The sequence below is a fragment of the Lissotriton vulgaris genome, chromosome 3_1 (assembly GCF_964263255.1).
Source record: "Lissotriton vulgaris chromosome 3_1, aLisVul1.2, whole genome shotgun sequence".
Taxonomy (NCBI): Eukaryota; Metazoa; Chordata; class Amphibia; order Caudata; family Salamandridae; genus Lissotriton; species Lissotriton vulgaris.
In genome coordinates, this window is record NC_141689.1 from 462,746,475 (window position 1) to 463,034,832 (window position 288,358).

At 44.3% G+C, this 288,358-nt stretch overlaps 1 protein-coding gene across 1 annotated transcript; it reads right to left on the reverse strand.

The window, feature by feature from the left end:
* Positions 1-202,260: 202,260 nt before the first annotated feature.
* Positions 202,261-203,076, reverse strand: LOC147726623 (small ribosomal subunit protein uS3). The gene has a single exon (XM_086960687.1). It carries the CDS (start codon positions 203,067-203,069, stop codon positions 202,314-202,316), a length of 756 nt encoding a protein of 251 aa, XP_086816813.1. The 5' UTR covers positions 203,070-203,076; the 3' UTR covers positions 202,261-202,313.
* Between the last annotated feature and the right edge of the window lie 85,282 nt (positions 203,077-288,358).

Below are 288,358 nucleotides of genomic sequence, written 5' to 3' on the forward strand. Positions count from 1 at the left end.
CCAGTGTTCAGTGATGCACATGTAATCAATGGCTTGGCAACTGGACTACATGTCTGTTGTCAGGTGGATAGTGTGAACAGCACTCTTCTGCAAAGCTGCCTCAATCACGTCCAGCACATCTTGATGTAGTGCTGGAACCGCAACTCTGGCAAAATAGGACCGTCAAGGAACCTTCCATTTAAGGCAGACTGTCACCATAAATTCTATAAAACCCACCCCTTCCACAAAAGAAAAAGGGAGACGGTCCAGCGCTAACATTTTAGCCAGCATTGCATTATACAGATGTGCCGTTGGGTGGTTGCGTTCAAATGGCGCCTCTGACCAAAACATGCTTTTAATGGTGGTCTGGACCCTTTTCATATGTGATGATGATCCAGACTTCTTCAGCCCAGTTAGGCTCATTGATGTACTTTTTCGCATTGTTTTCTCTACCAGACTCTTACTGTGCCTCCTAGATGTTGCTGGGGTAGAGGGTATGGGTGCTACCACTGCAGTGCTGCTGCCAGGGGTACTGTGTGTACTAGAAAAAATGTCTCTCACTTCTTCACCTCCCCCCTGCATGATCAGCTCCTCATCATCAGATGCAATATAAATGGCTACATTTGGATTTGTACTTTTGGCTTTCCGGATGTTACTCAGGTGCGCCTCCCACTGGATGCTGTGGTATTTTTGAAGATGACCTCTCTGGCCTCCGGTACCATAGTTGGTACCAAGCTTACCCCGACTAACTACTTGTTTACAATTCGAACAAAAAATTTGGTTTTCTGCCTTTTTGCTAATACTAAAGAAGTCCCAAACTGGGGAGTTAAGATTTCTGCAGGTGGTGGTGGAGGTGCCACTTTCAATGCCAGATGAAGTGGAGGATGGGCGTGGCCGAATTTGTCTCTGTTGTGCACTTACAGCACCAATACTTGAGGTAATGGAGGTCGAGCTGGATGGAGGTCCCTGCCGGCCCTTCTGAAGAGAAAATATGGTAGCTGTAGGATGTTTTGGTGTAGTAGTTACCTGTGTTGGTGGTGGTATCAGTGCCACGCCGCCCACATCCCGCGCAGCATTTCGGGATAGGGTAAAAATGTTTGTCTGCTGCATGCCCGCTGGGGCAGGAGTTACGACTATGATGACTGGGTCATCATCGTCAGACTCTTCATCAGCAGCAGAATACACAACTTCTACTTCTTCTTTGTCATCACCCATAGCTGAAAGCCTTGCGGGAACCTTCCTTTTACTTAGCTTTGTTGGCCCATGGCGTGTCTCCCTCTCAGACTGAATTAGTGGGTGCCAATCAAGAACTAGATCATCAGAAGGAAGTTGTACTAGTAGCCCTCCTTTTCCTTGCTGTGGATCTGGAAGACAATGAATCATCAGGAGTGGCTTGGTCGGCTGATACCTCTGCATGAATCTCGATTTACTCATGTGCCGCTACATCTGGAGGAACAAGCATTGTGGGCAGTTGTGCCTCTCCTTGTGCCTCTCCTTGCACCTCTCCTTGTGCCCCTCCTTGTGCCTCTCCTTGCACCTCTACTTGTGCCTCTACTTGCGTTTCTCCTTGTGCCTCTCCTTGCGCCTCTCCTTCTGCATCTCCTTGCGCCTCTACCTGCGCCTCTCCTTGCGCATCTCCTTGTTGCACCTGTGGTCGTCGTTGTGTCTGTGGTTGAATACTCGTCAGATGAGTTACACCCTGCGCTGATTGAATGCTACTTTGCGATGAGTCAACGCCAATTACACTGATCGATAGTGAAAGAGCAATTAAAGTGGCTGTCTCTGCGGCACTCATGGGATTGGGCCTAACTTGGCGTTGTGGCACTGAGACCAATGAAGCAGAGGTGCTGCTCCCAGATTGGTCCCCAGCGGACACCGCTGCTGCAGGCGTAGGTTTTTTTTTCCCCAAAAAAGTGTGGTCGGCACACCAGTCTCCTTGGTAAGTGGCGCCACTTGCTTCTTCTGCTCCTTTTTACTGGCAGTGGCACTGGCACCTTTCTTGGTAGAGGAGGTACGGCCACCTTTCTTTGGGCCCATCTTCTTCAGATGTCAGAACAGCAGGACGCAGTTGCATGAGTTGCAGAGTTGTCTGTGGCCACACGTGACATCACGTGGCGTTGTGCAGACACCACAGCAGGACTTCTTCCTGGCACTACAACAAGTGATAATGATGAGGATGATTTCTGGTTCTCAGTGTTTGTGCACCTAAAAGCAAAGAAGCCAGAGGAACATCAGTTATATAAATGTTGCATGTGTCGTGCTTCAATTAATACTATTGCAACTAGGCATTTATTATTATTAACACAATGCATCCAAAAACGGAAAGACCCAAAATAAAAATTGCAATTCTAATCAAAAATGGATGTTTAAACTAATAGAAGAGAGGCCACACAGAGAGAGTTGTTTCATGCACCCATTCATCCTATAACTCTGGGCCTACTGGCCCACAACCGCAAGCTTGCCGGCCTATGGCAAAAACTGTCTGGCCTCAATATGCCCCCACTCACATGGCCAGGCCCTGGACCAGGCCCCAACAACACACAAAAAATCAAAATACACACAAAAATCACCCCAATCCAATGCCATCAATGCCCTAAATGATGTTTAAATTCAAGAGACCCCACAGAAAGAAGTTGTCCATGCACCACTGAGTACCCCTGGGCATAATGGATGAAAGCAAGGCAGACTGGGTGCAGGTCTATAGCACATAGCACACTGCCTGCCTTCATAATGGCCCCTAGACCCCCACCCACATGACCAGGCCCTGGAACAGGGCTCAAAATGCCCCTCACCCACATGGCCAGGACCTGGACCAGGCCCCAACAACACCCAAAAAATCAAAATACACACACAAATCACCCCAATCCAATGCCATCCATGTCCTAAATGATGATTAAATTCAAGAGACCCCACTGAAAGACTTTGTCCATGCACCACTGAGTACCCCTGGGCATAATGGATGAAAGCAAGGAAGACTGGGTACAGGCCTATGGCACAAAGCACACTGCTTGGCTTCAAAATGGCCCCTAGACCCACACCCACATGGCCAGGCCCTGGACCAGGCCTCAAAATCGCCCCCACCCACATGGCCAGGCCCTGGACCAGGCACCAACAACACCCAAAAAATCGAAATTTAGAAAAAAATTACCCCAATCCAATGCCATTCATTCCCTTAATGATGTTTAAATTCAAGAGACCCCACAGAAAGACTTCGTCCATATACCACTGAGTACACCTGGGCATAATGGATGAAAGCAAGGCAGACTGGGTGCAGGCCTATGGTACAAAGCACACTGCCTGGCTTCAAAATGAACCCTAAACCCCCACCCACATGGCCAGGCCCTGGGCCAGGCATCAAAATTGCCCACACCCACATGGCCAGGCCATGGACCAGGCCCCAACAACACCCAAAAAATCGAAATACACACAGAAATCACCCCAATCCAATGCCATCCATGCCCTAAATGATGTTTAAATTCAGGAGACCCCAAAGAAAGACTTTGTCCATGCACCACTGACTACCCCTGGGCATAATGGATAAAAAGCAAGGCAGACTGGGTGCAGGCCTATGGCACAAACCACACTGCCTGGCTTCAAAATTGCCCCTAGACCCCCACCCACATGGCCAGGCCTTGGGCCAGGCATCTCAATGGCCCCCACCCACATGGCCAGGCCCTTGACCAGGCCCCAACAACACACAAAAAATCAAAATACACACAAAAATCACCCCAATCCAATGCCATCCATGCCCTAAATTATGTTTAAATTTAAGAGACCCTACAGAAAGACTTGGTCCATGCACCACTGAGTACCCCTGGGCATAATGGATTGAAAGCAAGGCTTACTGGGTGCAGGACATGGCCCAAAGCACACTGCCTGGTTTCTAAATGGCCCCTACACCCCCACCCACATGACCAGGCCCCGGACAAGGCATCAAAATGGCCCGCACCCACATGGCCAGGCCCTTGACCAGGCCCCAACAACACCCAAAAAATCGAAATACACACAAAAATCACCCCAATCCAATGCCATCCATGCCATAAATGATGTTTAAATTCAAGAGACCCCACAGAAAGACTTGGTCCATGCACCACTGACTACCCCTGGGTCTACTGGCTAGTGTGGCTTTAACACGCACCCCAACATTAAAAAAACTTCCAAATATAACAGTGAGCTATTCAATTCCATGCCATCCATGCCTGGCTACCCAAAGTTGTGAAAAAGTTTATAAATTGTAGTTGCAGCAACTGCAATGCCCCAAACAAACAACACCAACAAACTTGCAAAATCTCAAATCCAAATGTGATCCAAACAAAAAGTCCTCACATACAAATATCCAGCAGCAGCCACAAAGAGTAATCCTTCCAGCTTCAGATCCAAATGAAAAGTGACCAGGACATGGACAAAGCACTGGGAGGAGCCTGCTGAACAGGAACAGGAAGTTGGAGACTCCGGGGCACTTCCTTCCTCCCCCCCCCAAAATGGACTCCTTGCACAAAAAAGTGCTGCCAAATGTCAATCTGAGGAGTTATTCTGATCCAAATCATCATTTTCAGAAGGTTTATGCTGCCAGCGATAGATTTCTTGTGCAGAATTGCAATTTTTGCGACTTCGGGAAAGCGAGCTGTTCAAATCTCCCGCCGGATGTCAGCTGAGCATCGCATCTACGTATCGGCAATGGTTTACTCTTGCGATGCATGATCGCGGCACCCTTATGACATATTCGCGTTCTCAAAGTCTCGTAGTTCGAGATGGCGAGACTCCATGACGTACTCATGGTCGAAAAGTCTCGCGCGATCACGCAGTCAGAATCACGGTAAGTCAACGCCGCGCGCCCAAGATTGTATTTTTGAAGCGCGAACAAGCAAAAAAAAATTCACCAACTAGCGTATTGCGGATTTTTGGGTAATTTTGCGCGCTTCGCGGACTGCAAAATTGCCAAAAATCTGCAAATTCCGCGAGCGGAACGAATTTTCCGCCGATGCTTAGGACTGACACTTGGAAGGATCTCTCCTCCAGGAAAGACCGGATCTAGTCTAAGGCCATATCCCTGATCCTGATTTCCTGAAGGAATTTGAGTGGTATCCGATGGGAGACAGTATCAAGCGCGGCACTTAAGTCCAAAAGGACCAAGGCTGCAGAGTCCCCAGCATCCAAGCTATCCTGAATGCTTCGAAAACCATCAGAAGCGCGGATTCAGTACTATGCGATGGGTCCAGGATATCATTCTGCTTGATGAATTTAGACAGAGTGGAATTCACATGTGATTCCACCACCTTGGCCAAAAAAGGGAGCTGCGAGATAAGCCAGTAGTTTCATGGTTCGGCAGGGTCTTGGGACGTCTTTTTAGCAATGGGATGACTTTAGCGTGTTTCCACGCCCGAGGTACAGATGCTGACAACAGAGACAAATTAGCCAAAATCTAGGCATACAGGAGAGATCAGGGAGTGGAGCTGTCGAAAGTGGGCGGGTGTCAAAGGGTCGGCCGGAGAGCCACATTTAATTTTTGAGTAGAGGCCCTCAAATTCCGTGGATACCAAAGGAGGGACGGATGACAGGCTGTTACCCCCCAAGGGGTCCTCCCCTCCTGGTGCCTCCCTCTCTGGCGGCAGAGCCGCATTTGGTAGGCCCAGGTAAATCTGCTCTACTTTGTTGACGAAGAACCGCGTCAACTTATCGCACTGATGGTTAGAGGCAATAGGAGAGGCCCTAATAGCACCCGCACTCTCCATGCCTTTAAGCAGGGAGAAGATAGTCTTAGCGGGGTTCGGGCTGACCATAATTTTATTGGCCACAAACTCTGCTCATGCTCTCCGAATGCACTTATGGTACTATTTAAACGCCACCCGATATTCTAGCTTAGCTGCTTGGTCATAAAAGCGCCTCCAGGCGCACTTAAGCTGCTTGCAGCCCTTCTTTGCAACAGTTAATGAGTCATTAAACCAGGGGTTGGATGGCCCTTGCCCCTTCCGCCCCCGTTTAGCTGGGATGCAGCTGTCCAGGCCAGAGGTCAGCCATTCTTGGAAACACGCATTTGCCGCATTCACATCTGGCGGGAGCTGAGGCCTGTGCCCAGACAGCCTGGCAGAAAAAAGATCCAAGTCTAACTTGTGCCAGGGGCATTTGAGAACTTGGGCTGGGCGAATCGAATCAGCTTTGCCCTGCAACTGCAGTGAGAATGAGACTAAGAAGTGGTCAGTCCAAGCCTGCGGGACAGGCGAATAGCTTTTTATAGGACTAAGGTTGGAGAAAATGGGGTCCAGTAGATGGTCGGCCATGTTTGTACCCTCAAGAACATGCTGCGTCAACTGGAAGGCCTCCAGGTCGGCCACGAAGATGGCAATCTTGGCTTTTCCACCATTCTCAAGATGGAAATAGAGGTCCCCTAGTAGGGTAAAATTTGCCACCCTACCAGAAAATCGACCCACTGTACTCAGTAGGTCTTCCCTAAACAAACTTGAGGGCCCGGGGGTCTGGAGATTAGGAGGCCAGATACTGTAAAATTGTGGTTGAGCCGGATTTTAAATGTGGTGCTTTCACAGCCCGCTATGTTCTCCTTACACAGGCTGAGAGAATAAGCCTCCCTAACAACCACTGCAATGCTACTCCCTCTCCCCCCTCTATTAATGGTCGCTAACACATAGCGTTTGTGGTGATGGTCTCTTTAAGGACACTGGTGTGTGCTAAACTAATTGTCATCATAGAAGGAGGAGCCTCCACCTAGCCTTGGCTTGTGTAAGTCGTGTGTGGGCATGAGTGGAAAGTTACCCTTTGTTGTCAGTAGTGGTCACTGATTGGTCAACAATGCCCTTGAATTATGGAGGTGATGCTTGATTCTGATGTTTAGTCAAGATACTGGATCCTTGGCTGGCATTCGATTGCTTAGGGTGTTTTGGCACCTCAAGTGAATGTGCAGTGACGTCTGTTGGTATGCCACTTGTGCTCAGAATAATCCAGAAATGCATGCCCACACTTGCCAGTAGACTACACATGTGTGGATATTCTTGACATTCTGACTTTGAAGGGACAAGACAACACTCTGCATTGTTAGCAAACTCACAAGGGACACTGGAACAGTGCACACATTTCCATAGGTGTTAGCGTTCTCAATTTCTTGGTAGTTATCATCTGGTAGGGCAAGGGTGGGACTTGTAGCTGTACATGAGAGCTCACAATCAGAACTTTGTACTCTGCCCTGGAGCTTGAGGTACATGTGTCTTTGTTGTGGGTCTCCCTTAGGGATTAATGGGTTTTGATACAGTGCTAAAGTACAAAACGTGGCGGAGAATGATTTCCTTCGGCACATGCCCACCATCCTCATAAGATGAAGCCATTTTCACTATCTTGTGGATATCTATGCTGATAGTGTATGTGAGCCACAGATTGATAACCCCCAGCATCATCACTAGGGCTGTCACATTCTATTACACATTTGGCAGTACATTGAAGCCTCCAAAGCCTCTTGGTTTTTCCTCTGTCCGGTGATTCATTAGTCATCCACTTTTTCTGCAGTACACAATCTGCATTTTCAAAATGGCATTAGTCATTAGCTGCACTTACTTCAGCTTTTGTAGTTTTGTGCAAACATGCTGTAAATGACAAGCAATAAGTTGACAGTGTACATGTTCTGAATTAGAGTTGTGTGCAGCTCCTCAATGACACACATGGTGACTGTCTCCAACATTTTTGTTGGTCCTATGATTTTCCAAATTGCAAGTAGGAATGTAGTCTACAGATATGCCTCTGACAGCTGTGACACAAACACTTCAGGTATGTTGGAGTGGTACATTAACACATTTTTTTTAGTGTATATACTTGTGTGCTGTTAGGTTAGGCCGATCCAGGCCACTTCCGGATTGGACTCAACACACATATGGCTCAGTGGAGTTCTGCACCCCCATCATTTGTGTCAAGCCAGTCTGACACAGCTTACACACACACGTAGAAATTGTTCTTATTTGTGTGGCTAACCTGTTGCCTTTGAGCATCAGCACCCGTATATTTGACCTGCATTTGTGGGGCATTGAGTGGATATTGCTCTTTGTTCTATTTTTCTCCTAACCCTGCGCCTCCAACATCTCCACTCTGGTCATTCTTTAAGCTTACCAGTCAAACTTAATGCCACAGTGTGGCCTGAGTTTAATTAAACGTGAGAATTGGCTTACAATATTTATTTTTTGCAGCAGCTTGTACTCCAAATGTGTATATTGATACATTTCTGATGGTAAAATGATACATTGTCCAATTACAGATTGCTGGGAGTGTTAAACCCACCAAACACCAGCTTTGCTACACATAGCTGTATGTATGTAACCCCCCCAACAATGCTTGCCTGTACGTTGCTCTGGGAATTTGGCTCCCAACACACAAATAATCTCAGACTTGCATATGGAGGTTTACCCCCTCACAACCCATATGCTTATGCCATGCTGTGGGTATTCGACCACCTCACCTCCCCACCCCCCGAATTGCCTCTACACTGCTGGAGGGGGGTTAGCTTCCCAAACACCATATTATCTCCACATTGCTGGTAATGTATGCCATCCCCCCTATAGGGTAGACAATGCTGGGAGTGCTAGCCATCTACCTTCCTATGGGCATTAGATTGCTGGAAGGTTTAGCCATCCACCCCTATGTGGGAATTGGATTGCTGGTAGTGTTAGCCACTACCCATAGAGTAGACAATGCTGGGAGTGTTGGCTATCCACCCCTCTATGGGCATTAGATTGCTGGTAGGGTTAGCAATCCACCCCTCTATGGGCGTTCAATTGCTGGTAGTGTTAGCCATCCCCCATAGGGTAGACAATTCTGGGAGTGTTAGTAATCCACCCCTCTATGGGCTTTAGATTGCTGGTAGTATTAGCCATCCACGCCCTATGGGCATTAGATTACTGGTAGTGTTAGCCAACCCCCCATAGGGTAGACAATGCTGGTAGTCTTAGTCATCCACCTCCCCTATGGGCATGAGATTGATGGGAGTGTTAACTATCCAACCCCTAAAGGGTAGACAATGCTGGTTTTGTAACCCATCCCCCCTATAGGGTAGATAATGCTGGTAATGCTAGCAATCCACCCCCCCATGGGTATTAGAATGCTGGTAGTGTTAGCCATCCACCCCCTATAGGCATTGGAGTTCTAGGAGTGCTAGCCATCCACCCCCTAAAGGGTAGACAATGCTGGTAGTGTTAGCCATCCAACCCCCTATGGGCATTAGATTGCTGGTAATGTTAGCCATCCTCCCCCCTATAGGCATTGGAGTGCTGGGAGTGTTAGCCATCTACCCCGTATAGGGTAGACAATAATGGCAGTGTTAGCCATCCACCTCCCCTATGGCTATTAGATTGCTAGGAGTGTTAGACATCCACCTCCCCCTTAGGGTAGACAGTGCTGGTAGTGTTAATTACCACCCATAGGGTAGACAATGCTGGTAGTGTTAGCCATCCACCCACCTATGGCCATTAGATTGCTGGTAGTGTTAGTCATCCACCTCCCCATGGGAAATATTTTGCTGGTGGTGTTAGCCATCCACCCCTCTATGGGCATTAGATTGCTTGTAGTGTTAGCCCCCCCCCCCTTTTTAGGGTAGACAATGCTGGTAGTGTAAGCCATACAGCCCTCTATGTGCAATCAATTGCTGGTAGTGTTAGACATCCACCCAGTATAGGGTGGGCAATGCTGGTTGTGTTAGCCATCCACCCCCGATGGGCATTATAGGCATTGAAGTGCTGTTAATGTTAGCCATCCAACCCCTCTAGGGAAGACTTGGCTGATAGTGTTAGCCACCCCCCCTTTAGGGTAGACAATGCTGGGAGTGTTAGCCATCCACCATCCCATGAGCATTATATTGTTGGTAGTGTTAGCCATCCACCCCTCTATAGGCATTGGAGTGCTGGTAAAGTTAGCCATCTACCTACTATGGGATAGGCAATGCTGGTGGTGTTAGCCATCCCCGATGGTCATTAGATTGCTGGCAGTGTTAGCCATCCACCCGCTATAGGGTAGACAATGCTGATAGTGTTAGCCATCCACCAGCCTATAGGGGAGACAATGCTGGTGGTGTTACCCATCCACCCCCATACGGTAGATGATGCTGGTAGTGTTAGCAATCCATCCCCCATGGGCATTTTATTGCTGGCAGTTTAAGCCATCCACCTCCCCCCATGGGCATTAGATTGCTGGTAGAGTTAGCCATCTGCCCCCCTATGGGCATTAGATTGCTGTTAGTGTTAGCCATCCGCCCCTATGGGCATTAGATTGTTGGTAGTGCTACCCATCCAACCCCTACAGGGTAGACAATGCTGGTAGTGATAGCAATCCACCCCCTATGGGCGTTTGATTGCTCTGAATGTAAGCAATCCACCTCCCCCCATGGCCATTAGATTGCTGGTAGAGTTACCCATCCGCCCCCCTATGGGCATTAGATTACTGGTCGTGTTAGCCAGCCACCGCCCTATGGGCATTAGATTGCTGGTAGAGTAAGCCACCCCCCTCCATATAGGGTAGACAATTCTCATAATGTTAGCCGTCGATCCCCTATAGGGTAAACAATGCTGGTGGTGTTAGCCATCCACCCCACCTATGGGGGAGAAAATGCTGCAAGTATTTTCCAACTACAATCGTGACTGCTTTCTCACAAGCTGTGGGCAATGGTGCCTTTTGCAGGGTAGTGGTGTTTTTGTGTGTGGTAGGTGTATGACTTACCGCCTGTGACAACCGCGTTGATTGGGGTTGTAGTATAGGCCGTGCACGTAGAGGATGGGTATGACGTGAGGGATAGGGTACATGGCTGCACTGTCTCGTTCACATGGTGTGGCACAAACCGGATGCTCTGTCGTGTGGGTAGTGGTGACGGATTCAGCGCATGGGAAGTATGCATTGTTCTTGGTTGGTTGGAATCGAGCTCGGATTATGCCTCTGTACAACTCCATTCAGCGTTTGTGGAGGCTTCTAGTTTGGAAAATGGAGACAAATTCGAAGTGACTGAGTAGTTTGGTAAGTAAGGGATTTTGAGCATTGTCCTTCACTGTTTTGGAAGAGGTGGCTTCTAGTATGAGTCGGTCAGAGGCTACAGGTCTGGACGGCTCTGGGAAGGCATTCCTTACGGGATCCGAATCGACCCCTTAGTGTAAAGACTAACACCATTTCCAATTGTTCTCTCTTTTCTTAAACTTGATCCCAACTGTTCAAGATTAACAGACCTCAGTTTGGTTGTACACCTATTATTATTTTTTATCAATATTTTATTATTGCTTTTGTAGCCTTTGTACATGTCCTTCGTGTAGGGTTGTGTGAGTAAGCAATAACTGAACCCTTTTGGCTCCTGATGGACTAAGTAGAATTATGACACAAGTGTTAGTATGTAGTGAAGTAAATGCAACATTTGAATGTTGAGTTACACGGTTACAGGCAGAACAATAAGGAAATGTTTTGCTGAGCTTTATGTGTGGAGTAGTCATTTGCGTGTACCCAGGCTGCGGAGGACGCTACAACTGGCGACGTGATAGAGTATAAGTAACCAGAAGACTAAAAGTGCTGTCCCAGAGAGTTTGCCATGGTCCAGGAAACTTCTCATGCATGCCAAGTGCACCTTAGTTGAAGTGCAGAATCAATGCTTGGAGTATGTGGAGTCAAAGCACAACTCCAGCCTGTGTAAAGCATTTGAGGATAACCAAAGCTTTACTGGAAGTCTCCACATCGTTGGCAGCCAAGGACCTGCTGGTAAGACCGCAAACAGAGGTATTGCATTAATACGCAACTTAAAACTATTCATCATAAGGAGTGATAACATTAAAGGCAGATACAAAGAGGTTGTGAAAGAGCAGCAAATAGTGACAATGAACTAAAATATAATGCAGCGAACAGAAGCGCTATGAGGCTGAGATTAACCAGGTGCCAGACAGTACAAAGAGACACTTACAAGCACAGAAATTCAAATACAAGAAAGAGTCATCTGCTTACCAGAACTGATTATTGAGAGACATCATACTACAGCGGTGGAGGGGAGTAGCCCCAGAAGTGCCCGGGATGTGTTTATGGAGCTGTCCATACCCTAAGTGGCATGACATCAAAGGTGCTCAAATATAAAGACGAATAAGGATTACAATTAAAGTTGGTGCGAGCCCTGATGAAGTCTTATGGAAAGACACTCTATTGACGAAACAGACGTGTCGGCTGTTTCTGGATTGTGATATTGGCTGTAATCTTTGTATATGGATCTATGCGATAAACAAGTCTTCGTAGGAATTGAAGAATAAGAAAATAAACACTACAGATTTAAATTGGATTCTTATGGACATTGTCTCCTTGAATAATTGACGGAAATATTTTATTAATACTTGATATGTTTGTACTGTTTATGCTCAGGGAACCAATTCTTTTGATTTACAAGCAATGTTTGACGCACACCCACAAGGCCAAATGAACACACCAATTGAAGCAAATCGGCACCCTAAAAACGGCAATCATCATCTAAATCATAGTCAAAGAGTTCTTCAGAATGAATGTCAAGGGAAAGTGAAAGCATTGGTTGTTCTAATGTCGATATTTACCTCAGAAAAATGTGTTCAATGCTGGAATGGCATCTTGTGAATAAAAAAACAGGTTAACAAAAGCGCCAAAGTCATTCAAACATTGTCCGCCGATTACACTAAAGGTAAACGGTTGTTCAGTACCTTTTTAATCGGCAGTGGTGTGTCAGTAAACATAAGCATGAGGAGAAATACAATGAACTATCTCTATTGACTCTACTTAAGGTATCACAGCCTGAAGTGTATACATGGGCTGTATTAATGCCATTAAAAAGTCAAGATTAATTTGAAGCAATGTTGAAACAGAAGAAATTTAAAGTACAAGCATCCGTTCATGTAGTTTGAGGTACAGCATCAAGTGCCTGTTTGCTCAGCTTCAGCACAGCTTCTTATACGGGCTGATCTCAGTGAACTATAACATAAATGCTCATAATGAAATAGTATGTCAGTTTCCTTACTTGTTGTATGGGTTAGGAAAATTAATGAGGACAGTCATCCTATTGCTCAAAGACACAAACAAACTGCATTTCATTTACAGGAAGCTATTGAAAAAGAACTTGAATAACTGCTCAAACATGATATTATTGAACGTTCTACTGGCTCAACACCCTGGGTTTCTGCCATTCCCTCACAAGAGATTTCCATGTTACGTCCATTCCTTGACATAGCCAGCTACTGCTCTCGATACATACATGACTTTGCAATCGTATGTTCTCCGTTGAGAGACATGACGAAAAATAATGTTTCATTTTATTAGTCACATGAATGCTATTACAGCTTTGAAGTGATCAAACAAGCCATTGAGAATGTTATTGAAATGAATAGCATACTTTAATCCAAAGCATCCTCCAGAGGTAGTTGTTGATGCTAGCCCATTTGGATTAAGTGCAATCCTTGCAAAGCAGACACCCAAATCCTTGAATGAATATTGTGGAGTATGCAAGCAGAAGTCTCTCCCAAACTGAACATGCTTATCACAACTTGAGAAAGAAGGTTTAGCAGTGGTGTGGGCCATGTGAAAATGTTCACATATTCGTATGCGGAAAGCCTTTCACACTTGTGCTGGATCATCAAGCGTTGATGACTCTCTTTGGCATCTGAGACTAGAGGATCTATGGGGAACTACCACTGTTTCTGGGGTGATTTAAGAGATTATATAGGGTCAAATTAGACCCAGAGACCAGCAGCACCCCCTGCAGCACCTTGAGACCCTCACTGGTGAGTAGCTGCACGTTACAAGCCCCTGATTGATTGATTGATTATAGACTGTCGTTTACCCTGCTTATGCTGGCAGCTGTTTGCTTAATGACTTATTGAAATATTGCTACATGTTTTTGATGTAGATAACAAATGTAGGTTACCCGGGCCTACTTAATATTTAATACCCTATTCAATTTTCATATCCAACATCAGCCCAGCCAATGCATTTTATCTCCAAAATGAGAAATAATTAGAGTTTATTAAGTTATTCTCAATCAATCAATCAATCAATCAATCAGTGGCACTTATAAAGCGCGCTACATACCCGTAGGGTCTCAAGGCGCTGGGGGGGGGGTGCCGCTACTGCTCGAACAGCCAGGTCTTCAGCTTCTTCCTGAAGGAGAGGTGGTCTTGGGTCAGGCGCAGGTCGGACGGGAGGGAGTTCCAGGTCTTGGCGGCCAGGTAGGAGAAGGACCTTCCTCCTGTAGTCGCTCTTCGGATGCGGGGGACGGCGGCGAGGGCGTGGTTGGCTGATCGGAGGTGGCGTTTGGGAGCATAGAAGTTGACTCGGCTGTTGAGGTAGCTCGGGCCTTGGTCGTGTAGGGCTTTGTGTGCGTGGGTGAGGAGGCGGAAGGTGATTCTCTTGTTGATGGGGAGCCAGTGAAGGTCTCTCAGATGTCTGGAGATGTGGCTGGATCGTGGGATGTCGAGGATGAGTCTGGCTGAGGCGTTTTGGATCCGCTGGAGTCTCTTCTGGAGCTTGGCGGTGGTCCCGGAGTAGAGGGCGTTGCCGTAGTCCAGTCGGCTGGTGACGAGGGCCTGGGTGACGGTCTTCCTGGTCTCTGTGGGGATCCACCAGAAGATCTTCCGTAGCATGCGTAGGATGTTGAAGCACGCCGAGGAGACGCTGTTGACTTGCCTGGTCATGGAGAGGGAGGAGTCCAGGATGAAGCCCAGGTTTCGTGCATGGTCTGTCGGTTTGGGTGCGGTGCCCAGGGCGGGAGGCCACCAGGAGTCGTCCCAGGCGGAGGGTGAGGAGCCCAGGATGAGGACCTCCGTCTTGTCTGAGTTCAGTTTCAGGCGGCTGGTCGTCATCCACTCGGCTACCTCTTTCATCCCTTCGTGCAGGTTGGCTCTGGCGGCGGCAGGGTCGTTGGTCAGGGAGAGGATCAGCTGGGTGTCGTCGGCGTAGGAGATGATGCTGAGGTGGTGTTTGCGTACGATGGCCGCGAGGGGGCTCATGTAGACGTTGAAGAGGGTGGGGCTCAGGGATGATCCTTGGGGGACGCCGCAGATGACTTCGGAGGCCTCTGACTTGTACGGTGGTAGGCGGACTCGCTGTGTTCTTCCGTCGAGGAAGGAGATGATCCATTCCAGCGCCTTGTCCTGGATTCCGATGTTGCTGAGGCGCCGTGTTAGGGTGCGGTGGCAGACCGTGTCGAATGCCGCGGAGAGGTCTAGGAGGATGAGGGCCGCTGTTTCTCCATTGTCCATCAAGGCTCGGATGTCATCGGTGGCGGCGATGAGGGCGGTCTCGGTGCTGTGTTTGGCTCGGAAGCCGGACTGTGAGGGGTCGAGGGATCCGCTCGTCTCGAGGAAGGCGGCCATCTGCTTGTTGACGGTCTTCTCGATGACTTTGGCTGGAAACGGGAGAAGCGAGATGGGGCGGTAATTCTTGAGGTCGGTGGGGTCCGCTGTTGGTTTCTTGAGTAGAGCGCTGAGTTCGGCGTGTTTCCAGCTTTCAGGGAAGATGGCGGTGTCGAAGGATGTGTTGATGATGTCTCGCAGGTGGGGTGCGATGACCGCGTCGGCCTTGTTGAAGACGTGGTGAGGGCAGGGGTCGGTTGGTGATCCGGAGTGGATGGAGTTCATCGTGCGGATGGTGTCTTCGGTGCTGATCGGGGTCCAGGCGTGGAGGGTGGTGGTGGAGGGGGGTGGCTGGTCGGTCGTGGTGTGCGTTGGTTGGTTGTTGAAACTGCTGTGTATGTCCGTGATCTTGTTGTGGAAGTATGAGGCGAGGGAGTTGCAGAGGTCTTGCGATGGGGTGATGTCGTTGTTTCCTGCGCTGGGGTTGGAAAGCTCTTTCACGATGTTGAAGAGTTCCTTGCTGTTGTGTGCGTTGTTGTCCAACCGGTCCTTGAATGCTGTTCTCTTGGCGGCGCCTCTTCAAAGTTATGCGTCAAGAAATGGTTGAGGAGGCTCCACATGCAAGGAATGTACAATACATACAGGTCCCACTAAGGAAAAGGAAACACAACCATTTCTTGATGTATACCTTTGATGAGTAATCACCAGATGAACTTAATAAAGCCTTGATGAAGTCCCATTTTGGGGACGAAATGCTTGGCTGGGCTGATGTTGGATGATTATAAAAAGAATAAAGAATATTTTTGGATTGCAACATAGTACCATGGCTCCCGCTTTATTGGATGTCCAAGAAGGATTATATTTTCTGTGATAAGATTCTCCAGAAACGTTTCAGCATCAATTGAATTTGGAACATTCATATGAAAATAATTTTGGGGACTTCCTAAGCACTCCCTTTTATGTATATGATTTTGTCTTTGGTTATGTTTTAGTTCAGGTTCCCTCTCAGTGAGACAAAACCACCAAATCTGCGGTCACTTTCTGTACCATATCTGCCACATTGTGACCAAGTATTCTATCTGTCCCCAGTCTGTGTCTAATTGATGTGGAGCAAATTTAAAGGTATATGGTGCTAGAAAATTATTAATTTAACTATAGGAAGCTTCCACTGTTAGTGGATGAAACTGTGGGTCTTCCTGGTATTTCTAATTTTTTTAATGAGTTGAAAATATTTGGTGAGAATTACATGGTGTCTACTTTTCAGGAAAAAGATTTCTTTCCATTCAACTAAACCTTTGTCACTCAACACTCAAATAACCATGGCCGTAGTTCACGAAGTAGCGCTACGTGAACTGCACAGTGCCGGATGCTTGTCCGCACTGTTCAATCATTGAAAACGGCATCTTGCACAGTGCGAACTGTCTTTTACTGCCGCTCGAGTAGTTTTTCACTCGAGCAGCAGCTTTCTCAACGCGGACTGGTAGTTTCTCATCGCGAGCGGTCGCAAGCATACATGACCACTCGCAATGAGAAACCTGACCTCCCCACGTTGAGAAGCTCGCTGGGAGATTTATTTTCCACGCTCGCGATCGGCAACTTGATGTTGCTGAATGAGGAAACTGTCTCTCCGGGATGACATTTTGTTTGCTCGCGGTCGCCAACTTGACATTGAGGACCACGAGGACCCAAAAAATGACTGCTGCACTACACTACGCATGTTTGCACTGTGCTACTTGCAATTCGCCTAGTGCCAAGTAGCGCAAAATTCACAAACTACGTGAGTGTAGCGTAGTGCTTTGCCCAGGCTTACTCTCAAGATTAGAGTTGTAGTGCAACCTGTGGATACACAGATTTAGTAACCATACAGAAATGGGTATCACTATTGTTAGAAACAGGGTTTTTGATGGTAGGGATAAACCCTTCTCAAGCAACAACCACAATCCTTGCCAGGGTGAATCACAATAGTCACTAAATTAACCTATGCTTAACACTCTGGTAGCTTGGCACAAAAGCAGGGCTTAAGTTAGAGAAACTGTGTTAAGTATTTATGCAGCAGTGAAACAGTAATAAAGTGAAGACACTGCACAAGAAAAATCCTACACTGGCGGAGAACATGAGAACCATGAGCTAAGTGGTCTCTTGTCTCCGGCGGCACTTTCGTCCGCTCCTAAAATGCGGCAAAATTGAGCTTATAAACTTGCAAGATTTCAGTTCCAGTGACCCGCTGTGATTTGAGAGGTCTGATTTACCTTTTGGCATCTAGGGAATGTGTTGAGGGGCATCGATAAACCTATCGCGTTGGACTGTTGCCGCCTTGGAGTTGAGGAGGGGCTGTAGCGCGGCGGCGCGCAGACTCTTCTGAACCGAATCCGGAAGAGGCAGAGGCAGCATCAGGAGGCTATCTGCTCCATTCACGCTGGAGAAGGCTGTGTGTTTGGCGGAGATGGATGGGGTACAGGGGTGCCAGGAGGAGGGGGGTTAGTCCAGTGCAGTTTTTGTGTTCAAGGCACCTGCAAAGGAGGGCAGTAAGCTCTTCCTTCCCTCTGTCTCCATGTTGCATAATTCACCAGAGCAGTCATTGACAAGGCAGCCGGGGGGCCCTCTAAGATTTGTGTTGCACAACACAGCTCAACTTCTGTTAATATCAGAACCCCTATAGTAAAGAGTGCAAGGAGATGCAGAAAGTGGGTAGGAGTAGCAAAGGAGTTTAATAAAGGAAAACCCTCAGATAAGAATATCAATCAGCCCTCGGACGGCGAATTTGTCATACACAATAGCCCAACTTACAGGAAGGAAGTTACCACCTTGACCACAGAACATGAAAACAATTCACCCTTCCAGCTCTGCAAAGTTAAGGGCATGAATATTAAAACACACAGAGTTAAGGGTAAATCCTTAGAGTCAAGAACTAGGATTACCCTTCATTGAGATCCTACTTTAACATTCAACCTCAGGTATTCGACTTGGCAAAGCAGGGGGAGTCTCTTAGAAAGAACTCTGGGCAGATTGAGTTGAGAACCTCCTTGGAGGACATGGAACAGATAGAGGTAAGGGCAGTCGGTACCCCCAAGTCCGCTACACAAACTGCACCTGTGGCCAAACCTGCAACTCCGGGATCGGATGAGGGTATTAGCCATGAATGAGTTGATAGTCCTGTACATGAAAGAAGGGGGGCTAGTGAATGTGGAGAGGGGGAGAGCATTTCTGTGACCCACGATAATGCTTAAAAAAGGAAGAAGCTGCGCTCTGGAACAAACTTGAAATGCTGGAAAATAATTCTCGGCATAATAATTTACATCTTTTTAATGTTCCTGAGAGAAAGGAGGAGGAAGATCCTAAAACATTTATTGTGACTCTCTTAAAGAAATCAGTCCAGATTGAGGAATCAGAGGAAGACCTTATGAAGGATATTCAGAGTATCCGCAGGGATCCCTTCAGGAAACACCCTAACTGCACAAAGCCGAGAAAGATCTTAAAAAACCTTCTTACAGTCTCCCTGAAAGAAAATTTTTTGAACTGTGCCTTAAAATAAAAATCATTGAGACCCAGAGACTTTGCTTTCCAAATTCGCTCTGGCCTTGCATGTGCCACTTTGGATCGACAAAGGGAGTTGGGCACGAAAATGAAAGATTTTAAGAAACTGGGTGCGGTGGCTCAGTTAAAATTTCCTGCACTCCTAAAAATTATGCTTAATTAAAAAATCTACAACTTAAAAACAGTGCAGGAAGCAGGTGAGCTTTTGGAAAACATAACCAAAGTCTCTAAATAGTTTAGTTACAATGGCTTCCGGGAATTTTTACTTCAGGACTTAAGATTTTTTAGATATTGAGTTTTCTCCCTCTTCCACTAAATTAAAACATATAGGGTCATTGCACTAGGAATGGACTTTTAAGATTCTTTTTGCCCATTTGAATTGATTTATTGGTAGTTACCGATAGGGTAGGATAACTCGGTAGTACAAATCTGGACCTTTAGTCAAGGGAGATGGGGGTAGGGTTCTCCAGGGAGAGGTTCAAGGGGTGGGAAAGGGAGCACGGGATGGGGAGCATAGGGGTTACAATAAAAAAAATCTCATTCACTTTTTAGATAGGTTAGTTTTGGGTGTCATGCTTGGCTTGGTGTCGGCATTCGGGGCAATCTGGCATGCTTAAGGTTCCGCTGTATAAACCGCCATTAGTAATCTACAGTGTTTATCCTGGAATGTCAATGGTCTTCAGGTGAAAATTAGGAGGGCAAAAATGTTACAATACCTCAAAGATTCCCAATGCCAAATAATCATCTTACAGGAGACACATCTCCTGAGAGGAAATAAGTGGGATCTTTGGAACGGTCAGATGGGTGGAATACTGCGTTAGCTCCAATAAAAGTGTTAATATTAGGGAGGTTGCTATCTTGGGTAAAAAGCAAGCTAATGAACCGCTCTTAAGTTGAATGATAGACCCAGGTGGCAGAGGGGTCATCATCAAATTACCTGGTAAAGGTTCTTTATTAATGGTGGTAGGCTATTATGGCCCCATCCAAGACGATCCATTCACTCTAAAAACTATTTTTTTAAATATCTTAGAATTTCCAGAACCAATCATTCTTGCTGGTGATTTTAATATAGCCCTGAATCCTCAGTTGGACAAGTCTCCAAGCAAAAGGGCAAGTGTGTTGTCTACTTCTAGTACATATCTTCAAATGATGATGAGGGAGCATGGACTAAGTGACATTTGGAGAGAAAGGTTGGGTTCCAATTTAGGCGTCTCGTTCCATAATCTAGCGTAAATCACGGATAGATTATATCCTGGTCAGTCATGATCTGAGGGATAAATTGAAGGATATAGGCTATCTGATCCCTCATTTACCAGACCATGCGGCGGTATTAACTAACGTGGGCAGAAAAAGAGCAACCAAGGGTGTGCACGTTTGATCGTTTACTAATTTCGGACAATTTAGAAGCCAATTATTTATCTCAGGAGACATAGTTCTTCCTAAATATAGATATTGGGTCGGCTGAGATCTCAGTTGCATGGGATACCTGGATGGCCTATCTTAGAGGCCTGGTAACAAGTAGGATATCCTACAAAAATAGGCTATACAGAGAGGAGGTGACGCAGACTGAGTGTGAAATGAAGCATGTAGAGCAGAACCTGAATGAGGAGATTGACGTATCAACACGCCGGGAACTCTGGGCGAAATTGGGAACCTGAAAGATCAGTTGGAGAGTACCATCCTGACGAAGATCTCTAAAAGATGGGAGGGTAGTAAGCTTGCCCGTTTTGAATATGGGAAGGGGGCTAGCAAACTCCGGGCATGGAAAGTCAAGACTGACAGGGCATGAAATGTTCTAAAACAAATTGACATTGAACACAATAACACAGTGGCGGTTATGGATGAAGAGGTTGGAGAAGCCTTTTTGTCTTTTTCCAAGATCTATACAATAAAGATAATGTGATGGATAGCAACTTCATTCGGGAGTGGTTTAGTGGGATTAATGTCACTTCTTTAAACTCATCACAATGAGAAAATCTGGAGCTTGATATATCCCAGCAGGAGGTCAGGAAAGCAGTCGCCGCTTATAAAGGTGGTAATGCCGCAAGGCCCGATGGGCCTGCAGCGGAATTATATATATTTTTGGGAGAGTTAATATTTCCAACTATGACAACTTTGTTCAACAAGATATTAGTTGAAGGTGCTAGATCTCCTGCTTCGTGAGGAGAAGCAACCATACCATTAACTTTAAAGGCAAGGAAATCTCCGGCGGGCTGCGGGTCTTATGGATCCATTTCGCTTTTAAACACAGATTATAAGGTTTTCACTAGGATTTTGGCAGATATATTGGGTGCAGTGTGGGTGGTCTATTGCATTTAGATCAAAAGGATTTTTGAGAGGCAGGAATCTTTTCAATCTTACATATGATTTTATTGGAGCCATTGATCTCGCTTACGCCTTCTAGCTACCTCTGCCAGCAATGACACTAGAAGCTACTAAGGCTTTCGATATGGTCAACTGGATTTATATTGAGGTAGGTGAGAGCAGGGGTACTGCCCTCAGGTTCAAGGTGTGCACACTCTTTGTCATGGACCAATATTAGTCCTCTTGTTACATTATCATATTTCAATACAGAATCTTCAGATGCATTATCCTTTGTATCATCCTTTTTTATTATGGTTTTTAATGATATTTTCTCATTAAATACGTTTTGTTGCAAATGTTAGCAGGTTCCATTACTTCAACATTTCACATTCACCCAATGCATTTCGGGTACAAATGGACCCTTCGTCGGGGGTCTCTACGAAAAGAATAAAGAATACATAATGAGCCCAAAGCTATGTTCATGTTGTCTAAATAACATATCTCGTTTTCGCTTAAAAAATCTTCAGGAAATCACAAATATATCATACGAACTAAACGTGGTTGATATCACTGCCTACTTTCGAAAATTGTGCTTAAACGTGTTCGTGACGTTTTAAAGTTACAACAATGAAAAATCTAAATAAACTTTCGTGTTAATCATGAGTAGCACCATCTGAGTGCCTTACTAACTAAATTATGCCCGCGTTTGCTTGGCGTTGCTCGCCCGTACTCACTGAAATGTTTGGCGTCAAAGCCTCCTGCCGTCTAGTCCAATCCCTGCCGCATTAAGTTCCCACTGCGAGTACTAAACTTATACCTTCTCTGGTTGGTTAAGAGTGCGGTCACGTGATCGTTACTTCTTTGCGAATATTCTAACTGTGTTTGTTTAAACTGAATCTTGAATAAACAATCTAGATTGCGTTTCTATTTCCTCCTTTTCAATCTGTTCATAAATGACAAAGTAAACATCCGCTAAAATAATATTACATCACATGCACAAAGCTTTCATGATTGAACCACATGATAAATAAATGTCTGCTAGACTGAGTGTCATAATATCCAAATGTACACGGTAAGCATGAAAACATCAATGTTAGAACAGTGTACTCGCTCTTATTGCTTACTAAATCGATAACGACCTAGTGGAAAAAATGTCGGCCATTTTGAAACGGGCAAAAATCTAATGGTAGATGTGTGATCTCGTTTACAGTGTACCTTAAGTTTATAGGAAGCCAAGTAGGTAAAAAACGTGTATACATAAAACACAGTTTAAATAAACAAATTATAACTTTCTTGCTTTCAAACACAGTCCATGTTGAATTATGTAGTGATTGCGTTACCAAAACAAGCACTGATAACCTCAGCCCTGTCAGGACAAATCCAGTGTAGTAGTTCAAAGTTTATAAGAAGCATGCTAGTTCCAATCTATCATTGAGCCCGTCTGGCTGAAGACTCCCCATTTTTTTTATCCAAAAGTATTCGGATCTTAGTCTCATTTTGTGTGTATCAACATCTGAGCGCGCTTTTACCACTTCTAGTATGGTGAAGCGTAATTGAGCAATATTATGTCCTGTTTCTGTCCAATGTGCTGCCACTGTTGATTTCAAGTTTTTTAACCGAATATTACTCTTATGCTCGGTTATTCTTACCTTAACTTTGCGCTCCGTCTGACCAACGTATAACTTACCACATGGGCATTTAATCCCATAAATAACACCTTTGGTATCACACGTGCTTGAGTGTTTTAACTGTATAACCTTTCCCGTTCTGGGATGTGTGAAGGATGATCCTGTTATTACGTTGTTGCAATGTGTACAGTTTTCACATTTGCGCATTCCTTTATACATTGGTTCTTCAGAATCCTTTCTTTTGCGCTTAAGCAATTCTTTTAAATTTTTGGATCTATTGTATGCAAATGTTATCCGGTTTGCAAACAACGGCTGTAAATCAGGTTCTTGAGTGATAATAGCCCAATGTTTTCTCATGATGCTTGCGATTTTTGCTGACTGCATCGAATGTTTCAATACACACACTGTGAGTTTTTGGTCAGTTTTATCTTTTTGAGTTAGTAGGGATTCTCTTGTTAGAGACATGACTTTGGTTTTAGACTCTTGTAGAAGTTGGTTAGGATAGCCTCTTTTACCAAATTTCACGATCTGTCTGTCGATAGTTTCGGAAGCATCCTTGGAGTCTGATGTAATCCTTTTATAACGGATAAATTGAGACATCGGTAGATGTTGTTTTAAGGCCTGGTGATGAAAGCTTAACTAATGCAACCCACTGTTGCGATCCGTTTCTTTTATATGCACACTGGTGTAAATTTGACCCTGTTTGATGGCGACTTTCACATCCAGAAAGGATAGTTGTTGCTGATCAATCACATGTGTGAACTTGATTCTGCCATGTACCAAATTTAATCTCTCTATGTTAGCTGTTAGTTCTTCTTTCTTGCCTTTCCACATAATGAATATGTCGTCGATGAAACGTTTATAGACTAGCAATCCTCTTTGCCAGTCTGGGTTATCCAATATGTGTTCACTTTCAAATTTGGACATAAAAATGTTCGCGTAGGACGGTGCTCCAGCAAAGCCCATGCTGGTCCCACTGCATTGAGCATAATATTCATCATCCCATTCCAGGTAACTATGGAATAGTGCAAAATGTAGAATTCCCATCAGAACATTTTTTTCTGAACCCTCAACTTCATTCTTTAATAGGCACCACTCCATTGCTTCGAGTCCCTCATTGTGGGGGATCGAGGTATATAGTGCAGTGACATCTATTGAACTCAGCCAAATTTCTTCATTTTCTGGAATCTTGACTTCCATTAAGACCTTCAAAAATGCAGTAGTGTCTTTAATGTGGGTGCACAAATTTTGGACTAGTGGTTGTAGAAACCAGTCTAAATACTGTCCGATGGGTTCGGACAAGGATCCGCAAGCTGATACTATGGGCCTAAACGGTGGATTAGTTAGGTGCTTGTGCACCTTAGGCAACATGTAAAACTGTGGTCTCCTCGGGTATTTTATGTTCAAAAATTGATAAGTCTTGTTTGTGATCCATTTCATTTCTAGAGCCTTGTCTAGTATCTCTTTTAGTGTGATTGCAAAAGTTTCCGTGGGGTCTTGTTCTAGTCTGTGGTAAATGGTTGTATCTTGTAGATGTTGTTTAACACTTTCTTTATAAAAAGTTGAGTTCATAACAACCAGGGCTCCCCCTTTATCCGCTTTTTGAATGGTTATGTCAGTCATCTCTTTTAAAGTGTTCAACGTGTTCCATTCCTTCTTTGAAAAGTTGCTTTTAGTTCCACTTTGGTAATTGATGTTCTTAATTTCTGTGGAAACGACACGCTCATATGCATCAATTGTTTTGTGTGAAATTGGGGCGCAGAATGTGCTTTTCACTTTGAATTCCTTAGTTATACTTGGTTCTTTGTCTGTAGGCGGAAGAGTATTAAAAAAGTTCTTTAACCTCAAAGTCCGAAAAAATTTAAACAAGGCTATTTCCGTCTCTTCGGGATTGGATTTGTATACTGGGACAAATGAAATTCCTTTGTTCAGTAAATTCAACTGTGCCTTGGATAATGACCTGTCTGAGATGTTTATGACAAGTTCATTTTCTTTTTCTTGGATCTCAGTTTGCGTTCCGCTTCTGATTCCTTTGGTTTTTCTTTTTCCCCTCCTGGTTTTGAAGGTTCTGCAGTTGCGGATGTTGTCGGTACATTGTTGGCTGCCGGGCTTACATCTAAAAAAGCCTTATCTGTTTGAATTTTTTGACCTGTTTGTGCTGTCTTTTCTATAGGTCTTCTATTTTGGGTTGTGTCCGAATCTGATACAACGCTCTCCTGAGAGGAGGTGATGTTACTGGTAGGTTTTTGCCATTTTCTCTGATTATAAACCTCCGCCCAACTATAAACTTCTTCCAGTTTATAGTCTACTGTGTCTCTTTTGTATTTTTTGATTTTTCTGTCTTCAATTTCTTTCGCATATTTCTCCAATTTCTTGTTAATATCTTCAAGTAGTGTCGTTAGATCATCATATTTGTTGAGTTCACTTTTTACTGTTTTCAATTCTATTTCAACTTCTTTTAATTCCTTAGATAGTTCCTCCACTATCAATAGAATCAGATCTAAACTGCATTTATTAAGAATTTGGTACCACTTGTTTATAAAGGATTTGTTGTTCCTGCACAGCATCGGTTTAAGTGCTATTCTTAAACCTCTCGGTATGCGTTTATTTCGGTGATAGTGAATTAATGTGGTGGCATGTAGCCGTTTGCTGATTTCCCGTTTACTTATATATTCAAGTTGTTTTAATAATTGATTCGCAGTGCTTAATTGTGGGCTAAAGGCTCTTGTTTCTTTTATCAATCCGTAGATTTCTTCTGCCTCTTCTGTTGTATAGGCTAAGGTCTCTGCCTTGTTAGTTGTGATTAAAGCAATATCTTCCAAATTCATCTTGTCTCTTGGGGTTGGTGCTAACTGTGGGGGGTAGACACACTGAATAAATCTTTGTTTTAGCCAACAGTTGCACTCTTTATATTATAAAATTTTCATCAATCTTCCTTAGATACTTAACTCTGTGCGACTCCCTTGTAAGTGTTTTGTCTAAGAACACTGTCACGTAAATTGAGATAGGTGAGAGCAGGGGTACTGCCCTCAGGTTCAAGGTGTGCACACTCTTTGTCATGGACCAATATTAGTCCTCTTGTTACATTATCATATTTCAATACAGAATCTTCAGATGCATTATCCTTTGTATCATCCTTTTTTATTATGGTTTTTAATGATATTTTCTCATTAAATACGTTTTGTTGCAAATGTTAGCAGGTTCCATTACTTCAACATTTCACATTCACCCAATGCATTTCGGGTACAAATGGACCCTTCGTCGGGGGTCTCTACGAAAAGAATAAAGAATACATAATGAGCCCAAAGCTATGTTCATGTTGTCTAAATAACATATCTCGTTTTCGCTTAAAAAATCTTCAGGAAATCACAAATATATCATACGAACTAAACGTGGTTGATATCACTGCCTACTTTCGAAAATTGTGCTTAAACGTGTTCGTGACGTTTTAAAGTTACAACAATGAAAAATCTAAATAAACTTTCGTGTTAATCATGAGTAGCACCATCTGAGTGCCTTACTAACTAAATTATGCCCGCGTTTGCTTGGCGTTGCTCACCCGTACTCACTGAAATGTTTGGCGTCAAAGCCTCCTGCCGACTAGTCCAATCCCTGCCGCATTAAGTTCCCACTGCGAGTACTAAACTTATACCTTCTCTGGTTGGTTAAGAGTGCGGTCACGTGATCGTTACTTCTTTGCGAATATTCTAACTGTGTTTGTTTAAACTGAATCTTGAATAAACAATCTAGATTGCGTTTCTATTTCCTCCTTTTCAATCTGTTCATAAATGACAAAGTAAACATCCGCTAAAATAATATTACATCACATGCACAAAGCTTTCATGATTGAACCACATGATAAATAAATGTCTGCTAGACTGAGTGTCATAATATCCAAATGTACACGGTAAGCATGAAAACATCAATGTTAGAACAGTGTACTCGCTCTTATTGCTTACTAAATCGATAACGACCTAGTGGAAAAAATGTCGGCCATTTTGAAACGGGCAAATATCTAATGGTAGATGTGTGATCTCGTTTACAGTGTACCTTAAGTTTATAGGAAGCCAAGTAGGTAAAAAACGTGTATACATAAAACACAGTTTAAATAAACAAATTATAACTTTCTTGCTTTCAAACACAGTCCATGTTGAATTATGTAGTGATTGCGTTACCAAAACAAGCACTGATAACCTCAGCCCTGTCAGGACAAATCCAGTGTAGTAGTTCAAAGTTTATAAGAAGCATGCTAGTTCCAATCTATCATTGAGCCCGTCTGGCTGAAGACTCCCCATTTTTTTTATCCAAAAGTATTCGGATCTTAGTCTCATTTTGTGTGTATCAACATCTGAGCGCGCTTTTACCACTTCTAGTATGGTGAAGCGTAATTGAGCAATATTATGTCCTGTTTCTGTCCAATGTGCTGCCACTGTTGATTTCAAGTTTTTTAACCGAATATTACTCTTATGCTCGGTTATTCTTACCTTAACTTTGCGCTCCGTCTGACCAACGTATAACTTACCACATGGGCATTTAATCCCATAAATAACACCTTTGGTATCACACGTGCTTGAGTGTTTTAACTGTATAACCTTTCCCGTTCTGGGATGTGTGAAGGATGATCCTGTTATTACGTTGTTGCAATGTGTACAGTTTTCACATTTGCGCATTCCTTTATACAGTGGTTCTTCAGAATCCTTTCTTTTGCGCTTATGCAATTCTTTTAAATTCTTGGATCTATTGTATGCAAATGTTTTCCGGTTTGCAAACAACGGCTGTAAATCAGGTTCTTGAGTGATAATAGCCCAATGTTTTCTCATGATGCTTGCGATTTTTGCTGACTGCATCGAATGTTTCAATACACACACTGTGAGTTTTTGGTCAGTTTTATCTTTTTGAGTTAGTAGGGATTCTCTTGTTAGAGACATGACTTTGGTTTTAGACTCTTGTAGAAGTTGGTTAGGATAGCCTCTTTTACCAAATTTCACGATCTGTCTGTCGATAGTTTCGGAAGCATCCTTGGAGTCTGATGTAATCCTTTTATAACGGATAAATTGAGACATCGGTAGATGTTGTTTTAAGGCCTGGTGATGAAAGCTTAAGTAATGCAACCCACTGTTGCGATCCGTTTCTTTTATATGCACACTGGTGTAAATTTGACCCTGTTTGATGGCGACTTTCACATCCAGAAAGGATAGTTGTTGCTGATCAATCACATGTGTGAACTTGATTCTGCCATGTACCAAATTTAATCTCTCTATGTTAGCGGTTAGTTCTTCTTTCTTGCCTTTCCACATAATGAATATGCCGTCGATGAAACGTTTATAGACTAGCAATCCTCTTTGCCAGTCTGGGTTATCCAATATGTGTTCACTTTCAAATTTGGACATAAAAATGTTCGCGTAGGACAGTGCTCCAGCAAAGCCCATGCTGGTCCCACTGCATTGAGCATAATATTCATCATCCCATTCCAGGTAACTATGGAATAGTGCAAAATGTAGAATTTCCATCAGAAATTTTTTTTCTGAACCCTCAACTTCATTCTTTAATAGGCACCACTCCATTGCTTCGAGTCCCTCATTGTGGGGGATCGAGGTATATAGTGCAGTGACATCTATTGAACTCAGCCAAATTTCTTCATTTTCTGGAATCTTGACTTCCATTAAGACCTTCAAAAATGCAGTAGTGTCTTTAATGTGGGTGCACCAATTTTGGACTAGTGGTTGTAGAAACCAGTCTAAATACTGTCCGATGGGTTCGGACAAGGATCAGCAAGCTGATACTATGGGCCTAAACGGTGGATTAGTTAGGTGCTTGTGCACCTTAGGCAACATGTAAAACTGTGGTCTCCTCGGGTATTTTATGTTCAAAAATTGATAAGTCTTGTTTGTGATCCATTTCATTTCTAGAGCCTTGCCTAGTATCTCTTTTAGTGTGATTGCAAAGGTTTCCGTGGGGTCTTGTTCTAGTCTGTGGTAAATGGTTGTATCTTGTAGATGTTGTTTAACACTTTCTTTATAAAAAGTTGAGTTCATAACAACCAGGGCTCCCCCTTTATCCGCTTTTTGAATGGTTATGTCAGTCATCTCTTTTAAAAAGATAAAACTGACCAAAAACTCACATTGTGTGTATTGAAACATTCGATGCAGCCAGCAAAAATCGCAAGCATCATGAGAAAACATTGGGCTATTATCACTCAAGAACCTGATTTACAGCCGTTGTTTGCAAACCGGATAACATTTGCATACAATAGATCCAAGAATTTAAAAGAATTGCTTAAGCGCAAAAGAAAGGATTCTGAAGAACCAATGTATAAAGGAATGCGCAAATGTGAAAACTGTACACATTGCAACAACGTAATAACAGGATCATCCTTCACACATCCCAGAACGGGAAAGGTTATACAGTTAAAACACTCAAGCACGTGTGATACCAAAGGTGTTATTTATGGGATTAAATGCCCATGTGGTAAGTTATACGTTGGTCAGACGGAGCGCAAAGTTAAGGTAAGAATAACCGAGCATAAGAGTAATATTCGGTTAAAAAACTTGAAATCAACAGTGGCAGCACATTGGACAGAAACAGGACATAATATTGCTCAATTACGCTTCACCATACTAGAAGTGGTAAAAGCGCGCTCAGATGTTGATGCACACAAAATGAGACTAAGATCTGAATACTTTTGGATAAAAAAAATGGGGAGTCTTCAGTCAGACGGGCTCAATGATAGATTGGAACTAGCATGCTTCTTATAAACTTTGAACTACTACACTGGATTTGTCCTGACAGGGCTGAGGTTATCAGTGCTTGTTTTGGTAACGCAATCACTACATAATTCAACATGGACTGTGTTTGAAAGCAAGAAAGTTATAATTTGTTTATTTAAACTGTGTTTTATGTATACACGTTTTTTACCTACTTGGCTTCCTATAAACTTAAGGTACACTGTAAACGAGATCACACATCTACCATTAGATTTTTGCCCGTTTCAAAATGGCCGACATTTTTTCCACTAGGTCGTTATCGATTTAGTAAGCAATAAGAGCGAGTACACTGTTCTAACATTGATGTTTTCATGCTTACCGTGTACATTTGGATATTATGACACTCAGTCTAGCAGACATTTATTTATCATGTGGTTCAATCATGAAAGCTTTGTGCATGTGATGTAATATCATTTTAGCGGATGTTTACTTTGTCATTTATGAACAGATTGAAAAGGAGGAAATAGAAACGCAATCTAGATTGTTTATTCAAGATTCAGTTTAAACAAACACAGTTAGAATATTCGCAAAGAAGTAACGATCACGTGACCGCACTCTTAACCAACCAGAGAAGGTATAAGTTTAGTACTCGCAGTGGGAACTTAATGCGGCAGGGATTGGACTAGACGGCAGGAGGCTTTGACGCCAAACATTTCAGTGAGTACGGGCGAGCAACGCCAAGCAAACGCGGGCATAATTTAGTTAGTAAGGCACTCAGATGGTGCTACTCATGATTAACACGAAAGTTTATTTAGATTTTTCATTGTTGTAACTTTAAAACGTCACGAACACGTTTAAGCACAATTTTCGAAAGTAGGCAGTGATATCAACCACGTTTAGTTCGTATGATATATTTGTGATTTCCTGAAGATTTTTTAAGCGAAAACGAGATATGTTATTTAGACAACATGAACATAGCTTTGGGCTCATTATGTATTCTTTATTCTTTTCGTAGAGACCCCCGACGAAGGGTCCATTTGTACCCGAAATGCATTGGGTGAATGTGAAATGTTGAAGTAATGGAACCTGCTAACATTTGCAACAAAACGTATTTAATGAGAAAATATCATTAAAAACCATAATAAAAAAGGGTGATACAAAGGATAATGCATCTGAAGATTCTGTATTGAAATATGATAATGTAACAAGAGGACTAATATTGGTCCATGACAAAGAGTGTGCACGCCTTGAACCTGAGGGCAGTACCCCTGCTCTCACCTATCTCAATTTACGTGACAGTGTTCTTAGACAAAACACTTACAAGGGAGTCGCACAGAGTTAAGTATCTAAGGAAGATTGATGAAAATTTAATAATATAAAGAGTGCAACTGTTGGCTAAAACAAAGATTTATTCAACTGGATTTATATCTCAGCAGTGTATGAAAAGTTCAACTTTGGGGCGAAATTTCGCAGAGTAATCCAACTTATATACAGTGACCCATCTGCAAGACTTTTAGTAAATGGCAAATTGAATAACCCTTTTAAGATCACTAGGGGAACCAGACAGAGCTGTCCCCTCTCCCCGCTCCTATTCGATATGTACATTGAGCCTTTTGCTCAGCGTTTCAGGGAGGAGAGGGGTATTACACCATTTAAGTTTGGAGCATGGGAGAGGAAGGTAGCCCTGTATGTGGATAACGTCTTGATACTTACACCTGATTTAGAGTCGTCTTTCCCTCATGTCATCATGAAAGTCCCTCGCCTTCGGCTCGGGCATTTAACGATTCAGCAGGCCTTTAATAGCCGGTATAGCCCACTACGGCAGACTATAAGGCTATAACATAACCTTCTGTTCTAAAATGTAAATTGTGTATAAATTGTCACATCATACCTTGTTTGTAGTTTATTTAGCTTAAAACACCTCTCTCCACAAACGCTCCAAGATGGCCGCCTCGGATGAGGTAGGACCGGTTCACCACTTCCTCCCCTTCCAAGATAGCCGCAACAGCCACCTAGTGTTGGTACAAGCATTTCCACCTTCACCAGCATGGCGTCTAGCCCTTATCTTCCCCCTGCAACTGTCGCTCATTCCCTGACTGGTGCGACCATGCCCTGCAGCTGCCCCAACATGTTTGATTGTGAACATTAAGGTAAGCCTGCCCCACCGCTAGACCCTTTGCTTGTCCACCTTCTCCACTGCTTCCACATCACTATTTTTCCCCACAGGTTCATGAATTACTTTGGAACCCCTTCAAGAGCAAATGCTGCCTTCCTCCATGTGGGTATACACCGATTACCGCTACTCTAGATAAGCCCCCGCTTAGCTACCTCGGTCTGCACTAGGGATTACCCGCTGACACAAGCCTCCCTTTTATCCCTGATAGATCATATTTAATTACTGGGCCACTGGCTACGACGCATCTTGTACTAGCCGCCACAAACCCCCACAGGGTCAAGGTATGTATTGATGACTATTCCACTGTGCCGGTAACATTATTCTTAGGCTCCTTAACGCCCATCCCGCTCTCCTTAGGAACCACTGCTGGGAGAGACGTTTAATTCACCCCAAGTTCGATCTCTACCATAAGCGTTCGCACTACGCAGATCACCCTGGAACCAAGACCACGCCCACAACCCAGTGAGGCCAGGTACGAACCAGTTCTCCTTGTTCTGCGACCCCTCACACGCCATCGGCTCTCACCCTGCCCCATCCTTGTGCACACCCTATTCCCATACCAGCACAACCTGGACACCATATACCTTCACAACTGTTTTTATTGTGGACTGGATGTCACCACACAATATCAATCAATCAATCAATCAATCACAGCATTTATATAGCGCACTACTCACCCAGAGGGTCTCAAGGCGCTAGGGGAGGGGGGTCCGCTACTGCTCGAACAGCCAGGTCTTGAGTTGCTTCCTGAAGGTGAGGTGGCCCTGGGTCAGGCGGAGGTGGGTCGGGAGGGAGTTCTAAGTCTTGGCGGCGAGGTAGGAGAAGGACCGCCCCCCTGTGGTGGCAATTTGGATGCGGGGGACGGTGCGAGGGCGTGGCCGGTTGATCGAAGCTGGCGTTTGGGAGCGTAGAAGTTGAGGCGGCTGTTGAGGTATCCTGGGCCTTGGTTGTGTAGGGCTTTGTGTGCGTGGGTGAGGAGACGGAAGGTGATTCTCTTGTTGACCGGGAGCCAGTGCAGGTCTCTCAGGTGTCCGGAGATGTGGCTGCGACGGAGGATGTCCAGGATGAGTCATGCTGAGGCGTTCTGGATCCGCTGGAGTCTCTTCTGGAGTTTGGCAGTGGTTCCGGCGTAGAGGGAGTTGCCGTAGTCCAGACGGCTGGTGACGAGGGCCTGGGTGACCGTCTTCCTGGTCTCGGTGAGGATCCACCAGAAGATCTTACGTAGCATGCGCAGGATGTTGAAGCACGACGAGGAGACGGCGTTGACCTGTCTGGTCATGGAGAGGGAGGAGTCCAGGATGAAGCCCAGGTTGCGTGCGTGGTCTGTTGGTTTGGGTGCGTTGCCTAGGGCGGGGGGCCACCAGGAGTCATCCCAGGTGGAGGGTGAAGATCCCAGGATGAGGACTTCTGTCTTGTCCGAGTTCAGTTTCAGGCGGCTGTTCTTCATCCATTCGGCTACCTCTTTCATCCCTTCGTGAAGGTTGGCTCTGCCGGTGGCGGGGTCGTTGGTGAGGGAGAGGATCAGCTGGGTGTCGTCAGTGTAGGAGATGATGTTGAGGTTGTGCTGGCGTGCGATGTCTGCGAGGGGGCTCATGTAGACGTTGAAGAGAGTTGGACTGAGCGAGGAGCCTTGAGGAACGCCGCAGATGACTTCGGTGGCTTCTGATCTGAACGGGGGGAGGCGGACTCTCTGTGTCCTTCCGGTGAGGAAGGAGATGATCCACTCCAGTGCCTTCTCCTGGATTCTGACGTTGCTGAGGCGCTGCACTAGTGTACGGTGGCAGACAGCGTAGCAGGCCGCGGAGAGGTCTAGGAGGATGAGGGCTGCTGTTTCTCCGTTGTCAAGCAGGGCTCGGATGTCATCGGTGGCTGCGATCAGGGCGATTTCGGTGCTGTGGTTGGCCCGAAAGCCAGACTGCGAGAGGTCGAGGGATCCGTTCGTCTCGAAGAAGGCGGCCAGCTGCTTGTTGACGGTCTTCTCGATGACTTTTGCAGGGAACGGGAGCAGCGAGATGGGGCGGTAGTTCTTGAGGTCGGTGGGGTCGGCTGATGGCTTCTTTAGTAGAGCGCTGAGTTTGGCATGCTTCCAGCTCTCCGGGAAGGTGGCGGTGTTGAAGGAGGTGTTGATGATGTCCCGCAGGTGGGGTGCGATGACAGCGTCGGCCTTGTTGAAGACGTGGTGAGGGCAGGGGTCGGTCGGAGATCTGGAGTGGATGGAGTTCATCGTGCTGACGGTGTCTTCAGTGCTGATCGGGGTCCAGGCGCGGAGGGTGGTGGTGGGGAGCGGTGGTTCGGTCGTGGCGTGCGTCGGTTGAGTGCTGAAGCTGTTGTGTATGTCCGCGATCTTGTTGTGGAAGTAGGAGGCGAGGGAGTTGCAGAGGTCTTGCGACGGGGTGATGCCGTTGTTTCTGGCGTTGGGGTTGGAGAGCTCTTTAACGATGTTGAAGAGTTCCTTGCTGTTGTGTGCGTTGTTGTCCAGTCGTTCCTTGAATGCAGTTTTCTTGGTGGCGTGGATCAGTTGGTGGTGTTTTTGGGTGGCGAGCTTGAGGGCAGTCATGTTGTCCTGTGTTGGGTCTCTGCGCCAGGCTCTCTCGAGGGCTCGGCAGTTCTTCTTTGAGCTCTTGAGTTGGTCGGTGAACTATGGGGCCTTCTTGCTGCCGGGTCTGCTAGGCGGGGTCCTCAGAGTGGCGAGGTCGTCTGCGCAGTCGCTGATCCACTTCGTGAGGTTGGTGGCCGCTTGGCTGGGGTTCGCTGCGCTGGTGGGTGGGTTCTTGCTCAGGGAGGTCGCGAGCTGGTCGGCTGTGATCTTGTTCCAGCTTCTGCGTGCAACCTGATGCTGGTGGTGGTGGATCATGGTCCTTTTGAAGCTGAAGTGTACGCAGCTGTGGTCCGTCCAGTGGAGTCCGGTGGCGTGGCTGAAGGTGATGTCCTTGCTGGATGAGAAGACGGGGTCGAGTGTGTGTCCAGCATGGTGGGTGGGGGTGGTCACTAGCTGCTTGAGTCCAAGGTTTGCGAGGTTGTCCAGCAGGGTGGTGGTGTTGCGGTCATTGTTGTTCTCCAGGTGGAAGTTGAGGTGGAGGGGAGGACGTGCGGGCTGACAAAGTTGGCAATGTCCTCGCTGAATTGTGTGCGTGGTCCCGGGGGTCTGTAGATGAGGGTGCCTCTGAGGGTGGTCTTGGGGTTGATGTGGACCTGGAAGTGCAGGTGCTTGGCGGGTGTGAGTGTGTCGTCGGTGTTGGTCGTGATGCGGATGGTGTTCTTGTGGATGATGGCGATGCCTCCTCCAGTCTGGTTGATGTGGTCCCTCCGGATGATCTTGTAGCCGTCTGGGATGGCGATGGCGATGTCGGGCGCTGAAGAGGCGTTCATCCAGGTTTCCGTGAGGAAGTCGACTTCTGGGGCTGTGGTGTCGAGCAGGTTCCAGAGCTCGACGGCGTGTCTGTGGTCCGGATGCACGTTGAGAGCGTTGAGTTCAGTGGCGTCGTACGTCCGGCGGGTGGGCTGGGGTCTGCGGGGATCAGGGGTCCTGGCACTGGGCGCGGTCCAGGCACGGACGGGCGCAGACGGGCTTACCTTTGGCGCACCTTCGGCGCTCAATCGGCACACATGTATGGAAGTTCGTCACTTAAAGCATGGACTGGATCCTCAATGTTATGCTTTACAGGCTGTAGGTTTTAAACAAGTGTTCTTTGTTTCCTCGTTTTTTTGTTCCCTTACTTTCCCCGCAGGCTTGCATATTCAGGCAATACAATGTTAGTCCTGATGATGATCCTTTATTTTTAACAGGATCGAAACACCGTCGACAGTTTATGTAGCTACACACTAGTTCTCCACTGTGTTACCCATATTGTATTTACTACATGAGTGCAGCTAGACTGATTTATTTACTCCGCTAGCGTCTCATTAATTTTGAAATTGCCTGAGAAATACCTTACCCTTGTAAATAATTGTTTTGTCTTGCCTTGTTCTATGTACTGGATGCAGGATTGTGTCCCACTGTATTATTGTTCACTTTATTTTGTCCGTATTTTACCATTGATTAAATCAGTGTCCGTCTGGACACTTCTCTCATTATAGCGCAGATTGGTGCATATAAATTATTTATTAGCTTCCACAGTTATTTTGTCAAGGACTGCTGTTGCTTGATAATACTATTACCACTGGTCCTTGATTACCTAGAGGGTTCCCTTGTTCCTTATAAACAGGATGCAGTGGGGCTGTCACAGGAGGAGTTCCTTTTTAAATATGAAGACCAGAAGTTTTTAAGAAGATCAGACTGAAAGTCCTATTGGTTATGGCTCGTGCATGGGCCATAATTAAGCAATATACTGGCTTAAATTAATATTCAAGTGTGGCTCCTTTGTGGGACTCTCCGAGGGCTCTGGCCTGCCTGAAAGATAAATTGGCAGCCCCACTTAAAACAACTGGACTTTTGGTGTGAGTGGATTTAGCTGCTGAGGGCTCGCTCTTGTCCTGGGCGGTGCTCCGTGTCAAACTAGAGGAGGGCATGTCCAGGCTCAAATATTTGCAATTGCAGAGTTGGTCCCTGAATCTGAAGAAATCTATAGGTGAAGGAAACATTCTAGAGGAGCATCTGGTATTAAGGCCGGCGGGGAGGAAAGAGGTGTCTTTCTTTTACTGGGCCATAGAGGAAGTCATTGACGAGGATTTTAAATTAGCTGAAGAACTGCGGGGAGATTTTATACCAGATGCAGATTGGGAAGATCTGTGGCAAACTTCCTTGAACACTTTGTTTGCAGTGGTAAAACCAGCTTGGTTCAAGAGGAACCACTATTTTACTACACATAGGGCTTATTTATACCCCTCTAGACTTTCTAAAATAGCAAAAGGCCCTCCTTCCAGCTGCAAGAAGTGCAATTTGGTGAGTGCCTCAGGTATTCACATGTTTAAAGATTGCCCAGCTATTTCTGAATTTTGGGAGAGAGTGGGGGCTACCATAGCTAATATTTTGTCCATATTTCTCTTGCTCTGATAATTTTTGGTATTGGTAGTGGAATTACTGGTCCGGCCAGGGTATTTTTATTTTATGCAATCCTGCTGGCTAGGCGAGAAATATGTAGGAGATGGGTAGAGGGTAGACCATCCACTTATTCGGACTGGCTGTCCTCCTTATATAAGACTTCCCAAACTGGTTTGGCCAGATTGCCGAATAGTAAAAAGAAGACACTTTGGGACTGTTTCCTTAACTTGTCTCCTCATTAGTTCAGGGGTGATTTTTAATTGAGTAGTGCAGTTTTGGGGGTTTACGTTGGCGTGTTTTCACTTTGGAAAATAAATTAATATTATCTTTTTTTTGTGTGGATCCTATGAATATGCCTCTTCGGAAGCTCTCTGACTGTGCTGGGCCTTGTTTCTTTCTTTGCTGGGCCATCAGCTACAGTCATTGGTTACGATCAACCAGAAGGGAGTGTGACCCCCCTCTTCTTTAAAACAAAAGGTCAGTTACAACTGGTAGGTTTGTCGTTTACCAGTAGACGGGCAACATCTTTGGGCCTCTACCTCGATTGCCTATGTCTTAGAAATGGAGTAACAGTAACGACATCCTACTTTTTCTGTTTACTGGGGTCGGAGGTGGATGGGGATTAGGGAATTTAAAAAAAATCCTACACTAATTAACAAAATAGAAAAAAATGTAGTAAAATTTTTGAGACATTTATCCCAGAGGTATGAATTTTTAACGTTTTCATTGAAAACTAGTGCCTAAAAGTTCAAAGCACCAACTGCAAACATCTTGTTGTGTGAGACCAAGGCAAAATTGAAAGTATGGCCAGCCACGATGGAGTGCAGTACTGATACACGAGGTGGATTTAACCTAGTCTTGGCTTACATTAGAACTAGAAGACGTTTTGAGGACACATGTCTGAGAAGGTAAAGTTCAGTGAGGGAAGGCAGATGATGGTGTCTATGGAGGAAGCGCCATCATCACTTCTACTGTTATCAGTTTTTGGAAACTGAAAATCTCCAGCAAGACAAAGCTGCAGGCTGTAGCTGATGAGGGCTAATCTAGGCCGGAAACTCCATATGCGAGGAGCCACTGAACATTTATAGAGAAGAACATACCGGGAGCTACTGCAAAGGGGAAGATGAACCTTGGGCTGATCAATGAGCAGGTAGGTCCAGGTCTCCTGTCGGATCTCAACGCACTTTTCTGGCTGAAAAGTTCTTAAGTCAAGTTTTTGGTTTTGGCTGTTTGGGCACCTTTAGAACCACTTCCAAGGGTCCAGGACAGGATTGGCACCGCTTAAAGGGTAGGACTCACTTCAGGCATGGTCCATGTTTCTGGTTACTGAAGCTTTTGGAGTCCCTGTTTCTCAGAACAGGATGCCAGTCAAGTAGCCACTGGAGTCACTCTGGGAGTCCTGGGTTCAAGCTGCAAGGTAGCCCTCAAACAGCGGGGCAGATCTCTGAGGGTTCAAAGCAGGTTTCAAGCAGCAAGCAGACTTCTGGGAGAAGCATGGAAGTACTCTGGAGTACAAAGCAGGCCCCAAGCAACTGGGTAGTCCTCTGAAGTGCATGACAGACCTTCTGAGTGTCCTCCACATGTTCAGAACTAAACTGAAGAGTGGGTTTGAGGGTCCTATTGTTATGCCTAGTTCCAACTTTGAATTGGAAGAAACATCTGGAGCTTCCCCCACAAATGGTTTTGGAATTTCCATCCTCCCTGTCCAGGCTCCAAGAAGATAACTGTGACAAAAGACAGGTGTGAAGTCGTTTGTGAGTGCTCTGAGTCAGTTTCCTTTGAAATGTAAGTGGTGCAGAGAACAGCTCCACCATCCGATCCTGGCAGGATGGCCCATCCTGCCAAAACCTTTTTCTCATTGTCTGGAAGGATTACACAAAGGCCAACTGTTTACAGTCATGAAATCAAGGGCACAGGCTTCAGGCACCAAATGGTTAGGACAAGAAAATGCCAACTTTCTAAAACTGGTTTAATTCAGAGGTGAAGCCTAAAATCTGAATTTACCATCAAAGAGGGTATTAAATTACAATTCCTTAGAGACCAAACATGATGATCCTACTTGTTCCCAACAAGCAGTAATCACATTATAACTATGTATAATGGCTCTAGGTTTACAGTTTAAATATTTGTGCATTTTCAATTTCCTGCAAAATCTAAAACTACCTTTTCTGGGTTCTGTATAATGAAATGATTGTTTGGGGCAATATGAAAGTCTAACTAGTAAGATGTTGGATTCTTTCTCTGTCACTTTACGAGATGCTAGGTTTAGTTTGTTTTGAGTTGTCTACCTCAATGGCTTTGATCATCTCATCTGTCTTTTGGCAAAGCTGATATATTGAGACTAGCCATCCCTGGTGTTGCTTTCTAACGAATATTTTCCTTTTCTTTATCTGACTGTGCCTTTTGCTCACCCTCTTCCCATTTTATTCACATTTCTGTTTTCTTCTGCAGGCGATATTCATCTAAAAAAGTCTGATGAGTGTTGCTGGCAGTGTTTTCAGAAGAATCAAAGTAAGTGCCACTCAAGCCTGAGGTACTAATGGGCAGATTTACTAATATGTTCGATCAGAACTGTTGCAAGGATCCTGGTTATACACAGAACTGTGCACAGAGACCAAGGACATCAGTGAATTGTGGTGTACCAGAAACTCACCTCAGTACCTAGAAAACCCCCAACCAACTAGCATATGTGTCATATTATCTCTTCGTCCTATAGCAAAGAAAAGTAACAAATGATTAGACAACCTAGAACATGCAACTTAGTACAAACTCAGGAATGGTGGGAAGTGAGAACACTCTTTCATTATACTCTCATATCAGTCCACAACAGGAGTAAAAAAGAGACAAGGTAAAGTTGAAATATGTATTTTAACGGCGATATCTCAAATGCAGTATCTTAGGCAACATAAGCAGCCATATGATTAAAAATAATATGGTCAGCATTGTTACAATTTCATAAAATACAAAAGGAGAAATCATATTACAATGATGGTGAAAATAGGTCTTATACCACCTAGTTTTAACACCCTCCCTATATAGTTACTATGGGGGATATTATCATCAAGTGGAGATATTTATCGTTAACCTTGTTTAGCACAAGTTTTTTTATCGCCGCGCATCACCAGTATTTTTTGATGCTGTAGCGACGTATTATCAATGCGTCGCTAGCCGGCGATAGTTTTCCATTCCAGGCGATAAAAGGAGGCGATAGATTTAGCGTGATGTCGCTAACGCGATGCACGTTAGTGTGAAAAAAGGAAGTTGGGCCAATCAGTGATAAATATCGGGGAACATCACTTACAACACATTTTTTACAACGCACTACCATTACATCGCAACCATTACAACGCATACCATTACAACGCATTGCGCTGGGGGGCGCTCTAGGATAGGGAATATATTTAATTTACTATCCAACACCTTCCCTGCTATCCACGGGGACTGGAGTTGGAATAGTAAATTAAAAAATTCACTATCCAGCGCCTAAAAGCATTATGCGTTGTAATGGACTGCGTGGTAAAAACCGCGTTGTAAAGGCATGCGATGTAAAAGCATGCGTTGTAGTGACACCAATCCTAAATATCGCAAGCCAATAGTTCCCAGGCTTTCATTTAACGCGTCAGCGACCTGAAAAACGCCCGCTAAGCTAAAAAAATTAGCTAGCAAAATGCAAAACCCAGCAGATAATGGTGAGCTACCAGGGACAAGTGCAGAGGGCAGAAACAACACCCAGGAAAGCCAGGCAGAGACCCAAGGAAAGGCCAAGAGGAAGAGGAACCCAAAGTTCAGTCCCATGGAGAACCAGGTGCTGGTTGAAGAGGTGACGCAACACCAGCAGGAACTCTTCGTGAGTTCCACCGTCACCTTGGCAAGGAAAAAGGAGATATGGCAGGACATCATGACCAAAGTCAATGCCGTGGGGGAGAGTAGGAGGACAGTGGATGAGTGCAAGAAGCGGTGGCACGATACAAAGAGCAAGACAAAGAAGAAACTGGGAACAAACCTTAAAGCAACTAGGGAGACCGGAGGCGGCAGACCAGCTCCACAGGAGGAGATGGATGATCTGGAGGAGCAGGTGTCCCGCGTCATCAACGAGGAGACTGTCGTGGAGTCGCAGGCCAGAATAGTGCTGAGTTGGAACTCTCACAACAACAACAGGGTGAGCATCAACCAGGGATGGGGGAAGGGAGTCGATGGGCACAGTGGCATCCATGTATTATGAAAGTAATTGTATTGCATACCCTCAAGTACTGTCCAACAAATCCAGGATACCCCTGTGCATGCTGGCATAGGGACATATCACCATTCACAAACAGCAACTCACACAACACACAGGCCATAGTAACAGGAATTATGCCAGTGTAATTGACGCGGTAGTGGAAGGAAACAGATCACAATGCACTGATGAGGGGCCAATATGATTAATTGAATTTTAATATTTTGCCAGCTGCACAACAGAAGTTTCTTTTCCATTTGAATCCAATAGTGCATATCAGCAAGCACCGCTGTGTCGCTGAACCAGCACAACGCTCCTTAAAAATGTACAACAATGTTGGTTACACATTTCATATCATGGCCCATTGTGGCAGCTAGACTGAACATTAAATATGCAGCGAAAAGCTAGGCAAACATAGTCAAATCGCAATGCCAGAACACCCCACATGTGCATCTACAAAACACACAGTGGGACAATAACGTGACATGTGGAAAAATTACCACATGGTCCCCGTGCCACATCAGCATGCACATACAAATTGACTCCACAACTACACATGTCACTGGGATGCCACATTGTGGATGTGCAGGAAATGTCTATGCCCCTGTGCACAATCAGGCATGCCTCCCCCAACGTCTGCACACCTGCAGCATTGCCCACATGCGTCTGAGTAGTGTCCAAACTCGTGAAAGCATTGCCAGCCTGACACATACACACTTGCCTGCAGACTACTCAAGCACATGCTGATATATTGAGACTAGCCATCCCTGGTGTTGCTTTCTAACGAATATTTTCCTTTTCTTTATCTGACTGTGCCTTTTGCTCTCCCTCTTCCCATTTTATTCACATTTCTGTTTTCTTCTGCAGGCGATATTCATCTAAAAAAGTCTGATGAGTGTTGCTGGCAGTGTTTTCAGAAGAATCAAAGTAAGTGCCACTCAAGCCTGAGGTACTAATGGGCAGATTTACTAATATGTTCGATCAGAACTGTTGCAAGGATCCTGGTTATACACAGAACTGTGCACAGAGACCAAGGACATCAGTGAATTGTGGTGTACCAGAAACTCACCTCAGTACCTAGAAACCCCCCAACCAACTAGCATATGTGTCACATTATCTCTTTGTGCTATAGCAAAGAAAAGTAACCAATGATTAGACAACCTAGAACATGCAACTTAGTACAAACTCAGGAATGGTGGGAAGTGAGAACACTCTTTCATTATACTCTCATATCAGTCCACAACAGGAGTAAAAAAGAGACAAGGTAAAGTTGAAATATGTATTTTAACGGCGTGATCTCAAATGCAGTATCTTAGGCAACATAAGCAGACATATGATTAAAAATAATATGGTCAGCATTGTTACAATTTCATAAAATACAAAAGGAGAAATCATATTACAATGATGGTGAAAATAGGTCTTATACCACCTAGTTTTAACACCCTCCCTATATAGTTATTATGGGGGATATTATCATCAAGAGGAGATATTTATCGCTAACCTTGTTTAGCGCGAGTTTTTTTATCGCCGCGCATCACCAGTATTTTTTGATGCTGTAGCGACGTATTATCAATGCGTCGCTAGCCGCGATAGTTTTCCATTCCAGGCGATAAAAGGAGGTGATAGATTTAGCGTAATGTCGCTAACGTGATGCACGTTAGTGTGAAAAAAGGAAGTTGGGCCAATCAGTGATAAATATCGCAAGCCAATAGTTCCAAGGCTTTCATTTAACGCGTTAGCGACCTGAAAAACGCCCGCTAAGCTAAAAAAATTAGCTAGCAAAATGCAAAACCTAGCAGATAATGGTGAGCTACCAGGGACAAGTGCAGAGGGCAGAAACAACACCCAGGAAAGCCAGGCAGAGACCCAAGGAAAGGCCAAGAGGAAGAGGAACCCAAAGTTCAGTCCCATGGAAAACCAGGTGCTGGTTGAAGAGGTGACGCAACACCAGCAGGAACTCTTCGTGAGTTCCACCGTCACCTTGGCAAGGAAAAAGGAGATATGGCAGGACATCATGACCAAAGTCAATGCCGTGGGGGAGAAAAGGAGGACAGTGGATGAGTGCAAGAAGCGGTGGCACGATACAAAGAGCAAGACAAAGAAGAAACTGGGAACAAACCTTAAAGCAACTAGGGAGACCAGAGGCAGCAGACCAGCTCCACAGGAGGAGCTGGATGATCTGGAGGAGCAGGTGTCCCGCGTCATCAACGGGGAGACTGTTGTGGAGTCGCAGGCCAGGATAGTGCTGAGTTGGAACGCCCACAACAACGACAGGGTGAGCATCAACCAGGGATGGGGGAAGGGGGCCGATGGGCACAGTGGCATCCATGTATTATGAAAGTAATTGTATTGCATACCCTCAAGTACTGTCCAACAAGTTCAGGATACCCCTATGCATGCTGGCATAGGGACATATCACCATTCACAAACAGCAACTCACACAACACACAGGGCCATAGTAACAGGAATTATGCCAGTGTAATTGACACGGTAGTGGAAGGAAACAGATCACAATGCACTGATGAGGGGCCAATATGGTGTGTATAAGTTTATTGTTTGATTAATTAAAATCATTACAAACCCCCCCCGTATCCATAAAAACATAGTAAAAATTTCATTACATTTATAAGTACACCTGAATTTTGACATGGTTCCATATTTATATAAAAAGGGTGTATATTTCTTTTTAAAAATTTGGGGACCTTTTAGAAAAAATAATTGCATAGTGTATACCCCAGTGTTCCAAATTTTAATGTTCATACACCACTATTTGCGACCTGCAGCTAATTGCTGGTAAGCATGCTGTCCATTCGTTAATGTTGTTGGTCGGCTATTGAAGGTGACTTTAGTCCTGCTTGTTTTGTTTACTCTCCATCTGCTTGCCGTATGAGGTTTCTGACCGTTGTCATGAATTTGACGCCCCTGCAGACCAGGATAATGGAAGCGCCTTCCAGCCAGCTTATCACTGCTTGTCTGCATGAACGGATGTTCAACTCATTAAAAATTAATTTTAAATACTGTCTCCTCTGTTCCAGAACTGCTGGACAAGCACATAATAAGTGAGTTACAGATTCTGATTTAAAACCACATAATCGACAGTTTGCGGAGAGATAGGGCTTTTTCCAAGTTGGATACAGGTCTTTTGAGTCGTGCAAGCCCATGCGGTAGTTTGTAAAGCTCTTTTTTAAATGCAAGCTGAAATGAGCGGATAGATAATTTTGGGGCTTTAGGGTTCTGTATGAGTTGATGACTGTCCACCCATGCCGGCGCTTAGAGATTGATTTTTTGTCAGCCAGCAAGGATTTCTTTTTAGCTGCGGCGTTTACGACTTTGCCGAAGCTTGCTCTATCTTCCCCGTTTTCCCACGCTGTTTGTAATTCCAGCTCGGTCAAAGCTGTTCTCAAAAAGCTACCCCATGAGCTCGGTATTTCTAAGTTCATCTGGAGCTTGATTTCGTCCCAGCATAATTTGTTCAGGGTGTCCGGGTTAGAACAGCGGAATGTATGACAAAGTTTGACAAAGCTACTCATTGCCCGGAGTTTCTGGTGCTGTAGGCCGAATTCCAGTCGAACCTGAGAAGGAGAGGCAGATTTTGGCAGCTCAAAAACGGTCTTGTAGATCCTGGTCTGGAGCTCGTTCAGTAGATTTGCTTCTTTTCCACACCAGGTGACTAAGCCATACGATAGTCTGGGCTGGATTTGTGCGGCCATGACTTTCAGCAGATGAGTGTAGTTCAGGCAGTCTAGTTTATTACGTAGGAGGCTGTAAGCGTAGATTAGTGATTGGGCTTTAGCTTTTAGAGCCAGTTTTTGTTCCTTGTGAGATATGCCCTGCTCAATTATTATGCCAAGATATTTATATGAACGCTGCTCTTCCACGATTGCCCCTTTTACCGACCATTTAAACTTTGTCTTTTTAGAATCCACTAAGCGAACAATTTTTGTTTTTTCTTTGTTTAGCTCCAGTTGCACCTGATCCAAGTAGGATGCTAAATGATTTATTGCTCTCTGCAAGCCAATGGGAGTCTGGCTCAGCAAGACAATGTCGTCTGCATATTGTAGGATGGCGACTGACTCATTGGCCAAGTTTGGAGGGTGACAATCGGCTTTTTCAAAGTGCTGTGCGATATCTGAAAGAAACAAATTAAAGAGGCTGGGAGCTAGCACGCATCCTTGTTTCAGTCCTCGCTGGGTAAAAATGCTTGGGGTTGTGCTACACCCGTCGCCCAGCTTTACTCTAGCCCAGGTTTCCGTGTAAAGGGCTATTATGGCGTTGAGCATTTCTGTTGGCAGACCCATGCCCTTCAGTTTGTTCCAGAGAAGACTCCTGCTTACACGGTCGAATGCGGCTTTGATGTCGACAAAACATGCAAAGAGTCTGGATTTTTTTCTTGACGCTTTTTCAGTTAAGAGTGCTAGGGTGGCCAGATTGGTTGAGGTGCCCATCCCTTGCCTGAAGCCCGTCTGGAACTTGGGGATTATGTTCTTCTCCTCCATCCAATCTTGGAGCTGGGCTAGCAGACAAGAAGCGTACAGCTTGGCCTCCACGTCGATCAGTGAGATCAATCTGTAATTGCCCGGCTTACGGTGGTCACCCTTTTTGTATATAGGGTGGATAATGTTCCCTTTCCAGGAATCCGGGACTATGGACTGTGTGTAGATCTCATTGAAGATGGGTGTAAAGTAGGAGGACCAGAAATCCAGGTCGTTCTTGAAGATGGCATTGGGAAGGCCGTTTGGGCCTGCCGCGCCCTTGGACTTGAGTTTTAAAATATGACCTCTTAGTTCCTTTTCGGTGGTCAAATTAATCAGCTCTTTACTAGCTGCCTCCGGACTTGTTTCTCTGCCTCCCAGATGGTGCGAATTGGGGACTAATTGCGTTTCCTCTTTCTCTGGATGCTGCCCTCCAGGCCGTTCTGCCGGGCCTGATGCTATGTTGCTGTACAGAGTTTTCACATGGTTAACCCACGTTTCTTGACCGATTCCCGCTTCTTGCTGTAATTTTGGGCCAGCTGCCAGTTTGTTTATTATGCCCCAGAAGTCGCTGCTATTGGGCTTTTTACTTGCGGACAGTAATTGTGTCCAGATTGCCCCCTTGTACGCTATTTTTGCTCTGCTCAGGTTCCTTCTATAATCGATCCTTAGTTGGCACAGCTTCCAATTTTTTGTTTTACTTCCTTTGTTTGCCGCTCGTGATTGTTGTCGTACCTCTCTTGCAAGCCCTCTTTTTTGGTCACGCAGCTCATTATTAAACCAGGGCTCTCTTTTGGTCGCCATCCTAGAAGTCCGACTTAAAGTGGCTGGGGCCAATATGATTAATTGAATGTTAATAGTTTGCCAGCTGCACAACAGAAGTTTCTTTTCCATTTGAATCCAATAGTGCATATCAGCAAGCACCGTTGTGTCGCTGAACCAGCATCACGCTCCTTAAAAATGTACAACCATGTTGGTTACACATTTCATATCATGGCCCATTGTGGCAGCCAGACTGAACATTAAATATGCAGCGAAAAGCTAGGCAAACATAGTCAAATCGCAATGCCAGAACACCCCACATGTGCATCTACAAAACACACAGTGGGGCAATAACGTGACATGTGGAAAAATTACCACATGGTCCCCGTGCCACATCAGCATGCACATACAAATTGACTCCACAACTACACATGTCACTGGGATGCCACATTGTGGATGTGCAGGAAATGTCTATGCCTCTGTGCACAATCAGGCATGCCTCCCCCAACGTCTGCACACCTGCAGCATTGCCCACATGCGTCTGAGTAGTGTCCAAACTCGTGAAAGCATTGCCAGCCTGACACATACACACTTGCCTGCAGACTACTCAAGCACATGTGCCTAATGTCACCTGTGTGCCAATGTCCGAGGTGGCATGCCAAATTGTGCACATGAACATCAACATACACAGTGCATCCACAATGTGCTGTCAGAGTTGCATGTGTCTGTGTGCTCACAAATCAAATGTGTGTGGTGACTATCAAAATCACACAATAATACTACACCTGCAAATTCATGTAATGTGCCTCCTGGCAGATCCATAAGATGTGGGGCCACATTACCCAGATAGGTCACCAAATCATCACTGCCTTGCAGTAGAAAAATGCACGTAAAGTGGTGGCAAGAGGCGTGATGAACTCCCCTTTAAAGTTGCATCCAAAATCCATTGTCTGGTGTGACCCTGTGGTCATATGGGGGCCTATCTACAACAAATTTCAGACAGTGACGTACAAAGGCCTGTCTTACTTTAGAATTTTATTTAACATCATTCCACTGACCTCCTCATTCCACTGTCATGCAACGTCCACAAACACTCACCAGGGACACATGCATGAACTTGCAGAAAATGTACTTTTCATTGACATGGCAAAGCAAACTCCCCCACTTCCGGGGGTCCGACACTCACAATGGACTAGGTCTACCACTCCAACATCCATCAAATCACGTACTATATGGGCCAGCACTGGTGCAGTCTCAAACTTGTATTGTAAATGTGTTCATGTAATACACAAAGATGGGTGTTTACCTGACCAAGAAAGAATTCAACGGAGGCAATAGGTAAGGGAATTTGAATCCACAAGAAGGTCCACCAAATTAAATAGAACCAATATACATGTGTCATCTGACACGGATAGGCAGTGAGATGGCCGCGTAGGAGCCAATTATATATCTCAAGGTATCAAGCTGCATATCCATAAAGCACACCACTCAGCTGTGAGTGTCTCAATGCGCTGGGGGGGATGCTGCTACTGCATGAAAAGCCACATCTTGCAGAGTCACCAGAAGGTTTGCATTTCCTGCGTGTGCTGCAGGAGGATGGGGAGAGTGCCCCAGGTCTGGGTGGTGAGTAGTGAGAATTTTCACGTCTGGAGGTCGCACACTGGATGCAGGGAAGTGTTGCAAGGGTGAGCATGGCATATCAGAGATGGCATGTATGTGAGGTAGAAGCTGAGTAGTTGTTAGAGATATGCTGGGCCCGTGTCGTGGAGTGCCTTTTGTGTGTTAGGAGCTTGATTGTAACCCTCTTGTTGACAGTGAGCCAGTGCTGGCCTCACAGGTGGGGTGTCATGTGGCTGCTGCACCGAATGTTGGTGTACATGCGTGCAGAGGCCTTTCAAATGTGTAGGAGTTGGTTCAGAAATTTGGTTGAGGGGACTGCAGAGAGGGCCTTATCTATTGCCAACCTGCTGCTTTTGCGAGACCTGGGAGACCTTAATCCTTGTTACGGTGGGGATCCAACTGTACATCGTGTGGAGCATGTGGAGGTTGTTGAAGCTGGAGGAGCAGAAGGCCTTTTACACGCATTGTCATGGAGACAGTAGATTAGGATAAATGAGCAAATGTAATGTGCGTGGATGGGTGTTGTTGGAGCTGTTACCAGTGCAGTGGGTCACCAGGAGTTGTCACTAGCTGAGGATGTGGAGTGCAGGATGATGACTCACGTCTTGTCAAAGTTCCTCTACATGTACAAGTACTACATCCACTCAGTGACGCTTACCATTCCTACATGGAGGTTTCCTGTGGCGGTGAGGGGGTCATTGTTGAGGGAGAGGATCAGCTGTCTGTCGTTGTTGTAGGAGATGATGTAAAGGTTGTGTTGTCAGGCAACATGGCCAATCAGTGACAGGTACATGTTGAACTATGTTGTGCTGAGGGATGAGCCATGTGTACGACACACAAGATTGTGGTGGATCCAGAGCTGAAAGGAGGATGCTGCAGCACTGTGACATGCCAGAGTGGAAAGAGGTGTTGTGCTCCAGAGTTCTGGTTAGCAACTTTGCCTTGTGGAGGCCTGTGCGTTGTGTCTGGTGGCAGACAGTGTCCACGCAAGATGACAGGTCCAGGAGGATCAGTGAAGCATTGTCTATGTTGACCTGCAGGGCCCTGATCTCATTGTTGTTTGTGATGAAGGCACTTATTTCATTGTAGTTGCCTAGGTGTCCGTCTAATGAGGGCTTCCTGAGGATCAAATGAGGTGATGGTGTCTGCCGGTGTTGTTCTTGGGTGGTGCTTAGATGTTCATTGTCTGTACACAGTGACATTCCACATCTGGCAAGTGGCACGTTTGTCCTGGAGTTCCTCAGTGAACATGATGGCTCACTTGCTGGTGTGTCTGTGTGAAGCTAATGTGTTTGTGGAGAGTTGGTTGGCACAGTCATTGAGCCATTGTCTGATGTTGTGTACGGTGGGGTGTGCTTTGGTGTGGTAGCTGTTTGGGCTACGGGCAAGTGTGGGTGTTGTGAGTAGAATCCTGAGTTGGACTTTTGTGAGGCTGTCAATCTGGTCTGTGGATGTGGCGGTGGTGTCCTTATTGAGGTGGAACTCCAGGTCACAGAGGAGGATGTAGTCTGTGCAGGCAAGGGCGTGTGTACTGATGAAGTAGACAATGTAGTAGCTGAACTGTAATTGGTGTTGGGGTCTATACACGATTGTCACTCTGAGGGGTGTGTTGTGATAGTTGTGGATCATGAAGTACAGGTGTACTTCCTTGCTGATGAGGCCGTTGCTGATCTTTTAGACTCTGAGACTGCTCATGTGAATGATGGCATTTCGTACTCCTACTCTGTTGTTGTGGTCCCTGCATATGCACTTGTAGCTGTCCTGGATGTTAATGACGATGATGTGTGCTGTGGAGGGGTACAGGCAGCTCTCCGGCAGGAAGGCAACTACACGAGCATAGTGTAGTGCTATGCCCATGCATAGTTCACATCATGGATAAGTGTGGAGAATTGTGGCTCACGGTGTAGAGCAGGCAGACCCGGAAGCTGAGGTCAGACCCGGGACCAGGGTTCAATTCCCGACGCGGCAGGGTCTTGAGCTCAAATGTCCACGGACTCGATAATTCTCGCTTCGGTGCCTGCTCTAATCATGAGTTCTCACTCTGCAACTCTGGGCATTAAGCTTGCTTAATCTTCTCAACGGCCCCCCTGCGGCGGGATGCCTGGCTTTCACCTTGGGGATGCCCTGTAGGGGCTATCTCACAGGGAAAAGCCAGGACGGGTTCCCAAGGCAAGCGCCGGGAAACCTCCGGGTAGCTGTGCGCTCAATATATGCAATAATAATAATAATAATAATGGGTGGTGGATCTGTGTATCACAAACTGAATGAGCTGCGGACAAAATGTGAGGGGGGTCCTTGTGTGTGTTCTGGGGATGCTTGGAAGCAGGTGTGTGATTTCCCATGTTGAGTGTGTGGAGGCTGCTGCCATCGTTGTGGCATTTTATCATGTGGAACCTGTGTGTGGCAGGCATGCTTGTGCTGTGCGCGGTCCAGGTGTAGATGGGCGCATACGGGGCAGCATCATGAGTGCCATTGGTGTCCCTGCAATGTCGATATACAGTGTCTGCCATTGGAAGGGGACGTTGGAAGGAGGACCATCTGTGAAGGGCTAGTGGGTCAATTGGCCTTGCGTGGAGGTGTGGACACAGGGGATGTTGCAGGGGGAAGTGAGGGTGGAGATGAGCAGAAGAAAGGTATAAACAAAACACGGCCAAAACTAGAACATGAGGTACACTACCATTTCAAGGTGACTGGGGCACACAACTCCAAATGATTATACAACTGTAAAAAAGATCCAAATTAACTCCGACAGGCAGACAGTGGATAAGGTGCACACGGGTGAAAACAGTACACGTGCTAAGATGCTGTGCCCACATTTATCTAATATAACAAGCTACCTAGGTACCAAGTCTGACCCACGCACATTGTTGATAAATGCATGTTTGACACCATGTACAAGTCAGTCGCAGCACACAAGTAGTGTCCCACTGAAGGATTGGAAACCAAATTCAACTAACAAATCTCCTTATGCTGGACGTGGTGGATAAACCTATTTGTGACGTTGTGTATTGCATATGACATCACTAGATGTTGCAGAACAGATTCACATTGGTGGGGCGAGTTAAGGTCACAAGTGCAACATACATAGATTGTACTAGGAAGTCTGCAGCACTACATTTGACTCCACAATAGTGACCGTAACACATTTGATAACTGTCATACTGTTCATACCTGTGCAAACACAATGGCCAAATAAACTGAGCCCTCTGATGCTGTGCACAATGACTGCATATTGGCCAATGTGACCCTGGATGTCTGTAGTACTGCATTTAACATCTAGTTTGTATTTTCTGCAATAAATCTAGTCTGTCATTACTGTGAGGAAATGGCAAAAAAATAGCCACAGTGTTGTTGGTACAGGGAGCAATGCAGCATGTCACCACCTTGGTGATGCATAACAGTGTGCCTGCAAGAAAACATCATCAATGACTAAGGCATCACTTAACTGATGAAGGGTGTCACAAAAGGCTGATTGCAAACGTTTTTCACTCTACCTACCTAACCAAAAATGTCATCTGTGAATGACCCCAATTCTAAAAGCATTAGTCACTACCACATTACTCAAGTGATACACAAACACTGTTGTGAGCTGGAACGTGAACAATAAACACACATCTGATCCACATCAAGCATGTAGACGAGATTGTTTGTCCATGCACAGGAATTTGGGAGGCCTACCAAGCTGATGCACTGGCCCCATGCATCAAGTGGGCCAAGGTCTGTGCAATGGGGATGGACTCTGCGCCTGGAGCATCAGATGTGCAGTTCTCCCAAGCCATACGTGTCATTTGGGGAATATATACCTGTAGCAACTCTGACAGACTCACAATGTCATGTTCCTATGTTGAATTTCAAACATGCAACATTGTGCAGTGCAACTCTGTGCATCACACTTCATATGTTGTGCGTCACTAATTAGATGTCACTAAACTAGGCAGTGCCCAATCCTATGTATTTGTATCTGTGTAGCTCTTGTGGACACAAGGTGTTCCCTGCTTCGGCCCATATGGAACCAGAAGGGCGTAAAAACCTGCAGGCAAGCAGTGATGCTCTGTTTCAAGCCAGAAGAGACCCAGTTAAACTGTAGAACAGTCAAATACTTCGACATAGTGGCTAAAAAACTAAAACTAAAAGAAACAAGACCTGGGTGGAATAACCCAATTGCATCAGGAGTATAGCAGATTTCCCTAATGGCTTTAAAAACTATAAGGCCCACAATGTACTAAGGCCACGGCAACCATAATAAAATATGAAATCATCTAAAAGACTAAATGGAAAGACAGTTGGGTGGAACAATTAATTATACCAGGAGAATAGCGACTTCTCCAACGGCCTTACAATCATAAGCACAACAAGTAAGCCCACGGCCAACAGGAAATAGACTCACTAATTTACTATAGACTCTATGTGATTTTATCAATGTGAAACACTCTTTTTTAAATACTTTTTATCTATTGCTCAATATTTTGAGTTTGTATTAACTGTGCAATAAAATAAATTCTAAAATTCCAATCCTATGTAATCTGTCAGCCATGCAAGTTGACTGTGCCCACAGCTAAGGTTAACTAGACACTATGCATGCTGCAGAGTAACAGGTCTCATCCATAGTCACACATACAGGGATCATTCCACAGATGGCATGAGTACCATACAATGTAGCAAAACCCACACTCTGCATCCTGCCTGACATCAGTGCAACCAGTAATAAATCCAACAGTATTTATTCTACAAAATGAAACTTAAAACAACCTACACTAACACTATTCACTACTGCTATCATCTTACCTACAAAAGCTAAACATATATTAAACTATACTATACATGTAACACTAACTAATCACTACTACACAGAATAAAAAAGGACATCAACCCCCACCCAAAGAGAAAAGAAACTTAGCCCCAACACTATCTTAACCTATCCTATATATTTTTTTTTCACTTAAAAACTAACTATACCTATTCTACCTAAATACTAACAATACTAAATACACATCTAAAAACATAATAACATTGTGGGAACGGAAACAAGGGGAGTGGGGGATAACTTGGGACCTTAACGGAAGTTCAAGCTTCTGGCGGATTTCAATAATCTGCCTGTTAAAGTGAAGCATCTCGCTTCGCACCACCGACACCAACTCATTGTTCGTCTTCATCTCCTTCCACATCAATGTGAGTGCCTCTGTCATCTGATTCAGAGTCTTGGGGGGACTAGCTCCTTGCTTGTTGTTGGTGGAAGTGTCCAATTGCCGCTTGGGGGTTGACCTGGTCCCTGCACCTGGCTACTCGTGGATGGGACTGGCACCTGGCTGCTTGGGGTGGGAACTGTCCCCTGGCCGGAAGGGGGGGGGGTCAGGCACCCGGCTGTTGGGGGGGGGACTGTCCCCTGGCTGGAAGTGGGGGGCACTGGCACCTGGTAGTTGGGGGGGGGACTGGCATGTTTACAGGTGTTGCCAGCGCCTGGTCAAAAGTGATCGGTCCTCCATTGGCATCATTGGTGGATGTTTTTCGCTTTACAGGGACCTAAACAACCTCAGGCATCGAGCACCACCTTCCTGCCTTCTTCTCGGACTGGTGCTTCCTTGACATGTCCCGGTACCCCTTCTTCACCCGTCGGACATGGTGCCACCTTTCTTTAGCCACCTGGAAGGCATGCTCCTGTGCTGGAGTCATGTTGTCTGTAAAATATGGTAAATGTCAATTTCCAGCCAATCACACTATGTCACATTCCATAATGACAATAAATTAAAAAATCATAGACAACAGGGTAGGCAACACACAAGCCTAAGTCTGTAAAGTTACAAAGTGACCTGTCCACATAAATGTCAAGGCATGATTTGGTCACCACTACAGGCTATGGATAGTGACAAGACAGTGCATGCCAGGGGACGTGTACAGACAAATCAAAATGCTAATGACACGGTCATAACATGTCATCATTGTGCAACCGGAGTGTGTGCAACATGTACAAATCACTTGAGTATGGAGGCATTACTCCTCCATGGCCAGCACCACCCTCTTCTGATCCTGTGACACACTGCTACTACTTCTGTCCAATGCACATGAGCAGCCATGTGTGTCTACCAGCAACCTGGTACAGTTCATGTAGTCAGTGCCAAGACTGGCACTCTTTTACATGAGTGCTAGTGAGGCTCTGTGCAGGTGTGAAGGTCAACCTATTAACCTAAAGATTTTGGCTGCATTACGCATCACACATGTAACAAGGTTGTGCTATGAACGCAGACTTTACGACTAACTGCATTAACTCACTCAACCATCACTATACAATGTCTGACTTTTTGACCCTGCGAGGGGCAGTTATCTTGTAACCCTTCATCCCACTCATGGGTGTCACACTGTCTAGTAGATGACAACACACATGTGTCCACAACGCAAATAGGAAAAATGTTATGTTATGTTATGTTATGTTATCAACATTTATTTTGCACACAGATGCTCCAGCTAAGGAGCGTCCTGGCGCATGGAAAAGGTGGACATAACACAACGCAAAGAGAACAGAAAAGTGAGGGTCAACATAAAAGATTAAAACAGGTATGTTTTCACGGCCCTACGGAATGCTAAAAGATCCTCTAACAGGTGGATTTCCAAAGGGAGAGAGTTCCAGAGAGCCGCAGCTCTCACACAGAAAGAACGACCGCCCATCCGACTAAGCCTGAAACGCGGGATAACCGCAAGGGATTGCCCAAGAGATCTAAGGGAGCGAGTCGGGACATAGAGGGATAAGAGGTTATTGAGGATCTCAGGTGCCGATCGATCCTTTTAAAATTTTAAAGGCAAGGCTCGGAGCCTTAAAGTGGATTTGGCTTTTCATTGGTAGCCAATGTAGGGACCGCAGAGTATTGGACGTGGTACAGGACCTCGGCAGACCCACCACTGCTCTCGCAGCCGCGTTCTGAACGCGCTGCAAGCGAACGATCTCAGATTGGTTAACTCCCAGCAGGAGCGAGCTGGTGTAGTCCAGCCGGGAGATGATCGTCGCTTGGATGACCAACTGTCTCGTCGGAGCATCAAAAAATTTGAGCACCGGCCTCAGTCCACGCAGAACACCAAAACAGCATGCAGCCACTCTCTTAGTGTGGGTAGTAAAGCAGAGGGTGTGGTCAAGCCATACTCCCAGGTTTCTAAGTTCCATCACCGGTGTAGGGGCCGGCCCGAGCTCCTGAGGCCACCAAGTGTCCCCCCAGCAATCCGTTCCCCTTCCCACGATCATCACCTCAGTTTTTTTCGCGTTCAGCTGGAGACAGTTGTTATTCATCCAGCTGGCCACCTCTCTCAGCCCGTCTCGGAATCTGGGGGCATCCCGTTCGGCATCCCAGCTGATCGTGACCGCTAGCTGTGTGTCGTCGGCATATGAGACCATGGTAAGGCCCCACTGCCTGGCGACATCAGCCAGCGGCCGCACGTACAGGTTGAAGAGCGTGGGACTCAGCAAGGAGCCCTGAGGGACCCCCAGGTCCAACTGATGGAATTTGGACTGAAAAGGAGGGGTGGCAACGCAGAAGGAGCGATCGCTGAGGGAGGAATGGAACCACTGCAGAGCGGGGCCACAGATGCCAATGTCCTCCAGGCGGTGCAGAAGGATGCGATGGGACACCGTGTCAAAGGCAGCGCTAAGGTCTAATAAAATCAGCGCTGCCGTTTGACCTGCATCCAACACACTCCGCAGATGTTCTACCATTGCCAGAAGGGCTGTCTCTGTGCTGTGCCCAGCACGGAACCCATTCTGCGTAGGATCGAGGACCTTGGCCAGGGCCAAATGCTCCGATAGGGCCAGGTTGACATGAGCCTCCATGACTTTGGCCGGCCAGGGAAGCAATGAAATCGGGCTGTAGTTTTCCGGTTTTAACGGATCCAATGATGGTTTTTTCAGGATCGGGGAAACCACCGCCTGCTTCCACTTGGCAGGAACAGTGCCTGAGGTCAAGGAAAGATTGATTAGTGAACACACTGCCGTGCGCCCCTGGAAAGCCGGATCTCTAAAGAGGGCAGGTCTGAGCGGATCCGCCGAGGAAGCGGACTTGACTCGTTGTGCCAACTTGACAAACCCATCCCAGGATGGAGTAGGGAGAGAATGTAATGTCGGGCAGCTGCGAGGGTCGTTTAAAGGAGTGAGTGGCGCGTCGTACTGGGAAACGACTGATAAATGGTTTTAACTTTCTCCAAGAAGAAAGCGGCCAAGGTCTCACAATGTGAGGTAGAACCGTCCACAGGTGGAACCGCTCTCTTAGCCATCAGGTTTTTTAAAGCTTTGAAGATGGTCTTTGAAGGGTTGTGGCTGTTACGGAATTCCGTCGCATAAAACGCCGCGCGGGCTCTACAGATAGCTCGATGATAGAGCTTAACAGAGGCCAAGTACGTGTTTTTTTTGACGGCATCATACGCCTTCCGCCAGTCCCTTTCTGCCCGTCTACATGAACCCTTCAGAGCGCGGAGGGCACTGTCGTACCAAGGACTCGACTGCCTAGAGCTGGATTTACTTGCGGTAATGGGTACCAATCTGTCGAGCGCCTTGGTAATCCAGCTGCAGAATTGGTCGTAGCCCAGGGTGGCGTCGGACAAAGGGCCAAGTGGCTCTTCAGCCATGATGTAGTGTAGGATTACACATAGCAATGGCACCCTGGGGTCATGAGGTCATGGTATTGCCAATGCCAAAGTATGACTCACAGAGTGTTTGAGAGCCACACATTGCCAAATCAATGGAGTGAAAGCATGCTCACTAAATGCTTGTTGTCTGATGTCACCCATTGTGACAGAGGAGTCTGTACACATGATCCATAGACAAGCATGGTATGTCACCACAGACACATCCTGAGCACAGCACTGCAGTGCACAAGTATGCAACTGCAATTTATATACACATCCATTTATTGTGTGGGTAACATAACGTTTCTACTTTTCACTATGAGCTACACACTGCCAGTACTGTGAAGCAGCAATGCAGCATATCTTCTGATTTCACTGTGCCAAAATGTTTACTCTTACATGGCGTTAACCGCACTGCATCCTGGTGTACAATGCAACAGCCACTGCACACACATTGGACAATACACCCAGCAGGGAAGTGTGCCTCATTGACTATGTATTGCTACTCACCATGTGCTAAAATCAAGGAGTGTTTTGACGGCATAATTTTATGAACAAAGACTACTTTGCTTGAATCAGTGCTATATTTCATGCTCGGTAATTGAAAGCTGTATCACTGTCTCCTGATGTGCAAAGTTACAACTGAGAATGATATGCGTTGCCCAACATCCAACTAACAATTTGCAGACAAATCAGATTCGCAATATACATCTGCACATTGTGGCAGAGTGACATGGGGTACACACCCATAATGCTAATCAACCACGTTTACCATTCGGTATTGGCATTCATGACACCACAACATGGCAATTTCAAGATGCCAATACTCACCAGTGGCGTATGGGTCCCAGAATTGGTCCATGTCACCCCGTGTGATGGGTTGTCGACCATCTGTGAGTGAATAAATGTAAATATGTGTCATTACCAGGCATCAAGGAACGTGACATAAACATGAGGAAAAACATTACAGTCACAGTAAACACAACATCACTGGGGAGGTGGATGACATGTTGTCTGCATGACCCTGTTCACTTTCACTGCCATGCACACATGGCCTGTGAATGCAGTGGCGGGCCACGCAAAATATCAGTGCTGTGAGACATGCACATAAGAGTTGTCTCACGCAATTTCAAAGCACCATTTCCACACAGGCATAATGTGTAAATTGTACTGTGTATGATGTCATCTCTGCAGTTTGTTAGAGGCATTTATGCAGTGCTTTGGGATGTATGACACTCTGGAGATGTCAAACTACTGGAGAGTCTATACACCTGACAAGGACATTACTGGATATGAACCATGTACAGGGGTCGTGTAGGTACAGTTCTGCTTTCATGGAGCCCTGCGTTTGTCACACTGTGTTCTGACCTGATCATAGGTCACACACACACTGGCTCTGTTTCTATATGTACAGTTACCCTAACTGGACACATATAACGGCATCCTGCACACTGTCTCCGACCAACTGTACGAAGTGTGGCCCAACAGTGCCAAGTCTGGATCCTGCACAGCGGGTCACGAAAATGATACAGCATTGTGTGTCTGATGTAACCATATCACGCATAGACACATTGCACCTCACACCTCACTTTATTATATTTTATTGTTTGTAACACTACTCAATGATGTCCTCTTTGGGGAGAGAGGAGCAGGACCTACGACTACTCCTCTTTGGAATCGCTCTAGCCACTCACAGATCCAACCTTGCATGTGGCCTCACACCAGCACCTGAACTATTTAGTGTGATTGTCTGATGGCTTTCTCCATTGACCGGTTCACCTGTGCCTCAGCCATGGTGTACAAATGGACCTCTGTCACCTGCTTAACGCTCAATATTGCAATCATTGTAACCTTTTACCATCCAAATTTTCACCATCATCCATTTACTGATGCTCTTTCTTTCCTTGTCGTCTGCTACTCACTCTGTATGTCCTTTTGGCCTTCTTTTCAACCATTCACGCACGTTTCTGACCACCGATGATGCCCCTGCGTGCCTCTTGCCATCTACATCAACAACATCTTCTCCCCGCATGCCATTGCAACCATCAACTACACCCCATTTGTGAACCACAAATCCCACGTTGCTAGACAACTGTAGCCCATCACAAATGTCATCCAGCATAATATATATAACATTGTACTCTGCCAGATTGTGACTGAGCACAGGCACTCATCGGGACACACAGGTGCATCTCACGTCACAACAGGAGAGTCAATGAGCTCATGCCCCATCCCCATAATGGAATTGAATTACTGTTGATATGTCCACTCCACCTTCAAGCCTGTCAACATCCACAGAAACATGCTCCTACTCCCACAAACAGAGAGCATCTCGGTGCTCAACATCTATACACATCACTCAGGTACTCCATCACAAACATTGAGGAGGACTACACCAATGCCATCGCATCACAAGACATGCACCGATGCATCTCAAACAGCTACACAACCAGCAACCACAAACCAGCAATCAACAACTGGTCACCCATCACCAACGCTGATACACTGTGGTATATGAAGTCAAGCCACACCGTGTGCCGCATGGAACCCTGCTGTACAAACATCTTCTACTTGTATGCAAGATTCTTTTCTGACAAACTCTGCAACAACATCAAACGTTCCTAGGCACATGCATTGTTGACCAACTACATGGAACAAGGTGAGTACTAGTCACTCCTGATTGGACACAATGCCAATCCCACAAACACCAAACACTCCATGGAGAACTCCCTGCTAGCTATAGCAGCCACTCTCATTGAGAGATCCATTGACAGCCTACTTGCAACTTTCCTCAGACAGAACAACATCATCCACACATCCTAATACTGCATGAAGTCACACCACAGTCTATGTACCCCCATCATCAACACAAGGAAGGACAACTGCACAGATTAGGACAAAGATAATAGTGCTGCCCCATCCTGCTTTACCTCCCTGTGGCGTTCAACACTGTCTCTCAACACACACCAATGTGCAAAATATATGAGGCATGGATCCAAGAGAAGGCCACACCATGATCTGCTCCTTTATCTACATCCAAAGGCTGTGGGACAGAGTCCACTCTTTCCCCTCAGAACCCACTACAGCAACCTGTGGAGTCCACAAGTGACCACCCTCAGCCCGAGGTGTGGCAACATCTACATGGCTCCGCATGCAAGTATCTTCCAAAGCTATGGAATGTCCATTATACCATACAACAACAAGAAAAAAGTAGCCTCTTCACATCCAAAGGACACATGTCTGCCATACCCAACTTTTGCGAGGGTATGTAATGCCTTGTCATATGGATGACAGACAGCAGTTTAAAGCTGAACAACAAGAAAACATCATTTCCCGTCATGCTCAAAGGCAGAGATGCATGGGTGTACACATGGTGATCCTGTGCAATTGGAATCAACCCCCGGGACAAACCAACCAACCAGTGAATATAGATGAACTGTAACATATACATGTAGACCAAAATCTAGCCCATCTCCTGCTCCTGCTCCTATACCCTCTGCCCCCTATGTTAGGCCCTCACATGATTACCACTCAAACACACATGGACAGTCACTCATGCCAGTGGCAACAGCTCACGAAACACAGCCCTACTATAACAGCTGGAATAAAGACAAAGGACATCTGAAAATTACAGGGCATCCCACATGCCACCGCAGTAGTGATCCTCACACTGCCAGGACACTGACACATCTCCTACCATCTGCACACAGTCCACTGTCTCAACATTGGAGGGCGGGTCCTCCCCCAATATGTTCATCAACGCTCACACAGCCTTCTTCAACACTGGGCCAGCTTACCTCACCGTACAACTTACTTTACGCACATTAAAATACCCTATGATCCGCCATCTGTCCTACAATGTGTCTATTGGCACAAGAGAGACGAGATTGTGAGTCTGCTCATTTTCCCACCTTGCTGAAATAGCCTGCATTGAGATTTATCCCCACCTCCGACAAAAGTGCTCACCTTCAAGGATGATAAGAGCCGGAAACATCTCTTCGACTGACTCCATCATTGATGGACTTCTGAAAGCAAATATCCCCCGCGCCTTCCAACCCTTACTGCTGAGTTGCCACTCACTATGACATTGTTATTTTTTGGAAAGTGTTTCACAGGAGATCTCTGTACCATATGTGGTCTTCACAGTGCAAATATGTCTTCACACATCAATTACAAGGTGAAAACTCACCACAACTGGCACTTGATGCTGGTATACAATAAGGGATATTTGGATTGACTACTCACACACCTACTCCACTGTTGCACTCACTGTGTTTGGAAGAGGTAGTCCTTCCAATGCTAAGTTACCTGAATCATGCGTAGGTCTTTTCTGGTCAATTACATTATCACGACCATGATGTCAAAAGTATAACAGTCCTGAAACAGCATGTACATGTCATACACACTTGAAACACACGTCACTCACTTTCATACTTAAGTTTTGTGATGTTAAAAAATGGGCTTAGTACTTACCACCCTGTAGACCAGGCATCACTCCTGTGTAGTCCAGCAGGTCTGCCTCACGCACCAACATGTCTTGCCAGCGGTACTTCCACTGGCGTATGTTCTGTCTTACTCCAAAGTAGCGCTCCATCTTCATCCTCACACGCTCCCAGCGCACCTTCCTCACCAACACCCTGTACCCCTGAAGGATACGTCCCCCAGCCTCTAACATCAAAGGTAGGTAATGTTGAATCAACCACAGGAAGCCCCCCAATGCCCCCTCACTCATCCTCCCCAACCTCTCCACAGCCGGCATCCCCCTGCACCCTGTTACCCACTGAAACTCTAATAAATAATAACCCACTAGTCAAACAGGAACAAATTAACTAAGTAACTAACCCCACACAAATACAACAAGACTGAGGACAGTAGATACACAAACAATGTAAAACAATTAAAACAGACCAAAGAGACACTTTTGACAGGACACAGCACACAGCACCACTCTCAAAATCACACAGCAACAGCACAATCCAACAGACACCTCCTCCTCTCAGCACATTCACAAGCAATGTGGTTAAAAGTGAAAGTGAAGCTCAATACCACACCCCTGCGACAGGAAGCAGTAATACATCTCTTCCTGTGTGTTAGCGTCCAAAATTTTGCTATAGCGACGAGTAAGTAAAACTTTATTTGATCCAGACCTCTACTGAGGTCAACAAATACAAAATTAAAATAATTCCAAATACTCATAAAAATGCTGAGCTTCACTACAAGATGGTACAGTGGTAATGTTCAGCCACCAACTCAGACAACATTAGAGTGAATTTGTTAGGATAGAATAAAATCTTTGGATTATACTTCTTGTTTAAAACAGCTTCAAAAGCTTTTTAAAAACTTGAACAGGTTATGACGAACATATTCATTGACCAGAGAGTTACATAATGTAATCAAATCTTGAGCAGAAAAAAGCGTTATACTTTAGTTGAATTGGGATTATGTAAAGTCGGCGGGCCTTAACTATGCTCTCATTAGGACAGATTAATAGAACGTGGAGCAAATCTAGTTGCCCGCCTTTACAAAGTTCACATATACCTTTAGGGATCTTAATACCATCCCAGCTAGCTAAAAAAGTGGCTAAAGGGAGTATGCCCAAACGTAAAAGTAAAATACACCGCCTTGCTCCATGTTCTAATTGAAAAAGCAAGTACGGGACAGAGGGGCATATTATTAAGGGGGTTTATCTCCGCTTGTTTGGCTTTAAAAGCCAAGAAAGCGGAGATAAAATTATCTCCCTATTACCTAGCTGTCGCTAACACCAGTTAGCGACAGCTAGTAGGAGATAGCGACCATCCTGGGCCCCGCTTTGCATGTCAGTGAAATTTATCACTAATGACATGCAAAGTGGGCGTGCCAAGATGTTAGTGACTGGAAACAGTCGCTAACATCGCTATCTCCTATTACCAACTTTTGGAGATATTCGCACTAAGCGCGAATATCTCCAAAAGCTAACACCTGCCCCTGAGCAGTTCTTAGCCATGTTATCCAATGGTAGGTGGATAACATGGCTAAGAGCATTAGCTCAGTAATGTATGAATATCGCTGACTTTTCAGCGATATTCATGCATTTCGGCCGATTTTTATCGCTTAGGAGATAAACCTTGATAATAGCAAGGGTCCTAAGCGATAAAAATCGCCACAGCTCGGCGATAAAAATATTGCCGCTAAGCCAACATAGCGATAATTATCGCTAGTTGTTGGTAATATGCCCCAGGAGTTTTAAATTCCATTCGTTCAGCGAACCGTTTATAATGCTTCAATTGACAACACTGATCTTTATCAGATTCAAAACTGATTCTAGGAGCCAAGTGTTTTAAAAACAGTTTCAGATGTGCCGGAGTCCACTCCTATAAAAGTGCAACCGTGCATTGAGAGACCTCCAAGGCTTTTACCATATTTTTATTAAAGGTGTACCCAGACGCTTCCTCTCTAAGAAACTCCAATTTTAACAAATGTCTTAAGGTGTCTGGGGCTGCATGTAGTAGATTGTATGCCCACCTAATAATATTACAAATTACTCTGGCAAAAGTTCCCGTAATCGATAGCTCAAGACGGAGGGCTTTAATTGGGACCGACTGTGCCACTTTTATTAGTTTTTGAAGAATGGTCCCTTCTTTTATTTTTAATGATTGCCACATTTTAATTTGAGAATATTCCTTGGCATATGATAAAATTGGGGGGATTTTCATATTATAGACTTCCAGCATAGAATTAAAGTGTCTGTTTCCTGTGGAAAGATACAATCTCTGTAGAGCCCCAACATGGGAATCTGCTTTCCGGCACAGGTGGCTAAGGTGGGCTTTATCTAGGAGATTGGAAGTGAATGTTCGACCCAGATACATGTACTCACTTACGGACTCTATTGGCTTATATCCTAAGAACCAAGTATAAGGCGAAGGCTTCCTTCTGCCCCTAAAGGGGAGTACTTTAGTTTCATTGAGAATTGGCATCAGGAAGTGTTTGGTTGCATAGAGATTTAGTTCATTCAAAGATCTTTGTAGACCTATCGGAGTCTGGTCAAGAATTACGATATCGTCTGCGTACATTAGACACAGTATATCTACTTCAGCTAATTTTGGATGAAAATTATTTCTTCAAGGGAGACGCCTTGGAAGATCGCTGATATAAATAGAAAATAATAAAGGAGCTAGTAAGCATCCTTGTTTTAGCCCATTCTGCGAAGGGATAGGTTTGGTTAGGCCTTTATCGCGACCCATTTGAACTCTGCACCATGTAGATGTATGTAGGGCGATTAATATTGTTAGGAGATCTTTGGGTATCCCTAATTTAGCTAATTTTCTCCATAGTGTCGTACGGTCTACGCTATCGAACGCAGTCGAAAAGTCGATAAAAGCACAGTATAAAATTTGACCATTTGACTAGCACAGTTTGGAATACTGCAATATTGTCCATTGTAGAGTGCTTTGAGCGAAACCCAGCCTGATACATAGGAATTACTTTCTTGGAAAAAGCCCAGTCTTTTAAATATTCCAGAATACAAGCAGCAAAGATCTTGCCGGAAGCGTCTTGGAGAGCTATTTGCCTATAGTTTGCAGGGTTTGTTCTAACGCCTTTTTTTAAAAGGGGTACGACCACACTCCCTCGCCAAGATTCAGGAATTTCACCATTTTCCAGGCAATATTGAAAAAGAGGGGCTAAAAATGTTCCCCAGTCATCAGAGTTTTTTGGGAAAACTTTGATAGGAATCTTATCTGGGCCCATTGCCGAAGTAGACCTTGCAGAAGAAATCAGAGTAGAGATCTGAGCAGCTGAGATTTTTATTGACTTTTGTTTGGGGAGTTTCAATAATGCCTGGTCCAGTCCGGGGGATAAAAGATCTTGATAGTTGGATTTATACAGCCTTAAGATATACTTTTCCCAATCTGATGATGATACAGGAGTTACTTCAACCGTTTTCCGAATCCCCATCTGCGCAGAGATTATTTCCCAAAATGCTTTATTATTATTGTGCTTTACTGCTTGTTGGATGCCTACCCAGACACAGTCTCTCAGAGCTTTTCTTTCTCTCGCCTTTTTCCGTTGGAGTTCTTTTTTCAGTTTCCTTATTTCTCCTTGTCTATAGACGCTGAAAGAACTAAATTGCATTCTAGTCAATTTATTTAATTGTCGAGAAATGTTGTTCTCCAGAGTTTTTCCTATCTGGCGTGTTTTAGTACATTCGCGTCTAGAACTACTACCTTGGAGAGAGGCGACTAAAATATGGTTGCAAATAGGCCGCAAAGCTTTACATTGTAAAACTGAAATGTGAATGTGGCCCGTTTTTTTAAATGTGATAAAGAAATACACGCTAATAGCCTGCAAAGGGCCCAATGGTGATACAGTATGATACAGTGTTGTATTTTCATGGTAATGATGATTTCAACTTTGCCTGGACTTTATTTGATTCACTTTAAAACATTTTTTTTTATTCATGTTTATATGTTTAATTTTTGTTGTACATTTCATACATTGTGTATTATGTGATACAGCAGCATGCAGTTGTTCCAAGGCAACACCCATTATGGAATTTTTAAACTCCAACGACCATACTTCATGGTGCAGAATTACACGCCTCTAGTGCCTCTTTCATGTCGCCATTGCGTCCCTTCTTGTGATGCAGCAGTGGTGCAAAAGATGCGCCATTCTGCGGGGTATCCACAGCGTCACGTATTTGTGAGATATGTGAAGTTCAAACGCACAGTGCCAGAAGGAGGCATGCATGGGCAGGGGGTGGGGTTCCAGTGCAGGTACGCCTCATACAAGTGCTTGGGTGAAATGTACAAGGTTTCACTCACTCACTTTTGGGGCCATGCTGCTTCAGATCCCTGCGCTTGCTTGTAGCTGGCGTAAGGATGGACGCAGCATTCTAAAAATGTGGACACCCCAAATCATATCAGGGGCTGCGTAGCACTTGCAAACCCACTCCAGCAATGCGATACATTTAGTGTAGATATGCGTCAGGCATCGGTTCCGTTTGTGGCCCATGTTGCACCGCATTGTATATGCAGCACATTCATGCTGGCCGAGGCGTTGTGCACAATAACTGAGGGATCCCTGCTGACATGCAGGGATGCAAACGTTATTGTGTTTCTGCCCCTTAATGTCTAACACAGTAGGCCTTCGAAGAGGTGTTGGACGCCATTACGTAATGCGAGCAATCATATCATAGACACAGCGGCTAGCTGGACGCATAGCAACTCACATAGTGGCATCCTGGAGTTACAATGGTGAATAGGCTGGCAGTAAGGCCCTGTGACACCAGGAGATGTATCAGCGTTCCATGTATCTGTCACTATAAAGGGTGTGGGTGGTGCGTTGACATGGCAGTCTTTAATCTATTAGCTATACAGCATGGATCAAAACAGGAACAATGACGATCCAACCACTAAGGGGGAGGGGAGGATATGAACAGGATAGTGTGGAAGGATGAGCATATGCGAGGATGGGTCACAAACTGAAGCCCTATTGCCAGTGTCAATTTACATCACAGGGCATATCATCAAGCACAGCGTTAACATAATTTCCACTCCAGTGGCAGAACACCATGTACCACTACAACTTCACAAATGCAACCTCATCAAATTCAAAGCCATTTGGCAACAAATTGTCCGTCCCCCCCAAATCAGTATGATCTGACATTGTCCTGCTGTCTCTAAGTGAAATAAACAACTGTATGATTGTTGGTGACAAAAACTGATGTAATGTATCTCTAATATCACATTTCAGAGGGCGAGACAGCACCTCCTGAACAGCAGCCTGGCCTAGCACCCGCTGATGACGACAATGAGTATGTGGGCATCGACGTTGACTCCCTGCAACTCCTGATTGACAGCATCAACTCGTCTGCCTCTGGAGCAGAGCAACCCAGCAGCCTTCCGCCAACCCCATCCCCTGCTCAGACCATCGAGAAGCAGGCACCTCCCACACCAGCTAGCTCCCAGGAGCCAGATCCCACCACCCGTGCCTTCCAAAGGCAGGTAATTGAGCTCAAGGAGCAGATGGGGGAAAAGATGAAGGTGGCATTTCAGCAACTGGCAGACCAAATTGCAGGCCTATGTGGGTGTCTCAGTCCCATTAGGCACTGCATGCAAACATTCACAGGCACCCACAGCCCCTTCAATGCTCTCCAGCAGTCCATGGCTGACATTGCTGGAGTCATGATCCGGAGACAACATTCACTATCTGCTCAGGGTGGCTCCAGCAGTGTCAGCCAGGATCTGGCCAACATCCGCCAGATAATGGAGAGCATGGAGCGGATGCAGGCCCAAGACCTGGCTGCCAGGGCTGCCCACATGCGCAAGGTTGCTCGGATCTATAATGCCCTGCACCTGCTTGTTGCCTCCTTGCTGCCACAAGGTTTGGAGCAGATGGATGCTGCTGCTGGATCAACATCCTCAGCTCCACCACCTGGTGTGTCAGTTCCTCACAGTGCTGCACCCACAACACCAACTGAAACCTGTGAGGCACATGACACACCAGATAAGAGAGATGAGGATGACGGCACATTTGTGCTGAGGAGGAAGCGGTAGCATCCTTCTGTGCCAAAGCCACAGTTTCTTCTGCTGTGCTGTGCTCAGTATCGTGCCACACGTACCCTTCTTGCACTTTCTTCCACTGTCCCCTGGAACCTCCTCGGACCCCCCCATGGACTGCCATATCACCCCATTCCTTGCCACTTCAACCAGCCTGTGGACTGAACGTTGCCTCTTTCCTTGGCCCAGTTACCATCAATTGTCTCTGTCTGGCCCTCCAACGGGTACCCTCTGCAATTGTCCTAAATGCTCACCACATTTGTAAATATTGTAAATAAATAATGAATAATTCACACATATGTGATTTTCTCAAATGATGTCAAAGTACAAATTTTGCGAATAGTGTACGGAGACTGATCCATCCAGAAGGTGCACCAATGTAAAGACTAGCAGTGTACATGCCTACACAGATCCCGCAATTTTCATAAATTAGCTGACATGTGTAAACAGGTGGTGCCACCATTGCACCAATGGAACGGTATGCGAATGTCACAATCGCAATAGCCCATCGGGCAAGGTAATGTATCCGTACATGCCATTGAGCTTGTAATAGCAAAATATGATAGAAGAACGTCCCCTGTTCCATGTTTGCATACAGTGAGGCAAGTACTACAGGCCTGATGTATATAATGCCATGCACTGCTACATAGTTGTCTTAGATCTCTATTTTGACGTTCATGGATGGAAAGGTGACCCCCCTCTGACCCATATTTGTTCAACTCCTGCATACACTGAGTATTCCGTGGCATAAAACTGTCACAGCCAACGTTGATGTAGAGGTGGCTTTTCTGCATTTATACAAATGAATTTCCTGTAGCAGCCCTGGCTGTATTTGTTGTTGTTTGAGATAGTATTAAAATTAGAAACCACTGGACAGAGTTTGTATGCCCCGCACATTCCATGTGCCTATTTTAAGGGAGGTCATAGTAGGTGTAGAGTGTAATAAATTAGAGAGTACATGCGCAAGTAGGACTTGCAAAAATGTAATGTGGTTGCAGTATTGGCTACCCTGGCACTGAATGTTTGGAAGTTGACCTTGGCTTCTACAGATGTTAGATGGCAATGCAAACAGTTCAAAAAGCATAAGTTAGTACAATGGGGAGGATTGACTAACGTCAATCATCAAAACCTTGTACCAAGTCAACATTCACACAATGACAGAGGTGTGTGTGCTACGTACTGCATGATGGACCAAGGATATGCAAGTGTCTTGGTTGGTTCTAGTGAGGTTCTCAGCTGGCAGACAGTTGCAAGTGTGCATGTTCCACACGGTGCAACTTCTCCGACCCGAGAATACATACCGATACAGGTGAAACAAGTAGGACCATAGTTTGTTAATGAGAGGGCCCTCTGGGTCCTCATGGAGTCAGTGATCGTAACACGGCCAAAACTGCAAGTATGTGGGAGTTCACAGGGATTGTGACACAAGACAGTTTAGGATAGGCATTCCATGACTGCTGGTCCCTGTAGTTAGCAAGGGTGTGTCATCCAAGTGGCGCACAAGTGCAGCTTGTTAGGCGAGGTAGCTGGACATTTGTGGAGTGACATTGGTCAGTTTGTGAGAGTATTGTGATGCTTGTGGCTCTTTGGACGAGTGATTGTGGCTGATTTGGTCCTGTTGGCTCATGGTAGAGCCAGGTGGTTCAGTTGCAATCCTGTGATGTCCGCTGTGGCCTTGAGTACCTTGCAACATTTAATCTGCGCCTGGCTCAATGCCGGTCCTGCTGATTGTGAGGGGTGAGATAGCCTCCCCCTTTTACCTGCATTGGTGCGGCGGGAGGATGCATTGTGCGACTGCTGTTGCGGATAAGTGGGCACAGTCTCAGTGTTTTTAGAGGCATAGGAGTCCATCCATTGTCCAGCCTGTTCTTGATTTTGAACGAATTGAGTATTTTCATTTGCTACTGCACGTAGACATGCTTGGAACAGGATAGAGTCCAGAAGCTTCTACTGCCTAAGACGTTTCTTGACTGTCATGAATGTGTATCTGTGTTTAGTGACCTGTGACGTGAAGTCCTGGACGAAATTTAGTATGATTGACAACCGGAATGTTTTGTTGTATTAATATTTTTGCATTATGGCATCCCTGTCCCTGTAGTTGAGGATGCGGATCTAGAACGTAGGTGGCTTCAAACCTGTTGCCAATATTCTTGTAGGCACCCTGTTTCCACGTTCAAGTATGAGGCAAGATGAGGGAGTGCCTTCAGGTAGCATCTAGTAGGCCCAAGTCACAGTGTACACATCCGGATCTTTAGCCTCCTGCCATTCCGGCAGGCCCACCATGCGTACGTTGTTGCGTTGTGTCCTTCTTTCGGCATCCTCAACTCTGTCTTCCATCAAATCCACATGGTTGGTTAAGTGTACTATATGTAAATCTGCAGCTGCAACATGCCTGGCAATTTGAGCAATGTCAGCTTCTGCGTGAATGGTGTGATCTACCAGTTAGTGAGGATCTGCATGTAGATGTGTGAGGTCTATTGCCACGTTCACACTTTTGGTCATTGAGGGAGAGCATACTTGCTGTAGTGACTCCCCCAGCTTTTCCACTGCTACTAACAGTGCATCCTGCTTGCCAGAGGCATAATACATTGTGGTTTGCTATTTCATCTAACTTGATTTGCCCGTGAAGGACGGAGGGAAGGTATGTGCGCCTCCGTCAGCCAACCTGGCACGAGTGCTGTGTGACATGCGGCAGGTGTCTCAGCCACATGTTGCCTCCTGGCGTGGATTAGGTGGGGCTTCGGAATGTAGACCCGTTGCAGGTGCAGCTGCCACACCAGGGTCACACCATTGAGCATGTTGCACAGGCTGAAGTGTAGGCCACCTGGCGATCTACATTCCATGTGTGACAAAAGGTTAGGGGCTTGGTGGACAGTGTCCAACTGGAGAGTGGGGTGTTGTTTGCTTAAGCACCGCTCTGCGTGGTGCATGTGTGTGATTTATCCGAGCCGCTTGGCTCTGTGTCACAGGGGTGGAGGCCTTGCCTGCACTACGATGTCAGGATGAACATGCCACAGTTCCCATATGCGGGTGCAACACTTTGATCCGCATCTGCAATGCGAGTAGGGTTGGCTGGCAGAGTGTCCCTTACAAGTCATTCGTTGTGTGGTCGCAGTATGGCATGCGTACTGAGCGTCTGTTGCCGCACCTATTTCTGTTTCTCAGGCATCAAGTCCTCCCCATCACACTTGCGCACCCACGCCAAAGGCACAGCAGTTGTTGAGTGCAGGGACATGGCCGGAGTCATACCTAGTCCACACAGCAGAGGGGAGCAGAGTGGGTGGAGGTGGGGCTATACAGAAACTGTTTTTAGTGGCTGGGCCAGCAGAGGCACCACCGCACCACTCCAACAGGCAGGATCACAACGAACCTTCAGTCATCTCCCTGCGCTGACCACCAGATCCACAGTGCCCAGGATAAGACAGTCGAAGGTCAGGATAGGTCAGGGGTGGGTGGGGTGTGGGAAGGCCCTCAGCGATGTCTAGATGCACTGTGACTCATCATGACTCGCAACAAATTTGTCCTAAGTGTATGTCCCCACTTTCACCAGGCACCCATTTGGCAGCAGGACTCCTGGAGGACACTGTAGCCCATCTAGGGCTCTCTTTCACAAATCTGGGAGCGTTGTGGTCCCTCACAGGATGTAGGGTGTGACCCTCCCGGTCACCCTCCAGGTGTCAGTGAGCAGGACCACGCAGGCCCACCGTGGGATTGTGTCAGGGTCAAATTTGCTACAATGCTCCAGTCCAGTGGATCAGTTGTACAGGGCACAGTTTGCACTACCCTGTGCATTGTGGGCCTAGTCCTCCTCCCAGTGGCACTGTAATGGTAACTGCACCACTTCCACACCTGGGGGGCCAATCTCTTCTGTGAGCTCACATAGCATGCAACTCATATATGTAATGTGCTCACTCTGTGGTTCAGGATTCCCTGACTTAGCGGTGCAATGAGCAGGCCCAGATTTTCCTTTAGATTAGCCTCAGGGCTGCAGCAGGTGTTTAGTGGTTCCGCCATTCACCAAGATGTTCAGCAGATCATCAAATAACGGATGAATATGCCTGTTCAAATGAAGCTCCCTCATGCGCTGTACCCAAGCACATCTGCACTATTTGCTGGCTTCACCACCACACATGTCACGCCATATTGGCTTTGCACACAAGTGGGCCATCAGTAATGAGTATTTATTTCACATGTGCTACTCACCCATGGGGGACACATGACATAGGGCCATCACTTTCTGTACACTTCCAGGGGTGTGTGTACCTGCATGTGTTTTGACAGATGTTGATGTTACGTAGTGCTTCATATGCAATGGGGGATGTGTCTCACTGGTAGCGATGAATGATCCAGGTGTCAGTGTGTATCCTCAAATGGTTGTCTGTCCAGCTGTGGGAGGTGTTTTCACCCACGCATGTACCCTCTTGGAGATGTTGGTGTTTTCAGTGTGTCGGTGGTGGTGTTCCATCAGTCTTGGCAAGTATCTTCTCAACATAGTAATGTTAGACTGTGTCGATCTGTATGTGGTACTGGCTTCCAGGCTATTGTCTTATGACAGACGGATAAATCATGTTACCCCATTATACACCACATTTCACATTGTCGGCAATATGTCACATACATTTCATACTGCCCAACATTCCACGCCCCATTTCCATTTTTGACCCCCAACTTGACACCCAAATTACATATTGTGCCACATTCCACGCCCCATTTCCATTTATGACCCCCAAGTTGACACGCAAATTACATATTTTGCCACATTTCATGCCCCTTTTCCATTTTTTGACCCCCAAGTTGACACCCAAATTACATACTGTGCCACATTTCACGCCCCATTTCAATTTTTGACCCCCAAGTTGACACCCAAATTACATATTGTGCCACATTTCACACTCCATTTCCATTTTTGACCCCCAAATCACATATTGTGCCACATTTCACGGCCCATTTCCATTTTTGACACCCAAGTTGACACCCAAATTACATATTGTGCCACATTCCACGCCTCATTTCATTTTTGACCCCCAAGTTGACACCCAAGTTTCATATTGTGCCACATTCCACGCATCATTTCAATTTTTGACCCCAAGTTGACACCCACATTTTTTATTGTGCCACATTCCGCGGACCATTTTCCATGTTTTCCAAACATAACATGACCTCTTTGCAGCTCTTACCCGATTCCACACAAACATCATTCCGGCATATGTTCGAGACCTCATTAAAATCATGGCCATCTGTGGAGCTTTTAATTGCCAAAGATACAGCAATAATGTCAACAGATTCTGATCCTTAGCCTCCTCACAAACAACACACTACTTTGATTGTATTAAACTCAGAGGACACAACCTTTTTACATTGGATGGCCTACGTAGCACCATGTAGACTATAGTGTCATACATTTGACACACTGCAAAGCACATCTGTACTGTGGACACATTCTCAACATCAATGGAGTAGTGTTTTATTTTACAACATGTTGAGCACGTAACTGTTTCATGAATACAGTGCCCAGGGCAGACAGAGACACGTAGACATGGTATGTGTTTCAGAAATTTTATTTGACACAACCTGTGTGGACATTTTGCTCTGACATGCATGGGAGTGGGACCTTCACAATGTGACTGACTCATTCAAAGAAATTGTTTATGATTCAGTTCCTTCGTGCAAGTCCGGCTGCATTTGCTGTGGGGTGTACAGCACCAGCCTCTTCTTCGTCCTCATATTCCTCTGGTGGTTCTTGCACTTGGATCCATGGTGCTTTTGTACGCACACATTTGTTGTGCAACACACAACATGCCAGGATGATTTTGTTCACCATTTCAGGACTGTACAGCAGGCTGCCACCTGTGATGTCCAAGAACCATAAACGTGATTTTAAAATGCCAAATGTGTGCTCAACAATGGACCTTGTGTGTCTGTGTGCCGCATCATACTGCCTCTGGCCATGGCTGGTGGGGTTTCATAGGGGTGTCACCATCCATGGTCCAAGTGTATATCCTTGTCCCCTGTGACATATGAGTGAAAGAGGAATTAGTAATTGGTTGTGCTGGATGTGTTGTTGATATTGATGGATTTGTGTGTTGGATTTTATGAAATGTTGTTTCTCAGGTTAACCATGCCTTGCAGCAGAATGCTTTTGTTCATGTTTGAAAATAATATTCGCTCTCTGATGTTACTCGCTCACTACCCTACATCTTTTTTGTGTGCAGCTCAGTTGCATGAGTGGCTCTTCTCCAGTCTGCCACTGACAGTGATCCACCAAATGCACTGTCATTTGCTTTTGCTAGGTAGGATGCAGGAGAACACACAACACACATTTGACAATCTGTGCCGCTGCAGCTGGCCAGCCTGCAGCAACGCACGACACATGATGTTTCCTGTAATAAGCATACCCTAAACAACAGTTAGCTACCCCTTACATGCATGAACCATTGTGGGCTTCTTTGCTTCACCAACACCATCAACTTCACCAGATGCAACACCATCTACTCTAACCCTGGGCGTAGTTCGCGTAGCCGCACTCCGCGGAGCTACGCGAAGATGCACTTGCACTCCGCGAACTACGCATAACTCCGCGAACATGCGTAGTAGCTTGCTTGACCTGTTCGCGAGCCGTTTTTCATCTTCGGGAGCGCCGTGGAACTCTGGAACCTGCTCGACACCACATCTCCAGACGTCGCCTTCCTCACGGAAACATGGATGAATGCCTCCTCAGCGCCCGACATCGCTGTCGCCATCCCGGATACAAGATCACCCGGAGAGACCGCGTCCACCAGACAGGAGGAGGCATCGCCATCGTCTACAAGAACACCATCCGCATCACGACCAACTCAGACGACACCCTCACAGCCGCCGAACATCTTCACTTCCAGATACACACTGACCCCAAGACCAGACTCAGAGGCACCCTCATCTACAGACCCCCAGGACCTCGCACACAATTCAGCGAAGACATCGCAGACTTCATCAGCCCGCACGCCCTCGCCTCCGCTGACTACATCCTCCTAGGGGACCTCAACTTCCACATGGAGAACAACAACGACAACAACAACACCACCCTGCTGGACAACCTCGCCAACCACTGACTCAAGCAACTGGGGAACACCCCCACCCACTACTTCGGACACATGCTTGACCCAGTCTTCTCCTCCAGCAAGTACATCTCCTTCAGCCACTCCACCGGACTCCACTGGACAGACCACAGCTGCGTCCACTTCAGCTTCAGAAAGACCACGACTCACCACCACCCGCAACAGGTTCCCAGCAGGAGCTGGAACAAGATCACCACCGACCAGCTCACCACTTCACTGAGCCAGAACCCTCCCGCCAGCTCAACGGACCCCAACCAAACAGCCAACAACCTCACACAGTGGATCACCAACTGCGCTGACGACCTTGCACTTCTGAAAAACCATCCCAGCAGGCCCGGCAGCAAGAAAGCCTCCTGGTTCAACGACGACCTCAAGAACTCCAAGAACTGCCATACCCTCGAGAAAGCCTGGCGAAAAAACCTAACTACAGACAACATGACCGCCCTCAAGCACGCCACCCGCTAACACCACCAGCTGATCCACACCACCAAGAAGACAGCATTCAAGGAACGTCTCGACAACAACGCACACAACAGCAAGAAACTCTTCAGCATCGTCAAAGAGCTCTCCAACCCCAGCGCCGGAAACAACGACATCACTCCCTCGCAAGACCACCGAACGGACACCCCCCATGACCACCCTCCGCGACTGGACCCCGGTCAGCACCGAAGACACCATCCACACGATGAACACCATCCACTCCGGATCACCAACCGACCCATGCCCCCACCACGTCTTCAACAAGGCCGACTCCGTCATCGCACCCCAACTCCGGGACATCATCAACTGCTCCTTCAGCACCGCCACCTTCCCGGAGAGCTGGAAGCATGCCGAACTCATCGCCCTCCTGAAGAAACCATCAGCGGACCCCGCCGACCTCACGAACTACCGCCCCATCTCGCTCCTCCCCTTTCCTGCCAAAGTCATCGAGAAGACCGTCAACAGACAGCTTGCTGCCTTCCTCGAGATGAACGGATCCCTCGACCACTCGCAGTCCAGCATCCGCGCCCACCACAGCACCGAGACTGCCCTCATAGCAGCCACTGACGACATCCGAGCCCTGCTCGACAACGGGGAAACAGCGGCCCTCATCCTCCTGGACCTCTCCGCAGCATTCAATACTGTCTGCCACCGCACCCTAGTGCAGCGCCTCAGCAACATGGGAATCCAAGAGAAGGCACTGGAGTGGATCATCTCGTTCCTCACCGGAAGAACCCAGAGAGTCCGTCTCCCCCGTATAGATCCAAGGCCACCGAAGTCATCTGCGGCATACCACAAGGATCATCACTCAGCCCCACCCTCTTCAACGTCTACATGAGCCCCCTCGCAACCATCGTACGCCAACACAACCTCAACATCATCTCCTACAGCCGACGACACCCAGCTAATCCTCTTCCTCACCAATGACCCAGCCACCGCCAGAACCAACCTACACAAAGGGATGAAAGACGTAGCCGAGTGGATGAGGAACAGCCGCCTGAAACTGAACTCAGACAAGACGGAACGGAAGTCCTCATCCTTGGATCATCACCCTCCGCCTGGGACAACTCCTGGTGGCCCCCTGCCCTGGGCAGCGCACCGAAACCGACGGACCACGCACGCAACCTGGGCTTCATCCTGGTCTCCTCCCTCTCGATGACCAGACAAGTCAACGCCGTCTCATCATCATGCTTCAACATCCTACGCATGCTCCGAAAGATCTTCCGATGGCTCCCCACCGAAACCAAGGAAGATGGTCACACAGGCACTCGTTACCAGCCTACTGGACTTCGGAACACCCTCTATACCTGAACCACAGCCAAACTCCAGAAAAGACTCCAACGCATCCAGAACGCCTCCGCACGACTCATCTTGGACATCCCCCGACACAGCCACATCTCCGGACACCTGAGAGACCTTCACTGGCTCCCCGTCAGCAAGAGAATCACGTTCCAACTCCTCAACCACGCACACAAGGCCCTCAACGACCTGGGCCCCAGGTACATCAACAACCGCCTGACCTTCTACACTCCCACCCGCCAGCTACGATTGACCAGCCACGCCCTCGCCGCCGTGCCACGCATCCGAAGATCCACCATGGGAGGAAGATCCTTCTCCTACCTGGCAGCCAAGACTTGGAACTCCCTCCCCATCCACCTCCGCCTGACCCAAGACCACCTCTGCTTCAGTAAGCAACTCAAGACATGGCTGTTCGAGCAGTAGCGGACCCCCCTCCCCCAAGCGCCTTGAGACCCTCTGGGTGAGTAGCGTGCTATACAAATATCCTGATTGATTGATTGATTGATTGATTGATTGCCTGCATGCTCGGGATGTGTAGCACGCGAATTTACCCATGAGGTTTGTCCCGCCCGCTCGCGTCCCCTTATTTCCGGTCACTACTAACGTGTTCGCGAGTTATTCTGTGCCAGATTGCAGTTTCTGCGTGTTCGGCAACTCGATCTTACCGATAAGCATCCTCGCGCACGCGAAAATGCTATTGAGCGCGCAAGAACTACGCTACGCAGCAGTTTGCGGAGTATTCGACAACTTCGCGTTCTCCGCGGAGCGCGGAGTTGCCGAAACTCCGCAAACTCCGCGAACGGAGCGTAGTTCTTCGCCCAGGGTTAATCTACTCCCTGTACTACGTGTTCCTTCCTGGCTTGGACTCCAACTCCCATGCAATGACTGCTCCACATACATTGTCCATGTTGACATATGACATGTTGTCTGACATTAGGCTGAGCAGGGTTGTCACCACACTGATCCACCATGCAGGGCACACCTTAGACTTCTCATCATGCACCCCTATGGGCAGCACACCCCATCAAAACATTGAGTGCACGGCTAATTAACTGCAGAGCAGGACTCCAACGTTGTCAGCAATTTATCCTGGCTGAGGAGGGGACTTAAAAATGTGGACACTGCAACAATGAGATCTCACACTTGATTATGGTCACACAACTGGGTAGAGACCTGTTCTTCCTCCAGCTGAATAGTCTGTCCATTACCTAACATGAATCTTTTGACCACACCATACTCAAGGGAGATACACCCAAAGGAGATGGTCAGTGCCAAGACGTTGCTTGTTAATTATTCCATCACGGACATCCTTAATGCTGTACCTGGAGGCTTTGGAATTACAAGTAAGGATCAGGTGGGACAAGGAAGGGGTTGTTTGCAATAGTCAAAGTCAAGTCAAAAATTTATTTGTGTTGGTACTCAACAGAGGACCACAATAAAATTTTACATTTCATATACAAAAAATGCTGCACAATTAGTACAAAGATAAAATTCTTTTAAAAATTTATACAAGTTGTAACAGACAAATTCATTCAAAGGTTGTCCACATAAGTCCAAAAGTTCTCTCCCCCTAGTAATTCTGCAAGAGCGAAATATTGGATTAAGATATCTGGTACGAGCTAGGGTTACTTTGTAGTTGGGACACACAAGCAACAAATGTTCTATACTTTGATCACCACCAGTGCAAGGAAGGGGTTGTTTGCAATAAGTTACAAGTTATCTTTCACATGCCAAATGGGAGTGGCAGACATGTCCAAATGTGAAGGATATGTATCCACACTCACCATCAGTGACCATTATAACATAGCATGCTTTCTGATTTGCAGCACAGCTGGGCCAGGATCTAACTTGTGTTCAGTAGCCATGTGTATTCAGATATACAATGGTCAATCAAATGTGTCATCAGCTTAGGGTATCTCAACATACACTTTGATGATGTAGGGAAATCAGAGGTAGCAATAGTCTGGGATAGGCTCATAGTGCTGCAGCTGACACAAATGACACATTGCTCCAACACACCAAGCAGGGCACTTCCTGGATGCAATCTTCTATGACATGACAACCATGGAATTGTGAATGTTCTTGGCCATTTCCATACTACTACCACTATATTATCCCCTTTCACATCCCAAGTCAAGTAGGCACAACATTCTAAGGCAATGGCACAATGACCCACAGGCAGTAGGATGATTTATGACAGAGGCATTTGCACTGGCTTTACTTGAACATTAACCCATATTGGTTAATGACATTGACATAGCCAACAGACAAGTAGTATCCTGCTTCACAGAGACACTAAATGAGTTAGCACCATGATCCACTGACAAAGCCAGGCAAGCTATGACCTCTGCACCCACGCTCAACATGAATGTACTATAGGCAAGAGCAATGATGAAAACAGCTGACACACCGTTGGCCGAACAACTATTGTTTCATATCTAAGGGGGCTTACAAGCAAGTACAATCACAATATTATATACTGATCAGGGCATTCAACGCACGTTGTATGACACACAAATTGATATGTCTGAATACTCATCTGCAAACATGTGTAGCTTACTGAAAGTCTTACAATGAGATGTGAGATTGACTGAGCCTCCTCATACATCTGAGGGGTCCTGTAATGGATTATTCAATGTATTGTCAGATGAGTTGTAAGAAGTTTCTATCACCTTTCCTATGGAGGCTCACCAGGGCATGGGCAGCATAACCACTATAGATATAGCAGTCATAGGAATAACCTTAGATGAGTTTGGAGTGCTAGCAACAGATGTGATTATGAAGATAGCAACTGTTGTCATTGCAGGCTCACAGCACAGAGCTGCACACACATACACTGATATGCACATAGGTCACTGCATCATGCCATCATTGCCATTACTGTTCTACCACTCATTCAATTCATGTACAGTACCCTTTGAATGTAAACTAGACATGGTCCGTCCATTGAAATGTACCCTCACATAGGCCATGAAGTGCTGTTTTGTTTGTGGCCCATTTGTACACAACCTTTCCTGGGGAAGAGTTGCTGTTAAATAAATTGATCTACAGCTCACCAACCATTGCACTGAGAATGCCCTGCTACACATGTCGCTATCTTGTTTCCAAGCTGTACACTCCAATGAGACTGCATTGCACTTGCCTAGTTGAACCCTGGGACAACGAGCAGCCGTGGTCAGACTGATGCACAGGTCCTGTAGGTTTTCAGTGCTGCATTTGACACCATCTCTCATGGGCTAATTGTATGACAACTCCCCATGCACCCTTGTACCATTGTGCAACTGCTACATACGGCATGCACTGGGGGACAAGTCAGTCAGCACCAACATCTGACTTGGTTGATGCATCTGTGTAAACATGTGATGGATCTGGTGCAGCCTCCGGGATCTGATGGGACAGCACCACCAACATTGACATGGAGTGAGGTTGATCAACATATGTAGCTGCAGTTCCCACATTTCACAGTGTTAGTGTGTCTGGTGTGATGTTGTTTGACCTGTTGTATGGGCGTTTGTGACAGGGACATTTGCACATTTCTGTTTTGCATGTGTGTAATGAAGATGCAAGTGGTATGTTGTATTGGTACTTACAAACAAGGACAGCATTTCCATATATTCCCATCCTGGAAACACTGATTTATGACGGACTGTTGGAAGATGAAGGAATCATGCACACTCCCTGGGAACTTGCCTATGATATTTGTGAATAGTCCACAGTGGTCCACTATCGCATGCACATTCTTTGAGTGAGTGTGCTTTCTGTCCGCAGGGGGCACACATCGGACATGTGTGCAGTCTATTGCGCCCAGGACTTGAGGGAATCCTGCTATGGCATGGAATCCTTGCTTGACAAGGATCTGTTCCCACATGGTGTTGGGGGAAGTAGAGTTGCTGGGGTATCAGGCTGATTATGCCATCCAAACCTTTTGGGAGGTATTTTGAAAAGGATGCCTGTGAGACACCTCCAAGTCTGGATGTCATAGGTTTTAAAGTCCCTGAGGCCAAGAAATGCAGCACGGCCAGCAGCTTTGTGTGTGGGGGATATTATTTGTCCGCTGGGTTGGTGGTGTCAGCCTGTGGGTGATATGATTCAGGATGTAGTCAATGGATGTCCGTTTGAGCTGTAGTGGGCTATGACATCCTCTGGTTGTAGGTCAACAAGGACGAGACATGTGTGCATTGGCCGCTGTCGTCTTCGGTGCTGCCTTGGTGGTGGTCCTGGTAATGGTGGCAGAGGAAGTGGTGGTTGTTGTCTTTGTGGTACTCCAAGCTGAATGATTAGTGCCTCCATGGCGTCTGCAAGTCCTCAGCTTTGTGTCTGGGCTGGGCTGGTCTCCCTTTATAGTCCCCTTTTATCTCCAGTTTTTCAATTTTAGAACTGGTTTTAGCAGTTCTTATTTATCTCCAGCTAAGGGGCCTTAGCGCAATTTCTTTTGTCGCTAAGGTGGTCCAGGCGATCATTGGTAATAGTCAGTTAGTGTGTTAGTGACTTTTTTCGTGACATTTAGCGAGGGTATGCCTATTTCGCATAGCATTAGCGATATTTATCGCTTTCATGCATGGCGATAGTTTTGATGGTCGCTGTAAAAGTGTCGCTAACTGCTGTTAGCGTCAGCTTGTAGATAGGGCGATAAAATTATAGCCGCTTTATCGGGAAAAAGTCTCGCTAAGGCGGTGATAAGGCCCTTGATAATATGCCCCTATGCATTATAAACAAAGGAAGGTCTCCTAGGCTTGATGGGGGGATCCCATTACCTTTCCGCTCAGTAAGAGTAAATCACTTCCGGATCAGCTAAAGCTCTCTGCATCCCTGGAAATTGAAAATCTTCCAAGTGTGTGAAATCATGGCAAGTGTGCAATAATAAGGGTACCAGAATCTTAGTTGGCTCACAGCTGCCAATTTTTTGTGTCTAGAAAGCATTACTCAATCATGTCGAAAAACAGCTAATATGTTTCGACAACCTTGAGGGCTCCAGCACTCACTGTACAGGCTAGAGCCACGATGTAAGTCTAGAGTTGTCGAAAACAAAGCCCTTTCTCATATGTAGACCTTCACGAAGGCTAACTTACAAAAACAGCTATGCAGTATCATGTGCAAAAGCGGCAAAAGGTAAAATGGCAGTTAAACTTCTAATAAGCCATGCTAACATAACATGCATGCAAATCAGGCCTTAGGCCGTACTACACCCTCCCTTGATTGGAGAACGCACAATAAAGGGGGCAAGATGCATAGAGTTCAAGTTCGAATAAGAAAGAACCAAGTTCAGGAATTTTGCCAAACTTGATAATTGGGAGTAGAAATCTGAATTAACAAGTATCCAAGTCAGTGAAAACATACCAGGGGGGGGCATGGTGTGAATAAGAGCTAAAAAAATCAGAAAAACATTAAGGCATTAGTGAGAAAAAAAATATTCACAAGTTCGTTACGTGTCTATGAAGCAGAAAAAAATCACACTTCAATCCAACAGCCAACAGCATGTAGGCACTGTATGTTGGAACTGCCTCCTCCAACAGGAAGTCGTTGTCATCAGCCATGAACATTTCAGCCATCCAATTAAGTAATGTAAATGTGCATATATATTCTTCAATACCCGGGGCCTCTAGCACCATCAGAGGACAACTCGGGCTTTCTTCGAGATAACTGTGTGCCAGGAAGCCATTGGCCGCAGTCCATATGTTCCAATTGCCTAGAACCCCATGAGCCTCAGCGCAGGCCATAATCCCGAAACCAGAACAATCTATTTCATGAGCAACTAAGGGACACATCAGTAGATTAAAATCTGGGTCAGGAGACACCGTGTTGGAGAGACACAAATCCAGGGCCCATTCAAATCCACAATCCAGGCAATGGAAAACAGGCTACACGTAAGTAAAATATGAGAACCAGAAAGGTAAACCATACGCCACACTCCCCAGAGATAGCGATCCATAGTATTCAAGCATCCGGTTACAAAGCTGGAGCAGCCAGGACAGATTGCAGTGGGGCACAGATTGAGCATCCATTCTGAAGTAAACAAATTAACAGCAGCACACCCTCTCCCAAAGCGAGAATTAACGGTAAACCGCCGAAGACACTCGAAAAAATCTAATGAAAAAATGCTGTGATCACACCAAATACAGCTTGGAATGAGGTCACAAGGCCAGAACTTACTACTTTAAAAAAGTGTGCCAGGCCCGTTGTTGATGAGGCATTAAAGATTGTGTGAATCAAAGCACCAAAATGCAGGGGCAGATCAGTATTTAATAAGGCATGTACCTCAGTATGAGTGTTTGCAACGTGAAGGACAAATGTTTCACGTTGAATGTTTCAGGGCGACTTCTTTCTGGGACAAAAGAGCTCTTATTCTACTCATCTTGTTGAAATCTGCTTTGCTTATATGATCGGAATAGAAGGCCAGATGGAAACATCGATCCTCCCATGTGGAGGAGGAAACAGGACATTCCTACAGCAAAGTACACGTTGGGAAACTGTAACAATATACGGAATACCAGCAAACATACCACAGCAGTCTTCATTATTTAATAACAAATAACTACAGTTTTTAAGCAAAATGAAAGTTGGTGTAATAGCCGGAGTGGGGGTGCCTTTCAAAACACATGCACGATTCGGTGGTGTAATATTACAAGAACCGTGCAATTGCAGATTTCTACAGACTAAAGAGTGATCTGGTGTGGATGTGCAGTCTTTACCTTTTAAATAAACTTCTTTTGCTTCTCTCAAGCACCTATATGTAAATGGGAGCTTCCACACGTCATGTAGAAAAGCACTACCTAAAGGTTCAAATCTGCCTATGGCATAGTGTTTCATGCCTGACTCAAATTTAAACAGGGGGAAAGGTAAAGTTATTAACCCATGGATGAGCCAAACTGCAGAATTCGACTCAGCCACTAAAAACGGTAACGGTTCCAGTTTTTCAATATGCAGCAGCGAAAATGTGGCATCTTTCATTGACATAAATTGTTGTCTAAAAGTCAAATTAAAAGGTAAAAATAAAGATGTCGTGTTCATGTAATCCCAAGGCACCTTCCCAGATTTAAACTTTCAAAGAGTCCTAGCAAACTGCATTATAGAGTGCAATTGATTTTGTGCATGGTACAGAACTGCAACATCTTCCTGTACACTATCAACAGCAGATGAAACAATATTATCTAATGTGTAAATACGAGAAGAAAGGGTGTTAATGCTATTATCTACAACAGCAAGCACTTTTTCGGTCGAGGACCGGAAATGCTGGCTTGCCAGCTTCCGGGAGGAGATCCGTATGTTTCTTAGTAGGGATTTGGAACCATCCTCCCTCGCCCGTCTCTCCTCCATTGGCTGGCTTCCTAAATGGAGGCCAGCCATTGGAGGAGAGAGCTGCCCCTCCGAATAGGCTCCGTCTTTTTCGGATTCGGGGGCGTGATTTTTTGCATTCTTTAGCCCTGTGACGTTGTCTGTCACTCAGGGCGCAAAAAACACGCCCCCGAATCTGAAAATGGCGGCGCTTTTCTTTAGGCCATTTCTCAACAACAGCCGCCCCAAGAAGTCGCAGCCTCCTCCACCTGGCAGTCTCTATGTGCCCATTTTCGAGAGAGAATCGAATCGGCAGCCCCTGCACACGCGCCGTTCCCGCCCCCCCCTCCCGCTGTCCGTGCGCCGTTCCCGCCGCCCCCCCCCCTGTCCGCCGTGCTTCATGCTTGTTATTCTTGCACTTCCTAACTACGTCTGCACAAAATACTTTCTGCCATAGAGTTCTGCTTCTCCTGCGAATCTTAGCGTCCGTGTCGTGCTTTACACAGAGAACGTAAAGAGCCCAGAACATGTGTCCATCTATCTGTCCGCAACACAGACTCACAGTTCTTCTAACTAGCCACATTGATCTGGTTGGCCAGACGTTATCGAAAAGAGCCGAATCAAACAATATGGAATCAGCCCGGTATGGTATAACTACTCCCGGGCTGATTCAGAGGGTTTCTGGGAGAAAGGTTTGGCCCTTTGCACAGCCTTGCCGGTGCAGAATGAGGGCGCCGAGGTAGGAGACGCAAGGGGAGAGCAGAGATATCCACCCGACAGTTCTCACAAAGGGCCTGCTCCCCTGCTCTGATGGTTCGTCCGATGGGTATTAAAAGCCGTACAGGCCGCCGCAGCGAGAGGGGCCTGGGGAGTATGCGGCAGGTAAGAGCCCATAGAGCTCCCCAGTCCCACGTAGGAGGTCCAATCTTATATCCAGACCCTCTCCCCTCCCCCTCCCCCCTCCAGCCCAAGAGACAGGTTGGGTGTCCATAGATATGTAAAGAATATTCAGGTCCGAGCTAGCCACCATTGGGGGTCTCCCTCATCCTCCACTCACTAGCCTGCACGAGTGAGGTCGGACGGGGGTGATGTAAATCCTTTAATTAAAAAAAGACGCCCTCCTCCGCAATTACTTCCCCTCCCCCAAGCCCTAGAGGTGGTAGCAGGTAAATGTTACCGGAGGCTTATGGACCTTAGCGCCGTTCCTTAAGTGGTAAACGCCCTCTTCCAATCCTGCTCGTTCCGAACAAAAAACACAGCAATCCATGGCTCGTAAACAAGTGCTAAGGAGGATAGATATGTAAATGCCACCGGTAACTTGTGCATCCCACCAAGGATACACTTCCTGATTCATGGGAGTGCCCCTATGTCATAAAATGTCACGCCTGATCAAAGGCAACGCATGCAGGAAATTGTAAAAATAAATAAACATGGTATGATCGGCGCCATGCATTTCTCAGTTTTTCTAATTGCTAGTTGTGCTTCGTGGTAGCTCGTTGGGAATGAAAGGTGATGGGGTTGAAGGGTGGTTCCGCCGATCGGTCAGTTTTTGTATTGTTTTGACACTTGGGGAGAGCTCAGTTGATCACGCTGTTCTGTGTCTGCTTGTAACACTGATGTAGTGCCACGGGGCAGTATTTAATAATGGTTATTTCTATAGTGCCTCATGCCACTCCATTTTCCCTTGCCGTTCAGAGGGGAGAGGGGCAGATGCAACAGGTTCTGGGAGAGGGTGAAGGAACGCGAAGGCAAGCTTGGGAAAGAGTCTTCATAGTGGATTAGTCTTTATCAAAATGGTAACGTCTTTAAGGATGCAAAAATAGTGCATTTAGGGTAGCCCAGAATGATGTCTGCCATGAAAGGCAGCAGAAGTTAGAAGATTTAGAAGAGGGCAAATAAAGTCAGATAGCAGGGGAAGCAGCGACATTTTGAGTAATCTAAATAAGAGTTTTGAAGTATTTTTGCTCTGTTCGAGAGGAATTAGATGGGCTACAGGGAGCCAAGAAACTGACCTCCCTCCATCTTTTAAGTTCACAGATGGACCTCTCATTTGGATTTTTTAGAGATATCTTTAGGACTTCGGCAGAAGAGGCAGTGAAAAGGTGAAATACAATCTGACCCTGCAGACTTGTGGGGGGATAGAGGCAGAAATGAATCTTTAAGGGCAGATGGCTTGGCAGGCACATTTGCATTGTGGGACATGGACTGTCTTTTCAGTGCTCCAAGACCCACACATTGTTCTTCCTGTCTGACTCTTTGTTAATCCCTTGTATGTTCTTTGTTTGACTAGGGCAGTAGCTAGAAATCAGTGCACATAAAACTGCCCGTTTCGCCCCAGGATACCTAGATCGGAACTGCAATGAGCACAAAGGTACAGGCCTCATGCCCAGCAGTATGATAGGAAAACCTAGTTTTGCAACAGTGTAAAATACTTTTCATGAACAGTCAGACGAGCCTTGGTACCCAACTTAATACTTAAATGATGATTTTGTATGTTTTCCTTTCAAGGCTTGGACTGTGAAATGCAGATATTGATGTGCATAGTGTTTCTTCTGGAGAAATGCATGTCTCATCCAATGCAGAGTGGACCAGCTAGATCCGAGGCTCACCTTTTCACACAGAGACACATTTTCCTGTTGATGGACCGTCTCTTCATCTCTTGAATGGAGGATGGTCAGGTAGACAGACACACAATGCTACAATGTTAGCAAGTACTTGTTGGTTATGCACCCTGAGGAGTGTGAGAAGGACAAAATAGAACGTGGGAATGGGCTTTATGGTTTCCATTCAAATAAGCACTTCATTGTCGTGGTGAACAGCTAGGAGGGCCCTGTGGTTCTAGTACAGGTCTGAGGAGGTAACACTTCGAACAGAAGGTTGCTGGTATCTGTGAGGACAGCTTGCGCATCCATGGCATTGGTGTGAAGTGGAAGACAGTTCAGAGCTTCGATTCTTTGGGCCAGCTTAGATGTGCTGCTTCAGTGGAATGCAGGAGTGCTATGGTGTAGTTAAAGCGGTTCGTGTTCAGTCTGGTGCACCAGAGTGGTAACTCTATTGACGTGTTAAAGATGCGTTTAGATTATGAGCTGTAAAGGTTGGAAGAATGTTCAAGTATTAGTTCTTTGCAAGGGTGTAACATAGTGTGAACTTGTGAAGTGCTATGCTTGTGGGACGATAGGATGGGTGATTTTGAGGGTGCAAGGGCAGAGACATTGTGAAATTGCATTGCTTATTTGTTGAACACATTGAGGGAGGACAGGAGAGATGGAATAGACGGGCCAAGAGAGAAGAAATGTGGGAAAACCAAAGAGGAAGAAAAGAAGCCCCATGAATACTGTAGCTTTCAATAGTATGCTAGTACATGTGTGTGTGGGGCTCGCTGTGTGTGTGTGTGGGGCTCGCTGTGTGTGTGTGTGTGGGGCTCGCTGTGTGTGTGGGGCTCGCTGTGTGTGTGTGTGGGGCTCGCTGTGTGTGTGTGTGGGGCTCGCTGTGTGTGTGTGTGGGGCTCACTGTGTGTGTGTGTGGGGCTCCCTGTGTGTGTGTGTGGGGCTCACTGTGTGTGGGTGTGGGGCTCGCTGTGTGTGTGTGGGGCTCGCTGTGTGTGTGTGGGGGGCTCGCTGTGTGTGTGCATGTGTGGGGCTCGCTGTGTGTGTGTGGGGGGGCTTGCTGTGCGTGTGTATGGCTCGCTGTGTGTGTCTGTGTCCGCGAATACTCTTTACTACTCTCTAATGCTCACCTATTGCCATTGTAAATGACAATACCATTTATTTATGTTTTTAAAAACAAAAAAGAAAGAAAATGTCATGAGCAATGCCAATAGCTCTACCTTTAATAATGCCGAGACCATTGCATTGTAAATGCTTGTTCTAAATTGGCCTGATCAATAGCTCTGAGCCTAGAAGCAGCATCAATTTGGGACAGCTACCAAACTTCGTTGTAAGCCGCGTATATCAATCTTTTCGATCTGCCTGCTGCAGGACCTTTCACAAAATCATTCAAATCAACGGCGTCAGTCAGTTTAGACAAATGCGATTTAACTGACGCCAAGGTAGAGTGTTTGAACCAACTCTAACACAATTTGCCTACAGAGTAAGTGGTGACAGAATGTTGACTCTGAAAACAGGGATTAACTCTAACCTCTGTGTAGCAAGGGGTCACATCCAGAAAACGGTGCTGGCAGGAATCTGCACTTTTTTGCCATAGCAACCAGCCTTTGGGATTAATGCTGGAAAGATTAAAAAGAGGAATTTTTCAACTGGTTTGTAAATCACTAATGGAAGTACTGGTGTAATTATTCCAATGGGGTATTCACCCAAATCAGGAAATGAAGGAGCATTTAATTTTTTTGTGGGAGCCAATCCAAAACAGGTGGTTTGTGAAATAGTAGCATTCAGAAACAACATATGGTTCGGGATGAGACATGCATGATGCAAAGCCTTCGTGCCTTGCACTTGCCTATTTTTAGAACCCCAATCAGATTTAAGATCAACGGTATCTTTCCACAGCTCATAGCCCTCAACAGCCAACTGGTCAATAAAGGACTATGAATACAATAATTTTGTGTAGGTAAGTCTAACCTTGGAAGAGGACTTCTCAAACAACTTAAAAGGGTTTGATTGATCAAAATCAGTAAAATAAGAAAACTTTTTCAAAAGAGTTTTACAGCTGCCTTTAACAGGTGCGGGACAATGTTCCCACTGCGTATAGTTAACCACATTTCTAAATGTATTTGTCTTATGCAGAAAGTGATTGCCAAAATGCTGGTACCAGAATAAATCACCATAGTTAGCAGAATCTAGATACAAATCTTCAGCATCAAAAGCAGCATAATATTTCAAATCAGAAAATAGAGCCTCTACTGCTTCAACATCCCAACCATCAGAGCCAATATTTTGTTTAACCACATCCCCCATAGAAACACGGAGTACATTGGGAACATTAATAACCTCTGTGGGCCCATGAATCTGGAACTTTACAGCATCCCATACAATCCCATCTAAAACGGGCCAATCAGTTATCTTCACAAAAGTCTGGTCCCTCTTCATAATGTGCAAAGAGGAGTGGGGGGGCCAAAGTTCCATCAATTAATCTAACTGAAGTTCTCTCTTGAACGTAGTATCCATTCATAAAACGAAAAAAATACACCACAAATCCGATGGACATGAATAAAAAAATTGAAAAAAGCACCAGTCAAATGTAAGTCCAAGGGGGAATCAAAAAATGTTTTTTAAATCAGGTAGCAAAAATCGAAACTTTTGTAGGGGACTTTGATGTTGTAGAGCCAGTGTCAAATGAAAAATGTCATTGATTAGCCACACGGGTCTCCAAATCAGGCATAGACAAGTAAATGGGTTAAGTATATTCAGTATCATTAAGAGGATTACCGGCAGTTGAAGTCAATCAAGGATTCACAACTGTATTTATTTCAAAGGCAATGTCGGGCCTAATGGCCGGATCCGGGACCGAAATAGAGTGTTGCACCATTGCTGGACACGAAACGGCAGGAGTCATACTGAGGTAATATAAATTTTATGGTCAAGTTATGTTCCCTAGCGCGTACCCCATCGACTCCATGTACGAGTTAAAGTGCATGTAACTTCCCTCCTGTACCAGCTATGAAGACGCAAATACATTTGCGTCCAACGTTAACTTGTCCTCTTTCAGACCCACCATGAATGGGTTGGATGGTCCGTTCCTAAGTATGCTATGCCAACGTCTTTTTGTAGTGTACTCCTACGTTTTTCAGCCCTGGCTGAAGTAGGCCCTGAATCTCTGCCACCGAGCCTCTTTTCTGGCTTCTGACTCCGAGAAATCTCTGCCCAGGCAGCCCCCGTATCCGTGAACTCTGACTTACTTCTAGCGCGGCCCTCCGTGCTCAGCTCAGCCTGCTGCCTGCCAAGATTGACTATAACCTTCGAGTTATCTGTTTCCCTCCCCAAAAATACATTCCAGCCTGCTAGCTTCAGTAAACATCCTTCCTCAGCTACAGGGCTAAAGGGCCGACCTGTCTCTGTGCAAGTAATTCATAGCTCCGTTGCCATGCTTTCATGGAAGGCCCCTTGCCCCACGCTTCTCATACAGACACCCAGGCGCTTATACACGCACTCACAGCAAGTATAGAATAGCTTCTGCTCTAGAGACCTTTCTGCCCAGATAGCTTAGTTCCCAAACATCAGATATCAGATATGATAGAAGCACAAGTTGATCTGACATGCCAGACTTCTGTCTCTTTCCGTCAGTGTAAATGTCAAATCCCCTGCACCCCTCCAGTTACACGTCATGCAGCTGCGCGCGCATCCAAGCTTCCGATTTCTGCTGACATTGCCACATTTTCTGTTAGTGCCACCCCTTTGTGACACCTATCAGTGACGTTTCCAGAACACACCTCTAGTTCACGCCTCTTGATTACGCACATATACCACGTGTAATATTGTTATCTTGTCTTCTCTCAGCTGTTACGCCTCTTACACTGTTACTTATGGAATGAAATAAGTATATAAGCTATGTACTGTTAATAAAATGTAGCGCTCTATCCCTTCTGACACCCTGTGTGGTGGTCAGAACATGATATCCTGATTCCTTTATGAGGAATAAAACCCTTAGAAACTCTTACACCACGGACTCTGTTTTCCTTCATTCTGATTGAGTTATTATTGATTAAGTACTTACCTGCATAGAAATTAAGAGAGTAAATTAATTATTTACGTCATTTTGGCGCCCGAATAGGGACCCCTCCCCCACCTCACGCGCCGGTTGGTGCGTTGCATACTGTGTCCCCTGCCATCAGTTAGATGGAACACACGTGTACTGGCAGGATTTCCTGCATCTCCCTCTGACCCACGGAGGTGACGAAGACTGCAATCAGTGCCCAGACGAGGCGGTGAGGAGTGCGGAGGATCCCGACCAGAGCCCAGCCGAAAGAAGCAAGGTCCGAGGTGTGAAGAGGCCCACCAGTTTTCCGAAGTTTTCCGAAGTTTTCCGAAGTTTTTCCGAAGTTTTCCGAAGTTCCGAGTCGAGTCCAGTCGAGTTTTCCGAGGCCTTCTGTTTTCCGTGCTTCCCGGTGAGTACCATTGCTGGGTCGTATCTAGACGGGTTTGGGTACGCAAGTCCGGTCTGCACTGTTTTTAGGCAGTGTATCTGTACTGTTTGGCAGTATATCTAGTATTCCGAATTTCTGAAATTCTGCACTGTTACAACAGTGTATCTGTACTGTTGAGCAGTACATCTAGTATAGAGGGGTAGTCATCTATGTTTTAAATGTTTTTGTAATTAATGTCGTGGTATGAATGTGATTGTTTTTGTGCATTATTGTGTTTTCTTGTCTAAATAGTTTCAGTCGAAATTAAGTATCAAGGATCAAGCATTTCAGTATCAAGTAGGCACAATGCCGTTTTTCAACAAGTTAAAGCAGATAGGAACTAGGAAAGGGATATTAGAGGAAGAAATTCCAATTCCCCCTAGGGACACTCCAGGTAATTTTATGTATAATAAACATGGCATAGACGCCATCCTGTATCTAGAGTTATGGACCGATTATACCAAGCACCTAGAGGAAAGATACCGATGGCCAGTTAACGGAACATGGGATGCCGAGTGCATCATAAAGGTAGAAGAAGTATTACGGAAAAAGAAAGCCAGACAATCTCAGAAAGACGCCATAGAATTTTGGCGTAAGGAATCACATAAACGTGCTGAAAGAACACTCCGTAGAGAAGACAGACTTAAAGAATCAGAAAAGGCTCAAGAAAACGAATTAGTTACTGAAGGAATTCGAGTAAAATCAGAACAAATAGATCGCATCCGAAATAGCCAAGTGAACAACATGTATCTTTTGGCCGAAGGTACCCCTGACGCCATTTCAGAAATACCGAAAAATTTGCCGTCACCATTAGTTCCAACTAAAGTAATGCATAAGACTACTAAAGACATATTCCTAAATTCATACTTAGACGATGTAGCACCAGCTTACACCAATCTGCCTGTTCGTGCCCTGCCTATAGACAGGGACGGGGGTGGCACTCCACCCCCAGGTCACGTTCCGCCGGCACCGCAACAGACTTCTCCTGTTCCGCCAGCCCCGCCACTTCCCGTACTCAAAACTGACCTACCGAAACCACGTTTGCCTGATCCACCTAAACGACAAATTCAAGTTCAGATACAGACTCCACAGGGAGGTAATGCACAAGCTTCCGCTTCAGGAGGTGCGACCGCGGGTCCTCAGACCCCGCCACCGACTCACAGATTCAATCTCAGAGGTATGCAGAGTCCTCTCACGTACAGGTCTCCCCACTCCTCTAATTCATCCCGCCTTGACGCATTAAAAGAAAACATGTCAGTTTGCAGATATGATCCAGTACCCGGAAAAGACGATTTAATGATATTGGCATCATTACGGTTAAGATCTGCTACTGATAGTTTGTTATGCTATGCAGGAATGAAGGATCGTCTAGACAGAATATATGAGTTCGTTCAGACAGGAAAGGACTCTGACAGTATTAAGGATGCCATGGAGAAACAGAAAGTTGGCATGCAAGCACTGATACTACGATTTTTCATAAATTGTCTAATAAGAGAACGAGACAGGCCCGGAACAGATCAGAGTGAATTAGACGCATTGAACAAGTGGGGTCAAAATATAGCTGATGGGAAACATGACAGACAAAATTGCATAGAGTCTATGTACAAGAAGATTAAGAAAGCAGTAATAGCAGTACACCAGAAAGAGAAAGAAAAGGCTTCCTCCGAGGAGGAAGAAGTACCGGAAGAATCCGAAAGAAATATAGGAACAATAGCATATGTAGGTAAGGGAACTTACCTTAGGAAGGGTATCCGTCCGGAGAGCAAGAGAGTTTTCTTCTCTGCCTTAACAAATCCGAATTCTGCTGAGCATCAGTTCCAGGAAACTGATAAAAGGCTTCGAGATCGAGTTGGGTACCATGTACTCAATTCTATGGATGAACAAGAACTTGCCCGATCAGCTGTATCATGGGCCGAAAATGCAGACATATATAATGATGACACAGTGGCGCAGACATTTCTGAACCTCTCCCCCGACGAACAGAAATTAGCAGGTGTATACATGATTCAGCACCTTCTCATTAAATACAGAAAACATTATTCCGATCCAGGTCCCTTACACGAGACACTAGAAGCACTACTGATGGATAGATGGAGAGGTCTAAGCACTAAATTAATTCAAATAATTCTAGAACAACGACACAGATATGATACCTTTGTAAGCTCTGAATATGTTCCCGCCCCACCTCCAGAGAGGAAAATGTACCATATGCAGTGCGGGGGTGGTATTGAAAGTCAGAACCCCTTACGAGAAGTGCACCCTGTTATGGGTGAGGATAAAACTTTGAAACGCGTGTATGTACACACGCCTCTGACTAAACTAGAACTGTTAGAAATGAAGAAACTAGTACCATGCCATGATAAAGACCCTGCAGGTTTCCATAGAGAGCTTAAAGACATGTTATTAATGGGGGACTACACATATGATGATATAATGAAAATGTTGAAAGTATTATTGCCCACGGGTATATTCGAGAAATTAAAGGAAAAAGAATGGGAGGTGGGAGACACAAAGATTGCCTGGGCAGAAATAGAGGAAGAAGAAAAGAAACGGGTCCCAGGGTTAGGCCTTGGGGACAAAACTAAAGCATTACCAGGTTTGATAGTACAGGTCCTGCCCAGATTATTGACAACTAGAAAGGAGGATTGGGATGCAATCTCGTCCTGTAAACAGAAACATGACGAAGATACTAGTGACTTCTATTCAAGATTCGAGAAATGTTTTATTATTAATAGTGGCCTCCAGCCAAGTAGCGAGTCGTACCCACATCTTTTTGTATCAAAGTTAGTAGAGAATTCCCTACCGTTAGTTAAAAATCGAGTGTACAAGGTTGAGAGTACATGGCAAGCAAATACGCCATCTCAGATGTTACAAATGTTACAATATCACCAGAACAGAATTAGAGAAGAACAAGATCAGGAACAGAAACGTATGAAAGACACAAAGATGAAAATGTTAGTAGCTCAGACAGTCCCATCCGACGGACACAGAAAGGGTACGACCCAGACAAGTCACACTGCAGCTCCTGTTAAAGGGACATGCAATTATTGCAAGCAGCCAGGTCACTACGTACACGAATGCCCAGTTCTGAAACATAACATAGCGACAGGTAAAACTAAAGAAAGGCCGCATCCGCCTAGACAAGACCATAACCAGCATCAGTCTACACAGAATACACAGCCTATGCATGCTTCCTCGACTACAGCACAGACCGTAGCAGTACCACAGCCACAGCCCATTGCTGCAACTCAGCAGGTTTCACAGCAGATGTACCAGTATGCCCAGTCTGCTTACCCCGAATATTCCCGATATACATGAAACAGCCTAGAGAGGGAAGGTGGCTTGCCTCTTATTGAGATTCCTGTAGATCAAGAAGGTCCTTATGTACACAGTCAAGTATTGGGAAAAGACAGAAAGTTTTTAATTGACACAGGGGCAAGTCGCACTACAATAAGTCATGATGAAGTTCCAGGGGCACCCCTCTCAGGCTCACAGAATGTTTCCCTGGGTTTTTCGGGACAGCCTATTGTAAATGAAGTCTCAGAACCAGTTCCCCTGGCTGTGGGTCCATTATCACGCGTTACAGACCTGTTACTCACGAAATCATGTCCAGAAAATCTGTTAGGAATTAAAACATTGAAGGCTCTAGGAGCTATAATCTGCTGTTCCCCGGAGGGAGTTAGACTCTTTCTGCGGGATTTCAAGGGTCACTATGTCCTGCGTGAGTTTGACGTCAGATTGAAAAATGTACCAGATTACTTGTGGGCAAAAGGCCCAACTGATGTAGGATGTATGCACATTACACCATACCGCGTTACACTCAAGGCAGGTGTTGTATTACCCAGAATCAGACAATACAAGTTACCACCCGATGCTGTAGTGGCTTTACTGAAAATCATTGAAGAGCTCATTGCCCAAGGAGTGGTCGTCGAAACCGACTCCAATATCTGTAACTCACCCATCATTCCGATTCTTAAACGTACAGATCCCAATGCACCGCCAGTATATCGGCTGGTGATTGATCTTCGAGAATTGAATAAATGCATTATCCCACAGTATCCTGTGGTCCCCGATATCTCATCCTTATTGACTGCCATTGATTCAGAAGCAACGTTCTTTACTGTAATTGATCTCAAGAACGCCTTCTTCAGCGTGCCTATTGATCCAGAGAGCCAATATCTCTTCGGATTCTGTTTAAATGGACGCAGTTTCAAATTTTCGCGCGCACCTCAAGGATTCACAGAAAGCCCCAGCATCTATAGTCAAGCACTGAAAAGACAACTAGATTGTATTCAAATGCCAGCTAACACCGCTTTACTGCAATACGTCGATGATCTGCTGATCACCGCACGAAGTGAGCCCGAATGTGAAAAAGCATCACTGACAGTTCTACACTTTCTGGCCGACAAGGGACACAAGGTGTCTCCTTCGAAGCTACAGTTCTGTGTTCAGCAAGTTGTGTACTTGGGTCACTTGCTGTCCAAAGTGGGGAGACAGCTCACTCCTGATCGCATTCAGTTAATTGCAAATATGCCACAACCACAGACACAAAAGGAAGTGCGGGCCTTCATAGGCCTCACCTCGTACTGCAGACAATGGATTCCCCAGTATGCATTTCTAGCCAAGCCACTCATCCAGTTAACGACACAGGAGGCAGCGATTTCGACTGCCCTCCCTTGGACTCAGGAACACACACAAGCTTTTGAAGACTTAAAGAAAGCCTTATGTCAAGCACCAGTTTTAGCGACACCATGTTACAGCAAACCGTTTACACTTTTTGTTACAGAACGTGATGGTACAGCGTTGTCTGTCCTCACCCAAGATCAAGCAGGTTCACATAAGCCTTGTGCTTATTTTTCTAGTACATTGGATTCAGTAGCCCAAGCACTCCCTGCGTGCTTAAAGTCAGTAGCAGCAACAGCGTTAGCAATAAGACAAAGCGATTCAATTGTTTTAGGTCATCAGTTAACAGTTCAAGTACCACATTCTGTAGAGGTTTTGTTAAACAGAACCCAGACTCAACACTTAACTATAGCACGACTGACAGGTTATGAATTAACACTATTCCAGCCACACATAGAAATCAGACGCTGCAGCATCCTGAACCCAGCAACACTGTTACCCACAAGTATGACAGATCCAGCCTCACATGATTGTATAGAAACCATTAATGCAGTAACAAAGCCTAGACGAGATTTAACAGATGTTCCGTTGACAAACCCGGACCTGACACTTTATGTGGACGGTTCATGCATGAGAACAAGTACAGGAGAATTAGTGGCCGCGTATGCCGTGACCACTGAAACTGAAGTTAAAGAAACACATCGTATTGACACACTGTCTGCTCAAGCAGCAGAGCTCATCGCTCTGACCCGAGCTTGTATTCTAGCCAAGAACAGAAATGTTAACATATACACTGATTCCCGTTATGCCTTCGGAGTTGTACACGACTTCGGAGTCCTCTGGCAAGAACGAGGTTTCCTGACCTCTCATGGGGCCAAGATTCAACATGGTCCCCTCATTCAAGCACTGTTAGAAGCAATACATTTGCCCTCGGGCATATCAGTCATGAAGTGTAAGGCACATACTAAAATTACAGATTCTGTTTCCCAGGGTAACGACCTGGCAGACCAGACAGCAAAACATACAGCACTAACTCACACCCAGATTACTGATGTGACAAAGACAATAGTTCCGACAAAGTGTATGACAATTAGAGATCCCGCCCTAGACGTAATTGACATTCAGACACATGCTACTCCAGATGAAATAAAGAAATGGACTGAACTAGGAGGGATTCAGACAGATCAAGGTTGGGTGACGAAGGGAAAATCTATATGGTTTCTCCCTGACTCGATGGTTCAAGTCATGATAAATACAGCACATAGCCCGGCACATCTAGGAGAGAAGGCGATGTTAGACAGTTTACAGAATTTCTGGTACAATAAACACTTACGAGCAGCAGCAAAACAGAAAGTGCGTACTTGCATGATCTGTTGTCAGTTCAATCCAGGTAAAAGCGTCCCTGTAGAGCAAGGAGGATTTCATCCTCCCGATCACCCTTTTGAAGTCCTCCAGATGGATTATATCCAGATGAACAGTTGTCGAGGTTTTAAATATGTCCTTGTAATTGTTTGTGCTCTGTCCCGCTGGACCGAAGCATACCCAGTCCCAGACTACACTGCTCCGACCACTGCCAGACAGTTGGTTCGTGAATTCTTCCCACGGTACGGTTTGCCCCGCGTCGTGTATTCAGATAACGGACAGCCGTTCTCGTCCGAGTTGATGAAACAGGTCTCCCTTTTGTTAGGATATCAGTGGAGGTTCCACTGTGTCCGACATCCCGAAGCAGCAGGCCTTGTAGAAAGGCATAATCAGACACTAAAAATCCGCCTTGCCAAGATCTGTCAGGAAAAAGGGGTCGACTGGATAGTCGCCCTGCCCGTGGCACTATTCTACATGAGAATGGTCGCCCACTCAAGATCAGGGCTATCCCCGTACGAAGTGGTCTTTGGCAGACCACCGAATATGTGGGGGACGCCCATTCCAAAGAAAATAACAGATGTTGATTGTAATATGTTGACAGATTACCTTGCCTCCTTGATGTCTGCACTCCAATCATGTCGTTCACAGGTTGCCGCCGCCTTCCCTGACAACACCGATGTAAAGGCGCATGAGGTCCGTCCTGGGGACCTGGTACTCGTCCGGAATTTCGACCGGAAAAGTCCGCTGGAGCCCCGTTGGAAGTCTCCGAAGACCGTCCTCCTTACAACCAGGACCGCCGTGAAGATCGAGGGGAGAAAGGGGTGGGTCCATACGAGTCACATCAAACTTTGCAATGAACTAAAAAACGGACTGAAACAGGACTCTGACTCGTCCACCCCCACCAAAGACTGTGTTGAAACGAAAGACTTTACCGTTAGCGAACGAGAAAAGACTCCCCAAGAACTATATCGAATGAAACTCCGATCTAGCAAGTCAGACAGTTTAATTGTTTAAGTCCTCCCCTAGGTGAATCGGTTAAATAGTTTCTGACATGTATCCCCTAGATCGAGATAGAGAGAGAGAGAGAGAAGCAAAGAAACGTACATACTGCAAATCACTGCGTAGTCACTGTATAGTGACGTTGTTAATAATGTTTTTTCTAAGTATTCTAATTATTATTGCCAGCATTCTGCTACCTATATATTGGCCTATTTTCAGGCATGAACAATCTGCTTACAATGTCTCTGCTGAACACACTTTTAGTGAACTTCCTGCACATGAACTCTCTTACAGACTTGCGCTGCGCAACAATACATTCATTAGTATGTTACATCACTCCCATCAGACAAATAATGCTACAGACTGTTGGATATGTGGCCGACTCCCTCCCTACCAGAATTACAAGGGAGCTCTGCCCCTCTTTCCGTACCCGTTCACTCACAATGGCTCCTGTGGAGCATGGTTCAAAATAATTAATTCCTTAGATCCTGATACTGCTGTTTTCGATGGGGGCTGGGTTTGGGGAAACTTGAACTTAGTCCTGCTCAACGTCTGTTACCCTGATAAAGAGGGACTTCCCACTCGGATAGGAACTGATCTAGAAAATGAAGTATATGGATTAGGTAATTACACAATTAGCCTTATGATCCTTACTGTTGAATCCGAAGCTGCTCCAGTTCTACCCCATATGTTAGTATTACCAGTCACAGGTGAATTATGTGTTAGCAAGAAAGGTTCAGTACACGTAGGTCATAGTAAATGCACTACTGTGGTCGAATTCAGTGATCATGGTAAATCGTCCTTTAAAGCTACCAGTCACTCCTATTTTGTTTGTGGTCATACCGCATACATACGTTTGCCTCCAGATTGGGATGGTACCTGTTATATTGCATTCCTTCTGCCACCTGTTTTTCTAGCTCCCCCTGATTACCATAGAAATACGAATCTAGCACCGAATAGACCCAAAAGAGATATTCCCCTTGTCGACTACACAGAAACGGCATGGGAACAGTACACTGATTTCAATGAAGGATTCTTTTTCTTCCTAGGACCTGTCCAAAACAGTAAATTGATACGCAGATTAACTAGAACACTTGAAGCAGTAGTACATGAAACTGCCTCCGCCTTAGGTAACTTAACAGAGGAGCAATCTGCTATGCGGGTTGTTGTCCTTCAAAATCGTCTTGTGATTGACGTCATCTTGGCAGATAGAGGTGGAGCCTGTAAGGTCATCGGGTCAAGTTGCTGTGTTTTCATTCCACAAAATGCACCATCTGTTTATCAAGCTATTACTCGTCTGCATAAAATTGCAAATCAGATACATCAGAATCCAGGCACCTGGACTTGGTCCGGTTGGTTCTGGACTACGTTAACAGCTTGGGGATGGAAGATCTTATCATTCCTAGGCATTGGCCTTGTTATAGTATTTAGCTGCTGCCTGTGCCTACAGTGTGGGCCAGCGATTTGTGGACTGTGTGCCACATCCTGCATTGAGCATTCCAGTTGTCTCTCAAACAGTCAAAGAAAGAAAGATGAACATATAATGTTACAAGAACAGACCGATCGATTCATGAGGATCGATATATCATGAAGGGTCCGTAGGGAACAAGGAGGGAATGAGGTAATATAAATTTTATGGTCAAGTTATGTTCCCTAGCGCGTACCCCATCGACTCCATGTACGAGTTAAAGTGCATGTAACTTCCCTCCTGTACCAGCTATGAAGACGCAAATACATTTGCGTCCAACGTTAACTTGTCCTCTTTCAGACCCACCATGAATGGGTTGGATGGTCCGTTCCTAAGTATGCTATGCCAACGTCTTTTTGTAGTGTACTCCTACGTTTTTCAGCCCTGGCTGAAGTAGGCCCTGAATCTCTGCCACCGAGCCTCTTTTCTGGCTTCTGACTCCGAGAAATCTCTGCCCAGGCAGCCCCCGTATCCGTGAACTCTGACTTACTTCTAGCGCGGCCCTCCGTGCTCAGCTCAGCCTGCTGCCTGCCAAGATTGACTATAACCTTCGAGTTATCTGTTTCCCTCCCCAAAAATACATTCCAGCCTGCTAGCTTCAGTAAACATCCTTCCTCAGCTACAGGGCTAAAGGGCCGACCTGTCTCTGTGCAAGTAATTCATAGCTCCGTTGCCATGCTTTCATGGAAGGCCCCTTGCCCCACGCTTCTCATACAGACACCCAGGCGCTTATACACGCACTCACAGCAAGTATAGAATAGCTTCTGCTCTAGAGACCTTTCTGCCCAGATAGCTTAGTTCCCAAACATCAGATATCAGATATGATAGAAGCACAAGTTGATCTGACATGCCAGACTTCTGTCTCTTTCCGTCAGTGTAAATGTCAAATCCCCTGCACCCCTCCAGTTACACGTCATGCAGCTGCGCGCGCATCCAAGCTTCCGATTTCTGCTGACATTGCCACATTTTCTGTTAGTGCCACCCCTTTGTGACACCTATCAGTGACGTTTCCAGAACACACCTCTAGTTCACGCCTCTTGATTACGCACATATACCACGTGTAATATTGTTATCTTGTCTTCTCTCAGCTGTTACGCCTCTTACACTGTTACTTATGGAATGAAATAAGTATATAAGCTATGTACTGTTAATAAAATGTAGCGCTCTATCCCTTCTGACACCCTGTGTGGTGGTCAGAACATGATATCCTGATTCCTTTATGAGGAATAAAACCCTTAGAAACTCTTACACCACGGACTCTGTTTTCCTTCATTCTGATTGAGTTATTATTGATTAAGTACTTACCTGCATAGAAATTAAGAGAGTAAATTAATTATTTACGTCAATACTATGAAGAATCGGACACCCAGTGTAGTTTGATATTGTCAATGGAGATGTACCTGTTCCCCTTTCACCCAGGAAGAGTAGGTAAAATGACTGTTCGTGTAACCTGCAAGACAAGCACAGGAACTGGAGCTCGATAGGAGGGACCAAATTCCTTCTAGTTCTCGATCTTCTTTGACCAGTTCTCCAATTAGGGGTAGCCAGCCGACTACCGGAGTCTGCAACGCAGCATCAGATGTTGAGTATAAATGTTCCTTTGCAAGACTGTCTCTGGTCTTTAGTAGGTTCTGTAATACATTAGAATGTTCATCTACGTCAAAGGATGCGGCTGCCGCCGCCATGTCTAGACCCTCCAGGTCCGGAACAAACATTTTGATGCCAAAGAGCATTTCGTATGGGGTCCGCCCACCCAGAGACCTTCTAGGGAGATTATTTAGTGCACACTGTATGCTATTGAGGTGGGTTAGCCAGTCTTGGTCAGTACCTAATACCTTAGCTGTCAAGGAGTGCTTTAAGTTACGGTTCATTCGCTCCACAACACTATTACCCTCAGGCTGGTATGGAGACAAAAATTTGACCTGGACCCTCAAAGAACTCATGGCATCCTTGTAAGCCTTAGAGGCAAATGCTGGACCCTGGTCCAAATGGAAGGTACCACACGCAAAAATTCCCACAAAGACAGGCAAATCCCTTACGAGAGTGATGGAATTTGCACTACATTACGGCCACAACCACACAAAGCCTCTGCAAGAATCAACTGCTACTAAGATGTACTTATATGTAGTATCAGATAAGAAAGGACCGCAGTGATCTAAATAAACACATGCAAGTGGTTTATTATATATGTACAACTGAGTATGGGGCGGGTGTGCAGCAGTAGAAGGTTTAATTTGCTGACAAATACCACATTAAAGGACATAATCACATGTCTGTTTGTACAAACCTCACCACCAAAATCGTTGCTGGAGAAGAGATACAGTGGCTGACACACCGGCATGCGATGAGGCCATCCCAGCGTGGGCTGCTGTAATCAAAGTCTGCCTGCGGTCCGCGTTGGGTATTAACCTGTCACCAACGTCGTTAATTCTCACATAAGGAACTTTATCAGGACTTAAATGATAAGAGTACTTAGAAGGGAAACCTCTAGGGTAATTATCTCTCTTCTCTGTTGTGGCAATAGCTGCCAAGATGTCATCATCAATCTTGCTTTTGGATAGTGTAACTGCTGGTACTGCATATGTTGCAACTGCTGTCTTAGGGACTTCATCCGCGAGACAGTTGCCAACAGCGTGAACTCCAACACGCTGGTGACACAGAGTATGAATTACAAAGACATGCCGCCACTTGAACCCAGATCATTTTATGTTTTATTGTGCGACCCTTGGAGTCATGATAACCATTTTGAGTTCAAAAGGGTAGATTGTCATTGTATGATTGAACACAGTAGTAAGAGTCTCTTACGATAAGAGTAGTCAGACTGGGATCAGTGTACTCCAATGCAAGCACCAGAACACAAAGCCCTGCCAACTGGGCAGTACTGTCCCCTAATGTCTGTTTATGCATGCCATCGGACTTGAATTCACCATCCACCATAGTTCCAACCACAAGTGCTCAGGTTGAAGAATATGCGTGCTTTGAAATTATAACCGCTTGCGCGCTTCCATCAGTGTAAATGATACAACGGAAATTCTCAAGTGGGCGCATAGTCAGAGGAGCAGGATGAACTAATTCATACTGCAAGAACTCTTGCGACTGTAGAGAGGAATAAAAAATGAACGTGAGATCCAGGGAAGTCAAGGACGTGGCACATTGTATCCGCCGTGGGTGCAAAGCTTTTGAATTTAGTACACTGGCTTTCGTCACTGCCTCTAAGGCAGGATATGGAGTAACAACCAAAATGCGGTTGCCATTTTCACTGCTGTCAAAATTTATTCCACAGTGGAAAACGGCAACTCAGCCGAAGTGTACAAGTGTGACTTGTAAGCGATAGAGACTGTGTCACCCTCATTAAAAGTGAGGTACATGAAAACCACCGATCCTAAGACGATTCTGATCACCAGGATGGTGTGGTTATCACGAGTCAACAAGAATTTAGATTCTAGTAGATCAGCCTGCAAAGATTGCAAGATGGCTGACTGTTCAGGCAGCCAGCACGATTTGAAAAAGAAGTTTGTATCAAGGCGTAAAGAGGCTTGATACGCTGGGCATATTCGGGAATGTAGGTACGTCCGAAATTCAAAAAGCCACATAAAGATTGTAGTCTTCATTGTTGTGGGAGTGCACAAAAGTGTGAATATCTCAAGGAAGTGAGGAGCCAAACCTCGACCTTCATTGTTGAGATCGTAGCCCAGGAACAACACTGTGTACTTTGCAATGTGAGATTTCGCAAAGTTAAATTTGTAGCCAAAATCCGCAAAATTACAAATTATGCGGTTCACATGGCACAGATGTGGCCATAATTCGTTGTCTGTGAGATAGATGTCATCCACATATGAACATGCATCTGCGTCAAGCCCCTCCAAGAGAGATACAACGGGGGCGGCAAAGACGCCTGGACTGTTCTTATAGCCCATAGCCAAACAGCAAAATTGTCCCTGTTTGCCACCACTTGTAAAAGCTGTCCATTGACTACTAAGAGGGGACATATTGTGGGCAAAAAAATAATTGGATATGTCAAGTGTAGTTTTGAACCTTTTACACACGAGACTATCCACAAGAGCGGAACTATGAATATTTTTCACCGCGCAAGTGGAGGTAATCCAATACCAAATGGTACGAGCCATCTGGCTTGGTCACAGTAAAAAGAGGGTTATTCATCGGAGACACAGACGTGTCAATCACACCTTGATATTCCAATTGTTCAAGGATTTCTGCAACAGAAGCTTTCGCTTCTCGTTGCATGGGGTATTGGGGATGAGGCTGTGGCATCGACTGCCTTAGCCCAATCTTCTGCAAAATGCGATGACTGCTCTTTTGGCACTGTGTGCGCGAAAATAGGAAGGATTACCTCCTCACCTTGGGGAGCAGCAAAGACAAAGGGAGGGGGCCAATCGACCTCCGCCAACAAAATATCATAAGTAGTCGTTAGATTCTCTCAAAAAATCCCTTTTATGGTACGTTCTATGTCACCTTCAATTATAAGGACAATTTCATGAAGTCTTTCAGGGGAAGCCACTATAGTGTCAGCTGTCTCAACTACAATGAAGGTGTCAGTCACAGTCACCTTCAGTAGTGGACGCAATGCCTCTCAAATTATGATAATCTGCGCTGTGCTGTCCAACAGTGTCAGCGCCCATGTCAGATTCTGAAGCTGCGTTCTCACTATCTCTGGCATATCACGATGTTACCGCAGCAACCTTCTTTTTTGAAACTGGGGTCTTTTTCGCAGTGACTCGTCCTGCTTGCCTTTTCCGTCAGCCTAGCGAGGCTGCTCACAGCTCTGTTAGGCACCTTGACTGCTGCCGCCGCCTTATACACCGGTGGGTGAGACCGATGTTCCCTGCAAAGAGCGAGGAGAATGTTGTTCAGGAACCTGAAATCTATCAGGTGACTTAATTGTAGTGCGGTCGTGCAACTCATATGTACGCTCAGTAGAGGCAGGTGTAGGTGAAACAGGACGGGACCCCTGTTTCTGTTGCTGTTTTCCCCGTTTCTTGTTCTTACTCTAATTTTGTTTCAGAGCTTTGCAGCTGTCATCTTTATCAGATGACGCCTGCTGAGTTTGCTGCTGTGTCTGTTTTTTAGTAAAAGGCTTAACACCTAAACTATTATGGCCAACGGTCTTATAAGCCTCTGTAATGATTCTCAGTAACTGACGGGTTTCTCGGCCTCTGGAATATCGCGCAAAGCATTAGACACCTAGTCGCTAACCATGTCAAACACTCCCACCAGTCACATTCCCAATTCCACAGCCGCCTCCGGTCTGTGTTCATCCTGAACACGCTTAATGGCGGACAGCAGGACAGCCATTGACGGGGTGCCGAAGCATCTAGTATAGACTGCCGCAAAAATCACACCCCAAGAGATACAGTCATTTACGTCCGGCACTAAGTCTTTCTGCAAACTAATTGTAAGGATCCTGTGTTTCTCCACAGGAGTGGTATTCGGGAACACTACCTCCAGTTGGTCAAATTTCTCGGCAAGCCAAAAACCGCATTAATCATAATGGGACTAAGCCTCAGCCCGTTTGTCTCAACTGGATGGGCCACACCACCCGGGGCCCCACTCCGGAGGTTGCGGAAAATGTAATGAACCAGACCCCTTATCACTGTCACAGCAGAGGCATAAAGGGGTCTCAATTCAAGAGCTGTCAACCTCGGTGCATTATGATGCAGAGTATAAGCAGCTAAAACAGGCCAAAAAGCGCCTGCAATTGACAACGGTCCTTGTCTGACCGCCGTTATTACGTGTGGGAGGGCGCCATTAAACCAAATGGCATGCTGCCAAACAGAAATCGGAACTTCCTGTGTCCTATATGGAGCGTACTTGGCAGGCACGGCAGATGGAGTGTAAGGGTGAAATACACCAGTACCAGCATCAACCGCAGGAAACGTGACCCATGAGTAAAAGAGCTCAAACGGGTATGCTGCGTCAGCAGATACAACAAAAACCACTGCCTGTCCTTCCAAAGAGACTAGGATATCCTGCAAATGATTGCGCACAGCCAACCGACTGTATACTGGGATATCCACTGCAGCCATAACAACACAGTGAAAGATAAGTACAATGCACAAAAAAATGCACAACTGGGTAGTAATTCAATAGAAAATCGTTTTTATATTATCAAGCTTGAAAAGACCTATGTAACTATAGGTAGATGTATCTGTCACCACTGTCAACCGGAAACAATAGTGATAGGGTTGTCATGGACTGATACAAGCACTACTCAAGAGTCTCACAATAAGACCACATTGTTGGTGGTGCCATGTTGCACGGACGTGCTCATTGACAGAACTGTGCACAAAAACATAGGACATCATTTAATTGTGGTGTACCAGAAACTCACCTCAGTATCTATAAAAACCCCAACCAACTAGCATCAGTGTCACATTAGCTCTTCGTCCTATAGCAAAGTAACCAATGATCAGACAACCTAGAACATGCGACTTAGTACAAACTCAGGAATGGTGGAAAGTGAGAATACTCTTTCGATATACTCTCATACCAATCCACAACAGGAGTAAAAAAGAGACTCTGTAAGGTTAAAATATTTATTTTAACAAAGTGATCTCAAATGCAGTATCTTAGCCAACGTAAGCAACGTAAGCCAGTATCTTAGCCAACGTAAGCAGACATATATTTATTTTAACGAAGTGATCTCAAATGCAGTATCTTAGCCAACGTAAGCAGACATATGATTAAAAATAATATGGTCAGCATTGTTACAATTCTATAAAATACAAAAGGAGAAATCATATTACAATGATGGTAAAAACAAGTCTTATAGCGCTAGTTTTAACACCCTCCCTATATAAGAACTATGTATTATAAACTAAAGAAGGTCTCTTAGGCTTGTTTGGGGGACACCATTACCTTTTCGCTCAGTAAGAGTAAATCACATCCGGATCAGCTAAAGCTCTCTGCATCCCTGGAAACGGAAAATCTTCCAAGTGTGTGAAATCGTGGCAAGTGTGCAATAATAAGGGCGCCAGAATCTTAGTTGGCTCACAGCTGCCAAATTGTTGTGTCTTGAAAGCATTACTTGATCATGTCGAAAAACAGCTACCATGTTTTGATAACCTTGACGGCTTCAGCTCTCACTGGGCAGACTAGGGGCACAATGTAAGTCTAGAGATGTCAAAAACAAAACCCTTTATCATGTCTAGACCTTCACGAATGCTAACTTACAAAAACAGCTATGCAATATCGTGTGCAAAAGCGGCAAAAGGTTAAATGGTTTAAACTTCTAATAAGTCATGCTAACATAATATGCGCACAAAGCAGGCCTTAGGCCATACTACAGAACTCAGTCACATAACATATGCAAAAAGGTGCAAAATGTTTACATGAAATTTGCTTTCCAGTGCAAAGTATGTCTGTTGTGGAAATTTGCCTGGAAGTAACACAAATCAGCAATTTGCAATGCTGTGCATTACTTAGAATTAGAGAGGATTCCATGTGTGGTACATGAGCATTCCCAAGCAACCACCCATGGGTTTTGACACAAAGCTCTATCTATTAACATTAGTATACAAGTTTTTGCGCAAACTATAATGCCTCTTTGACTTCTCACGTGTGCTGCACTGTACAAATGGAAAAGTTTTGAAGTTTGCCTAAACATTGTTTTTTTTTTACTGTAAGGGTGCCTCTCCAGTTCAAAATCTGTGCTAGACGAGACGCAGACACCCGTGCACCATGGTGTAAAGGTCTGTGTGTCAGGCTAGGCAGCCTGGTTTTTCACCAGAGCAAGAGAGAAGAGGACAGCACCATATCTTAGCAAATATGGTGCTGTCTCGTTCTCTCACTTTCATGCAACGCAGAGCAACAACTTTAGTTGTTGTGCCCCATTGCATGCGCTTTTATTAAATCTTCCCCAAGATTTTGTAGTTTGGTCTTTTTAACTTTTGATTTCTTCATGGGTGAGCAGCCTTATTGTGATGCTGTCCATGTGCTTCTATGCTCTGATTTTACACAAAGCAGTAGACTGTGGTACCCTTACTTAGAAGATGTATGTTCAAGGCGCTTTCTGTGTCTTAGAGTTGCATTCTTTTCAATAAATGAATATGGTGAATGATGGTAATGCTTAGTCAAGTCCTTAACACTAGTGCCTTCCTCGCCTACTAGAGTAGAATGATTTAAACATGCATCCATTCTGTCTTTCCTCAAGTTTATGTTTTTTGCAAAAGTCAGGGGTGTAAAACAGGCCTGCAGCCCCTGCGTTGTGGGGGGGGGGGGGGGGGGGCACGCTCCAGGGACCCCACGCTCCAGGGCCCCCCTCACTCTCACCGGCATGCCTAAATTGTGTACACGGTCTAAAACGGTGCACACATGGCACCCCAGGGCATCTTCTTCATTCAATAATTAAGGTGTGCACGCCCGGACTCTCAATTAACTATTGGTGCGCACTGCGCAGGCACGGGACTCGCCACCTCTGCCACAGCCGCAGGCCTTCTGGGCTCTTCTTTATTTAAAGTTGGGTCCATGGCGCCCAGTTGTCTCCGCGTCTGTGCATTCTTCAGGGTGCAGCATAGGGGGCGAGGCTGGTGACCGATGCCATGTTCATGCATATTGCAATTGAAAGTGCGGGTGACCAGTGAGGTGAGAGGCATCCTAGGACCCAGGTATAGATTAGTGCGAAGTTGGAAGGACCGCGCGGCCGCCGGGCATCAGTTAATTATTGCTAGCCCCTGCTTGGCTAACCTTGCTGGCCCTCTTACGCTGCCCACTCGTGCCTGCCTGCTCTGAAGCCAGGCCTCAGGTAAGTCTGTCCGAGGCAGCAGTGGTGCGTTGGTGGTGGCGAGGAGTCTCAGTGGGTGGGAGCAGACATCTTTGCTTTAAAAAAATTTACTGAATTTCTTACACAAATTTTATTTTCTAATTGTTTTCAATCCGTAAAATCATGCGTTCTGTCTTCGAGCTGCGGTTTCTGTGATGTGCCTGGGCACCTGGCTTGTGTAACTGCCAGACCTCTATCCTTCAGTGGGGCCGGGGAGGGAAGTCGTTAATGCTGACAGGGAGATTGAGAAAGTTGTGATTGGCAGAATGAGATGGAGAGCAGACAGCTATTGATGTGTGTTATGCTGCTGGAACTTTTTGCTCCTTGTTTTCAAGTTGTGCCACCAAATAACAGCCCTGCTTTCATTAAATAATTGACGAACGCAACAAATGCCGTTGGCAAGGCACTCCAACAGTGGCCGATATGCTTTACGTGGTGAGCAACCCTCACTGATAGTTTACATTGATTTTCATCCAGGTTTCTTCTGTGTGATGTTTTTAAAAGACCAGTCGGTACACAACCGGAAGTACATACCACAACGTGTTAGGTTTTCACAGCTGTATTTCATACCATTTTTTAGATCAGGCTTTTGGCACACCTTTTGTTTTAAAAGAAAATACATCTGTACAATATGCTTATTTAAAGGGACTCTGGCCAACTTTCTTCATCTATTGGGCCGTTGGTGTAATTCACATTTTGCTTCCGCATGCTACAGCATTTTAGGGGACCATATCTGACAAGTTTTCACTTCGCTTATGTGTGATATTTATAGGTCTTCAGTAATTTATGAGTGACATTTCACTGCCTTATGTGTGCACTTTAAGCAACACTTCATAGCGAGGTCAAGAAAGCAGTTGTTTACATTAAATACGGTAATATTTGTAAGCGGCCATTTTTTGTAAAATGTGACGAACTTGAATCGCATTATAACAGATGCAGCTATGCTCATGACGTTTTGCAATCACTAGCTATCCCTATCCTTACTGGGCACAGGACACTTGAATCCTATGCTACACATTGTTCTTTCCACTGTGTAATTCTGGGCCTGGTGCTGATGAAGGATGTATTAAACCACAACTGATGATTAGTGATACTATGTCAACAATACAATCACATAGCAGCAGTTAGTGACTGCCTGCAGAAACAGACCTCAACATTTACAGATGTTAATCATTCTGCGTGTACTTTTAATGCCTCGTTGTTAAGTATTTCAAGCACCTTAGGTGTCTCTTCCTTGCAGAAGTGAGCCAAAATAGTGAAGAGGCCTTTTTTGTTTGTGGCTGTGACATGCTCAGGGCTTAACTTCAAGTTGTGTGTTAATATAAATCATGGGGATAAAAATGTTCATGCAAGTTTCTTTTTTCCATAACACTTCTTGTAATTAATATTTTGACAAAGGACAAAGAATATACCTCAAAACAAAGACAGCACTCCTCTTTGTCATATGATTGATTTCTACAGACCTTTTTATTATTGTGGCTCCAAGTTCTTAGAGTATCTTGTTGTTCTAATGGGTGTAAGTTCTGATATTTATATGTTTCCCTCGTCTTCATTGCTTAATTTTGCTTTCAATAAAGTGTCACTCATCATCGTTGAATGGCACTCATAATTGCACTGGAATTATGAAAATGTCACACACAAGCAATCGGGAACCTTGGCAGCTATGTAGAGGTCCTCTTCCCTTACCAAATAATCCATTGGCCCCCATACGCACACAGTGAGTCAGAAACACACTTACTCATACATACATGCACAGGTCAGCGCCATTCAGCCCTGGCCCTGCTGCAGTGGTGTAACAAGGGCACCCGCAGCCCCCTGCAGAGTGGGTTGGCCCCAAGCTCCATGGGGCACCTTCAGAACAGCACCTGGCTTGAGCGTTCCTGAGTGAGTCCGAAGGGTGCCCCTCCATGTACTTTGCTGGGGGGCCCCCTCAAGTTTAGTTACATCACTGGCAAAAGTATTGTCTTTATTATCATGGGCTTCGTGTTTTATTATGATCCATCTCATAATATATAACTTACCCAATAGCTTACTACACAGTAACATAAGAGACATGACCACATCCAAGAGATTGACTTCAGATGAGACATCACCCTTTGATGGATGACACAAGAGGGCAAATGAGTCCCGGTGTGATTTACTGAGATTTTTATAACCGTGAGCTCAAACGATACATTGATCTAAATAGGATTGCCTTTAACTTTACATTTGAGCTACTCTTCACTGCGAGTAGGCGTCAATATTCGTTTATAAACAAATAGTCCAACATTAAAGCATAAAACTGATGTAGATCTGATGCTTCTACTGATCATTTATCAGTCTTAAATAATATTTCTAACCCATCTTCCAAAATTAGATTATGGATTTCTAAATGAAGTGCCCTTAAATAGTAAGTGTTCACAAGACAACACATCAAGCTACTCAGGTTGTTTTTTATTGTTATGGTTCTCTGTGGTCCACCTAGATCAGTGATACTCAAAGTACGGCCAAGGGGCCAAATGCAGCCTTCCTGACCTGTACATGTGGCCCCCTGGTCAAGTGCAGCACTGGCCTAATATTTAAGTGACTCAGCAGCACTAACATAAAAAATATTTTAAATAAACCGGCAAGCATTCATTTAAAGGTTAATTGAAAGTAAAGAAAGAAAGTAACATAGATGTCCTAAAGCACTTAACTTTATGAAAACCTCAATTTATTAAGACATGCTTCACTCTTTGGTTCACCCCCATGGCGCAAAGTAATGCAAAGCAGCGCTGTGCTCTGCTTCGCATTACATTCCCGTTATTTACAGCACTAAACAAGTTTAGCACTGGCAAGTAAATAGGGAAAAAAAGATTTTGCACCGAATTGTATCACTTTTGTGAAGCAAATAAGGCACAAAATCTTAGTAAATCTCCCCATAGTTTATTAAAATAAACACTGGAGAAGGCTTTGTACAGCACACACCCTGAAGTCATGTATTTTGAGGTTCTGATATGTGATAATAAAGAAAAAGGAGGGAAAGTGAAATAAAATTATTGCCTAGGATCACACAATTTGGTTAAGTGGAGAACCTGGGATTAATTCCAGGTTTTTGGTTTCCATTGTGAAATTCAGACACTAGATGTATGCGCCTAGCTTCCCGTACACCCACATTACCACAAACCCCAACCACTAACTCGCTGATATCAATGAGGCCCTCTGTCACATCACAGACCAAATTTGGGGCCCCTGGGAAAATGTTTGTGAGTACCCATAACCTAGAAGGAGCATCTTGTTAGTCGGCGGCCAGGAAGATTTATAAATATGGAAAGTTGTAGAGTCCTAAAGTGTCTTGGGTTCCTGCTTCCTTCGAAGGCTACTCACTTTCAATCCCCTCATAAATAACTTGATTAGGAAGTTTTCCAAACTAATAACCACAGAAGGCTCCACAGCTATCAGCCTACAAACTGATCACATCCTATGCTACTCAAACATAGGACATGGATACTTTTAGGGAATCATAGGTTTGCCACATGAAAGCCCCACTGAACAGGTAGTTGGGGTGTTTAGTAATTCCACAAATAAATTATTTGCCAAGTTTCCCCACAAGAAGAGTTGTTTAAGTAAGCTTCTTGTTGTAGACCTGCTCTGGGTTCTACTGGATATTGCCAGCACTTCACTGAAGGGCTGCTGTACTGCGAAAAGGACAAGTACTGCACTTTATGCAGAGCGCCTCCACATTTTTTGCATCAGTTCCACTACTTCTGAACATGGGCAGTATTACCTCTTGTTAGCCTTTATGCCAAATTGTATTGCTACAGTAACTTAGAGAATCAGTGCTATAATTTTAAAGTGGTTGTGTGGCAGACTTTCTACTCTGACACTTCACCAAGGCCTCAAAGCATGGGGAGTGTTAGATTTGGGGGTCATTAGTTGGCACAGGTAGGTACTTGTGACAAATAGGGACCCTTGCCTCTAGTCAGGATAAGGGGATTACACTCCTATAATAACCCCTGCTCACCCCATTGGTAGCTTGGCACGAGCAGACAGGCTTATCTCAGAGGCATTGTGTAAAGCATTTGTGACCACATACAGTAACCCAGTGACAACACTACAGATGGACACCACACAAGGTTTTATATAAAAAATAAGTGTACTTTATATAGATTTACCACAAGACCATAAACACCAAAACTACACAATACTGCAACTTTAAGATGGTAAATCTAGCTTAGTTCAGTTCAGTTATTAAGATACCACACTTTGCGTCAATGTACCTTACGATGCGTTGCGCTTCCACGACAAGAAATGTTGCAGCGAGGGAAATGCGGCAAAGTTCAGGTGCAAAGAAATAAACATGTGAAGATCTTCCAGATGTGGCACGCTTCTCTGGGGATGCGCGAAGTTCTCGGTTCGATTCCTGGACTGCAGCGGCGACACCCTTGTTCAGAAGTGCGATGGCAACAGCTTCAGCTGCGACACTCTTCTCCCACGTTTGCGTGAAGCTTCTGCATGATACGACAACTACAGCTGCGACATCCTTATTCAGAAATGCTACGGCAGCAGCTCTGACAGCAGTGCGCTTCTCCGGGGAAGCAAGGCTCTTTCCTCGATGCGGTGCAATGCGACATTTCCAGCGGTGACACCCTTGTTCAGAAGTGCGACGGCAGAAACAGCGACGGCGACATGCTTCTTCCTCGTTGCAAGACTCTTCTCTCGATGCAGTGCAGTGCGACAACTCTAGCGGCAACACCCTTGTTCAGAAGTGTGACAGCAGGCAGCAGCAACGGCGACACGCTTTGTTTTCATTGAGTTGCGCTTCCAGCTCCTTGCGACACGCAGTCCCTCATAAGGCCCAAAACAGCAGCAGGCACTTCCAAAGAACTTTGGAGAGCTGGTGGGTGAAGTCTGTTGTCCCTGAGACTTCAGCAGGAGGCGCGCTCTTTTCCAAGTCCTTGGAGATCCATCACAAGTTGAAAGCAAAGTACACAAAGTTCTTTTCTCCTTCCTTTGGCAGTAAGGCAATGACTGCAGGCCAATCCCGTAAGCAGCACTTCAGCTCTTCAGCTTAGGAATAGTCTCTCATCAGTTTCTTCAGGTTCCTCTCCTCAGTAAAGGTTTTTTCTTGTAGTCCAAAAGTGATCTATTTTCATGGGATCAGGGTCCCAAAATTTATACCCCAAAATACTTTGTTCTCTGAGGGGAGAGGGGCCTTTGCCCAGTCCAAACCAGTTCTAAAGCACTCTGTTTACCAGACTTCTCCTTTCCTTTCACAGTGCAGGGCAGAAACATCAGACGCCCCACAGGAGGTGGAGTCAGCATTGTGGAAGGCAAGTACAACCCTGGAGCACTTTGTTGACATCATTCCTTCTCTTCTTTCAGTGTGCAGGGCAGAGACATCAGCCGCACCCCAGGAGGAGGAGCCATCATTGTGGAAGGCAGGCACAGCCCTATTTAAGGTTCAGGTGCAACTCCTCCCTCCCATCTAGATGCAGATCTCTCTATTCACCACTGGGCTAACTCATCCTGTCTCTTGGAATCCCTCAGTCCTGTCATTTACAAACTCCAGACAAGGAATACACAACCTAGAAGTAGCAGGCTTGAAAGGTTAGGCAAGAAAATACCTACTTTCTAAAAGTGGTATTTTCACACACAGATTGTTAAAACTAACTTCTCTAAAATATATACTTTATCATTCTGAGTCCAGGCATACTAAACTCGAATTTCTACCATGTTGTTTGAGTCAGTTAGGATTATAAGAATGTAATAATCTAACTGCCCATTCTAGCCTATGGAGAATAGGTAGCCTTGCAATAGTGAAAAACAAAAATGGCTGTAGTTCACTATTAGGACATGCCACACACATCAGGGCACGTCCTACCTTATACTTACAATGCACCCTGCTCTTGGGCCTACCATAGGGGTGTCTGATATGAAGAAAAGGGACAGTTTAGGGACTGGCAAGTGGGTGCACTTGCCCAGTCAGCATGACAGTACCAGACTGCATGCAGGCTCTGCAATGGCAGACCTTAGACACATTTTGCATGTCTGCTTTCGTGGGTGGCACAACCAGTGCTGCAAGCCCACCAGCAGCATTTGTATTTACACACCCTGGCCACACTCAATGCACTGTACTAGGGTCTGACAAGTAAACCAAATAGCCACACATGGAACCACTGATTAATATATCAATTTACAATAGGGAGCACTTGCAGTGTCGCACTTGACAGCAGTGGCACAGTGCCCAAAGCATCTAACACCAGCGAAAATACATGAGGCAACAGCAAAAAAGGAAGGGAGACCCACGCCAATTGTGCCAGGTCTAACAGGGAGGTACGTGCAAATTGGCTTCACCTATAGGGAAGGCAAAAACTGTATCAAGAGCACTAGTATCAGAAGTGCGAATGATTCTCTTGCACTTAGGCAGCTCTTTAAAGCTTACCGATTGCTAAAGAGGTCCGGTAATTCCCATTATCCTTTAGTGTTTCACACAGACATTTCACCTCATTGATGCGGGTGAAGCGTCTGAAACACCCCGGATCTGACAAATTACCAAAGATCTCGAAACCCCGATGGGGCCAGTAATGCACGGGCCTGGCTCCTTGATGAATAAGTAATAGGAAAAGGACAGTCCGTCCGTTGCAGCGTATCGCCAACCTTGTAATGCTTTTTGACCTGGCAACTTAGCAATAATGATTGTAGTTTACTGTGGATCAAAGAGGTTTTGAGGAAGGCTTTTCTTTCAAAAGAGAAATTACCATTCCAAAGTCTCTTGTTCAGGCAATTTTATATGTAGGTAAAAAACCCAGTCCTTTCCCAGATAATTTTTTTTTTATACTAACGCAGATACAGCAGCAAATTTGGCAAAGCAATTTCTGAGTGGACATCTTGGTGGCTCTATTTGTATATTAAGATAACACATTATTAAACTAAGAAAGCACAAATCTTCAAGATTTCAATTATTATTTCACTTGCTAGATACACAATACAAGCATTGCTGTTTCTACTCTTTTCATGTCTCATCGGTTCCAATTTGAACAATGTTGAGCCTGGCCTGAGCAGCATTATGGGTGCATAAGTGAAGTGATGATGCAGTTCATAGTGGGAACATGTCTGAGCTCTTTTATGCACTGGATGTGAAGGGTGCCAATGAAAGACGGGTATTTCAGCTCTGCACTAGTCTCCCCTTGACTGTCACTCCTGGTGCTGCTCCTGCTCTCACAAAGCCAAGTAGGCCTGGGGCATATGATGATGCTGTTTTCTGAACTGCACGGGCACAGAAAGGGTCTGTGTGTATCTTTTAAGTCTTGTGCGCATACATTAACTAAAAATATCTCCAAGTTAATGCCAGTGTTGCTGACAGTGAAGCTCGGAAACACTGGGCAGTAATGGGAAATATCATTTATCACGCCATTCAAACCTTGCAATACCTTTACCACGCATCCATCACCACGCAAATGCTTTTACCATGCATGCCTTTACCAAGAATATGCCCTTAACAAGAATGCCATCACAATGAGTTTGAATATATAATGCATTGTAAAGTCATGCATGGTAAAGACTTATGCGTGGTAAAGATTTGCGTGGTAAAGGCATTGACATGGTAATGGGCACATTGTAATAAATCATATATTTTGAAAAGCCCTGCCATATAATAAGACAAAACAGCCTAACCTCCCTTTCCTTCTACAGAAGCAAACTGATTATACAGCAACAATCTCTAGGTTTAGTTGCGGACCCCGTACCTTTGCATACACAGATGAGCGTTCTACATCTCAGATACAGCTGTGACCCTCTCTCAGAAAATCTGTGTCTCTATGTGTTACATTGCTGTTCAAACCTATATGACAAAGTTCACATATTCATAAACAACTGCACCTTTGTGTTATGTCTAGGTGCGAGTGACAGAGCAGAACAAAACCACAAGGGACATTGTTGTTTGACCTTCGCTTCTGTGCAGACTAAATCCAAGGAAAGAACAGAACGAGAAAATAACTGCAGGTTCTGTGTGAGAATAGAATGTGGCACAGAGGCAAATATGTTTATATAGTAACATGTGGAAAGGTAATGCGGCCTGTTTGATGAACAGTTAGGCTAAAATAGGGAAAAGTACAATGGGCCCTGTATAGAACACATGACACCCTCTCCTTGATCAGGAAGGAAACATGTAAAGCGGCAAAAGAACTAAAGGTAAACAAACTCAAAACCAGCACTAAGAATCAATCGATCTCAGGAGTTAACAGCTGACTACTTTAAAAAGAAAAAATATTGAATTAACACGTGTTGTTGAGACCAGAATGTAAGCAGCCATTGCAGAGGTAAAGGACTCCATGATGGGGGTCCTACTCCATATAGATGGATAAGTCTACGACCTAGTTCATAAGTTCCAAAGAACATACATGATCCTCAGCTCCAATAGATGCAGATGCTGTCACTAGGCAATCTGCATTGACATCAACAAAACTCTGTTCTACCAATCGCTGTGCTGATGCACAGGAACTCCTGTTGTCTATTTGCTCCACAACTAGATTTTGAGGAGGTTGCAAACCCAAGGAACAGCCCTGATAATGGGCCACTAAGGCATTCATCAGCAGTTCAAGATCCAGGGAAGCAGGTGTTTGTCGAGCCATGCATATGTCCTAGTGCCCATTGAAAGGAGTACCAGATGCAGTGAAATACAGGTTGCACACAGGTGAAGTAAGCACAGCGGAAGGTTAAATACCAATCCACATCCAATTCCTGCAAGGGAATCATGGCAAAGAGCTGAAGCATATGCTCACAGTAGTGCTGAAGCGATGCCAGATCCAAGACAGTCACAGAAGGAACAACCTGAGCAGTCAATGGACAATTGGCCATAAGTTGCTGCCTGACATGGTCAATTGAAACAAAATGATTTTCCGTATGACCTAGAAACTGTGGCAAAATGACAGTTTCATGTACCTCGGAAACCAAGGATTGGAACAGGGGCACGGTAAATTGGGCCAAATTAATTTTTGAGGGCCACTTATTTGCGAACAATGTCTCCAGCCTTGGGAAGCCAACCAGAAAGAGGAATTTGAGTCTTAGTCTTTGATCAAAGCGCTGGTGGCAAATGTGTGAGAGTTAGAGTGCTAATGGACGTTTGCACATCCTGTAAGGCAGCAAAGTGGCAATCTACATCGAAAGTTGCGGCTGCCACCACATCTGGACCATCTAGGTCTGGAATAAACATCTTGATGCCAAACAGCAGTTCGTACAAGATTTGCCCACCCTGAGATCTTTTAGGGAGATCATTTAATGCTAGTTGAACCCCATAGAGATGATTCAACCAACCACACCCTGTACCTAATACCCTCACTGCTATGGATTGATTTAAGTCACGGTTCATTCTCTCCACAACAGAAGTGCCCTCAGGCCAATAAGGAGAAAAAAAATGCATTTGCACATCCATGGATGGTATCGAATCATGGTGCACTTTAGAAGCAAAAGCCTGACCTTGGTCCAAGTGAAATGCGCAACAGGCATAAGTCCTGATGAAGACTTGCACATTTTTAATAACAGTTTGAGCATCAGCCGAGTGTTGTGGCCACACCTAGAGTAACCTAGAGCAAGAATCAACTGCAGCCAAAATACATTTGAAAGCAGTATAGGAAACTAAAGGACCTCAGTAATCAAGATAAATACAACCCTGTAGGAAAGAAGGATCTGATTTCATGGTTACAACCCCTTTTTGCTGATGTTCTACTGTTTTTCTGACTAGTCTGACTGGGGATCCTGCTAATCAACAACACAGCCACTGTGCTTCATCATTAAACTGGCTTTGATGGGTACCTTGGTACATTCCTAATAGACTGCTGGTGTGTCCTATTAGGTGCCTAGTATATGTTACTTACCTAGGGCCTAGGTACACCAAGGGTCCCCCATGGGCTGCAGCATGTATTATGCAACCCATAATGGCCCCACCAAACTCTGACTACAGGCTGCCATTGCAGCCTGTGTGAGTTGGCGCCTGCACCTCTCAGGAAAGATGTAAGTTCCCTTATAACTGCACTTGAAACCTATAAGTCACCCCTCTAGCAGGCCTTTCAGCCCCAAATGCATGATGCTCGGTTATTACAGTGAGGATGGTCCTGCTTGAGCGGACCACTCCTACAAACTCCAGAGTCCATCCTCCAGACTTTGTAAGTGAATCAGCCTTTACAATATAGAGAGGCCATACGTCGTTACGCGACGACCATCTAAACTGGCTGGAACAAACATGAGCATGTTTAGTATCAAATATGATGGAATCATACTCTGTATTGCCCCTCTGGGAGACCCTCCATGATCCTGGGACCCATCTTACAGAGCCTGACACTAATCTAGGGCTGCTGCCAACCACAGACACAATTCTGCCCACCTGCTGCTGGAGGAGGAGAGGAAGGTAGGACAACAGGGTTCCTGTCACAGGGAGGTGTAACCACCTCCCAAACAGGATTTGGTGTATTAGGCCAGGGTAGGGGCACTTGCCAGCACAGCATGGTCTACTAGAAGGGCACATTTGGTGCACTCATTGCATAATAAAGTTCAAACCAGCTCAAGGAGCCATTGGCTTCCATTCTGGCATGAAACTGGACAAAGGACATGGTAGTATCCTCACCACTGTCCAGCCCCTCCTCTGAGAGGGTCCACTGAATGATCCCAACCTTCTCCTGATGGTGCTTAAGGGTTTACCTGTGGGTGGGACCCTAGATTAGTTGTGGAATTCGATTCAGATCCAACTCCACTTCTTTGACAATCTGGACATCCTGGCCGAGTTGTGCTAACTGTGCTGAACTGATCGCATTGCCCTTTGCTTTGGGTCCGAGAGTGCAACTGAGAGGACTCTGTCTACTCCTGTCCTCTTTGTCCTGCAAACCTGCTGCACCCTCAGTGTCCGTGCTCCATACAGGTTCTGTCCTGGGCCTGTGGACATTAAAGACATTCAAAGGAATCTTCTTTGAAGTGAAGGAGTCACTCCCCTACATCTGCAGGTACTGCAACACAATCGACTGGTTTGACGTACCTGGGCTCCAACGGTGCCACAAGGCTCTGCAACACAGGTGGTGGACCTGCGTTCCCTCGAGGACTGTGCTGCCTCTCATCAATTTGAGGACAGCGTCCTTCATAGAACGCCCTGTAACCAAACCCCGTGTTCCCCGTGTTGCTGCATTGCTTCATCACCCAGTGACCGCAATGGTTACTATGACCGACTTGTACCAACAGAGTCAGACGCATCAAAAGGTTCTGTCAACTAGTCTGTCCCTGATATAACTGACACGTGCCAACGTGGTTGGTTGGCTGAACCAATTCTGTTGTCTACAGTATCCAGGTGTCTCGGGCAGTACCCGTACTTGAAGCCTCTTCATCTAATCTTTTTTCACTGTACTCAAGTTGCCTTTTTTATTATTATTATTATGTTCTTATATAGCGCCTGAATCGACCCACGGAGGGGTATCTCCGCGCTTGCCTTGGGAACCCGTCCTGGCTTTTCCCTGTGAGATAGCCCCTACAGGGCATCCCCAAGGTGAAAGCCAGGCATCCCGCCGCGGGGGGCCGTTGTGGAGATTAAGCAAGCTTAATGCCCAGAGTTGCAGAGTGTGAACCCATGATTAGGTCAGGCACCGAAGCGAGAATTATCGAGTCCATGGACATTTGAGCTCAAGACCCTGCCGCGTCGGGAATTGAACCCTGGTCCCGGGTCTGACCTCTGCTTCAGGGTCTGCCTGCTCTAACCAGTGAGCCACACTTCTCCACACTTCTCTTTGTCTTCAGTGCCTCCTGGTGTGGCATAGACTCCTCTGCTTTCAGGTACTTTTCAACACAAACCTTTGCCAGGGTTCCAACAAACTCGTTCATCCTTGTGCAATAGCAGTCTAGGCCTGAAGACCTCGATTGTGCTTGATAGTGATTGTAGGTATCCCGATTCCGAGGGTTTCCATGGGTGGGGTGACTCCTCAACCTTCTGTCTCCCATGGGGTCACTTCAGGGTCCACTGGGAAGGGTATTTTCCCCTTAAAGACAGCAGCCAAAACATACCCTGAGTAGTATTGAGTAAGCAGTTAGGTATCCTATTGGCCTACGACTATCGTGGGACACCTTGACTCTCACCTGGGGTGGTATCGTGGGTCCCCAACTCCCTACAACTATTGGATACAGTTTCATCTACTGTTGACGTTTGCATTTCACTAATTTTGGATATGGTTTGGTCTCCCCCTGGGCACCACCTAATATAGGTACTGCTTATTGTTATATTTTGAAGCATTGTGTGCATTGTCGGTATATCTCCAGGTAGGAGATATTGTATAGTGTTAGTTAGTGATTGTAATAAATATCTACTGTGTCATTCTTTTTCACTTAGCCTATGCAAAGGATTCAATATTGGTAAACCGAGCTGTTTTACACACCTCCTAGCCTAAGCCTGAAGGCTGCTTTCCACAGCTACCACTTAGAGAGCCTGTCTAAGGTTGTCTAAACCACTAAAATCAGCATAAGGGTTGTCTGGATTAGTGCAAGGTGCTGCACTTACATAAGTGAGCATCATATACTAAGCCAGCCTCTCACAAGTCCAAAGACTGATTTGATATAAATAAATGAGTCTGCAGTGGTCGAGACACAGTAGAACGTTTAATTTGTTGACAAATGTCAGATCATGAAACATATTTCTTGCTTTGCTGGTATAAACCTTTCGCCCAATAATGTCGAAAGACTCCCACATGCGAGAAAGCAACACCTTAATGCACTGCAACAATTAAAGATTGTCTGCGGTCAAGGTTGGGACTCGTGCGATCCCCAACCCCAGGTTTAGTTACAAAATGAACCTGATGCTCATTCAGGGAATATGAATATTTAGAAAAGAAAACATTAGGTAAAGCAGTGCCAGCCCTGAGAAGCCTGGACAGGAGCCAATATGGTATTATCATATGTGTTTTACCACAGCTATTTCACATGTGGCAGCTGCATATTTTGCTGCCTCATCAGCCAGAGAATTCCCTGTCACGTGTTCTGCCACATTTTGATGATCCAATGTATGGTTGACAGGTGTTAGTGGCAATCCCTAACTTGATTAATGAGGCCCTTGACACTGCTGCCCCTTTTAAAAACTGTGTCTTCAGAAGAGCTAAGATTCCAATTGAAGCCCATGTTAGATATCCTTCACATTTAACATGGGCTTCAATTGGAATTCCATAGAGCATATTATCAAGCCCATTATCGCCGTTTTAGCGGACGTTTTCTGCCGCTAAAACTGCGCTAATTTTTGGTCTGTCTTGATAATATGCCCCTTAGTTCCCTCAGAAGGAAGTGAAGTAGGCAAGGACGTAGATGGCGCATGGACCATTGTGCTAGAGAAAAAGCCAAGCAGAAATCTCTGCAACAGAAGTACAAACTCGCCATCTTCCAAGCCAAATCCCACTTCCTCACCAAAAAGATCATTGCAGCAGACAATTCCTCTAGTATGCTATTCAAGGTCATTAAGGACATCTCTGAGCCACCAGGGACACAACTGCTCTCCCCTCAAGACCTATGTGACTGAATAGCCGCCTATTTCCATGACAAAGTCCTTAAAATCTTTCAGGAGCTCGGTCATATGGAAATTGAGGAACCTGATGTTGAGGAGGTCATTCAGAACTGTGAAAAGGACGCTTCTTTCACTCATAATGCCCATAACAGATCACTGTTCAACAAATCCAGGACCTCCTTATGGTCTTTAAATCTGGCTCACCTTCGGTCCCCTGTATGCCCCTCGCACTCAAGCTGGTTCCCAACTAAGCATGGGTGAATTTTGCGGATCTCGCGTTCGCGAATTTTGCGGATTTGCGGATTCGCAATCCGCAAAATCCGCGAATTCCCGCGAATTTGCGGATTTTTTTTTTTTTTGTGTTCGCCCGTGTTTCTGCCAGTTCGCGAGGGTTTTTACAATTTCGCAATTTGCGAACGTACCTGTCGGGTCGCAAGTTTTGCGAACTTGTTGTTTCTACGTGTCCAGCCTGTTTGGGACACTCTTCTTCATCACTGCCACTCTCTGTCACCACTGCCACTCTCTGACTACTCATGCCACCCTGTGGCCCACCCATGCCACCCTCTGTTTCATCACCACACCCTCTGGTTGTCCAGTGTACATTATTTTCGGCAAAGCAAAGCACACCTTCCCTGCCTCAAGTGACCTGAATTAATTTGGGGCTGATTAATGTGTCACAGAATATTTTTTTAGCTGGCACCTGCTTCCTTAGTGCGCCCTGATTAGTGATCTTTTGCACTTGCTAAGTGCTTTCATTGTTGCAAAATTAGTTACAACACCTGCCCTGCCCCAACTGACAATAATGAATTAGGGGCTGATTAATGGATTTTAACTTCCAGCCTGGCTCCTGCTTGTCTCCCTTAGCTGTAATTCAGGACCTTTGTGGCATATGTGTAACTATTCTGAGGTTCAGAGCAGGGTCACATAATAGTTTCAACTGGCAACTGAACTCTGGAGGGGCCCCTCAGGAAGCACTACAGGAAATGGCTACTAATGATGAGCCTGAACTTTTGAACCTGGTAAGTAGTTACTTTCAGTTTTGCTAAGAGCGTATTTCTGCAATTTTGCACTTATTCGCGGGGCGCGAACTCACGCGAACAGTGCGAGCAGTGCGAGCAAAATCCGCTGCTCGCGGATTTGCGGATTTTGCGGGAGATTCGCGAATCTCGCGGATTGCGAATTTCCCGAAAATCCGCAAAATCCGCGAGCGGAACGGATTTTCCGCCCACACCTATTCCCAACCCAATCACAAACTTCCTATGTAGGGTGTTTCACAACATTCTCCTATCTGGCAGCTGCTCTGATACTTGGAAGGAGGCTATTGTTACACCACTACTGAAAAAACCCAATGCTGACCTCTCCGATCTGAAGAAATTTCACCCCATTTCCCTTCTTCCGGCCCGCAAAAGTCTTAGAGAAATTCATCAACACTGAGTGGATGAATTTTGTTGAACCACATGAGATCCTAGACCCGTCTCAAAATGGTTTCTGCGCCAATCACAGTGCTGAGTGTGCCGTCATTGCTGCCTCTGATCAAATCCACATGGAGGTAGATCAGGGTGGATCAGCGGTGCTGATTATACTTGATCTGTTGGCTGCTTTCGATACCGTTTCTCCTAAACCTATGGTTCAACGCTGAAGGAAATGGGAGTCTCATGAAAGGCCTTGCAGCTTCTCCACTCCTTTATGACAGGGAGAATGAACATCATCAGCTACGGAGGTTTCATTAGTAGATAGAGACTGAAGGTCTGGTGGCTCAGTGGACTAATGCATCCACTGCACTGGCCTGTGTTCAACTTCATGGTCGCAGGTTCAAATCCCGGCGGGTCCACTCAGCCTTTCATCCATTTGAGGTCGATAAAATGAGTACCATTGAGTTGGGTAACAATATACATCTGTTGTTTCAGCGCCAAGATGCCCCATTGCTCGGGTGTCAACGTGTGCTTTATAAATACACCTGTTATGTTATGTCGCCCTACCAACTTAGAACCATGAGTCTGACTAGCTATAGTGTGTCACTTGCCGTCCTACTCATTTCCAGAATTGATGCCCCAGAACACAACACTCCCGAGCCTCTCAGGGATCATAGTTACAGGACACCCACTTTCGCTCACAAACTTGTACTCATCCACAATAAGATATGACAGAGACAAGAAGGAAGTTTAAAAAGTTTATTTAAACTGTCATGCTCTAGAATGTAATATAAGTGCCACAATCAGAAAGCAACTGCCTATAAAAAAAATCAGCATTTTCAATAACCTGTATATTATGAAAAGCCCTGTTACATTATAAGACAGAATAGCCAAACCCCCTCCCCTTCTACAGAAGCAAATTGAGTCTACAGTTTTATTGTGCTGTGAACTAATTTATAATTTCTTTGCAAAGGCACTTCCACCACGAGAAGCAGCTTCCACAAAGCCATGATGAATGTGGCGGAAAGGATGAAGTCCAGCTGCCTAAAGCTCAACATGGATAAGATTAAGGTGCTGATCTTTGGAAACAACACCTCCCCAGGGGATGACACCTGGTGGCCCGTCCAACTCATATTCACACCCTCACTGAAAGATCTTCAGATAGATCCCGTCAGCATAAGGAAAACCATCACTCAAGCCCCTGTCACCAGCTGCCTGGACTAAGGAAACACACTCTAAGCTGGAATCACTACCCAACTCCTGAAGAGACTCCAAATGATACACAGCTCAGGGGCCAGACTCATCTTTGACCTCCCCAAGCAGACCCACTTCACCCCCACCTCAGGACCCTCCACTGGTTTCTGATCCAGAAAAGATATAAATTCAAGATACTGACACATACCTACAAACCCCTCATTGACCACGGACCAACATACATCAACCATCGCCTGAACTTCCACTGACCCTCGAAACACTGGCACTCTGCCCCCTGCAACCTCACACACACCACCTGCACCAGACAAAGCCACCACGTTGGAGGCAGTTCCTTCTCCTACCTCAACGCCAAAGCTTGGAACAACCCTCACCTTTGAACGTCACCATCTCTCATGAACTTCAGAAAATAACTCAGTACCGGGCTCTTAGACTGATGCCTGCAAGACTCCAGCGCATGCATACCCTCACGGGTGAGGTGCAGCGTTTTATAAATACTGACTGATTGATTGAGAAGCACACGCTAATAGCAACATAAAAGGCACCACTAAGAAAACACAATCAGACTAGTGTATAATGCAAGATTCTGTAGCTATGGATGAAGTACGTGTTAGACTGTGCATGGGTGTATTTGAATTGTTGATGGACAGCACCAGTCTACAGAACAGCAGATTAGCCTCTTAAACGATTTATCACAATGTGGGCATATTATGCAAACTGACATTAAGATGAAATCAGCGCCTCTAACCTTTAATGAAACAATGCCTTCTGTCTAAATGGAAGTACATTTGACCCCAACGTTTGAAGATAAAAGCATGACTTGTTCAAAGCTATGTACCACTTTAACAAATATTGTACAAGTGTTACAACCGAGGGGGGTGGGGGGGGGGGGGGGGTCATATTAAGATGAGATGTAGACACATCCTAAAAAAATATGTTGCAACACGAGGAACATGTGGACAGTTAGCATATTGGAGAAAAGGGAATGTTAAGGATATTATTTAATCAATAGGCACAGTACATTTGTTACACAATTACTATATAGTACGTCTGATGGCTGATGATAAAGGTGGCAAAGTGGGACAGAAGTAGAGTCGTGAGAATAAGACACTGATATTATATTTACTGGTACCAATGCTCTGATTAATAGCTGGTTTGGCTGTTGTTTATTGTGACATATGAAAATCTCATAAAAAGAATCATCGAAAAAATGTCTATGAAAATAGTTCATGTCTGCCCTTTTTATGGGTTATGCTACAGTGCTTCCAATGAGGCCTTCAAAATGCTGCAACTCATTATTTGATACAGTAGGCAAAGTAGAAGATTCAATGTAAACCTCTTCTCTACACTGCATAGACATACTAATTAGTGGGGCCATATCTTCTTTATTTCCAAATTCACCTACTCTGTTGCAGACCACCCGATTTGCTGGGTAGGCAATTTCCTGATAACGTCTGTGTGCGTGCAAATGTCCCCATCCCAGCAGCGAGACTGGTACCACTAGTCACGTGAGCGATGTTCCATGTGATTTTTTTCGTTCATTTGTGAAGGGTACCTTTAGTAGATTGAGACTAATGCCTCGCGGCCTCGTTAAGGTGCCAGTGGAATTTGGTAGCAGCTGATTATAAGTTCAGAGGTACAAGATTGTTACATGTTCCTCTCTTAGAGACGCTGTCTACTGACTGCTAAAAATCTGAAGATTTCTCCTCACTGAATGAAACATCTCACTTTCAACTAAATGTAAATTAATGTGGATATGACTACATGAGGGATATCCCACCCAGGCATCCCTGTGCTTGCTTCCTCAAAATGGGAAGTTACTTTTGAGAATAGATGTAGATCTATTTTTGTAGCTGTTCTTTCTCTCATTGCCTGCGCTTCACTACTGTTGCCAGATTGTGCTGTCTTAATTGTATCTACACATCTACAATGCTGCAGGGGATAGACATTTGTTTTTCAAAATACTTCTTTGTGCAAGATCTAACAGGTCAGTCTTCAGCCAGTGAGAATGTGCTACATTTTTTGGGTTTTTTTTTTGTTTATTAAGCAACTCTGATAACACAAACAAATAAAAGGAAGCAATACGAATACAAATCTTAAATTTAACAAAGAATTGCATAAAGTCATATTAACAAATCAAACATTCCATATACTTATTATAAACCTGCTAAAAAAAAATTACAATGAAAATGATTTAATTCAAACATTCATAATAGACTCACTCCATCTATCTATAGGGGACCAGATCCTAGCGCCTCGACTTCTAGCCCGCCTACCTCTAGAAGCATATATAGCTTTTTCCTGGTTGTACACACCTAGGAAACGACATAACCACATTTGGAACGTGGGTGGATCAACCTCTTTCCACCTGGCTGCTAGTTTAATTCTATATACTGCTGTTCCTATAAATAAGCAAGATTCTTCTTCTGCACTTAGGTCTAGAGAGCTGTCCTGCCCTAGTAAATATAATGTGGAAGATTCTGCAACTCTATGTCCAAACACTTCTTCCCAGAACTCAGATAGCATCCTCTTAAACGATGCTAGTTTGTTACATTCATAAAGCATATGAATTAGTGTAGCCGGGCCTCTTCCACATCTATGACACTTATCATTCAACCTTTTGCCCCAGGCATAGAGTTTAGCGGGGTATAATAAAGGTTATAAATAGTCTTATAGATCTGAGCCTTGAGATTAGAGCTAAGGAGGAGCTGTGATGATAATAACAGACTCATATCTATATCTACATGAGAGTTGTCTAGTTTATCGGCCCATGTGGCTTCGGTTTGGTCATGATCATCTTGAAGCTTTCCTAGAAGCATACTATAAATAGCTCGAGTTCTAGTTGTGTCTAACTTAAGTATTTCTAGGAGAGGAATCTTATCTAACATAATCACAGGTCTTTTCAGAATGTGCTACTTTTCATAGAAAGGGACAGCTAATTGCTCTCACCTGCGTTAAAAGGGAAGTTATTTTTGCTGATCCACTTTCCAGGCCTAAAAATACCTTTTATAGGCATGAGTTCAGCTAAAATGAATCCATAAAACATCTGGTTCTGTGGCATGATTCCCAAAACCAGAGATTCTGAGCCATTGCATACATTGTTGGATGCCTCCCCATCAATTATCATGCGGCTGAAAACTATACAAACAGATATAATCTTGGATTTGATCTGCTCCCATGATATTTTCAAATGTATCCCAGCAACCTAAGGATTCATTGCAATCTGTTTCAGGTTTAGGATTATATTGATGTTAGCACATCAGTTCTCATTTGAGTGCTTGGAACTGGGCACGAGTACAGGCGAAGAGCTGGACATGGGATAGGACATAATAGTGTTGCCCTCATTGACACTGGTTAAGTTCCCATCTGTTGATGTTAGCTGAGTAGAAGGAGGCAGACTGCCATGAGGGCAGAGAATCCATCCAAACTCGCCTTCACGAACCATAAGTGTAGGAGAGTAGGGTCTGCTATCCTATGGTCACCCCAAATTTTTGCTTTTTGCTTCACTGGTTTCTGACTTAATGTGGCTGTGGGCCTGCTAATCAGACCCAAAGCCTGCTGTTCTCTCTCTAAATTACTGCCAATGCACTTTAGGTGCATTACGAATTGGAACTGGTTCACCTTATTAGCCCCTGTAGTAGTGTATCATAGGTACCCAGGGCATAAGTGTATCCAAGGCCTACCAGGGGCTGCAGCATGCATTGTGCCACCCCTGGCCTGGCCTCCATATTTGACACAACTGGCTGATCACTCAGCTGGGGTAAGTTGGTGTAATCACCTCTTACTGAGGTACAGTATGTCTGTGCCTAACCCTAAACTGGACACATATGTTCCTATCAGCCACTCCTATGGAAGGCCTCATCAATCCTGGAGGCAGAGTGCTTGGAAATATGTGAGATGGTGCTCTAGCATGAGCTGAGCCTGTCTGCAGCTGTCGGGAACCACTCCCTAAGCTGTTCCGGGATATTGCCATACCATATACTCTTAAGTGCATTATAATCCTCGCGGTTAAATGCTATCTTTGGTTTGGCTTTATCAAAACATGTCGAGTAAGATGTCATACGAATTGGAATACTATCCCCTCGACAGTTCTGTCGACGGGGATAGCATTCCACCCTTCTAGAGGGACACGACATGTGTGTAACCTTAAACCCCGGTTAAAGTTAACCAGAGCCTCAGCATCACAAAATGGATGCTGCCACCACGGACACGAGTCTGGCCTCCTGCTGCTGACCGAAACTCGGCAGATGGTGGCCTGGACAAAGGGTTTCCTGCCTTGGGAGGTGCGAGCACCACCCCAGACAGGGTTTTGTGTATTGGGTAGGACAGGGCTGAATAGAATCAGACATGCCCGGGGCACACAAGGTGTCCCCGTGCATAGGCCAGTCCAAACCGGTCCTGGGACTTTCCAGACCCAGGCTTGGCGCGGAACTGGACAAAGGAAAGGGGGTGTAACCGCCCCCCATCCTGGTTCCTCCCAGAGGAGGGACCTAGTAGATGATCCACCCCTCAGATTGGGAATAAGAGTGGGAGCAGTGCCATTGCACAGCAGATCATCCTGAATCAACTTGAAACTAAGAAGACGACTGGACTTCGACATTCTGCTGCTCAGAAGACTGAAGAGAATCTTCCTTGTGGCCTAGGAGTGGCCATCCTGTGAACACAGGTACCAACCAGCAACTCGACGTCTGCTTTGCCGCCGCCTCCCGCCGGAGCCTGAGCCCAGAGCCCAACAAAAACCAGACTCCCAGACCTCTCAGAGCTCGATCCACAGTCCCTGCAAAGAAGGGACCCGTGGAGGCACCAAGTGACGTGGGACCGGACCTCTTGGAAGACACTCGAAAAGCTGACTGCGCAGCTTCTGAGACATCCTCGATGTTGTGCTTTGGGGACTGAGAACCCCCATCACCGAGCAGCCCTTGCACCGAAGATCAGCCCTCCAGCATCTCCACGATCTGCGTGGGGCCCTTTTGCATTGTGCCACTCAACGTGCCATCCCAGCCACTAGCCCCGTGGTCAGCGGCCATCTTGGCGATGAAACCGACAATTTACACAGCAGGTCTGGTTGCTCTAGACCTACCCAAGCTCCTGTAAAAAGGAGCACTCGCTCTGACCTTGCTGGTCCGAGTGTTAAGCATCTTTCAACTTCTGCGTGGCTTGCATTTGCCAAGGCCTGTTTGCTCCGATCAAGTTGCCGATACCGCCAACAGCGAGAAGCCTGCGTGGGACAGCTCGTGACCGACTCCAGTACGTCCTCGACTCCCGGTGTCCACGTGGCTGCAGAGAGAAGCTACCTGACAACGCCTGTTTGCACCCGACATCGCCTGGTTCCAATCTGGTTCCACGGTAGTCACTGGCTAGTGACTTTGAACATTGTCCCCTCTGCTTTCAGGTCTTCACATCTTCAGATCCACCCTTGGATCCACCGGAACTCTTCACATCGAGCCGCCTGCAGCATCTTCAGCTCCAAGCACCATCGACCAGCGTGACGAAACCCGACACTACTTCGACCCTGTGCACCCGCTTCCTGTGGGTGAGGTAACTCAGCTCCGCCGGTGCTCCTGCACTGGTACACATCTCAAGGGCCTGTGTCTTAAGTTTCAGCTCCGTTGGTCACTCGGAAGGTTCTTAACTTTCTAACTTTGTACTTTTTACGCACCATAGACTTTGCATTGGAAAGTGCGTGCACTTTGAACACTGCACCCGAGTCCCGCGGGCCTTTCCCGACTTAGTCACTGCTAGTCTCGAATAGCTCCAGCGATTCCCAAGGCCCTAGGTCTGTTCCCTTTCCTATTGGTATCTCTTATACCACTTTCTTAGTATATGGTTTAGGTGGCCCCTAGGGCTCATCCATATTGTGCAGCTTTTGTGTATTTTAAACTGTCTTGTGATTTAACGCTTGTGCTTCTGTGCTCATAAAGAGTCCAGGGGATTTTATAGTTAATAAATCAATATATATTTTCAATATATATCTGTGTGGTGTCCCTTTCATTTGGTATTCAAGGGGGTTGTGTGTGGTAATACAGCTGGCTTCACATGCCTTTCAGAGTTTAGCCTAAGACTCCTTTGTCCACGTTACCACTAGGATAACTGGTCTACAAGGTTGAATTACAACCATCATCATAAGGGTTGCTTGGCATGGTACAAAGTGATCACTAGAATTAGTGAGCATTATATACCAGGCCAACTTCTCACATTGGTGAGCAGCGGATTGGGATCTGAGCTTGCTGTTGTTTTACCATTACAATCTTTGAGATTATCATTTGAAAGATCATACAGGTACCTGCTAGGTACATATAAAACAAGACTAGTAAACATAAGTTCTACTGAACTTAGTTGTTGTAGAGTAAAGGGAGTAGCACACCCTAGCTACAACTACTAGATAGGTTTAGTAGGTAAACACTAGTGTAGGTAGATTGCAACACATCCACCCACACTAGAGCAATGTCTGGAGCAGAGGGTTCCACTGGGAACATCCCTGTTGAGAGTGACCCTCCAAGGGCACCATCCAAATTTGCTATTTTTTCCTTTAAGGAATTAAGACAGCTTTGTGTCTTAAGGGGTCTGAAGACAGGGCCATCCCCTACTACAGACCACCTAAGAGAGCTCTTAGACCAGTCTGAGACTATAAAGCCCTCTAAGGCAAACCCCACAGGGAATGCTGAAGGAGGCCATCCCTCAGAGGATGACACTGTAGACACCCCTGCCCCTATCATCCTGGTAGATGAGGAAGCCTCCACCACTGGAGCTCCTCAGGTAGATGAGGAGGAAGAGGAAGAGGAAGAGGAAGAGGAAGAGGAGGAGGAGGTGGAAAGCAGTGAGTCAGATGATGACAGAAATAGTCAGGTGCTGGTCAGTAGACTGAACCAGGCTAACTTAAGCCTATTTGGGACTGAATCAGGTAACAACCCATTCAGACCCCCAGGTGGACTTAACCAGAAGCCTAGGAGGAGAAGGAATCACTCAGGTGACTCTAACAACTCCCATGCTTCTAGAGGCTCTCATGGTCACTCCAGGAAGGAGATGACTAGCCCTCAGAGAAGGGAACATGAGGCCAAGATGAGAGAGGCTGAGCTTAGGATTCAGAGGCAAGAATTAGAGGGTGCCCTGGCCCAAGAGAAACTTGCTAGAGCAAGACAGCCTAGAGAGAGTGGGATAATAGAACCCACTGGTGGCAGCAATATCCACAAGGATAAAGACAGGTCTTTTGATAACAGAAACCTGAGTAAGATTGTGCCCCCCTACAAAGCTGGGGATGATATCCATAAATGGCTTACTGCAATGGAGAGAGCCTGCAGAGTACAGCAGATCCCTCAGGAGCAGTGGGCAGCAATCTTGTGGCTCTCCTTTGAAGGTAGATGCCGAGACAGACTCCTCACAGTTAGTGATGGGGATTCTAGAAACTACCTGGTCCTGAAGAGTGCTCTGATTGATGGGTTAGGCTTAACCACTGAACAGTACAGGTTAATGTTCAGAGATACCCAGAAGACACAGACTCAGGACTGGTCTGAATTTGTTGAGTGTGCCACTAAGGCTCTAGAGGGATTGTTGCTGGGAAGCAAGGTTACAGACTATGAAGGATTGTATAATTTGCTGATGAGAGAACAAATTTTAAACAATTGTCAGAACCAGCAGTTGCATCAACATTTGGTTGACTCAGATTTGACCTCTCCCCAAGAATTGGGAAAGAGGGCAGATAAATGGGTTAGAACCAGAGTAAAGCAAAAGAACCAGAACCAGAACCAGGGTGGTGACCAGAAGAAAACAGACCAGAAGGGTGGGGAGCAGAAATCTAAAGACCAGAAGTCTTCAACAGGGCCCCAAACTGAGACAGAGGGTGGGTCCCAAACTTCCAAGAAGAAGAAGAGAGAAGGTCAGAAGAAACCCTGGTGTAAAACTTGTAAGAACACCTCTCACTGGACAAGTGAGTGTAAAAAGGGTGGAGCCCCCAGCACTGCAGCCCCTAAGGCAACTGCACCCACTAGTACAGCTAGCAGTGCTGGTCCTCAAACCAAGGGGGTAGTGGGTATCACTTTGGGAACTGAAGGAGATTCTGACCTAGTCAGAACCCTTACACAGGCTGTTCTGATTTGTGAAGGGGACATAGATTTGACCCCTGACATAAGTCCCAGTAATCTGGGCAAATACAGACAGACGCCTTTGATCAACAATAAAGTGGCTCAAGCTTACAGGGACACATGTGCCAGTGTCACTATGGTGACACCTAACTTTGTGGATCCTGGACAATACATGCCAGGTGATAATTACCTTGTGACCAATGCCAGCAATGTCACTACTACACATAGTGTGGCACTTGTTAACTTTTCCTGGGGAGGAGTAACTGGCCTAAAAAGAGTTGTGGTTAGTGCTGATCTCCCAGTAGAATGTTTGTTGGGCAATGACCTGGAGAACTCTCTATGGTCAGAAGTTGAGTACAGGACTCATGCAGAGATGTTAGGGATATCATCACATGTCCTTGCTGTGACCAGGTCACAGGCCAAAAAGTGCCTCTCTGAACCTCAGGTCTTGGATCCTGGAACAATGGACCAAGCACCTTCCAAGAAGAAGAACAGGAGGGTAAAGGATGTGCCTTCCCAACTGCCTGCAAGTGAGGATCAGGCTTCACAGGAAACTGATCTTGAGACCCCTGAAGGAACTGTCTCTGAAGAACTTGAACCTGATCAGGTTGAGTTTCTGGGGACAGGGGCACCTTCTAGGGCAGACTTGGGGCAGGCTCAGTTAACCTGTCCTTCTCTTGAACCCCTCAGACAGCAGGCTGCTGCTGAGGCTGCTGGGAATGCTCAAGGTGCCCATAAAGTTTATTGGGAGGAAGGACTCCTTTACACAGAGGGTAGAGACCCCAAGCCTGGTACAACCAGGAGGTTGGTTATACCTCTGCAATTTAGGGGTTTCCTTCTCACCTTGGCCCATGATATTCCTTTAGCAGGACACTTAGGCCAGAACAAGACCTGGGACAGGCTTGTCCCTTACTTTCACTGGCCTCACATGTCTGAAGACACCAAGGAGTTTTGTCGCTCCTGTGAAACCTGCCAAGCCAGTGGTAAAGCAAGTGGAACAACAAAGGCCCCCGTGATACCACTACCTGTGGTGGGGGTTCCCTTTGAAAGAGTGGGGATTGATATTGTTGGTCCAATGGATCCCCCTACAGCATCTGGGCACAGATTCATACTGGTGGTAGTGGATCATGCCACCAGGTACCCAGAGGCAATTCCACTTAGGACCACAACAGCTCCTGTTGTGGCCAGGGCCTTACTTGGAGTTTTCTCCAGAGTGGGGTTTCCTAAGGAGGTAATATCTGATAGAGGTGCCAACTTCATGTCAGGATATTTGACAGCTATGTGGAAGGAATGTGGTGTCAACTACAAGTTCACCACTCCTTATCACCCACAATGCAATGGGCTTGTTGAGAGATTTAACAAGACCCTAAAGGGCATGATTAAAGGATTACCTGAAAAGCTCAGGCGAAGATGGGACATCCTACTGCCCTGCCTTTTGTTTGCTTACAGAGAGGTCTCTCAAAAGGGGGTTGGCTTCAGCCCCTTTGAATTGTTGTTTGTGCACCCTGTAAGAGGACCCCTGTGTCTAGTGAAGGAAGGATGGGAGTTACCTCTCAAAAAGCCTAAGCAAGACATAGTGGACTATGTACTTGGTCTCCGCTCCAGGATGGCAGAGTACATGGAAAAGGCATCCAAAAACCTTGAGGCTAGCCAAGAATTACAGAAAGCTTGGCATGACCAAAAGGCTGTCCTTGTTGAATTTCAGCCTGGACAGAAGGTATGGGTGTTGGAGCCAGTGGCCCCAGCAGCACTCCAGGACAAATGGTCTGGACCCCATACAATTCTGGAAAAGAAGGGAGAGGTTACCTACTTGGTGGACCTAGGAACTCCCAGGAGCCCCCACAGGGTGCTCCATGTAAACAGATTGAAGGCATATGTCAGCAGGGAAGACATGGGCTTGCTCATGGCTACAGATGAGGGACAGGAGGAAGAGAGTGACCCTCTCCCAGACCTGCTTACTCAGAGCCCTGAGGATGGTTCAGTTGATGGTGTGGCCTTAGGTGGCAGCCTCACTGAGCATCAGCAACATGACTGCAGACAAGTTCTACAGGCATACAGACATATGTTCTCCTTGACACCCAGTCAGATTAACTGGTGTACCCATGTGGTGGACACTGGTGACAGTCTTCCTGTAAAGAGCAAGATTTACAGGCAACCTGACCACGTCAGGGACTGTATAAAGACTGAGGTGCAAAAGATGCTGGAATTAGGTGTTATTGAGCCTTCGGAGAGCCCCTGGGCTAGCCCAGTGGTTCTGGTCCCCAAACCTCACACCAAAGATGGCAAGAGAGAGATGAGGTTCTGTGTGGATTACAGAGGACTCAATGCTGTCACCAGGACAGATGCACACCCTATTCCAAGGGCAGATGAGCTCATTGACAAGTTGGCTTCTGCCAAATATTTGAGCACATTTGACTTGACAGCTGGCTACTGGCAAATCAGGTTAGCTGAGGAGTCTAAAGCCAAAACAGCATTTTCTACCCCTAGTGGCATTATCAGTTTGTGGTGATGCCCTTTGGTTTGAAAAATGCACCTGCCACCTTCCAAAGGTTGGTGAATCAAGTCCTTACTGGGTTGGATGACTTTTGTGCAGCTTATCTGGATGATATTGCTGTCTTTAGCTCCACCTGGGATGATCACCTGGTCCACCTGAAGGAAGTGCTTGAGGCTCTGCAGAAGGCAGGCCTCACTATCAAGGCAACAAAGTGCCAGATAGGGCAGAGTAAGGTTGTATACCTGGGCCACCTTGTAGGTGGAGGCCAAGTTCAACCACTGGAGAGTAAGATCCAGACCATCAAGGACTGGTCCCCTCCAACCACCCAGACTCAGGTCAGAGCTTTCTTGGGCCTGACTGGGTACTACAGGAAGTTTGTTAAGAACTATGGGTCCATTGTGACTCCTCTTAATGATCTGACATCTAAGAAGATGCCCAAAAAGGTTCAGTGGACAGAAATCTGTCAAAAGGCATTTGAAGACCTGAAGAAGGCCATGTGCTCTGCACCTATCCTCAAGAGTCCTGACTACTCAAGAGAGTTCATTGTCCAAACAGATGCTTCTGAGTTGGGAGTGGGAGCAGTGCTTTCACAGCTTAATGTAGATGGCCAGGACCAGCCCATTGCTTTCATTAGCAGAAGGCTGACCCCCAGAGAGAAACGTTGGTCAGCTATAGAGAGGGAGGCCTTTGCTGTGGTGTGGGCCCTGAAGAAGTTGAGACCATACTTGTTTGGCACTCACTTCAAGATTCAGACCGACCATAAGCCGCTCTTATGGCTTAATCAGATGAAGGGTGAAAACCCCAAACTACTCAGGTGGTCCATTTCCCTACAGGGGATGGACTTTACAGTGGAGCACCGCCCAGGGACTGACCATGGCAACGCAGATGGTCTCTCCAGGTACTTCCACTTAGAACATGAAGACACAACTGGTCAAGGTTAGTCTAATGTCCCTGCGTTTGGGGGGGGGGGGGGGGTTATGTAGGAGAGTAGGGTCTGCTATCCTATGGTCACCCCAAATTTTTGCTTTTTGCTTCACTGGTTTCTGACTTAATGTGGCTGTGGGCCTGCTAATCAGACCCACAGCCTGCTGTTCTCTCTCTAAATTACTGCCAATGCACTTTAGGTGCATTACAAATTGGAACTGGTTCACCTTATTAGCCCCTGTAGTAGTGTACCATAGGTACCCAGGGCATAGGTGTATCCAAGGCCTACCAGGGGCTGCAGCATGCATTGTGCCACCCCTGGCCTGGCCTCCATATTTGACACAACTGGCTGATCACTCAGCTGGGGTAAGTTGGTGTAATCACCTCTTACTGAGGTACAGTATGTCTGTGCCTAACCCTAAACTGGACACATATGTTCCTATCAGCCACTCCTATGGAAGGCCTCATCAATCCTGGAGGCAGAGTGCTTGGAAATATGTGAGATGGTGCTCTAGCATGAGCTGAGCCTGTCTGCAGCTGTCGGGAACCACTCCCTAAGCTGTTCCGGGATATTGCCATACCATATACTCTTAAGTGCATTATAATCCTCGCGGTTAAATGCTATCTTTGGTTTGGCTTTATCAAAACATGTCGAGTAAGGTGTCATACGAATTGGAATACTATCCCCTCGACAGTTCTGTCGACGGGGATAGCATTCCACCCTTCTAGAGGGACATGACATGTGTGTAACCTTAAACCCCGGTTAAAGTTAACCAGAGCCTCAGCATCACAAAATGGATGCTGCCACCACAGACACGAGTCTGGCCTCCTGCTGCTGACCGAAACTCGGCAGATGGTGGCCTGGACAAAGGGTTTCCTGCCTTGGGAGGTGCGAGCACCACCCCAGACAGGGTTTTGTGTATTGGGTAGGACAGGGCTGAATAGAATCAGACATGCCCGGGGCACACAAGGTGTCCCCGTGCATAGGCCAGTCCAAACCGGTCCTGGGACTTTCCAGACCCAGGCTTGGCGCGGAACTGGACAAAGGAAAGGGGGTGTAACCGCCCCCCATCCTGGTTCCTCCCAGAGGAGGGACCTAGTAGGTGATCCACCCCTCAGATTGGGAATAAGAGTGGGAGCAGTGCCATTGCACAGCAGATCATCCTGAATCAACTTGAAACTAAGAAGATGACTGGACTTCGACATTCTGCTGCTCAGAAGACTGAAGAGAATCTCCCTTGTGGCCTAGGAGTGGCCACCCTGTGAACACAGGTACCAACCAGCAACTCGACGTCTGCTTTGCCGCCGCCTCCCGCCGGAGCCCGAGCCCAGAGCCCAACAAGAACCAGACTCCCAGACCTCTCAGAGCCCGATCCACAGTCCCTGCAAAGAAGGGACCCGTGGAGGCACCGAGTGACGTGGGACCAGACCTCTTGGAAGACACTCAAAAAGCTGACTGCGCAGCTTCTGAGACATCCTCGATGTTGTGCTTTGGGGACTGAGAACCCCCACTGCCGAGCAGCCCTTGCACCGAAGATCAGCCCTCCAGCATTTCCACGATCTGCGTGGGGCCCTTTTGCATTGTGCCACTTGACGCGCCATCCCGGCCACTAGCCACGTGGTCAGCGGCCATCTTGGCGACGAAACCGACGATTTACACAGCAGGTCTGGTTGCTCCAGACCTACCCAAGCTCCTGTAAAAAGGAGCACTCGCTCTGACCTTGCTGGTCCGAGTGTTAAGCATCTTTCAACTTCTGCGTGGCTTGCATTTACCAAGGCCTGTTTGCTCCGATCAAGTTGCCGACACCGCCAACAGCGAGAAGCCTGCGTGGGACAGCTCGTGACCGACTCCTGGACGTCCTCGACCCCCGGTGTCCACGTGGCTGCAGAGAGAAGCTACCCAACAACGCCTGTTTGCACCCGACATCGCCTGGTTCCAATCTGGTTCCACGGTAGTCACTGGCTAGTGACTTTGAACATTGTCCCCTCTGCTTTCAGGTCTTCACATCTTCAGATACACCCTTGGATCCACCGGAACTCTTCACATCGAGCCGCCTGCAGCATCTTCAGCTCCAAGCACCATCGACCAGCGTGACGAAACCCGACACTACTTCGACCCTGTGCACCCGCTTCCTGTGGGCGAGGTAACTAAGCTCCGCCAGTGCTCCTGCACTGGTACACATCTCAAGGGCCTGTGTCTTAAGTTTCAGCTCCGTAGGTCACTCGGAAGGTTCCTAACTTTCTAACTTTGTACTTTTTACGCACCATAGACTTTGCATTGGAAAGTGCGTGCACTTTGAACACTGCACCCGAGTCCCGCGGGCCTTTCCCGACTTAGTCACTGCTAGTCTCGAATAGCTCCAGCGATTCCCAAGGCCCTAGGCCTGTTCCCTTTCCTATTGGTATCTCTTATACCACTTTCTTAGTATATGGTTTAGGTGGCCCCTATGGCTCATCCATATTGTGCAACTTTTGTGTATTTTAAACTGTCTTGTGATTTAACGCTTGTGCTTCTGTGCTCATAAAGAGTCCAGGGGATTTTATAGTTAATAAATCAATATATATTTTCAATATATATCTGTGTGATGTCCCTTTCATTTGGTATTCAAGGGGGTTGTGTGTGGTAATACAGCTGGCTTCACATGCCTTTCAGAGTTTAGCCTAAGACTGCTTTGTCCACGTTACCACTAGGATAACTGGTCTACAAGGTTGAATTACAACCATCATCATAAGGGTTGCTTGGCATGGTACAAAGTGATCACTAGAATTAGTGAGCATTATATACCAGGCCAACTTCTCACAATAAGGTCCAGCTCTATTAAACATAACTTTAGGGCAGCCCTCCTATGAGAGCATGTTAGACTGGGGGCAGCCACAATTGCAAGGCTTGACCAGTACAACCTGCACATTGTTGAAAATGCCTTTCTACACTTCAATCCATGTTTCCTGTGAGAGAATGCTTATACCTTGCGCTAAGGAAAAAGGTTAGGGATTCTTTGAGTGAACCACTGCTTTTATTGTAGGTTTCTCAATATGCTCTTCATAATGTTGGCCTCCATCCGAGTCCTTCTGAAGTTTATTACCTACTATAACTTGATCATTAAGGCCCATCCGTCAGACCCCATTTGGAGTGGCCACAGGATAAACAGGCTGTTGGTCCCTAACTGTGGTGATTGAGATTGGTTGCAACGGGTGTCCTTGAGTACAGTCTGCTATGGCTCGAAAGCCTGACCTAAGTACACCCTTTTCACACTTGACTCTCAGAGTAGCAAGGGAGAGCAGGTAAAGGCTTCCCAGAGAGGTTTTTTGGGGAGCGGGCATATTCTCTTGACTCAATAGTCCACTGACAGACACAATAATATGATATCCAGCCTAGTACTTTTGGTAAAAGAGTACTTTAATTATGCAACAAAATGAGATGGTGTGCTTTCCATAGGTGATTTCAGTTACAATTGTTTTAATGTCCCTACACGCCCTAGTGAAATAATGACACCCTCTATGTTGACCCCTCCCCCCTCTCTCTCACTGGAAAGATTTCCCCTTCTAGGGCAACTTTGCAAAGAAACAAGAATAAGCATCAATTAGAGCAGAACACTTACCTTAAATTTTAGCTCATAACTCAGCTCATAGTTTATAGTGGTCACGCTCCTCAGTAGGACCTCAGCGCCGGCGTCAGGAGTCACAGACAGCCATTATATTGATCTTGGGACTAATGGAGTTGAACAGTGCATGTGACTCATCAGATGTCGAGGCCTCTAGGCTGATGCGCTTGAGAATTCATCTTTGGCAAAGGCAGCCACGGGGAAGACTGATGAAGGCAGACGTACACATCAGCAATTACAGCCCCATAGATTGGTGCAGTGGGTCCTCACAGGTGGGCACCCTTGGTAGCAGGGACAGTGCTTGGCCTTTAGAGTTACCCACAGGAATGCAGAACAATATAAGAAGAATTTGGCAAAAACTTCATGGCAAACAACTTCTTGTGCAGCTCACGGCAGGACCTGCAGTGGGTGACAAAGACACTGTTAGGTCAGACTACTTTGCTCTCTGTCGGTAGTCAGCTACCTCCGGGTGTTCTTCTTGCCAGGGACACACTTCGCTACTCTTGCTTAACAATCTCTACTCTTGCAAGGTCAGGCACTCTTTGTCTCAACATCACTCACTTAAAATCCAGGTGTTATGTGGGGGCGATGACAATCCGCCCATGCACTCTGAGTACAACTCTCAACGCAGAAGTAGGGCTGGGCTGTGAGTTGGCAGTTTCCCCTGAAGGGGTGGTTGGGATGTGAGAGAAACAGAAAATGCTAAGTTTTATTCCTTCTATGACGTTGATCAGGGATCGTATTAACCTCAAACTATCCTAGCACATTCACACCAGTGGTCTTGTTCTGGTACTCGTCTAAATTAACAAGCCCAGAATTACCCAAAGAACACTATTAGCTGTTACAACAATCACAGTTATCTGGTTACTTTTCTGTGTGTTTATCTCTAACCTGATTATAGGTAGGGGACACATGAATCTCGTTGCTTATGTGTCCGGTTCCTCGATAATGCGCGATAAGATAATGCCACTTATCTCTCTACTAAGAGTAAGCCTCCTACAGCTGTTCTTTTACATATTTAGGCCATGTCTCTCTCAATAAAATTTGTACTGGACTTTTTGTCTCTGTTGGTACTGGAAAGGAATATACTCTTCTCTGGAAAACCATGATAGGTCTTTATAGTGGCACTTTGTTGGGGCTTAGCATCTCTTTTGGCACTTGTATTCAAACTATTCGTTTTTAGATTAAGTGACCCAAAGTGCTTTGCCAGTACGCGGAATTGCATGAACCTGTAATAAAAAGCAGCAATGGTGCTCAATCGATAGTCCATCGAAGTTCAGCATCACATATCAATGTCTCTTCTTTCCTGCTTCTTCAGGTTCGACTCAAGGCGAGGGGTGGAATCCGGGTGGGTGAAGACAAGAAGAAACTTCTAGACGGGGCCAAGGTAAGTGATTTCCAAAGGTTTTGAATGCTGTCTCCAGGGGGGATGGCGATGAAGCCAGCAAGTGGCGAAGACAAGGCACAATATTCAAAATGGCTGCTGGTCCCGTGGGTACTACACGTCTCATGACGTCTTGTGAGTGTGTGAGCGCAGTTCATTTGGGCTATTTAAACAAACTGGCAGGATCATTGACATAAGAGTCTAGTCCCTGACATGTTTGAGAGAAGAGGTAGGAGCAGAGGTAGGAGCGGACGCGTATAGCGGACGCGCCTCTTCCTTGCCAAAGGAGCGCCTAAGGAGAGCCCGTCTGCGCCCGTCAGCGTCCCGGAGGCGGACGGGTGCGGGTTGTGCTGGAACGTCGCTCCTATCTAGCTGGCAACATGCTGAAATACACTGCGGAAGAGCTTACTACTCTTAGGGGGAAGACAGGCAATTGTTGTACTGTTTTCCCCAGTCGGCCCAGAGGCAAGAGGCGCTGTTCAGGATGCGGCTGGCTACCGGGCATTGTCCCTGCTACCATCTCCAATAAACTGCCCAAGAAGAGTACGTGTTTTCTCCTGAACACCAGGTCTTTGAGTAAACATGCCTTAGACCTTCACAACCTTTTGTCCGAGACTAATCCCATCTGTCTCTTCCTGACTGAGACGTGGTTGGGTGATTGCACGGGCCCTGACATAGCCACTGCACTTCCTCCCAATTATGTATTTTTTAGGAAGGATAGGGTTAACGGAAAGGGGGGTGGAGTCGCGATAGTGGTGGACTAGCATTTCACCTGTTCCATCATTCAAACCGACGACATTCAAGGGTGTGAGGCCTTGGGGTTCTCTTTATCCTTGTCTCCGTATCAATCCTGCTCAGGCTATTGATTTATAGACCCCCTGGTCCTATCGGCTCCTTTCACGAAGAGCTCCACGCGGTGGTCTCTGCACTTTGCTTAAAAGCGGACCATTGCCTCCTTCTGGGGGATTTCAACATTCACATGGACTTGAGGGATAGTGTAGACTCTATTAAGATCTATTAAGATCTTTGATACTACATCTCCATCTTATCCCTTACCTTTCCGTTCCCATGCATAACAATGGCCACACACTCATTTTTTCCACTATCCCAATTGGCATTTCCACCCCAGTTCCTGTCCTGTGGTCGGACCATTATTTAGTGAACTTCCAGATCTTTCATTCTGACAAATTATCCTCCAGTATTCATAGTCGCCTTCCTCAGTCTTCACGAGCCTATCATCGCGTTTCCTCCGACATGCTGGCCGAAGCTCTTCTATCCCATCCCTGCCAGCTGTCAGGCAGTCTCGAGGCTGATCTCGATCTCCTGCAAACATGGTTTGTGGAGAGACTGGACGAATTAGCCCCTGTGACGACCGCCCGTAAAATTACTTGTAGGGCCTCTGCCCCTTGGTTTACTGCTGCTTTGACTGAAAAGCGGCGACAGTGCAAGAAAGCTGAAAGGATCTGGCGTCGCCACTATGATTCCACTGCTAAGACGGCTTACAGGGAATCCATTAAATCGTACCATAATGACATTCTGTTGGAAAAGAAATCCTATTTTGCCAGAAGAATCGAGCCTGCCACTAACATCAGTAAAGAATTATTTTTGATTGTTAAGGAATTCACCTCTCCTACGTTGAGCACGCCTACATGCTGTCACTCCGAATCTTGGGTCACCCAATTAGCAGATTTCTTCGCCAATAAAATTAAGTCCATTCAGGACTCCTTTTCGCTGGTGCTGAGGTACCTTCCTGCACTCCTGCTTTCCCTTCTCCGTCCCTGATTGCCGTGGGTCCCACCCTTTCAGAGTTCCCTTTTCTCTCTTGCTCAGCCTCGCTGGACTTTCTCACCAAACTAAAATCAGGCTCCCCATTGGATCCCTGTCCGGCCAAATATTTCGCCAAAACAGCACAAGCGATCAATCTCCTAATTAATCCCATGCTCAATCTATCTCTCAGCACGGGAGCGGTCCCTCCAGCCTGGAAGCAGGCCCTTATTTTGCCGCTTCTGAAAAAGCCAAATCTGGATCCTTTGGTATACGCCAATTATAGGCCAATTTCTCTCCTTCCTGCATTTGCCAAGGTCGTGGAGAAGCATGTCCATTCTTCCCTCTCCAATTTCCTTGAGACCAATAACATCTTGCATTGCACCCAGTCTGGCTTCCGTACTAATATGAGCACGGAGACAGCGCTGCTAGAAGTAACGGAGGCAATTAAGGAGGTCTTGGATTCGGGGGGTAAGGTGATGTTGGTGATGCTTGTTCTCTCGACGGCCTTTGACACCGTCCCCCACCGCGGTCTCCTCCCTAGACTCAGGGAGATTGGTCTGTGGGGGGCGGTGTTCAGTTGGTTCGCTTCCTTCCTAGCGGACCGCCGTCAAACGGTCTAGGCCCCCCCGTTCTCCGCCGTGGTGCCGCCTTTGGAGGTAGGATTTCTGCAGGGCTCTATTTTGGGCCCTACTCTCTTTAACATCTATATGGCTCCCTTGGCGGCACTGGCGGAGTCTTATGGTGCCCAGATCGTCTCGTATGCTGATGACACCCAGCTCCTCTTCTCCTGCGAGAAGGGTTCAGACTTCAATGGGGAGAGTATTAGAGGTTGCCTTGGGGCTGTTTTTGAATGGTTCCAGCTTAATAGCCTCAAGTGCAACTCAGACAAATCCGAGGTGCTCTTCTTCGGCTGCCCTTCCGACCCTCGTTGGCAGTCTTGGTGGCCCGAGGCCATGTTTCCTCCCTCCGCCCCTTCCAATATGGCTAAGAATCTGGGAGTGAAGATCGACAATGGCCTTACCTTGAAGCCCCAGATTCTCGGCCTAGTTGGGAAATGCTTCGGCCTCCTTAAAATGTTAAGGAAATTTCTTCCCTTGCTTTCTCAGGCCCATAGAAAAATCACCGTGCAGGCACTAATAGGCTCTCGCTTGGACTATGCCAACGTGCTCTATCTCGGACTTCCGGAGTATCTTCTATCACGTTTGCAAATAGTCCAAAATTCTGCTGCGCGAGCCATTTTTGGCCTTCACCGGAGAGCCAGTGCAAAAGACCTTTTGAAAACCTTGCACTGGCTTCCAATTCTACAACGAATTGTTTTTAAGACGCTCACTCTGGCCTTCAAGGCTCTCCACGGCACTGGCGCCAAATATATCAGGAAACGGTTGTTTTTTTACCAGCCATCCAGATCGCTTAGGTCAGTCTCGCTGGCCTTGGCGTCTGTTCCGGGTATTAGGCGAGCCCGCATGGGAGGCCGCTCTTTTAGACGCCTGGCGCCTCAGTTGTGGAATGCCTTGCCGGTTCCTCTGAGAAAGACTGTCAACCTGTTAGCCTTTAGAAAAGATCTTAAGTCCTGGCTTTTTGTTCAGTAGTGTCCGGCATTTTTCTCCTGCTCCTGTTCCGCATCGGGCTCGAAGCGCCGGGACACTCCTCGGAGTAGATGAGCGCTATATAAAACTCACTATAACATAACATAACATAACAATATCCTTAACATTAGCCTCAAGAACATACTGAACACTATCAGGAGCATTTAAAGGTGGGTAGCCAGGAGTTGGGTGGCAGTGGGCAAGAGGGAAACCAAGGGAGTGGGTGACACACAAGCAATGGGAAATTGGAAAGTAATGCCCAAAAGCCCTGATGAGGCAACGTATACATCCAGTTTGAGCAGTTGTCATAACACTCTTCTTTCTCTGAGAAGGCAGGAAGGCTTTTAAGTACTTAGGCAAACCTTTATCTTCTCCAGCAAGTTGTCTACTTCATGTAATGTTTCCTCATATCTGATAGACTGGCTGTCATGCAGATATCATTCCTGGTCACACAGAAGTCCTTCGAGTACTCTGTGGAACATTCCCTTCCTAGGTCAAGAAGAACTTGGAATTGGAAAAAAGCAATAAAACTAGGCTGTATAGATTCCACTTTTATACATATTTTACAGAGAGGAGATGTGGGTCCACCACTTACCATCTCTGAACTAGTTTTGATTGGTTCCCTTAAATGTTATTTTACAGCTGCTCCTCAGACACAGCTTTTGGGCAAGGTGAGGGCTCTCACTGCACATGGCAATAATGCTGGCTCCAAGCTGGTGTATTCTAAATAAACATAATATGGAGGGTGATGACTTTGCACCTGCCTGTTATCAGCAGCCCTGAAGCAGTAATCAAGGACAGAAAATCAGGCAGGCCATGCCTAGAAATATCTTCACCTTAAACAACATAAACTGCAGTCCAATCTTCTTCCTTACCATTAATTAAATTCTAGTGGTGCTCAGCAAAAACTAATGATCTCATTCAGGAGGGTATCAAGGTGCTAGCTAAAAAGGGGGCATGAGCTGGCTGAATCTTAGGTCTAGGTAATGAGTCATGACTTCTGTTTCTTGTGAAATTAGAGAATTGAGGAATCAGAGGCCGCTCTGTTGTAGCAGAAGGAGGTTGTTCCAAGCCTTGGGTGCAAGGCACAAGAAGGAGCACCCATAATTTGTGGCTTTATGGATGTGGGGAATGTGAGCAAGCAGGAGATCTGCAGATCGTACGGTTCTTGTCAGGGTGAGAAAGTTGACGCAACTGTTGAGGTTTTTACATGGTTGGGTGAGGGGTTTTAAGAGTGCACATTTGTGGACAGGTAGCCAGTGCAGTGTTTGAATGGCGGAGTGATGTGTGTGGCAGGTATGAGCTCGAGTCTTGCCACTGCGTTACGTATGGCCTGAAATCTCCTGGTCAATTGGATGGTGATGCTTACATAAAGTGCATTGCCATCGACAAGATTGCAAGTGATAAGGGCTTAGGTGATAGTTCTAAGTGTGTTGATTTGGAGTCATTTGAAGATTTACTGAGGATGGATAAGATATAAAAGCAGGGTGAGCCAACTGCATTGCTATGGCTGGTCATCAAGCGGATGTACACCTCTATGCCCAGGTTCTTAGCCAGACTGATGGGGCAAGGAGTTGATCGGGAGTCTGCTAGCCACCAGGTAGAGTTCCAAAGGGCAGTGTTTTTGTCAAAGATTACCGATGGTGTTTTGTGTGTGTTTCAGATAGTTGGTCTTTATCTAGCAGGTGGCTTTAGACATGCATGAGGAGAAGTTGGTCCAATGTTGGATGTTTCTCTGGAGAGGGTGAGGATGAATCTGGTGTCATCTGTATAAAAGATGATGTTGATTCTGTGGGATCCAATGAAGTTGGCGAGCAGTCCGATGTAAAAGTTAAACAGCAAGGGGCTGAGAGCTATTCCTTGGGGTACTCCGGAGACAAATTTGGCAGTGGCTGATGTATAGTGGGCCAGGCTGACCAGTGAAGAAGGAGCAGATTCAGTGGTGATGAGCTCACATATGCTGGGCTTGTGGAGGCACTGAATGTGAATGGGATGGAAGACTATGTCGAAGGCTGTAGATAGGTGTAGTAGGATGAGAACTGTTGTGTCTCATCTGCGCATGATCAGTCAGATGTCGTTATGGTGGTGATGAAGGTGGTTTTGGGGGCTGTGGTTGGGCTTGAAACCAGATTGTGTTAGGCTTTGCAGATTGTTGCAGATTGTTGGTTCAGGCAGTTGGCCAGTCATGCATAGATTACTTTCTCAGGACTTGGGCAGGGTAGGGCAGCAAGGGAATCAGTTGGTAGTTCACTAGTGTCTTAGGGCCTGCTGAGGCTTTCTTCAGGAGGGGGACTATATTGTGTATTTCCAGTCATCTGGGGAGGTAGCTGTGTTGATGGAGTAATTGAGTACGTGGGTCGCCCCTGTGCAGATGAGGTTCAATGAAGGGATCTCGTAGTTGCTGCAGGTTCTGGTGTGGTGATGATGGACAGGAGGGCCTGATGGTGTCCAGGGGGCATGTCTCATCGGACATGAAGACTGCAAAGGTGGATAGGTCCACAATTGTAGGGTGGATCCAGAGTGGATGGGTCCACCACAGTATTGTGTGTAGATAGACTAATATACATGTCTCACTCACTCACTGCACATATACACACTTGAAATGCAGAAGTAATGCCAGCACAAGGATCTGTAGGTTCATATGAAAGCTGAAATTTACACAAGATGTCTCAGTAAACAGTGCTCTCTCTTGGCACACAGAAAAATGTATGGTAATATTAAAGATTCACAAACTTGGTTTGCCATGTCTTAGAGGTGTTTCTAAAATATACAAGGTCAGCCATAAGGTACTGGTATTGAGGCAAGGAGTTCCATAAAGATGCAGTGGCAATAGAGAATAAGGACTACTAGCCCTAGCTGTGAAGGTATTAGAGACTATTAAGACACTGTTATCCAAACAGTGTAAGTTGTGGGAATAGTGATAGGCAGGGATTACCCTATGAAGAAAGGTGGGATTGTTGCCTTACACCACCTTGACACAAATGCAAAAACATTTGAACTATGCCTGCTTTTCTATAGGCAGATAAAAGAGTGATGTTTGATGGCTTGATATGGGTGACCAAGTCAAGCAAGGGGAGAGACCTAGGAAGATTCTTTCTGCATGTTTTTGAAATGATCTGTTATTTGTGCAATTGATAATTAGATGGGGCCAAGCATATGCCATTACTATATTCAAGGTGCAACCCAATAATTGCCCTCAGAACTGCAAAGCGAGACTCCATAAGGAGCAGCAGAAGCATATTTCTGAGTACTCTCAGATGATAAAATCAAGTGAAGGGTGATTTAGCAATTTGAGTATAGCAGTCTAGCTGCTTGTCATAGACAAATCCAAAGCTCTGCACCTTATTCACTAGGGCAGTAAATGTTTTATAAATGGGACTTTATATAGTCAGTGGCTCCATTAAGTCAAATTATGTTGGTGTCCACATAGGATATCAACTCCATACTAAAGGGGTATTTCAATGTAATAAGGAAAGTCATAGGGATATTACATAAGATTGGGCTTAGAGACCATCCATGAGGAACTTTGCAGGTGAAGTTTCTGAACTGTGAGGTAGAATTTGCAGAGTACAACTCTCACTACAGTCCTGTAAAACAAGACTATCCAACCATGGGTTTTATCCATTATTTCAATCTCATGAAGCTGTGTGGAGAGTACAATGTGGGATACTGTATCAAAGGCGCTGGCAAATCCAAAATGATTAGGGCAGTGACCCCTCCTAGGTCTTGTACCATCTGCAGCAGGTTCATAACATAGACTAATGCTGTCCCAGTGCCCTGATGAGCTCTGAAGCTGTCTGTTCAGTTTCCTAAATGTTACTGGCCCCAAAAAAGGAGGACATTTGCTCCTTGATGATTTCTTTTCTGCAAACCTCAATAATTATGCATGAGGATTCTCAGACTCACAGCAGTATTGCAATCATCTGCATAATACCTATGTATAAGGGTCATCCCTTTCGTCATCCTCGGCCGACATGACACAGCAAGGTAGAATCCCTGAGGGTACATTTTGGGTATATGCACACCATATTTGTGCTGGGGTGAGCACAAGAGAAAGACTTCCATGCTGACACATTGATGTGTGATGCAGAGGTTCCTGCATGCAGACACTCCAGCTCGCAGTGGTCTGGCATCCCTCGCGGGGTGTCCATCTTGAAACCAAGACGGGGTCACACAGTCTCTCACTTCAGTTAATGGGGTTGGCTTCATCATAGGGGGAATTCTTGGCTCTACACCTACATACATGTGATGAGGGGTTTACCATGAAACCATGATGCTTGTTTCCAGTCAAGTAGTGTGGCACAGATGTACTTTTTGAATGAGATGATGTTGTCTTGCAGCTTTTCATTGGAAGCCAATCGGAAAAGTAAGCTCTCAACCAAGGACTTGCTTCTGTGTTTTTGTTGACACCTGCGGGGGCGAACCTTTGAGACCCCTTCTTTAGCTGGTTCTGTAGCAGATGCAACAACTGGATAGCTTGGCCCATCACACTGTCTTTCTTTCTAACTTCCTGTTTGAAAAACTCAAAAGGGAGTAGCATCTATGTCAAGCATTTGACTAGGTCCCATTTCCCTGCACCAATGGTCATATCTATCCCAACTGCAGCCCATCTTCTTTGAAAAGCAGAGTCATTGATCTGTTTGTAATGCTCAAACAGATGTTCCAACATGTAATAGGCCAAGTTCCAATGTGTTGGCGCCTCCTGTATCAGGGCTTTAACTGTTACTCTATAATGATACTCAATAATCTGCAAATGCTTCCTGGCTTTAAAAGAATGGCTAAAACGAGTGCATATTCTTCTGGAGGTGGGCAGTATGTTGCTGACTATGTCTTCTTTTTTTAGAAAGTTTTGCACCACCAGGTCGGTGCAATAGGCCAAGCACAGGACCCTGAAATAGCCACCGTCTGACATGGCCTTGCCTATGTTGACTTGACTGTTTCCTGAAACAATTGGGTACTACTTTGCGAAAGGGTCAAATCAAATTCAATGTCTCTGCTGGTCAGCGTCGCCATGATTGCAATTCCCGCCTCACTGGCAAACATGGTCTTGGGCTTAGGTTGGGGTGGTGCTGTTGATGTGGGAGCACTCCTCATAGCTTGCTCCCTGGAGGCTGGTGTGGCAGGTACATGACATGGTCCTAAAAAGGTTTGGGCCAACATGCCACTGGTGAGAAACTGCTTCTTCTCAGTCACCACTTTCTTGGTAGCATCCTTTATTAGGTCCATCTTAAATCTCTGAGTTGGCAGTTAAGCTGCACAAGTAGAAGAGATTGGAGGACTGACATGTGATGTCACTGCGCAGGCCTTGTGTTTGGCAGTACTGTAGGTGATGTCTCTTCTCGTGTGCAACTAAAAGCAAACAAGCAAGAAAAACATTTAGTGAAACGTTGAATGGTTGCAGTTTGAATTGGTACAGACAAAGGCAATATAAGGGTTGTTAGTTACTTAGGTAATAAACACTTTAAAGTCAAACCACCATACCATAAAATGTAATTCCCCATCAGGATAACACACAATATACAGACAGGGCTCTTTCCTTTATGTCCATGTATTCTGAAGGAGACATCAGTGGCACTCTTGGAACTGCATGGGTAAATGGAATAATAATCTTTTTTTTAAATGGAGGTTAGTGTGTGCTTATGTCAAGAAATGTGGTCCAGAAGGAAACAGAATAATCATTAAGCAAATGAATGATGCTGATGTGTCTGCAGTGCACGGCACACAGGGTGTCCAGGATGAAATAGAATTATACCAAAAATAAAATGAAACTGTTGCACGGCTGTGTGCTTATGATGGATGGATACATAGAGAGGCAAAATGAGAAAAACATGTATTTCAAAAAATGAAAATGAAAATAAAATAATTTCTTTAAAAAAAAGTCAATTGAAAAAAAATAAGAAATTCCCAATAAGTACAATTAAAAGAATTAAAATATAAAAAAACAATAATTGCTGATGTTTGTACGGGAGGATGAGAAGAAACCTATTGTGAGGCAAGGAGGAGCAGAACAAAAAAAAATGCATGCAATATATAATAATCAAGATCATTATTCTTATATACATTCTACTATGATCCTCAAGCATATTACTAAACTGATATCTCACATCCATCCATTCAAGCCTATGGCAAAGACACACTGACTGGATGCACAAAATGGCTACCAGCCAGTGCCACCTGGTCAAACAACAGCAGCAAGCAAGAAGGCCTGGGGAACAAAGAACACATGCAAGTCTTTGGCAATGACACCTTGGCTGGATACACAAAATGGCTACCATCCAGTGCCACATGACCAAACAACAACAGCAAGCAAGGAGGCATGGTGAACAAAGAACACATGCAAGCCTTTGGCAAAGGCACACTGGCTAAATGCACAACATGGCTGCCAGCCAGGACCACCTGGTCAAACAACAGCAGCAAACAAGGATGCATGGAGAACAAGGAACACATGCAAGCCCAAGGAAAAGGCACAACGGCTAGATGCATACAATGGTTGCCAGCCATATGACCAGACAACAGCACACAAGGAGGCCTAGGGAACAAAAAGAGCACATTCGGGTATATGGACATAGACTCCACAAAATGCCCCTGGCCACATGACATAGAGACCAAAGACAAATCAATGGTGGCCTATGGCAAACACACACACACACAAACACAGAACTGACAAAGGAGGCATGGTAACACTTAAGACAACACTACCATTCATTTAGCAATGTCAAAAATGGAAAATTAACTGATCTAGAGACGTTTTACAAAACACATCCCCCCAAGACATCAAATATTATTCCACACGTACACTTTTTGTACACAAAAAAAAATGAAATACAAAAAAACTACATTTCTGATTTAATCCAATTACCATCTCAGCCCTGAATGATGTTTTAAAACAACATATTCCACAGAAACAGTTGGTTTATGCACCCATGACTAGCACTGGCCTTGGCCTCCTGGATGACACCTTGACAGACCAGGCCACATAGTAAAATAAACACAATTGCAAAGTTAACAAACATTGAGAAAATGTACTGAACTGTGCATTATTGCTCCTTTACGAAACAAGAAAAAGTAAATGCTAACATATAACTAGACCCTCTATTGAAAAAATGCAGGCCACCACCACAATAACTTTGAAAAATAAAAAAAAGTGCAAACAAAAACGGGTGCCTGCCCTCTATCAAACAAAATGCACCCTTATACAAGAGTTTTTAAAAATTACTTGTGAAATCTCAAAAGCAAAGTCCTTGAATCCAAACGTATAGTTGCTGTTGACAAGGAAAGTGATCCTTCCAGCTTCAAATTCAAATAAAAAGTGACCAGGACACGGGCAAACAACATGGAGGAGACTGCTGGACAGGGATGGGAAGTTGGAGTCTCTTGGGCACTTCCTCCCTGTTGGAAATGGAAGTAAAAAAACAAAACGGGTTCTCGCACAAAAACAATATCAACACTCCATCGGAGAAAAAAGTCCACCCGGAAAGCCTTTTTAACTACTTCTCAAGCACAATAGCTACTCGAGTGGTGGGTTTGCGACCTCTATCAGTACTACATTGGCACCATTGATACCGGAAGTCACACGAGCGCCAAGTCTCATGCGTTCTCATTAGTGGCCTGAGAGATTTGTGGCTCTATTGAGTGAGCACCAAGACAAACCTCGAGCATGTGCGGAAAATTCCACTTCACGCCTGGATGGAACAATTCAGGAACTTCGCACTACTTTGCAGGGCGAGGATGGCCCAACTTCCGTAAATTCAGCAAATGGAGTGGAGTTTACCACCCGGGACTACTTTCATCCAGGAGTAGGATGGGATTTTCAAGAGCTAGTGGCACTGGGCCCATTATGGCCCCTGAGGACCAATTGGAAAAATGTAGCTGCTTGAGGGGCCCTGGCGTGTTCCCATGAAATTTCTGTGGACACTGATTTGCTGCTGACACATCAGTATCCTAGAAGATGGCCAACTCCATGTTCCCTGAAGAGTTTGGCAAGGCGGTTGTTCTGCTTGTTGACTGTGGCGGGTCTGTGGAAGATGCCCTTGAAGCAGAAGAGAGCATCAGCAGCCCAGGAAGAGGACCAGTCTGATGAAGGGAGAGCAGTAAAAAAATCTCCAAAACAGAAATCAAATTTAGAGGCCAAGAGACCTGATGAAAATACTCCTGGTGTAGGGAGCAGGAACAAAACAATGTGAAAATAATGTAAATCATCCCTGTGGGATCAAAAAACACCAAAAGAATATCCACCCCTTGTGACTGAGGAGGAGCATGTAGCTTTAAGCTATGATCCTTCTTTCTATACCCAGGAAGGGACATTAGAACTCAAGGAGGTGTGTTTGATTACTCCTGTCCAAGTAAGAATTGCATTCCTGGGGACCCCCATCCCTCAGGAACGATGCAAAGGAAAACTGTCCTATGCCTAGGGACAGTGGGGAGATACCCAACAGAAGCTGACTGCATGAATTAAAATTCCAGCTCCAGTGCTGGTACAGAAATAAAAGAAAAGGATGGTGCATGCCTATACTGTAACCAAAGAAATACTCAAGGCATTTTCAGCTGGCAAAGCTGTTCCTTATCTATCAATAACCCAGGGTCAAGGACATCCCCATAAGCCTTTATCGGTGCTCATTAATTTGCATATTTTTCTATGTTGTACCCTAGGAAGGGCAGGGGTAGAACCAATAAATAGAAAAGAGTTTGCTGGAAGCACAGCCCCCAAATGCTTTGGGATCATGTCTCCCTGGTTGTTATGTTGATGACAAGAGTGCTTGAATCATCTAAAACGCTCTAGATGATTCAAGCACTCTTGGAGCTGGAGCTTTTGCTCCCAGGACCAGGAAGAGGGGACTCCACTTGAAGTGGCAGCGTAGTAAAAGTAAAAGAAAGACTAATGTATACATTTTATTCAAGATGTAATGATTGATTGTCAATTATGTTATATGACGAATGAAAGATTATTTGTTTTAATGATGGTTGGTACCATCCATATTGACTTCAGTGGTGATGCAGTCATTTTATTTGTTTATGTTTTCTTTTATAGATGTAGTAACACCCTAATATGAAATTGTACCTGGTATAAATGGGGGGGGGGAGTTATAGGGTTCAGGAATTGTTGGGAGTGTGAGCTGTTATAAGGGTGTCACCAAAGATGTTTCCATCTATATAATTAAACATATTTGTAATTCAGTGTGTAGTATTTTGTAATGTTGGCATGATAAAGTACTTTTTAGTTTTTTATAAGTGAAACCACTGGCTGAAGATTGATTTATTGAATGTTGTTGTTGCTTACCAGTGAGTTGGGGATTCTACCCCACACTGCCTAACCAGAGTAGGTCTTTGACTTCTCTGCTTCACTACCCTGAGAGAATCAAGTTCTGCAACTGGGTACTTGGGTCCCAGTAAGGAGAAGGTTGTAGACGTATTACTAGTAAAGGACTCACATCCTTCACAACTAATAGCCCAACCACTTACCTTTACCTTGTTGATATTTTGGTTGCCAATGTGTTTGCGATAATATTTGTGCAGGATATTTGTATTGCCCAATCTTTAAAACTCAATATTCTGGCAGCATACCCTTTCAAATGTATATTTTCTTCCTGGAACTGGAGGAGTTCTCCTTCCAGCCAATTCTAAATCAAGCACTTAGGAATTATGTCTGGTTTTCTGGATTTGTGGACCATCGTAAAAACCCACCATATGGCTACTTTCTTCACCACACTTAGATCTGAGGGAACTGCTAGGTAAGTATGGGCGGAAAATCCGTTCCGCTCGCGGATTTTGAGGATTTTCGGTAAATTCGCAATCCGCGAGATTCGCGAATTTCCCGCAAAATCCGCAAATCCGCGAGCAGCGGATTTTATGGCTTGCTCGCACTGTTCGCGTGAGTTCGCGGCTTCCCAGTTCAACTTCGCGCCCCGCGAATAAGCACTAAATTGCAGAAATACGATCTTAGCAAAACTGAAACTACTTACCAGGTTCAAAAGTTCAAGCTCATCATTAGTAGCCATTTCCTGTAGTGCTTCCTGAGGGGCCCCTCCAGAGTTCAGTTGCCTACTTGCAACTATTATGTGACCCTGCTCTGACCCTCAGAATAGTTACACATATGCCACAAAGGTCCTGAATTACAGCTAAGGGAGACAAGCAGGAGCCAGGCTGGAAGTTCAAATCCAGTGACACATTAATCAGCCCCTAATTCATTATTGTCAGTTGGGGCAGGGCAGGTGTTGTAACTAATTTTGCAACAAAGAAAGAACTTAGCAAGTGCAAAAGATCACTAATCAGGAAGCACTAAGGAAGCAGGTGCCAGCTAAAAAAATATTCTGTGACACATTAATCAGCCCCAAATTAATTCAGGTCACTTGAGGCAGGGAAGGTGTGCTTTGCTTTGCCACAATAATGTACACTGGACAACCAGAGGGTGCTGTGATGAAACAGAGGGTGGCATGGGTGGGCCAGAGGGTGGCATGAGTAGTTAGAGAGTGGCAGTGGTGAAAGAGAGTGGCAGTGATGAAGAAGAGTGTCCCAAACAGGCTGGACACGTAGAAACAACAAGTTCGCAAAACTTGCGACCCGACAGGTAAGTTCGCGTTTGCGAAATTGTACAAAACCCTCGCGAACTGGCAGAAACCCGCGCGGACACAAAAAAAAATCCGCAAATTCGCGAGAATTCGCGGATTTTGCGGATTGCGAGTTCGCAAATCCGCAAAATTTGCGAACGCGAGATTCGCAAAATTCGCCCATGCTTACTGCTAGGCATCCAAATTCTTGCGATTTTTAGGGCCGATCTGCCTGTTTTGTCAATCTGGGAGTGCCATTAAAGGCATGGCAAACCAGGGCAGAAAAAAGAATCAATGTTTATTGTGCACTGTAAATAAACTCTCTGAACATCAGTTCCATTAATATTTTTTGCTGCAGAAATGTATCCCTTTTTAGTGAGTGAGTTTCAACAAAACAAAATACAGGTCTAGCCATCCACCCGTTGGCCGGAATTACTGTTTGGACAAAAGAGCTCTTTCTGAACCAACAGGAACACCTTTTGCCAAGATGATTCTTGATGTCAAAGCAGTGATCATTAAATAATGTGGGTGGTATGGTGGGTGATTACTGTGGGTTGGAAGTGAGGCCTCCAGTGAGCAATTCACTGGTGTCTAAATGGCCTCATTCTCACAGAGACATGGAGGTTGGTGGTTATGGAGAATAGTAATATGGCAGTTAAGGTGATAGGTAAGCAGTTTTACATATCACTACTGGGATAGGAGTTATTGGTCTTTGTCCATTCCTCCCATGTTATCGCTAATCCACCTGGACAAGAAGTCATGCAATTCATTCTGTCATTGCTTGACAACTGCCTATTTTGCTAAGGTTCTTAATTACGACTTCAGTCTGACACACAAACTTCTTGACCCCCATGTTTGTTTTCTTTACCTCGGTCCTGTGTTGCCTGCTTACTATTTCAGGTGGCTGTTGTGTGCTGTATCTGCTTCCTTCCTCTCTGCAGGTAGTGTCTCCGGTTTTAAGAACTTTTCACCTAATTGTTGGGAATGTGATCTGGTCTTCTGCAGCGAATATCTGAGCCCTGGTGGCAGACGTTCAGTTAAGAGACTCTCTAATTGAGTGCTTGTTGTGCTGCTATTTCCCTAGTGGAAATCCTTCATGTGTATTGGTCATCTGGACTTTTAAGTTACAGATTATTTTCAGGACATACTTATCTCACACCCATCATTGACAAAAAGGAAGGTTAAGGTTTCAGTACACATTAGTTCCTGGGCCACCCTGGGAAGTCTTTGAATACCTAACACACTCTTGCCTTGTCAATACCAATCACCAGGAGGGATATCTACCTACACTATGACCGGCAGAGGCTCAGCTGTGTTTCTCTCTCATTTCCTCTCTTCCCCATTCTCCTTGCCGTCCACGATCTTTAGCTGTATCAGCAGCGTTCACAACAGTAAAAAATGGAATATAATTTACTGTGCAGTTCGAAAGAAAGTACATAACTGAACGTATTCGAAGCAGGTCCTTTTTTAAAGAATGGTATCTCATAGTGTGGTCATCAGAGGCAGCCTAGTTGTAAAGCACAAGCCTTCACCCGCCAATGCCTCATCATCGACCTGTGCTCCTCATCCGGTTGGGGCTAGAATGCCCGACTGGTCCCGTAAGAGGGCTTTGTTCCAGAGTTTTTTTCCCAAGTAGCTGATGAGCCAGATGGTTCTGACCTAATAATATTCCAAAGTAGATTGGCCAGAGGATGATGTAGAGATGAACAGTTTAAAATTAACTAAAGCCCCCCTGAAAAGATTTCTTCTATGACAGAGAGACTTCGTTAAGATTACCATCAACCAAAAGGGTGTTAATGTTCCCAAAGGTCTGAAAAATAGGTCACCATGGGCCTTATCATCATTTGCGATTCCCAAATAGCGATTCTTTAGAAATCGCTATTTGGGAATTGCAAATTGGGATGTATGTAGAAATTCGCTATTTTTTAGCGATTTCCTAAAATTCCTTAATTCTGATTAGCGAATTGCTAATCGCAATTAAGGAATAATTTCCTGTTCCTTTCTATGGGCCAGGAGGCCCATAGGAATGAATGGGAAATGATTGTCAATTTGCGATTTGTAATTTGCTAATCGCAAATTGAGGATGATTTCAAGGGTGCAGGGGTGTCCAAAGGACACCCTGTTGCACCCCTGAAATATGCATGGGTGCACATGTGGCGCACATACAGGCCCTAAGGGCATGTATGTGCGTCACATGGCACTTTGAAAAATGCAAATATGTGCATTTTTCAAGGAATTGGCAACTTATGGTGGTAATTTGCGATTCCTTAAGGGCATTTTGCCAATTTTTTTGCTACATACATTGCATTTAAGGAATCGCAAAATTTGCGATTCCTTAAATGCAATAGCAAAATAAGGAATCGCAAAATTTGCGATTCCTTAAATTCAATTGCAAAATAAGGAATCACAAATTTTATAATTCCTTATTTTGCACCAGATTTAGCTTCATACATTCCATTTAGCAAATTCGCAATCGCAAAAGCCGAAATTGCAAATTCGAATTTGCTTGATACATCTGGCCCCTTGTTTCATGCCTCATACTGCAGGATCAGTGGCAATCCCTCAGGACCAAAAAATGATTGCCTAATCTACATGAAGGGTTTCTTTGGTCAGCATATTACATTTTTTTCCATATTTCCCCTATCAGGATGTCATCTATGCTTTCATATTCTGTTAGATATCCACTTGTGTGTCCCCCAGAATTGGTGCCACGTCCGAGCTATGATTAAAACCAAGACATAAAACATAAGACATACATGCATAGTAATATATATTGTAATCAAATGAAATTGACCGTTCTTATTCGGCCGACATGCAGACAAACATACTGTGAGGTGTACACATGCACAAGCCTGCATTTTGCTTTCTATTGAGAAAGTGCCAGTGGCACAGTATTAAAAAATGACCTTATATCACTGTCATGCACAATGTGGTAAATAGGGTCCAATTCATATGACCCCTCATGTACCGTTAACCATAGCCAAATGCAGAAACGATTCTCACCTGAATCCTCAAGGGAAAGGCTCCATTGGGAACCCTTTGTACTTTAGACCTCAATGTTGTTTACCTATACGAAGAATAGGAGCATTCAATTAGGAACGTATAATGGTGGTTCCAGCAACGTGGCTGAGTTCGCCGGCAAAGAAAGCACTTACTTCCTTCTTGTAGGACCCTAGCTCTTTGTCTACCTGTCTGCCATTGATTTGAACACACTGAATCCAAAGATACTGCTGTCTTTAAGAGATCTGCTCCGAGGCGGTAACCGTGACCTCAAGGCGGTCCTACCCTCAATGCCATCACGTTGAGGTAGTAAGAAAATTAGTCCAGCGGCCTCTTTGCGGCCTGCAAAGTACCACTCTTATTGGGTTAGACTAACGCATTTCGGATGGTAGTCCGCATCACCGGACTAAAACGCATAGTTCCACATTATAATAACATCTTCACACCACCATAGTGTGTATCCAGGGCCGATGCACAAGTTGTGACTGACCAGGATTTAGCAGCATTAAGTGAGTGCTGTGGGCAGAGACGTGTGCGTTGCACACTGTGCTACAGAAGTCTTGTTGGGACCCACCCAATTAATGTGCCAGTACATTTGGCACTCTCTTTCATAGTGGACTGGGCTCAGCTGATTATTGATGATGTAATATAATGTAATGATGTCTTGTAAAGCGCATGAATCACCCCACATGGGGTATCTCCGCGCTGTATACCGCCGGGGAACCCGTCCTGGCTTTTCCTGTGAGATTGTCCCTACTGAGTATCTCCAAGGTGAAACCAGGCATCCCCGGCGTAAGTTGGGGGCCGTTGTGGAGATGAGGCAAGCTAATGCCCCGAGTTGCCGAGTGTGATCCCTGGTTAGAGTAGGTACCGAGGCGAGAATTAGCGAGTCCGCTGACCCTGGTCCACGACCCTGCTGCGTCGGAAATTGAACCCGGGTCCCGGGCCATCCTCTGCTTCCGGGTCTGCCGCCTCTAACCAGTGAGCCACACCACTCCACCATGATCGAAGCTGCGACACCGTTGCATCAGTCTCAGAGCCATACCAAGTCACGTGGCCGACATACATCTTATCCGGAGCCTGCTGCAGTTTGAGAATCGTCTCAGGCAGGGCATACATGAATCCTGGGAGTGGTACCTTAAGTTGCCTGTTGTTTTTGTTTTCTGGCACCTGCAGTCAACCCACCATGGATGTTACCATGACGTTTTCTGTGTGGAGGCAATGGGAAAATGGGATAATGGGATAAAAGACAGAGCTCTTGAGGCGGAAGCCGAGAGCAGGGAAACGCTATTTTTAAAACTACTCTTTTTACTATTGTGTGTGTGAATACTGTTGGCTCTGCATTTTAAAGACTGCTTTTAAACTGTTTGAGTGTGTCATAAACTGTATTCCCTAAAGCCTAACCACTGCCCCCTGACAACCGACCCCTCGCGCAGCTGAGCTAGGCGCTGAGGAGGGTTGAGGACAGCCGCCGTGAAACCACAGGGACACGCCCACCGAGTTAGGCCACGCCCCCCGCTACTCTCGCTATAAAAGCGCGCGCTCTCCTGTCAGCGCTTGATAAAAGACAGAGCTCTTGAGGCGGAAGCCCAGAGCAGGGAAACGCTATTTTTAAAACTACTCTTTTTACTATTGTGTGTGTGAATACTGTTGGCTCTGCATTTTAAAGACTGCTTTTAAACTGTTTGAGTGTGTCATAAACTGTATTCCCTAAAGCCTAACCACTGCCCCCTGACAACCGACCCCTCGCGCAGCTGAGCTAGGCGCTGAGGAGGGTTGAGGACAGCCGCCGTGAAACCACAGGGACACGCCCACCGAGTTAGGCCACGCCCCCCGCTACTCTCGCTATAAAAGCGCGCGCTCTCCTGTCAGCGCTTGATAAAAGACAGAGCTCTTGAGGCGGAAGCCGAGAGCAGGGAAACGCTTTTTTTAAAACTACTCTTTTTACTATTGTGTGTGTGAATACTGTTGGCTCTGCATTTTAAAGACTGCTTTTAAACTGTTTGAGTGTGTCATAAACTGTATTCCCTAAAGCCTAACCACTGCCCCCTGACAACCGACCCCTCGCGCAGCTGAGCTAGGCGCTGAGGAGGGTTGAGGACAGCCGCCGTGAAACCACAGGGACACGCCCACCGAGTTAGGCCACACCCCTCCCCCCTATTTTAGGAATGTGCTGTTTCCGGAGGCGCAGCGGACGGGCGCAGCGGGCGCGCCGGCGGTGCGCCGAAGGCGCGCCAAAGGCAAGCCCGTCTGCGCCCGTCCGCGACCTGACGGGACCAGGGGCCACAACCCCTGCCCCCCACGCCATCCAGGTCAGGACATACAGCCCATCCACCATAAAAAAGATAAGACCTCCTATTATGGCACAATGCTCGCACTCCTTCCCTCCAGCCGACCTCCCTATTCAATGCCCTGGCTGCAAACACTCCTTTGACACCAGCAAGGCACCAGCCACGCCACAGGACTATCAGATGTACCTGTTAAACTGCCGATCTCTTCCCCGGCATAGCATACAGATATGCCTACTCCTAGAGAGTCATAACCCGGATGTCATCTTCTTGACGGAGACATGGCTCACGCCCCATTCAGAGCCAGACATAGTCACCGCCCTTCCCCCTGGGTTCCAAATCCATAGAATGGACCGGACCAAGGGAAGAGGGGGAGGCCTGGCGATCATTCTAAAAGAGGAATACTGCTGCCGCCTTTCGACCGAACCTATTCCTGAATGCGAAAGCATTGCATTCAGAATAGACTTCTCTGCGAACAGCTCCCTCTCTGGTACCCTGATATACCGCCCCCCAGATTCAGGTAAATTATTCATTAGGTCTCTACCAGATATCATCGCGAATCGGCTTTTAACCCCGGCTAACTATACAGTTCTAGGAGATTTTAACTTCCATTTTAACTCCCCCACAGACCTTGTTGCTAGGGAACTAACAGAGGACCTGGCAGCTCTGCAACTGACTCAGTTAGTTAGGTCCCCCACTCATGAAAAGGGAAACCTGCTCGACCCAATCTTTAGTAATTGCACCGGACTTACGGTCGGGCAACCCACTCGTCTCCCATGGACAGATCATTTCCTCATCCCATTTATCTGGGCTACCACTAAACTCCCATCACTGCCTCCCCGTCCTATAACTAGGAGGAATTGGAAAAAACTGGCCATAGAGTCCTGGACAACAATCCTTGAAGACTCCCGTCCACCTCCCTGTACAAACCCCAACCAAGCAAATAACAACTATGAGGGTTGGATCAGGAAATCACTGGACACGATTCTTCCTCTACGGAAATCCGCTCCCAAGAGATTACACAAGTCCGCTCCCTGGTTTTCAGATTCCCTGAGAGACCTGAAACGCCTCTGCAGGAAAAAAGAGAGAGCCTGGAGAATAGATTTCCTCCCAGAAAATAAAAAACTCTATAAAGAGGCTATCAAGACCTACAGAAATGGGGTGAGAACAGCTCAGTCCGTCTACTTTGCAGACCAAATAATGGCAGCAAAATCAAAACCCAGGGAGATCTTCCATCTGGTCAAAAAATGCACTACTGTCAATTCTGCCCCCCCAGTCCCAAAATCACTAGAGCAATGCAATGAACTTGCAGACTTTTTTCACAATAAAGTCACGCAGATTTATTCTGCTTTCCCGGTAGCAGCAAACAACTCAACTAATCAAAGCCCCCTGAATAATTCCCCCCTGCAAGGACAACCTATGCTGGATCATTTTTCCCCATTAAACCTGGAGACACTGCAACAACTGGCAGCCCAAGTCAAATCAGGGTCTCCCCTCGACCCTGCCCCACCAGAAATACTGCTCCAGGCAGGCCAAGCCATCTTCCCAGTGGTGCTAGAGCTCCTTAACTCATCCATCTCCTCCTGCACAGTAACAATCGGGTGGAAGAGAGCCATGGTACGGGCTCTGCTCAAGAAACCCACCCTCAATCCAGAAGATCACTCTAGCTACCGTCCAATTTCATTACTCCCCTGGGTAAGTAAGGTGCTAGAAAAACACGTAAATACCCAGCTGACACAATTTCTGGAAAGCCATGCTCTCCTGGACCCATCCCAGACAGGTTTCAGGCCAAAACATGGTACTGAAACTGCTCTGCTGGCAGTCGTTGAAGAGTCTCGAAGGATACTGGATCAAGGGGGATCAGTGGCAGTGATCCTCCTTGATCTAAGTGCAGCCTTCGACACGGTCAGCCATGCCACTCTGCTGAACCGTCTGCATAACATCGGTGTCGGAGGCGACGCTCTAAAATGGCTGGAATCATTCCTGCATAACGGATCCTTCCAGATCTTCGATGGGGACATAACATCAGTCAGAAAACCCCTAGACTGTGGAGTACCACAGGGCTCCTCCCTGAGCCCTGTGCTCTTCAATGTCTATATGAAACCATTGGCTGGGCTCGTCGAACCATCAGGCATAAAAATTGTATCATATGCCGACGATACCCAGCTAGTGGTTTCATTGACGCAGGAAAGCACCGGCCACACCTCAGGAAACCTGATGAACTGCCTAGAGGATATAAAAAAGTGGATGACAGGTTCTTCATTAAAGCTGAATGGAGACAAAACGGAGCTCATGCTCCTAGGCACTGCTTCACCCACTCTACTCCCCTCCATGTGGCCTGGATGTTTGGGCACACCTCCCATCCCTAAAGAGAGTGTAAAAAGCCTGGGAGTATGGCTGGATAAAAACCTTTCCTTCTCCACCCAGGCCACTAAACTTTCCGCCATCTGTTTTGGCTTACTTAGAACACTAAGGAAGGTCCTCCCCCTCCTCCCAATGGAAGCAAAACAAGTGGCAGTCCAGGGCCTGATCCAGTCCCGGTTGGACTCAAATAACGCTCTGTATGTGGGGGCCCCAGAGCTGTCCATGCGAAAACTGCAGGTCGTCCAAAACTGCGCAGCCCGCACGTTGCTGCAGATTCCGAGGACGCAGTCTGCAAAACCCGCCCTGGTCGCCCTACACTGGCTCCCAGTAAAGCAGAGAGTGGCATTTAAGGCACTATGCATCGCCCATTGAGCTTTCTGGGGGTCTGGTCCAAAAATCCTCAATAAACTGGTCACTCAATACCATCCTAACAGAAACCTCCGATCTACGGAAGCCTTTCTAGCCGTAGTCCCAAGAGTGCGGAGAGCCAGGACCGGAGGAAGGATGTTCTCCTTAAACGCCGCGAAGATGTGGAACACACTCCCGCTGCAAATCAGGTCCAACCCCAACTTACTCTCATTCCGAAAGCAGCTGAAAACCTACCTATTTGCTAGATCCACCTAAGCTCGTTCCATCACTCATCAGTCCTGTTTTTTATGCCTTTAGCGCTTGGACACCCACTGGGCAGCAATCGCGCTTTACAAATCACAATACAATACAATACAATACAAAATGAATCTGGCACAAATCTGTGGTTTGAAAAAAATCTTTGCGCAGTGTATACCACCAGAGTGAGGCTCCGGTGTATCCAGGTTAATTTGGCGGATTCATACAGCACCATTGTAACCAACTGCCTTCCAGCTAGACATAAAGGTGCGGTTGGTACAGGAAAAATGTTTATTTTTTCTAAAAGAGATTTTATTTGTCAAATAGCACACATAGAGTAGGGCTCTGTGACCCAGAGAGTTCGGCATAATAAACGTATAGCATTATGACTTTGACTTTTTCAGAATAGGAAAAATGTTTTTAATTAATTACTGACGGCCCACAGGAAGGAATAGCTGTTGCCAGGCCCCGCACATCAGAATGCCAGTGGACAACTCGAGCTATGGCCTCCTCGACACCTGCTGCCCTGTTTGTGCGAGGGGCGTGGGAGTCAGCTGCGTCTACCTAGTGATTGGTGCAAGCTTACTGGGCCTCATTTATGAGGCTGTGCGTCACTTTTACACCGCCGGTGCTTCACTTTTTGTGACGCACCAGTGGCGTAAAACATGCGCCTTGTTGCGCCATATTTACAAAGTGACGCATATAGGTAGATGCGTCACTTTGTAAACCCCTGCGCCACATTATACCTGCACCAGGGATAATGTATGCAAGGGGGGCGTATTGACGCAAGAAAGGGTCATGGATGTGACGCAGTGAAATCTATGAGATTTCACTGCGCCACTTCTAGGACTCAAATGCATCAAAATCTTATGCCTGCCTCACAGCAGGCGTAAGAATGACACAGGCCCTTTCACATGGGGCTTGTCCCATGTGAAAGGACACATTGCTAGAGTTGCGTCACTTTTGTGTCACACTCCAGCAATGCGTCATTTTTGCGCCATACAGATACGTCAGAAATACTGACGTATCTGTAACTCCTTGCGCAATGATGCGTCATACTGTAAATGTGACGCATCATTGGTGTCGCAAGGAGGGCGCAATGAAAAGTGACGCATCGCTGTTTTCACGCAGCGATGCATCACTTTTCATAAATGAGACCTTCTGTGTCTTTAAAAGGCACAAGCATGGACCTGCTCTGAACTTGCTAGCATGCAAGGACATGAGCTCTCAACTTCTACAGTACTGCAGACAGAGAGGCGCATTGGCAACTCTCCTATCTTTATCAGCAACTGATCTGAGCATCTCTCAGCTGTGAGCATGTGCAAGACCAGCTAAAGCTGCAGTGATAGCATCAGCCTGATGTAGTTATTATTTTCACAAGCACTGCCACTGCCACTGACTAAGTTGGTAAGTTAAAGAAAATTCTCATGTTCTTGCTTTTGTCTAGTGGCAATCACCATAAAGTAGTGCAGAGGGGTTAACGTGCCTGCTGCAAGGAACGTGTACCATGCATATAATGTGGCTAGCTCAGCGGGTAACAGCTTTTTTCACAGAAATTATTTTGTTATTTGGGGGCACCTGGTGCTGATCTGGGGTGTGTTGCTGTGCTTACAACGTATGCGTATACGTTGATTATGTGTCCATCACTTTTTCAGGCAACAATTAAAAGGTCAAAGATAACTCTGATGATTAATATGCCTGCTGTAAATAAATCAGAGTTTTGTCCACTGTCAGCTTTGACTTCCCATAACGTAGCACAGAGAGTTAATATGCTTGCTGCACAGAAAGTGTACCAGAGCTGTATTTTATGTGGATAGCTCTGTGGGTTACTGCTTTTATCACTGGGGCCATAGGGTTGTGCCTTTGTCTTTCAGCTGTTTTGCAACAGTTTTAAGGTCTTCTTAGAGTTTCTCTTTGCTCAAATGGGTGTTATTTCTGATATGTATCTATTTCCATTGAATTAATTGCTTGAATTTACTAACGATAAAGTGTCACTTTAAGTGTCACAAATTTGGTCTTGAATGTCACTCATAATTACACTAAGACCATGAAAATGTCACACATAAGTAATCTGAAACCTGCAAGCACCATGTTAGGAATGTCCACACAGTCATGCTTCTGCCATCAAGATGACAAAATGGCGGCCACTCTGCTGTGCGGACACCATCTTTTGACAGTCCTCATTACCTTGATTGTCTATGTGTAATAGTGTATATCAACATCACACTCTGAGTCTATCCACACTGATCATTTTAAAATAGTGAATACTCTAAAGGGGTGGCATTATTGACACTCCCAAGAGATTGTGGTGGAGGGGGAGTAAGGAACACACCCAGGTAAAATATAATATTAATAATATAATAAAATTATTTATAAAGTGATTGGTTACACAAACTGGTGTGTCCCCGAGCTAGGAGCTGCTACAGAAAAAGGCTGCGAAGGTCATAAACCGTGCAGCAGGAACAAACATAGACAAACGACACTCACAACTGAAAAAGCCAAGTTTTCAATCCGTTCCGGAGATCGCTTTCCGATGTTTCAGCTCGAAGTAGAGTAGGTAATGTATTCCAGTTTTTGGCTGCCAGGTAGCTAAATGAGTGCGCACCCATTCTCGCTCTTTGGATTTTAGGGACTTGAGCAGGTGAGCTCCTGTAGATCTAAGGTGACGTGTCCGATTATGGGGGTAAGAAGATCATGCAGGTAGCTGGGTCCCTTGCCCTGCAGACTCCGGTGACAAATGCACAAAGCTTTAAAGATAATTCTTTTGTTAGCAGCAGGCTGCCAATGCAGGGATTCAAGGGCTTTCGCCGAGGGAGCTCTCTTTGGTAGATTGAGAACTAGGTGGGCTGCTGCATTCTGAATGCGTTGCAGCCTTTGGAGACTTTCTTTTATTTTTCCAAGGTAGAGGACCTTTCCATAGTCCAGCTGGGATGTAACAAGAGTGTGAACCAGGGTTTTCCTGGCTGAAATGGGGAGGATATCCAAGGGTTTCTTTCACATTTTGAGGATTCCAAAACATTTCCCTGTAACCTTCCTGGTGTGGGTCTCGGAAGATAGACTCCCAGGTTTTTAACTTCCTCTTTAGGGATATGCTTGGGAACTAGTACCTGGGGCAACCATGCTGAGCACCGGATGGAAGGGGACTTCCCTACGACCATGACCTCAGTTTTATGGCCATTCAACTTGAGGAAATGACTTGACATCCAGGAAGCAAGGTTCTTCAGACAGGAAAAAAACTGGGTAGCTGCATCTTCTGAGTTATGGGATAAAGTGACAACCAGCTGTGTGTCGTTCACATAGAATACAATGGTCAAATTGTGTTTTCCACAATCTCCGCCGGGGGTCCGATGTAAAGATTGAAAAGAGTTGGGCTAAGAATTGAGGCCTGTGGGACCCCTTGTGAGAGTGGGGTGTTGTTGGACATATGTGGACGCTGTGCAACTTGAAAGCTGCGATCCTGTAGGAAGGATGTCCTCCACTTTAGAGCTGCTCTATCCAGCCCACCTGACCAGAGCCGCTGCAGGAGTAGTTTGTGGGAAACCGTGTCAAAGGCTGCACTGAGGTTCATCAGGACCAAAGCTACAGTCTGAGCAGCATCCGCACACCTGCGTAGTGTCTCTGTGGCGAGGAATTTTCTCTGCTATTTTAGAGAAAAAAGGCTGGAGTGAAATAGGACGAAGGTTGTCCAACAAACCTGGGTATGCTGATTGTTTTTTCTTAATGAGAAGAACAATTGCTTGCTTCCACTTCCTCAGAACCTCACCACATTGAAAGGATAGCTCCCAAAGTTGCTTTACATAGGGTAAGGTTGTATCTAGCCCTTCCCTAATTATTTTAGGTGATGCTGGGTCCATTGGCTTAGGGCCACACCCCTCAAATCATCTAGTGAGGGGGTCAATAGTTCCAAATGTTGGTTGGTCCCAGGCATAGGCATCTTCTCAGATTGAGAAAAGTTGCCATTCCGGGCCTCGTTAGGAAAGGAATTGTATATTTTAGATACCTTTAAAGCATAGAAGTCGTCAATCTGGTTACACAACTCTGGGGTACTACTGGCAGGAGCCATAATTCTCTCTAAAGAGGAAAGGTCTTTAAGGATGGCAAATAGTTTTTCGGAAGAGTACCTGCCTGCACTATTTTGTCATTAAAATAGACAACGCATGTTTTTTTAATAAGAGAATAGTATTTTTTTTTGTGCTAACTTATAAGCATCCTTCTTACAATTGGAGGAATCTTTCCTCCATTGGCGCTTTAGGCATTTACAAGAATTTGTAACTGTCTTTAGCTCTTCATTAAATCATGGTGCTGATTTAGACCATTTCGGGGGGGTATTGGTGGTCTGTGGAGCAACTACAGCCTGTGTCGCCATGATCCACTTGTGTACTGTTAAGTTGGGGGCATTAATGTCTTCTCCCAATTGGGGTTGATTCTGCTGTAGGGCTTGAGTAAACCTAAAGATATTGAATCTGGTCCACTTTCTACGTGGAGTAGTGGAGCTTATATTAGGTGCACAAGGATGTTTGGCCAGTGAAATAGAAAAAAACACACAATGGTGATCGGACCAAGGAACTGGAATCAGGGTTTCAGCCACTAGCTCACGGCAGTTTGATTAGATGGGGTCTAGTGCATTACCCGATTGATGTGTCGAGTACGTGGATTTGAACTCTAACTGAAGGGCAGCTAATTCCTTTTTATTTTGTCCACAGACGCCATTAGATGTTCCCAGAGAGTGATTGTTTTTACTTTGCGGCCCCCTTTTGATTGGTTGGCACCAGCAAGAGGGTTCTGATCTGCATGGATGCTCTTTACACAGTACCTCTTGTCTTCAGTCTGTTCAATCTTTTATCTGACTGGCCCCTTGAATTGACCCGAGTGGTAAAGTAAATCTGTGAAAAGGCATAATCGTTGGACAGATGGATCTCAGGTATTAAAGATTGTCAAGCCACCTCATACATGGTAACCAAAAATCTTTTTTCCTATTCTGGGTAGCTCTATCCAATTTCAGTGTATACTTATTCGAGCTTACCCAATCTAAAAAGGTTGGGGGAGTGCTCTTAATCCAGTTTTAACAAATTTCTCTCCTGACGAGGAGGATTAAGTAAAGTGATAGCTTGCTTACATCTAGAGATATTGACTAAGAGTTTGGGGAAAATACCAAAAAATGCCCAAATGGTGCTCACCGGGATTTTGAAACCAAACATAGCTTCCATAACTTCAACAACAGCTCCCCAAAAGTGTTGTAGGATTGGGCAGCTTAAAAATATATGAGCATCGTATGCTTTTGCCTGCTGATACTTCGGGCAACAGGGGATAGATCCCTTCGCAAATTTAATAATCCTGAGAGGAGACCAATATACCCTATGGCGAGAGAAGAGATGATTTCTCTTTAATTTGGCATTATATACTGTGGAGTATAGTAAATCATAAGATACTTGACAAATTTCTTTAGTACTGGAACCAGGCAAGCACTCTCCCGATAGCTGTGATGGTAGGATAAAGTCGCCATCAGCGAGGTCAGTCAAGATCCAATACAGGTTGGCCGTCTCCTTTTTGTTCCGCTTAGTCGTGTGCAGAGCCATCTCCAGTTTGTTTGAGGCACCCACTTCTATTCCGATAGCCTGAGTGCAACGTTTTATTTGTAGATATTTCAATTTTGGTAGCCCATTTTCCGTCAAGTTGCTTATTTCTTCCCATGATAATAGGAAGCCCTCAGGGCTAAGTTGGGCCCAGAACTGTATCCCGGCCAATTTTAGTGGAGTTGCAATCAAGTCTTTAGTCCACTCTGGTGAGCCTGGGGAGTCCCATATAGGTGCCATAGCACTGCAGTAACTGATTTTTTTTAGGTTTTCTGATTTTGAACCAGTTTGTGGCCATATCTTTTAGAGACTTCAAACGTACCTTCTTAAAAAAGCATGGATCTCCAAATTTGTATATGAAATTTTGCTCTCCTCCTTTAATTCCCCGAAGCATCTCTTTAAACATTTTCCCTATATCTGAGTCATCTGGTGAGCTCATAAGCATTTTCCCTGCTCTCATTATAAACATCCATGCATAGTAATCTAGATCAGGCGCACATAAACCTCCCTTATTTTTCCTTCTTCGTAATTTTTTCCAAGAGATTCTTATCCCCTTGGAGGCCCATACAAAAGTGTTTGTTTTTGCCTGGATTTTCCTAAGACCACCCCCCTTAAAACGTAGTGGGATATTTTGGAATAATACTATAAGTTTCGTTAAGAGCATCATTTTCACTATATTGACTCTTCCTATTAATGTCAATGGGAGATAAGCCCACCCCTTTATAGAGTTAGAATATTCCTTGTCGATTCTATGCAGTTTTGTATCAGTTATATCTTCAATGTTCTGTGTGATTCTGGTGCCCAAATACCTCATCTCCTTTTTTAGTATGGGGAGACTATCATTCAAGTTCCAGGCCATACATTCAGATTTTGGCTCAATGATCTCATATCCTGAGATTTAGCCAAATTGTTGTGCTACACGATATATTATTGGAATCAACTTAACTAGATCATCATGTCGTTGGCATATAGAGATACCTTCTTTTCCCAGTTTTTATATTTAAAGGAAGATATATCATCATGTTTTCTAATCCTTTCCACAAGGGGCTCAATATACAGATTAAAAAGCAATGGTGATAGGGGACATCCCTGCCTTGTCCCTCTTTTTATAGCCACAATATCCAAGAGCAGCTGATTCTTGGCATCGGAATTTTGCTTCATTCTTCGTGTGATCTTCAAAATATAAATTTAAATCATCCAGCACTGTTAGATTGCTGTAACGTAGTGCCGGTTGCATCACTGTTTCCACAAGACTTGAAATAAAGTTAGTGACAGGCCCTGGTGGTCAATAGATCAAAAAACCATTAACCATAAGAATGTTAGCCGCCTTTATGGTAAAATAAGCTGCTTCACAATTTTCTATATTAGCTGTAACCATGGTGCATTTTAAAGATAGTTGATAATGGCTATTCCTCCTCCGCACTTAATGGGGCGATCTTGTCTGAGGATGCCATAGTCATGAGGAAGAGCTTGTAGTATATTAGAGGTGGAAGTCTTATTCAACCATGTTTCTGTAAGAAACATAGTATCTGACTGACTGTCCATAATATACTCATGAATTCCAATCCTATGTTTGCTGAGTGACGTGGAGTTAAACTGGCAGTGGATGCAACACAATGTGTCTGCCTTAGCCGTCATAGCATAGTTCAGGAAGTGATGGCTCTAAGTCTTTCAGGTGTTTTGCCAAATACCTCGGAGGCTGATCTCTCTTGAAACGGGCAGGGGGACTTGCCCATGGCCCTGGCCGGCAGTGGGAAGGCGCAGACGGGCTTCTCTTTGGTGTGCCAGTGGCACACCCGCTGCGCTCATGCGCGGCGTGCCCAGTTCCTCCTTGCCATTTATTGGCAGTGGGTTAGAAAACACTGGAGCGCTAACCTCCAGGAATATCATCCAGGATGGCAGTAGGTCAGCGCTGACTGGAACCTCCCCTTGGCTCTCTCCACACAAATGGTAGTGTTCCAGGGGTGGACCGGAAAGTCAAGGGAGCTCCTCTAAGGTGAGTGTTCCTGTTAGTAATATTATCAGCAATACAAACAACTAGGAAAATGCTAACGCCAGGGGCTACACATATAATAAACCAAGTAAGCATGCCTCAATTTAAAAGTTTAAAAACCGTGCTAGAATGAATGGTGAAGTCGGTGCTTGCAGACAACAGGAGGCGGCAGCCCATACACTGTAGTTATGCTCCGCCGCGAGCCCGGTCCCTCCTTGCCATTTTTTGGCATTGGGTTAGAACACACATTATCCTCCTGAAATGTTGGCCGGGCCCGAAGTAGGTCAACGCTGACTGCAACCTCCCATTGACTCTCTCCACACAAACGGTAGTATTCCGACAGTGGATCGGAGAGTCAAGGGAGCTCCTCAAAAGTGAGTTTCCCTGTTAGTAATATTATCAGCAATACAAACAACTAGGTAAATGCTAACAGCAGGGGCTAAAAATATAACGACCTGACCCCAGGTCACTCCCCACGCCGCTCGACTCCTCTGGGACCCAAGTGCTGCCGAGGGTTTGCCGCTGGTGTGCCCCGGGTACTGCATACATTTTTATTACTGTGCAATAGTTGTTTGGTTTACTGTATTTTAGTTTTATCTTCTGTTATTGTGTATTCTAAGGCGCTCCTTGTGCACCCCTAACCTCTGTGCCCCCCAGCTCCCTGCTTCCCACCGCTGCTCCCCGCGGCCCCGGACCCTTTTTCCTTTCTGTTCCCCTGCCCTCGCCCATTGGCCGCCAGTTCCCGCCTCTCAGCTGCCCTTCCCTCCAACTTTGCCTCTTATGGAGGCCGCGCAGCGCTGCTGGCAAGCCCATCTGTGCCCGTCCGCGCCTGGACCGTGCCCAGCGCCAGAACCCCTGGACCCCGCACCCCCGCAACGCCAGACTGCACTACGACTCCAGCACCCTCCATGCACTTAACACCGAACGAGACCACCCCTGCTACCGGCCCACCCCGAAGCGCACTCAAGGGCCCTTTGCCTGCCGGAACTGCAGATTCACCAGCATCCAGCCCGCCAAACCACCAACTAGAGAACCCAACCACCTCGGCTGCATCCTCCTCAACACTTGCTCCGCTCGCAAACACGCCATTGAACTCTGGGACCTCCTAGACTCTACCACCCCAGACGTCGCCTTCCTGACGGAGACCTGGCTGACGCCACCTCAGCACCGGACATCGCCATAGCCATCCCACAGGGCTACAAGATCTCCTGCAGAGACTGCACCAACGGAGTAGGAGGGGGAATCGCCATCATCCACAAAGACACCATCAGAATCTCGACCAACACCAACGACACCCTCACCTCCGCCGAGCACATGCACTTCCAGATCCACACCAACCCCAACACCACCCTCAGAGGAACACTCATCTACAGACCTCCCAGACCTTGATCACAGTTCAGCGACACCATCGCCGACCTCGTCAGCACCCACGCCCTCGCCTCCACAGACTGCATAATTCTCGGGGACCTAAACTTCCACCTAGAGAACAACAACGACGCCAACTCCACCCCCCTGATCGACAACCTCGCCAACCTCAGACTCAAACAGCTCGTGATGACACACACCCACACCGCTGCCACCCACGCCGCTGGACACAAGCTGGACCACCAGCCCCCACGCCTCCTTCAACCACACCACCGAACCCCACTGGACCGACCACAGATGCGTCCACCTTACCTTCAGGAAACCCACCACACACCACCGCACCCAACAGCTGCCACGCCGCTGCTGGGGTAAGGTCACCAAGGACCAACTGACTATCACCCTCACCCTGACACCACCCGCCGACCCCACCGACCCAGACACCGCCGTGACCAACCTCAAACAGTGGATCAACGACTGTGCCGACATCCTCGCCCCTCTCAAGACCTCCACAACCAACCACACCAACAAGAAAGCCACCTGGTTCACCGAAGACCTCCGGATCTCCAAGCGCACCTGTCGGAAGCTGGAGAAGAAATGGCTCCATGACTGAACACCAGACAGCCACACAGCTCACAAGAGCACCACCCGCAGACACCACCAACTCATCAAGACCGCCAAGAGGACCGCCTTCAAGGACCGCTTTGACAACAACGCACACAACTCCAAAGAGCTCTTCAGCATTGTGAAAGAACTCTCCAACCCCAGTTCCAACACCAACAACATCCCACCATCACAATACCTGTGCGACTCCCTGGCCGCCTTCTTTCACCGCTAGATCACTGACATCCATGACAGCTTCAACTCCGACACCCCCGCACCCACCACCGAGTCCACCACCCCTGTGACCACCACCCGCACCAGCCGCTTGACCGCCTGGTCCAATGTCAGCGACGAAGACACCATCAAAATCATGAACTCCATCCACTCCGGATCCCCATCTGACCCCTGCCCTCAACACGTCTTCAACAAAGCCAGCACAACCCTCGCGCCCCAACTCCGAAAAACAATCAACAGTTCCTTCAAGACAGCAACTTGCCCGGAAAACTAGAAGCACACTGAGATCAATGACCTTCTGAAGAAGCCCAAGGTGGACCCCAAGGACCTCAAGAACTTCCGGCCCATCTCCCTGCTCCCGTTCCCGGCAAAAGTGAAAGAGAAGATTGTCAACAAACAGCTAACCCGCTATCTCGAAGACAACAACATCCTGGACTACTCCTAATACGGTTTTCGAAGCAACCAAAGCACCAGGACCGCCCTCATCGCCGTCACTGACGACATCAGGATCCTGATGGACAAAGGAGAAACAGCCGCCCTCATCCTCCTGGACCTATCAGCAGCCTTTGACACAGTCTGCCACTGCACCCTATCAGCAAACCTCCATGACGCCGGTATTCAAGAGAAGGCCCTGGCCTGGACCACATCCTTCCTCTCCGGCAGAACCCAGAGCATCCGCCTCCCACCCTTCCGCTCGAAATCCACCGAGATCATCTGCGGTGGCCCACAGGGATCCTCCCTCAGCCCGACGCTGTTCAATATCTACATGGCACGCTCGCCCACGTCGCACGACAACATAACCTCAACATCATCTCCTACGCCGACGACACCAAACTGATCATATCCCTCACCGAAGACCCCACACCGTCAAAGCCAACCTCCACAGAGAAATGAAGGCCGTAGCCGACTGGATGAAGGACAGCAGACTGACGCTGAACTCAGACAAGACGGAGGTCCTCATTCTCGGACCCACCCCATCAGCCTGGGACGACTCTTGGTGGCCCACATCGCTAGGCACAGCTCCGGAACCCACAGACCATGCTCGCAACCAGGGGGTCATCCTCGACTCCACCCACTAAATGACAAGACAAGTCAATGCCGTCTCCACGTCCTGCTTCAACACCCTCTGCATGATCCGCAGGATCTTTAAATGGATTCTTCCCGACACGAGAAAAACGGTCATCCAGGCCCTCATCACTAGCAGACTCGACTACTGGAACACCCTCTTCTCAGGACCAACAACCAAGCTCCTGAGACGACTTCAACGAATCCAGAACGCCTCGGCACAACTGATCCTCGACGTGCCCAGACGCAGCCACATCACACCCCACCTGAGAGGCCTGCACTGGCTCCCCATCAACAAGAGGATCACCTTCAAACTCCTCAACCACGCACACAAAGCCCTACACAACACCAGACCCACATACCTCAACAACCGACTCATCTTCCACACCCCCCCCGAAACCTCCGCTCAGCCAACCTCGCCCTCGCCACAGTTCCTCGTATCCGGAAAACCACAGCCTTGGCAGATCCTTCTCCTACCTCGCCTCCAAGACCTGGAACGCTCTCCCCACCAGCCTACGACAGACTCAGGACCTGCTGGCCTTCAGAAAACTCCTCAAGACCTGGCTCTTCAATCAGTAGCGGCCCCCCATCCCCCCAGCGCCTTGAGACCCTCACGGGTATGTAGTGCGCTTTATAAATGCAGTGATTGATTGATAAACCAAGTAAGCGTGCATCAATTTAAAAGTTTAAAAACCATGCTAGAGCCCTTGCAGACAGCAGTAGGTGGCAGCCCTTACACTGTGGTTATGCTCCGCTGTACGCCAGGTCCTTCCTTGACATTTATTGGCAGTGGGTTAGAAAAGTAGTCATATTGGTGGAGTATTAAAGATTAATGGATTGCTAGTGCTCCTCATAGGAGAACAGATAGTTAAAAACATGATAAAGCTGCCCACATTTTTTATAATAACTAATATGAGAAAGTGAGTCAATCAGTGTACAGATTACATAGCACCAGAATATGGAATTGCCAATTGATAAATCTGCCCATATCTTTGGGATTGGAGGCAGTATGTTAGTGAAAAATATTTTTGTTAACAGACCAGATCGATTAACAATGTTCTAGTACAGTTGTTTTTTGCGTTTTGTGGTGATGTTATTTTTTCGTGCAACAGATGAAAATTGTTATTTGAATATCATGCATTATTCACGTTCACAAAAGCAGGGTAAACACATGTGTTTGTATATATTTTTTAGATGCCCCTGACGAAGGGAAATCTTTCCCGAAATGCATTGGGTTGTTGCAAAATAAAGCATGACATTTGGGACCTTCTTCTGCACCTGCGTTTTTGTAAACATCTACAGCAATTTAAGATATGAATAAAATGAACTGAATAAACAGAGCAAGAAGAACGAAAATTACATGGTGAAAAATAAGAATAACAGTGAAGAAAAAATATCAGAATTTAACTCATTGGATTTATATAATGACTATGGCTGTGCAGCTTGGTGGAACCTATGTTGGTTCCCCCCATGGTTTGACAAAGGCATATGGCATTACTCCGAGACTGATATGGTCCAAGACTTAAAAGATATATTCCGCCCTTTATCTACAAAAGCCAAGCAGGATTTGTTCATGGTTGACCGTCGCATATTAATCTATGAACATTGTCCCACTTTCTTTGATCCTGCAGGAACAATAACACCAAACAGATAGCCTACTCTCTTGATGCCAAAACAGCCTTTGATTGGGTGGAGTGGGGCTACAGCTGTACATCTATACAGGGTCAGACTGATTTGCATATGGCCATGTCTGAACTGGGGTGGCAGAGTGGGCTAAAGAACGGTGATGGATTAAACCCAGATCTGTTGACTGGGGGTGAGTGTTTGATTGGGTTAGATGCTCCGTTCGTCACCTCCCCCTTTTGTACCGCTTTGTTCGCCATAGGTTAGCAGGGTTTGCTCAGACGTGAGTCCCTTTCTCACTATGCCACTGGATTCAAACAAGCCTGGCTGAAGACGGCTGTAATGCCAGAAACCGGTCCTAGGAAGCTTGTTTCCGGTCCAGGGAAGGCATGGCTTGGCAGTTCGGGCTGGACTGTTCCCATGAGGCACAGGGTCAGACTGATTTGCATATGGCCATGTCTGAACTGGGGTGGCAGAGTGGGCTAAAGAACGGTGATTGATTAAACCCAGATCTGTTGACTGGGTGTGAGTGTTTGATTGGGTCAGATCCTTGGTCCATCACCACCCCCTTTTGTACTGCTCTGGTGAGACTGGGCATTCTACTCGTTGCTCCGATAGTTACAGCACGCACCAATGTAATCAATCAGCTGCAACAGCTTCAGATCTTCCCACCTGAAAATAGGCAGAGGAACCAGACAAGGATCTCCACTCCCTTCTTGCTTTTTATATTGGCCCTGGAAAACCTGGTAGTATACATCCTCAAATCACATGGTATGGAAGTCATAGCAATGCCAGCTGAAGACTTGAAGGTCATGCTCTAGGCATAGAATATGCTATTAACCCTAGTCTCTCCTGCTGTTTCCATCCATGTAGGAATGAAGATTGTTGACTGTTTCTCAACTGGTCCAAGAGTGAAGCTCTCCCTGTGACTCCAGTCACAAGGATTCTCTCCCTGAATGGAAGGCAGTTCGAGTAGATTATGACACAAGTGAAGTATATAAAATTTAGAATTTAGGAGAGTTCACATTCAAATTCAAAAATGGCTTTATTCGGCTTTAAATCACGAATATATAAAAGCACAAAAGAATAATACAGTTAAAAATAATGATATCAGTAAGCAGTATCAGTGAGCTATGAATAATTCAGTTCGGGAGCCAAACTAAAGCTAAATAAATCAGTTCATCGTCAATCTGAATCTCATCATACTTTTTAAAAACATGGATACAGTATACATGGTTAACTCATCCTCTAATATTTGCAGTCTCAATAGAGCTGGTCAACATTGTCTCCATCCCCATTTCTTCAGTAAGACAATTAGATACTTTCTCCTGATGGAAGAGTAGAATTTACAAAACAGAATACAATGAATCAATGATTGTTGCGATACATCGTCACAGGGGGACTGGATCAGTGCCTTTGACCAAATATTAACATCAGGAAAGGTCAACAATCTAAAAAAGCTCCCCCCCTGAAACGAGTTTACAGCATACGGGTGTAGCTACTCTGTGTGCAAACTAAACATTGCTGTATGGCGTGACCGTGCAGCATTATTTGATTTTCCATGACTGAGATCTTCTTGCCCTCCAGCTGCCATCTTTTATTCTCCAGAAATCTAAGACAAATTCCTTTCAGATTTTTTCTTGAGTTGCTGCTAAAGTTGGCGGACTATCAAAGAATTCAGGATGTCCAATATCTCTTAGGAAACTTTTGACATACGCAATCCATTCAATTTTTGTGCTCCCCTGGAGTTTCAGTCAATCTTGAATATTATCCCTGTTCAGTTCGGTTTCTTCTGAGACCCATACCGTATGCCACAACAGAATGGGGCTCACTTTAATAAGATCTGCTACATAGACTAGTCCCAATTCTTTGTTGCAGACGTATGTGGAAGTGGACTTAGGGACAGCTAGTAAATAACGGAGGAAAGCATTTTCGTATAGCTGGATCTCATTCGTATCTGCGATCCCCCCGGATCCCTGCACCATATATTACAGTGGACACGCATTATGATTTATAAATATCCAGCAGGATATTTACTGGTTGTCCCTCTAACTTGTTAGCAAAGTTTCGCACAGCTCCAATTGCACGGGAAAAGGCTAATTTCCTCGTATTGGCAGCTGACGACCATGTCCCCTTCCTATCAAAATTGATCCCTAAGTAGGAAAATGTGTTTGTTACTTCTATCCTTGTGTTTGCCAAGAAAGTTTTACAATAGACGTTGCTCTTTTTAGAACAGCACATAGTAAAGGTTTTACTAATGTTAATTTTTAGGCCTCTCACATCCATGTAATCTGAGAACACAATAAGGGATCTCTGGAGGCCCACTTGGGTCCGTACCATATTAACTACGTCATCCGCGTAGAGCAAAATTGGGACTGAGTTTCCTCCAATTAGTCGATAATCCTGTCTTTTTTGTATTAAATGGGATGCTACACCATTAATGTATAAATTAAATAAAAAAGGCGCAAGTATGCATCCCTAACAGACTCCTTTTTTTATGGGGAATTTAAAGGTACACTCCCCCTTACTCCCAAAGCGTACCTTTGCACCTGCGCCCCGGTATAATTCTTTAATAAAGTTAAGCATGCTCAATTCCATACCTAGCTCAAGAAGAGTGTCCCATAAAATTTCATGACTGAGGCAGTCAAAAGCTGAGCTTAAGTCCACGAATGTTAAAAATAACTTGTCCCTTTTTGCCACTACATATTTGCCAATAATTATAGCCAAATTAAAACCTTGTTCCATTGTGCCTAGCCCTGCTTTAAAACCATATTGAAATTTTGAGAGGGCACGTGTGTCTTCTGCCCATAATTGAAGTGTATTTAAAATGACCCTACCCGCTACTTTCTTCAAGGAGTCCAATAATGAAATCGGCCTGTAGTATTTTGGGTCATTGCGGTCCCCTTTCTTAAAAATAGGGACAACAATGGCTTCCTGCCATGTAGGGATGAACCCTGCTTTATTGCAACCATTTAAGAGATTTGTCAAGAGGGGGGCCCATAATTTGATGTTAATTTTATAAATATCTACGGGGACCCCGTCTGGCCCTGGGGCTTTACCTCCGGAGCTCTCCATGATGGCTACTTCGACCTTGCATATTTCGAAGTCAATGTCTAATAGGAAGAGTCCCTGGAAACTGTTCCCCTCCTCCCCACAGGTTTTTACGAGCATGCCCCCGGGTAGATAATCCTTTTTATATAATCCGGTGACATAATTAACACAAGTAGTCTCTTCTATTGCCAATTCTATAGTATCTGTTTTTCTGTCTACAAAAAATGGAGCATTCACCGCCTTCCAGAATCCCGTGTTATCTTTCTGGAGGCAGGCTTCGTGTAAAACGTCCCATGCCTCCTGCTTTATTTCCTTCTTTCTCTTTTTTATTGCAGTGCAATATGTAGTTCTAGCGTTTCTAATCTCAGCGGTACATTTCGGCTCTCTTTTGAGTGCCCCTTTTAGAACTGCATGGGCTTTGCTACATTCTGAGTCAAACCATCCCTCAGACTTATCTCTAGAGTGTTTCCTCATTGGCCCTGTTAATGCTTTACTGACCTCCTCTGTAATGTTACAGAATGCCGATGTAACTGAAGCACAGTTACTCGTTTTTGAGAGGCCGATCATAAGGTCAATATACTAGTTCTTTATTAAATTCTGGACAAAGGTAGCGGGCTCTATTTTATTCCATTTTATGGTATATCCATTTCTCTTTGCTAAATATATCCTGTAGCTATAAAAATTGTTATTTACATCATGATTCTTACTATTCTTTGTTTCCACATTTACGGAAAAACTATTAGAGTAGTGATCACTGATTGCAATATCACCTGTTTTAAAGCTGAGGAGGTTATAAGCAATACTATTTGAGGCCAGCGCAAAATCTATCAGCGAATTACAGCCCCTGCCATTAAATGTGGGTTTAAAAGCGACCTGTGGAATACATAATTCATTTACGAATCCCAGGTCCAACGCGAACAACAAATCATTAAAAATATTCCCAATGGGTATATGTGCAAAATTGGTACAGGATTCACCTTTAATATTAACCAAGCCACATGTGCCTGTGTGACTCATAGGGCATAATAAACAATTAATATCACCCATCCATAAAACACAGTTAAAATCTCCCTCAGATTTCTGTATACTGTGTAAGAGCCCTTCGAGTACATTAACTATTTCTATCTTTGGAATGTTGTTATAGAAGTTTATCAAGTTTATATTCTCACTTCCTGGCAGCTTAAGCTCCAAAGACTGGTAATATTTTGAAGCTGCCATAAATTTTCCAACAGTGACTTTAAGAGTATTGGAAATATAGATATAAAGACCCCCTTTATTTCTGACCCTTATAGAATGCTCTGCGGGGGTATGAAAGGTACGATAACCATTAATATGAATTTCTTCTCTCTCCCAGGTTTCTTGGAGACAAATAATAGAGAAATTGTATAAAAAGGGTAAGAACATTGGGTCCTGGAGCTTGTTAGACAATCCCGCCACATTCCAAGATTACAAAGTAATGGAATCTCCTTTATCTCCTAGTTCTTGACCATCACACAAAAAGGCCTGCTTATGATGGCCCTCCAAGGGAGTCAGCAATGATTTACAAGGGGTTCGTGAGTTATTCTCCATAATATTAGTGTCACCCGTGTTACCCTCTGCATCCATCGTATTGCAAGTGATTTGAGTACCTCTATCTAAAGTTGCCAAGTTGTTTTCAATGTTTTGGTCCACTCGATCACTCAACCTTATTTTCTTACAGTGGTCCAGGAGCTTTTGCTTACTTTTCCCCACACTAGTACCTTGGGTGTTATCATCACTCAGTTTTAGTCAGTCCATCATTTCTAGGGTGCTAAACCTATTTTGTAAAAGCAGGTAGCTCTGACTATTTTGTTGGCCATGTCGGTGATTTTCTAGCCTGCCCCGAGCTTGGTGTGTTACAAGGGTTCAATCCCCTCCATTATCTTGCAAGTTTGATAAAGGATAGAAATATGACAATGGTCGAGATTCCATCGAGGACCCAGCTATTTCATGTTGATTATTCCAGGAGCAGGTGTAATCCACAATACGGGGTTTTCTAAAATTAACTAAAACACAGTCCCCTGGAATGGTTTTTGGACTGGTTTCCATCCATGGTGTTCTTCGTACCATCAATATTTCGCTCTTTAAGTATAACGGTAAGGGTCTATTTGTATTAAGCCAAAATGTCACTTTATTTTTTAGACACATGAATGATTCTTGGCTAGACTCTTTTAATTCTGGGACTCCAGTTAAAACTATCACATAGGGGTTACATTGTGATGGTAAGTTAATATGACAATACCCCCTAGATCCCCCCCCCAGTCAACACCCCTTCACTCGCTTTCTGTTTTGCTATAGATGGCATGGATCCTTTGCCAAATGTATTAGTGGATTTTGGCAGTTCTAACGGGGTAGATGCTGCCGGTGCAACGGGGGGTTTTAAACATGTTTGCTCAGTAGTGGGCAATAGCTGGTGAGTTACCTGTAGGTCACCTACAGAACTTAACTGGGATGTGCCCAAACAAGGCGTTTTAGTGTTACTGATGTCCTTGGCACCTCCCATGGCTAATTCGAGTTTGAAAAGCTGCTGTTCAAAAAGTAAGAGCCTTGTTTCCAGGGGAGTAAGAGCGGACCTCAGCAAGGCCCCCATTTTCTTTAGTAGGGAATCATCACCCACCTCTGTTCTATCTGAAGTGTTAGCACCATCTTCGGGAATCAAGTTTCGACTTAATGATGGTGAAGCAGGTCTGCTCCGCATGTTTAGGGGATCATTACCTGATTGTATAGATGATGTATCGATGTTACTCTGCCCTTTAGTGAGTTTTGCTTTTCTGCCTCCTATGATAGCCACCGTTGGCCGCTTACTCTTTGATATAGCACCTTCCCATCTTTCACGTAGTTGCCTTGTGTTTTGTCTCTTTGGAAAACTTTCCGTTAATGCTACTTGGGCAACCTCTCTATCTGCTGGAGATTGTGTATTAGGCACAGGCAGGGAACACAACTAATCTTGAGCACTAGGTGGACTGTGTATAAGTACCTCTATATCCGTATTATTAATTCATCAATTAATTTCAGGGGTGCGGGCATTTGCAAGGTGGCCAATGGAAGATCTTTTAGCCATGGCCAAATCTTGCGTTCCATTAAGGTTATCCCTTGATCAATAACGGAATTAGTCCTTGTTATAAAATTATATAATGTTCCCAATAAGAGAGACCCTGTAGCAGCCCTGATCCTGCTCTCACGTGCAGGTATTATGGTATGCAATATTCCCGACAATTTTTCACTTACACAGATGTCAGGATCCAGGAATGGGTCACAGAAACCAGGGGTTTAGAGGGGGGGCTGCTGATCCTCGCAGTCCCGCTCCAAGTTTTAAAATCCTACCCAAATCAGTGAAAAGTCACGAAGCACAAATGGTAGTGGTCCCAAGTTCAAAGTGGGCTCTAGCACAGATTGCTTCCTCAGACATGGTTGCGAGTGGCTCCCGCGAAGCGGGGGGCGCGAGCCGTGATATAGTGCTGGAAGGTGGAGGGCGGGAAGAGGCCCCAGCTGCGGCGGATGAGAACGCGCTTTGACTGCTGGTCCTCGCAGTCCCGCTCCAAGTGTTAAAATCCTGCCCAAATCAGCAAAAAGTCACGAAGAACAAATCGTAGTGGTCCCAAGTTCAAAGTGGGCTCTAGCACAGATTATTTTCTCAGACACGGCTGCGAAAGATCACACAATATGGAATACTACAACATCAACTATCTCACTGATCAAATGCAGGCAGACTTCAGGAAATGGCAGCTCTAATTATAGGGAAAGGTTCAAACTATCAAGAAGATAATATCACCAGCTTTAACTATGTTATTATGCTGATACCTATTCCACTAATACAATTATGTCAAATAGACTCATAGTTCCAATATTACATTTCACTGGGAAGAAATCTGAGACTTTATGTAGCCAAGCTATATGCCAATACCGACTCCGGAGTACTCTGCCTCAAAATGTACCATGTGATGATCCAGCTTCAACAGTTGGTCAACTACCTCCATCTCCCAGGCTTGCAAGCAGACTGCCTGATCCTATAGAAACACCTTCAGGATATTTCAAACACCATTTCCATAGTGTACAAGAAGACCATAACATATTCCGCTCACATTAACCCAGTACTTCAAGGCATACTGAAGATGTGGAGGGCAGGCCACAGAATCTTGAAAAAAAGGGTATTCTTCCACTCCTCAGCCCCTTTTTTTGAACAATGCTGGCATCACCCTGGAAGGAGAGCGACTCGCCTGGTACCTGTGGCCAGGAAAGGTGTAAGTGCATCGGACCATCAAATTCGCAATGGACAATGTGTTGCATTTGCTGACCATCAGCAAACATTTCAATTGAGCAAACACAATACCTTCACAATTGCCAATAAAAATGTATTCTTCTACAGAAGCTGAATTGCAGTCCTCAGGCCCTTAGAGACTCTATACTGCGCTGACATTTATCCAAATGGGGGAAATATAAGAAAGTTATCACAGGCTTTTCTATCGGCCTAATAGACCATGAATACTCACCTTGTTCTACTTGTACAAGTACTGGAAGCCCCATCTCTCAGGATCGCTGACTGAAAAAGCCTAAAAGACCTCGGGGCATATTACCAAGCAATAGCGATAATTATCGCTATTGCTTGGTTAGAGACAAAATTTTACCGCTGAGCTGCGGCAATTTTTATTGCAGATAAACCTTGGTATTACCAAGGTTTATCGCAAATGTGATAAAAAACGGCCGCAATGCATGAATATCGCTGAAATCTACCTTCTAGAACGAACTCTGTTTACCACCTATCTCAATGACTCTAACTCTGGACTTGGGCATCTTTTAGGCAAGAGACTGGGGAGGACTCGGCTAAAGGTGGGTAGTCAAATTGAGTGGGTTTCTCCCCTACTCAAGTACTTGGTCCTAGATCCAGAGTAGGATTCCTAAGTGTAACTGCCTAAGCAGGTCAGCTGCCCCAAAAGACCGGACTTGAAAACAAGGATACGAGACATGAATCCTGAGATGGATCAGGTTTCAGTCCTCAAGTGGAATATCCATGTAGAGTATTAACATTTACACAGTTTGTCTCCATGCAGCTGAATGATTGTATTATTTGTACCTCAAACTACATTGAAAACCTATCAGTGTTTTTGGTTAAAATTCAATAAATATTATAAAAGCAACCTTAGCTCAATTAGACAAAATAAATAAATAAGAATATGATTCTGCACTAAAGTAACAACTTTAATTTATTTCTTATTTTTTGACTTTGTCATGCCTTTTATGATTATTATACATTTTTAAGAGTCTGGATTGTTTATATAATCTTAATTCTGTTGTGCTCCAATGACTATGTCACCATTTATGAGCTCACATGGAGTGCATAATTTTTTCCATGTTTACAAATCTCATATGGTGTGAGGAGTGTGCTTTTTAAAGTAATCAATATATATATGTATATTTTATATAACTTATTGTCGATTTTGTTTTATATTGTGTTTTACGATATTGCAATATTTTACACTGTCTATTGGCGAGAGTTTTTTTCTGTATGTATTTGGTTTACTGTTCTTTTATGGATTTCGTGTCAAAATCCGAATGATACTTGATTTGATTTGATTTGACTTGGAGAATGTATTCCTGAATGTCATCAAATGCTCATAAGAAAAGAGGTCTACAACTTCAGCGAGTTTGCCAATTTCATTATGCATGATCAGTAGGAGATGGACAATATTAGGACTTCTATTGTCCTAATAAGTGGCACTACAGAAGTCAATCCCTGGTGAAAATTTTTTATTTCATTAGTTACAAATTGTTTAGTCTGAAGTTAACTGTGGCATATTAATTTTTATATACTTGCATAAATAGACCCAATCGAACCTTGTTTGAGATTGATGCAAAGTTAAAGGAATAATGGTTGAAACATCAGAAAAACTAGGGAAACTTTTAAAAATTCAAAAATAAATTTATAGGAACAAAGTAAAAATATAGTAAAAAAAGTCCATATCGAGAGCCAGCAAAGACGGCAGCCTAGATCGAAAATGTACAGCAATAAAGGCATTTTAATTGAAAATTGCTTCCAAACCCCATGCAGGTACAAGGACAGTGTTCATTCTGAAAATGTTACTTTCTCACACAGGATTTTTCTAGACCAATTTTCTATTTTGATGCTTTCAAATCCTTTAATGCTCTTTGACTGAGTTCAAATTTTATTAGGGGGGCCCTCGTCATTAGAAAACGCAATGGAAAAGATTGTTAGGGCAATGATGACCTAACCCACTGTTACGCAATGTTTGAACAAGGTCTACAACTAGAGCCGTTCTATGCGACCCTCTTTGGGTTGTATCCCCCTTTTATATTTCTGTGTACATGAATAGTCTGAATGATGGGTTTAAATCTCTGGTATGTGGACCCCCATTGTCAGAAGATTTTACCAAAACATTTTCATGATGATAGGAAACAATGGGAGATATTCAACAGTCTAAAGTTCCATAGTACCAACAATACATCTCTTCTGTATAAAGATCGAAGTAGCAACATTTTATTTTAGACATCCCATAGAGTCACTGAGCAGCCCTCATTAGAAAATAATATAGAACGTCTGGTTGACATAGTGGACACCTCAGGAGCATCTTTTCAAGGTTGCTCTTGTTGAGGTTTTTGTTACGCTGGTCCTGATCTTAGTTTTTGGGGCAGCATATTCTTAATAATTAGTAATAATAATAATAGTCACATTTATAAAGAGCATGGTTACTAGTGTGTCCCCGCCCTGCCGTACCTATTGAAACACGCCTCTCAAATAGGACCTTAAGCTGAAAAGAAGTGAGGGGAATCTAAACAGAGGGAAAAAGGTGAGTTTTCAGCTCTTAACAGAAAATAGTCTCTGAGATCTCCAGATGCTGGCCCTGAGGGAGTTTATTCCACTGCTGAGCTGCCAGATAGTGAAAGGAGCTTCCCTCCATTCTTGCTCTTCTGATGGTAGGGATACTCATCAGCCCCGTCCCACTAGATCTTATTTGACGGGTCGGGGAATAGGGAGTTAATAAATCATGCAGGTAGGTGGGGCCCTTCCTTTGTATGATCCGATGGCTGACACATAGAGCCTTGAACAGAACTCTGTTCCTGATTGGAAGCCAGTGAAGGGAGGTTAAAGCCCTCTTAGAAGAGGCTCTCTTTGGTAGCATCAAAACTAGGATACGTTGGAGTCTCTGTATGCATTTAACATTCGCTCCCAGGTACAGTACGTGCCCATAATCGAGATGCAATGTCACCAGGGCATGAACCATGGTTTTCCTGTCTACAGTGGGCAGCACATTTAAAGTTTTCCGGAGACCTAGCAGGACTCCAAAACATGTGCCTGCTACTCGCCTGATATGATGATCAAAAGAGAGCTTAGTGTCCAGCCATACCTCTAAGTTCTTAACCTGTTCACAAATCGTAGGGGTGGGTTCCAGTGTCCGAGGCCACTATGCTGACGACCATACTGATGGTGCTTTCCCCTATCACAAGCACCTTGGTCTTGTTGCCATTCAATTTAAGGCAGTTATTTGCCATCCAAGATACCAGTTCTTGAAGGCAGGTCACAAAATTAAAAGCTGCCTTCTCCTGTGCCTGTGTAAGGGACACCACCAGTTGAGTATCGTCAGCATAGGACACGACATTGACCCCGAATTTCTCAGTAATCTCTGTAGAGATTAAACAGGGTCGGACTAAGGGTGGACCCCTGGGGCACCCCCTGTTTCATCTTGATGTCTTTAGAATAGTGGGATCCCTGTGCCACCTGGAAACTACGCTCTGACAAAAAGGATTCCATCCATTTCAAGGCGCTACCTGCCACATCTCCCTTTCTAAGACACTGTAGCAGAGTATGATGAGCAACAGTGTCGAAAGCGGCACTTACATCTAATAAGATCAAGTTTGCCGTCTGTCCCTCATCTACATATTTCAGAATGGTCTCCATAGAAAGAAGCAGAGCCAATTTGGTAGAGTAGAGGGCCCGAAACCCAGACTGGGTAGGATGAAGTAAGTTGAGTTTGCTGATGTGGGCCATCAGTTGGATATTTACTACCTTCTCATCAACTTTTGCAAAGTATGGTAGCAGAGAGATAGTGCGCAGATTATCTAGTTGGTCCATACTAACATTGGTCTTCTTTTTTAATGGGAGAACAACTGCTTCCTTCTATTTTTTTGGAACTATACCTGAGATGAAAGAGAGCTCCAAAAGGTGTCTTAGGCAGTGCTCGAGAGTCTCAATACTCCCTCTTAACACTTTAGGGGAAGCAGGATCTCTAGGTGAGCCTGACTTAATGCTGATGGATATCTTATTAAGGGTAACAGGTAGGGTAACGTTAAAGTTAGCAAGGCGTTCTGTCTCCATAATGCTGACAGGCTCATCACCAACCCTGCACCCATCTCATGCAGAGACCGCAAAGGTGGAGTAAACCTTCTCCACAAAAAATCCGCCACCCGATTACATGACTCCACTGAGCCTATATTGGGCACTGCAATTTTTTCCAGGGAGAATATCTCTCATTAAACATTAAACTGCTCTTTAGCCGAATTCTCCGATGACTCATTCCTTTCCTTGTAGTGGCTAGCCGAGCCTTTCTAATAAGTGCATGATAGCTCTTAAGACTGGCTTTATGTTCGCTCTTCACCTGGGCTGAGAAGTGTCTTCTCCACTGCCTTTCCAGGAGTTTGCATGCTGATTTAGCCGATCTTAGTTCGTCCCTAAACCAGGGAGCCGATTTTTGTCTTCTCCCTGACGCTTTCAACGACCAGGGTGCATTCCTATCTAATGCCTTTGTGATGCGCCTATCCAAGGCTTCGCAGGCAGAATCAACATCTGAGCCACCCGGTAGCCCTCCCTGCAATAGGGCCCTGTGTGGGGGGGTTATGGTTGTTTTTGGTTTTCTTTGTCTTTGGTAAAAACTGTTGGCATCTACTGTGTGCCCATTCTTGGAATTGGCTATATATGTCAGGGTCTGACAAAGGTGCCTGCCTAGACGATGAGCTACATCTACCAGAATGCTTTGCACCTTGGGGCTGCCTTCAGAGAGTATAAAGTTCTGTGGAGTCTTGTAATAGGTGCTCGTGATTTGTCCAATGGTATGCTGTTGTTGGCGGACGCCCTGTCCTCGCGGATCTGCTGGGAAGGCGTGGTTCGTCTTTTGCTCTGCGGCTGTGGAGCGGGTTGGAGTGAGACGAGTGAAGACTGATCTTGCGGGTGTTACCCGCCAGGCGCGTGAGACGCCGGATTGCTCCCTCAGCGCACTTGCGGAACTGTAACTACAGTTTAGTGAGTAACCCGGAGACGCCGGATTGCCCCCTTCGGGTCGCTCACGCACTTAGTCAAGAACAGCGTTCTAGGCACCGGCTGGTGCCTTGTTTGTTATTTGCGTGTGAGACGCCGGATTGCCCCCTCCACGCCTTTGAGTTGCTCTTGCTATTTTTCAGGGTGTGTAAGTGGAGACGCTTGGATTTCCCCCTTCACTGCACGCCGAGACTATGAGATCATTGTTGTGTTAAGTACAGTGAACAGGAGACGCAAGGATTGCCCCCTCCTATGTTTCGTGTTTATTACTGCCTCGAATATCTTGTCAAGAGTGAAAAGCCGGTTGGCTGCATTTAAGTTTAGTTATTCTATCATTTCGATCAGGGACATCGGAGATTTCATCTGGCGATAAGGAGCTGGGGGAAGAGCTGTTCTTTCCTTTGTCCATCGGTGATCTCCTTACTACATCCCTTCTTTTGGCACCTGGTGAGTGAATGTGTGTTGAGTTGTTAGACTACATACACCGGAGTTTTAGAGGGTTACAGGAGAGCCTTGACTATTGTTTTGTTGTCTTATCTCTAGCCCAAGAAGGGATACAAACAAGGGAAGGGTCGTATCCTGAGCACTATCAGGTGAGGGTTCGTGCTTATACCAGTGAGATTAGGATTGGGTTATCAGGGAACTTAAGTTAATGTATACCTCTTATCATTTCAGGTCCCTGTCCTGGATGTTCCTGTTATTTACCTAAATTTTCCCTCGCCTGACTGCCTTTGCACTCTGAAGGTTTTGATTAGAGTGCGGGGACGTCTGGAGGTGGACCCCATTAGAGCATCATTCCGACCCTGAGGATCAACAGCCGTGACAGAATCACGAGCCCACGTTGTTATCACCTCCTGGTCGGAAGGAGGCTCTAGTCATGGCAACTATGGACGACGTGCTTCAGGCCCTGCTGTTAGTACAGCAGGAACTGGCGGCGTCCAAGTTGGAGACCGCTGCCCTGAAAGAAAGGTTAGATCGACAACAGGCTAATCCTTTTGATGCGGCACCGGAAGGTCGCACCATTCAAGTAACGGTGCCTCCTCCAATACCTTTAGCCAGTCCAGAGAGATACTCTGGTGACCCTCAGAGAATTCAAGCCTTTCTAACCCAAATCACCCTTCATTTCTCGTGTAGACCGGCTTCGTTCCCCAATAATATGTCCCGAGTGGCGTTCGCCATTTCTTATTTGTCTGGGGATGCAGCGAATTGGGTTGTTCCCTTTGTTAGGAACGATGACCCCATATTAAATGACTGGACAGCGTTCCGCAGAGAGTTTGAATGGGTGTTTGATCGGAGAGCGACAACACTAAGTGCAGACAGGGAATTGTTGGGGCTCCGACAAGGGAAGAAGGATTTAGTGTCATATATGACTACTTTCAATCGTCTTGTGACTGAGACAGGCTGGCCAGAAGACAAACGAATGGTGTTATATTATCAGGGCCTGTCAGATGAGTTAAAAGATATCATAGTACAGATCAATCCCCAACCCACAACATGTATTGATTTAATCAATCTCACCCTGCGCCTGGACCATCGATTAGGGGAGCGGGGAGGCGACCGAAGGAAACATGATAGGCCCTCTGATTCGGTGGGTCATGCACTTCCGCCGGTTCCACGGACTGGAGACAGTACAACGGAACCAATGGATGTCGGGGCCATCCGATCCCCTCTTACTAAAGCCGAAAGAGAGAGTCGTCGCTCGCAAGGGCTATGTATGTATTGCGGGAAGAAGGGACACTACGTTAAGGAGTGTCCCTCCAAGCCCAAAAGGTCCAAAACCTTTTACTCAGCTAAGAAGGTGGCTCTTACCACTGTTGATTCTGATACCGGTGTTGAGAGCCCTTCCTTGAGTGAAAGGCCGGAGACAAAAGAATGGAGACTGACATCGTTGGCTTCGGTTGAGGGCAAAGCCCCTATAACACATGTTGCCTTATCCTCCCTATTGTTGAGTCAGGGCAAAGAACATGCTGTGTGGAGCATGATAGACTCAGGGGCTACTGGGAATTTTGTGGACGAGGGCCTCGTGCGTCGTTTAGGGCTGGGAAGAGTAACTACAAAAAACCCAGAAACCGTGTTGGCGGTGGATGGTACTCCCCTGAAATCCGGTCCTATCGTTGAACGTACCGAAGAGGTGGTATTGGTTCTGGAGAACAGCATTGTCAAACATGCTGAGAGTATCGTTTTAAACATCATTGAGGCTCCACAATATGAGCTAATACTGGGTATCCCATGGTTAGAAAAACACAACCCTTCCATAGACTGGAGGGAAAAGACAGTGAGCTTTCAGTCAGAGGAGTGTCAGAAGATCTGTATGAGTACCCCCTCTTCACATACGATAGCCTTGGCCCAGATAACACACATAGCCACTGCGGTGGAAAAAGTAACTGTCTTACCTACGGAATACCATGATTACAGTGAGGTGTTTAGTGATGCTCAGGCTGAAGTACTCCCTCCTCATAGGGAGTACGATTGTAGAATAGATTTGGTGGAAGGCGCTGTTGTTCCATCTTGCAGGGTGTACGCCTTGTCAGAGCCTGAGTCCAAACATCTACAAGAATACTTGACACACTTTAGTGCTATTGGTTTCATTAGACCTTCCCGATCACCAGCAGCGTCTCCTTTGTTTTTTACGACGAAGGCCAATGGGGAGTTACGTACCCTCATTGACTATCGCCAGTTAAATAAACAGGCCATAAGGAATCGGTACCCTCTTCCACTCATCCCCGTGCTGCTGGACCAGGTGAGAGAGGCAGTGATCTATACACGGTTGGATCTCCGTGGTGCCTACCACCTGGTCAGGATCCGTAGTGGTGATGAGTGGAAGACTGCCTTCAAGACCAGATATGGTCTTTTCGAGTACCTGGTAATGCCGTTCGGGCTTTGCAATGCCCCGGCGGCATTCCAGTACTTCCTTAATGATGTACTGAAGGAATACCTGGACCAGTTCGTCATCGTATATATTGATGACATCCTTGTTTATTCTGACTCACGCAACCAACACACCGATCATGTTCTCCTGGTGTTACAAAAGCTGTTGGAATACCGACTCTACTGCAAACTCAGTAAATGTGAGTTTAATGTAGAAGAGGTGGAATTTCTGGGGGTTATTCTCACACCTAGAGGGTTTCACATGGCAGAGAGGAAGGTTGATGCGGTGAGTGCATGGCCAGTGCCAAAGAGTGTGAAAGAGGTGCAATGCTTTCTTGGCTTTGCCAATTATTACAGACGTTTTATTTCTCAGTTCTCCTTGTTGGCTTCACCCATCACCAAGTTGTTACGAAAAGGAGTTTCCTTTCAGTGGAATACCGAAGCCATGAGGGCGTTTGAGTTGTTGAAGGAAGCGTTTGTCTCTGCCCCAATCCAGAAACATCTGCAACTGGATCTACCCTTTATAGTAGAGGCAGATGCCTCTGATGTAGCAGTGGGAGCTGTCCTATCGCAAAGAGATAGAGAAACAGGCCAGTTACATCCAGTTGCCTTCCTGTCCAGGAAATTGAACTCTGCTGAAAGCAACTACTCAATATCTGAAAAAGAACTGTTGGCTATAAAAAGAGCTTTCCAGGAGTGGAGACATTACCTGTGGGGATCACAACACCCTATAACGGTATATTCCGATCACAGGAACTTGTTGTTCATTAAAACAGCTCGTCATTTATCTCAACGGCAAATGAGGTGGATGCTGTTTTTCGCGGAATACAATTTCATCGTCACCTTTCGGCCTGGAACTGAAAACAAGAAAGCAGACACACTCTCCAGACTAGGGGGAGACCTGGTATCGGAAAAAGAACAAATAAAAGCGATCATCGCACCCGAGAAGGTGGTGTGTTTAGTAACAGCTGATCGCTTTATTGAACAAGTACAGAAAGAACGAAACCAAGTCCAATGGCAGAAGTGGGTAAGCCAGAACCGCCTCCGAAGTCTCCAACACGGGGTACCCCTGCATGGAGGGAAATTGTTTCTCCCCTCTCACGACCTACGGCTTCAGGCCTTCAATTGGTGTCATGGGGAGGTGCTGGCCGGGCATCCCGGGGTGACAAAAACCATCCATCTGGTAAAGCGACATTTCTGGTGGGAGACAATGTCAAGAGATGTAGAAAAGTGGATAGGACACTGCGATACATGTGCAAGGGCGAAAGGGGATCATTCAGACCACTGCCCACTCCGTCCCGTCCCTGGCACACCATCAGCATGGACTTCATCGTGGGGTTGCCAATGGACCAAGGATACAACGCTATCATGGTAGTGGTAGACAGTTTGACGAAAATGGGACACTTTATTCCATGCAAAAATCTTCCTACTGCCAGTCAAACTGCTCAACTGCTGTTGACACAGGTGGTCCGGATTCACGGAATTCCTCGCGTGATCATCTCGGACAGGGGACCTCAGTTCGTGGCACGGTTCTGGCGCATGTGATGCAAGGCTCTGAGGGTGGAGGACGCTCTATCCACCAGTTTCCACCCTCAGACGGATGGACAGACCGAGAGACTAAATCAGACACTAAAACAGTATTTGAGGTGCTATTCGGAAGAAGCTAGCCGTTCCTGGGTCTCTCTTCTCTGGCTGGCTGAGTTGTCTTACAATAATGCATGGCATAGCTCAACTGGGGAAACACCGTTCAAGGCCAATACAGGCTTTCATGCCAGCACCCTTCCGTTAACCATACCAGAGGAAATCCAGAACCACCCTACGGTGGCCGCCCATGTGAAGGCCTTGTCAGAGTCACATCAACGGATACAGAAAACTCTTGTCCGAGCAAAGACCACATACAAAAAATGGGTGGATAAGCACCGACAGGAGAGTCCTTTGTATGAGATTGGGGACAGAGTTTGGTTGTCCACAAAGAACATTCGATTCCGTTATCGTAGCGTTTTCCACCCCCGTTTCATTGGACCCTATGCGGTCATCAAAAAGATCAATCCAGTGGCTTACAAATTGAAATTGCCCATGTCTATGAGGATACATCCTGTGTTCCACAGCAGCCTGTTGAAGCCGGCTGGCTCTATACGAAGCAAGGCTGCCCCGCCGGTGCTGAGAGACGGACAACTGGAGTACGAAGTGCGTCGCATCTTGGACGCGAGGTTCCGTCAGGGGAAGCTGTAGTTCCTTGTCTCCTGGAAGGGATACGGCTAGGAGGATGACTCTTGGGAGCCTAGTCAGGAAGTTCATGCCCCTCGGTTGATCCGTTCGTTCTATGCCCGTAATCCGCGGAAGCCTGGTGCTAGGAGGCACAGGGCGGGGGGGGCATACTGTCAGGGTCTGACAAAGGTGCCTGCCTAGACGATGAACTACATCTACCAGAATGCTTTGCACCTTGGGGCTGCCTTCAGAGAGTATAAAGTTCTGTGGAGTCTTGTAATAGGTGCTCGTGATTTGTCCAATGGTATGCTGTTGTTGGCGGACGCCCTGTCCTTGCGGATCTGCTGGGAAGGCGTGGTTCGTCTTTTGCTCTGCGGCTGTGGAGCGAGTTGGAGTGAGACGAGTGAAGACTGATCTTGCGGGTGTTACCCGCCAGGCGCGTGAGACGCCGGATTGCTCCCTCAGCGCACTTGCGGAACTGTAACTACAGTTTAGTGAGTAACCCGGAGACGCCGGATTGCCCCCTTCGGGTTGCTCACGCACTTAGTCAAGAACAGCGTTCTAGGCACCGGCTGGTGCCTTGTTTGTTATTTGCGTGTGAGACGCCGGATTGCCCCCTCCACGCCTTTGAGTTGCTCTTGCTATTTTTCAGGGTGTGTAAGTGGAGACGCTTGGATTTCCCCCTTCACTGCACGCCGAGACTATGAGATCATTGTTGTGTTAAGTACAGTGAACAGGAGACGCAAGGATTGCCCCCTCCTATGTTTCGTGTTTATTACTGCCTCGAATATCTTGTCAAGAGTGAAAAGCCGGTTGGCTGCATTTAAGTTTAGTTATTCTATCATTTCGATCAGGAACATCGGAGATTTCATCTGGCGATAAGGAGCTGGGGGAAGAGCTGTTCTTTCCTTTGTCCATCGGTGATCTCCTTACTACATCCCTTCTTTTGGCACCTGGTGAGTGAATGTGTGTTGAGTTGTTAGAGTACATACACCGGAGATATAGAGGGTTACAGGAGAGCCTTGACTATTGTTTTGTTGTCTTATCTCTAGCCCAAGAAGGGATACAAACAAGGGAAGGGTCGTATCCTGAGCACTATCAGGTGAGGGTTCGTGCTTATACCAGTGAGATTAGGATTGGGTTATCAGGGAACTTAAGTTAATGTATACCTCTTATCATTTCAGGTCCCTGTCCTGGATGTTCCTGTTATTTACCTAAATTTTCCCTCGCCTGACTGCCTTTGCACTCTGAAGGTTTTGATTAGAGTGCGGGGACGTCTGGAGGTGGACCCCATTAGAGCATCATTCCGACCCTGAGGATCAACAGCCGTGACAATATAGCGCGCCACGGCTATGTTGGTTTTATTGCCTGAGCTTTCTATTCTATTAAGTAATGCGGGGCCGGGGCCATTGTTGTCTATGTATGTGTCCTGAAATGTCAATAAAGAGATTTAATACTAACATTTCCTTGTGAGAAACCAGCCCACTTCCTGTGTTTTATTTTAAACTCAAGTTTCTCCTGTACATTCAGTGAGGACATCCTTGCCTTAAAAGAGATCAAAAAATTATCCGACCATAAAACCGGGAGCCGGGGATCCATTTCTAAAGCTCCCCAATTAGCAAAAATAGGGTCAGGTAGGTGGCCCAACTGATGAGTGGGCAGTTCTGATTTTAGTGTCAGCTGTAAGGCTGCCAGTTCCTGGCGAATCTCTTGAGCCCCGGAATTGAGTGCGTCTTCAAAATGAAAGTTCATGTCACTCAACACTAGTCATTTTTCACCGTAGTGCTGGTTGCATTAGGCGCTCAATCAAATGAGGGGCAAACCGTGTATAGGGTCCATGAGGTCTATAAACCAGAAGCCCTTCAATTATGTAGTTGGTAGCTGTCGTAATAGAGAAGGGACCTGCCTCGCTATCTACGATGTCTGCCGGCTCAAGGGAGCACTGGAGAGCTTGTATATGAATAATCTCAATACCCCTCCCCTACCGGAGGGTCCATCCACTCTGGTAATCCCATAGTCACTTGAAAGGGCCTCGAGAATTTCAGGAGCTGAGCCTCGTTTAACCATGTCTCTGTGAAGAATAGCACACTAGTCATTTTTCACCGTAGTTCTGGTTGTATTAGGCGCTCAATCAAATGAGGTGCAAACCGTGTATAGGGTCCATGAGGTCTATAAACCAGAAGCCCTTCAATTATGTAGTTGGTAGCTGTCGTAATAGAGAAAGGACCTGCCTCGCTATCTACGATGTCTGCCGGCTCAAGGGAGCACTGGAGAGCTTGTTTATGAATAATCTCAATACCCCTCCCCTACCGGAGGGTCCATCCACTCTGGTAATCCCATAGTCACTTGAAAGGGCCTCGAGAATTTCAGGAGCTGAGCCTCATTTAACCATGTCTCTGTGAAGAATAGCACATCTGCTTGACCATCTAACAGGTAGTCACATATATCCACTCTGTGTTTCCTCAGGGATCAACAATTTATTAAGGCAAGGCTAAGTAGCTGGTCTGCCTCCTTGTCCTTCCCCTGAGAGTTCGCCGTAAAAGGACAGTAGCTGCACTTCCAGCTTCTGCTTCTGGCCATTATACTGTGCCTACATGGCTCACCAAGAATAGGGCAAAACGAATGTAACTGTTGGAAGCTATAATGCACACCTTGTCCAAAACCAGCAGACGTTCTGGCCCCAGGCCTCGGACGGCCCAGGATGGGCGCAGACAGGCTTGCCTTTGGCATGCTGGCGGTACGCCCGCTGCACACCCTGCTGCGCGGCCACTCAGGCATGTGACCTTTGTAGCAGGTCTCGCCCGGAAACTAGAGCGCTAACCCTGCAGAGCGGAAGTGCCTGGCTCTCCCTTCCACGCCCTCCACGCAACGGTACTAGCTACCGTGTCGGACAGAGGCGGGAAGGACCAGAAATTGAGCTCAGGCCTTCGCTAGCAGGTAGGATTAAAAATGCCCCCCTTGCACTCCCCAAAATAAGATCAAGTAAAAAACAGTATTATTTAAAAGTAATCAGGGCAGGAAGATTTAAAAAGACACCTTATCAGGCCGTACCGCAAACAGGTCAGGGGACCCTGCCACTTCTGCCTGTATTAATGTGGGTCCGGCCTATCTCAGAGACCTAGGGGCATATTACCAAGCAATAGCGATAATTATCGCTATTGCTTGGTTGGAGACAAAAATTTACCGCTAAGCTGCGGCGATTTTTATTGCAAATAAACCTTGGTATTACCAAGGTTTATCGCAAATGCGATAAAAATTGGCCGCAATGCATGAATATCGCTGCAAAGTCAGCGATATTAATGCATTATTGAGCTAATGCTCTTAGCCATGTTATCCACCTCCCATTGGATAACATGGCTAAGAACTGCTCAGGGCAGGTGTTAGCTTTTGGAGATATTCGTGCTTAGCGCGAATATCTCCAAAAGTTGGTAATAGGAGATAGCGATGTTAGCGACTGTTTCCAGTCTCTAACATCTTGGCACGCCCACTTTGCATGTCATTAGTGATAAATATCACTGACATGCAAAGTGGGGCCCAAGATGATCGCTATCTCCTTAAAGCTGTCGCTAACTGGTGTTAGCGACAGCTAAGTAATAGGGAGATCATTTTATTTCCGCTTTCTTGCCTTTTAAAGCCAAAAAAGCGGAGATAAACCCCCTTCATAATATGCCCCCTAGTTACCAAGTATGTTCCTTGCAGGTCTCTTAGATCCAGAGGGACGGGGCAGCTGGTAATTCCCAAGGTAAAAAGGCCAAAATGGGAGGTCGTTCCTTCCGGGTTTTGGCTGCTCAGAATTGGAATAGACTGCCTATCCAACTGAGGCTTGAATACTCTGAAACTAAATTCAGAAAGCTGCTGAAAACCCACCTATTTTCTGCTTAGCGCAAGGGTGCTCTCTCCTGTGGTAATCTGTCTCCTCCCTCTCACCTAGCGCAGGGACACGCAGAGATGGCGTAACCAGGCGCTTCATAAATTTGATTATTATTTATTTATTAATTATTTTATTATGACTGAAGTTTTCCTTTTAATGCTTTATACTGCCATTGAAATGCGATATATATCTATGAATTGATACGTATTTACCATATCTTTGTACTGTGCACTTTTAGGTTTTGTCGAAATGAAATAAAGTTGAGTGACTTACTGAGACTAAGCTATACCACCACATGGGACTTTTTCACCCCAAAATGCTCAGTGGTAATTATAATCATAAAGTAGTTCCAGGCACGTTTTGCTTCCCTTAATAAATTCATGTTGAAGCTTCAATTAACATACATTTACTTAATTCACTAAACTTACTATATAGTCCAGTAAATATTTTCATAGTTGAAAGAAATTGTATTTAATATTAATAACATGGGGTGTTCATCTTTATTTAAGCATTGTCTTTAGAAATCGACACCCTGCTTCACCATGATCAACCCTCGATCCTTCTTAAGAAACATTTATGGGGAGTATTCTTATCAAAAATTAAAGTACATCTACAAAACTATTGATATGCCATCATGCAAAAGTTGATGTAAAATAGCAGTTTTATCATTGTCACTGCTGTGTACCATACTTAGTCATCTGTGAATGCTACCCAGATACTGATCTTCTATCTAACGTGATGACACCATAGATATATGTTATGTTTTCACTTGTGGTCTTTTCATTCTTATAAACATTCTCTAACACGCCCTACGCATGCTGCCGCCTCATGAACGTGCTGATTATCAGCCACGCGGTCTACATTTTTTATAAACGTTTTCCTTCCTTTTCTGTTTTGCTAACTCCGACGTTGAAGTGCTTTCTGACAGCAAAATGCTTGACTCACTAGCTTTTCTTCTATTTCGATGTTCAACCGGAATTTGGTTAATGTTCTTAACATCTTAATGTAATGAAGCATATATGCTTTTAATGAACAATTATATCCCTTCTAATAACGTTTGGTGTTGCAATAATTTCCAAACGTTTCCACTAACCCATTTTATTTCTTAATAGATCGCACTATCTTCTTGATTTATTCCACATTCCTTATCTTTTGTTTCTATGCTTGACTGTACTCAAGTCAAGTCAAGTCAAACCGGCTTTATTCGGATTTTGAAATATCCATAAAAGTGCAAATCATCACAACCAATAGTACATAAATATACAATCACATAAAACACATTCATAAAAACGGGTTAAGGCTAAAGACTTCAGTATCGACATGAGACCAATGTGCAAGGATAGCAATAAAGTACAAATAATTACTGTATATACATTCGGTAAATAACAGTTCTAGCGATATCAATGTAAACTTCAGACTAAGTGCAAAAACAGCAGATATTAGTGCAAAATAGTTCACTTTATCTATGGCATATTCATAGAAACTCGCAAACGTATCGCAGATTGCAGGAAGGAGCTTACTCTGAAAATCGTGTCATCACTAACTAACTGCTGTATTTCATAAAATGCCATGTTAAAATTTATAATAGCATGTAAATAAACCTCCCTAAGCTGCCTTTAGTTCCTTATGCATCACTAGCGTTTACATCTCTGCTTTTAGTTGCATTGTTCTCCCATGTTACCAAGCCTCCCCAGTGTATATTTTGCACTTTCTAGCCTCATCCACTTTTTATTTTATTTTTTTATTTTTCCCCCTGCATTTATTATCTCATGTTATTTTTTGTGATGCCCTAGTTTATTGACCTTTTTGATGATGTTGTATTTCACTTTGTTCTTTGTAATGACAACTTTGTTTATTTCAATAAAATTTCCTTGAACTTTAACCACATGGCTGCTGTGGGGATTTTTGCGCTGTGCTGGATTTTGCCATTTTGCTGGCACCATGACGAGCTCAGCTCGTCATCAGCACACGACACCCGTGGGTGATGACGAGCTGAGCTCGTCATCAGCATCGAAAGGGTTAAAATAAGGAATCAAATACTGTTTAGTATATCTGACATAAAAACCACAGAAAAACAGAAAATGTGACAAAGTTTGTTTGCAACCGATGCCCCACAGGCAAGGCAGGTTCTCCAAATTTTTGGAAAACAGAGTGAGTATTTTATACTTCTGTCCCTGAGACGAAATAGCAAACTCCTATTCCATCTCCCAAGATTTTTTTCTGGGGTATACATGTGGCATATTATTATTCTTGCCTAGTGACACCAGAAGAGGGATGTATCTAATGATTGACGGTTTATGGAGCTCCATATTTTCTCTTTCCTCACGGTATAAATCATACTATGCCCCTCTCACAGAGAGTAGACTTATACCGTCTGTAACTAGAGGGGTGGAGAAAATGTGCTCCAGCCTTACACTGGCTAGGCTTTTCTTCACTGCACTTAGCCATGGCAAGTAACTACCCCTGTCACATTTAAGACTATCAGTGATTATTTCTTGTGTTAAGAGTGCGGCTGGATTTCTCCATATCTTTAGCCAGAATAATACTGGCCGCGACTTGATGAAATCCTCCACATAATGAAGATTTAATTCCTTATGGCAAATGAAGGTAGGTGCTGAAATTATAGCCCCTAATACCTTTCTACAGAATCTATTTTTCTCAGTTTGGATACTACTGCAGTTTGTATACCCCCACACCTCTGCGCCTTAAGTCGCCGTTGGTATACATTGGGCTCTATAGATCTGTAGTAACTGTATTACAACCTCCGTCTGCTTTGGCTGTCGGAGGCTAATGATTGAATTTATAGCCTTGCCGAGTTTATTTTTTCCAAGCGCCACATGTGGCTGCCAGGATCGTGAGCCTGAAAAGACTAGACCCAGGTAAGGAAAAGTGCGGGTGTTTCTTAAGAGATCTTTTCCTGACACAATGTGGTAAATGTGGTGCTTTTTGGGCCTGCAGGACATTATATAAGATTTATTAAAATTGGTACACAAATCCAAGTCTGCCATAAAGGATACGAAACCCGTTATTAAAGTGCGAAGTGCTTTAGGTGTGCGGCCCATCAGGACCGCATTGTCTGCATATAAAAGTACGGGAAACAGTTTACCATTAATTTTAGGGACATTGCAAGCTAATTTAGACAGGGATTTATTTAATTCTTTTATATAAAGAATAAAAAGTAAGGGGGCTAAGACACAACCTTGTCTAACCCCCCTACCAATTAAAATATCCCCGGAAACCTCTCCATCGTTGTTTATCCTAACCCGTGCTTTTAGGTCTCTATGCAGATGCGCCAAGAAGTATACAAGTGCCTTATCCAACCCATAATTTAAAAGAATCTCCCATAGTCGTGAACAGTTAACAAAATCAAATGCCATACTTAAATCCATGAAACCCAGGTATAGGGGGGCTTGTTTGGCGATAGTATATTTGCCCAATATAAGATTTAAGTTCAGGCACTGTTCTACAGTTTCCACACTACTCCTAAATCCCAGCTGACATGGACTTAAAATTTGAGCTTCCTCTGCCCAATTCCTGATCTTATTAAAAATCATTCTTCCTAAGATCTTCAAAGTATTATCGATCAAAGATATGGGGCGATAGCAACTAGGATTAAGTCTATCGCCCTTCTTGAAGATGGGAACGATTATACTATTTGACCAGGTTTTAGGGATTGTAGTATTGGACAGATTGTTAAAAACATTACACAGTAAGGGCGACCAGAAGTCTGGCTCAGATTTAATTAGGTAAATTGATAATCTGTCAGGACCTGGCTCTTTATTTCCTGCACTTTGGTTTATGGCATCTTCCACTTCAGTTATAGAAATATTAACTGTATTAACTAGACAATAACTGACAAAAGTAATTGTTGATGCTGTATATATTTTTGAGAAATGCTCTTCCCAAGATTTGCTAGCTACATTACAGTTTATCGGGGTAATGGTTGAGCCCAAAAACCTCATAGATTTTACCTCCCCCCAAAACACAGAGACGTCTTTGAGTGCAGCGGAGCGTGCAAGAGAATCCCACCGCTCCTTTAATAACTCCCCTGTACGTGTTTTTGTTGCTTTCTTATAGCGTTCTCTCAGGACTCTAACCAGAGTCCTGTCCCTGAGTTCCGCGGAAAGTGCTTCACGTAGTTCTCGGTTCGCCCGTGAACAAGTGCCATTAAACCATCTAGGGTTTTTACTAGAGTTACTAACGGGTTTAGAAATTTCTTGTTTAAGGCCCGCGCATAACCTAGTAAAAGCCTGAATGATCTCCAGGCCTAGGCATCTACTGGACAAGCACGTTTCTATTAGTATAGGATAAGATTTTATAATACGTGCTAGGAGGGCCTTGTTGTCTATGCCCTTCCAAATTACTTTAAGTTTGTCGGTTGATGCAACCAGATTTTTTGCCCCTATTTCTTTACGTTTTATGAGTTTGTTAGCAAATTTAACAATTGTCAAGATTGGGTTATGGTCACTGTGAACGGTACTTAAAACATCGGCCTTTACTAAATAGTTCACAAGGGGGGAAGATATAAAAACATAATCAATTGTAGACGAACAACCACGTCCTCTAAAGGTAGGCAATGGACCCTTGTTCGATGTACCTCCAACTTTCTCCATGACGTTAGTTAAATCCCGAATGGCTAAGTGATTATACCATTCTTCCCCTCTTTTACAGGGTGTTACCCGGGCAGATAACAAACCTGAGTTGTCCATTCAATTGTGCAAATGCGCATTGAAGTCACCCCCAGACAGATGCAATCCAGTTTGCCTTACCTTTGTTCAACTACAATCTTATCAATAAAATCAAACAAATTGATAAAATTCCTATTAGGTTGTGAAATAAAATCATTATTATAAAAATGTATTAAACATAATGTAATCCCGTTAGAATAGATTATAGCCTGGAAGGTACTATCATTTGTCTCCAGGGATTTAATGTTACTCCCTGCGGTAATCTTTATCCATATGGATAGGCCCCCATTGGCTCGGCCGGCTAAAGGGTTAGGTACAGTGTTATTATAACAAGAAAATCCATCAAGAAGCAAACCACTGGTGCACCATGTTTCTTGAAACATTAGAATATCGAATTTACTGATCCAATTGGTCCACTCTACCATTTTCATCTTTGACTTTGGACCAGCAATATTCCAACTAAGTATGGTTAAATTATGATCTATGGAACCAAAGTCATCAATGACAGGGCAGGATGGCAACGATACTTCCGAGCTGACTTTATGAGGAGGGTGAGTGGACTCGAATTTGATCTCGACATGATTAACCATTTCAGCAACCTGGGGCCATTCTACAGTAATCTGGGGTTCTTTTGGTGGTCAGTCCTGACGCTCCAGGTCAGATAGGGCGCTAAATCGGTTTTGTATAGAAAGTATTGGTGTAACTAAATTGTGGATTTTCTGCGGAGGTCTGTAAAAGAACCCTAGAGGTAATGAAGATATAACAGTTGGGGAATTAGAGTGATCGATGTTACCAGTTAATATGTATTTCACCAGGGAAGGGTGTCTAAAGTTCACAACTATACAGTCACCCATGATATTCTTGACCGACGGTCCTATCCATCCCACCCGTCGTACCATTAGAATATCATTGGTAATCTCCATACCCATCCCTTTATACCTGAACAGCCAGCCGATGCACTTATTTTTAAGCTGGTCCCAGGACTCGCTTTGCTCTTCTTTCAAGGGGGGTACACCAGCTAGAATTATAACATAGGGACAAGCTTCTGGGGGCAAATGGAGGACAGTATCAGCATGTTTTTTAACCCGCATAACAGTAGTCGGTTTGATGTGTGAATCTTTCACCAATTTTGTGGGGGCTGACACAGATGGGGCAGGCAAGACTGCCATAGGCAAAGAGGTTTGACATAGGGGCCTGTCTACTACGGACGGCGGTGGACACGACAATGTGCCCACCGCAGTACTGGACGTGACGTTGGGGGACGGGTGATTTTTATCAACATCACACCTGCCACATACATTACCACCGCCAGATGTATTGCAGTTACCCCTGCCCCCACAGTGCCCCTATTAACAGCCTCCAAGTCTTTCAGAAGCCGTTCACCCCTGATTTGATCGATGATAGTAATCCCTTTTCTTTTAGTGTCTTCTTTCTTCACCAGGCTTTCTAATCTGTCCAAACGTTTAAAAATAAGATTAAACTACTTGTCAATTAGAATTTTCAATTGATTAAAAGTTGAGTCCACTATGGTATCAATTAGGTTTCCGTTTATCCTGTCTTGTGTGCCATTTGCAGAAATTAAATCAGTCTTTGTACAAATGGAATTAAATCCAGCTCCCACTGTTGTTAAGTCTACAGTCATATCATCTAGTTGCACAGTCATGCTGGCTGATGCCCCGCTTATTACAGTTTTTCCATGTGACTACATACTCTGAGGAGTTGGCTGACTTTTGTTGCGGGGTGGTTGTTTCCTCTTGTTAAGTGGCATTTTTGAGGGGCCTCTTTTCCTCTTTTCTCCTATAAAATTTTTTTTTTCATATTTATTTTTTTTACAGCTCTGTATCCAGTCATTTCTCAGGCACACCGTGACCCATTAGGCTGTAGGAACCGGCTGAGGCATGGCTGGTGGTTGCTGCGGCTGTTGTGGCGGCTGTTCTGGTTTTCCTCCTTTCTGCTCAGACATGGGAGTTGTTGGGAGGATCTCATCCTTGGGCTCCACAATGCTGACATGGTCAGGCAGTGGCTTCTTGGGCCCAATCTTGCCACTTGGGTCCCATGGCAGCATAATTTTCACTTTGATCCCAAGCACACCTTGCCTAAGCAGCACGTGGCGGACTGCAGTATCAACATAATAGTTCACAGGATCCCCACTGTGGATCATCAAGCCATCCACAAACTTCATGGACTTGGCTCTCTGGCCTCGAAGTTTACCAGAGACCACCACCTCGCAGCCCTTGGAGCCACTCTCCATGATGAAACGCAGGACGCCATAGCAAGCTCTACGCACCGCTAAGCCTCCCAGAAGTTTGTAACGCAGAGACTCCGCTTGGGCGATGGCACACAGACCTCTTGTAGCCACTTTCTCAGCATAGAGCTCCACACTACCCTCAGGAAAGCCAAACCTCTTCTGAACAACAGCAGTCAGTTCACGGATACGACGACCCTTCTCACCCAGAACATTCTGGGTCCTGGTGGCAAGGATGATTATTTCAGTTCTAGTTGGTGTAACTCTGACTTCCACCCCAGAGTAGCCATCTTCAGCCAGCTCACGAGTCAAAAACTCATTCAACTCCGCTTTGAAGATGCCATCAGCAACAAACTTCCTCTTCTTGGAAATTTGGACCACCATCTTGCACAGCGCATGGTATTGGAATTGGAGACCAAACTGGTGGGATCAATAATAGCTTCTATATCCTGCTGGAAATCAGAAATGGCAATCACATCCGTTGTCGAGCCCACAGGTAGGTTATCATTATGGGTGGGTTTGACAATTATTATGTTCGGTGATAACGGCAGTGAGGTTGTAATACCGCCATTTTCTGGGCCATTAGGAGAGTTTGAATGGGGTGCTGATAATCCCATTGACATTCTTCTTTCTGTATTTTCGATCTTTGTTGTGACCAAATTAAAGGCATTCACAAGCATGCTTTCAAAAGAAGAAGAGATGATAGATGAGTTCTTGGAGGCCTGGGCGGAAGTCACAGTGGTACGTTTCCCCATAATACAGATGTGCACTCACCTCACATACAATTTAGAGGGGTGGCCCGCACGACTGCGATCATCCGCGGACGGCCGCAGATGGCCCTGCCCTTGTCCCGGGCTTCTCCCGGGCTTGTCCCGCGTGCGTCCCGCTCGCATCCCGCGGGGTGGGAGGCGTTCCCTTCACTTAAGGCACCTCCGGGCGCGTCAATGGCGTCACTACTGCGCCGGACCCTGGGGCAGCTGGGAGATGTTGTTTCCCCGCTGCAGCCATTGCCCTCACAGCGCGAAGCAGAGCGCGGAGAAGGAAGATGCCGTTTCCCTCACGGCGGTGGCAGCAGGTAGGTAAGAGCCGTTGCCCTCACGGCGTGTTGAAAGTCAATGACCTGCTCTCATAGGGTATTCGGGCCTCCTCCTCAAAACCTTTCTTCGTAACTGGTGGTGATCAAGAATAGAAGAGGCAGCACAGTGAGAATAGGGAGCAGGGCTTGACTGTAGTTTTGATAATGGGTTCAGTATTTTAATAAAGTAGTGTGTATCATTTAAATATACATTCCTATTGTTTGCATCCTCTTTTGGTGTTGGAATAATTGCCAACATTATTCGCTCCTACCTTATACATATTAGTCAACTGATGTTTCAAATATGTTCACCTTCACGTCATTATTACAAAACAAATGGATGACTGAAACTAGATAGCAAATCAAAATAAGGAGTTGTTACATTGTTGGTCTGAGGTATTCGCCCAATAGTCGGTAATAAAACAGAAAAAAATTATAAAATAACGAAGTTGAGGTCGAGACAGGGTTTAATTTGAACTAGTGCTTTCCGGTGCTCTGCACCAGTACTTGCCAACACCAGCACTTATGATAGCTACCACCTGGTGGTGCTGTTTGTATAATTTAGAGATTAGCAGAACAAGAGTTGTTTATTAATTCAATATACATTAAAACATCTAATGCCTGCCACCAAAGCCATTCTTATGACTTTGGGAGCCTCGCTCTGCTTGAATTGTCACACTTGTAGCAGTGTAAAGGTGAGTAGTTGAACAGGTACTGTCATTGGCAGGGTGGTAGTAGCAATGAGGGGTGCTAGCTGCAGTGGCCTCCTGATAGAGGGCCCTTGCACTTTTGTTTTACAAATTAAGCTCTGTAACTACTTATATGAATTTCATGTGACAATGTTGTTCCTTTCCGGGGGCGAAGTGGAAGGGCAACAGAAAGATGAGTGTGATTGTGATGCATATGCATGGAGGTATTAATGGTCGTCATCATTGTTTGTCTTTGTGACTTCTTTGCTATATTTCCTGTGTGCACTGCGCATTTCGTTTGCACGCAGCTGTTGTTTAAATAATAAGTTGCAGTGTCCCCTACTTGATGTAAACCCTGTGATGCTGTGAGACTTATGAGGATGCTTATACCATGCGCCATAAGTATCCCATAATTATACTTCTGTGTTTGATCATTTAAGGAAACACATAAACTGGCTCTTTATCTTTCTAGGATCAAAGAAGACTCCCGGAACCAAATGAATCAGTTGATGGTTATCTGAATGAAAGAGTGCACTTTGTTTGCATAAAGCATTACGGCCATTGGCACAGTTTCTTTTATGATAATGTTTTCCAGCTTTCTACCCTGCTAGACGTTTCGGTGTGCCCTGGCGGGGTGGCCATGGATATGATATTAACATTGGTTGAGCTGCAGGACCTATTTCCGAAGATTCACTTGGTAAGTGTAAATGCCTGCTGTATTACCATTCAAATAGACACATATCAGCCAACATCAGTCAAAGCCATGAGCATCTGCAGTAGCAAATGTCATAAACTTGCTCTAGTATCAGGCGAAAATGCACTGCCATTCGCAGAGAGGAAAACAGGATTGACCAAGTTCACCTATCCCAGTTTTAGCGTGATGTTCCTTGAACGTGTTGAGGGTGTTGCCCATATTCCATAAACAGCTTTCTGTTGGTGACATTAGCATTTGTCAATGGCAGAAGAGGTCGGTGGTCGTTTAATTTGCAGAAGTAAATTGCACAGAGCTCTATTGCACAATATGAGGCATGTTCATTGTTTCACTAAAAAAGTTAATAAATCTAGCACCTGTTAGAATTGGCAAATTAAAATAACTTTGACTCTAACACCAGTCCTTCCCGATAAAAAAAAACATCTGGGCGAGACTGGGGTACCAAAAGCAGCCCTGGCAAAAAATGCTCAAAGCAGCCCCTCTCCCACGTCTCCTGTCGCTATCGATCTCTTTTCATCAATCCTTGCTCTCTCTTCTTTAACTGTAATCACTCTCTGCCTGCACCTCGCTTCTTCCCTTTATCTCGCTCTTGGAGCCTCTCTTCAATTAACCTCTGAGAGACCTGGAAAACATGACAGAGACACCAGGAGTGGCTGTGGGCTTTCAAAACTGCCCCTCAGAAGACTCAAAACATCCCCCCCCCCAGGGAATGCCTGTTGCAATTAAAGCCCTGTCCTCAGGGGGCATCAAGTATTGGTGAAGCAAGTGCAGTGACACCAGGGCCCAGGGACCTGAGGTTCCCACGAATACAACAAATTAGGGGGCAGATTTATGAGGCCCTTGCGCCACGTTTACGCCACTGTTGCGTCACGCAAGTCGGCGTAAACGTGGCGCATCCCTACGAACGATTTACAACGTGACGCATCTAGGCAGATGCGTCACGTTGTAAAGCCCTGCGCCGCTTGTGGGCGTTCCGGCGCAGGGTGGGCGTTCCGGGGCAGGTGTGCCTCGCAAAAGTGGCTGAGTGAAATCTATGAGATTTCACTAAGTCACTTTTAAGCCAATGCTGCGTCAGCATTGTTAAAATGGGGCACCCCCCGAGCCTTGCTGGAGCTGCGTCGCGCTTGCGACGCAACTCCAGCAATGCGCCACATTTCCGGCACAGATGCGTCACGCATCTGTGCCGTTTTTGCACCATGGTGCGCCGCATTATAATTGCGGCGCACCATGGCTGGCGGAGCTGTGGCGCACTGTGGCGCATGTTAACTGGCGCATCCCTGGGGATGCGCCAGTTAACATAAATTTGCCCCTATGTATTTTACTACCCCAACATCAGCCAAAGTGTCCTTTGTCCTTGCTTGCACCAAGACCCATGACATCCTTGCTATATAAACCTTGCAATAAAAATGTTGTATCACAGTATGTGTCAATGTCTGTAGCTAAGGAGGAGTAAGCCCGATATAACTTGAGAGATAGACAATGCGTTACTTGTCATTCTCTCATTATTACAATATCAGCTGTGCACCCAAAGGCGTAGCTTCAGGGGGTGTTTGGGGTGTTACACCCACCTAATACATTTATTTTCGGATAAATAGTTGAGTGCAGGTACTTTTAGTCGGGCATGGTGAGTTGTCTGAGGTTTTCACAAGGAACATTTACATACACGTATACATAAATGCGCACACAATCTCTCCCTCTTTCTGTTTTTAAAAATGTTGGTTATTTTTCAAAAGATAATTTTCTGTCAATTAGTTCATCTCCCTTCCCCCGGTACCTTAGGAACCCTCTCATGCACTCTGCTTGTTGTATGATGTATTTTAACATTATATGCCAGCATGATTGTTGGGAAATCTGGGGCACCCCTCCCCCCCACACCCCATAACCTTACTGACCAAGCTACACCCTGAGTGATCCGTCAGGGATCAATAGTGCAAGTAATGTACTTGAACGTTAGAAGAAAGGACGGAAAAATGAGCATTTGGAAGTATATACTAAAAGTATACTTGCAAAAAGGTAAAATTACAACCAGAAATATTCATTTTAGTGGATTTGAATTCCTTACTGGAATAATTTTCATAACAGTGATGGTAGGATTATGATAAAAATCTCATTAGTATGCGTAGCATAAGAATATATGTTTAATTGTTAAACAGTCTCTGTAGCAGTCATACACTCATATCACTGGTTTAATCACTGCTGCAAAATCCATGCAATACTAGAGTGAGTAAAGTATTAAGGCATACAGAGTGATAACACTAACCTTGAACACACACAATAACTTTCTACTCAGAATTATGTTGGCTGTTATCTTGAAGGAAATCAAACAAATTGGAATTCATCCAGACGGAAGCGGTTGCTTGCAGTAACAGGAGGCTGCATTGCTACAGGGGCGTAATGGGCCCAGGGGTGCAGGGGCCCCCTAGTCCTCTCTGCATGAATAGGATGCCCTCAGTATGTCTGTGCAGCGTGTCTCTCTACATCAGCTGCAGTTTGCAGCATACTCTGAGCTGACACGATGCAGACCAAGGATTGGAAAGAAACAACATAAACGTTTTGTTTCTCTTCAGTTCGAGCCTGCCACGCATCTTGCATGAGTGGGCGGGCCCCCCTGACAGAGAGCAACCTCGACAGAGCACTGCTCCTCTGAGAGTGCAGAAGGCAGCACAGAAATGACTGGAGCTGAGGTAGGGTTGCCACCTTTGCCAGAGAAAATGTCAGCTCTCTCTCTTCATGCTTTACATATCTGCACAGGCCTGCGCATGATTCTTAAGTAGACCTTTATATGAAAACATCTGTATTCATTTCAACATTGCCTTTCTGCCTTTGTTTACTTATGTGATCAGCCAGGGGCCATTCGGGTACCGAAAATACAATTTAAAGTGTTTCCTTCTTGCTAACTGTTAAAGGTATGTATTGATAAGGGAAAGAAATACCAGCCAGGACATTAAATGCTAGTCATTGCAAGTGATATCCCAATATTTCTATTAAAGCTTCTGAATAGGGCCCAGAGTTCTTGCTTCCCTCAGACATTCTTTGAATAAGGTGTCGGGCAAAAGTTCAAAGCAACATACAATACATATCGTTTAAAAATAATTGACAAATATATGCCAATAAAAGCACTAGAAAGGGACTAGCTTAACTCAAATAATTCCATGATTTATTTTTAAATCGAAGTATTCTACAAAGCAGATTGCCTTTGTGTTACATAAAAAGATTCAGTGAATTCAATATTTAAATAACCATTTAAGTTGCAGTAGTGTAAAACCGAGAACTCAGCCTCTCTCTTGTAGGATGCATTGTTTTTTAAACCTGGGGCCTCATTTATGAAAAGTGACGCATCGCTGCGTGAAAACAGCGATGCGTCACTTTTCACTGCGCACTCCTTGCGACACCAATGATGCGTCATATTTAATGTATGACGCATCATGTCGCAAGGACTTACAGATACGTCAGTATTTCTGACGCATCTGTAAGCGCAAAAGTGACGCATTGCTGGAGTGTGTCACAAAAGTGACGCAACTCCAGCAATGCATCCTTTCACATGGGGAAAGCCCCATGTGAAAGGGCTTGCGTCAGTCTTACGCCTGCTGTGAGGCAGGCGCAAGATTTTGACGCAACCGCATCCTAAAAGTGACGCAGTGAAATCTCATAGATTTCACTGCGTCACTATTACGAGGCTTTTTGCGGGGGAACGCCCCCTCTGCATACATTATACCTGATGCAGGTATAATGTGGCGCAGGGGTTTAAAAAGTGACGCACCTAGATGCGTCACTTTTTAAATATGGCGCAACAAGGCGCATGTTTTACGCCGCAGATGCGTCACAAAAAGTGACGCATCCGCAGCGCAAAACTGATGCAAGGCCTCATAAATGAGGCCCCTGGTTCTTGTTATATTGCTTTTCCCCTTATAGACAGGATTACAAGTACCAGAATTCAATGCATCAACTACTCACACCTGAAATGGAAAAATGCGAGGTCACTGTGTAGAATCTAATGGATGATTTATTGTACACATATTCAGCATAAAAGCCTTTCCTTCATTGTTTCGAAAAAGTACATTTGTGTTTTCATACTGGAATAACAGGAATGTTCAGCAGCATTACAACTTTAGTTACAAAACTAAAAACCTTCTGTCACAAGGGAGACTGTGAAACCAAAGCATTTTTCTGTGGGCCTACGAGGAAGGGGACCAAGCACATAATTTTATTAGGCAATTGATTATAAAGCCAGGCAGCTGTAAGGGAATTATTGCTGAAATTGGAGGCTGAAAGCCTTTACTGAATTGCAAAATGGATCTAGTGCATATGAAAAAGACATTTTATGCTTGTAAACCCTCTGACATTGTGAATCACATTGACTGGTAACTCAAAATGTTTGTTTTTTAGGTCCTATGTTAGGTAAAGAATTAATTCATATTCAAGTGCTGTGTTGCAGTTAAAGATGTAATGGGTTTTAAATTGGACTTTTTTTAAAACTGTTTTTCAGTGAAATATTTACTTTTCTGTTTTGTGTACCTGAAAACAAAATACAATTATAACAAATGTAAGTTAGGTCTGCTGGTTCCATGATTGGCAATCCCATATCTAAACTATAACTTATCCCACAAATATTTATCTATTTACTGGATTTATTGGAGTGGTAAGACATTTTGGAGCATATTATTAACGGCCAGTGATAATTATCCCTGGCCGTGCTGAGCGATAATTTCATTATTGCAGGCAATCTCTGGAATTTATTGCCCTGGTAGCGCGTTATTAACAACGCGTTACTCCAGGGCGATAAAAATTTCAGAGATAGGTAGGTTATCGACATTTTGCAGGGAACATTGCTGGGTTTCCAGCGATGTTCCCTGCAAAACGGCGATAACCTTGCTGATACGACCCACAGGTTCATAGCCGCATAATGCACCCCAATGTTTGGGATAGGTAAGTCTGCATTTTAGCAGACATTCATTTTTGGAGTTAGCAGCAGTCTTCTCCAAAAACTAACGTGTGCTAAAATGCTGGGGCAGCCTTGTTAATTTTGCGATGTGAACATCATCGATTTTGCAAAGTTGTCCATGTGGGGTAAGCCCTGTGACATGACACCCGCTTTGCCTCTCATTAGAGATGTAAAGGGAGGCGCTGGGGAAAAGGGTGCTAACATGCGATTATGCATGTTAGCACCCTTTTGTATGTTTTTTGGCTTTTTAAGCCAAAAAATCGGAGTTAAAGCCATTGTAAATATGCCCCTTAGTTGGGGCCCTATTAGCATATCTTGCTAGTTCCCTCCCCCGCCCAAACATTTCTTATGGCATTGTATTGCTTTAGGGGGCCGGGGGGGGGGGGGGGGGGTGACACCTCTACATTCAGCTTGGTTCAGAGGTAGCACGTTCAACGTGAGCTTGTTTTAACAGACTGCACGAGCAGTGGCGGGGTAGGCCGTGTGGGATACGTAATTAAAGGATGACTAACAGAGGGGATATTTACCTACGATCACGGAATACGCTTTACTCTGGCTGGATGTAGGCAATGCAGGCCGGATTAAAGCTTTCAGCAAGTCATTGGTGATAGCCAAACATTTTTAAAACATCCTTAGCGATGAATGACATATACACCACCTCCCGTCCTTTGGAAGCTACCGAACAGAAAAGCACAGCGCACAATCACCTCCACACAGGAAGCACCAGACAACCGTATCATCCAACACTACAATAAATCATCTTTCCAAATGGCATATTTTCATCTTCTAAGAGCTGCCGTCACGAGCAGTCCATTTCACTTGGCAAATAAGAAGTGCTTGAGATGCTGCTGAAGTGCTGCTGCCCAGCGCGTGGCCGCATTCCGCCGCTGATTGGATGGGCACGTTCCAACCTCTGGCAGGAAATGACCAGGGCTTTCGGGTCAGCCCGAGTGGTGAAGTGAGAAAGGCAGGCGCTGACAATCAGCTCCCAATTACAGGTTATCAGCAGGGGAGAAAATCAGAAATGAGTTTCTTTTCAATTGAGAATCTGCCTACACTGGAGCCTGCAGCTTGGATTGTTCAGAACTCATAAATAATCCATGCAATTTCATTCATACACAACGGTTTGAGATGGGTATTTCATCTAGTGGCTTCCCATTTGAATATAGGAATTAAATATCTTTTTATAGAAAAATCAGCTAGAAATATATCTGGTCATTCTAGTTATAAAAGTTTGTTATAATGCCGTGTTGAAGAAGCATGCACGCCTCGTTTATTGTAGCATCTCCGATGGACTGTGCTGCGCCAATTTATTTTGAAAATCTACAGTTGGCAATCAGCAGTCCCGCCACGTTAAAGTCCTGAGAATTATAACAGAAAATAATACATATAATACATTAATATAACATATAATATGCTTGCCATTCTCTGTATGCATCTGCCCTTCTCTGTCCACTTCCGTATGCGCCTCTAAAGGGGGAAGGAGACTGCCTTTATGACGCATTTTAAACCGAGAGCAGGAGCTCTGGTATTGCCAGACCGTCTTCGCTACTTGTCGGAGCAGCAGCGTAAAAATCAAGAAAAAAAGAATTCCGGCCTAAAATGAACATTAAAGGCAGTTGCAAGAGCTGGGTGGGAACAACAAGTCCCCCGGACGAGGAAGTACGGACTGAGAGTGACAGGCTGACGGAGTAATTGTCTCCTCATAATAGATGCTCTTGGAGTGCTCTTTCCTCTATAGGTTATTGATCTCCTTATATACGTTAGCAACACTCAACTTAGACTCCCAGATCTGTCGGCTGTTGACTATCAGGAGGCCTACCACACAAAAAGGGCACTGCAAGCACGAATATAACATACCTTCTCTGGCATAGTTTTAGGCAGACTGGTGTCTTAAAACGTTGAAGAACTGCCGGAAGGCTAGCCACCTGAAAATATGATTTGATTGATTGATTGATTGAAAGGCGATTTGTGTAAGCGCTACTTTGCCCAAAGGCGTCAAGGCGCAAAAGATGGAATAAAAAGCCAGGTACTGAAGTGAAATGGAGGGAAGAGGAGAACTAAGAGTAGGCTTCAGTAAAGCGCAGGGTTTTGAGGCCCTTTCTGAAGAGCAGCAGGGAATCCTGGCCCCTGAGTTCCAAAGGGAGCTCGTTCCAAAGTCTGGGGGCTAGTGAGGAGAATGCCTTACCACCCCATCTCGCCTTGGCGACTCGGGGAATAGACAACAAATACTGACCGGAGGAGCGTAGTGCCCTGCCAGGAATATAGGTCGACACTAAGGTCCTGATGCCCTCAGCGCCAGCACTGTGAAGAGCCTTGTGGGTGATGGTCAGAATTTTAAATTTTATTCTGGCATGCACCGGGAGCCAGTGAAGGTTTCTCCTGATCCTGGTCCCGGAGGAGCGTCTGGGGGCATTGACAACAAATCTTGCTACCGCGTTCTGGACGACCTGCAGGCGATGGAGTAGTTTAGTGCTCATGCCAAGGTAAAGAGCATTGCAGTAGTCCAGTCGCGAGGATAGAAGGGCAACTGCCACCTGTTTCCGGGCATCAGGGGAAAGATAAAGAGTAAGTTTTCTTAGGATCCTTAAGACCCCGCAGCAAGTTGAGACAGTTCTACTTACTTGCTTATCAAAAGCAAGTGAGGTGTCAAAAATGACTCCCAGATTACGGGCAGAAAAAGAAGGCTGGGGACAAGATCCAAGTGTCTGGGGCCACCAATCATCTGACCAGATCTCCTTATTTCCCCCGAAGATCAAGATCTCCGTTTTCTCCCCATTCAATTTAAGAAAATTCGAGGCCATCCAACCTGCCACAGCTTCCATACAGTTTCGGAAGTTTAGGGCCGTGGTCTCGACAGAGTGGGACAGGGAGACCATAATCTGGGTGTCGTCGGCGTACGAGAGCACTTCCAGTCCAAAAGTTCTTACAAGCCTAGCAAGTGGGGCCACGTAGATCTTGAACAATGTGGGGCTCAAAGCGGAGCCCTGTGGAACCCCACATTGCAAAGGCATGGCATTGGAAAGGAAGTCACCCAGTTTGACCCTTTGCTCCCGATGGTTGAGAAAAGAAGTGAGGAGGCTGAGAGCCCGACCCTTCACCCCCGTCTCACTGAGGCGGGAAGCCAGAATGGTGGGGGACAGGGTGTCAAATGCTGCCGTAAGGTCGAGTAGGATCAGAAGAGTGGTCTGACCACTATCGACCTTGGCGCGGATATTATTGACCACCACTGTAAGGGCTGACTCTGTGCTGTGCGCCTTTCGAAAGCCATGCTGAGATGGATCAAGCAGGCAGGTCTTATCTAAAAAAGCGCTAAGATGGTAGTTCAAATGCGCCTCCAACATCTTAGCTGGAGCGAGAAGAAGAGAAATGGGGCGAAAGTTCTTCAAAATCCCAGGATCCAAGGAGGCCTTTTTTAAAAGAGGCTTAACGATGGCAGTCTTCCAAGGGGCTGGGAACTCACCACTGAAGATGGCTCTATTCATAACTTCCAGCAAAGGGGGAAGTAGAGTGTTCCTGCAGTTTTTAAGGATTTTAAGGGGACAGGGATCAAGAGGGGAGCCAGACTTGGTTGAGTCTAGTAATTTGTCCAATGTCTCAGTCGAGAGAAGAGGGAAGTTGGTCAAGATATCTTTGGAGGCTGGGGGATGATCTAAGGTGGGAGAGGGGACGTGGGTAAGATTATGACTCTGGAGAGCTGTATAAATATCAGAGATTTTAGTGTGGAAAAAAGTGGCAATCTGATCACAGAGTTCTTGAGAAGGTATTATCGGATCGGGGTGTTGGACATGGGATAATGTTTCTACCACCTTAAAGAGATCACCGGGGCTGGAGAGAGATGAGGTTAGCTTAGAGAAGTACATTTGTTTTTCGGCTAACACTGCTGCTTTATAGCTCTTAAGGAGGTTTTTATGCTTGATCCGAAGATCGGCATCAAGTTGAGCTCTCCACAGCCTTTCGTACCTCCTACACTCCTGTCTCTGAAGTCGAAGAGCTTCAGAGTACCAAGGTGCTGAAGGGCTTTTCCTGGCACAGTAATGAGATTTAAGAGGGGCTAAGGTGTCGATAGCCAGAGAAATGGTACTTGCAAGCTCACGGGCAGTGGTGTCAATATCCTGGGAGGGGGGAGGGTTGAAGCTGGCAATAAAAGGGCCAAGTGATTCGTTGGACAAGCCCCTATAGTTCCTCTTTAAAACCCAACAATTCCTGTCCGTGTGGGAGGCGGAGAGGGAACCTGGGAGAAATTCCAGTGGGACTGCTGTGTGATCTGACCAGGAGAGGGGCAGAGGGGACCCAATCTCTAGTCTGGGGTCATTAGTAAAAACCCCATCTAAGATATGTCCAGCAGAATGTGTAGGGGATAAAACTTTTTGGGAAAGGTCAAGAGAGGCAAGCGCATCCAGAAGTGAGATAGTGTCAGCAGAATTGGAATTTTCTAAATGAAAATTAAAATCTCCAAGAATAGTCAGAGAAGGCCTATTAATGAATGGTTCAATTGCTTCAAGTAAGTCGGCTACAAATGGAGACCTAGAGCCCGGGGGTCTGTAGATAAGAATGCCCGCAAATTTTTTTGTCGGGGAAGTATTAAGAGAGAAGAAAAGGGCCTGAAAGGATTTCTGGGGGGAAAGAAGAGGCTCTATGTGACAAGTAAAAGAATTCTTGTAGACAATGCCTATTCCACCCCCTCTGCGGTCTTTTCTATCCTGTCTAACCATGGCATAACCATTAGGGAGGGCATTGATCAAATCGGGGCCGGAAGAGTCCGAGCCCCACGTTTCGGTGACAAAGACCCAGGAAGGTTTTCTTTCCGAGACGAATTCTCTGAATGCGACGTTGTTACTAACCAGAGAACGAGCATTGATAAGAAAGCCCACTTCTTCAGGGGGAGGAAGGGGTTCATGTCTCACCCGAGCCCTAGAAGGCTTAGCAACGTATGCATGGTTAAACGCGCTGGAGGTAATCGAGCAGCTACAAGTGAAACCAGGGTACAGTTGCTTAGGAGATAGCGTATGATGACATGCTTGTCTGGGGGACCTAAGAGATGTAAGAAAGCCCAACAGATCCCCATGGTCATCAGAAGATGTGATGGGGGGTTGAACAGCATGCCAGGCTCCTGGCGCCTCCTTGGCGCTGACGGGCGCAGACGGGCAGGACTCTGGCATGACTCCGGCTAGAGTCCGGCCCGTCCACTATGCGCGTCCGCTGCGCGGAAAGGAGGAACGTCCCCTTTTAAGGGCGACTAGAGAGCGTCCGCGCGCTTCAATTCCCCCAATATGGCCGCCAAAACCACGTTCGCCTCCCCGGGGCCGTGCTCTCAGCGTCAATGCTCGGCTGAGAGCAGCCCGGGCAGCGACTGGTCGGGGAAGGTCCTGGGGCAGCAAATGCAAGTGGTTACGTTGAGTAACCGAAGCTCCGCACCAATGCAGTGATATTCTAAAGTCTTTTCAGATCGTGCCTAAGATGAGCCTAAGTACGCTTTTCAAATCAAGCTAGGCAGGTAAAATTAATAATTAAAACAGGTAAAAAGGCAAGAGTGCGAGAAGAGCCTCCCGGCTAGTCGCCTCAGGAGGGGGAAAGTACATCAAGCTAATACGCGCGCAGGGCCAAGGGACCCCTTTTAAGGGCGACTAAAGCGCGTCCGCGCGCTTCAATTCCGCCAATATGGCCGCCAAAACCACGTTCGCCTCCCCAGGGCCGTGCTCTCAGCGTCAATGCTCGGCTGAGAGCGGCCCGGGCAGCGACTGGTCGGGGAAGGTCCTGGGGCAGCAAATGCAAGTGGTTAAGTTGAGTAACCGAAGCTCCGCACCAATGCAGTGATATTCTAAAGGCTTTTCAGATCGTGCCTAAGATGAGCCTAAGTACGCTTTTCAAATCAAGCTAGGCAGGTAAAATTAATAATTAAAACAGGTAAAAAGGCAAGAGTGCGAGAAGAGCCTCCCGGCTAGTCGCCTCAGGAGGGGGAAAGTACATCAAGCTAATACGCGCGCAGGGCCAGGGGACCCCTTTTAAGGGCCACTAAAGCGCGTCCGCGCGCTTCAATTCCCCCAATATGGCCGCCAAAACCATGTTCGCCTCCCCGGGGCTGTGCTCTCAGCATCAATGCTCGGCTGAGAGCGGCCCGGGCAGCGACTGGTCGGGGAAGGTCCTGGGGCAGCAAATGCAAGTGGTTACGTTGAGTAACCGAAGCTCCGCGCCAATGCAGTGATATTCTAAAGGCTTTTCAGATCGTGCCTAAGATGAGCCTAAGTACGCTTTTCAAATCAAGCTAGGCAGGTAAAATTAATAATTAAAACAGGTAAAAAGGCAAAAGTGCGAGAAGAGCCTCCCGGCTAGTCGCCTCAGGAGGGGGAAAGTACATCAAGCTAATCTGATGATGAATGTTTGATTGTCATGGGAACGTTCAAAGCACGTGCTTACTGCTTTTGGGTGAAAAGGTAGCGGTATTTCTTGACCTCTCATCATAAACAGAAAATAATAACACAATGACATACGCAGAGCAACATAACAAAACAACTACAATATAACATGGCACAACACAACAAAGTAGTCACAGCAGAACAGAGTACAACACAGCATCACATTGCAATAACGCAGTACAAAACAGCAGAACATATCACTACAATGGGAGGTTGATTCTCTGGAGAGATTATCACTATTATTATCAACATGCATGACATTTCTGTACTTTTATATTCAAACAAACTTTGCATTCAAGAACCATGTGTATGAAAATCGGCAGACAACCAAACTATTTCTGATCCACAGATTAGGTTGTCATTCTATTTTAAATCAATGGGAGCAATGTGTTGCTCACGGGCCTCTTAAACATCACAGGGCTTGCAATTAAACATCACCAGGCTTTCACTAAGGATTTAATACATGGAGAAATGTACAGGAAAGGAAATGTAACTGGTCTTACATTTATCAAAAAAATCCGCACCACAAATGCAATATTTCAAGGATTGCATGCTTGCAGTCAGTTCATGGATGAACTCTCATTGTCTAAAATTATACTCAGACAAAACAGAAGTCATCACATTTGGCAATTTCCAACCTAACTGGTCACAGAACTGGTGGCCAGGTGAACTGGGATGGATTCCGATTCCAGTCACCAAAGCTAAGAACCTTGGCGTGATTATTGATGATACACTGAATTTTAAATCACAGGTAAATGCTGTCTCTTCATCATGTTTTTTCTTGTTTAAACCCATCAAAAAGTACTCCTATGTAACCCCATGGACTGCAGAAAACAGTGATCTTTTCTTTGATTCTGGCCAAGTTAGACTACTGCAATGGTCTTCACATCAGCCTACCTGGGAAACAACTCAATAAGTTACAGATGACTCAAAATGCAGCGGTGCGTCATCTGTTTGGTATTCCTAACTATTCATCTGTCAGAAATCATCTGCATAAACTGCATTGGCTCCCAGTTAGGAACCACATTATTTCTAAATCACTCTGCATTACCTACAGAGCACTCCAGAATACTGGCCCAATTTTTTTGAGGAGCCTGTTCTACTGGTACATTATAAAAAGGCATCTACGCTCCGAAGGAGCTAAACTGCTTGCACCTCCGAGAGTCTTTAAGGCCACATGGGGTGGCAGTAGCTTTAGGGCAGCTGCCCCCAACCTCTGGAACGAACTCCCTTTGCCATCAGATCCCTTCAAACTCTAGTTGCATTCAGGAAGGCCTTGAAAACTTGGGAGGCAACCATTACAACGCTGAATTAACAACGCAACACATTTACGACGCGGTCATCACAACACAAGTCATTACAACGACTTGCGCTGGATGGCGCTATATACTAAGGAATAGTATGATTTACTATTCCAACACCTTCCCTACCGTTACGTGGGCTGGAGTTGGAATAGTAAATTATACTATTCCTAAATCCAGCGCCTCTAGCTCAAGTCGTTGTAACGACTTGCGTTGTGAAGACCTCGTCGTAATGGTATCGCATTGTTAATTCCGCGTTGTAATGACATACATCCTGAAAACATGGCTATTTGATAAATAGTCATCTTCATCTTTACAGAAACTGGCATAGTCCACGGGTCATCGCCAAGACACCCCCTGGTAATCGAGCGCTTAACAAATGTATTAACATAAAATAACACACACCCGTCTCTAAAGCAACTGGTCTGGCTCGTGATTTCAGCTTACATCTATTGCAAAGCCTATCCATTCCAGGAATAGGTACCTGCTAAACTCAAAATCTCCGTACGTTTTCACACAAACCCCAGTTCTAAGATGACCACACTTGGAATCCAATAATTTCACAAAGAATGCATCCACGAATAGGTGTTCTCTTAATTTAATCCCAGGCTGAGGAATACTGTACCCTTACATCCAGGACATACACCCTTCTTACGGAACGTTAGGAATGAATCTCAAGACTTTCCTCTTCATCTACTTTCTCTGGTTTTGAAACATACCCTCTTTCTTTTGGGGTACATATTGTTGTTGCTGTGTTCATGTCTCAGTTTTATCTATAGGTATTAGTAGAGCATGCTCTTAGTTAGTGAGCAATGGAGTGGCGAACATGGACATGTGCCCAAAATACAGTTCAGGATTGTTTGCTGTGAAAAACCATGGCTTTTTGCAGTGTCCACCTTTTTGCCCCCATTTTGACTGCTGGAGGCTGTGTTTCTGATTCTGAGTGTGCCCTGGGCTCTGCTAACCAGGCGCAAGGCCAGTGCTCTGTTAGAAGGTACATGGTAATTAGGTATAATTGCAATTAGTGCTGATAACCTACCTGCAAGTCCCTAGTATATGGTAGGGTGTGTTGGTTTAGAGGCCCAGTAGATTTAATGCCCTTAAGTGTGCACTACTGTGATGCCTGCTGTCATTTTAAAAGTCACGAAATACCAAAGGGCCTTGACTCTACTCAGTAAGGCGGAATCACTATAACATCAAAACAGAACAAATGCCAATACTGAGCACACTTCCTAAACTTATTTTATCCCTAAACCCAAGGAATTAAACATATAGGTCCACAATATTTCAAGTGCCATCAATCTTTTTATTTGACACAATACTTTTTTTATTTGTTTCTACTATGCATTTTATATATGTACATCAAAACTATATACAACCATATATACAAGCAATACACTTAATACTACTCAACATATCACTGAGACACAAAACAAACACTTAGGGGCCGATTCCGATCCGGTAAAATAACCGTCCGTACGACCAGTACACACGCCGTACGACCCGACGAGTATTATCCGGACCGGGGAATCAGGACGCGATTTGTACGGTCCACGTCAGGTAAGGGCGATTCGTACGGAAAAACGCACAATCACATACACACCGTAGGGCGCGTACACCCCATGATCGCAGGGGTACGCGCCGTACCCCTGCGATCATGCTGGTACGAATCATACTTCGTCGTATGTACGGGGGACATTGCAGGGTGCGAAGCGTACCGGAAAAACGCTCTGAACGGCTATTCGAAGCGTTTTTTACCGGATCAGAATCGACCCTTTAATGCGGCTCTGCAATCATACCAACAAACAAGCTCATCAGAGAATTCAACCACACACACACACACCATACGAACACCACACCAGGCTGGGCCCAATTTCAATACTACAAGATTTTAGTGGCCACAGACCCGGGCGGGGCAAGTTACATAAATCAAAACAACCCCAAATTGATAAAGAGTCTCACTCTGGTGCACGCCTTAAATCAAAAATACTGCAGTTTACTTCATAAAGACCTTATTTCCAGTGCACCTAGTGGACAATCTACACAAACAACGGTTGATTTGGCAATACAAAAAACACAAGAAGGTTGACGCGTTTGTAACAAGACAATGGTGTAGTTTCGCTTCCCTCCCTGGGAGTGCCCCAAGTAGCTTGGTGGGTGAGCCTGTTGTGCCTGTAAGTACACAGGGGTTGGGTGCAACGGTGGTGTGCTCCTAGCTTGGCTCCTAGCCTTGAACTGGTGACCATCTGGAGAGAAGATAACACAGGAGTTTAACAACTCATAAAATAAGGAAACTCATAAGATTGAGAACGAGGGGCGGCAACAGAGCACCCCATCAATCTTGTCAGGTTTTTTAATAGCACAGTAGAGCTGCAGACCCATGTTCTAGTGCCGGGTGTGGACTGTAGATCCCCCTGTAGTGCCTCATTCCCCTGCAGGTAAAGAAAGAAGCATAATTTTGGATATTGAGGGCTGGGGAAGGAATTGTGACCCAGGAGCGTTGCTTTATTCTTCTTGCCTTTCACTGCACTCACAAGACAGGCTTAGCGGGACAGGTTTGTAATAGCATCCCCGGCAATAGAACTGGGTATGTCAACCCCATCAATCATGTTAACCTTGTATGAGGAAAAAGAACATTCTGTTGGTCTACAGGGTAAATACTTTTATGTCACCTATTGGAAGCCAGAGACTAAGTTGCAAAAGAACAGAGGTATTTTCCAGAAACTTTCTTGGATTTAAAGTAATAATCTCGGCTCCCTCTCCCTGTACATCATGGCCAATAAGAAATAAAGAACTCAAGCAATTCACATGAAAAGATTGGGCACTGATCAATTGGCAAGAAAGAGCATGCGCATTGCAACCCATATTGGAGCATTGTCCAGAAATGCAGTAATTGCAATTTTTTTCCAAACATTTCAAACATGAGCCATTCAAATGAGATAGCTGAAGAGGACAAATCATAGGAACATCACAAAGATGTTGAAACAGATCCTGAGAAACCTAAGGACAAAAATCTCATACAATTTACTAAAGGATAGGCAAAAACAAAACAGGCATACACAAGCATACACGAGCAGTTGTACACTTGGAGCACCAGGAACTACCACTTCAAACAACAGAAGTGATATTGTCTCCATTTCCAGATACAGATTTTACTTTACCTGATATAAACTATAACCCTGGTCCTCCATATGATGTATTAAAAATAATGAAGAAGACTCTTCAATTATTTGACAGTACTCCAAGCAATATCTCTTATATAGTGATAAATCTTCCACAGTCGCCAGAATTCCCCCTGTTCAACACTTTGCAGTCCCCCAATTAGCAATATCTTGGATCCAATACTTTTTTTACACTACAGAGGATTCTGGAATCAATATTTGCTCTTTTTTGAAAATTACAAGGAAAATTATAAACCAGATAGTGGAAACACAAACAGGAGTAGTCCAATACTTAGTGAACTAGAAGGGGGAAAACAACTTAAGCAAAATTTGTAAATTTCAATAAGAAAATAAGATTAAAATGAGGGAGGAAAAGAGCAAGGCCTTAAAGTACCATCATTATTATCCAAAGGCCACTCACCAGCTAAGATACAAAAAGTGAACTAAACAGGTAGGACTGCCCCAAATAAAGGAAAAGCTAGAAAGCTGAAGAAGACAATATTTATTCCCTTTGTAAAGTATTTATGGATCCCGTAAGTGAAAATTACACACACAAAGTAATCTCATTTTTTCAACCTTAAATCAGAGAAAACCCAAAGGACACCAAACTAATTAATAAATAAAAAAGAAACAAAGACATTGGGAACGTTAGCTAAAATGAGGTTAGGGTCTACGTTAAAATGAAAGGAAAATAGCAATAAAATTACTAAGGGGAAAAGTAACAATAAAATAGTAAAACGTAGACTCCAGAAATGAAAGGCACGTAAATTAAAAGTCCCACAGTCACTGTCTCCCGAAAGGAAAGTCTTAGCAAATGTAAAAAATAATTAGTCTTCAGAGTCTATGCAGTATAAAGACATTCATCAACTACAATGTAACAGTAAAGGAGTCCAGATACAAGTAAATCCCTCAGCACCAAGTTTTTCCATACATTTACCAAAAGATGATCAGTCTACGACCAATCTCGAGGGAGAAATCCAACCAACTTTAGAATATTTAGAGGAAACAGGTTGCAGATCAGATTCATTATTGCATTTTGGAAATAACAGATGTATTTCCTCTTGGAATTGATCCATTAAAGCATGGAAAAATAGTAAATCTACCCAACAAGATCCATTCACTTCACTCACTAACATCATCAGAAATATAACGAATAGCTTTTCTGAATAAATCTGAACCTTTGGTGGCAACTGTTGAGTTCTTGTCCGAGATGGTTCCCTCAATGATTCTAAAAGAGAGTAAAATTCTTCACAAAAATGCATTTCATGTAGTAGGAGTTCATCAAAAAGATAATACAATACTGCAAAAAAAACAATTTAGAGGAAGGAGAGCTAGAATAATCATCTCAATCAAATAACCTCTAGTTCTAAGCCCCCAATAACAACTTCCGAAGGAAATTTAACAATCTCTATCAAAGGTGGAGAGAGGCAAATCTGGAATAACAATCCAATAAAGGCAAAGATACCATTAAAGAAAAATACTTGGTCCTGTATTACTAGTAACCTGCATTGCAACAGGCAGGGAAAGGCAAATAAACACCCTTTTTACAGAAGCCTAACAATTGCATCTTGGAATATTGCTGGGAAAGATTTGAAAAAGTTAGCTCTATTCCTGGAAGACTCCCCTACGATAGTGACACTCCAAGAAAAATGACCTTTAAAACTTTTGCCCAAAAAGACTACGTTGTATACAATGTTACGGCAGATGCTGTGAGAAGGGGCCACGCAAAAGATGGGCTCGCAATCCTTTTAAGGGAAGAAATACAGTGGGATTTGGAAGTAATCAACATGTCTCTAATGAATATCCAATACATTAAGATCAAACATTGGAAAGAAAGTTTGGAAAACACTCACAACCTGCTAATCTTTAATGTTTATATTCCTCCAGGACCCACATTTAATTCCCTAATGATAAAAACATTTGAGAAACTAGAATCAGTAACAGAATGTTATGTTATGTTATCAAAAGGGTATCCTCCAGTAATCTTAACAGGTGATTTTAATGGGAAAATCTCAAATGCCCTTCTTGAAAAATGGGGGATTTTTGATCAAGAGGAAACATGGTCAATCCCACTACCGGTATTTCCAACGAAAATAAAAGCAGACAAATGTGGGTAAAATACTTCTTACTTCAGTGTCCACTATGTGTGGAATCATTCTAAATGGAAGAATTGAAGGAGATGACCATGTTGTTTTTACGAGAAATGGTACCCCCAGATCCTCAATTCTAGACTACATAATTTGTAGATCGGATCTATTTAGTAAAGCTCAATGAAGAAAGAGGTCTTGCAATTCTATATTTGAAAATGGAAGTCTTAATGCAGTCTATTCCCTCATGGTACTTTTCGCAAGTGAACGGCACCGCCAAGGCAGAACAGAAAAATGTGTGATTAATATGGAATTTCAACACAATTAACAAAATGATTTATGCAAATAACTCTTTGTAATTAGATCAATACATAAATCCATCTGATCATATGATCACGAAGATACTGTTTCTACTGTTGTAGCTGCCCTTCAGGAAATAACAAACAGTCAGGAAAAGAGCTGAAGGCCCCCAAAAAGAAAGAGTTCAGATTACGAAACTACTAAGTTAAAAAGACTGATCAGACTGCAATTTAAGCAATTTTCAGGGATCAGACAGAAAGAAATAACAAAGTTAAAGAAAGTTTCTAAAGGACAAAACTTGTGTCGATGTCCATACAGCAGTAAAATAGAAAAACAGCAGGACATTCTGGAGTACTATGGTAAAAGAAGCAGGAACAAGGAAAGCCCGACAAGCTTCTTCGATTTCATCATCTGATTGAGAAAAACATATTTATGAACTGTAAAAATCAAATGAGAGCTCTAGAAAATCAAGTAAATATATTGACAGGAGGATAAAAGAGAATCAAGATTTTTAGCCTCAACATATAAAGGCTGCTAGATCTTTTGCAGCAATAGGTCCTGATAAAATTCTGATTAAAGTTTTCCAAAGAAATCCAGAAGAGTGGAGGAAATTCTTATCTGCCTGTATCTAAGCCTGGGCCGAGTTCGCAGAGTTCCGCGTACAAAAAAATCTCTGCTGCGCTATGAGAAGCTCCGCGAGCAGCAGAGTACGGTAGATAAATGCTGTTCGCTGTGATTTTCAGTGCCAGGTGCTTGTCTGCACTGTACAATCATCTGGAACGGTACCATGCACAGCACAAGTGGGTGCTGCTTCCTTTCTGCTGCTCGAGTACATTTTTACTCCAGTAGCAGTGAATAGACAGATTCTCAAAGCGAGAGGTAGCGGCTATACGCGACCACTCGCAATGAGAAATCTGTCCGCCCGCATTGAAAAATCTTGCAGGGAGGTTGATTTTCCCAGCTCGTGCTCGCCAACTTGATATTGACGTTCGTAAATGAGGAAAAATCTCGCTGGGAGGTGGAATTTCCTTACTCACGCTTGCCAACTTGATGTTGACATAGCTTTTTAGAACCCTGCGAGCTCAGCGTAATGCAGAGTACAGAAAACTCAGTCTTGGCTATATCCTTAATGGTACACCATAAGAAAAATTTCAAAATCATGATGGAGGAGCATCGCAGTTCCTCTTGTGAACAAAGGCCAGATGACAATTCCCATCCACTATTGTCAAATTGCCTTGCTGGATGCCACATGGCAGATCTTCACAGCCAGTGTCCTGGACCACTTGAAGGATTGGGCTTTTACTAGAGGAGTGGTTCCTATGATGCAAGTTTTTTTTCCGCCCAAAACACTGCTATAGATAATATTGCTGCTTTACAGACAGTCATAGACAAAAATGTAGTGTTAAAATTACAGGTTGTCTATTGTGTATTTGTTGAATTTAGAACTGCTTTTTACAAAGTAGCTAGACCTACACCCTGGAAGAAGCTAAAGAAGTTTAAAATACCTGATAACCTTTTTATGATAATTATATCACCACATACAGCAACATGGTGTAGAGTACAAATGAGGGGTGAAAAAAGTTTACCTCGATTAATAGCTTCACTGAACGTATTGAAGCAAGGCTGTCTTTTGGCGCCTCTTTTATTTTCCCTTTATATAAGTGATCTCCCAGGTTGCTTTTGAAAAATTAATAATTTCCCTCCAAAAATAGCAGCCAGTAATATCCATATTTTGATGTATGCATATGATGTTGTCATACTAGATCTTACACCAATCAGCCTACAACGTAACTTAAATGCGCTGAATTGCTATGCAGAAGAAATCTTTTTTTGCCTACTATTCTAAAAACAAAAGTCGTACCCTTCACATTTTAATTGAACACTTGGGGGTAAACTTTTAGATGTGATCAAAGAATATACCTATTTGGGGCAACTTTTTTCGCAAACTTTAATAAATTATTCGCATTTCCAACACATAGGCCAAAAAGCAGAGACCCATGTCAGCGCTCTGCAGTGATTATATTCTTCTACTGGGAATAGACACTTCTGTCCGTTCCGTACAACAATACCTCCTTTTTTACCTACACTCTAGAATATATTCCTATTAATAACTGGTAAGCAGCAAAAACAAGAGAAGGGAATTTGCTATGTAAATTGATTAAAGTCAATCAAGAAGTCTCAGCCCAAGTATTACGTCTTGAGCTATCTTTGGTCAGCTCACATGCTAGAGTAAATTCAAAGGTAATAAATGGGCTTATAATCTTTTACATGCAGATCCAGGGCCTTTAAGGGGTATCCTAAAACTGGAAACCTTTAAAAATAAAAACCTTGGTGTAGCACTGAATCTTTTGCATTGCACAATTTTAAAATCATGGTTCTCAGCATATTTGAGATTATTTAAAAAAAATATAACCCCAAGAATAAGCTATGATCTCAATGTTAAACATTGTGTTCAAATAAAACATTATGCACACTATGTTGAGACTGTTAAATATAGATCCCAGCAAGCATATTTGCATTTCACTTTAGTTCACAGGGTCCGACAATGTATTTTTTGATTGCAGCTATCGATTTTAATGTTAAAGGTTTTTAAATCTAAAGGGAATAACTATGATAATTCTAAAGGTATTTGGGATTTTTGTGACGAAGGTGTCCAGGACTTAATACATGTATTGTTTTTGTGTACAAACTCTACCCTGGTAGAGGCTAGATGTCAGTATTGAAACCCCATCTGTTTTAGATACAATATCATTACAGTAAAAGGTCTGATATGCTCTGTAAATCGCCACCTGACAAATTTGTTTGTTATAATTTGTTTACATTGTTAAAGAGTTTCTTAAATAGTTTTTTTTAAGAAGATATTATAACTGTTTTTGAAAAATTGTATTTTAAATTATTTGTTGACCTCAGCAGATGTCTAAATCAAATTAAATACATTTAAATATATATAAATAATACCTACTGGCAGTAGCCAGTAGGTAGTTATAGTTAGGACATATTATGCATAGGAAATCTGCAACATTCTATTTCCAATATCTTTGGCACCGATTGATGAATCTTTGCAAAATTTTCCAAACATTTGGCCAGCTCTGGTCCACTCCTATCCTGAAAGTTATGGGGTGATTCGTCAAGTGGGGGCTGAGAAAAAAGAGGGGTCCCAAAATGTGTTTTCCCCATGCAATTTCCCATAGGACATTTCACCGAGACACAAAACAAACACTTAGGGGCCGTTTCCGATCCGGTAAAATAACCGTCCGTACGACCAGTGCACACGCCGTATGACCCGACGAGTATTATCCGGACCGGGGAATCAGGACGCGATTCGTACGGTCCACGTCAGGTAAGGGCGATTCGTACGGAAAAACGCACAATCACATACACACCGTAGGGCGCGTACACCCCATGATCGCAGGGGTACGCGCCGTACCCCTGCGATCATGCTGGTACGAATCATACTTCGTCGTACGTACGGGGGACATTGCAGGGTGCGAAGCATACCGGAAAAACGCTCTGAACGGCTATTCGAAGCGTTTTTTACCGGATCAGAATCGACCCTTTAATGCGGCTCTGCAATCATACCAACAAACAAGCTCATCAGAGAATTCAACCACACACACACACACCATACGAACACCACACCAGGCTGGGCCCAATTTCAATACTACAAGATTTTAGTGGCCACAGACCCGGGCGGGGCAAGTTACATAAACCAAAACAACCCCAAATTCATAAAGAGTCTCACTCTGGTGCACGCCTTAAATCAAAAATACTTCAGTTTACTTTATAAAGACCTTATTTCCAGTGCACCTAGTGGACAATCTACACAAACAACGGTTGATTTGGCAGTACAAAAAACACAAGAAGGTTGACGCGTTTGTAACAAGACAATGGTGTAGTTTCGCTTCCCTCCCTGGGAGTGCCCCAAGTAGCTCGGTGGGTGAGCTTGTTGTGCCTGTAAGTACACAGGGGTTGGGTGCAACGGTGGGGTGCTCCTAGCTTGGCTCCTAGCCTTGAACTGGTGACCATCTGGAGAGAAGATAACACAGGAGTTTAACAACTCATAAAATAAGGAAACTCATAAGATTGAGAAAGAGTGGCGGCAACAGAGCACCCCAGCAATCTTGTCAGGTTTTTTAATAGCACAGTAGAGCTGCAGACCCATGTTCTAGTGCCGGGTGTGGACTGTAGATCCCCCTGTAGTGCCTCATTCCCCTGCAGGTAAAGAAAGAAGCATAATTTTGGATATTGAGGGCTGGGGAAGGAATTGTGACCCAGGAGCGTTGCTTTATTCTTCTTGCCTTTCACTGCACTCACAAGACAGGCTTAGCGGGATGGGTTTGTAATAGCATCCCCGGCATTAGAACTGGGTATGTCACCCCCATCAATCATGTTAACCTTGTATGAGGAAAAAGAACATTCTGTTGGTCTACAGGGTAAATACTTTTATGTCACCTATTGGAAGCCAGAGACTAAGTTGCAAAAGAACAGAGGTATTTTCCAGAAACTTTCTTGGATTTAAAGTAATAATCTCGGCTCCCTCTCCCTGTACATCATGGCCAATAAGAAATAAAGAACTCAAGCAATTCACATGAAAAGATTGGGCACTGATCAATTGGCAAGAAAGAGCATGCGCATTGCAACCCATATTGGAGCATTGTCCAGAAATGCAGTAATTGCAATTTCTTTCCAAACATTTCAAACATGAGCCATTCAAATGAGATAGCTGAACAGGACAAATCACAGGAACATCACAAAGATGTTGAAACAGATCCTGAGAAACCTAAGGACAAAAATCTCATACAATTTACTAAAGGATAGGCAAAAACAAAACAGGCATACACAAGCATACACAAGCAGTTGTACACTTGGAGCACCAGGAACTACCACTTCAAACAACAGAAGTGATATTGCCTCCATTTCCAGATACAGATTTTACTTTACCTGATATAAACTATAACCCCGGTCCTCCATATGATGTATTAAAAACAATAAAGGAGACTCTTCAATTATTTGACAGTACTCCAAGCAATATCTCTTATATAGTGATAAATCTTTTACAGTCCCCAGAATTCCCCCTGTTCAACACTTTGCAGTCCCCCAATTAGCAATATCTTGGATCCAATACATTTTTTACACTACAGAGGATTCTGGAATCAATATTAGCTCTTTTTTGAAAATTACAAGGAAAATTATAAACCAGATATTGGAAACACAAACAGGAGTAGTCCAATACTTAGTGAAATAGAAGGGGGAAAACAACTTAAGCAAAATTTGTAAATTTCAATAAGAAAATAAGATTAAAATGAGGGAGGAAAAGAGCAAGGCCTTAAAGTACCATCATTATTATCCGAAGGCCACTCACCAGCTAAGATACAAAAAGTGAACTAAACAGGTAGGACTGCCCCAAAAAAAGGAAAAGCTAGAAAGCTGAAGAAGACAATATTTATTCCCTTTGTAAAATTTTTATGGATCCCGTAAGTGAAAATTACACACACAAAGTAATCTCATTTTTTCAACCTTAAATCAGAGAAAACCCAAAGGACACCAAACCAATTAATAAATAAAAAAGAAACAAAGACATTTGTAACGTTAGCTAAAATGAGGTTAGGGTCTACGTTAACATGAAAGGAAAATAGCAATAAAATCACTAAGGGGAAAAGTAACAATAAAATAGTAAAACGTAGACTCCAGAAATGAAAGGCACGTAAATTAAAAGTCCCACAGTCACTGTCTCCGAAAGGAAAGTCTTAGCAAATGTAAAAAATAATTAGTCTTCAGAGTCTATGCAGTATAAAGACATTCATCAACTACAATGTAACAGTAAAGGAGTCCAGATACAAGTAAATCCCTCAGCACCAAGTTTTTCCATACATTTACCAAAAGATGATCAGTCTACGACCAATCCCAAGGGAGAAATCCAACCAACTTTAGAATATTTAGAGGAAACAGGTTGCAGATCAGATTCATTATTGCCTTTTGGAAATAACAGATGTATTTCCTCTTGGAATTGATCCATTAAAGCATGGAAAAATAGTAAATCTACCCAACAAGATCCATTCACTTCACTCACTAACATCATCAGAAATATAACGAATAGCTTTTCTGAATAAATCTGAACCTTTGGTGGCAACTGTTGAGTTCTTGTCCGAGATGGTTCCCTCAATGATTCTAAAAGAGAGTAAAATTCTTCACAAAAATGCATTTCATGTAGTAGGAGTTCATCAAAAAGATAATACAATACAATGGAGAGGAAGGAGAGCTAGAATAATCATCTCAATCAAATAATCTCTAGTTCTAAGGCCCCAATAACAACTTCCGAAGGAAATTTAACAATCTCTATCAAAGGTGGAGAGAGGCAAATCTGGAATAACAATCCAATAAAGGCAAAGATACCATTAAAGAAAAATACTTGGTCCTGTATTACTAGTAACCTGCATTGCAACAGGCAGGGAAAGGCAAATAAACACCCTTTTTACAGAAGCCTAACAATTGCATCTTGGAATATTGCCGGGAAAGATTTGAAAAAGTTAGCTCTATTCCTGGAAGACTCCCCTACGATAGTGACACTCCAAGAAAAATGACCTTTAAAACTTTTGCCCAAAAAGACTACGTTGTATACAATGTTACGGCAGATGCTGTGAGAAGGGGCCACGCAAAAGATGGGCTCGCAATCCTTTTAAGGGAAGAAATACAGTGGGATTTGGAAGTAATCAACATGTCTCTAATGAATATCCAATACATTAAGATCAAACATTGGAAAGAAAGTTTGGAAAACACTCACAACCTGCTAATCTTTAATGTTTATATTCCTCCAGGACCCACATTTAATTCCCTAATGATAAAAACATTTGAGAAACTAGAATCAGTAACAGAATGTTATGTTATTTTATCAAAAGGGTATCCTCCAGTAATCTTAACAGGTGATTTTAATGGGAAAATCTCAAATGCCCTTCTTGAAAAATGGGGGATTTTTGATCAAGAGGAAACATGGTCAATCCCACTACCAGTATTTCCAACGAGAATAAAAGCAGACAAATGTGGGTAAAATACTTCTTACTTCAGTGTCCACTATGAGTGGAATCATTCTAAATGGAAGAATTGAAGGAGATGACCATGTTGTTTTTACGAGAAATGGTACCCCCAGATCCTCAATTCTAGACTACATAATTTGAAGATCGGATCTATTTAGTAAAGCTCAATGAAGAAAGAAGTCTTGCAATTCTATATTTGAAAATGGAAGTCTTAATGCAGTCTATTCCCTCATGGTACTTTTCGCAAGTGAACGGCACCACCAAGGCAGAACAGAAAAAAGTGTGATTAATATGGAATTTCAACACAATTAACAAAATGATTTATGCAAATAACTCTTTGTAATTAGATCAGTACATAAATCCATCTGATCATATGATCACGAAGATACTGTTTCTACTGTTGTAGCTGCCCTTCAGGAAATAGCAAACAGTCAGGAAAAGAGCTGAAGGCCCCCAAAAAGAAAGAGTTCAGATTACGAAACTACTAAGTTAAAAAGACTGATCAGACTGCAATTTCAGCAATTTTCAGGGATCAGACAGAAAAAAATAACAAAGTTAAAGAAAGTTTCTAAAGGACAAAACTTGTGTCGACGTCCATACAGCAGTAAAATAGAAAAACAGCAGGACATTCTGGAGTACAATGGTAAAAGAAGCAGGAACAAGGAAAGCCCGACAAGCTTCTTCGATTTCATCATCTGATTGAGAAAAACATATTTATGAACTGTAAAAATCAAATGAGAGCTCTAGAAAATCAAGTAAATATATTGACAGGAGGATAAAAGAGAATCAAGATTTTTAGCCTCAACATATAAAGGCTGCTAGATCTTTTGCAGCAATAGGTCCTGATAAAATTCTGATTAAAGTTTTCCAAAGAAATCCAGAAGAGTGGAGGAAATTCTTATCTGCCTGTATCTAAGCCTGGGCCGAGTTCGCAGAGTTCCGCATACAAAAAAAACTCTGCTGCGCTATGAGAAGCTCCGCGAGCAGCAGAGTACGGTAGATAAATGCTGTTCGCTGTGATTTTCAGTGCCAGGTGCTTGTCTGCACTGTACATTCATCTGGAACGGTACCATGCACAGCACAAGTGGGTGCTGTTTCCTTTCTGCTGCTCGAGTACATTTTTACTCCAGTAGCAGTGAATAGATAGATTCTCAAAGCGAGAGGTAGCGGCTATATGCGACCACTCGCAAAGAGAAATCTGTCCGCCCGCATTGAAAAATCTTGCAGGGAGGTTGATTTTCCCAGCTCGTGCTCGCCAACTTGATATTGACGTTCGTAAATGAGGAAAAATCTCGCTGGGAGGTGGAATTTCCTTACTCACGCTTGCCAACTTGATGTTGACATAGTTTTTTAGAACCCTGTGAGCTCAGCGTAATGCAGAGTACAGAAAACTCAGTCTTGGCTATATCCTTAATGTTACACCATAAGAAACATTTCAAAATCATGATGGAGGAGCATCGCAGTTCCTCTTGTGAACAAAGGCCAGATGACAATTCCCATCCACTATTGTCAAATTGCCTTGCTGGATGCCACATGGCAGATCTTCACAGCCAGTGTCCTGGACCACTTGAAGGATTGGGCTTTTACTAGAGGAGTGGTTCCTATGATGCAAGTTTTTTTTCCGCCCAAAACACTGCTATAGATAATATTGCTGCTTTACAGACAGTCATAGACAAAAATGTAGTGTTAAAATTACAGGTTGTCTATGGTGTATTTGTTGAATTTAGAACTGCTTTTTACAAAGTAGCTAGACCTACACCCTGGAAGAAGCTAAAGAAGTTTAAAATACCTGATAACCTTTTTATGATAATTATATCACCACATACACCAACATGGTGTAGAGTACAAATGAGGGGTGAAAAAAGTTTACCTCGATTAATAGCTTCACTGAACGTATTAAAGCAAGGCTGTCTTTTGGCGCCTCTTTTATTTTCCCTTTATATAAGTGATCTCCCAGGTTGCTTTTGAAAAATTAATAATTTCCCTCCAAAAATAGCAGCCAGTAATATCCATATTTTGATGTATGCATATGATGTTTGTCAAGGTACGCTCCACAGGATCCGGATGGTGAATATAAAGCCCACCTCCAAACGTCACAAACACTCTGATAAATATCAACAGAGGATTTGAGCCATTAGGCGACGGGTAAATGCAAAATAATAAACAGGGAAGGGAAGGAAGGGGTCTGCTGGGAAAGGGAAGTACCTGAAACGACAGAACATACGAAGGTAAGAACACCATACAACCAACACAACCAATATCCAGCTAGTACCCCCTGAAACGAGGTACCTGTGATATAAAGCAAAACTTGGTCAACTGGTGTTCTCTGATTCCCCCTCTGAGGATATACGCTTGAGCCCTAAAGGGAATATGCATAGGTTAAGAATCAATTTCATACATGAAGCACACACAAATGAATCATGCTGGCCCTCCCTTATACCTTAGTAAGAACACAAGCTATCCGAATTAAGGAGTTCTGGAGGAAGCTTGACCACAAAGAATAACTGAACACAGGGGAAATAATATGTAGAAACTGTAGTGTTGACCAACAGATACGGTAATGCGTGGGAAGCAAAAACCACAGCACTCCGCTCTGCTTGGTAGTAGCCCAGGAAGTCTCTGAAGGAATCACAGGCATGTGAAATAAGCATTCATCAAACTTGGCATGTTGTTAACCAGTATAATAGCCTCTGGCCCTGTAAGGCACAACCTACTCAAGTCATGAATATTTGCTTGCACGGCAACACGCAGTTGCGACACCACCGTGCTCCGCAAGCGTGACAGTAACTAAAAGTTCCACAACTTACAAGCGCTTGTCCTGAATACACGGAGCAGCTGCTGCCACCGTGCACCACCTACCCAAGGTAGTCAGAAAACAAAAGTAATGGCCAGAAAAGACGGCAGCGCGTGGCTCCTTTCACCACAGCGCTCCGCTCTAAAGTCCCGAACAAACAACAAGTTAAATAAACCAAAAAGCGCTCAGCTTGTAAAGCGGAAGCGAGTAGCTGGAAACCACTACGCTCCGCAGCAGTCTTGAGATCAGATTGTCAAGCGCCGCAGTTCCTTCACTGCGCGCTAAAGTCACGGCAACGCGTGGGAGCCCCCCACAGCGCTCCGCTCAATGGCGGACTCGGAAGGGCGGGGAACCGCTCCTACCTGGCGGCGAAATCCTTCGCTAAGGCAGCTTCCTTCACGGAGAAGCGGGAACCCCCGACACAACCTCCTTCCTCCTCTCAGCCTAGGAAAACGGAATAACACGCAACAGGAAGCATGTAACAGGAACTAAAATAGCCTTCACCGAGGCTTCTGGGAAACGTAGTTCGTTCGGCGCCCGATTTCCAATTACTGTATGTCGTCCTCTTGACACAGTAATGCAGGCGCATGGACAGGTCCTGACAGTAGGTCCTCCTCTCAGCGCCTACTAGGCCCAGGTCGCGTAGGAAACCGTTGATGGAAGGATCGAATAGCAGCAGGGGCGTGGATGTTGGACACCGGTTCCCAGGAGTCGTCCTCAACTGAATACCCCTTCCACGACACCAGATACCACAACACACCTCTTCTGTACTTGGAATCCTTGATGCTCCGCACCACGTATTCAAAACCCCCATCACACAACACAGGAGGGGGAGCCCTGCGTCGATCTGAAAATGCAGGTTTCAACAAACTACAATGAAAGACAGGGTGTATACAAAGGGAACCAGGCAGTTTTAATTTATAGGCCACCGGATTGATCTTCTTTAACACCACATATGGACCAATGTACTTGGGGTGAAAGATGCTACGGAGTTTGAATTTGATATTCTTAGTTGAAAGCCATACTTTATCACCTACGGCATATGTTGGTCCCTGTTTCCTGTGTCTGTCCTCATATGTCTTATACTCTCTCTTAGCCTTCTTTAGGTGAAACCTGATTTTCTGGTGTAGGGCTTGCACCTTACGCATCTGACCCAAAACAGTAGGCTGGTTGGCTGTTACCTCAGGGATGGAAATGGGAAGGATTCTAGCATCATACCCGTATGTAGCACAAAAACGGGGACACACCCAGAGAACAGTGCCAAGCGTTATTATAGGCTACCTCAGCCATCCATAATAAGGAGACCCATGAGTCATGAGCCTCAGCAGCATAGCACCTGAGATACTTCTTTAGCGTTTGGTTCAACCTTTCCGTTTGTCCGTCCGTCTGCGGATGGAAGCTGGTTGAAAGGGAGGAACGATACCTAAGGCCTGACACCAAAACTTCCAGAATCTGGCGATGAACTGGGGATCTCTATCTGATATGATGACCTCGGGTACCCCGTGTAGCCTAATGATGTTGGACAACAGTAGTTGTGCTGTCTGACCTGCCGTAGGCAGATTAACACAGGGAACGAAATGACCCAATTTGGTGAGACTGTCAATCACAACTAAGATTGCGGTCATCCCTTGATCAGGAGGCAAACCGGTGACAAAATCTAGGCTAATGGTCTGCCATGGTTTTGTAGGAGTCGGTAGGGGAATCAACAATCCTTTCCTTTTCCCCGTCTCATTCTTGGCCATGGCACATTCGCTACACGATCTCACCCATGCTACCACATCTTTCTTGACTGTATCCCACCAGAAATACCTCTGCATCAGCTGCACGGTTTTACACACCCCTTGGTGTCCGGCCAACTGAGAATCATGACACCAGTTAAAAGCAGTCTTTTTTGTAGCATCATCTGGGAGAAACAGTTTGGTGTTTTGAAAAGGAAGACCTTTCTTTATCATGCGACCTCTTCCCTAGATGGCCCATGCGACCCACTCCCCCGGAGTCTTTGCTCGGCTGATGCGATCCAAGAAAGAATCAGCGTGTAACACACACACAACCTTGTCTGGATCCACAATGGACTAGAGTTTGGGTATTTCTGTTGAGTCCTCCCCCTGATGTTGTCTGGATAGGGTATCAGCCTTTCTGTTGTCAGCCCCAGGACGAAAGGTGATTATGAAGTCGTACTCGGAGAAAAACAGCATCCACCTCATTTGTCTCTGAGTAAGATTGCGTGCTGTTTTCATATACTGTAAGTTTCGGTGATCTGAAAAAACAGTAACAGGGAACGCAGCTCCCCACAAATATTGACGCCATTCCTGAAATGCCTTTTTGATGGCCAGCAGTTCCTTCTCTGCTATAGTGTAGTTCTTTTCTGCCAAACTGAGTTTCTTTGAGAGGTAGGCTTCTGGATGGAGTTGCCCCGTGAGGTGATTCCTTTGTGATAAGATAGCCCCTACAGCTTCATCCGAAGCATCCGCTTCGACTATAAAAGGATGTTCCGGCTTAGGGTGGGCCAGTATTGGTGCTGTAGTAAAAGCAGTTTTTAGAGTTTGGAAAGCTCCCTCAGTAACCTCTGTCCACAAGAAAGGAACCCCTTTTCTTAGCAATCGAGACAGAGGGGCCGCCACCTGAGAGAACTGAGCTATGAACCTACGATAGTAGTTTGAGAACCCCAGAAATCGTTGTACGTCCTTAACACTTGCCGGGACCGGCCATTCCTGCACTGCCTTTACCTTTCTCTCAGACATCTGCAAACCCGAATGACTCAACACCACTCCAAGGAATTCCACTTCATACACATCAAACTCGCACTTGGATAGTTTGCAAAACAGTCTGTTTTCCCCTAGTCTCTGCAATACTTGAGACACCTGAGCATGGTGTTGTGAGGTGTTGTCAGAATAAATAAGAATGTCATCTATATAGACAACCGCACAAACTTCAACGAACTCCTTCAGAACATCATTCAAGAAATACTGGAATGCCGCAGGGGCGTTACACAACCCAAACGGCATGACGGTATATTCATAAAGACCATAACGAGTCTTGAAGGCCGTCTTCCATTCATCGCCTTCCTTTACCCGGACCAGGTGGTAAGCACCTCTCAAGTCAAGCCGAGTGTATATTCTGGCATCCTTCACCTGATCCAACAGGACTGAGATTAGCGGCAAGGGGTATCGATTTCTAACTGTATTCTTGTTTAACACCCTGTAATCGACACACGCTCTCAACTCCCCGTTGGCTTTTTTGATGAAAAACAAAGGAGAGGCTGCCGGGGACCTCGAGGGGCGGATAAACCCAATCTCCACATAGTGGTCTAGGTATTCCCTCAAGTGCGCTGTCTCAGGAACCGAGAGTGCATACACACGACAAGAAGGCAGTATAGCCCCATCAACTAGATCTATTCGGCAATCATAGGGTCGGTGAGGAGGCAGTTGTTCCGCCATACTCTCACTGAATACCTCCTCAAAGCCCTTATACTGTGGGGGCAAGACCACCAGTTTCTCAGCAGCCGTGGCCACTAACAAAGGTAGAAACGACACAGCAGCGGTCGTTCCACAAGAGGAGACCACATGCTCTCTGCATTCCTCGGACTCAAACCGGACCTCCTTTGACCTCCAGTCAATCGTAGGGTTATGGTGGCTCAACCAGGGCATTCCCAAAATAACCTCATATTGAGGTGCCTCAATTATGTTCAGAATCAGTTCCTCCCTGTGATAACCTTCTGATATGTCCACGGACAACACTAGCGTGTCAGTGTGTTCCGTGATCTTTCCTGACTTCAATGGTTTCCCATCCACTGCTAGTACGTCCTCAGGAATGTCTCTTGGCACTCGTACTAAAGACAGAGCAGTCACCAACCCGCTATCAATAACATTCCCCGTGGCTCCTGAGTCTATCATAACTCTCACCTGATGGCTCTGGGACTGACTCTCCAGACACATGGGAAGGAGAATGTGAGTTTCTGTTTCTAACAGCGTCAGCACAGACAACGATGGAATCTGATACTGGGGGTCCCTGGTTTCTAGAGCAGTGTCTACCTTTCCTTCTTCTTCCTTAGATCCCCTTACAGCAGTATTGGCCAACCTTTTGTTGCGATTCCATACTCCACTCATCTTGGGTTTAGTAGGGCAGTCCCTAACATAGTGGCCCTTTTTCCCGCAATAAAGACACAGACCCAAGGCTCGACGATGTTCCTTCTCTTCTTTGGACAACGGGGTTTTGACGGCCCCTAACTCCATAGGTTCGGAACTTGACTCAGTGGACGTTAGCGCCCTACATGGACTGGAGTCGGACCCCAAATACCCCCGATCCCAACGTCTCCTGTCACCCCCTCTGTCACTCATCCTACCATCCAAACGTAAGGTCAAGTTAATCATGTCTTTGCAGGTAGCTGGCTGAGGGTCTATCTGAGCTATAATGTCCTTAAGCCCGTCCCTTAATCCCTGATAAAAAAGGGACATTCTCTTTTCCTCAGGCCAAGCCGTTTCAGCTACCAGCCTATTAAAATCCGTCAGATAGGATATCAAATCTCTTTTTCCCTGTCTAAGCGTGAGTAGTTCTCTGTCTGCACTAAAGGTAGTGGCTCGTCGATCAAACACGCGTTCAAATTCCGCCCTAAAAGCATTCCAGTTGTTTAATACAGGGTCATCATTGCGGACCAATGGGACTGCCCAATTAGCCGCATCCCCAATTAAATAGGAAATGGCAAAGGCCACTCGGGAGTGATTGGTAGGGAAGGAGGCCGGCTTGCACGAGAAATGCATTAAGACTTGTGTCAGGAATATCTGTGTTTTGGCTGGGTCTCCTGAGTATCTTTCTGGACTGGCAAGGGGGATGGGAGGCGGTACAGTAACCTGGATTTGTGAGGGAGAGGCATCGAAGGGGTTCCTACTTAGCCTATCTACCTTTTCTTTCAGAGCAGTGGCCTCGGCCTTGGAAGCAACAAGTTCCTGTTGCACCAACACCAAGGCCTGAAGCACATCCTCCAAGGTAGCCATATAGACCCCACCCGGATCGGGTGTAGCCAATTTCGTGGGCGTGTTATTCTGTCAAGGTACGCTCCACAGGATCCGGATGGTGAATATAAAGCCCACCTCCAAACGTCACAAACACTCTGATAAATATCAACAGAGGATTTGAGCCATTAGGCGAGGGGTAAATGCAAAATAATAAACAGGGAAGGGAAGGAAGGGGTCTGCTGGGAAAGGGAAGTACCTGAAACGACAGAACATACGAAGGTAAGAACACCATACAACCAACACAACCAATATCCAGCTAGTACCCCCTGAAACTAGGTACCTGTGATATAAAGCAAAACTTGGTCAACTGGTGTTCTCTGATTCCCCCTCTGAGGATATACGCTTGAGCCCTAAAGGGAATATGCATAGGTTAAGAATCAATTTCATACATGAAGCACACACAAATGAATCATGCTGGCCCTCCCTTATACCTTAGTAAGAACACAAGCTATCCGAATTAAGGAGTTCTGGAGGAAGCTTGACCACAAAGAATAACTGAACACAGGGGAAATAATATGTAGAAACTGTAGTGTTGACCAACAGATACGGTAATGCGTGGGAAGCAAAAATCACAGCACTCCGCTCTGCTTGGTAGTAGCCCAGGAAGTCTCTGAAGGAATCACAGGCACGTGAAATAAGCATTCATCAAACTTGGCATGTTGTTAACCCGTATAATAGCCTCTGGCCCTGTAAGGCACAACCTACTCAAGTCATGAATATTTGCTTGCACGGCAACACGCAGTTGCGACACCACCGTGCTCCGCAAGCGTGACAGTAACCAAAAGTTCCACAACTTACAAGCGCTTGTCCTGAATACACGGAGCAGCTGCTGCCACCGTGCACCACCTACCCAAGGTAGTCAGAAAACAAAAGTAATGGCCAGAAAAGACGGCAGCGCGTGGCTCCTTTCACCACAGCGCTCCGCTCTAAAGTCTTGAACAAACAACAAGTTAAATAAACCAAAAAGCGCTCAGCTTGTAAAGCGGAAGCGAGTAGCTGGAAACCACTACGCTCCGCAGCAGTCTTGAGATCAGATTGTCAAGCGCCGCAGTTCCTTCACTGTGCGCTAAAGTCACGGCAACGCGTGGGAGCCCCCCACAGCGCTCTGCTCAATGGCGGACTCGGAAGGGCGGGGAACCGCTCCTACCTGGCGGCGAAATCCTTCGCTAAGGCAGCTTCCTTCACGGAGAAGCGGGAACCCCCGACACAACCTCCTTCCTCCTCTCAGCCTAGGAAAACGGAATAACACGCAACAGGAAGCGTGTAACAGGAACTAAAATAGCCTTCACCGAGGCTTCTGGGAAACGTAGTTCGTTCGGCGCCCGATTTCCAATTACTGTATGTCGTCCTCTTGACACAGTAATGCAGGCGCATGGACAGGTCCTGACAATGTTGTCTAGTTGTCATACTAGATCTTACACCAATCAGCCTACAACGTAACTTAAATGCGCTGAATTGCTATGCAGAAGAAATCTTTTTTTGCCTACTATTCTAAAAACAAAAGTCGTACCCTTCACATTTTAATTGAACACTTGGGGGTAAACTTTTAGAGGTGATCAAAGAATATACCTATTTGGGGCAACTTTTTTCGCAAACTTTAGTAAATTATTCGCATTTCCAACACATAGGCCAAAAAGCAGAGACCCATGTCAGCGCTCTGCAGTGCTTATATTCTTCTACTGGGAATAGACACTTCTGTCCGTTCCGTACAACAATACCTCCTTTTTTACCTACACTCTAGAATATATTCCTATTAATAACTGGTAAGCAGCAAAAACCAGAGAAGGGAATTTGCTATGTAAATTGATTAAAGTCAATCAAGAAGTCTCAGCCCAAGTATTACGTCTTGAGCTATCTTTGGTCAGCTCACATGCTAGAGTAAATTCAAAGGTAATAAATGGGCTTATAATCTTTTACATGCCGATCCAGGGCCTTTAAGGGGTATCCTAAAACTGGAAACCTTTAAAAATAAAAACCTTGGTGTAGCACTGAATCTTTTGCATTGCACAATTTTAAAATCATGGTTCTCAGCATATTTGAGATTATTTAAAAAAAATATAACCCCAAGAATAAGCTATGATCTCAATGTCAAACATTGTGTTCAAATAAAACATTATGCACAATATGTTGAGACTGTTAAATATAGATCCCAGCAAGCATATTTGCATTTCACTTTAGTTCACAGGGTCCGACAATGTATTATTTGATTGCAGCTATCGATTTTAATGTTAAATGTTTTTAAATCTAAAGGGAATAACTATGATAATTCTAAAGGTATTTGGGATTTTTGTGACAAAGGAGTCCAGGACTTAATACATGTATTGTTTTTGTGTACAAACTCTACCCTGGTAGAGGCTAGATGTCAGTATTGAAACCCCATCTGTTTTAGATACAATATCATTACAGTAAAAGGTCTGATATGCTCTGTAAATCGCCACCTGACAAATTTGTTTGTTATAATTTGTTTACATTGTTAAAGAGTTTCTTAAATAGTTTTTTTAAGAAGATATTATAACTGTTTTTGAAAAATTGTATTTTAAATTATTTGTTGACCTCAGCAGATGTCTAAATCAAATTAAATACATTTAAATATATATAAATAATACCTACTGGCGGTAGCCAGTAGGTAGTTATAGTTAGGACATATTATGCATAGGAAATCTGCAACATTCTATTTCCAATATCTTTGGCACCGATTGATGAATCTTTGTAAAATTTTCCAAACTTTTGGCCAGCTCTGGTCCACTCCTATCCTGAAAGTTATGGGGTGATTCGTCAAGTGGGGGCTTAGAAAAAAGAGGGGTCCCAAAATGTGTTTTCCCCATGCAATTTCCCATAGGACATTTAGCCACAGCAACAGCCCGAACGGCTGAACGGAATGACACCAAACTTGGCAAAGAGGTAGTCCTCAGTTCAGACTTGTGCCTTTTGCTTATATGGTGTCAATCTGTTCAGTAGTTCCTGGGAAAATTACAGGTAAAGTCATCTATATATCTATGGGCGCCGTGGATCCGCAGAGTGTGCGAGTATTGTCATCGTACCATAAGCGCATCCTTCCAATCACGCGCTGAATGCTAATTGGCTGTCAAGTGGCTGTGAACATTCGAAACCAATAATCAACAACCAAACCGTTTACAGAGGGTCTAAGGGATATTTAGTTTAAAGACCCCTACCTGATTATTATCCCCAGCTGCTTGTGTTATACAACATTCGAAACCAGGAACTGTTGGCAGCAATTTTGTGACTCGGTAGAAGTGAGGCTGAGGAAGTCAGTGAAATATGTGTGCAAAACGAAGAAAGGGGCAGAATAGAAATAATTGTACCCTCTAGACCTCCTTAGGGGGTTCCAGAAGGACCCCCAGGGCCCAGAATCATTATTTTTTTTAAACCCGGCAGGTGGGTGTAGGGTGCGTGGACTGTGCCGTAAAATAAATAAAATAAAAGAGAATTTTTCTTATAATTAGTCCGTGGAGGTAAATACAGGAGGCAACATTTATAAATGTTATGTGGGGCCCAGAGGGGCCCCCAGCCTCGGGGATCGTCCCCCAGGGGCTAAAAAGAAAAAAATGGTGGGGGGAAGGGTCCAAGGTCCCCAAAGCCACGGGGACCACCACCCCCGGGGCTTTATATATTGTGGGAGGGAGACTGCGTGGCACCCTCTCACGGAGCACTGGAAGGCCCGTTACCCCCCGGGGCTACAAAAAAAATGGTTGGGAGGGCTGCAAGGTCTCCAAAGCCCCAGGGACCACCACTCCCTGGGGCTTTATGTATTGTGGGAGGGCCGTTTCCTGCAGTGTCCTGGGGTGTCCATCCCGCCCGCCCATAGCAAGAAAATCTGTTCTCTCTTTCAAAATCTAAATCAGATTGCTTTTGCACATGGGGAGCTGCATGTTAGTAGGTCCCCATGTGAAAAAGCATTGCCGGCTCCCAAACGCATAGAAGTTGTGCACCAAAGGCACTGGAGTTGCGCACCCTACAGATTATGAGCCGTGCATCCAGCGCTTGCACACCAAGGGGCCGCACTGAGCGTTGCGGTGGGTGCACTACTTTTAATTTTACCGTAAAAAAATAGCCCCTATCAGTGATTTCTAATATTTCCGGGGACCCTGTCTCCCGGGTCTTATAAAAAATGTTGGGTACCATGGGGGGAGTCACAATTCCCCCAAGGTCTCTCTGGCTCCCCTTGTTCTTCGGGATCTGGCATTGCTTTTCTGCACGTGGAGATGCTAATTTGCATGTGGAAAAGGAATCTGGCTTGGATTTTGAAAGTGAGAACGGATTTCTCTGCTCTGTCTTTCAAAATGCAAACTAAGTTTGCAATGGGAGGGCGGGAGCCGCAAGACTACCGCTCTCTCATAGCAAACAGCAGTGTCCCGGGGGTAGGTATCCCAGGACACTTCAGGAGTCGGCCCTGGGGTGTGGCGGTCCCCAGGCCCTTAAGGGCTCCAGGCGGAGGGCCACACAATCTGCTTCCCACAATACACAAATACACGGGGTTTGGTGGTTCCCGGGGCTTGAGGGAGGTCGTTGAGGTCCCCACACTTCTAATTTTGCAGGGAGGGGGCCTTGGACGTGAAAGTGGCACAAGGGGGTTGTAAATCTGGTACACAGTATTATGTTTTACTTTGCTTTCCTTTCTGTAATGTAATGTAGAAGATCCAGGGTAAGTATAATGGTTTCTGTACAGCTCGTACCTTTCAACCCTACCCCCAACCAACTTTCTGCCTGTTACCATAGTAACAGTTTATGGAACACTCACGTGAGCACAGAGGTTAGAAGTTCACCATGTTGCTAATGGAAAAAGTTACTGTGCTGGAGTTTTACAACTTTTCCATAGGAACTGTTAGTCGTAGCTATAGAGTCTGGTAAAGATCCTCAGAATTATAATTCAAATTATAAATATAATTTCTATTGGGGACCGCCACCCCCAAAAAAAGAAGACATATATACTTTTTTTTATTAACTTTTAATAAAACAACAATAAATAACTGGAAACATAACTTAAAGATAACAATATAATAAATAACTAGAAACATAACTTTAACAAACCAATATAATAAACAAAATGTGATATGGACTCCAATAGAAGTACGGTAGGTAATCTGCGAAAGAAAAATTAAAATTAGTGTTTACAGTTAGATCAATGTGACTAAATGAGGTCAAACATTACAAGTCAAGGTAAAACTTGGCAACATTTCTTTCTTTTTACATCTGCAGTGTGTCTGATACATTTCACTTGTCTCATATACCCGCGTTCAAGAGGTGTCTGTATGGAAGTGCCTACTCCGTCAGATTTACACTATGGATCAACAGATCTTTAAAATGATTCAGAGATGAGACAGAATTAGGTGAGAGATCAAGTCATTATGCAGGACAATATTCTTTAGGGCTTATTTACAAGACTGTTGCGCCACTTTTGTGTTACTTTCCCCATGTTGAAAGTGACACAAAATAAGCTCTTCTACTTCTAATGCATTTAATCGGAGGCATTGTATATCTAGGCCGCTCTGCTTACCTTGTGTAAATACAGTGACCAACAGAGTTCACAATTTGAACTCAGCTTCGGTTCTACACGTCAGAGTGGACAGCAGCGTCCATAACTTTAAAAGAGAAAGAGAAACGATGTGAGAGAGAGTAAGAGAGAGAAAGAGAGAAAAAACAACATTAAAACTGTGAGAGAGAGAAAGTTATAGATGGAGAAGTTAATACTGGAGAAAATAATCTTAGCTCACCTTTTGCCTCCGTTGTGTGTCCAAGCACGTGCTGGTTCATAGTGCACCCTCCAGTTTAGTGATCTGAAAGATAGCATATAGAGTTAGTAATACCATAGTACATACAACTACACACATATATTTTTGGTTTAGTTATTTATACACTCAGGATACTATATTACAACAAGTTCCACTGTAAGGAGGTGTCTGTGCGCAGTTTTTTTCTCCAAAGTAGTATATAGCGGTGAGTTCTCAATATTGGGTATCTAGACTGTTGCACCCCATTGACTCGCAGAGTCCAGAGGTGAGTATTTTTCTAGAGAAGTCAGAGGCAGATTTAGAAGCTCCTTGCGCCTTTCTCCCATGTTAAAAGTGACACAAAACTGGCGCAAGGAGGTTGTACATCTGCCCCTCAAACTGTTGTAACCTATCTATTCTCAGTGCCCGGAGGTAGTTGTACATTCCTACGCAGTGAAGCTGCTGCACACTACCGACTGTCTCCTTTCACAGATGACTTGTTGTTGTTTCCGAAACAAGCTTCTTTGCTCACCATGTGCCATTGGCCTGATTCAAAGAGGGTGCACTGCGTGTCCAAGCAGCCTTCTCAGAAGTTGTTACGATGGCTACGCATCATCGCAGAATTCTCGAACGTTGAGCTTTAGAGGTGTTGGGGGGTCGCCAATTTGTGAAACACAAACTGTAAGATAAAAAGGAAGTGAACGTTGTGTATAATTTTTTTATCAAAGGAGAGAGGAAGTGAGAGAGTGACTGCAAAGAATATACTCACAGCTCACCTTTTTGTAAGCGGTGTGTTTTTCACCACTTGCCGGGAAATAATGCACCCTGAAGCTCTACATATAAAAGATAGTAAAAGAAAGATGTTATGATTGGTATTTGTTACTATCTTAATGTGGAGTTGAACATCGCCCTTTCACACACCTTCCCTCTCGCATTTAAAAACAACTATTTGTATAGTTTATATTCTGCACGTTTGACCGATTATAAAAACGTTCCTGCTATTGGAAAATATATATATACATGCAATAGGATACGCTATATAGGACTGTGTTTGCCTAAATCGCTGAGTCGCTTTTTTGTATCCAGTGTGCTGCACCCCATCAACTCTCTCCGATGCACACCTAGGCCTCATTGCTCACCTTTTTGTGGACAGGACACCTTCTACATCATGCAGTACTGCTCCTCCACTAAGAAGTCTCACATATGGTGCTGAGTCTTGATATCGCTATGGCTAACGACATACTCGTGCTCCCATCATCATCATTGCAGGTTCTTCACCCTCTCAGTTCTTCCGGTACCACTAACTCAGTAGCCAAAGAGGCCATGCACGTGGTGGTGGACCCCCTGTTTGGTGGTTTGGGCCTACATGAGGTGTCCGAACCACCAGGACGGGCCATCACAGTGCTTGCGATGGGAGCAACTCTAAAATGGCGTACACCACGTGCACCCCGTCTTTTTTATAGGTAGGGTCACGTGTGCAGTGACGGATGCGCTGGATGCGTGTGGTGTAGGTGTATACCTGCCATGAGGGAGTGTGTGTGTGTGGTTCTGACAACTAAACCTGGAACTAAGAAGTCACTACAATGGAAATCCGAGCAATGTTTTGTTTTTGTGTTTTCCTGGAAGCGTAAGTGGAGTGGGCTGGCCTGACGTATGCTAGTGCTGCGGGAGGCTCTCAACCATTATTACGGAGCTATGGGCATGGTCCCATCAAGAGTTATATGAGAAATCAAGTGATTCGGGTGTCCGTTTTGTAGTGCTGACGTCACCCGGGTCTTACACTCAAATGTATCATTATATCTGTAAAGTTCCACAACTTGGCCAACATGGAAGGTACGGGGTATCACTGACTCTATATATGTTCATAGTTGCATTCATAAAAGATGGTGGACATGACGCATTTCTGCGATTATGAATGTTTATTGTACATTCAGTGGAGTGTTGTAGCTGTAGTAATACAGGGTGGTGAAAGTTTTAAGTTGTAGTTTTTGGCACATGAAGGGCAGCTAATATATACGTATGTGGTCATTCAGGTATTCTGTAGAACTTGATGCTGGAAATCAGTGTTCGAGTCTCAGAGTTGCGTCCATATCCTGTTATTGTAGAGTAATGATGTTATGTACGCATGCCTGAAAATGTACTGTAACTACAGTGCTCATGTAAATAGCTGATATAGGTTTGGGTTGATTTTGTGCTATATAAATATGCTTTAAAAAAAAAGGAGGAATAGCCCACACTCACTGTCAAAGGTAAGTTGGTTGCATACGCTATTTGTAGCACAATAAAATGTGGTAGGTTGGAGGAGCAGCATTTTACAAACACAATAAATACACAGACACAGATAGATAGTTGAAGTGAGTACGGGCACGTGTGCTCGACTCTATTTTATTATGTTGTTGTTGGTAACAAGTAGAATAGTAATCATGATATCATATACAGATATTTAATCATAAACAGTTTATGACTTCTGCTGTACAAAGGTAGGAGCATTTGTATGTGAAATAATGCACAGAAGATTCTATTGTAAAGGGTTCATGAGTTGTGGTGCACTGAGGTAGGGGCGGTTTGTGTGGAGCCTGTGATGATGCGTGGTCCAGGTAGACCGTACTGGTAAAAATATATTTTGACTATTGAACTTTACCTTAACAAGAGCACGTGGCGATTATTTACGGTGTACTGAGTTAGTGGTGCATCTGGTGTTTATCGTGTGCTCACCCTGCGATGATGCTTGGTCTGAGCGGGCTGTACCAAAATCATTCACTGTTGCATACAGGACTATATGTGCTTTGAGGGGAAAAAAAACTAGCATTGGTGGTTATCAATTGCTCTGCAAACTAGGTCTACTGATTGCTCCCCATAACAAATTAAACAATTGCATTTCACGTAGTGCATTCTAACTTTCTCAAAATGGGGACGTACATCTGGTGGGGCTTTTGAAGGAGATATCCCTGAGGTACTTGGTATTGCCAGTGGTAGAAGTACATTTTGGGACAATTTTCTATATTCTTTGTTATCATAGTTCACAGAATGCAACGATTGAAGGTGCTTGCGCATACTAGCAGTGCAACAGCACTATTTTTTTCTCTGCTTTAAATAAAGCGAGGCTGAATTTAATGTTGTCTGTCGTGTAGATGAAAAGGTAAATTCAAGTTGTGAACCCTACTGTGCACAGTGTACATGGAAGCTAGTAGCAGTACAGTTATAGAACAATGCTTTTTTCACTTTTTTTTACAACAAAATCTGAATACATACAGTATAATTGTCTCTGCATTAAATACATCAAGGTTGAATTTCCTACTGTCTATAGTGTAGATGCAAAAGTGAATTCAAGTTGTAAACCCTGCTGTCTGCATTGTACATATACAGGTGGAGTGCATCATCTGCAATTATAGTGGAAGTGGAAGATCGAACATGTATGCAGCGTGAATTTTATTATTGAACTAAATCTATAAGTGATATAAAAAATTGGAAGGAAGCATACTAAAGGGATATTGTGTAGGGCGTGATAGGTGTTATACTTAGTTTGGGTTCCACTGAGTAAGTGGTACCTGAAACAACAAGGTTCTGTCGAGCCTGCGATGATGTATGGACTGGGTAGGACGTACCAATAGTAATGTTTTTTGTCTTGTGATATATGGCTTAGTAAGGCCAAGTGATGATTTTGTGTAGGTTTGAGGAACGTTACTTTATTTGGTACTGCACTTTACACATAATGAATGAAGAATCAGTTAAATTCTGCCTGAATATGGCTATACGGTGATGAATTATGATGCACTGAGTTAGTAGTACCTTTGGGTCTGAGGGTATACGTAACCTACGATGATGCGTGGTCCGGATAGGCCGCACTGAGGATAATGTCTTGTGACTACTGAATTTTGCCTTAATAAAGGCTTGTGGTGATTATTTATGGTGTACTGAGTTAGTAGTACGTCTGGTGTTTAGCATGTGCTTACCCTGCAATTATGCGTGGTCTGAACAGGCTGCACTCAAAGAATTGAATGTTGCATACTGGACTGTATGCTATCGATGGTTATGATTTCTTCAGCAACAAAATTATCAAAATCAGATGATTCTTCCAGTGGTTTAGCCATTTTTGTCTCCAAAACAGAAATTCAGGTTTCCAATGAAGAAAAAGTGAGGTTCAAATTGTGACCTATGCTATCCACAGTGTGCCTTTTCACTTGCAGCGGGAAATTTATTATTCAAGTAAATCTATAGGTGATATAAAAAAAAGTTGTTAAAAGAAGCATAATAAAGGGATATTGTATAGGTTTTGATAAATGTTATACTTAGTTTGGTATTGTAGTCTCCAAATAATAAATAAACAGTGTAAATAATTGTGAGCTCTGATGACCGCAGTGTAGGCAGGAGGCAGCGGTTAGCAAGAGGCCACAGCCATGTGGCATTGATTAGAGTAAATTAGTGTGTGTGCAGGCAGCGATGATAAGTGGTGCAAAGAGTTAGTGGCACCTGAAGTAACAAAGTTCTGTGGAGCCTGCGATGATGTGTATTCCGAGCAGGACGCACTGATAGCAAAGTCTTTAAAATCAAGTTTTCTAATAAATATTGGTTATCCTTTCACGGGAGTAAGTTGCAGTAGATCTCCAAGAACTATTATATATTTTCTCCCAAATATGACATCTGACTCAATAAGGACTAGTGGCTATTTTTGGTGCACTGTGTTAGTAGTACCTTTGGCCCTAAGCATGTACGTACCCTGTGATAATGAGTGGTAAAGGCGGGGCTGCATTCTGACCAATGCCTTTTCTCTATTGAATTCTGCTTGAATATGGCCACGTGACAATGAATTAGGGTGCAGTGATTTACTGGTGCGTTTGGCACTGAGCGTGTATGTAACCTGCCATGATGCGTAGTCCCGGCAGGCCGCACTGGGAGCAATGTTTTTTGCATAGGGAATTCTGTTTTAATAAGGCCACGGGGAGATGACTTGTGGTGCAGTGAGTTAGTGGTACCTGAAGAACTCAGCGTATGTGCATCCTGCGATGATTCGTGGTACGGGCAGGTCGCACTAGTACAATGTCTTTTAGCTATTGGAATGCGTCATGTGCAATCACCATTCCCCCTGAATCATGTCAGCACAGATATCGACGAATTTATGTTTGTGACTTATTTAAAAAAAATCTGAACACATATAGTAGAATTGTCACTGAATTACATAAATCAGGGATGAATTCCCTACTGTCCATAGTGTAGATGGAAAGCTGAATTCAAGTTGTGAACCCTGCTGTTTGCAGAGTACTTTTATGGCAGTAGTCCACAGAAACATCGACAAATGCTTTTTTGTCACATATGTTAACAAAATCTGATGACATAGTAGGATTGTCTCTGTCTTCAATAAATAGAGAATGAATTCAATGTTGTCTGTAGTGCTTCTCCGTTTCTGGTATCAAGCTGTAAAATCTGTTGATCGCAGTGTACACTTGAAGGTAGTACTTAGTTCAGACATATATGAACGTTTTTTGTGGCATCCATTAACAAAATTGACTCTGCCTTACATAAATCAAGGCTAACTTGAATGCTGTCCATAATTGTCTCTGTATTAAATAAATGAAGGCTGAATTTCCTACTGGTCAATGTTTAACAAAATATGGGGACATAGTACAATTGTCTCTGGTTTAAATAAATTGAGACTGAATTCAATGTTTTCTGTAGTGCTGAAGCGCAACCGGTATCAAGTTGTCAACTCTACTGTCCGCAGAGTAGATTGAAGGCAGTTCTCATCACAAATACCGACGACAAATTTAGATCCAAAGTTGAATTCAAGTTGTGAACCCTGCTGTCCTCAGTGTCGATGGAAAGCACCAGTTGATACAGACATAAGTCTGCGGTGGTGTGGCGCTGAGTTTTATTATAACATGTAGTCTTAACGTCATATACCTACTGAATCTACTATTGACACATCTTTGGACAGTCACACACCCTCCACCAAACCACACACACATTCACTCTCCCATACAAATAGTCAGTTAACTAATCAATAACTTATTTAGACTTTCACGTAGCTAGTAACCAACTGTTGCAGCAGTTTACACAACAACTGACAAAGAAATACAGATATTCACACAGTTTAGTTAGTATCCAATATATTTAGTGAGACACTATAAATTAGTCAAGTAAACAGTCAATCACTCTGCTACTAAATCCTCTATCTATATATTTATATATCCACTGATTCTTCAATGCAGATTGGTGTATATATAATACATGCTTAAATAACAAACCAAACCACATTCAGTGGATGATGTCATCAGTGATGTCATCAGCGATGTCATTTGTGGTGTCATCAGTGATGTCATCAGTGATGTCACTGACTAATTCATGAAAGATGTGATATGTGACATCATCACCAGTGGATTGCGGGCGCGAGAGTTACAGTGAGTACAACTATCTATAACGGAGGAATTTCAAAGGTTTTGTATGCGTTAAATGTCCAGCTAACTTTAACACCACTAAAACCTATGTTTTTTTTGGTGAATTTCTAAGGTTTTTTAAATGCTAATTCCTAACTATAACCTTCCTTAAACCTATGGTTTTTTCAGTGAATTTTATATATTTATATTCATGTGTGTGTGTGTGTGTGTGTGTGTGTGTGTAAAATTGTTTTATTCTTTAGAAAATAAATGTAAATCTGAAGAGGCAAGATGGCATCAGAGTAACTTACCCGTAGACTCCTCTCCCCCCTTCTCATTCTATGGTGTTTCTCCCGCAGGGATATGAGTGGACCCCCAAGCCAACCCGCTGTAATTCCAGATCAGAGGTTGCGCCTTCACTTTCCCTGAATTAACGTCAATCAACTTTACAGTAAGCATCTGAGGCAAAACTTGGACAGATGGAGCAGTGCTGCACGTTTTGCCCTGGTTTTCCCGAAAGCGCCACAGGAGCCGACCTTCACTGAGCCACCCACAAAACCGCTGACTTTGTTTGTGAGCCTTCCTGGTCCGAAGGTGGGTAGAGGAGCAAAAATACTCAGAACCAAAGTTCCCATGATAGCAACGACCTTGGCTTCACACCCAGCTGGCACCTCCATGACAGCCGTGCAACTAGAGCACTCCAGAGAGACCAGCATAGAGGGGAGGGGAATGAGGAAAGGCAATGATGTGACCGGCACTGGAGGGAGGCCCAGCCAGAAGCCTGCCTGGGGAGGAAACAACACTGTAACAACTGAATGGCAACCTGCAATTGTTGGCATATTTTCATCTAAGCACACTAAAAGCTTGAAAAACCAGGCGATGATGACAGTTGATCCCCTGGCTATTACTAATGCTGCCTCTGTGCAGATCGATGAGGCTGCAAGGATGGACGCCCACCTGAATGAAAATCTTGAAGTAAGTGGGGAAAAGTCTCAGATAATCAACTCAATGGTGTCTGCAGGGGGTTACTTATCCATATTGTCTAACAGTGTGATCAGTGTGATTACTAAGCAGGCCGAAAACAAGGGGTTTGGGAATTCCCTTTCAACTTTACCAGGAATTGCAAACACTATTTTGCCAAGATATGGCTTGCTGGGGGACACAAAGGGAATCCCCTCGCCTGAACCACTGGGGGTTAGAGAGAACTTCTTCTCACTTACTGACAACTCTGATTCCTCAATGCCGAAACTTAGAATCCTCGACCCCCTCACTGTCGTGCTCATCCAGTTGTATTTTCTTGGACAAGTCTGTTATCCATACCATGTAGAAGAGTTGGTCGGGCGGACGGAAAGACAAGAAGAAATCTGCGAGTCTGGGAAAGAGACACACAGGAAGCGGCAAGAACCAGGGTCCCCAGCCAGAAGGGTGACCCCGGAAAGACACCCCCAGGCTTAGATGGGACTACTCAACAATCCAACTGCTTGATCAGCAAGGGGGCAGAGCAGAGGGGTCAACCTCAGGAAATCTGTCACACTCAACAAATACTTGCTCACGTCCATTGCCTAGTAGAACAATAGAACCTTCATCCTCTGTTATTATGGCAGCTATCAAACAGATGTAGGAGGAAGTTAGGATTGATAATCGGCATGCTCAGCAGGCCTCAAAAAAACTTCAAGGCACCGTCAGGAAATCAAGTAAAACTTGCTCTGAGATTTCTGACAGGATGACTATGGTGGAAGTGCTCATAGAACCTCTTGACGCAGAAGTTGCCAAACTAAAAACTTTGCATATCTCTCAGTATCCCAAACTCACTGACATGATGTGTAAGCTCGAGATTCAGGAGAATAGACAGAGGAAGAACGTACTGAGAATGTTGGGTATTCCCGGAGGTGTCGGAGGAGGAGATCCTAGAGGCATTGTAGTCAGGCTCCTAAAGGGGGCCTTCCCAGAACTCATAGGCTGGGACTGAGATAAGGAGATTCAGAGGGCGTATTGATTCCCCCTAGCTCTCAAAAAACAACATACTGGCAAAAATGTATACCCCCAGTACTTCAACAGTTTTCTTCTCAGGCAGAGCTTTTATGACTTGGCATGTCCCAACTCGAAAAAAGAGAGTTTGATGGAGTGTCATTTTTTGCTTGGGCAGATTTTGCTCATGCCACCGCCGAGTGGCTGTGACTCTTAAGCAAAATGTTTTCTCCTTTTCAGAAGCTAGGTGCCGAGATATACCTGCAAAACCCAGCAAAACTGAAAGTGGCCTTCAAGGACCGCACAATATGTTTTTTTCAGAAGTACAGGCACAGGAATTTCTGGATGAGTTGAAGGGGGGGACTTGATGAAAGAGCTAAGAGTTAAAAAAAAAAGATGAAAAGGGGTAAACACCACCAACTGATCCACACCACCAAGAAAACCGCATTCAAGAAACGACTGGACAACAACGCTCACAACAGCAAGGAACTCTTCAACATCGTCAAAGAGCTCTCCAACCCCAGCGCCAGAAACAACAACATCACTCCATCACAAGACCTCTGCAACTCCCTCGCCTCCTACTTCCACAACAAGATCGCGGACATACACAACAGCTTCAGCACAGAGCCAACGCACCCCACGACAGCACCTGCACCCCCCACCACCACCCTCCGCGCCCGGACCCCGATCAACACCGAGGAAACCCTACGCACGATGAATTCCATCCACTCCGGATCCCCAACTGACCCCTTCCCTCACCACGTCTTCAACAAGGCCGACTCCGTCATCGCACCCCACCTGCGGGACATCATCAACACCTCCTTCGACACAGCGACCGTCCCGGAGAGCTGGAAGCATGCCGAACTCAGCGCTCTACTGAAGAAACCATCAGCGGACCCCACCGAACTCAAAAACTACCGCTCCATCTCGCTTCTCCCGTTCCCGGCCAAAGTCATCGAGAAGACCATCAACAAGCAGCTGGCCGCCTTCCTCGAGATGAATGGATCCCTCGACCACTCGCAGTCCGGCTTCCGAGCCAACCACAGCACCAAGACTGCCCTCATCGCTGCCACTGATGACATCCGAGCCCTGCTCGACAATGAGGAAACAGCAGCCCTCATCCTCCTGGACCTTTCCGCAGCTTTCGACACTGTCTGCCACCACACCCTAGAGCAGCGCCTCAGCAACGACGGAATCCAAGAGAAGGCACTAGATTGGATCATCTCCTTCCTCGCCGGAAGGACTCAGATAGTCCGCCTCCCCCCTTTCAGATCAGAAGCCACTGAAGTCATCTGCGGCATTCCTCAAGGCTCCTCGCTCAGCCCCACCTTCTTCAATGTCTACATGAGCCCCCTTGCGGCCATCGCACACCAACACAACCTCAACATCATCTCTTACGCCGATGACACCCAGCTGATCCTCTCCCTCACCAACGACCCCGCCACCGCCAGAGCCAGCCTACAGGAGGGGATGAAAGACGTAGCCGAGTGGATGAAGAACAGCCTCCTGAAACTGAACTCAGACAAGACGGAAGTCCTCATCCTGGGATCGTTGCCCTCCACCTGGGATGACTCCTGGTGGCCCCCCGCCCTGGGCAGCGCACCCAAACCAACAGACCACGCACGCAACCTGGGCTTCATCCTGGACTCCTCCCTCTCCATGACCAGACAAGTCAACTCCGTCTCCTCGTCATTCTTCAACATCCTGTGCATGCTACGTAAGATCTTCCGGTGGATCCCCACCGAGACCAGGAAGACAGTCACCCAGGCCCTCGTCACCAGCCGACTGGACTACGGCAACTCCCTCTATGCCTGAACCACTGCCAGACTCCAGAAGAGACTCCAGCGAATCCAGAACGCCTCAACAAGACTCATCCTGGACATCCCCCGACACAGCCACATCTCCGGACACCTGAGAGACCTGCACTGGCTCCCGGTCAACAAGAGAATCACGTTCCGACTCCTCACCCACGCACACAAAGCCCTACACAACCAAGGCCCAAGATACCTCAACAGCCGCCTCAACTTCTACACTCCCACACGCCAGCTTCGATCAACCAACTACGCCCTCGCCGCCGTCCCCCACATCCGAAGAGCCACCACAGGAGGAAGATCCTTCTCCTACCTCGCCGCCAAGACATGGAACTCCCTCCCGACCCACCATCAACCTGACCCAAGACCACCTCGCCTTCAGGAAGCAGCTCAAGACATGGCTGTTCGAGCAGTAGCGGACCCCCCCCTCCCCAAGCGCCTTGAGACCCTCCGGGTGAGTAGCGCGCTGTATAAATGCTGTGATCTATTGATTGATTGATTGGTCAAACAGGGGAATTGAGAGAATGATGAGCAAGCACAGAGGACGAGCATTAAGCAACTAAAGAACAGAGAGGGGGGAAAGTTGTGAAGCGGAAGAGAGTATTATTTAAATGGAAAAATAAGATCATTTATTGGGGTGTTCTACTCCGATGGGGGCGTAAAAGTGGGTCCCGGGTCTCAGATGTCATCACTCAGACTAGGCCTGGCAGCCTATTGATTGGGTGATGGTCAGGGAGGTGCTCGTGGAGGCAGGGAGGTTGGGAGAGGTTGAAAGGGATTGGAGGGTGGTGGGGTCCTCATGCTCTGGAAGAAAACAGGTAGAGGCTGGACATTGTTTAGGAGAGTGATTAAGCCCGGGAGTACTGTCACTGCTAAGTTTAGAATCAGGAGTAAGATAGTTTTTTCTCTTTTCCTTCACCAACAGATTAATGGGTGACATTCAGGAGATATGTATCACCTTCATTAATGTTTGTGGTCTGAATGATCTTAAAAAAAGATCAATAGTTGCAATAGAGATATAGACTCTGAATACTTGACTGTCAATCTCCTGAGTTATTGGAATATAATGGCTCAATTTCCATACATCTGCCAGAAACCCAAAGTATTTAAAGCCCTATGTTAAAATAGAAATGTGTCTGCTTGACATTATCCCATGTAAGTTAGCATTCGCACCACCATTTTCTGTTTAGACGCCATTTTTTATTATGATCAAAACTAATCCTTTGCTATCTCTGAGATAAGGCCTCGGCTGTTTTATATTTCTACAAAGTTGGGTTTTGCTTCACTAATGATTAGACTGTTCTCATTAGCGCATACTTTTCTCACTAGATAGAGGCCTTCTCCCCCCACTTGTCTGGTGACGGGCCCAACTGGAACAACCTTGGACTTTGTAACTCTGTGTAAGCAACAAGCACTAAGATTGTTTTTTTCTTGTATTCCATTGTTTTGCAGCACCTGCCTGGAAAATTCCACTATGGGCGTGTCTTAGCCCAGTTACGAAATGTACATAATGTATCTTTATGTTTGTCGATTTCAGTCCCTCTGCAGCACTTCTAGTGACTGGGCAGACTGGGCTGCACTCTGAGTGTACCTGAAATAAACAGATATGGGTTTGTATTCTCTACTATCTGACCAACTCTTTATTCGGTATTGAAGGCTGAGAGGTGACTATTAGTGACCCATGTGACCCGACTTTGGGCCACTTCCTTCACCTAGAAGCATAGTCAAAATATCATGTTCTTTTTGATGTCCGGGCCAGAATAAAACTAGAGGAGCATGGTGATACGTATTTTTCTGCTCCACATTCTACACATGCCTTCTGGACTACTTTTTTGTCTCAAGGTGGCACCTCACATCTTTTAAAATCGAGTAATACCCTTGGTTCCTATGAGATCATAATCCACTGGTATTAGAAATCCCTAGGTATTTGGGATAAAACTCAAAATGCATGGAGTTTTGAGCATGCTCTGCTCACTAATGCAGACTATTGCAGACATATCAGCGAGTGGATCCCAAAATATTGGAAAGAGAATTCTGGTAGTGTCACATTGGGCATATTTTGGGATACGTTAAGGCCTGCCTAAGGGGCAAGACAATTAGAGGCAAATTGTGCAGCTCAAAAAAGACAGTTTAGCTGCCACAGGGGAAAACTTGATTAGGTCATTCAGCAGGGAGGGGATGTGAAAGAAGACCAAGTCAGGGTAATAACAGCCAGGGCTGAAATAGACATAATCTTTGCAAATAGTGCAGTAGAGAAATATACAACCTGGAAAGTGAGAATGTATGAATGCAGCAAATAAGGTGGCACTAGCTGGCAGTCAGAGCAAGGCAGAAAAACTCTAGCAGTGACATAAGAGACATTTGTTACCCCAATCTTTGGTAAGTCTCAGATTCACACAAAATCAGTAATGCCTTCCAAACTTTTTAACAAGTGTTATACACCGCAGATATTAGGAGTAGATCGTCGCAGGCTGAAGAATTTCTTCGAATGGTGGTCCCTAATAAATGGTGCTTCACAGAGAGGAAATCCCTAGAAAGTGATTTATGATGGGAGAAGATTATTTTTACCCTTTCAAGTTTACCCTCCGGTAAAGCGTCAAAAGTCGATTCAATCCTCTCTGAATTTGATAGAATATTTGCCTCCAAATTGAAAGATCAGTTGATTGCATTTTTTATCAAATACATGATGACATCACTCCTCCGGCCTCGTGGTCTGCTGCAAAAATTTTAGTTTTTCTGAAAAAGAATAAACCAGCAGTGGAGTTAGGGTCATATCGGCCAATAATAGTAAAAATATACTCAAAAGTGTTAGCTGCACAACTAGCACAGGTTTTATAAAATTTGGTTGCCAACTAACAACATGGATTTATTGCTGGGAGGGATACCGCAGATCATATCAGACGTCTCATATCTCTTTTTGATGCAGTACAAGTGTCAGGAGACCCTATAGTATTAATTTACCTTGATGCCAAAAAAGCGTTTATTAGGGTCTCCTGACACTATCTCTGGAAGGTTATGCAAGCAAGAGGTATTGGCCCAAGATTTATCTAGGGTACAAAAGCTTTATATTTTAACCTGGTCGCAAATGCCTGCATCTCTGGGGATATTACAGAGCCAGTTACGATTACCCGTGGAACACGACAGGGATGTCCCTGCTCCAAACTTCTGTTCGCATTGTATATCGATCCGTTTTTAAGAAAGATCACTCAAAATATCTCAAAATATCTCAATCCCCAATAATCTTCCAGGGATTCAAAATTAAACTTCTAGCTTATGCAGAAGATGTCACAGTAGTGACCATAACCCCGAAACAGCCAAAAACATAATAGAGGAGGATGCTTCCCTCTATGGGGATATCTCTTGATTTTCTTTGGATAAAGAGAAAACTCAAATTGTTATGATAAGGTTTTATGGACAGATAAATGAGTAATCAATCAAGCAATATATTTAGCTGTCTGTTTATCTTTTAATGTTGAGAAAATCATAGATCTAAACTTAGAGCCCCTGTTAGCTATCTTATCAAAATGATCTTTTTCTCTAAAATATATATTTTTTTAAATCAATTCCACTGGGTTTCTCATATAATTGGTTCAAAGCATTTGATTCTATCTTTTAAAGATTATATCTGCCTACATCAAACCGAGGATAACATTATGGTACCTATCACTTACAAAAGAGAGAGGATGGTGGGTGCCCCCGAACCTTAAAATATATGACACGATGTTGCAATATAGCCGTGTGTTGATGACAGTACCTCCATCAATTGATTGCCCACAATCCAGTCCTACTTTATATGAATTGTTAATTGGACAAGAGGCTTGGGGGTGCCTTTGGAGGCAACTAGAACCAAGTTACTACAAACAGTGTGGTTTAAGTGTTGTCCTGGTAAGGAACAGTGTGTCATTGCAGTATTGTCTATTAGGATTGGGTCCAAAAGAAGAATGGAAGCCCTGCCCGCAAATTTACAAATCTGGCTCTGATATTAGCTAAGAGAAATATCACTATGAGATGGAAGACTGCCAAATCACCATCAGTATTAGATTGGTATAATGAAATGGTTAGATGGGGTAGGGCAGAGGGTGCTGAAGTTAAGCGGGAGGAACATAGGAGTTTACGTAAGACACCTATTTTACTGGAATGGAACGCAATGATGGAAGAATTTATAGCTACAGATGTGCAGGCATAATAGTAGGACCCATACACACATACTCGGGTCGCTTACAAAAATGTGTTGAGCAAAACGTGGGACGATGTACGCCCCTTACATAATACAAAGGATATGGAATGTAACTGTGTTATTATGTAAAAATGTTTATACTGTAGTGCTGACTTTCAAGCATGAATAACAAGGCAGGACTGAGTCCGTAAGGGTGTGGGGATGGGTAGAATAGTTCAATATTTGTTTGCACTATTACAATAAAAAGTACACTCTATAAACAATTGTTTATTGGACTTGTAATGTCAACAATATTAATAAAAAAAATTTTTTTAAACTTAAGTGCCTCCTAGGTACTTTAAAGGTATGGTTTGCTGTGCAGAAATTGCTGGGCCTAGGCAGACTGAACTATTATACCCCGATCCAGAACAATTCGAATCTGCCTGGTATCCTTAGGAATAGCTATATACAAAATTGGGCCTTGGCCGGTAAAGATAAAGTAGGTAACTTTTTTTCTTCGCATCACCTGGCTACGTTAGGCCAGCTGAAGGCGGAGTTGGTGCCACCATTGAGGAATTTTGTTTCATACCTGCAAAGAAGGGGACTTTTTACAGCGTAAAGCGGCGGGCCTGATGGTTTTGATAAGAAAGAACCAGTGGGAATTTTACAGGCACAGACCCATATAAACATCCAGACAATATATCATCTATTGAAATAAAAGATAACCTGGATAAAGTCTCCCATAAGTGGCAAGAGAAGATTGCAATATCAGAAGCCGATCTCTCAAAAGCTCTTAGCTTCTTCCATACTGTTTTAATGTCTGCTAATTTACAAGTACAGTTTTATAAGACTTACTTTAAGCTATATTATACGCCCGCTGGAATTGCGAAATGGGGTACAAGATGGCAGCGTTGTGCACTGTACTGTGTCGATTTAGTCCATATGTTCGCCACTTACACTTTATTATGTCCTCTCAAAAATGAAATGCTAGATTTTTTTTATAGGAATTTGAATATAGAAGTTTCATTGGCTCTGTTAGGATACATGGAGAGGAACAGGTGCAGGATACAGAATATTTCCTTGCAGTTGTAATGGCGATTTTAAGACTGGCAATTGCATCGGAATGGCTTGATCCACAACCTCCACTGTTTCAGTAGTGGCTGGCTCACCTACTCGCAGTTTCAAATCTTGAGAAAGCGACTTAAGCCAGAGGTGGTCAAAAGCAAGGGAAATAGGCTGCTAATGTTGGCTGCTCTAGCGAGGTAGGAAACAAAGTTAATACTTTAACTTGTTATATTCTAAGGCGAGGGCTTAATAACTTTCTCTGTGTTAGCCCTCGGTACTTTAAATGTTAAGGTGTTCAGTGGTGTATTACACAGTCTTGTATACTATTAGGGCCCGGTTCCGATGCAGTTGGGAATGGCTCTAACCCTTGGTTGGAGCCATTCTAACCGAATCGGACTTGCCCATTCAGATTCCTTTCCAACCAAGCCATTCTGATGCGCTCAGTCAGAAAGGAATTTGACTCGGTTTTCTGGACGGCTACCAATGGGCTCGGAGAGCCCGTCCGCCATCAGAAACCCTTCAGTACTTCCATGGCCGGCACTTTCTGACCAAAGGAGTACAATGACAGTTTCCCACTGCCTTTCTGTGCCGGCCTTTCCGACACAGAAAGGCAGTGGGAAAATGTCTTTGGGGTTCCCCAGCAGGGGCCCCATGAGTGCAAGGCTGCAGAATGGTAGTCTATGGAGCACCGATATTGCCCCCCTGTGCATCCCTACACCCAGTGGCAGCCACCTTGGGGTGCCTGCCATGGGGTGCAGGAACGAACTGCACCTCTGCACTTAATGATGCAAGCATGCATACCGTTCAGAATGCATGCTCCCATTGTTAAGTATAGGTCTGTGACCTAACAGAGTTTGGATGCATACTACTTGCAGGTCTGGAACCAATGACAAGAAGTTGTTTAGTTCCCGTTCCTGACCGATGTTGGGCAGACTTTGTAAATGTAAATGTAAAAGCGCACAAATGACCCCCAAAGGGGTCTCAAGGTGCTGGGGGCCATTGGGAAGATTAAGCGAGCTATTGCCCAGAGTCGCATGGTGCAGGGCATACGTGATTCCTATCATCCAGTGTCAGTCGACCTGGCCGTGGCGCCACACCTCTTCCCTTCTCTTCTTTGGTATGTCTAACCAGAATCGGCCCCTTAGAAGGCTGGCTCCTAGTTCTTATGATTTCTGTAACATATTTTGTATATATATTCTCTACCTGATAGTCATGAATTGCATGGTCTTTGCTCTTTTGATATTATTTCTGTGTGTGTGGCGGGTGGGGTAGGGAAGAGGGAAAGGATGATCTGTCTTGTATTGTTTGAAAACGTGCAAATAAAAAAAATTGATATAAATTATATATATATATATATATATATATATATATATATATATATATATATATATATATATATATATATAGATATGAATTTATATATATATATATATATATATATATATATATATATATATATATATATATATATATATATATATATATATATATATATTCACTGAATAAACCATAGGTTTCACACCAGTTATAGTTAGCTGGACATTCTACTGACAAAAAACCATTGAAATTCCACGTTATAGTTAGTTGGACTCAATATAACTTGCGCGCCTGCAATGCACTACTGATGACGTCACATATTACATCACTCATGACATGGTCAGTGACATCACTCATGACATCACTGTTGACACCATCCAGTGAATGTGTGTCTTTCCGAAAAATAAATATGTTTTATATATGTATTTGTAAAGGTCGATGGAAGAATAAATGTTTAAATACGTGTGTAAATGGATGTTTTTTAAATACAAAATTGATTGGTTAACTGGCTTATTAAGTTTATCTTAGTGAATACATATATTGCAAAGTAATTTTTAAATATTTAAATATATGTATTAGTGTTTCACTTTGTGTATAAGTGGCTGCATGGGTTGGTGACTGACTCACTGTTTGTATGTGTTTTGAAGACAGCATATGTGCAGGACTGTATGGGTGGATGAGTGTGTATATAAGTGTGTTAGTGAGTGAATGCCTGCCTCACTAGTGTCTTTATGAGTAACTAAATATGTTTTAATCTAGTATATGTGAGTATTGATGTTTATAAGTGAGTATATGTGAGAGTGAGACATTGTAAGAGTTCCTGTTTAAATAAGTATGTCTTTCTATAAGTGATTATTTAAGAGAGTAAGTATGTGTAAGTGTCCTTAGAAGTAATGTGCTAGTGTGTGTATAGCTGTATATGCAAATAAATGGATGTTGAATAGTTTATTTGCATGTGTGAGTATGTTTGTGAGTAACTTTTGGAAGACTGTTGGTGTGTAACAGGATGTATATGTGTATCACTACATATAATGAGTGAGTATATGTATGAGTTACTATATAGAACTGTTGGTGAATGAGTGGATGTGTATGTAGATGGTGGTATTACTGGATTGGTTGTTGTAACTGGTACGGGTATCTCTATTTGTATGAACATTTTTGTTTCTATTTTTGAATATGTGTTTCAAGGGTTACATTACACTGAAAGGAGGTCTGTTACTCTCTCACAAGGATGGTGTCATCAGTGATGTCATGAGTGATGTCACTGACCATGTCAAGAGTGATGTAATATGTGACGTCATCAGCAGTGCATTGCAGGCGCGCAAGTTATAGGGAGTCCAACTAACTATAACGTGGAATTTCAATGGTTTTATGTCAGTAAAATTTCCAGCTAACTATAACTGTTGTGAAACCTATGGTTTTTTCAGTGAATTTAATAGGTTTTTTAAATGCTAATTCCTAACTATAACTGGTGTGAAACCTATGTTTTTTTCAGTGAATTTCAAAGGTTTTTTAAAAGCTAATTCCTTTCCATATAGAGTTTCTAACCTACGATTTTTTTATAAATTTGCTGTTTTGTGTAAGTATTAATTATTATTTTTTATTTTTTATATTAATATTTTATTTATTTATTTATTTTTATCATTTTTTCCTGGGGCGCTCTGGGTGCGCGCACCGGTAAGCTCTTCGGAAAGCGCACCCAGAGCGCTATTTGCGTTCGTGAAAAAAAATATGAATAAAAAGTAAATAATAACGCAAGAAATTTAGTACTATACATATAAAAGCAGTTTTTTTGAATAAGGATATGAAAATGATTTTGCATTTCCGTGAAACTATCAAAACGTCACTTAGGCGCGCCGCGTAAGCGCCCCCGGAAGCGCCTTCGTTCGCGCCGCGTATGCGCCCCCGGAAGTGCCTACGTTCGCGCCGCGTTAGCACCCCCGGAAGCGCTTCGGTGCACGCAGCGTAAGCGCGTCAAGTCATGTGACCTTAAAATAACACTTTATATTGGTTGCTAACAGTTTTTTTTACAAACAATGAAATCCCCACCCATTTCCGTCACTTCTTCTTTCACTTTTGTGACTGAAAGACCTGCCTTTTTGCTCTCGGTTCTTTGTTGGATATCTTGGATTATCATGGCTGCCAGACCATCCAGCAGTGAAGATGACTCCAATGATTTCAATGATGAAAAGCCTCCTCAGCTGAAGGTCAAAGAACATTTCATCTGGACATTTTTTTCCATACCTGATGACCAGAAGAAGGTAAATGCTCCAAAAGTGGAATGCAGGATCTGTCACACAGTCCTGTCAGGGGGTGACCCCACTAAAAAATATTCTTTTGGGACTCCACAATGTTTCGCCATGTGGAGAGGAGGCACCCCCAGAATTTTGCCCGGGAAAGTGTCAGGGCTCTGGCACAAGAGGTTTCCAGTGATGGGGCTTCTACATCAACCGGAGGACCAACAGCATTGGTGAGGGGGAGATCACAAGAGCTGGTTCAGAACATTCAGCCTGCATTTAACAAAGGCGTCCTTAAATGCAGATACTGTGATCAGCTACTTTGCTTTGGGGAGCAAAGTGTTCTGCTCATGGTTCGATCATTGGAGAACCATCGCTGCCGTTCCCAGCCCTAATTATTTATTTTTTTGCTCCTGTTGAGCAGTTTCCATTCCCAGTTTTTGTTTTTGTTCTAAAAAAGAAAAAAGAAAAAAAAAAGTTATTTTAGAACTACCTCCAATTCTCATCAAAGAGCTGTATTCTTAAAAAAATGAAAAAGAGTAAGTTAAGTGGAGTGCATTGATAAAGGAAAGGAAAATGAGTAAGAAAGAACAGAAAGGTATGAGAGGAGAAAGGAAGTGAAGTAGGGGGACTGAAAGAAGGTGAGTGTTTGGGAAGGAAAGTAAGGAGAAGGAGAGTGAACATGGGGAATGTAGATATTTAAAGAAAATGTAGAAAAGGAACATGGGTGTGGAAGGGTAAGAAAAGATACATTGCTGGAGTTGCATCATTTTTGTGATGCACTCCAGCAATGCATCACTTTTGCGCTTACAGATACGTCTGAAATACTGACGTATCTGTAAGGACTTGCGACATAATACATCATATATTTAATGTGACGCATGAGTAGAAGACTGAAGGCCTCATTTATAAGGCCATGCGTCACTTTTACGCCACCGGTACGTCACTTTTTTGTGACGCACCAGTGCTGTTAAAAATGCACCTTATTGAGTCATATTTACAAAGTGACGCATCTAGGTAGATGCGTCACTTTGTACTTTTACGCCACCGGTACGTCACTTTTTGTGATGCATCAGCAGCGTTAAACATACATTGCTGGAGTTGCATCATTTTTGTGATGCACTCCAGCAATGCATCACTTTTGCGCTTACAGATACATCTGAAATACTGACGTATCTGTAAGTACTTGCGACATAATACGTCATATATTTAATATGACGCATGAGTAGAAGACTGAAGGCCTCATTTATGAGGCCATGCCTCACTTTTACGCCACTGGTATGTCACTTTTTGTGACGCACCAGTGCTGTTAAACATGCACCTTATTGAGTTATATTTACAAAGTGACGCATCTAGGTAGATGCGTCACTTTGTAAACCCCTGCGCCACATTATACCTACGTCAGGTGTAATGTATGCAAAAGGGGAGTATTGACGCAAGAAAGGGTCGTAGAGGTGACGCAGTGAATAAACTGGGTTTTCCCCATACTATGCTCCCCGGTCCGCTCCCCGGTGCGCGTACCGGGCGCTCCCCCCGCAAAAATCGATTTTTTATTTTCTCCGTGGAGCCCTTTTATAGCCCCCACATCAAACCTAGGGAGTCAGGTGGGGTCTACGTCCCCCTTATGGACAAATAAATTATGAGTTCAAGGTAACAAGTCCATGGTGATAATAAATGGACATAATTTATTTGTCTTTGCCCGCATTGTTGTGCTCTGGTATTCTACCAACATAGCACATGAACAGGACCTCTTTTGCCCCTTGGTATTTTACTGACATAGAGCATTGGAGATACTGCACCAGAGGCATCCCCTTTTGCATACCCAACCCATGTGCAAGTTCTCATTTTGGTGTTTTGGTATTTTAACAACATAGCACATGATCAGGACCTCTCTTGTCCCTTGGTATTTTACCGATATTGAGCATTGGTCATACTGCACCAGCAGCATACTTTTTTACATTCGTAACCCATGTGCAAGTTCTTATTTTGGAACGTTTGGTTTATATTATGTCTATAATATATTGGTTGCTAGTGATGAAAGCACACTGCCCTAGGTTGCTTTTGGACTATACATCAAGAGACACAATGTATTCATGCTCAGGATATTTTGACTAATTCTGACACTGGCTGCGACATTGTATACCCTTACAGTGCTTCGCTTTGCTCACCACGGCTGCAGTTTTCTCTGTGTCTCAGATAATTAGTATTTGCCACTTGTCCCCTATGATGTGTTGCGCTCACTTTAACTTCCCGCTAACGATTGGTTGGCTTAGCAACATGTAGTCCATGCAGCCCGTATTAAACTACAACCATGGCGGGAGAAACTTTGTAAATGCATGTGTACTATTTGGGCAAATTTGACAATGGGTTATGTTCAAAATCTGTGATTTCAACAGTATATTCTTATCACGGGACAAGTATGTATTCCCGACATTCGCAAAGTATTTTACTATATGTACGAATTTTAGTTTTGAACTGTTTAATTTAATTTCGGGCCATGCTTGAAATAAGAAATTGACTTTCTGCATAATCATGTTTGATGTAAATTGTTTTATCTTGCAATTTATGATTTCTGGTTTCAAGTCCTATTTCTATGATTATGCTTCCGGACACTTTATTTACTGCGAAAACTGCCTTTCAAACTAACGTGAACAAGGCTGTCCACAGCCGAAACATGTTGTTAGTTAAATAAACACCCTTGAAGACTACAGCGGTGTCGTGTTGTTTTGCGGACTGAGAGCACCTTCTAGCTTGGAACTTTAAAATTAATATATATATATATATATATATATATGTGTGAAACTGAATATATATATTCAGTTTCACAACGCGCAGCCAGAACTGCACAGATGCACTCTGCTCCAATAGTATAAAGATCACTCCAATCATCAATGCACAGTCCACAGAAAGTTTATTCATTCATTGCAGCATGTGAAAAACGGTCAATGGAGCAAAACCCCAACCCGTTTCGGCGAAATACTCGCCTTGGTCATATATATATAAATATTCACTGAAAAAAACATAGGTTTCAGGGAGGTTATATTTAGCTGGACATTTCACTCATACAAACCATAGAAATTCCACCATTAAAGTTAGTTGAGCTAACTATAACTTGTGCCACTGCAATGTACTGCTGATGACGTCACATATTACATCATTCAGGACATGGTCAGTGAGATCACTGATGACATCACTGATGACATCATCCAGTGAATGTGTGTTTCTGTAAAGTTTAAATATGTTTTATATATATATGTCAAGGTGTATTGAAGAATAACTGGATGTGTAAGTGTCTGGATGTTGGATTTAGTAGGTGCGTGTCTGACTGTGTAAGGGAGTGATTAAAAGTGTCTTACTGAATGTATGGGTTAGTGACTAAACGGTCTGAATGTCTGTATCAGTATGTCTGTTTTTGTGTAAGCTGCTGCATGTGTTGGTCAGGAGCTACATGAGTGTCTGTATGGGTTATTGATTGGTTGCCTGAGTATTTATATGGAAGACTGAGTGTGTGTAGGGGTGGTTGGGAGATGTTTGACTCAGTGCATAGATGTGTGAGTTGTTTATTCACTGAGTGTAAACGTTTAAGAGTGCATGTGGAAACAGCTGTATGGGCTGGTGAGTGTGTGTATGGATGTGTTGGTGAAAGGTTGGATGTCTCAGTGGTACATGTCCAAGTAACTACATATGTAAAAGGCAGTGTATGTGAGATTTGGAGTATTTAAATGACTATATGTGAAGGTCAGTGATTATGAGACTGGCTGTATGGATCAGTGTATACTTGTATTAGTGATTAGATAAGAGAGTAAGTATGCGTTAGTATCTGTATGAATAAATGAGGTGGTATGTGTATAACTGTGTAGGTGAGTAAATGGAACTATGATTCATTCTTTCCATGACTGACTATGATGAGTGCATGAGTGAGTAGGATGAATGGTGGTGTGTCAGTGTCTGTATAGCTGTATGAGTGCATATGATAGTATTGTATTGATCAGTGACTACATGTATGAATGGTTGTATGGGTGAATGAGTGCATGTGTCTGTAGACCTAGGAATTAGTGAATGCATTTGTAGTAACTGGTGTTGGTGTCACAATGGTTTTGAAAATGGAACTCTGTATTTTACAAGAGGTGTATCAAAGGTTATATTAGGGTGTGAGGAGGTGCCTCAGTTGTCATGTGGATGCTGTCATCAGTGATGTCATTTGGGATGTCATCAGTGTTGTCATCAGTGATGTCACTGACCATTTCATGAATGATGCAATATGTGCTGTCATCAGCAGTGCATTACAGGGGCACGAGTAATGGTTAGGTCAAGTAACTATAACAGTGGAATTTCTATGGTTTTGTATGAGTGGAAGGTCCAGCTAACTATAACGTGCCTGAAGCCTATGGTTCTTCCAGTGAATTTCAATGGTATTTTAAATGCTAAATCCTAACTATAACGTGGCTGAAACCTATGTTTTTTTCAGTGAATTTTCAAGGTTTTTTAAATGCTAATTCCTAACTATAACGAGCCTAAAACCTATTGTTTTTTCAGTGAATTTCATAGGTTTTGTGAATGCCAAGTTGTAAATGTATTAATTGTTATTTTTTTTACACTAATTTAGTAAATGTTTTATAATAATTATTTTTAGCTTTTTTATTTTTTAAATCACATTACATATTTTTAATGTAAAATAATAAAAAACCAAATTCAAAAATGTTTTTTTTATTTTATATTTTTTTCAATATATTAAAATTAATTTCTATATATATTTTTTGAATTTTTTTGTGGTAAACAAAGGGTACGCATACCGTCCTCGCACACTCCTGCGCATCTCTAATTGTACTATATGTGTAACCGGCCATACGTTAGAAGTACGTTTTGACGTTACGCTTCCCATCAGTGCTTCCGTGTGACATCATGTACGTTTGTATGGAGCACGGTACGCTTACCCCGCAAAGATTTTTAATGTTTAAAAAGATATATCTATATATTTAATGTAAATATTAAGGCAAGACATTATCTGAGGTAATCATAAAAATAGTATTTATTTAGCTTTAATAAGCGTATATTACATTTAAAAGCAATTAGGCGAATCCCGGGGGTACGTCGTACGTACCGGCATCATAAGCGCACCCTACGCGTACCCCATGTGACTTCAAAACAACAGATTTGATTGGTTCATAACACTTCCTATTCTAACTGTTGAAGGATCCCACCCATTTTAATCATTCTTCTTTGGCCTTCACTGAAGAAACATCTTTATGAGAACGAGCTCTTTCTTCAATACATCTTCATTATGGCTGCACAGCAAAGTGAAGATATGTCAGAACACTCTTTTGAAGAAAAATTTGTGGCAGAAGACCCAGCCCCGAAGAGGAAGGAGGCAATTATTTGGAAATGTTTTTCCTTTCGGGAAGGAGAAAAAAGTTAACGCAGCTAAAGTTACCAGCAAGGTGGGTTCAGCAGTGCTGTCTCTAGGGAATCCTGGGAAACACTACACCTTTGGAGCTGCGGTCATGGTGAAACACGTGAAAAATCTACATCCACTGAACTATGCTCGTGCTGCATGCAGCAGACTTAGAGAGGAGACTCTAGCACCTCAACCGAGCACATCTGGAGGACCATCAAGTCCACATCCAGACTTTCGTCTATATTTTGCAGACCTCATCATGTTATGAAAATTTTGCAAAGAAACATTATGTTATGGAGAACATTTCATAGATTTAATTTGCAGGCAGAAGCAAGACCACCGTTGCTCCCACCGTTAATTTTGTTTTGCTTATTTGTACAGTTCCCTTTTTTCCTTTGAAAAAAAACAACAACAAAAATTGTTCAAAGAAAATGCAAAACTACAAAAAGACAAAAAAAAGTTCTTTTAAGAACTAACTTCACTGGTCAAAAAAGAGCTATATTAGTATGATAGTGTGTAAAAGTTTTTGTGAATGAATGTGTACTACATAAATTAATGAAAGAATACATTGGTAGTGTATGGTAAATGTGAAAGTGCAGAACTATAAGGAGGTGCTACAGCATTACTCTATAAGGTCCTCAATCTCTCCTTCAAAGAAGGTAAACTCCCGCAACAGTGGAAAGAGGCAGTTGTGAATCCGATACGCAAAAATACCACCTCTCCCTGGACGGAACTCTCCAACCTTCGCCCCATCTCTCTTTTGCCCCTCCTGACCAAGTTGGCTGAGAAATTTGTTAACACCCAGATCTCCAGTTTCATAGAAGCGACATGGGGCCTGGACCAATCTCAATCTGGGTTCAGGCCCAACTACAGCACCGAATCTGCACTCCTCTCCGTGACCGATAACATCAAGATGTCACAGGATAGAGGAGGCTCGATGATTCTGGTGCTGTTAGAGCTGTCAGCTGCTTTTGACACTGTATCACATAAAATCCTGTTGAACCGACTACAAGGAGTGGGCATTAGAGGTCAGGCGCTTGCATGGCTGGAAAGTTTCCTCACTGGCCGCTCACAATCTGTCAGCCTGGGCCCCTATCATTCCATCTCCAGGGCGCTCACTAAGGGGGTGCCACAGGGCTCATGCCTAAGCCCCACATTATTTAATGTGTATGTGGCCCCCCTTGCTGAGATTGTGAGGAAGTACGGATTCACACCAGTGTCGTACGCCGACGACACCCAACTCCTCTACCCTTTTCATGCCCCTAACGCTAATGTTAGGGAAAACTTTGCGGAAGGTATGAGGGCCATCTCCAACTGGATGGCCTCCAATTACCTCCAGTGTAATGTCGGGAAGACAGAAGTGATGCTCTTTGGGAAAGCTAGCATGCTCTGGTCTCCTGACTGGTGGCCCCAGGATTTGGGACCTGTACCCTCCCCAAAACCAACTATCAAAAATCTGGGTGTGAAACTGGACCAAAACTTAACCCTAAAAGAACACGCAAATGTAATTGCAGGAGCCTGTTTTCATACCATTGGACTACTCAGGCGAGTTTTTCCTCTTTTACCGGACACCTACAGAAAGACCCTGGTCCAGGCCCTTGTAATAAGTCGCCTTGACTATTGCAATGGGCTTCTCATACAAGCCAATGAGGATGCCATCAATCGACTGCAGGTGGTCCAGAACACGGCGGCCAGACTGATTCTGAATGCCCCCCCAAGAACATCTTCTGGACCCCTGTTGAGAGAACTACATTGGCTCCCAATACGCCAACGGGTTAAATTTAAAATCTGCTGTACTGTCCACAAATGTCTACTTGGAAACGGCCCCAACTACCTAGCTCAACTACTACAGCCTTACAAACCGGAACGAGATCTACGGTCAAGTAACCAACTCCTGCTTAAACCACCTTTAATTAAAAAGACCAGACAAGGCGGCCGAGCCCTCTCCTCAGTGGGGCCGACTTTATGGAATAACCTGCCGCTTATCCTCAGACAGACCTCCAATCACCTTACATTTAGGAAAATGTTAAAAACTAATTTGTTTATGGAGATATAACTAATGGCTGTCCCCTTCTGTACTCTAAGGCTATCTGTAAAGTAGCTCTCGCCACCTGTTGCTGCAGTCAAAGCGCGGAGATAACCCAACCGGGCTCGATTCTTGCGCTATAGAAGCAAATAAATAAATAAATAAATAAATAAATAAATAAATAAAAGGTGTTTACTTTGAGTATACTGTAGTACTTCCGAAGCACATGAATGTAACATATGTACATAAATATGTTACAAGTCTATGATTCCCTCTGCACTGCGGGTGAAACTGCCTTGGTGAATTTATAAGTGTTTGTGTTTTAATGCAGTGAATGGATTAGTACAAACTGATGACTGGGTCACTACAACAGTGCAACAGCAGTGCCAGAGTGCTTGGTGAAAGTGTAAGGATACAGACTGGGTCATTGAAGGTGTGAAAGACAAGTGAGCAGGTGGATACAAGACTGCATGGATAGTGCATAGGGGTTTGAAGCAGTCCATGTCCTAAGGCCTAACTGAATTTATAACTGTTTCAGTACTGGCGAAGGGAATGGATTAGTAAATACTGCTGAATGGGTCACTAAAACAGTGGAACAGCTGTGACAGAGTGCTTGGTGGAAGAGTAAGGATACAGATGGGGTAATTGAAGTTGTGAAAGACAAGTATGCAGGTGGGTAGAAGACTGCATGCAAAGTGCATAGGGTTTAAAGCAGTCCATGTTATAAGGCCTACTTTATTGCATGAGTACTTGGGTACTGACTGAATGATTACAGTTTTGCAAGGACAGTGCCTGACTGAATTTATAAGTGCTTGAGTTTTAGGGCAGTGAATGGATAAGCACATCCTGCTGAATTGGTCTCTACAATACTGCAACAGCAGTGACAGACTGTTTAGTGTAAGTGTAAGGATACAGAGTGGAGAATTGAAGATGTGAAAGACAAGTGTGCAGGTGGATTCAAGACTGCTTGTATATTGCAAAGAGATTTGAAGCAATCATTGTCCTAAGGCCTACTTCACTGCATGAGTACTTGTGGACTGACTAAATGATTAGAGTACTGTAAGGAGAGTGTCTAAGAGAATATATAAGGGCTTGAGTTTTAGTGCAGTAAATAGATTAGTGCATACCACTGAATTAGTCACTACAACAGTGCAAGGGCAATGACAGAGTATTTAGTGGAACTGTAAGGATACAGACTGGGGAATTGAACATGTTAAAGACAAGTATGCAGGTGGATAGAACACCTACATAAATAGTGTATGAGGGTTTGAAGCAGTTCATGTTCTAAGGCCTACTTGGCTCTATGAGTACTTGGGTACAACACAATATGGACAGTGGACCACTCTTATGTACTCAAAGCACCAACCCACATATCACCAATAATTGTATATGATTTCCATTAGAATAGCGTGCAAATTTTCAAATACTCCCTGTCCTGAAAGTATATCCCAAAGCCTTGGGAAAAATCAATACTAATATCAAACTTGAAAAAGCACCGCTTAAGAGTTTTTAGTCTCCACTATGCGTGGGTGACAAAGTTCGTAATCAAAGACTGTCCAAAATAAATGAACGCTGAATCGTAATTGCAAAAGAAGTTCAAAGTTGTTTTAATTGTCCATTTAAGAGATCAGCCAACGCGTTTCGTTCCGTCAAGCGGAACTTCTTCAGGGCACACAAGGTGTCGTCACACGTGTATATATATCCAGGCAGAACCTCAGGTTAAAGTATATATATTCCCTCTATGCAGGTAGTCATGGATAAGGTAGATCCAAGTGAGAGTGAATATTTATCGAATAATCTCTCCTATATATCTCTGCGAACCGTGCGAAAATAATAGCTGCCTTACTATATAGACGAGCGAATTCCTCACAATGGAAATGGTCCTATTTCTTCTGCCTAGCTTCACATTTGTTGAATAAGTCGCTTAGAGGTAGTAGCCTTAATAGTATAACGTGTAGAGTATGCACCGTTAGGTAGTCCTACTCCTAGGTCTTCGGTAGGTGAAAATTTCAGGGTTACTCTGAGGTAGTCACCTTTCAGGCTGGGTCCCGATAACCCCAGTCGGCGTTCCGAAAATCCACACGCCAAGTTCCTTGCAGACTGGGGAATTGAAGATGTGAAAGACAAGTGTGGAGGTGGATAGAAAACTGTATGCATAGTGTATAGGTGTTTCAAGCAGTCCATGTTCTAAGGCCTACTTTGCTGTATGAGTACTTGGGTGCTGACTGAATGAGAACAGTTGTGCAAGCACAGTGCCTGACTGAAGTGCTTGAGTTTTACCGCAGTGACAGCATTAGCACATACTGCTGAACAGGTCACTACAATAGTGCAACAGCAGTGACAGAGTGTTTTGGTGGAAGTGTAAGGATACAGAGTGGAGAATTGAAGATGTGAAAGACAAGTGTGCAGGTAATTAGAAGACTGCATGCATACAGCATACAGGTTTGAAGCAGTCCTTGTCCTAAGGCCTACTTCGCCACATGAGTACTTCGGTACTGAGTGAATGATTACAGTACTGTAAGGAGAGTGTCTGAGTGAATCTATAAGTGCTTAGTTTTAGCACACTGAATGATTGGTACATACCGCTGAATGGGTCACTACAACAGTGCAAAGGCAATGGCAGAGTGTTTCATGGAAGTGTTAGGATACAGACTGGGAAATTGAAGGTGTGAAACAGAAGTGTGTAGATAGTTGCAGAACTGCATACATACTGGATAAGCGTTTGAAGCAGTGCATGTACTAAAGCCGAGCTCACTATTCTACCTTGCTACACCAACTGCAGAATGGTGCACCATTCACACACATTTTCAAATGTATTATTTCTGATTTGCCTTGTTGTATAAGTGTTATGTGCAAATACACACAGCAACACATATAGAATGTCCCGTCAATGCATAGTGGTGTGTATGATGTTCTATTTACATGGAGAAGAAAATGTATACAGAGTATCTGTTCCTGTGATTGCAAATATAAAACACAATCTTGTACTATAACTGTATTACAAAAAGTGATATATTGTTGCCACAGGATGATTTTAAATTTAGATTTAAATTAAAAGTAATTAATTAATTAAAATTTAAACTATCATGATCTTAAGCTACATTTTAATTCCACATAAAAAAGATACACAGCATCTCTTTATATAGTCCATAATGTATTATTATTAAACAGTGAAATTATTCTTCAGACATCTCATATTTTAGCACAGCTTCTAAAAGGACTTCATCTGGTACTTCTTCCAGATCATACTGTTGGTTTGCCATTTCAGAGTTTATAGCTTCCAATAACTCTACATCATCCAGTGCTTCCAAAAAATCAGCATCATTGCTTTCATTTTCAAATTCACAGGTGACATCTGCAGTACTGATGTCCTCTGAATCACTCTTGTTTTCTGTTGAAGAATGATTTGTAGTTCAATTAAACTGTTGCTTATTTTTATTGTCTCTCCTGTAATATTGCCCTCTTTATCCATAACAAATCTGTTATGTTCTAGGTCCTAGCACAAAAACATAAACATATCACTTTAACAGTTTTCTTAGTACATAATACAAAAGGAGGTTCAACATCTATATTGACCCAAAAAAATATAATGTAAATACAGTTGTCTATAACATTCCATTAGTAGAGTTTTAGTAGTTCATAATATTATATAAATATAACTGCTTATAACGATATCCTGTTTTTAACTTTTCGTAGATTCAAAACTTGTCACTCCTTATGAGTATGGAAAATTACTCAGGCTCTTATACTAAAATTCAGTACTAAAAATGTAGAATATTTCTATTCACCTTACCCCTTCCAAACTAGTAAATGTATTTTAGTAAAATGCAAGGGATACTGTTGCTTGTCTAGAATAACACTGTGAATCTGTGTGTATTTAGGTACCATTCTAGTTTTTGAATACTTCATGTATTTTCACACAAATCAATCCTTAAATACCTATCCAGTACTCAACTTTTAACAAAATTAGAAACTAGTCATTGCTTATATATGTCCAAAATACTCACAGCAACACCTATAGAATTCCCCTTCAACACAAAGTATTGTGTATGATTAGGACATATTTATATATAGAAGAAAAGCTACACACAGTAACTTATCCTGTCCTTGTAAATATGAAAACACTATTTGAAAACACACTCTGTGATGTATTTTATGTTGAGCAATTTGGTCTCTTTTAATCATGAAAGTCCCTGGTCTGTACCAGCAAACCATGTCTTTCTATTGAATACCATACAGGTGCGTTTCAGAGAACTGTTCTGAAGCCATGCCCTATTTTATACATCTCTGTAATAAAACTCCATGCACTTTTTGACGATATCTTCTGAGATGGTGAGTCCCCAGTGACACTCAGTATGCATATTAACTTTATCATATATCTTTAAAAGATACAAACCATCTTTACACACATATGTACTCCGTCCATCTCTTGTTTCTTCAGCTGTGTAGAAGCACAGCCCATTGACCATTTTTTATAGTTACTTATACTTACCTTAAAAGTAATAAATAATAAAAAAACGATGTATTATAAAATTTGCATCTGTGGAAGACAAGAAAAATGCAGTTACAATATATATTTTACAACACAGAATAATTTGTAAAACATTTCATTTGCCTTTTTTGCTGTTCTTAGAATATATTGAATTTCACTAGAAATAGTGATTTGATTTGCACTTTTCACATAACAGCGGGCCAAAAAAAAGACAAGCAATAAGATTATCTTAAAAAAACCATTCAACTTTCTCAATAACAATCTAAAAAATAGAAATAAAACATATGTTAAATGTTTTTTTTCTAAGAGCAATTTCTTACCTAAATATGAAACAAATCAAACAATGATAAATTAACAAAACACAATTATTAATTTTCACAAACACTGTAAATAATATTGTTTAGAAATATATGCTGACAAAATATACAACAAAAAGTTTTTCATTGTTTTAGATACTTTTCCTCAAGGCCAAATAGTATTCGTGAAATCCTTTGTTTTGAAGTTGTCCAAGAGTAATGCTGAAATGCCAAATTTTATTCCTAAAACTTTGGCTTTAAGAATATTAGGTAAGAATTTGGTAATTCTGTAGGCAAACGTTGTTTAAAAACCAGATGAGTATCATTGCAATGTGTCCAACCTTTATCACATTTTAAATAAGCTGTATAGTGTCCAGATGTTGTAGAAGCACCATCGTGAAAAATAATTGCTACAGCCGCAGAAGTTCTTCCTGATATTGATACTTGAGTAGCTACAACATTTTTAACTAAAGTTTCCAATTGTCTTCCATCAGCTGTACAATGTTGCAACATTAAAATTACATACTGTCCATATTTTTGTATAAATAATCTTGATGATATTTCTGATTTACATTGGCTACACTCCATGTTTTGAGTTGCTCCTCTAACTAAGGGGCCTATTAGGATGGCAGACGGACCTGCGTACGTCTGCCACCCCAGAGGAGGAGGGACCGTCCGCAGGTGCTGCAGCGGTCCCTCCGTGCTAATTAGGATGTGACCGCCACGCTGGCGGTCACATCCTGTATGTTTAACATTGCGGCGGGTGCTGCTTGAAGCAGCACCCGCAGCAATGTTAAAAATGCAAGCAGTGCATTTGCATGCACAAAGCGGCAGGCACCGCGCAGTGCCTGCCGCTTCGTGCATGCAAATGCAGGGGGGTACCATAGGTACCCCCATGTGCACCCCCACCCCCCCTTCATCCTGGGGCCCGCAACGGGCCCCAAAGAAAAGACCGTATGCCTTTCCACGGCGGAAATGTCGCCGTGGAAAGGCATAGGACCGCTGACATCCTAAAATGTCTGGCAGTGGCTGATAGACACCGCCAGCCATGTTAGAGCTTTTCCGCCGCGGTTGGAAGGAGACCGCGGCGGAAAAGCGGCAGATGGAAAAAAGAGCCCCCAGCCATCCTAATCTGGCGGGGGGTCTTTTTTCAGTCCGCAGCGGTTGATCCGCATCCTCTGGACCGGCGGTGACTTCCGACGGCCCGGAGGATGCGGATTAACCGCAATCATATTCGGTCCCTAGGTTGTTAAAAGACACTGATTCACAGTCTGGTAAAGTCAAATATATAAAGTCTATGTTAGTGCTACATGTAAACAAACAATTTTCACACTCATGTTGCCATTTGTAAGAAAGGCCAAAAAGATTTTCAATATCTATACCTTCATGTTCCAATACATCAAGCATATACATAAGAAATTCCTGACAACCTTGCTGAATATTCTGCGTAAATTCAGTACAACCAGAACATATGTCCAATAAATTTTGAATATCAGAAACACATTGTATTTTACTTTTATCACTACTACATTTCTCATAAACAAAATACAACAATGAACAAAATCTTTTTTCCTGATTCTCAACAATTTGCTGTTGCAACCTTTCAAGAAAAAAGACAACATTTACAACTACATTAGCATTACAGTTGACACCAGAACTATTTTCAAACTGATAACTAACAATCTCTTCAACAGTTTCCTTTTTCTTTTTGCTTGCAATCACAACTTTATATTGTTTTTTTTCTTTCTCTATACCTTCACTACAGATATTCTCATATCTTCTTTTTCAACCTACCACACGCTTTTCAAATACTGGATAGTGACCTAAATTGGGAGCATATTCTCTTCTTAACCTATTATACTCTTTCACACAATTTGCATCTGCATTAATCTTTCTCTCTTCAAAATCAATCAAGTACAATCCAGATAAAGTTCTGACCCGAGACAAAGCAACATATGCCGTACCCTCTTTAAACACGGTACTTTCAATATTCACCAAAGCACTATCTACAGTTAAACCTTGAGATTTAGGAATGGTCACCGCTTACGCCAAAGAAACCGGACACTATTTTCTATGAACATACAAATCTTTTACAAGCAAAAACCGAGCTGAACACGCCTAAATTGTTGTACTTCTTCAATTTGATCAAATTTAATTTTCAAAAATTCAATACCATCTCTATTTAGATAATTAATGAAATCAACAACTTTACCCATTACTCCATTTACTAAACCTTTTTCCACATTTAAATTATGTTGTAAAATTACCCGACAGTTTATACATGCATATAGATTCCTTTCTAAACCAGCAGTTTTAGATATCGATTTCTCTAAAGAATCCAATTTTCTCTTCAACTTTTCTGTCAAAATAATAGTGATTCCTTCATGTTATATTTTATCAATAGCTTCCAATTTTAAATTTCTTCATTTTCCTACTTTAAAATTTCTTCATTGAATATATAACATTCACCCAGTGTTGGCATTAAGCATATTACAGATTTGTTTTCTGCAATTCTCATATATATTTTCTCAGGAACGATATTTTCATTTGGAAACAAATTGGAAAGTAATCATCTCTGAAAAAAGCTTGTTTGCCATGTTCAGTCACTTTTCCAATTCTTATATCTTGAAGAATAGTTCCATAATCAGCATCATTTGCCTGTCGCATATTTGTGATAAGTTCCTTATATTCAAAATATGACCAAATATTAACATTTCCAATGCTACCCAAAGCCTTTCTGGTATCTTCATGCACAAGGGTTTTAAATACTAGTTGTCCTTTTACAGGAGTAAGTTGTAGTAGATCTCCAAAAACGATGACATATTTTCCTCCAAACAACACATAATAGTCTGCTTTAGGAATTTGCTACATTTGTAAATGCACAAAAGCAAGCATTAAATTTGAGACCATGCTTACCTCATCAATAATCAGAAGTTTCATTTTCTTAAGCACTCTTGAAACTTCACAACAAGCTTCTCAAGATAACTTGTGATATTCCAATTTGTTTTCATGCTCCACAGGCAGCATAAGTGAACGATGCAATGTAATTCCTTTAATGTTGTGTGCTGCCAACCCAGTTGGAGCAGTTACAACACAAGACAAATGAGACTGAGTTCTTTTCTGTAGGTAACTGGTCATTACTTTAATTAAGAAACGTTTTCCTGTTCCAGCTTGTCCACTCATATACATTTGGATTGGTTGAAACATAGTACAGGTGCACTCTTTCTTTTTATGAAGTAACCCATGTTCAATCTGTTCTTTCACTTGTTGATATATTTCTTTCTGTTCAAGATTTAGTTGCTCCTCCAAGTTTGCTAAGTCCATAGCATCTTCTTGAACTTGATACATTGCTGTTTCCACCTCATGCATTGCAATTGCTCCTTCATTTTGAACAATTGGTTCTCCAAGTGTATCCTGACTCAATAGAGCAGAAGTTTGACTGTCTTGAGAATGTTTCTAGCAATCTCAGCTGCAATTGTAGCTTCTTGCTCAATTTCACATAATTAGCAAAAACAGGACATTCTACAGTATCTTTAGTTGTGTTGAACGAATCTTCATAGCTCGGAAAATCTCCAAGTAATTCCAATTCTGAACACCATGGCTTGAAGAGTTGCAAAGGAGCTAAATAGTAATATTCCCTTTTGTCAGGAGTATCGCAACTCAGTTTTCGGTGATTAATCAAATGTCCTTTTCTTTGTTTGACCAAACATCCTTCAGAACCAATCACAGCATATATTCCATTATTGATGTTTTCTGTAATATTCTGTTTAAAAGTGTAGTTTTGCAGCACTTCACAGAGACAAACGTTCTCAAGATGATCACTTCTATTTGGATAATATGTATCCAACATATTTGTTTTCCCAATATCCGTACTTTCTGGCCCTTTTTCAGCTAAATATTCAATTTCTTGTACAGATTTAAGTACTTGATTTCGTGTTGCAGCAAGACCTAGACTCACCCAAATGATTCTTCTAGATTTGGAGTATAGACTTGCAGATGATAAGCGATCTGAGCATTCATACGCTCCGATTTCTCGATGAGATAACATCTTCAAACAGTAACTGTATCATTTCTCGTGGGCAATCTCTCCCCACATTTCCTTCAATTCCGTCTTTTCTGATTTTGTTATGTAGGATGTTACATATTGAGCAACAGCAATGGAATTGTCTGCAACATATTGAATATCCATGTTAGCATTCCACATGGACAGAATAACTTGATTATAATCATTTATATATTTTGACTCTTCACTTCTTCTCAAATTATAGGTATTCTTTGGAGACTTTCTTGTCAAGGTATGTCGAATAGCTTACATAAAACTGTTTACTCTTCCTTTGGATATTACAGGACGGGGAAAACGAAAACAACATTTGGTATAAAACTTTTCCTTTGACTTGTACTTTCTATGACAGTACTTCCCACAACGATGGCTTTGGAATCGTAGGACTTGTTGTCTTAAGTTCTTTCCTTCAGTGCTTTTGGGTATAGCACATGTAGCATATTCTTTAATAAAAGACAACACAGTATCATCCAAATCTGTTCCAAATTTGGGGGCATCTTTCATCCATATTAGCATATGGATGTGAGGACCACCTCTTGCTTGATACTCCTTTCTCCAAAATAAATCCACAACCTCTCCAAGAGGAGGATTTATTTTAATGCTGATAAAAGACATCATAGCTTCAAATCTATGATTGAAATATCTGCATACATTAACTGGATCCAAAGAGCACAATTCTCCAGGTGTCTTGTATTCAATATTTGCTATATTTGCATTTGCCTCTCAAAGAAATTGAAGTAAATCATCCCAAGCATATTCAGCACAGCTTAGAGTAAGGAACCATGTATGAGTTCCTAAGTTACGTAGCATACATTTAAGTTCTCCATGACGAAAGTACCAGTACTCATTAGTACCACGCTGACATGCAATGAGATTAATCAGTTGAGATTCCAAAACGTCATCTGTCTGGTGTACTTTATCCATAAATTCCTTTGCCGAAACATCTTGTAGATGAACACCTGTTTTCAATTTATGGTTGACTGCATAAGAAAGTCCAGACAAGTCACTCTCAAACAAAAGATGAAACATATACTGAATACATTGTCGAAATCTTGGATCTTCTGCATACAATCTTAATGTCCGGTATTCAGATGCAGGAATGCACAGGTCGTTCATCATATCGTCCTCCTTTCCTGTTCGAAACAACTGAGGGAAACAACAAGCTTCCAAGGTTTCTTCCCATACACTCATGGGAGTTCCCTTTGCTTCTTTCATTTGGAATAACTCAATAGTATTCCCCATCACTTCTTTGGAATGAAGCCCATGAACACTGTAATGTTCATAGATTTCTTCAGTTCTTGACATATCCACTTTTTCAATGTGTCCAGTTGACGAGTCAGTATCTTCTTTTACAGTTATTTCTTCATCTCCCACATACACATTTTTATAATACTGATTATTTTTTACCAGATACAACATTGCCTTCTTCACTTTCCTAACATCCACTAATTCTTGCCAGCTTTTCTTACTCTTAATCGGAAAGTCATTTACTAGAATAACTAGAGGTTCATCTTCTACATTTTCTACACCAATTGTTTTCATATTTTTCTTTAAATCTAGAGGCAAATATACAACTCTTCCCTTTAATCCTCTCTGTAAATCTGAAGGAGGCAATTTCCCTGCCTTAGTCTCCATACGAACAATAGCATGAAATGGATGCAAACATTGAATGAGAATAGACTCCTACGTATTTAAATCTATCAGTTCAGAAGGAATATTTACCAACTCAAGATTATTATGCACTGTTCTAGCAGGCATTTTGTTCACGTCTACTTTGTTGTAACAATATTTACAAATACGTGTATCAGAACCCAAATCAAAACAATTCTCTCCAACTTTGTAATTTCTTGCTCAAAATGTTTTGTATTAGAATATTGTACATTCTCTTCCATATTTCCTTCTATTAATTTATCGGTTTCTGCACTGTCTTGCTCAGGACCAAAGTAACTAACCTCAATTTCTTCAGAAACGTTCATCACATCTGATACTGATCCACACAAAAGAGCACTGTTCAACTTTCTTAACACTAGTGGTGGACTTGCTGCATAATACAATGTTCTGACTAATTTCCTCATCTGAGTATGATGTACTGCTAACATCCTAAAATGGTGAAAAACATTTCAACATACTTTTTTAGAAAGACAAGCCAGAGAATGACCTTGCAAACCCGTATTTTCTCTGACTCTGCAAGGGTCAAGTCTATGCAACATCTTAATCTTTTGTTTAACACTTTTCTTAGGTTACTCACTTTAGAAATTGCGTAAAAAATTAATAGATTCCTGTCGTACACTACAAATACTACTGCTGTTCCAAGTGTACACTGGAGCTTTAGGACATCTCCCTAAAGCTTCATCAGCTAACACCTCTTCTGCATTTCTGGGAACAATTTTCTCTTTCTCAATAGGAAAACCATTTCTTACCTCATAAGCTCGACCACTGGTGTCAAAAGCATGCAACACATCATTACTCTGAAGATAACTCTCTTCATTAAAAAAAGGCTCAGAACTTTAACTGTGTTTCAATTCACCCAAAAAAAATCAGAAAAAATGAGTTCTGTTAAGTAGTCTTATCCACTTAATTTTGGCCTTAAATAAATGGATTGGTTAATCTAGTGATCAAATTCTATTGATTATTAAAATAAATATTTTCATTTTTAATTCGAAAGACTTGTAAAAAATATTTTCAATATGTTTCTTCTTCTTATAAAATGCTGATTTTCTTTTACATTTCTTAATATCCTTTAATAAGTTTAAGACAACTCTATTGTAAATCATTCTTTTTCTAATTTCCTGAAATTGATTCTTCCTTCTTTTACTATACAATGTTTCTTTAGAACATGGTTTCCCATCATTTATGTTTTTTCTAATCTTTTCTGTTTGCTACAGATACATTCTTTGAATTTTTTACATTCTGCACACTATTCCTAGTGTTTGATAGTTTTTTTTGACAATTCTTTGTTCTCTTACCAAGAGTTTTTTTCTTTTTCAGCACACATTGTTGTTCAGGTAAATTTTGTGGATGACTTCTCTTGAAATAATAAGCGTTATTATGTTGTCTCCTCTTTTCACTTTTTGAAGGCATGATGAATTTCTTTTAGTGTTGAAAAATAGAATCTGTTATAAAATATATATATAATGTTATAAAAAGAAATCTATAAAATATACTATTCGATTACTAAACAAATACAATCTATAATAACTAAGTATAAAAATAAGTGTGTAACTGATAAAAGAAGTGCATACATACTGCATAGGAGTTGTAAGAACTACATCTGCAAATAGAGTACCTGAATGAATGTATAAATGGTTGGATTTTGGAACAGTGAATGGATTAATATATGGTGCTGAATGCATCGCTAGAGCAGTACAAAGGGAGACACAGAATATTTACTGCAACATCATAGATACTAACTGGGGAATTTAAGGTATGAAAGACAAGTGTGCACGTGGATAGAAGATTGCGTGTATACAGCATACGGGTTTGAAGTAGTCCTTGTACTAAGGCCTACTTTGCTACATGAGTACTTGGGTACTGAGTAAATGATTACAGTACTGTAAGGAGAGTGTCTGGGTAAATCTGTAAGTGCTTGAGTTTTAGCACAATGAATGGATTAATACATACTGCTGAATGGATCACAACAACAGTGCAAGAGCAGTAACAGTGTTTGGTGGAAGTGTAAGGATACAGACTGGGGAATTGAAGGTTAAAAGACAATTGTGCAGGTGAATAGAAGACTGTATGCATGCTGCATAGGAGTTTGAAGTAGTCCATGTCCTAAGGTCTACTTCGCTGCATAAGTACTTGGGTACTGACTGAATGATTACAGTTCTGCAAGGAGAGTGCCTAACTGAATTTATGAGTGCTTCAGTTTTAACGCAGTGAATGGATTAGTATATACTACTGATTGGGTCACTACAACAGTGCAAAAGCAGTGACAAAATAGTTGGTGGAACTGTACGGATACAGACTGGGGAATTGAAGATGTGAAAGACAAGTGTGCAGGTGGATAGAAGAATGCATGTATAGTGCATAGAGGTTTGAAGCAATCCATGTCCTAAGACCTACTTCATTGCCTGAATACTTGGGTACTAACTGAATGATTCGAGTACTGTAAGGAGAGTGTCTAAGGGAATATATAAGTGCTTGAGTTTTAGTGCAGTAAATGGATTAGTGCATACTGCTGAATGGGTCACTACAACAGTACAACAGCAGTGACAGAGTGTTTGCTAGAAGTGTAAGGATACAGACTGGGGAATTGAAGATCTGAAATACAAGTGTGCAGGTGGATAGAAGAATGCATGTATAGTGCATAGGGGTTTGAAGCTGTCCATGTCCTTTTTTTTTTTAAATATTTTTATTCAGGCATAATAAGTAGGACATCATTACAACAGTACATCAGTTCAAATTTAACTCGAATAATACAATGTTATAGATAATTGAATTGCAGGGTTTGTGATCAAAAGAGACGAAGAATCAACATAGATAGCATTTTAGATAATTATAAATTATACAACAAAATAAACACATTCTAAATCAATTATAAACATGGTCAAAAATCACCCAATACCACCAGGGACGATGCTATTTTTCCATTCAGTTATTGGGCACCAAAGCGCATCTCCTCGTAATTTGGATCGTATCCCTCTTGTTTTAAATATTGCAGATTCATAGCTATAAGCTGCCAAAAGGCGTGCTAACCACATCTGAAAACTTGGAGGCTCTGCGTCTTTCCATCTCGCAGATAGGAGTATCCTGAAAACCGCCATACCAATAAAAACTAATCTTTCTTCATCTTTTTCCAGATTTAAGGTAAGATCATGACCAAAAATAAATAGGGTTTCTGATTCTGGTATTATGTGTCCAAAGATTTCCTCCCAAAAAGAATTTATCATGGTTTTTACTAATGTCAAACTAGGGCAAGTGTACAGCATATGAGTAAGAGTTGCCGGCCCTTGACTACATCTTGGGCATAAATCATTCTCTTGTTTACCCCATGTGAATAGTTTAGCAGGAGTAAAGTAAAGGTCAAAGATAGTTTTGTACAATTGTGCCTTAAGATTACTTGCCATCAATAACTTTTGACTCATAATTAAGACCTGGTCTAAATCCACGTTTGGGTTATTTAATTTTAAACACCACTTTTTTCCGTTTTATCAAGATCGTCTTTCTTCATGCTTAAAAGAATGTTATATAGAGTTCCAATTCTACTATTTGTCCTAAAAATTACGGCCATTATTTCGTACTTATGTAGGCAAATTAATGATTCCTTAGCTTTTAGTGTGGCAAATATCTGTGCAAACTTCAAAAAATCCCCATTCGGTAAATTATATTTAATTTTTAGATCTAAAAAAGTTGTGTCATAGTCTTTTATTAGAAAATCGCCAATTGTCTTAATTCCTATCTTAGCCCAATGTTTTAGAAAGGCAACTGAATCCTGTACTTGAATAGAATTAGAGTAAAGAAGTGGTGTATAGCGATTAATTTTCTCAACTTTACTATATTTAGCAATTTTACTCCAAATTTTCCAAGCATTGATCATAATTTCACCTTTAAAAGCTTTATAGTTTCTTGTCTCAGTTTTTCGCAGTAACAAGCCTTCTGCCTCTCGCCCAACTATAAGTTCATAGATTGACGGTATTTCAGCACGCCCCTCTACATTTCGTTCGCTATAACCTCTGAGCAGTGGTATAAGCTGTTTTAGTTGTGCTGCCCAATAATATAATTCCATATGAGGTATAGTAAGGCCGCCTTTCTCGATAGGTAGAGACAATAGTTCAATAGATCTCCTAATTTTCCCGTTCTGCCACACAAACTTAGATATAAGTGAGTTAATCGCTGCTAAAACCTCCTTTTTAATGGCTAGCGGTATTGCTCTAAATAAATAGAGACACCTGGGCAGCGTATTCATTTTAACATAATTAACTCTCCCTATAATAGACAGATGAAGGCTAGTGACCCTTTTAAAATCGTTCTCAATTTGTTTCAGTAATGGATCAAAATTAATTTGTGTGATTGTTTTAGTGTTTGCACAAAGTTCAATGCCCAGATAAGTAGCTTTTTCAATTCTTCGAGGATCAATGCAAACTGTGTCAGGTGTGCTTATTATAATCGTCTTTCCTTTGTTAAGGGAATACCCAGAGTAAGTCCCAAACTCCGACGTAATTACCTCTATTTCATGAATAGCTTCTGTAGGATCAGGTGTGACTATCGCAATATCGTCAGCATATGCCAGTATTTTCGTTTCAAACTGATAACTAACAATCGGTTTAATAATAGGGCTCTCTAATAATTTCAAAATAATAGGGTTGATATATAAAGCAAATAACAGGGGTGAGCATGGGCAACCTTGTCTAGTACCTCTTGTTATATTAATAGATTCAGAGAACAATCCAGCAGCGAGGACTTTCGCTTTGGGGCGGTGATACATTGATTTCATTGAGTTAATAAATTTGGGGCCAAAATTATTGCGTGCCATAACTTCCCATAGAAATTTCCAGGTGACACGGTCGAAAGCTTTCTCAGCATCCAGTAAAATCATAGACATTCGCTCCCCCCTAGCTGACATGACGTCGAACAAGGCAATTGCCCTACGGATGTGTTCAGTGGTTCCCTTTCCAGGGATGAAACCATGTTGCCATGGGGAGGCGAGCTGTTCTATGACCCCACTGAGCCTGAGTGCTAGAACTTTTGCATATAATTTGGAATCCGAATTAATAAGGGATATAGGGCGATATGATGTGAGAAGCTCTGGGGATTTTCCCTTTTTTGGAAAGACGATTATATTAGCTTCCTCCCAAGAAGTTGGAGGTACACCATTATATTGTATTCCAAGAAATAAATCATGTAGGATCGGTAGTAACTGATGGCTAAGTATCTTAAATAGCTCAATCGGTATTTTATCTGGACCTGCTGCTTTGCCAGAGGCTAACAATGATAATGCGGTCCTGACTTCTGCAATTGTTATTTCTTTTTCGAGGTCCTCCCTTGTATCAGTGTCCAATGTTTCCATAGCCTCGGAGTTACTGAGAAAATTATTTACAAAGGCTTCTATTTCTTTATCTGATCTATTAATATCCTCTGTATATAATTTCTGATAATACCCTTGAAACTGGGAATTGATTCCAGCTGCATGAGTAAATGTCTGTCCATTTTCTATTATAGTAGCTATGTCCCTTTTTGTAATTTTCTGGCGCGTGCTAAGTGCCAGTTGTCTACCCACTTTCTCTCCGCTTTCATAAACTTGTTTCCTATGTGATTGATATGTCTCAGCAGCTTTCTGACTGAGTTTAGAGTTTAATTCTGACTTTAGTATAGCTATCTGCATCATCACCTGGGTTATATCTTGTCTTAGCCTGATTTTACTGATATGCTCTTCTTCGGCTTTAGCTAGAGCAGTTATTTTCACTCCGAATTCTTGTTTTTCCCCATTCCTAATTTTAGTTTGACACTTAATAGTTTCCCCTCTTAAAGCGGCTTTATAAGTATCCCAAACAATATTCCTTGAAGCACTAAATCGATTCATGCTACAAAATTCTACAGTCCAGGCTTTAATAAAATCAATATATTCTTGGTTGCATAGTAATTTCCTATCAAAAGACCATGTAGTTTTTTGACCATAATTAGTTTGATAATCAATTGATAATAATAAGGGATTATGATCTGATAGTGTTTTCGGAAGTTTCTTTATTTGCGAAAAGGAAGTTAAGTCTTTAGATGTAAAAATGTAATCTATCAGTACATATTTTTGATGGGGGTGTGAATAATACGTGTAACCAGAGTCTGCAGGGTTATTTTGCATCCAAATATCAGTCAGCCCTAGACTACAAATTAAATTACTAATAGCCTGATAAACCTTTGGTTTCCGACCTATATATTTTTATCCAGTTACCTGCGATGGCAAAGATGGTATTAAGGAAACGTTCAGATCGCCGCAAAAAATTAATGGCCCTTGCCAAATGGCTAATTCTGTTTCCAGTTTTTCAAAAGTTATAGGAGAATTGAAGATGTGAAAGGCAAGTGTGCAAGTGGATAGAATCATGCATGTCTAGTATATAGGGGTTTGAAGCTGTCCATGTCCTAAGGTCTACTTCGCTGCGTGAGTACTTGGGTACTGACTGAATGATTGGTGTACTGTAAAGAGAGTGTCTATGTGAATATACAAGTGCTTGAGTTTTAGCGCACTGAATCATCAGTACATACCAATGAATGGGTCACTACAACACTGCAAGGGCAATGACAGTGTGTCTGCTGGAAAAATAAGGATACAGACTGGGGAATTGAAGATGTGAAAGACAAGTGTGCAGGTAGATCGAAGACTGCATGTATAGTGCATAAGGGTTTGAAGCAGTCATTGTACTAAGGCTTACTTCACTAGATGAGCACTTGGGTACTAAGTGAATGTTTACAGTACAGTAAGGAGAGTGTCTGAGTGAATCTATAAATGCTTGAGTTTTAGCGTACTGAATGATTAGTACATACTGCTGAATGGGTCACTACAACAGTGCAAGGGCAATGACAAAGTGTTTGCTGGAAGTGTAAGTATACAGACTGGGGAATTGAAGATGTGAAAGACAAGTGTGCACGTGCATAAAATACTGCATGCATAGTGTATAGGGGTTTGAAGCAGTCCATGTCCTAAGGCCTACTTCACTGCAAACTACTTGGGTACTGACTGAATGATTACAGTTCTGCAGGGACAGTGCCTGACTGAATTTATAAGTGCTTGCATTTTAGCGCAGTGAATGGATTAGCACATACTGCTTAATCAGTCACTACAATAGTCCAACAGCAGTGACAGAGTCTTTGGTGGAAGTTTTAGGATACAGAGTGGAGAATTGAAGATGTGAAAGACAAGTGTGCAGGTGGATAGAAGACTGCATGCATAGTGTATAGGGGTTTGAAGCAGTCCATGTCCTAAGGCCTACTTCGCTGCATGACTACTTGGGTACTGACTGAATGATTACAGTTCTGCAGGGACAGTGCATGACTGAATTTATAAGTGCTTAAGTTTTAGCGCAGTGAATGGATTAGCACATACTGCTTAATCAGTCACTACAATAGTCCAACAGCAGTGACAGAGTCTTTGGTGGAAGTTTTAGGATACAGAGTGGATAATTGAAGATGTGAAAGATAAGTGTGCAGGTGGATAGAAGACTGCATGCATAGTGTATAAGGGTTTGAAGCAGTCCAGTGCCTGACTGAATTCATAAGTGCTTGAGTTTTAGTGCAGT

Bases quoted from the DNA above. Each gene is read 5' to 3' on its own strand.
- LOC147726623 (XM_086960687.1), bottom strand. From the start codon at position 203,069: ATGGTGGTCCAAATTTCCAAGAAGAGGAAGTTTGTTGCTGATGGCATC.